Source organism: Thunnus maccoyii, chromosome 7, assembly GCF_910596095.1.
Source record: "Thunnus maccoyii chromosome 7, fThuMac1.1, whole genome shotgun sequence".
NCBI classification, from domain to species: domain Eukaryota; kingdom Metazoa; phylum Chordata; class Actinopteri; order Scombriformes; family Scombridae; genus Thunnus; species Thunnus maccoyii.
Window position 1 is genome coordinate 1,095,080 of NC_056539.1, and position 288,358 is coordinate 1,383,437.

Sequence of the window (288,358 nt, forward strand, 5' to 3'; positions counted from 1 at the left end):
TTTTATACCAAATAATATATTTAAAATATTAGGTGGCCTAAATTTTCTAATGGGGTGTAACTACACTGCCTCTAAATTTCCGACAGAACTCTCAAAGTTCTATCAGCAGACCTTATTGTCTTGGGAATCATATTATGTTCACAACTTTTCACCACATAAGGATATAATCTGGAACAACAGTAATATTACTGTTAACAATAAAAGTATATATAAAGAGAACTGGATAGAAAAAGGTAATAATCTTTGTGACAACTTTGTTTGATCTTTCTAGTTACAAAAAACTTTCTAAGAGACAAATCTTTTCCAGTTAGATACAAAGAATTTCTGTAATAAGGACTATATCTACAGGTATAATTGAGTTAATGAAATGTCACTTAGGTTATCAAAATGTTAATGTTCAAGTCCCTTGCTTAAATGTTGGTGGAACAAAATTAATAGACATGAAATGTACGAATAAAACACATGAGAAAAGACTTTCAAAACTATAAAAAGATTTCACCCAAAGGAAAAGCTTTTTGGAATTCACAATTAGATTACATTAACTGCTGCAAAGCATGGTTATGCCCCTTCCAATTTTGTTTGTCCAAGTTTGTTTATTATGTTTAGAATTTTATCCATTTTTTATAGTATGTTTTTTATTTATCACAATTTGTTACCTTCTCATATTTCATTTAATTGATATCAACCAGTTTTAAGCACTGTAATCTTGAACTATATAATATCCAAGCTGAATGTCTGTATATTCAGAATGTTCAATTAAGAATTTATTTAAAAAAAAACTATTTTGTTAGTTTGTGCAATAGTAACTAAATAGACAAGCTCAAATATAAAAATAGATAGAATAAATAAAAATAGAATAGAGAGATTAGAGATACAACCATAACTAGAATATTCTATTTGCTGAATATACACTGCTCAATGATAGTAATATGCTATAATACACTGTACATTAGTGCAAGTCATGTGGTCATATTGCTATTAGGTAGTGAGGTGCAGATTGTTAGAAACAGATGTTAGACAGAATTAAGTGTACATTGATACATGTATAATTTACACAATATATAGACTATACATATGTAACTGTATATATATGCTCAGTGGTGTCTGCCATACACAGAACTACTCTGACAGAACAGAGTTTAGACAGAAAACAGAGTATAGAGATGTTTCTAAACAAACTACCATAACTGCAGTCTTCAGGATGAAGGAATATGTCACCCACTGCAGCAGTGTGACTCACTGATATGTCTTAATAGTTTTTGACCAATAATGGAGGTCTATGGCACAGAGGAATACTATATATCAGACCTTGGACACACACACATTACTTGTAGTCTAACCAAGATAAGTTCATTGTTGGTTTGGCTCTGCACATGAGATTTGTTGACAGTAAGAAAAATATAGAAAATTGCCGGCCAAATCCTTCAAAAATCAAATCAAAACCAATTTTCTCAACATTGTATTTATTGTCTTGGGACACCAGCCTTGCGATGTACTGTGGCTTTCTTTTCCAACTTGTGTTGAATTTTGTATTAGTCTACTGTATAGCCTATATTAATATAATGCATGATTAATGCTATGCAGAATAGCCTATTTACAACTTGGATTCATCGTAAAACTGAGATGCTTTGTTTTAACTCAGTTGCTACCTGCTTGGTAGTGTACTGTCCCAGTGGATGGCACGCTGTGATTGTATAGTTGTTTATAGAGAGTTTTGTACAACATCGTAATCAATGAAATTCACATGATAATGTTGGAAGAAAAACTCTGTAGAAAAATGCTGTACCTGTACATAGCATACAACGCTGAATAAAGTGGCAACAAAAAGCTGTTATGTAGCTTACCATACATAGAATGAATGAAAATATGTTAGGACTGAGCTGTGAGCAAGGATAGGTCTACATGGGTGAGGAAATCAGTTATTGACATTACAGTAATATCAATTTCCCATAACACTTACAACTACATAAACATAAGTTTTGGAAAAACCATGAAAGACTTAAGTATTTTCTCCTGTGTTTTCAGTCCATAACAGCTTGTGTGCACGTGCAGAGTATCTGTACAGTATCGGCTATGTCAAATTTGTACATCTTGAGAAAACAGAAAATACCCTGTTAACATGTCCATCTGCTTTCCATATTTTACAGCAGTTACCATGTGGGTTATTATTGGGAGTCCCTAAAAACTTGGCATTTCATTCGAATGGGCATGGTTTTGCAGGACATAACAGTGCACTCTATGGTGGGGTCCATGACCATCTCAGCCTGTACTCTGAGTGCACGTTCATGAGTTTTCCATGATGGAGGGCGAGTTATTTTTGTTTTGTACAAATAATGTAGGCTACTACTTCTAATTTTCACTATCCAGTCAGCTGGATAGCGAAATAAATAAATGTGGGGGCAAGTCAAAGCCTCTGACTGGTGAATGAACAGTATTACAGACCCAGCACAATCTGGGTGCTGGGTCTTACTGGGATTGTGAGTACAGCTTCATTAAGTTTTGTGTCAGTCAGGGCCAATATCATTCCAATTCATTCAGCAAAGCCCTCAGTCTCATCTTAAAAAGCATAGGAGTTGGTATTTGCCTCCTTGAAATTGACACGTTTATTTATTTCACTGCAGCAAGTTACAAGTTACACTATGGATTAATAAAAGTATCGTAATAAACTTTAATTATTAAAGATTTTTAGATAGTGTAAAGCTGCCACCACCTTTGTTAACCTGGTCTGGTCTGCTGCTGAAGAATGAGAATATTTACCACGCAGACAGGTATCTGAATAATAGAAAAATAGCCTTTATTAAGAAATGTCTGATACACAGTCCTGGGTCAACAATGGTCCTGGACAGGGAGACAAAAAGGGTTTAAAGCAGTTGAAATGACCCTCTCTACTATCTTATAGGGGTCCTTAAGTCCTTAAGTGCCTCTGCAGCTTGGGACACAATCTCTCCTCCTAACCTTGCTTAAAAACGCCTTTTGTTGACTAGAAGCCTTAGCCTGATGCTTCTTTACTGCCTCCACTGCAGTGGACAGTGTCTCCACTAAATGACTGACATATGCACTAACTGAAGGAAATGCCTCTCAAGCCCTCCACATCCAGCATTATGTCCACTGGGAAAACCATCTCCTGTCCAAACAATATCTTATATGAGGTGAAATCTGTACTAGCATGTATGCTGCTGCAATATGCCATCATTACATACGGTGACAAGATGTCCCAGTTGGACACAAACAGTGACAGCATAGACAGCAATGTGCGATTAAATCGCTCAATGAGACCATCTGAATGGGAATGGTATGGGGAAATTCTTTTTTTTTGTGAATATTTAGAAGTTGACACAATTCTTTGAACAAAGTAGACTCAAAAGACCACCCCTGGTCAGAGTGAATGCTAGAGGGGGTCCCAAACCTACAAAACCACTCCTCCACTGGCACTTTAGCAATGGTGTAGGCCTCCTGGTTGGGCAGAGGGAATGTTTCTGTCCATTTTGAGAAACAGTCTCCTATAGCCACAATATATTTTTGTTTTTGTCAGCTGTCTCTGGCAAAGGGCCCAGAATGTCAAGTGCCACCCTTCCAAATGGCCTTGACACCATTGATGTTTGACGTGGAGGGCAAGGGAGGCACAATCCGTACATTGCCTATACAGCACTGTTTCACATCACCAAACCATCCCAGCCAGTAAAAGATCCTTAACCTCTCCCTGCAACTTCTGTACCCCTAAATGGCCACCTGTAGGAGCATCATGGAACTGAGCCAGAACTTTGGGAATCAGAGTCTGGGGAAGCCTGCACCTGAGATGCAGCATCTAAATTTGAGGTACCCTCACCAAACGTGTATCCCTCATCTGCAATTGTAACCACACTGAGGCATACTTTTAAAGGGCTGAATCTTCAGGGAGGTCCCACCCCCTGTTTTATGAGTATCAACTGCTGTAATTCCACATCCTCACTCTGGGCCTTTGCTACTTCATCATCCACCCCCTCCTGATCTGCCTGTATTCTTTACCTCCCCTCCTGCACAGCAAACACACTTGAACCTTGGAGGGACTGCCCCATAGTGGCAACCTCTGTCCAACTGGCCCCTGGGGCTTCACCAACAAAAGCAGGTAGCCTAGAAAGGGCATCTGCATTAGCATGTGTTTTCCCTGGCCTATGGACAATTTTATATTAGAAACTAGCCAACTGCTCTACCCACCTAGCCAGCTGTCCTTCCAAGCCCTGAAAGTAGTGTAACCACCTGAGAGAGTTATGGTCTGTGTGCAGTATAAACTCCTTCCCCGACTAGTAGTGCTTAAAGTACTTTGTAAATGTCACCATACTTAGCAGCTCCTTCTTAGTGGTGGTGTACTTTCTTTCCTGTTATGTGAGAGCTCTGCTTGTGTAACATATGCCTGTGCATGTTACATACATGCAAGAGGCATACATTAGTTGTTCTTTAAATGGTCACTATGTCTAATAGCAAACTCTTTTAATATAGAATATAATTTTGTCAGTAATTTTACCTTTATCTAATAGTTGTGAGGTGTACATATTTGTGTTATTTTCATTATTTTATGCTGTTATCTTATATTTAATATTTAATACTTGGCTACATAGTATCCAAGGTAATGATGCAGCTGTAAAGCCCATCACCGGGGGAACAAGTCAGACCGGGCTTGTATCCCCCAGGTGAGTGTGTGACTATTAAATGGAAACCTGTAAATAATAATGTATAGCTGACCTGAGAGAGACTTTATTACTAATTATAACTATATTGACATTCAGAGTGATTATCTATGTGAACTGATTCATCTGTATCAATAGTGTCTTTGTGTAATCTGTAATATAGTGAGTTTTTGATCCTGGTCAAGGTTAGACCATTGGACCTGTAATTTGTTATTTAACGGTTATTAAGCTTCGTCACAGAAATCATTTATTAGTATTGTAAGTTTCCTTTGATTATGATTTTATTTATATTAAATTGTTTTACTGAGACCAGGCTTGTATCCCCCAGATCCCGAAGTGCTTGTAAGCAATAAACAGACATCATTGAATCGACATCGGAGCTGTCTGGGTGTCTTCGTTGGAGTCAACTGATGTTACTAACTGTCAGCCGTTAGTCCACCATCATCATCACAACACAACACAGAGACTGTAGGCTGTCACTATTATCAGCAATATAAAAGAAGCTTAACGGGGGCATTATAAACTTTGAGGCTAATATAGTCCCCCGTTACACTTGCATATGCTACAACATTCTCAACACCATTGCTCTCCTGCAACAAGACTGCACCAATGCCTACATCGCTGGTGTCTGTATCCAAAATGAAAAGCCCTCATTTATTGAAATGAAACCATGTGAGAAGTTTGGTGCAGCTGTTAACAACTCATAGACATCTGAAATGTGACCCCGACTACACACTGCTTTTTGTGAGATGTCATAAGCCAAAAAGGTTGGAAACAACTGGTTTCATCTTTAACAATGTGTTGTATTTTAAAAGCTTGACATATTATCCATTGTGTCAAATCTTCATCTGAAAAGTAACTAAAGCTGTCAATTAAATGCAGTGGAGTAGAGAGTACAATATTTCCCTATGAAATGTAGTGGAGTGGAAGTATAATGTAGCAATTGTACATGAGTACAGTATTTGTGTAAATGTACTTGGTTGCTTTCCACCACTGCCTGTCTACCACACAAGGAACAACCAAAGTCAGAATTTTTACATGACATAAAGTCTTCAAAGTTATCATTTTCAAGTACCTTCCTTGTTCATAAACGGAAGATTTAACATGATATTTTTACTCCAGACTTCACTGATTTGGTTATGTTTCTTCAGCAGAGACCTAACAACAGCAGTTTTGAGTGAGTCAGATAAAATCTCAGCCACAGGGAATGTGTTATATGTAATAATTTACAGACTGCAGCGACCAGTTTGCCTCTGTCCTGTTAAATTTGAGTGAAAAATGAATTTTGGTTTGCGGTAAAATAATGAAACTCCAGAAGTTTGTTCTAGTAGTAGTACTAACAGCAGCCACAGGGAGGCAGCACAGTCTCTGTTAGAGGTCAGAGTGAGTTCATGCTAATGGAACGCCTTACTGATCCCTGCATGGACATTGAAACTCCCCATGGCTTTAGATGTAGTTTTGTTAAATGATAACTTTGAGGTTAGTTTAGTCTGGCTTTGTTCGATGAAAGAAATAATATTTAGACATTTTGTACGACTTGCCACTTGTCGCCGGTTCCTGGTCCCCTGTTCACTGTATCATTATCATACAATTACAGCACCATAGTAGTACACTGTACATTGGTACAAGTAGGTGATATTGTGTACTGTATAGGTTATACACAGTATCTGTTATATATCTATCCCTATCTACAATGGCATTTCCTGTATTATCACACAATGATACAGTGATAATACATTGTTAATAAAATTAATAAGCAAGAGCCATGAAAGGTGGAGGATTTGAAGGTTCTATAATTGCTTTACCTGATTTTTATTTTTACCTTTATTTAACCTTTATCTAAACACCTTTATTTAATCCTGATTGATCCTGTTGGTCCAGAGATCCAACCGGAAACCTTCAGCTACAAATTCAAATTAAGGACGTAGGTGTAGACAAGAGCAGACAGGTGCAAAGGTTTATGAAAGGGTTCAAGAAATCAAAAACACCAATCTAAAAAAAACAGCTGTGCCAACTGGACCCATACAAACTACCAGTTAAATAGGACAACTGTAACCCACAAGTGCTCCCCCTTCCCCCTGATCTTGACAAAGGTGCGTTCATCAATGATAATTGGTTGGTGCAAGACCAACTAATGCTTGTAACCAGTTTTAGCTTTTAAAAGCTACTGCTTGTTGTATTTCTGCTACTTGTGTTGTAACTTTTCTTAATCTGATTATACAAGCTGCAGATTTGCCAATTCTCACAAAGCAACAGCATTTGTGAATGATGTCTCGGGTCATGCGTTCCCTGTGCCTCAAAGAGGTCTCCTCTGAGGATTCAGGCCAAAATGTACAGGTATTTTTGTCAGGTAGGTGTAGTTGAGATCTATAAAGGACTCTGCTTGTTGTGAAAGTAGCATCCTGTTGTCCTTTACATGAGACAGGTTATACAGCTGTTGATCTCAGTGTGTTGCTGTGGTACTGAAAGCAGTTCAAAGACAGTAGATGTGCAGCCAGGTATGATGCTGGAGCCCCCATGTGTCTGTCACTGCCGTCATGACAAGAAGCTTGATGGCTAACTTACACTGTCATAAAGCAGTGAAACAAGGAAGCAGGCAGCAGCTGAGACTGAAATTGGCTGGATATCACCTCCAGCAGTATGAAGAACAAATAACACAATGTATGATTAACCCTGACTGGATGGCATATTGAGATCCTCCAGCCATGGCAGAGGTTGTGTAATATCAAACATCACCACCAACTCTGTACAGGAGGCACACAGAACAAGGAGTTATATCTGGAGCTTGTTGATGGCAAATACACCTAAAGGTCACAAATATTCCACAAAAACACATATGCAGGACGCCAAGAGACAATGTCACCCTGCAACACACAGGGTTCTGAGGGTCACACACTGACTTTACTGCTCTGGCACAGAGTTTAAAAAAAAAAAATCAGTTTCTACAGATGTCTCGTTTTTCACTCTGCATTGAGTCTTTTGTCAGAGTGATGGTTACTTGGGGTGCTTTAGCTGTGCACTCTCTCATCTATGTGCCTTTTTTCTGCCACTTTTCTGGTCGATGATCATGCAGGCTGCCATGGAAATTGTAAAAGAAAGTTTTGACAGTATTTTGGGTGCAAATTCAGGAGGCTTATCTCCACCCTGTTACCGCAGTTACATGCAAATCAAGCGCACATGCAGAGTAGCTGCCCCACACTAAACAGTCTACATGAGTCTCATGTTTTACCTGCAAGATTTATGTTTTAATGCTGCTGTTCATCGTTTGTGATGTGAAAACATCAAAGAAAAAAAAACGTTTGGGTCCTGGTATTAGTTCAGTTCCATGGAGCATCTCTCCTGCCAGCTGCTGACAGCGCTGTCAGCCTAAGAGTCGATTACACTGGATGATAGAGGAGGAGATGATAGAGACACTGGTACGCAACTGTTTAAACAGGAGTTCAGCCAACTTCACTGCATTTAACACCACAGCTGAGAGTGTCAGAGCTCAGAGCAGAAACACAGTCACTCTGTGTTGCACTGCTGTCCTCTGCTTCCATCATCTCACCCTAATTCATTTTGAAGGAGCAATGGCCAATAGGGAAACTCCAACACTCAGCTGGCCAACCAAATGGTGTAACTTCATCACTCACTCACTCACTCACTCACTCACTCACTCACTCACTTCATCACTCACTTCATCACTCATTCACTCACAGACAACTGCAGTTCTAAGGCTGGTTCATGGCCGGTCCAGCCAAAAAATGCACACAGTAAAACTCGCATATATGGTATTAACTGGAATAAATTAAATGGAGGAAAAGTTTTAAACAGCTATCTGTGTATTTCTTGTCCTTGGTTAGGGTTGCTTGCTTTGGGTTAAGAACAATTACTTTGTTAAGGTTAGAGAACTTTTGTTGTCACAGTTAAAGAAAACTTCATCTGCTCATCAAACTCTGCTGAAGAGGACCAGTTGAAAGCTCTTTAAATGATAATAAGTGAACCTTGAGTTAAATTTTTTTTGTCAGACCCATTTTGATCCTGATCTGCTATGTTTAAGTTTTGTTAAGGTTTCAATGAAAAAAACTTAGAATTTGTGTTAGAAAACAATGTGATGCGGTTGAAAGCTCTGAAAATGCAAGTACATACATACATTGACCATAAGTTAATTTTGTCACATATACTTGGTCAGGGTTACGTAAAGAATCTGGTTTGCATTGAACACAATTTCTACATCCATTCTATGTGTACAATTGAAAAGACTTTAGGGGATTCAGGGACCTTGTTCTGGACTACAACCTCCCCTGCTTACCTTCCATCTCTCTCGATTTGAACAGCTTTTCCCAGTGGGCAGCTCATATTTACTGTGAATGTGACATTACATGAACAAAGCCATAGAATGGGGGCTGTGGTTTCTGGTGTCAACACACAGGCAGTTCAAGTGGCCCAGTTATGCTCCCAGGAAGAAAGTTATATATCATGTGATCTACAGTCACACAACTAGAAGCTGCAGTATGGATCCTCCATCAAAATCGAACATGTCTGTCTGGGCTGTACTACCGTCTTTAACAGCAGAACAGACACAGGCAGTTGATTGGCTTTTCTCAAGAAGTCAACATCACATTTGAGGAGCAAAATAACTGTAGACAATAACAGTGTAAACATCTGTTTACAAAATGAGTGGGTATGGAATTGCAGATGGTTGGATCTTGGTAAGAACTGAGAATGGCAATGGCTTGTATAAAAGCTATCAGTCTCTTTTATGACTGATAAATCTTTTTATTATAAAGCTGCAATAAAGCCGGCATCTTATTTTGCCAATATCCTTATGTTTGGTGCTATTTTAGATGAAATCATATAAATAGGTTTACAGTTTAACTTATCTATTATTACTCCAAGAAGTCAAATACTATCAATGTTTTATAGAAACATAGCAATTCTAAGCACAAATAAAATGTAATGAGTTGTGTTAACACACACACACACACACACACACAGACACACACACACACACACACACACACACACACACACACACACTTGTCCTGGTGTTAAACCTGGGAAGATGTTTGCTATAGCCAGTATAATTTTTTTGTTTGTGTGTGTGTGTGATTTTTATGTTTTTGAAGTTTTATTTTGAACACATTCAAATATACAAACAGTACAGACATGTATAAAGAAACAAGAATGTGAAATAAATAAATAAATAAACAATAATAATAATTAAACAAAAACTGAGTTGAGATAAGTAAACTTCATTAATATAAAATTATGATGAAAAAATATTCTTCTTTAAAAGTTCACTGTACTTTTGAGAGTCTTAATATATTCTTTAAATTTTTTTTTTTAATTTGCACTTATGTATATGAAATTTACCACAAAGAATCAAGAAGTTTACTATGAATTCAATGTTATATTCATCACGTACAAAATATGTAATGACATTTTTACATTCAACTTTTTTCATAAAATGTATTACATATATGTTTATTGTTGCATTTAATATTCATAATGTCAGTACCCTTTATCATCAAAAGGGGTTCTATCCTCAATGCTTCTTGATAATGAAGATGCCGTTTCATCAGATGTGACAGACCATTAGGAATCACTTTCATTACATCATTAAATTCTCTGCCTGTTACAGGAAAGGATTTTACAAAAAGGAATCATTCATAATTAAACAATAAACCGTTGGCGTCAAAGAGATCACCTACATAAATAATATCTTTATCGACCCAATTTGCTTAAAGATAGATTTTTTTCCAACAGTAATGTCTCCATTAATCCATATGATGGTTTTGTGTGGGGAAAAGTTATATATGTAACATAATTCCCAAGCTAAGAGGGCCTGTTGATAACATTTTTGTAATTTTATAGGTAATTTGGTAATGTTAAATTACAAGTAAGTAGAAAATAAAGACCATCCAATTTTCTAAAGATATTGTTTGGAATAAAATACCAAATAGAATTTTGGGCTTAAAGACATTCCTTAATCCATTATACTTTAAATGTATTATTTAAATCAATAAAATTTAATCATTCAAAACTGCCTTCTTTTCTTGACCCTGAAAATATCCCTTTTTTAGGTGGTGGTGTCTATTTTTCCAAGCAAAATTCTAAGTATACTATTGATTTCTTTAGATGTTGATAGAGCAGAATAAACAAGTCTTAAAATACCTTCAGCCTTGGTTAAGAGAACTCTACCAAAAATAGATGGTCATGATGACGCCATATATTCATAACATTTTTTGTCTTTTTAAGTGTAGGAAGAAAGTTAAGTTGTTGTCTGGTTAATATATCTTTAGTTACATCAATACATAAATATCTCACCAGAATGTTGCATATGTTTTCCTCATCTGTATCAATAAGGCTTAAGAATGAACATTTTCCTATGTTCAGATGCAGCCCAGAAGCCCTCCAAAATTCACAAATCAGTTGTATAGGTGGTTCAGTTTCTTGTTTACAAAACTGTATCATCTGCTTGTTGTGCAATTTGAATTTCCATCTGAAATATGGATAGATCATTTATATTGGGACTGTTCAAAACCTTTAATGAAAGTAACTGCAACAAAAAAGGAGAAATTGGACAGCCTTGATGCACTAGAGGTATTGGGATAAATGGTTAAATTACTATTGATGTCCTTGTATAACATTTTCACTACTGAAATAAAGTTTCCTCCAAATCCTAATAAATCTAACACCTTTATGTGTAAAAAGGTGTTCCAATGTGTCAAATGCCTTATAAAAGTCAAGAATTACAATGACCCCTGTGACTCCATATATTCTGAATGGTCAAGTAAATCTAAAACCAATCTTATATTATTACTTATATGTCGTTTTGCCATGAAGCCTGTTGGGGTTTCAAGATTTCTTTTTAAACATCTAGCAAATACAAGTGCTAATAATTTATAATCCATTTCTACTCGTGTCTCCTTACAGGTGATGTTATAGTTCACATGAAATTCTTTGATTCCTGGTGCTTCTGTTGTGAGTTCACATGTTGTCCCTGTGTTCTCATGACTTCTATCCCACAGTCACATGGCTGGGTATCTCCAAAGAGTCCACAGGTAGTGTATGAATGGGAGTGTCTGTGTTTCTGTGGTTGCATTCTGATGCGTAGGAGACTTTTGCAGGGTGCCCCAGAGCATGCCGGGATTGGCTGCTATCCTCTACACCCTGACAAAGGAATGAAACTGTACCGATAGAAATCTCTGGTGAGCAGTACGTTACTAACAGGAGTCCCGTACATACATCATTTAACATGAACACATCAGTACTAAAAAAGCAATGCCCGCTCCCTTCTGCGCCAAGTTAGCTGAAGTCAGCAAGACGACTACTGAAAGTTATTCAATTTGAACTTCAGAATAAAATAGACGTGAACATTTCTAGTTTGGTTGTCATACTTTGGTCACTCTATGCAAACTATGTAGTAGTCAGGAGGCTATGTATATGTTTGTATTAGTTCATATTTTATTTATTTGTATTTATATCAACTTACATAGGAATACAGGTATGTTGCCTAGATTAATCCATACACTCAGTATGGCCACCTTGTTAGAGCCTTGTAGCTTTAGGACTGACACAAATTTGTTATTACTTTGTAGTAGTAAGTAGGCTAACATCAGGAAGTTATGTATTAGGTTTTGTAAAGAAACCTTATTTATGGGATAACATGCTTTCAATTAACCCTCCTGCTGTGTTCCTTTCATGCTAGCTGACTTTGTGTTCCCGCTCAAAATTGACCGACCTATTATAGCTGCTTATACATCTACCATCAGCCTTATACTGTAATCTATTACTGTCTACTGATCTTTTTATTAACTTAATTTCTATTGATTATCATAAGATTTGCATTTATATTTTGAACTTTATGTAGGCATCATTTACCAGAGTGAACACAACTCATTTTTAATTCAAATGAGTGTAATTTATGGAATATTTGAGCTAGAGTAATTGTCATCTGGGGTCTGGGGTCATCCTGATAATCTCTTCAGTCAACAGCTGACCTCTCATACAGTATATCATTTGGCCAAAATGAAATTTGAGAATGAGCTTTATATACCTGAACTCCATTTCATACACTACTTGTAGTCTCATCCATTATTTTCTAATGACCAGTCGTTTTTGACCAGAAACACCACAGGTGTACAAAAGTTAAATAAAACACCCAAAATGTAATGAAAATTATTCATATTTATTTTTTGTTTTCAGATGCCCTGTGTGGACAAACTCATGGAATTTTATGACAATTAGATTACATGAACTACATAAATGAACTTATTAATTGGCCCACTTGAACTGGAGCACAGCAGGAGACACTACTTTACACTTTACTATGAGTATGTGACATAAAACTGGTGATATTTTATGTGTAATGGATCTAACATATATTCTACGTGGTACTTTTATATTTCCAAATTAGGGACCACATTGACACGATTGAGGAAAAGCTTTTATTGTGAAGGTACCGATCGGATGTGCCATTCGTTATTGATGAGAACTTGGCGCTGGTCTGGAAGGAGGGACTCGTTGACTGCGGCGACCGCAATTTCGGCAACATGGGAGACGCTGTGGGATTTATTGTGCAGGGGTTTTAAGAAGCGTCGGGAACATGGCAGAGAGGTGAGTGTAATAACACACAGGCTGTATGTTCTCCTGCTGGCGGTTTTACTCAGAGCAGAGGGAGGCAGCCAGCGAGGCTAACTGCGCTCCGTCTGCTCGCTGTGCTGAAGCGGCTGTTAGCTAGCTCGCCACTTATTCGCTAACACGATTCAACAATTTTCATAATGAAAAACATATTTGTGAATTCAGGCTTGTTTTCTGTCTGCTCACTGGGTTGGTTGTTGGCTTTGGCATTTTTCTCTGGATATTTGTCATGGTGGAAAGAGTGGTATCCGGACGGCGGCTGTGTGCGGCTGGGTGATGATGCTGTTGCACCTGTCGGTCTAAATCGCCGTCTCTAACCTGCTCTTCTAGCTGGATGCTAGCAGCAAACCCATCAGTGGACCTACTATCAGTGTGGGCTGATGCCTGGCTAACCGGGTTATCCAAATTGTCCTTCGCAGCACCCCTCATCCTCATGACAGATGGAGGCGCCTCCCATGAGAGGAGGCTCTGGAAATGGAGAAGTGTGGCACCATCCTGTTACCTTCCTAACACCATCTTATGTCGCTCTGTAACGTTAGTTGTTCAAATGCAGAGATACCCCAGCTTCCTAGTGAAAAAAACACCATATTCCCTTACGGATCTGTCACTTTCATGTGAACTTGCGTACTGACAAATTCATGTATTTCATGACACGTAACTTAACACCCATTTTTTAATCAGTGGTTTCCTTGCGGGAAGTTCGGCACTCATATAATATATAAATGAAGGAAATAAGTGCAGTAAAATGTGAATATCCAGATGCGGTCCTCGCTGCTCGTCATAATCTCCCATTGGTAGAGAGAGGTGGCGAGCCAACCACAAAAGTCCCACTAATACTGAGCTGCTTGCTTTATTGGATGATCGTCGTATCAGAGAGCATATGTTAATGTGGTGTACCAGGCATGTACTCCAGTCATTGCTCATGGAAACAATTAAAACAGACAGAATTTGAATTGAGTTTGGTTACGGCAGGGAAACGTCACTCATGTCCTTCCCATCCTCGTGTTCTGTAGCTGCGCAAAGCATAAGATGGGACATGTTACATTTTTCATTAAGTTTATTGCCTTTTCAAGTGAGGGTGTGGGCTACATCTTGAATATAGACAACGTCAGTTCCTCCCTGGTGCAGGCATGCTCATTAGCCTGTGTTAATAATTGATGGCTGTTAAATTTGTGTTGCATGGGGTCATTCAGCCTCATGTAAATCACTACTGCTGGTCTGCCCTCTGGGCTCAGGAGCATTATACAAATCCAGGCTTCTTTGTCAGTCCCATCAAACAGATCTGAGGCTTAGTTCACTCAACCCATTGATTTGGTCAAAATGCATCATCATTCACAAGAGCAGTAATATTTGATGACTGATGATAGCGTGTGGTCATGTGGTCAGCTGTTGTAGACATGGGTGAAGATATATTATGGACTTGGAGAGCCCATTGTGGTGATAATGACTTCTGACTGTCACTTGACCTGGTGTGGGAGTCATACTTTTGATTTGTTTAATGCATGGAGGAAAGCATCACAGCAGAGCTTGTCCTGACCGCCTGCTTCTTGCTGCTCTCTACCTGTTCAATAAGTAACACACAACAGTCAGTCTAACCATGAGCATGCTGATGTCACGGTTGAGGCTTGGTGATGGTGTAGCTACATGTTTACATGGCAATGCTTAGGTCAAGGTTAGGGTTCAGAAAAAATGATCCTAATAGAAAGTTCTGAAATGATCATTTGATTAGTCAGTGATCAGAAAAGTAAACAACTTTGATAATAGATTATTGGTTGAAGTAATTTATCAATCAACCATGTCAGCCATTCTCTGGTTGCTTCTCTCTGTTTTATATGGTGGTAAGCTGCTGGGGGCTCCTGGCACCTGGGGCTCTTACAACCTGTGTCTGGCATTCTTCACATTTTTATGAGTTTTGATTTACAAAATGATTAGCGTTGAAAGTAAATTATTTTCATTGTCAATTAATCTGTTTATTATTTTCTCGATTAATCAATTAGTTGTTTTGTCCATAAAATGTCAGAAAATGGTGAATAATGTCAATAATTGTTCCCCAAAGTCCAAGATGCAACCTAACATGTCTTGTTTTGTCACGACCAACAGTCACAAACCAAAGATATTCACTTTAGTAAAGAAACCACCAAATATTCACCTTTTAAGATGCTGGAATCACAAGTATTTATTGAAAAAATGACTCAAAACAAAGAATTGACGATCAAAATATTTGGCGATTCATTTTGATTATTATTTACGTGATTAACTAATTGATTAATCGACTAATCGCTGGAGCTCAAAAAAATCATTAATAAATTGATTATGAAAATAATGAATGTATTCATCAATAATGAAAGTCATCATTAGTTACAGCCTTAAAATAAGAAAACACATGGAGCACTTGTGGGCTGAGTGTTGAACCTTGATACTGTATAACATGTATTTAGCTTTGAGTATGAAATCTGTCTGGTACTGAACACTGGCATTGAATGTCTGTCACATTCATAATTATACTCTTATGTTCAGATAGTTCCTGATTGCAAATACAATTTGGCAATTTTTTTGTGTTTAAACAGCAATTAACAGTGAAGAACTTTGGCTTCTTCTGTTAAATGGAAATGAAGGTTAACATGGTAACTGTATATCTCTCAGAGTACACTATCAAGACTCTAGTGTTGTATCTAGTGTTAGGATTAGTCAGAGGTATTTTTCACTACTTTTACTAAACGATTAACCAAAACAATAATCAGCAGATTAACTCATAATCAGAATAATCCTTAGTTACATTGTACTGTTTTCCAGTGCACTGATTTGCATTTTTGTTTTGCAAGAAGCAACAGAAACACAACAGGGTTGAACCACCTGCTTGGTTTTGTATGAACCTAAATTCAGCGTGGAAATACCTTGAAGTGTCAGAACTTGTTTTCAGTGAGCCCACTTTTACTCAGACTGTCATGTTTGTGTGATCTTTACATAGTTAAGTGCAGTGTAGAGCTGCTAGTTGATTAATCAATTAGTTGCAAACTATTAAATGAATCACCATCTATTTTGATAATCGATTCATCGTTTTGAGTCATTTTTTAAGGAAAAAAAGTCCAAATTTTCTGATTCCAGTCTCTTAAATGTGAAGATTTTCTGGTTTCTTTAGTCTCTGCGACAGTAAACTCAAGATCTTTGGGTTTTGAGGACGTCATCATGGGTGATAGACATGAGCTTTGCACCAAACAACTTACTGATTAATTGAGAAAATAATTAACATTAGTAAACATAATCATTAGTTTCAGCCTTAGTGCAGTGAAGTTTGCTCACAAGTTGGATTATCCATAGAAATAGATTGTGTAGGTTAATGTATGTGTGATTGCAGCTGCTGTCCACACTTCAATCTCAGCATGTGTTGTGGTTGCACTGCATTCCAGTCTGTTGAGCTACTATCAGTGGAAGAATTGTATGCATGTTTCCTCTCATTGTTGCTGTTAATGGGAACTCTCCTCAAACTCTTCAGTGCTTGCAGCAGAAATCATTTTGGCCATTTATTCATGAGAATAAAATAAAGAATGAAGTCAGAGAAGAACTAAAGAGCAAAGTGCAAGGTCAATCAGCAGCTGATTAACATACTTACTGCTCTTAATTCCTTCAATGGGTCAAAGCCAAACCTGAGACCATCTTGAAAAATGTTACTGACATACGACATCTGTCAACCCCCACATGACAGCTCCACAGCGCACACACGTCTACATGTCTGGCAGCCAGCTTGTCATTTGATCCCAGCAGTAGGGTGGGGCAGTGAGTTTATGTAGCAGCACGTGGTTGAAATATTCATATTGCCTGGCTTTAACCACTATGCTGCTGCCATATCTGTCACATATGCTGGTGTTGTCTCCAGCATTTCCTGCTGGGGGGACATAAAGAGTTCAGTTCAACATGTCAGAGCTATGTGCTGAATACAGATCTAGCCTCCATCAGTACTTTGGCCAAACTCTGCTGATCTTCCCTCAGCCCTGCAGTGTGTAACAAGGTGACCCACCTGATCTCACTGAATGACTCCACCTGCTGTGACTGAAGAGCCATTACTAACACCGGGCTATGCAGTAATGGGATGGGAAATGATGGTGATTGCAGCCTGCTGAAATATGGAAATACATGCATGTCTTGCTGAGATTATACATTATTATTATTCATTTAAAACCTGTTATGTTACAAAATCACCTGGATTTTTTTATGTTTAGCTGTTCACATTATTTTTTAAATGTGGCCAATATCAGATTCCAGTGTGAACTGGTCACAGTCCTGAACTGACCCGCATGCACAAAAGAAAAATAACAAAGAGGTCACCCGCAGCATGCTGTCATACAGAAGTAAACATGGAGGCCACTGAAGTCAGTGGTATGGTTTCATTTATAAGTTGATGTGCAGTGGAAGCCAGTGAATTCATGAGCAGATGATAATGAGGATGAGAAGAATGAGGAGAAAGTTTACTTAACCGAACATCCTGTACCGAATGATTCGGCATAAATACACAAACTGTTACACCCCTAATACCTGATCTACATGGAAGTGATGTGTGTTGTTCACTGTAGCTAACATTAGTCCAACTCAGCTGGAACAGACGCACAAATACTGTCACTCCAACTTTATCAGTCCAGTCCTCTTCTGTTCAAGATAGTTTAGCACTAGCATGAGCCTCAGATAGCTAGCTAAACGGGACAGCTGCCAGACAACAACTCCTTCCTGCTGCAGAGTTCATCAACACGACTGCCTCAGTGAGCAGAGCGAAGAACGCTGCCATTTTTTTATTCCTTGGATGGCAAAGCGGTGTGTTCGTTTTACAATCTGTGCAGCCCCTGTGGGTGGTTAGCAAACACACCTGTAACTCATCTCATTATACAGTAAGAAGGTCCACCTAGTGGCACAAGCAGCAGCGTTTCCCATACATAGGCCCTACATGGGTGGCCCGCCCTCTAAACATCTTATTCATTTATTCATTTTCTTATTCATTTATGCAACCCGCCCAACTGTATAACCGACCACTTAACCAACAACAGCCCTGCTGCTTCTCACATGCTTCGGTGTTGTGATTATCCTATCAGCATAGCTTTTCTTGCTACTGTCCTTCTCCAAAAGGTCGCTGCTAAAGGTCAAGCTGGTGAATTTTAAGAATGCCCTCTGCTGGATCACAAGACAAACTACTTCAAATAGTCTGTTGCGCTTAAAGACTTTGAATTTTGAATTTGAACAGGTCACTGCCATTGGAATATTTCATTTTTCCCCACATTCGAACAAAAGCTCAAATTTTGAATAAAAAATGATCGCCCTACCGGGTACCAGAACATTTACTGACAGTCACACTGCACATCCCTCGTCTTCTGCATTATCTTTTTATATATTTTTAATCAATGAAATGATTAATGGCAATTCATGGATAACTGATTAATCACTGACATCCCTAAGACAATTGAAATGATTAGAATCATTAAACATAACACACTGTATGATTGTATATATGGTATATATAATAGTAATATATAATAGTATCGCTAACTGACCCAGAGTGGAACAGACTTGGTCTCTTTAACCCTTTGTTTATCGCTTTAACAGCTGATTATCGACACTAACTGTTGTCTGTGTCACTACCAGACACACAGCAGTAGGCCAGTAGGTTAAGCTCAGGTGATTATAGTGTTTCATGAATACCATCCACATAGGTGGCATACAAACAAACACACACACACACACACACACATCCAAAGCACAGGTGTGACATACTGTGCACTGTGACTTGTTCCAAACAAGTGATTTCACATGTACACACTGACATGCACAGATGCTGAATAACTGTTGTGTTTGTGTACGGCTCAGTTATTCCTCTACAGTTTCTTTTCTGCACATCTGTTGTGAATGCGTTGTGTTTATAAAGGCAGTGAGCATCCATATGTGTGCGGTGTAGAGAAAGCATTTAGTTAGCAGTAGCATGCCAGGCTGTTGGCTTAATAACATGTTGATATGCACCTCAGGCTTGTTGTGTTTTGCTCTCCCGTGCTCCATCTCTGTCCCTCTCTCCCCTTATTATCCACATGAAAGACTCAACAAAATGTTTAGTTCTTATTGATGTTGTGACATAAAAGCACAGCACTTTGTAACAGGCTGCAGTCTGAGCTCATTTTTCAGCTATGTAATCAGTGAGCAGATTGGCAGGAATAAGAAGCTTCAGGCAGACACGTGTTACTGTATCCTGGATGTATGTCGGAGGTTTGACTTCAGAGAGTTGGCCGATGAAGGTCAACATGAGCCCTTTACTGTAGGGCAGCGAGGTGTCACTTTTTTCTGCTCTATCTGCCTACAAGCCCTTACGGAGGGCATACATTAACTGGCAACAACTCTCCCCTGTGTATGAGATGGCAGCTGTTGTTGAGAAGCACAGACAGCCGTTTAAATCACACTAATATCCTGCTGTATATGTGTTTTGAATGTATGAACGGTATCTACATTGATCAAGGCCCCCAGTCTTTCTGTGAGCTTGCCTCTTTCACTACAGGCAGATTCACTCGCTATGGTGGGCAGGGAAATAAAATCAATGAATCAATAAATACAAACACTGTTGATTTCTTCCCATGGAGCTGACATGAAAACTATTTTGGTTCAGTAAATTTCTGCTGTCAGTCAGCCTGGTGAAGGCTTCTGTGGACAGAGACTCTGAGTGCAGGTCGGAGTCTCGCTTCCTATGTGTATTCCCAGTTGTGTTGGCAAAGGCTGGCAGTATGGGGATAAAACTTGGTGGCCACAGGGGAACACCTACATGGAATATTTGGTGGCCAAAGAGTAACTTCTTGTGGCCATGGTTTATGTCGAACCCTGGGCTCTAGGTGAAATGACATACATCTCAAGTTATCAAAACTGTAGCACATTAACATTGATCTGATGAGTAACTTAATGAAGGAAGCCTGGTTGATATGTCCCTGTGAGTTCTCTGTGAGGGAAAAACTCTGAAGCAACACTCTATGACTGTGAGTGGACTGCATGGTTTTGTGTGGTGACTCTTCTCTAGAGAAATGACTGTATAGAGCTGATGGTGTACATCAGACTCAGCAAAATCTCCCCGAATCTTCCCACATGGTGAAAAGATTTCACGTTAAGTAAGTCAGAGATAAAAGAAATTCTGAGCTGGAAGAGTCAGGTGGGAGAAGAGCAGTGAGATGATCAAACAAGTTTATTAATGCATTTCAGCAGAGCCCAGCTTCTAAGACTTGAGCAGCCATGTGCAGGAAGTCTGTCGGTGTAAAGTGTAATCTGTGATGTTGCATCAGTCGGAGGCAATGCAGTGTTTCCCAGAGGTGTGAAGGGCATCTGTGGGGTGAGTTATTGACCCACTTTTATTGACCTTTCTGTACTCACATGGAGCATGTGGAACAGAATGATATGAATGAATGATGATGATAACATGATTTCTGTCGCCCACTCCAAAGCCACAAAGTCCTGCTGGATATCCAGTAAGTCCTGTTCAGAACCACAGCTTGTGTTTTGAGGTCGATCTCAGTATTTTCACACACATTTTTACCTGACCGATTCTGAAAATGATTTCAATGTAAGATGGTGGAAAAATTCCACAGTCCTCGTCCAGTCCTCCGCATAATGTTGACAGAATGATAAAGGCGGAACTCAGGTGCATTTTGAATTTAACAGGTGAAAAATTAGCTTTGCAAGACAAAGGTGAAATTTTTGTGAATACTTCATAACGTTGTCACACAGGTTAACGTTAGCAGGGTAGATTAGCAACAACGCGTTAGCTTAACTTGACCAGGCTTACTTAAGGTGGACTGACTTTTAAGGTGGACCAGCAATTCTCATTTAGTGTCAATCTCAGCTACTCTTTAACAGAGAACGGAGAAATGTCTGGCCGATGACTGTCTTGAGTTTTTCATATGCCGCTCAAACATGTATGGATGTATTTGAGAATTTGACAGTGAAATCCTACTACTAGAGTTTATTTGATGGTTTGTTTATGTTGGCTGTGAAAGCAGCTTCCAGAAGCTAACCAATCAGAACAGAGTGGGCTCATCGGGAGGGGGGCCTTTAAGAGACAGGAACTAAAACAGACTGTTTCAGATAGAGGCTGAACTGAGAGGCTGCATAAAGAGTCAGTATAAGATAAATAAGGATTTTCTTTGAGCTGTGAATCATGCAAAGCTTCTCTAGTTGAGTCCCAGAATAAAATATAGAGTTGGAAATGAGCATAACAGGTCCCCTTTAAAGACAGGATATCTTTTGAGCATTCTTTTTTTTTTTAAACAATCTGTCTCATCCAGGCCCTCCAGCATCATGGAAGTGTTATTCTAAATTGCTGGAGCATTCCTGTAAATAACATATATACTGACTGACATAACATTTGATTTTTTTCACTCTTAAGTGTCCATCTAGCCATCAGCCTGTCCTTGCTGGTGCTTAACCAGGTGTTCAGAGCAACGGGGCAGTCGTAACGTCACCCAAAAATGATGTCATTGAATTGCCTCATATCATCATATTGGAGATGGATGACCTTGACTTTCCAGCACCCTCTTTTCATAAAAAAGTCTATCTCTATAAATCTTGATTTTCACTGACAGTCCACCATTGCAGAGACCTCAAACATGTTGGTTGCATATGATCATGTGTAAAGTCATTTGTGGAAGCGACGCAGTCTAATCTGTCACTGTTAGCTGGTCTGTGGGCTGGCAGAGGGCTGAGTAGAGGGGGGCAGGGTGAACGGAGACAGGGATTGAGGGATGAAAAAAAAAAAAGAGAAAAAGCTATGAGGGAATATTGACAGGCTGTACCGTGGAGCGGTAGCAGCAGTGAGAACAGCATGTCGCCTCCATCACTTCGTGCTCCAAAATGAATCTGACACAATGTTGAGCTATCGAGCTCTCCGCTGCTATTGTTGGACACTGATTGCTCATGGCTGCAGCAAAGCCTGTTTGAATTAGAATATGAAAGTGAGCAGAGATAGCAGCGTATTGACTGGCATTGACAGTGGAGGGAGGGAGAGAGGGAGGGGCGGCCGAGATAGTTGGAGTATTGACAGATGAAGAGAGTGAGAGAGCGCGCACTTTCTCTCTCTAATAGGATTATAGTGTAAATGTGTTTGTCTGAAGGGCTGTCCCTAGAGGCTCCCAAATCTGTGTGTGTGTGTGTGTGTGTGTGTGTGTGTGTGTGTGTGTGTGTGTGTGTGTGTGCGTGTGTGTGTGCATGTGCGTTTTCTGTTACCTCATTGGGACCTTTTCTGGTATTAACACCGACCTTGTTGGGACCAGTAGTCCTAATGGGGACCAAAGCCCAGTCCTAATGAGGCAAAGCATCATTTCGGAGGGCCTGGTTAGGGTTAGACATGAATTGGTTCTGGTTCAGGTTAGGGTTTGGGTTTGGTTTAGGCTGTCCACAATGAATGGAAGTCAATGCAATGTCCCAACAAGGATAGCTGGGCAAACCTGTGTGTGTGTGTGTGTGTGTGTGTGTGTGTGTGTGTGTGTGTGTGTGTGTGTGTGTGTGTGTGTGTGTGTGGGCCCAGTGGTAGAGAAGGCTTTATAAAATGGAGAACAACATTGATGTATGACTGGGCACTTGTCAGTTTTAGCAGATGCTTCTGATTCAGATCTGCTGTAGTCTTCAGACACTCTCACACCACCAGATATTCTCAGTCTCAGCTCCTTCTAGATGGACTGACACAACATTTTGTACGCTCATGGTTGCCAGATGATGTATCTAAGGTCTTTGGTGATCATGTCTGGGGCGCCATCATCAGGTTGACATATTTGGTTCAGTCTAACAATTATTTTCACTATCGATTAATCTGCCAATCATTTTCTCAATCACTCATTTTGTTTATAAAATGTCAGGTGATAGTGAAAAATGTCCATTATAATTTCCCACAGCCCAAGGAGACAACTTCACATGTTTTTTTCTATCCAACCAGTTAAAACACCAAAGATATTCAGTGAACAATTACAAAAAAACAGAGAAAAGCTGCAAACTGGAAGTAGCAAATGTTTGAAAAATGACAAAAATGATTAATTGACTATCCAAATAACTGATTAATTTCCTTTTGATGGACTAATGGATTAATTGTCGCAGCTGTAGTTCAGTTGAAAATGATTTGACTGATGGATGGATTACCATGAAAGTTTGTACAGGTGCAGGACAAAAGCAGTAAACAGTACAGAAGAAAATGAGGAGTCTTTACATATTGTTCTTTTTTAAAAGGGTTTGATGTTGAATTCATCATTAAAACCATGAGGTGACATTATATTCACTGTATGTCTAAAGTCTGGTCCATCTATGCTGGAGAAGTTTTTTATCCAACTGTCTTATCCAGCTGATGGTGTGACCCACCTGTTGGAAACAAGCTGCAGCCACACATGTGTAGTCTCCTGCTAGCTTCTACCAGAGGATCATTGTCATGAACATACTGTATGTTTGTATGGACTACAGGCCTTTTTATAAGATATGATGTGTTGTCTCTGTGCATAGTAAATCATTTGTGGATAATGGTTGTTATTCTGTATCATGTGATCTTATTATACAGCCTACTTTCTCTTCAAATGGATGTTTGCCTTATGAAGACCTTGTCGGTAGGGGTGTGTGATATGATGATAAAACGTCTCCACGATCTGCCTTTACAGAGAGATCATTAGTATCATGCTGCAGTGCACATAGTGACGGAGTAGACATGTTTAATAGGTCCATGTTACAGTGGTGATGGCAGGGCATGAGGCGGCCTCCTGCTTTCATGCATTGTTTTTAATGTTGTGGGCATTTTTTTACATCTGTAAAATCAGCACTTTTGTTGATGTTGTGGTAAAGTGTTGTTCCAGCAGGATGTTTGTCCATATCCTAATGCTCTTTTATCAGCCCCAGCCTGCTGTCAGTGCTGCTGCTCACACTAAGCTCTGCCTGTCAGCCTGTCTGCTCCCATTTACTGCAATCCAGTCACACAGATGGAAAACAAAAGCACTGCAAATATGCCATTCCTCATATTCCAAATGGAATCACGGCATGTTTTAATGTACGCTGGACACTAGAGTTACCCTCAATCTGAGTGTGTGTGGAGTTTCACTACTGCTGGAGGATGTAATAGTCACGGTACACTTTAAAGTTTTTGGGGGGGTTTTTTGGTACTGAAAGTAGTTGTGAATCATCTAACTGCTGTTTGGACAATATATTTCAAGATCATTGTGTTTAATCATTGTGTTTAAAATTTGTTCCTGTTTTGGAAGTAACTCTTCCACAGCTGAGCTGTCAGCCATGTGTGTTACTGCTGTCACAATGCTTATCAACATTGTGATGGCAATGATGAATATATAATACACACATTTTAGGGATGTTAACAGTTAATGGGTTAACCGCTGAGAATATTTTTGACCAGTCATGCTTGTCTATTGCATACACACTCAGCAAATGGCTTGACAATTTTGTGTTCACAACATCAGATATTCTTTTTGAATGGATAAAGTTCTGGTGTAAAACTGACTCCTACATAGATTGTTGCATCATGGGATTTTTGTAGCATTACTGTTGCTAGGCTAGCGAGTGTCTTAAAGTCTGTTAGTGAGCGTATTAGAGTCAGTCAGCCCTAAAAATGTTTGGCTAGTCCAGTTTAACCTGCAGGAGTTTCTGAAGGTTCGTGTAACGTGTTTTTCTGCCACGGAGGAAATAAATTCATGATGAATGAAAAGGAGTCCAAAGCATCTTCTGACATCTCTACTGCAGAAATGGAATATGTCAAGCTGCCAAATACCACTGTGACAGATGATAAGGAGCTCAAAAAGACAAACAGGCAGTCTTATAAATACTAACTGCTAGAGAAAATAACTTTTGTTCAAAGTGGGTTGAAGCCCTGACTATTGTCATTTGAGTATGTAACTATACAAATATGTAAGTTCTATTCAAAAAATAACATAAACAGCTGTTAGAAAAGGGTTGGCTTATAATCAGCGTCACATTATATACATAATATCATTTATATTCATAATTCAAGCCCAAGTATGTTATGCCATGGAGAGCTACTGTGACTAAATACATTGAAAGACACTTGGAGGAGAAGAAGGATGAGCTAAAGTCAAGCTAGCTCTGACCTACTGCTGGACAGCTCTCACACACTAAACTAGATCACAACTTTTCTTCCAAATGAAGCGGTTAGTTACTGATTAATGGATGTCCGTCTGTTGAAAGCATCCCTAGTAAGCATGTTATATTAAATAATATAATAAATATATTATACAACATTTTATTTGATCTCATATAGGTCTGTTGCCTGTTTTTGTACATTATTGTGAAATGACTGCCTTTAATTAATTGAATGTAACTATGAATAACATGGAGAATATGATTACATATTTTATGTCAGTCATGAACAAATATAGGCATTTATGTACAGACAGAATGTTTTAGTGTGTGTGTGTTAAGCAGGAATGAATTAATGAATAAATCATGAATCACCAAAGCCTGCGGTCTGGCAGGAGTTTTGGTGAGCCTCGGAGCCGTACTGTGGAGTGGGTGGGTGGGTGGGTGGTGTTGTTAACAAGCAGGAGGCAATTTTAATTAGCTATGCTGCTGTTGAAGAACTAATCAGCCTTATGCGGGGATCACACACACATGCACACACTCGCACTTAGGATGCTGACAGCTTGTGGAAATGAAACATCCCCCGTCAGGCATTGTTGTTGTTGCCAGGGCTGGGGGAGGAGGGGTGGGACTGGGGTGGGGGGGGGGGGGGGGGTTTAAAGGCAGTGGAGCGAGACAGGAGGCTGGAGTGGGACACTTTGATTTGTACACAATTAACACACACCCTCAGTTTTTATTCAGCCCTCAACCTCTGTGCATCATATTGTTCTTTCATGTTGTGGGGGTTGGGGGCCTGAGGAACAAATGCACTACAAGGCTTGATGGCAGCCTACAAATAATGTCTTCCCCCTGAATCGCTAGCAATTATGTCACTTTGTTTGCATCTGTGGCTGGTGGGTCATATTGCAGCCAGTAGTTTTGAAAAGGCTCATGCATGATTCATGATCATTTGCAATGTTTCTAATGTTTTTAAAATGTGTTTTTAAGCCCCAATGTCACTCTCTTGCTGCAATGCTGCTTATTTAATGGAGCTTTAAGCGTCAGTTGTTTTAGTTTTCATTTAGTTAAGAGACCTGTCTCATCAATAGGGCTGCAACTAACAATTATGTCCACCATTAATTGATTAGTTGTTTGGTCCATAAAATATCAGAAAATAGTGAAAAATGTTGATCAGTGTTTCCCAAAGCCCAAGATGATGTCACACAACCCAAAGATATTCACTTTACTGTCATAGAAACCACAAAATACTCACATGTGAGAAGCTGCAACCAGAGAATTGCTACTTTTTTCTCACAAAATGACTCAAAGAGATTCATTTATAGATCATCAAAATGACTTTAATAGTTAGCAACTAATCAATGAATCGACTAATCGTTGCAGCTCTACTTATCACAATAAGAAGGTTGTGAGTTTGAATCCACTGACAGGTGGAAGGGATAGATGCTTTGTTGTTGTCAGACAATCAGTGAGAGTGAAAACAGGTTTACATCATCATGTCTCTCAGCAGTGAGAGACTGGACTCTGTTAAGGTGTGTGAGGAAAGGTAAAATAGCTCTGTAGTAATCTGTCATTAATCATCTGTCAATGTCAAAGAAATTGTGAATGTATTATTTAGCATCATTTGATGGCTTATACATCACCTGAGCAGGTGGTAGGTTCCAGTCAGGTGACAGCTTGTTGTGAGGCTGCAGATTTGATTTGTCTTTAGGTTAAAGTCCTCCTCCACTCCAAAATCTCTTTTTCTTCTTCTTCCTACAGTTGGATGTTTCTCCACTGTGCAGAACGATGTGTGTGTAGAGTTTGTTTTCACATTCATCTGCTGAAAGTGGAAAGTTTCTCTGTGCTCACTAAAAATCTGATATTATTATTTGTGACATCACAACTAGTTTGGAAGCTGATCCTAGTCCAGTATGCATCTAACACTAGTGTGATGTGGAAACTTGAAACCTCTGGTGCATGTAAACTGAGAATGGACTTTACAGTGAAGTAGGAGCCAACAGTTCAACTTCTAAAATGAAACATATTTACATATTCATTCTGGAATTGTTAATGAGGGAGGAGTAGATGCCATTTTAAGGATTTCAAGTTGGTAATTATACATTTTTTGTGGAAAAACCATATCAGACACAAATGACTGTTCCAAGAAGAATATTTTTATGTCTTCATGCATGTGTGGAGGGGATGTTTAAGTTAGTTTTGTATCATTCCCTGGGTGTATTTTTGTTTCTTCTTCATTAATATTTTTGTTAATAAATGCACCTTTCATACTCCTGCCTATACTGACCTACTGCTGCAACATCCCCTTTAAATGTTTCCAGCATCAGGCAACATATGCCCTTTACATGAGGCAGTGGCACCCCAGATATTGACTTTTTAATGAATTTAAAATTTTAAACATTTCTGAAACTTGGAGTAGAAACACCAAACCTTGTACTAATACTAAACCTCCCGTTTCTAAACATTTAGGTTGATAGGTTCCTGTAGCAGACCCACCCACAAGGGAAAGGTTCTTCTTTAAGGTTATGCTTAAATTAAATTTTAGGAGTGAATACTTTTTTTCAGAATATTGCATATTGTGACTTCCATATTCAGTATAAATTTTATTTTGAAATTCATATAGTGGCACAGTCAAAACCAGCTCACTCTGAACTCATCGTTGCAAAGATTGTGTCTTCATGAACCTCATAGTGAAAATGACCAGCATCTGAGGAATCTGATAGGACGGGCCAGCTGTCAGTCTGTCAGTCAGCAGATTGACAGCTTGCCCATCCTATCAGATTCATGAGAACTTCATCTCTCACTGTACGTGACTGAAGTTAGGCTACATCGTGCAAGTGCTGTCACAACATGGTTTTGTGTAGCTAGCAGCTAGATGAAAGTTGGAAACTATGACTAAGCAGTTATCTTTGAGTCCAGAGGATGAAGCATGTTCGGACCAGGCCATGCCTTATGAGATGTTTGTCAGATCATCCATGTTGTCTGGACACCTGAACAACTTGACGTTTTTGTTTTTTTGAAAGAGAACTAAGTGACACTTTGGATTACAATGACATAATCAACTTTTCCAACTCAAAGCCCAGAAGACTCCAGCTTGTGTAGGAATGGTAGCTGAAGCTGCTGTTATTCATTCTGGCCTGCCATGGCATGTTATGATTTCTGTGAGGAAGTTCTGAACTGTAACATTCATTATTCAATTTGTTTTTGTAGCTACTCTGGTAACAAGGTAAATGCAGTGTTGGATTTGTTATTACAGTGGAAACTGTCTATAGTGATCACAGTGACAGTGCTCAACTGCTTATACGGATCAAACAGCTCGGGACAGAATCATTCCTATACAGATGCTGTTTAAATCATTTGCTTATAGTGATCACTTCCGTCCAGGTCAAATTGATCACTATAAGCGGATGATTATTATAACTGATTATTTTCTTTTTCTCTATTTCTCATGCAGATTACCATCTAATTGACATTGATATATTTATTACATTCATATATAGTAATGAAAGGGGCAGCTTCTCTATTTACTGGATTTTATTGACTATTTGAAAAGATATTACAGCTGATTAAAAAGCTGGTTGTTATTTCACTGCCTCATGTCCTTGGTGATATGTTGCTTTTTCATTGCGGTAAGAAAAAATCCATACGGTCACAGCCCTACTCCTCCCTCTACCTTTTTACCTTTTTTTAATTTAACGATTTGCTGAACATGTCATTTTTTACAGTGTAGTGAGACAGAATTATGCCTATAAGAATCATGCCTATGTGCAAGTCTACAATGATAATGCAGCAATATAGTATAATAGAAACAATCAATAATGGATTGTAGGAATTGAAATGCTTCTAGGGCTCTGTCATCAGGAATGGTTAGAAACAATCCATCTGGAATACAATGAATGATAGCATGAATGTTGTATTATCAGAGGAAAGAAAGAATACTGTACATCTGAACATTCAACAGTTACAGTAGATTCTTTTTGACATGGGCTCTGCCATAGGAATGCCAGCAACTCATACTGTGGTAACACACTTGTTCATTAGCTTTTACTGCTGAAATGGTAGCTCCACTATCAAGCAAAGTATCAGCTGTAGTACCATTAACCTCACTGACACAGTTGGATCTTCTGCGGGACAATAATTTAGGTTGCGTCTCTGATCCCAGCTCTCCAGGGTCTCCCTAAACCTGATTGTGATTAGTTTTATGAATGTTTCTTGTTCTCAGATCTCTTCTTGGAAAAGAGATCTTCATGTCAGAATGCACAGTTAAATAAAGATAAAATAAAAGTAAAACAAATGTTTGGTGATTGTCTACTATTAAAATCATGATCAGTGATAATAGATCATAAACTCTGTTGGAAACCATACAGCAATCATGTTAAATAAAAAAAAAAGTCTTAATACATTGCATTATTTATGTAAAAGATAATAATAGAAGAAAAGATAATATTAATAGCATGTGCATATTTCCACATTATATTTCAATCCTGGAGCATTTGTTGCTTATTTTATATTCTATTCTCTTTAACTCTTCAGTAACTATTTTAATTGTTTACACCTCGTTTTAATGTTTTTAATGTTTTATGTGAAGCTTTTATTAAAAGCTGATCCAAGAATTTCCATTCTCTCACACACATACACCAACCCCACATACACTGTGCTTGTCCTGATGTATCTTCTGTATTCTACACTGGATGAGTCATAAGCTGTTGTTTTTTTCTTCACTACAATTTATCTTGTGGTCTCTGCCTAACAGCAAAAATGTAAACCAGGCAGTGTAAACCTCACAACAGTACCCAGCACTGATTACTGTCAGACTTCATTAAAAGTTCTGCAATACAGCTTGAATTAAGATTGGAATGTCTTGATTTTACATTTATAATTAGAATTACATTTATATTGTACTTGATTATGTAACACTGTTACATGTAACTAATTACTCCCCAACATTGCTAGTCATGATGTTGCTGCTTTCCTGAAACCAGCGTCCATTTTTTCCATTTTTCTTTTCATCCTCTGTGTCTTGCTGCTGTGCATGTGTGTCCTCTCATCCTTCCCACAGCTCCACCCTCCCAGACTGAGGTGTTTGATTTACTCCTACACCAGTTTTTCCAACTTCCAGTGTAGAGAGAGAAAGACACATCAACAAAGTCAACCCTCTGGTCTTAATATCATTCAACCTGGCTATGAATACTTTTCATCTTCACATTCACATTAGCAGTTTTTTCACACTTTTTCTTACCAAGTTTTACTCATCGATTCTGTCACATTTATATCATTTCACAGTTATATCAAAATTCTACAATGTATAATTCTTACATATATATATTTCATAATCATATGATTGAACTGTAACTCTGTGCTCTCTCTGTCTTCTTTTTTGCAGAAAACTTCTGCTGCATTCTCAGTTCCCTTTAAATGAAAGCTGAAAGACTTCTACTGCACTACATTTATTCTTTGGCTTATATTCTCTTTGGAGTTTTCAAGTCTTTTGGTGAATTTTTCACTGATTCAGGGTTAACCTCGGCTATGGACTGCAGTGTTTCCCCTATAATAGTACAAGGAGAACCCCCACCAGGCCAAAAATTATTTATATCCATTCATTCAGAAATCAATAACATTCGGGAGCCTCTGAGCAGCACTGTTTTCCAAACGTGAGTCAACGTCTGTGTCGTTGCCTGGGAAACTGCAGGTAGCATAACTCCTTTTAAGGAATAGGGCAGTGTGTAAGCGAGTGAGTGGTTAAGGGAGAGAGTGAACGTCAGAAGTGACCGTGGATGTGAGCGGAGCAGAGGAAAAGGTTGTCAGTAAATGTACAGTACAAACTACAACGTGTCAGTTAATAAATGCTGCAGCTTCTCACGACCAAGAAAAGTCACGTCTGTTGTTTCCCCATCTGCTGGAACAGTGAAGGGCTTAGCTCTGAAGTTAGCAACAGTAGGTGACACTAAACAGAGAAATAGAGAACAGAGAAACCACCCCCAGTCTCCATCTCCACCCCACACCCCCCCCCCCCCCCCCCCCCGTTAGGCCAAACCACTCAACCTAGTGGAAACACTAGACTGAATATTACCGGTAGTTAAATTCACAGTGAAGCATCAGACACAATGTGCAATGTGTTTTGGGGAATCTTGGTGCTGCTTCACTGTCTCAGCTGTCAATGAAGTGAAGTAAAGCAATGCTCTGCTCACTGCTGCTTTAGAATGCAGCTCAAGCTCACAGCCTGTATTTACACACTGACTCTAATGGTGCAGCTATTAGGCTAATTTCACATAACCATCCATGCATGACAAATGTGTGTTTGTGTGTGTGTGTGTGTGTGACGGAGTAATACTGTCTGTGGCAGGTATTCCATTTCTAGACTCACCACACATGTGCAGCACCCAAGGGTCATGGAATTGCGGAGGTCTCAGTTGCTAGGAGACCATCTACCCACGCTTTTGTGTTCAAGAGCCTCCAGGATAAACTACTGCATCACACCTACACACACGCACATGCACACACACACACACTGCACACAATATGTGTTTGATGAAAAAGACAAATGATCTTTAGGATGGATCAGGGTGATGGTTGGACCTTCTGTGCTGTAAAATGACTCTGTTCTATCTCTGCTGTCTTTTTAGGTTATTTGAAATTTTGAAATTAGTGAGCAGTGTCGAGGCTGAACCCATTGCTATGTCTCAACAGAAAGTTAAGAAAGAAAGTTCAATCAAATATGCAGGAAGCTTTAGCATGAGCCCATTTCAGCCTCCACACTGGAATTGTTGCTGGTTGTTCAGCAGCTAAAAAGTCTTTACAGCCCTCTGGATGGAAATGTACATCAGGAATGGCTGGATGGAGACAGTCTTCCCTCCGTTATCAGCCAGTGGTTGAGTATGTGTTCTGCACATTTTACAACCCACTTGTCTGCATAACAAGACTCATCTTCAATCTTTACATGAAGTACTAAAACATGGTTTCTTTCTGTTATTCAGCTAAAGGAATATAACATATCTGTGCTAAAGCTAAGCTAGCGGCCGCTGGCTACATTTGAAAAAATGACTTTTACTTTGTGAGGAAACTTACACACAATCTTACTATTCTGAAACATCCTGTTGAGTGTCAACTGTGCAACAGCAGGTTCTTCCCTCCATTCATAGACGGCAGTATACTGTCTTACATCTCCAGCTGCAGACATTACTCCAGGTAAAGATGCAGTGTATTCCACTTGGCTGGGGGTGAAGGTGGGGGCCACACCCCCAGCCAATTGGACTAGGTGGTCATTAATGAGGCAGATTTTGTGTTACTAACTTCAGAAGCAGCTTGCTGGAGGACAGAGGGTCTGTAAAGAAGGATTCATTTAGAGCAATCTACTATTGGTGAATAAAATGTATCAGACGTGTAAAATAGATTTAGTATTTATAAAAATGAGTCAAAAAAGGCCATAATACCAGATCTTTAAGTCATGCCTGTAGAAAATGTCCTTAAGAAATATGAAATACACTCTAAATGCATGTGCATTATGCATTAATCTACTGATTATTGTCTCGATCGATAAATGAATTGTTTGATTTTTAAAATGTAAAATAGTGAAAATGTCAAAGACATAAAAGAAGCTGGAACAGAAGAATTTTCTTGAAAAATGAAAAAGATGAATTGATCAATATCAAAATAATTGCTGATTTTCTGCCAACCGACTTATGGATGAATCAACTAATTGTTGAAGGTTTATATGGTATATGAAATTCGATATCACAATAGCAATCCATGTTGTGACACATTACATTTTACAACGGCAACCCAACCTTCATTGAAATACCAGTTCAGATGAGATCATTTACAGTATAGTTCTACTCCCATAATCTACATGCAGTCCTCACACACCAAACCTGAACGTAGAAGTGTGTAGGTGTTAAACATGCAATTTATACGGAACGTAAGGACATCAGTAATAGAAACATCTATCCATGTCTGTGTGTGGAGACGAGCTAATCTGATGTAAGGGTCAGTAGTTGTGAGGCTGGGTCAAGAGACAGTGGAATGTAAGCATCACACACACACACACACACACCTAATAATGCTACAGGGTAAAATCTGTTTCCCAAAGCTGCTGTTGGGAGGCTGTCTGTCTCCAATATATGAACACATTGCTGCTCCCGCTGCTGCTGCTTTTACTGCTATTTTTAGTGCGTGGGTGTTGAGAGGTCCAGATCAGCCTACCAGATCATGGAAGCTCTGCAGAGACTCCACCACCACCACTGGTGAAGGAACACACACACGCAGTACTACATAGCAGTATGAGTGGGGGTGGTGATGAAGAGGGAAATCTGATGAAATGGAACAAAACAGTGGCGCTGCAAGAGCTCAGCATACAGAAACCTATCTGATCCTTCATCAGCTGGAGCCTTGCAGTACAGATACTGTAACTTCAGACTGAACTACATGTACGCTATGAGCAACATGCTTCTTGGATCACTTTACTGAATAATGGTGGGACATGGCGTACTGCTGCATTCATGCACCTGATAGATAGTAATTCACTGTTTCCACAAGACGGTCCTCAGAAGATCGCCAGCATCAGTTGTTTGTTCAAATACCTACAACCAGGGATGCATGATATGTTACTGATGGCTGATATATGATCAACATATCAATAAGAAAATGAAATGATTGTTATTGTTCTGATAATGGACTTTGAGCAATGAGGTGACCTTGAGTGCCCCATAGAGTGTGTGTGTGAAAGAGTAATGGAACCAAAATGAACACAGCCTTGTGATTACAACCCAAATGATCTTTCCTCAAAGTTTGGAGGGATGGTAATAGTCTTTCCACTCATGTATTCATTCTCAGCTGAGAGGAGGAGATTGCGTCAGAAAGCAGAGGACATCATTCTGCAGCGAAATGTTTGTCAAGGAAGGGTGACAGCATTTATCGATCTGTTAATGAAGGAAGCTCAGACTGAGAGTGTTCTTGAGGCACTTACGCTGGATGACATGATATATAAAGATATTGCTGGCCAGCTCAGACTGTCTCTTAGTCAGAAAGACTCCCCTTATGTGTGTGTGTGTGTGTGTGTGTGTGTGTGTGTGTGTGTGTGTGTGTGTGTGTTTGTTTGACTCAAACATTTGTGTTCAAACTTTCCACCAATACTTTAATTAGACCAATTACAGGAAATGTGACAAATGAGCCAGTCACTACGGATTAAGTCGAATCAGTTGGAAGATCATAACCTCGGTGCTCTGCTTATCAAGTGGTGAAGGTCATTAGAGCACAGCTAACACAGGGCACCAACTCTAGCTATTAGAATGTATTTTATACTCAGTAAAAAGCTCATTTTTTGATCACTGTTGTGTTTTGTCTTGTAATAATAATTCATGTCATCCCTTTAGTGTTTCAGACTGTCCTCCAGACAACACATACTGAAAATATTCCCATCCAAGATCAACTTTACAGAGTGACTTCCTGTTTGTACCACAATAAAGGCCTACCACTTCCTTCACATTTAAAATGTCTGATATCGATGTTTGAGAGTTCAAAAAATCCAATAAACATATATCAGCTGATATTCATTTTCTTCACACAACCCATAAAATAAATCAACATTTTAATAAGTTTCCCTTAGATTAGTGTTGTTGTTTGGTTTTTGTTTTTTTTTTACAATTGTGTCAAGAATTTTATTACAGCTGAAAAACAAACTACTCTTTTGTTGGTAAACTACAGAATGATGATACAGTTGCAGAATTCATTTTTTGGCACTTCTGTTCTTCTTGTCATTTACCAGTTGACATACGGTGTGCCAATATTAATATGTGTGCAATAAGCACATCATTAATATTTTTTAAAAAAACAGTGGTGCTCTTGCTCTGACAATGCTCTGTACTGATGAGTATTTTATTTACAAATGATCAATAATACAAACATTGGTCTTATACAGTGTAACTACTGTAAATGTGGTGATGTTAAAATCATATTATCCATGAGTTGACATGAGTTATTGACTAGTGTTTTTTGTAGTGTACTAATGGAGTAGTGGTGTAGTGTAGTTGAGCACATCTGGTAGCACTGGAAGCAGCAGCACATGATGAAGGGTCATCTTTGTTGTGTAATGTGGAATCTTTGTATGTCATCTGGAAACTGAGGAACACCATGTTAGAATGTTCAACACAGATGCTTGTTGTAGAGCCTGTGTTGTTCCTGACTCAGCTGTGTTGAGTGTTTGGAGGTAATGTTTCACATCATCATTTACTATCTTCTGTGTGTCCTCTATGGAGGACGTTAGTGGAGGGCCACATAATTATGTTGTCATTTGTGACCTGAGGTAAGCCTCACAGTGACAGGAAACCCCAGAGACGTTCACAGTCCTCGCTGTGTCTGTCCCTCTGGGACTAAATCCACTGTGCGTGTTTGAATTCATTGGATTTTCACAGCTGGCAGCTACAGGGAATATTTAGCAGGATTATATGATGATGATGATGAAGCGAGGGAAGAGTTCAGCTGACTTTCTGAGCAGACAGACCGTCAAGCATGTGCTAGCATGCAACACATAGATGATTACAAGATGTCTCCAAGCTGCCAGTGTCAGCCTCCAGCCTGGCTGCATTTCAGAGGACAGCTGCTGGCCTCAGTGTCACATGTGTGCGGGATCTTCATATCATAACACTGTTCATAATGGTCTCAGTTGCTCATGATGATTTGTTTATTGACACTAAACTCCTGTATTGTTCCTAGTGAGAACAAGAGCTGACTCATTTAGTGTGAACACACAGGAATGTTGTTCCCAACTCCATCTCAGCAAAGGGAGATGAACACCATGTCTGTGCAGGAGCATAGTGTGTTGTAGCAGCATGTAGCAGAGTAGCAGCAGCTAGTGCTCTGTTGTGTCTACGCAGGAGGGATTCAGGTACAGTGATGAGTGTCATCTGTGTTGTGGAAGTGCTCAGAGCCCAGTATACACTGACTGTAGTTATACGCTAAAACAGAGGAAAACAGGATTAAAAATAGGCTTTGGGTTGTGTTTGTGTGTATATCAGGAGCCTGTGTAGATGGATTGATTAAAATAGAAGCATGAGATGGACACTGTTATAATCTTGAAATCATAACTGAAGTGCTGGATCAGAAGTGTGTAACAACCACCGTCTATAAGTACTCAATCAGTGCCTGTTCATTGCCTCATTTCTTTGACGAAAAATGTAAATATTCTTAAAGTATCCACTTTACCCCAACAAAAATGTCTTTTGTTTTTTTCTAATGGCAAAGAAAATATATTAAAACTCAGCTGTTGCAGTACTGATATGCAGGGATATCTAGACACCTGGCTGACAGCTGTTGCATTCTCTGATGCTAAATGAATAGTGTGCACAAAGCGTCCTGTTTGTGGACACCTTCACGTTGATTGTGACTGCATCACTTGTCCCTGGCCCCCTCTGCTTTCCACTCAATACTACCTCCTTTAGATTTTCTGCCAGATGTGAGTGTGTGTGCTCTAAGGATCATCTCATCTACTGATCTTTCTCCATTCTCTCTGTAACTTACTGTGAAACTATAATGCTCCTAAACAGTGGATCTAAATGTCATGGGAGGATCCTCCAGCTCTGGTTTCTCATTTGTGTTTGTCATTCCAACTGCAGTGACACTACATGAGCTTGGCTAACTGGACTTACCTGACTATAGCTGACAATTGGGGCACTGGGTGGAACTCTAGAATTTATTTTCTGCATGTGTGAAGACCAGTAACTAACCGGTCAATAAAGAAAAGTTGTGATGTAGCTTTCATTTGTGAGAGCTGTCCAGCAGTAGGTCAAAGCTAGCTTGATTTTAGCCCATCCTTCTTCTCCTCAAAGTGTTTTTCAGTGCGTTTAGTCACAGTAGCTCTCCATGGCATAATGTACTCGGGTTTGAGGAATGAATATAAATAATAATACGAATATAAGGTGACCCTGATTATAAGCTGACCCCCCCTTTTCCAACAGCAGCTGAGCAGCTAATTGGCTATATAGGTGCTGACATTAGGGGTGAGTTCCCCAGTGAATGTTTGTTTGTCGGCTCGTGCAGGACAAAACGTGTGTTCACATTTGTTTATCAAGTTTTGCTAATCTGAAAAATGATCCGATCTGTGACTCAAAACTGTGATACGATCTGAACCGTGAGTTTTGTGATCTGTTGCACCCCTACCTCTTCTACCCTCGTCATTAACACCGGAGCACCTCAGGGCTGTGTTTTGAGCCCCCTGCTGAACTCCCTGTACACACGCAACTGTGGAGCCACTTTCCAATCCAACACTATTAATTTTGCTGAGGACACAGCTGTGGTGGGCTGATCACAGATAAAAATAAAAAGGCCTAACTGAAGGAAGTACAGGACCTGATCCGCTGGTTTCAGGACAACAACCTACTCCTGAACGTCAGCAAGACTAAGGAGCTGATAGTGGACTTTGGGAAGAAGCAGGGAAGGAACTGCACCTCCCTTAATATCAACGGGTCCTCAGTGGAGAGGGTGGACAGCTTCAAGGACCTTGGTGTCCACATCACCACCGCTGCATACTGACTCAGTGGTTAGAAAGGCAAGGTAGAGACTGTTCCACCTCAGATGCTTGAGGAAATTCTGTGTATCCCCTCAAATACTAAGGAATTTCAAGAGTGTCCTGACGGGGAACATTACTTCCTGGTATGGAAACAGCACCAAACAGGACCTAAAGGCTCTACAAAGAGTGGTTCATTCAGCTGAACATACAATAGGCGGTGCTTTTACCATACCTAAAGTGTATGTAATCTAAAAAACAATGTTGCCAAAGCATCAAAGTACGATTTGTTCAAATATTTGGGAAGTACACAATACAGTCATTTGAACATTAACACAATATTAAGATTGATATATATGAATTATATACTGTATATATTTGGGCTGCTCCATTATGGCAAAAATCATAATCATGATTACTTTGGTCAATATTGAGATCATGATTATTTAACACAGTTACTCATTGACTCACAGAACAGATACGCTTCTGTTTTATTAAATGTATAATCCACACAGAGTCTGAGACATGCGCGAGTGATGCACACACAGAAACCCCCCCGCGTTTTTAAGCCCCGAGTCTGTTTCTGTGGTGTTTAATGAAGCTGTTCAAATTACACTTATATCCTGCTGTATATGTGTTTTGAACTTATTTATGGTATCTACATTGATCGATCAAGGCCCCCTGCCTGTCTGTGTGCTGCCTGTTTCACCACAGGCAGATTCCCCTCACTCACTACGGTGGGTGGGGAAATAACATCAATGAATCAATAAATACAAACACTGTTGATTTCTTCCCGCAGAGCTGACATGAAAACTATTTTGGTTCAGTAAATTTCTGCTGTCAGTCAGCCTGGTGTCCTCTCAGCTCCCCCAGGAGCTGCAGCTGACAGGCGGCTGCTTCTGTGGACAGAGACGCTGAACACAGGTCGGCGTCGGATGGATTTAACAGTTCAAATGCTCTTATATGTGGGTTCCCAGTGAGAGTTAGTTTGGACTTTTACAGAGGAGTGAAAGCGCACCACTGGAAAGGGGTGCGCTGGATTTATAAGACAAGACAAAAGAAGATCATCATTGCGAAACAGAATGCGGCACAATGATCGTTTTAACCTCGATTATCTTGTTTTCATAATCTTTGGAAGCCAAATTGAAGGAACTGGTGGTATTACATTTCACTGTGATTGTTATATGATGACATGTGACAAATCAGCTTGATCGATTGAAGTCACTCATCATTTGTAAAAGCTGGATTTACTGCTTGTTGTTGTCTGCGTGGAGCTGAGGTTAGATGACTGTGATAGGAGGACACACCTGTCAATCAAGCAAATATACCTCACTAGTATTTCTGTGGTATTATGTAACTGTACTTTCTTTTGGAGATCAGGTTGCCATGGTGATGAGTCAAGCTGGTGATTCTGCCCCCAACATCACTCAGGTCAATCTTAGGTCAGGGGTGGCTTACATAAGATTTGAACCATGATTGCTAATATTAAGATTAGTGACTGAGGGTGCGTGCGTGTGTGTGTGTGGAAAGTGAAAGATCAGGTCATGCATTTAACATGAGGCAGCTTGAAACTGGACAGAGCAACCATGAATGTTTTATTAGCTCCACACAGTTTATTAGCCAGTTTGTGTGTGTGTTTTTTAGTGCGTGTGTGGGAGCGAAGGAGCAGTGGGATGTGGCAGCAGCAGCAGTTTCACCAATATGATGATAAAGCACTGTGACATTACATCGCACTGTCTGATCATGTTTCACTTCCTAACATGTGCTGTCCAACACACTTTGGCGTTCTCTTGTGTCTCTGTAGTGGTGCAGTCCTCAGTCTAATAGCAGAATCATACTCTGGCCTCTCTCTCTCTGTGTGTGTGTGTGTGTGTGTGTGTGTGTGTGTGTGTGTGTGTGTCTTGCTGACTGTCACACTCCTCTGCAGAGACTCCAGTCTGCAGGGCTGCTTAAGAGAAGTCTTGACATTTTACAGCCTGTTACATTATCATACACAATGTTATTTTTGGAAAAATGGTCTTTTATGAACTCTTGAAGGATTACTGTAACATGCAGGACGAGTGTGATGTGACTGGTGGTAGTTTACCTTGTTACCAGGCGTTCAGACCAAAAACATTAAAGACTTGCATAAAAAATGGAAAGGAGCTGCATTGCTGGCGGCGGTACTGTTTTAAGGCTACCAAAAAGTAGCCTACGGATGCCTTTGACTGTCTCCATCAGTCATGTGACCGTCGCCCTGCAGAGCATCTCTCCAGAGTGTCCTGCATTACTTCCCCTGACCTGAGACGCACCATATGTGCACAATGTGAGCAGAATCAAGATAATGATAGTGTCTATTAATACTGGGTGTTCAGTATCTCATCACTGTCCAACAATGTCCACAGTAACTGTCATCCTAAAACCCCTTGAAGCGCTATATGGGAGTAGTATCACAGTACCTGCAGGGTTTTGTTATTTCTGTAGTTTGATTGAATCCCATTTAAATCTGCACTGTTTGCAATTATGAAATGAGAATTCAAATACTAAATTAAATATTCAGGTGAGGACAGGCATCCCTTTATAATACTAATCCCAGTAATCAGATTTCAGCTGTTCCTCCAGCTGCTGATGTTTTCCCTCCCACAGCCAGTAGCTTACATTTATCTGTTAGCAGGGAATCTGTCTGCAGCTCCTCATTAAGCAGTGATGCTCAAATTGAGGTCCAAGGTCCTTAATTGTTCCATTTCATTATATCTTAACTCACTTCAAATGACCCCAATTATAGATTTTATATGAATGTCTTCAGTTATCACAGGTCTCACTCTGTACACTGTAGACCCTCTAATCTACAGAAATGACAACCTGTCCATATGGGCCCTTGGGACAAAATATGAAGTTGAAATGGGACGGAGTGAGAGGCCTTGAATGTTTGCCAAGGATCAAAACACAGATATAACAGGAACTCTTAGAGGCTATTTTTCTAAGATAACGCAATAAGACAAATAAATTCCAATAGAATGATGAGGTTTCATTCACTGACAGTCTGTGCCTGCACAGTGTCCCACACAGCATAAACCAACTCCACTGCAGAGCTTCACTCTGGCTTTTGATGTCACATCACATATGTGCATTTTTAGAAGCTTTGTAATCCAGTGGTAAACCACAGTCTTGTAGATGTGAAACTTAGCAAGCATATGGTCTCAAATATAAGCCTCTTTTCAAATAATTTAGGATAATGTATATTTCCACTGCTCAAAGTCTGGTATAACAACAGAGACATGCCATATTCACCACCCTGCTGCTCTGAGGTTCTGGTTTTAACACAAATACTCTTTAAAGGCACTACTTGGATCACTGTTAAGCTGTCGTCAGTTAAACTCAACACTTCCTGTATATGTTTCAAATTAAAAGCCTGCCATGAAAAGGGATCATCATCATGCTCTTTGAGCCACTGGAAGAATTTGAATTTGCAACATCTAATAATAATAGTTAGGGGTTTAGTATGTACCTTGGTTTTGAGATCATGGTTTGGTTTACAGTTTACAGTTTAGTTGTGCTGAAGTGGAAAAGTACTGTCTCTTGCAATGAGTCAGGACATCTGCTGACAGCTGTTTTATGCTGATTTATGGTCTAACTGTATATAAAGTAGTTCAGACCAGCTCCACCTCCAGCAGCTACACCGAGACCGAAACTGCAACACCAACGTCCATGGTCTTGAGATGTGGTAGCGTCTTCTGTGTTAACTTAGTTAATTTCCTTTATAATTTATGTTTATAAAGTTAATCTACCTTCATAGTGTTCTTCAGTGTTTTTAAAATTTCAAAATTGTAGTTGATAAAAAATTTTATTAAGGGAAATTTTTTTCCCTGTCTTCTCTGCATTACCACGGTAACCGTGTGGACATGACGCAATTACGTTGCTGAGTGAGCGGCTCAAGTGATGGTCCATTAGTTATTCTCTCAGGCTTGGCATAAAGAATGACATGCCTGCTGAATGCTGACCTGAATGCATTATGGGTTGTTTATAGCCTTAATGTTGCTAGGCTAGCGAGTGTCTTACAGTCTGTTTATAGTGTCTTAAAGCCAGTCAGCACTAAGTGTTTGGCTAGTCCAGTTTAACCTGCAGGAGTTTCTGAAGGTTCGTGTAATGTTTTTCTGCCAGAGAGGAAATAAATTCATGATGAGTGAAAACGAGTCCAAAGCATCTTCTGACATCTCTACTGCAGAAATGGAATATGTCAAGCTGCCAAATACCACTGTAACAGATGATAAGGAGCTCAAAAAGACAAACAGGCAGTCTTATAAATGCTAACTGCTAGAGAAAATAACTTTTGACAGCTTCCAAGATCCTGGTAGGAGAGCATGTGAGTATGTAACTAAACTACGATGTAAGTTATATTCAGAAATTATTTTTCCAAAAACAGGTGTTGGAAAAAGGGGGATGGTCTTGTATGAAAACAGAATTCATACGAAAAAAAAGAAAGTGTTCTCAGCAGAGGAGTGAGTATGACATGACTGTTGTGCTGATGGAATTAAAACTGTGGAAATGCACATACTGAATTTATCAAGACAACAGAACAACATGGAGGAAGAGTTGAGTTTGTATCAACAGCAATTTAAAATAGCAGCAGATCAGATAACAGGGAGGCTTATCTATATACTGAAAGAAGGAATCTCTGTCTGTATGTCTGTGTGTATGTCCTTCACGCATCTCTTGAAATGTTCATTCGATCGACTCCACACTTGGAGGGTGTATGGCTGGGTAACAAAGGGAGTGCAGTGTCGAATTTGGTGCAATTTGGACACGTGATACGTTTAACGTTAATAAACTTTGAATAAACCAGCAATCAATGAGCCACTCCACTCTGTGCAGGGGCAGGGTGGAGCTTCAGGGCTCTGCTGACTGACTCCAGCAGGGAGAGACCAGAGATGAGGCGTGACGTGAGTCAGAGAAAAGTGCTCTAAAAAGAGAAAAGTAGACAGTAAAAACAGAGCTTTTAACCAAGAATGGACACTCTTATCCTGTGTCTAGACAGAAAGTATAGCGTTAGCAGCACGTTTAGCACAGCAAGTGACTACATAGGAGGCATTCAGGGTACATGGATGAATGAAGGACACCTGCATTTTGGAAGCACTCCGAGCCCGATACACAATAACCGTAGTTAAACAGAACAAATACTTCCATGGGCAGTTCAAGACCAGTTTGTCTCATGCTCCGAGACCATGGTGATTGTGAAGCACCACGAATCTTTGGAGCAAAAATACTCACTCAAATCTGAACTGAAGGCACAGAAAATAGTAACGATCTAAGAGCCCAATATGATCGATCCACTTAATTTTAGGCTGCACATTATTTTATTTTTAAATGCATCCCTTATTTTAGGCTACTTTAAATGAGAAAAGAACATTTATTTACTATTAGTACTTGTGAGTGAATACTAAGCCTATTATTTATAACATCTGGGTATAGAATGTTAGTTTATGTCGTGTTGTTGGTGTATATGTACACCTCACATCAACTGTATTACTTTTTCTATGCATTGAAGTAGCAGACAGAGACCAAGCAAGCGGCTCATTCCGAACAGGCATTTTTTGAGCGGGAACTGCACTAGTTGATAAAATATGAACAAATATAGTTATAAACCTGAAAGATTTGGCTTGTCTCTAATAGAAGTATGTTTCAAATAAAAACCTGGCTCTCTCTGCAGCTGAGGTAAATAAATGCTCAGGCCACTGTTGTAAGGTCAGGTTTGTTTATGGAATGACCAGTCATTGTTTTAGAAATCTGAAAAAGGAGAAATTCATTTTTACTAATTCAGTTTTTCATAATGCATATGCCGTACTTCCAACAACCCACAGGCTTTATTAGGACAGATCATAGAACATGTACTGTCTCTTTTCTTTGTTTGAAAAAGTATTGAATGTGTGCTGTGTATTTAGCTGAAACTAAGCTACTTCCTATAGCTGAGCAGCTGCTTGAGTGAAGGAGCAGGTGGTCTTAAAGGAAGGGAATAACACCTCCAGAGCCCTGGGGTGGTGTGGAGGGAATGCTGACAGGCTGTTGCACAAATGTGCGTTTGGTATGTGTACCCTCATGTGCCTGTATTCTTCTGACAGCCAGTTTCCCAGTGTGTGCTTTCATGTACATCTCAGCACTGTTTAAACTGAAGCAGCTAAGGAGGAAGACACTTTACAACAAAGCTAGAGAATAACAAAGAATTTGCTACCAAGGTCATGTGATATTAAAAACTCCTACCCACACTGTTAATCATGGCTATGTTAGCAGCATCGTCAGCAGTGTGCTAGATCTGCTGAGTTGCTCTTTTCTTACATTGCTTGGAGCAAATTACTCTTGTTGTTGAACAGTTGTTGAGTATCACATACACTCCCAACCATGTGTTGCTTCACTCCATAGATGAAAACTCCTCACCTTGAGGCGAAATTTGCTGTTTTGAGATCAAAATAGATCACTGATGAGATACGTGTAGATCTGAGGACAACTGGTTCATTTGAACTTCAGCAGTACAAATCCTTGGTTTGGAGAGCAGAATTCCAATGATATGGTTTGGAGCCTTCTAGTCATGTAAACTCCACTTCTAATGCGTGTCTTGAATGGTATCGTGTGTGTGACCATGTGGAGTTTCCCATACATTCATTTATTTGTGGCAGCCCACCACAATATCAACATTGCCCGCCACATATCCATTTTCTATTTTTGGAGGTGTGCGCCCCTCTCTCACACACAAACACATGACATCGGACCAGTCTGTCAATAGCATGATGTTACACACTCTGGTACAGTAGGTGACTGCATGCACCTTTAACATTGGTTCGTAGTCTGCCAGTAAAACCGAAGAAGAAGAAGAGGAGGGGTACATATGGTTGTTGGCTTTTCCCAGCTTTTCTGTGTAGCAAACATGGTTGGCCGAATCAATCCAGAGATCACTCATGGTTAATATTAGTGATACACGATATTCAAACCTCATTCAAGATAAGATGAAGTGTTACACAGAAACAATGGACACCTTAATTCATTTGATACATATTTTTATTGTAGTTTTATCATAGTAAACAGTGACAATTGTTTGAATTCACTTTTGCATTTATTGTCATATGCAATCATGCATATGACAATAAATGCATAGAATAGATGTAAGCTTTTTTTTTTAAATTTTAGCAATAACATGCCTGATAGTAGAGGAGGGTTGATATAGAAGCTACTATAAGAAGATTTCCGACATACTTTGTTGTTGTTGTCTTGTTTATGTATTCAGCTCCTACATGTTGTGTTTTATGTAGGGTTGTTTTACTCCATAATGGCTGTTAGAATTAGTTTAATACTTCAAAGTAACTAGCAATGAGCATGTAAAGTGAATATATTTCAGATGTTTGTTCTGGGGGAGCATGCCCCGTGACCCCCCCCTAGCTGTGGCAGGTTTTCTCTATCCGTGCAATGTTGTCACCTTTTTTACCTCTTACCTGTTTGCATCCCTGCACTCGCACAACTGACTCATCACCACAGCATTGTGTATATATACTGTAGATGGAAATACATCACGTATTTACACAAGGACTATGTGAAAATGCACAAATGAACACAAAAGTGAATGTAAAATGTAAGATATCAATTCAGTTGAAAATATATTGTTAACAAATCTCAAAAGCAACAATCTGACACACAGATCATCTCAAAAGTCCAAAATATCCTGTGATATTGTTGTAAAACCAATAATGAAGTGATCTACTAACAAGTATTGTGTATGTTTCCATATGATATATCTGATGTATCTTATTCCTCTGAGCCATAGAGCTCCATCGTTGTCCAAAATCTATTAAAAACACATCAGTGAGTGACACTGTTGCACTGGCTGACATGTTCCTTCATTACCATGAACACACACACTGTAGTTTATTTGGACTCAATCTCACATATACTGTCTCACTGCCGGAAACTCACTAGAGCACCAAATGTGGATTCATCCGCTGCTGAAAATAGTCCCCAACAAATGCACTATTTGCTCCTGTCTGAGTAACATTTGATAAAAACTGCAGTGACCAGCTGTTTTAGGATATTACTCAGCCTTTGTTTTCCTACTATATATTTGTATTTAGTATTCAGTAGGAACCCATGGACTTAGTGCTGACAGCCAAAGACAAGGTAGTCAAGTCTAAAAGTATTGAGAAACAAACACAACAAACACATTGAGGGATTTGGTCTTTTCATATGATGTGTTGACAATAAGAAAATGATAGATTAACACCAGACTCATCCTTTTCTTAAACATTATATAAATGAAAAATCCAATTTCCAGTCCGCTAACCATCTCACCCTGCAGATGGAAGCGTGCATTAATCATAGTTGGCAGGTGTAGTTTGGGAGAGAGAAAATAGTTCCTACATGAAACGTCTCACAACAAAGTCTGTGGATTATCTTGAGTAAGCGGGTAATGATTTCTGGAAAGAGAAAATGCTGTTGAGTTTTTCAAATGTGTTTTTTTGGTGCTTTAAGCACCAGGAGGTGAGTGCCATCCACTTCCATTGTATTCCAGATCAGTCAGTGTTAAAGCCATGTTTCACTTTAAAACAAATGTAATAGTGTAGCCTATGAATTATTGTATATATGTGAGTTAGACCTGCTATATTAATTATGTGTAACATTTAGAATATAATTAGATATAATTATCGTTGACTAGGTGACTGAATAGCAATCATAGACTCATCTAGTCATGGCTGCTGGGGAGTTGAGACTCTTTTGACTTGAATAAGAATTATGCACCTTTTTTAGTCTATGTTTGTAACCCCTTTTCGGTGCAATAAATAATTCAAAGTTTCAACAAGTTGTGCTTGGAGTGTGTCTTGAAAACACTGCAGACTCAGACTCATTCAAGGCATTGCTACTGTTGGATGTCAGGACAGACAAACATCTCCATGGCTGAATTCTCCAAAACTCAGCAACTCACATCAAAACAATCTAGATGGATAAATAGCACTACAGGTAAGAGGAAAAATATGTCTTTTTTATTTTGGGGTGTCCCCAAAGAGATCCAGAACTATTGTGAAAATGTAATTGTTTTTTCTTAAAAGATGTTTTTTTTCCTTGAGAGAGATGTAGTCAACACCTGGCTCAGGATCCCAGCTGAGACAGAAGAATCCTCAGTGAATTCCTCCTTGAATTCTGGTCTGTTTGTAGACTGGTGGCAACAATGTGACAGGAATTTTTGGTGGGTGTTGGTAGAAAGGAGCAGATGGAGGGGGAGGGGTGCCTGTTTTATCATTGAGACCTTGTAGAACTGAAAAGACAAGTTTGAAATCAATGAATGAAGTTGCTCTTCCAGATTGTGGACGTTTTTCTTTAAATTATGATGGATGGATTGGATGAGAGTCCTCTCCTCCTCTCCTCCTCTCCTCCTCTCCTCCTCTCTCCTCTCTCCTCTCTCCTCTCCTCTCCTCTCCTCTCCTCTCCTCTCCTCTCCTCTCCTCTCCTCCTCTCTCCTCTCCTCCTCTCTCCTCTCCTCTCCTCTCCTCTCCTCTCCTCTCCTCTCCTCTCCTCTCCTCTCCTCCTCTCTCCTCTCCTCTCCTCTCCTCTCCTCTCCTCTCCTCTCCTCTCCTCTCCTCTCTCCTCCTCTCTCCTCTCCTCTCTCCTCCTCTCTCCTCCTCTCTCCTCTCCTCTCCTCTCTCCTCTCTCCTCTCTCCTCTCCTCTCCTCTCCTCTCCTTCTGTGCTCCCGAGTCCCGACTGACAGAAAAAAAGCTGATGCAGGCAGTAAAGATACTTACAACTGAAACAGATTAGTTTGAAAGTCATGCTGAGTGTCATAAAAAAAATAGAAAATAAATTTCGTGACTATTTCACAAACTGCCGTGATACTAGGTTGAGCATCCATAGCAACCACCATAGCAACGATAGAAAGACCTGAAAGAATCTCTGTAATAACTAACAAATGAAACATAATCTACATTAACTGAACAAAGATTATGAAAATAAGATGCACATTTCTTGCTAGAAATGTTATCAAAACACATTTTAATGTCGAAACTATCTTCAAATATTGCATTTTCCACTGAGAATTAAATGAATGGCAGACATTTTTGTTTTGTTTACGCAGCAAGAAACAGCAGCACATGCCTGATAACACACCTTCGACACCTACTGCACTCCACCAACACTCACTGAAATAAATGGAAGCTACTAGTAGGTTAGTAGGCCCCTACTAGCCCAGATATGTGGGACTGATGTGTGATGATATTGATTATTCAATAAGCTGATAAAAGTTCAATTGGGTGCGCCTCCCCTCCCCTCCCCTCTCCTCTCCTCTTCTCCTTCTCTCTCATCTCCTCCTGTCCTCTCCTTTCCTCTCCTCTCCCCTCCCCTCTCCCTTCTCCTTTCCTCTCATCTCTTCCTCTCCTCTGCCCTCCCCTCTCTCCTGTCCTCTTCTCTCTTCTCCTCAGTTCCCACTGTGTTCTAACCCTCCAGCATCATGCCTGCTGGCCCTCACAGGGACACCGATTAAGCCAATTGAGGGCATATAAAGTGAAACAAAGGGCTGAGTGAAAGGGGAGGCCTGAGCCCTGCTGGTGCTCAGCCAAGAGGGAATAATAACACCAGTGGAGTCTGGATGAGGTCTGGACCCCGTACAGGACGCCCTCTCTTGTACTGTGTGGAGTAAAGCTCCATCTGCTGAATTCCATCAAAGAGGTTGTTCTTGTTAATGTGGCCTCTTTTGACATACAGTATGTACTGCACTGAATTGACATGGGGATGTATGCACACCTGTTACATCATTATGTTTTTTTTAGAAGAAGTATGATGTTTGTGCCAGTTTGCAAAGAGCTCCATGGTCAACAAACATTTTGGTATTACAGCCGTATTGCTATTATTGCCTACTGCCTAATTTCCTGTGCTAATTGTAAAACAGTGAGCTGTATTTCCCTCAGCTGCAGAGAGAAGCAGAGCTTTATTTGAGCCAGTTAGAGACAACGCTATATACATCTCACCACCACCACTTACATCAATACAACAGGAGGATCTTGCCATATTGTTAACATTTCCTGCATGGATATTTCACACTAAAAGTCTTCCAGTGGTTAATTGGGGAATAATCCCTCTGTTCTGTGATAGGCTTTTATTGTGAAGAAAATCTACAATAAGTATTGATAAGCTAAAATGAGTATACTTGAGTGACTTGAAAAAATAAAAACAATTGACAAAAAGAGAAGAAACTGGAAGCTTGTTAGCCTAGGCTGCTAACATTAGCACGGATTCCCACCACACATTACTTTTCATTCATGTTATATCAGCTGCTGAGTCATTCATTCAATTTAGCTTTAATTACATTGAACAATGGACTTTGGCTGATGTGAGGCGTCCATATTTGTTTGGTGCCAAATCGGCTATATTGGACTTTTCAGACTTTCCTGTTGTAATTACGACTTGGCGGTTGACGAGAACACTATTTACAAGTTGGAAACTCGTAATTACGGCAACTCCGATATGACATGAACGCGATGTAAACAGAATTTTAATTCCACTTTAACTGCATTTATTTTCCCATTGTTAACGTATTTGTGTCTGTTAACTGATTCACTTATTCCTGTCGGCAGCAGTCGCTGTTTCTAGCCAATCAGCACACTGGGAAGTCTGCCTGCTCATGTAAGGAGACATCAGCTGTTTGTCCTTTGTGAAAACTCTTTGTAGTCTTGATACCTGCTGCTGGTCAGAAGACCACTTTAGACCAGTGTTCAATTATTGAGGCCAATGTTTTTGCCCAGTTTGTCTTCAGTTGTTTAATGTTCAAGGGACAAGTTAGCTAGCTTCCAAAGATTCCTCAAGAACAGCTCTGACAGAAAGTAAATACACCCCCCCAACACACACACACACACACACACACACACACACACACACACACACACACACACACACAGTCTATCACCACAGAAAATGCAAATTGCACACATGGCTGCAGATGCCTGAGGCCAGTGAATGTCCTTCCTCGATTCCTCCATTGTCTTTTATTTCCCTCTTGCCTTTCTGTCCATTAATCCTGCTAGCTGCTTCATTCATCTGCAAACACCAGTTGCCTTCCACCCCCTCCTCTCCACTCTTATCCCCTCTCACCCTGTGTCTCCATCATCCTCCCTCTGCTCGACCGTCTAACCCTCTCCTCCTCTGTCTTTCTCTCCATCACTCTCATCCCTCCCTCCTCATCTCTGCTGCCTCCTGCCCCACCTGACTCACTGCAGGCCCATTAAGCATACTGATAGTGGATTTAAAGCCTCTCCGTGTGATATTATGTGTGTGTGTGTGTGTGCGTACACTGCAGCAGAATCTCATGTACTTCCTGTCTCTATATGCTGGTTGATGCCAGTAAGATGCTCTAACTGTCTGACTGAGCCCCCAGAGGACAGTTACCCATCTAGCCTTGATCACTGAGCAGCAGCTAACATCTGTGGTTATCTGTGCAGACCAGGGGCCACTGCACATGTTACATTTAGATGTAAAGTAGCCAGGAAAAGTCAGGGTGGCAGGATGAATGCATAGTGCTCATTTATAGCTATTTTTAGATGATTTAACATTTACTGCTTATATCAAAAGTCCATGAGTGTGACATGACATTTAGTCAACTAAATTAATATTAATATTACTGACACAGACTGTGTCAGTCTAGTTTTAGTCAGGGCAGAGTGTGAGCGTGTTAGTCCAACTGTTGCTGAACATTGGCTATAAAATGTTGTTTGACTGATAGTGCTGAGAGGATGTCTGGTCTGAAGAAGTGAAGTACTTTGTGCAGACATGAAGCATTAGCATATATATTTTGAGATAATACCAACATCAACAACAAGAAAAGAATTGTTTCTAATCAGAAAACTGGTCTCACACCAGAACCAACACTATTCACTAGGGGTGCAACGGATCACTAAACTCACGGTTCAGATTGTGTCATGGATTTGAGTCACGCATCGGATCATTTTTTGGACCAGCAAAAAAAAAAAAAAAAAAAAGAGGGGGGGGGGGGGGCAAATAAAACTTTGCCTTCCATATATTCTGTAAAACACTTACAGCAAGGAACTTTTGCCCGTGGTCTTAAATGAAAACAACATTCAAGATGTCCAATGTTTAAATAAAATATTAAAATATATAAAATATTCAGTACTCAATTGTTAAATTAAATTGCAATATGAGGCCTGATACCTTCCTCCTTTAAACATGGTAGTGAATGAAACAACAGCCTACGTCCACATCATCAAAACTTGATAACTTACAAACATGAATACACGTCTGGTCCTGCAGCTTAGTCTGTTGAACGAGCCACCAAACAAGCATTCACCGCTAACGTCAATTAGCAGCTAGATGCTAATTAGCTGCTCAGCTGCAGCACATTAAACAGCAGGTAAACACACCTGCAGATGTCACTACAGACCCGTTAGATGTTGGTTTGGTTGTCGTTCTTCAAAATCCCTGTTAGCAACACGCTGTCTGTCCATGACTTGTACTTACAGCAGTTTGTTTACGTTGTCATAAATGAGACATTCAATTTTGCAATGAATCCACGGTTCACATGTGTGCTGAACCGTGGGGGGCGATCTGTATGGATCACGGATCAACTACGATCTGTTGCACCACCTTCAGAATGGATCTAAAGATCTAAACACAATGAAAAACACACAGAATGTGATGTTTTTAAACCCTAACCATCAACTTTTTTTCCTCTCGCAAACTGGATTTTTGTTTTCAAAAAATTGTAATTAGCCCTTACCCAATGAAACTAAGCACAACAGTTTTGTTTCAGAGTTACAGACCCACTTAATGGCAAGATCCAAAATAATTCTGGTAAGATATTAGCTGTAAAAAATATTTTTAAATCAGCAGTGTCTCTTCTTAGGGCATTTTCAAATCTATAGTTTGTCTGCTCTTGTCTGAATCAGTGGAGGAGTTGTTGCACTTTCCCTTTGGCGTTTTTTTCCCCTCCACAGAAGAAAAAATTCAAGCAAACAATGCATCACTAAAAGCCAGGTGAGATCATTCTCTCCTCTCATTGATCACATGTGAGGGGTGGGAGTGACAATATAAACACAGGAAGAAGGTCCTGAAGAAGCTCCTATCTGCCCAAATAGCTAGAGAAGACTCTTCTCCTCTGTAGTTCCCTGGTGGTGGAACGAGTTACCAAACTCCATTCCATCTGCAGAGTCCCTCTCCATCTTTAAGAAAAGGCTAAAGACCCAGTTTTGCAAACACCTCTGCACCTGATGGACTAAATATTAGCATACTAATGAGTGGATAACCTCTCCCACTATCAGCTGGGAGATTGTGCTGTATCAGGGTGGCACTATGGCAGAAGCTAGTTGGATCTCACAATCAAAAAATGGTGTTGGACTGTAAGCAGGAAGAGTTTCTTGGCCATGACTCTCATAAAAACATGTTGCTCCTAGTCACCATAACATCTAGCAGCCCTATTTGTAATATTTCTCTCTCTGAAGCTGCACACAGTACAGGAGGTCATTCTGGAATCATCTCAGGTGACTGTACTGCTCAGCAGACAGTGGAGCTGATGTAGGTCAATAGTAATAGATGCTCCTGGCTGACATCTCTAGATAGCGGTTGCTGAGCTGGAGGTGTGTCATCCACACAGTCAGGGGATCTAATCTGACAACGTACCCCATTAGGCCTCTGCTGCCAACACTAAAATACCTTAAATCGGTCCACAGAGAGGCAGGATGGCACTGAAAGCTCTTGGCTGGTGATAAGCTGGAGTGTGGACAGACTGCTGGAGCAGGACAGTGCTGCTTCACGAGAGGAGAGGAGAGAGCAAACAGAGAGGCAGTTTGTTTTAGATTCATGGACAGCAACTGGCCACCGCTTCATAGAATAAACAGAGACAAAGTCATCGAGACTGTTTTTTTGCTTGTTAGTGGTTCATAGAGATGGTGGCCACCACCAGACATTGACTGGATTTCTCTACTTTATCAAATTGTGACCCAGATTGTCAAAGATTGTGTGCTTGGTGGTTTGATTCTGTCTCCTGTCCATTTGTCAGAATCTCCTTGAGTGAGTTAAATGTAAAGCAAATAACAGAAATGATCAAGTCAGAGCTGGCACTGAAATAATGATTGGATTGTCAGTGCAAACAGTCAGAGTGGATACCTCTAACTGACACTGATAGCTGCTTTGTGCTGCACCACAGTTTGCTCAATCCCAAGACTGCAATAGAACTCATTCCAATGAGAGTTTTTTGGAATACAGTACAGTTTAAAGGATTGTCTTTTTTAGCCTTACCAGAATCGAAAACATCAAAATCAAATAGTAAGGAATGGATTAAACAGTGTGTTTGTCTGCTGTTAGAATGGCTACTTTACCTAGTTTATCTACTGCTGTAACTAACCATTATTTTCATTATTGATTCATCTGTGGATTCTTTTCCCAAAGAGGGTCTATTATACTCATATTTAATTTTTTATTTTTGGACTCCACTAGAGTAGTTTTGCATGAGTAATAGTTCGTTTTAGTTTTGTAACTCTACTGCCAGTGCAACCCAAACACTTCCTGCTTTACTGCTTCAAATTTAAAGCTTTAAATGACTAAATAACAGGAGACTTTTATTGTGAAGAATTTACAGGAAATGAAACGTGTTCCTCACTAAAGTAGCAGAGCTTTGTTAGCGGTGCTAAAAACTAGTTGAAACCAGTTTGGAGATATTTGGAACTATTTGTTCAGCGGATCAGTTAGAAATAATGTAGGAAGGAATAGTACAACATAGTGGAGCATTTAGCAGCTAAAGAGCCAGATATTCCCTTCAGGAGTTGGTAGAGAACAAAAACAGAGTTAAAAGAGAGTGAATATTGGACTCACATTCACCAGGAGGACAGAAACATGACTCCAAATGAATGATAATGTTGCTCCGTAACTGCTGGATGTGGAAATAAGCAACTGTTTGCTAACGAGATCAACATGTCAACTAAGAAGCTAATGATATGTCAGTGTTGTGTTGGCTGCTTGTTTCTGCTTCCCTCAAGTGTTGAAGATGAGCAGTTAATGCAGGTCTAACACACAGACAAGAGATTGATATCCATCTTGTTATCTCACTTCCAGAAAGAAAGTGAATAAGTGTATTATTTCAAATGTGGAAGTATTCCTTTAAATTACTTGTATGTTTGGCACCAATCTTTTAAGCTGCATTATCATCCTCTTGACAGCTCAGACAGGGTTAATTGTATTTGCATCTACGCCTGCATGTAAAGGATCTATCTGTGCAAGTGCACTCTGATCTTACAGAGCTGTTTACATCTTAACCACCACAGAATACAACCTGCATGAAGTAGGAAGTGTTGTACTGAATGATTCTTTGTTTTTGTTATTCAGACCACTGTGAGAAGCTCTTTCTCTTCCAGCACATTAAAGTGTGACAGAGGAGGTGGTGAGGGGAGGAACCCCTCTGGGTCAGAGGACATGGAGGCCTCCCACTCACTCTCCACAGGATGAATGGGACTCCCTCCTGCACCCCCTCACCCTTGCTACCTCCCCTCCTCTGCCTCACAAGGCCACCAGGGTCAGAGGGAGATGAAGAGCTGTGTGTGTGTGTGTGTGTGTGTGTACGCACGCTGAATAGAGCAGATGATGAGAAGGGAGCAGAGAACAGCAAACTTTATGGAGAGCCTCCTGAATGGAGAGAAGGTGCGAGACGGAGAGAGGGACATCTGATAGGGCAGCAGATGCTCGGTCAGCCGTCTGCCTTGTAAAAGCATCGATTGTGGCTGGTCCTGTTGTAAAGGCCAGCAGTATGCCTGACAGTGGAGCGACATGTTACATCCACGCTGCTGTAGTTACATCACAGCCAGCACCTGTCCTGAAGGCCTGTCAGAGACTTTGCTGTACAGGATGTCAGCTCAGGACAGCTGCTGTCGTCTGCTTCACCTGTAGATACAGAACAAAACTTCTACTCTTGCAGGCTTCCTATTGGTTTGGAAATGTTTGGAAGATTATGGAACTTTGATATGTATTCAGAGTTGTGGACTGGGAGGAGCTGCTGATTCTTGAAGTGTTGAAGTGTGAGTTTCAAAGTTTTACTTTAATTTACATAGGTTCATGTACCTTTTTACTTTTTTACTTCTTTTTTTTTTATCAAAGAACCATTACAGATATATTTACAGATAAAGTTGTTTGTTTGTTTGTTTGTTTGTTTGTTTTTTTACCAATGATTCAACCAGGAGACTTTCAAGTCCATCCAAGCCTTAGAAGTGAAGTTTCACCATAAATATGTAACAACATTGTATTTATGAGGGATTTTTAAATGAAGGTATGATGATGTATTAAATATGAGATAGTTATTTATATTATTATCTTCTGATTTAAAATAATTTACAGCAGTTCTACACCAATGCTCTTTATTTCCACACGTCATGTGTTTTACTTGTCACTGCTTAAAGCTGTGGTAGGCATGAAGCTCTCCTCCTGCAGCTCTTAACCCCTCCCCTCTCTGTCCTAAGCCCCTCCCACCAGACTAGCATGGACACACGCTCAGTTTAACAGCTCACTACCGCACTCAGTCACACACACAGCTTCCTCTTGTTAGGACTGCTAGGAGGGCTTTTGGATATTAGCAATAATTCATAATTATCATAGATAATCATGAATTATGAAATAATTCAAGATATCAAGATATTGTTAATATTCATTAATAATTCAGGCAGCAACTGTTAAAGAACCTCACAGGGGGAACACAACTGTCTGATCTGTGAGGAGCATGGTTGGTTATTAGCAATAATTAATAGTTATCAGAGACAATTATTAATTATAAAAATTAATAGAATTATTAATATGAATTCAAATTTACAGGGCACCACCTGGAAACTGGGACCAATAACCAAAGGTAGTTTCATAAAAGAGTTCACCTAGAATGTTAATATATCAACATTCACAGGTGAACAAAGAAGGTATGGATTCCAGCTCTGACTCCTTCAATCAGCCACTTTTCACAATATATTAAAACACAATAATGACAAAAGACTTCTCTTTAAAGATATAACAGTGTTTATTAAACTTAGGGTTAGGGACGTTGAGGGTTTAGACGTGGACGTGACTATGGGAGGAAGTCACGTCACACGAGAACCAAATGGTGGAAGTGACGGCGGTGTCTTGGTTAGACAATAGCAAGATGGCGCCGCCTGTTGGTCAGCGTCTTGCACTAGACGCAGCAGTAGTCCTGAGCAGGACAAACACAAAAACAGTCTAGAGTGGTGAACACAACTAAACAAGCCACAAACTTCTAATAGTCCTCAGAGAAGAGCAGAACAAATGGACTCAGCGGTCCGTCAATTCAAACAACATAGAAAATGGCAGCAATAAAGCTTAAAAGCTAAAAGCTAACAACAGCACTGAAGCTGAGACTAACACACTATAAGACTGTCTCTGCCCAGACTTAAAGCTCTTACTTGGTCGCTTCAGAAAGTGAGCAGGAGGTGTGTTTGAGTCCGTCTTTCAGTTCGGTTCGGTTCCTCGGCTCGGATGCTGACGGGTCTGTCCTCGGAGTCTGAAATGGACTCTTATTGTCCTGGCGCTATCAGGCTTTGGAACTTGCATGCGGGCCTGCCTTCGCCTCATGTACATGGAGTATGAGGCCCAACACTCTCAAGGCACAACAACCTTTAGTAAACAGTAAACGGTAAACAGGAACAGGAATTCCAGTGATATAGTGTTTCACTTGTGGGAGCTGAGTTCACTTCCATTGAAAAACTCTCGCATTGTTGATAAGATTATGCACTGTTAAGTTTCCACCACACTACAGGCAATAGTCCCATGATGACACCTTGCTTTCATTCTGCTTTCTGTTGATATTCTCGTCTTTTTCTTCTCTTCTACTGTAATTCAAGCAGTCCTGTTACTTCCTATCCATCTGCATCTTCATCTGGCATCCAAAGTGTCACAAGTTACAGGAGCAGATGATGATGATGATGATGATGAGTATCAACTGTATAAACCCAATCTCATTAAAAAGAATCGTTGGTTAGCCTAGCTAAGACACTTCTAAAGCTCACTAATTCAAAAGTTGTATCTTGTTTGTTTAATAAGTGTACAGTTGTAGTTTTAGGGGGAGTTATGTACTGGAACTATTTCAGTACTCTTGAGAACATAAGAGCCTGTTTAGCTGTAAATGCAAATGTGGTTTGATTGGGAATCCAAGCAGAGGACAGGACTATCTTCCTGCACACATCTACTATGCAAGCCCCTTTTTCCTCTCTCCTCTTCACTGTCTGAACGTCCCACCTTTCAGAGGACACGCACATACTCCCACACAGATTACACTGTTTAATCTTGATTAGAATCATAGTCCCGCACTGCTGAATGCTGCCAAACAGAGCAGAAAAGAGAGATGAAGGGAAGGAGAGCAAGGGCAAAAGAGACAAACCACTGGGACTCCACAGCACAACAGAAAGACTGCAAAACAAAAGGAACATGTGAAGAATCAATACATCTAATACATGTGCAATGTAAAAAATAGGTCTTTAGATTTTTTTAGATGACATTTTCATGTCATGTTTTTTTTTTAGTCAAGTTAAAGTTTATTTATAGACTTTTGATGTCATTGTATGATCTGTGAAATTATTTTTGCATTTGCACACTGCATGCAATTATTATATGTAAAACCACCATTAATGTTTTTAAGAAATCTTTTGTATATATCTTTTCATGTAGGTACACAAAACTGGTCTGGTAGTAAAAAAAAAAAAAAGGTGGTGCTGCCACTGCCTGGGATGTTTAATCTGACAGACTCAGTGATCCTCCTTTACACTCTTACAGATAATATTCTCTCATGTAGAGGTGGAGGCGGCAATGTGAGGTTTTGTTGTCTAAGACACCTGATGTAGTCAGCCATACAGGGTACATTTTCTTTTTCATCCAGATTATTAGAGGCCCATCTTTTTGTCTTATCATCTCTCAAGGATGTATATAGGATGTAGCAGCTTCCATGGTCGAGAGGTGACGGTGTTTTAAAGTAGGTAAACATTGTTTACCTCCCTTTTTATACACCTACTTCCTCCAGGTCATGCACATCACATGATTCACCTGATGTATGCACCCACATATATATTATTAATATATTTTAATATATTTATATATGCTGCTAAGTGGAGTGGATTACTGCCAAACCAACATGCCGTGTTTAACATGCAATGACTATAAAATATTGTGATGTGTGTTTCTCATGCCCGTGCATGTGTTAAGGTGACTTACTGTCAGTTCTGAAGACATTCCAGCAGACTGTTTTCTGCTCATGGATGAGTCACGCTGGCTGCTGTCAGTGTGTTATAGACTGTCCTCAGCCATAATGAGCTGGGCTTGTGGCCAAGAGACTTAGAGGAGCCCATCCTGAACCCTGTAGAGTCCCAGGAGACACTTTCATACCGAGCGGCCGGACATGTTTGTGCAACTCATGCTGGTACAGATGAGACCATCAGTCACCACACCCTGACATACTGGGCTGTCTCTACATATGACTGGATCTGACTGGATTGCAGCTGACAGTCAAGTGTGCCTCTGGTATACACAAAGTCAGATCAGGATCACATTTCTCTCTGAAGACTGTCGTAGATGTCTCCTTCCGTTAGCACATACACACTCTGTAATATCCATGGGAAGAGAACGTGCTGTCTTCATTAATGTGCATGTGTTTTCTGTTTGGATTTATGTGATGATATTTAAGTGTTATAATTTTCCCTCCTGTCTGTCATCATGCATCTACAAAAACTTCAGAATGTATTTCCATGAAATCAGATGCTGTAAGCATCAGGCTGAGGAGCAGATGAGGGGATCTCAGTGGTGCTCTCAGTTTTCCACCATTTGACAGTTGTGTTTTGTGATGAAACTAATGAAATTAGATTGTAAAACATTAAATGGATTGAAACAGAAATGACAGTATGTTATTAGCAGCTGGAAAGGGTGTAACATTCTCACTGTCTTTATCAGCCTGATGTGTCAGTGTGTTAGTGTTATCTGTCCTGGCTGTAGATGAGATGAGGAGCTGGAGCCTCCAGCAGAGTCCACAGATAATCAGATAGAGTTAAGGATATCTTATCAGGGAACAGATTTACTGCAACATCCCACTGACACTGGAATAGAATATGATGTAGCTGAAGTGTTTGAGAATGCATTGATCAGTAACAGGTCTGTCTCAGTCTAAACTTCCTGTGAAATTTCTCCCAGGTAAGAGTAAAAAAAAGGTAAACATTAAAATAATGACCCAAACTGTCTGTTAAACCTTTTAACATCCACCGGGTCACCGACGACCCGCTTAAGCCAGTTGTAAGTGGTAGCATCACGCGGTAATGAGTAAAAGCAATTGGCACAGTTCAGCCAATTGGAGATGATTGGAGAGGTTCAGGGACACCAGTGACACCACAAACCAAAAACCTCCTAGCTCCCATAAGATTAGACCTAGAGGTCTGGAATATTATACAGGTTGACAAGATGTAGAGGGTATATGGTGTTCTGCATAGTTCTGGCATAAAGCATGTCTTAATTATTGTTATTCAAATATGACTCATGATAGACGAGGACCAAAAACAATGAGCCTTATTTGAACTGATGTAGTTTTGTTTGTGTTTTAGCCACATGCTAAATTTCCAGAAACTAGAAGATGTTAATGAAGCCTAATACATGCATCATGGCCTTACAGTTCTTCTGTTCTAAGCTTTTCCATTTGGGTGTGCCAAATAGGTGAAAATTCTATAAAAAGGGTGGATGTTAAGGGGTTAAACATCCATTCCATCACAGTTTACAGACCCACTTCCTGCTTCACCTTTAACCTGCTGTACTTACTGTAGAAGTGTGTACTATCTGTACCATGTGGATGTCCTCTCATCAATCACCTCAAACTAGGAGCTTCACAAATACTCATTTTAATTAGTTAGAAGGTTTTTTATATATTTATTTTTTAATTTGTTTGAGTGTGCAGTGCTGCCAATCATGTCTGACTTTTGTCACCACAGCTACAGCTTCTCATGAGGAATTACCAGTCTTATTAACAAATTCTTACAAACAGCACTGAGCTGCTGTGAACAGCACCTTGCTCCTCTTCATCACATGACAACGCTTAATTACAGATTATTTTGTGAAAAAACTATATCAGACACACATTATTGTTCCAAGCAGAGTTTTTTTTTATGTTTTAATACATGTCTGGAGGGGATCTTTAAGGTAAACCTTTAGTATTGACTAATCAAGTGTTGATTAGCTAACCTTGCTAGCCTTGTCAACATCTCCCATGGTTTTTTCACAATAAAGGCCAACCACTACTACACATCTATGTGGAACAAACACATTAAACAGTAGGGCTCCTGCTGTGACAATGTGCTGGTAAGCACATCGCCAAGAATGAATGGAACAGAGTAGGAGATATTTACTCAAATCATGAACTATGAGTAGTGGACTACTGCCCACAGCACTGACTAGTGGTTTGTGCAGTCAATTACACAACTTGTTAAGTACTTAGTCAAACCCCTCTCTAACCATGAAGTGCTTTAAGTAATTTGCCTAAACTGTTGATTTGTTCAAAACCTGTTTGATCGTCTGACTGATTACGTTGTTGTGATGTCACCATGTTCCCAGATTTCAGCACTTAATTTGGTAGGTACAGTCTTAATATCACTGATAAAAATAATCTACACAAGCATGACCCAAGTTGTAATGACTGAATGAAGCCTTTCTGTGTAGAGTTAGCATGTTCTCCCCATGTCTGCATGACTGTACACTTTGCTACTTCATGCATATTGGCTGAGTTGGATAGATAACCAGTATCAACAAGGAACGTGTGAATACAATCAAGAAACATTGGAGACAGCTTGAAATCCACCTCAGGAGCTTTCTCAAACTGTTCCTGGAGACATGACTGATATCTGATATTAGTGTGCCATGAGACAGATCCACTCTACAGGGTCATCACTAACATAATCAGGAGGAGGCAGACGCAGGAGAGTCTAATCTCTTAACTGGAAGGTTCCAGGTTCAAGCCTTGGAACAAGACACTGAACGTCTAAACCTTCTCACAGATGCTATGAGCTAAATGTTATACATTATAAATACACTCAGTGTCTCTATCTCTGAGTATATAGGATACATACACTCACCTCACCCATTCTATCCTTTGTTCCTTTCTCCTTTCCTCACATGATAGCCACAGGAAAGAATATTAATGCACTACACATGCATGTATAAACACACACACACACACACACATTGTAGGATAGGGCCTAGTGTTCCTTATCTTGTTCCCTGGCTGATTATTCCTTTTCATTTGCATAATAAACAGTTATTCTTTTGCAGCAGTGCTGTTGTTTATCTGGAATCTAAATGGGAGGTGAGGGGTGTCTTTATGAGTGTTGTCAGACAAGAGGTGCAGCAGACGGCACGCTGTTTAAAGAGACAGTGTTACGGAGTTGTGTTGTCTGATGTAGACTCATGTTTTAGAGTCATACTGACGTACAGGGCTGATAATAATGACATGCATTAAATACTGGATACTGACACATCACTGTGTTCCAACAATAGGATGCAATTATTTTTTATTCTTTGCGTATATCTATTTTTATATCCTGTACTGTACTGTACAGTACCAGTCAAAGGTTTTGAACACACCTTCCCATTCATTTGACAGTGACAGTGTGTCCAGTCGTAGGACTGGTACTGTATATATGGGCAGTGGTGGCCTGAAGGTTAGAGAAGCGAGCTTGTGACCAGAAGGTCGTCGGTTCAGTACTGACCAGTATTCAGTGGGTTCAGTTGGTCTGGGATAAATTAGTGTGGGGAAAGTGAAAGAGCAGTGCTACATCTCACAGACCCCATGTGGATGTATATGTATGGAAGCATAATTTGGGTTTAAGAAGGTGAATGCACGACATGCATTTATTAAAGATTTAATTACTATTGTCAGAAGAAAAAACTCTTTATAACTTTATGAAGACTGGGATGATGTCATATCCTGTTTGGCAGTGCTGCTGTCTAATTCTTAGATTTTTATATAAGTTGATTACATTTCCACTGTACCACCACTGCACCATCCTCACAGGACTGTATAGTCTGCTTCACCCACATCTCACAGAAGCCATGTCATCAGTATATTTCAAAAGACTGTATTGAAGATGAAGTGGATCCTAAGTTCATTAACATACAGGTAACATAAAGCCCTACCTTACACCCAGGCAGCCACTGATGACAGTTTATTAATATGTGAAAATCAAGTTGCAGACATTCTCTTAAGATAGTCTTAAAGAATCTTCAGTTTTGTCAGAGTTACTTATTGGTGTATTGATTTATCTGCAGTCTAAAGTCTTCATATGCTGGTGGGAAGCTCTGACATCTGGGACACTCAGGTCAGCTGTCAGTCAGCAGCCTGCGCTGATGTGTTGGAAAGAAAACACACAGAGACCGTTGAAAGTTGATTATTTCTTTTAGGTTAAATGACATCCTGGTTGCTCAGACGTTCATTCACTCTAACCAGTGAGTATTACCAAGCTGTCACAATTCACTATTCATTTGAGGTGGTACAGCAGCTGCTGCAACAAAGTGAGAAAGATATTTAACTTGGTGAGATGTATGTTTCTCACCTTCTTGCAGTGATTGTGTTTTGTGTTACAAGCTGTTAATTATTTCTTTGAAAATGACAAAAGCTATTAGTCACTACACATTGAATTAGACAGTAGCTCCAACAGTGTATTAGTGCACTTTCTCCCAGCTGGATGAATGACTCTTCCTAACACAGAGCCAGGGCCTGTCTCATAAAGTAATGAAGCAACCAACAGAGGCCATGTTTTATAAACAGTGGTGTAGCAGAGGACCAGGATGAAAGTATCATTTTTTTTGTATTTTCCTCTTTGCACAGATGCATTTATTTAGAGTAACCATATTTTATTGTTAGCAACATACACAGCTGATTTCTTCAGATGTCTGTCTTATCTGACCATCAGTCCAAAATCAAGTTTACTCTCACATAAGACAAAGAAAAACAGCAAATCCTTTGGAACTGGAACCAGTGAATTTTCCCTTTAAAAAAAAAAAAAAAAACTACAACGATTAATGGATAGTTTTTCAAAATAGTTTCCAATGAATTTTCTGTCTAATTGTTTCGGCTCTAACCTTGAATGGCCACTGCTCTGCTGTCAGTGATCTCTGCACATGCTCACATGGAAAACTCTGATTGGAAACACAGTTACACAAGTATGGATAAGACCTTTCTCCAGGAGAGATCTATCTTGGGAAATCAAGTTTCTCTGTTCCCATACCTGATGACAGAAAGAGTTATCTCTAGTGTACATGACGTTGAAGAAATGGGATTACATGCATGTTATTGTCAGTTTTCTGCAGTAAACACACTGAATGGTAGTTGAACATCACAGCATACCTACTACCTGTATTTCTTTGATATAAACAGCCTGCTGGCTAATTGAGAAGTTTCTAAAATTAGACAGAAAGTGCTTCTGCTATAATTAGATTTCAGTGGCCACATGCCAAAGACACATACAGAGAGAGCTGTTTGATCATGACAGTCAAAGCATGTAAATGCTCATGTTGGCATGTATATCTGCTGGATAACATGTGTGTGTGTGTGTGTGTGTGTGTGTGTGTCTGTGTTCATTGCAGATTTAATCATGGTAACAGCTGGTGTATCCTGCTAAACTAATTCATATGCTCACTTACCAAAGACTGCTTTGTGCAAAACCCTGCTGAGCTGCAGTGAGCAGGTGTGTGTGTGTGTGTGTGTGTTTGTGTGTGTGTGCCACTGGCTGTGACGATGGAGGCAGAGGATTTAAGAGTGAAGGAGCAGGAGAAGAGCAGGGGATAAAGCAGAGATGGAAGGAATGTGTGAAAGGACGAGTCTGTAGTTTTACTCCATCATTACTCCTGCGACCAAATCACACACCGCTGTCGTCAGGTGAACATTGAACATTGGATGTCAGAACTGTCCATTTCTCAGGTACCATAAAAATACTAATTAAAAAAAAAAAGCGAATCATTTTAGAATTTTGGGTACTACAAGTTCATCTCTGAGCCTTTTTATAAGGTTATGGATGAACAGTCTGATCATATGTTAGACGGGAGGTGGCCTCTCTGTCTACCTCTGCCTTTTTGTCCCCCCACCACCTCCACCCCTCATCTGTCCTTGTCCCCGTCCCTCATCCCATTCATACCTTATAAAAGTGTTGTCAAACTGCTTGGCTGTCTCCCAGCAACAGTGTCACAGTGATGTTACTGAGAGAAATGTTCTGGCAGACGGACTGCAAACTGACCTTTGTAAGAGGAGGGAAGAGGAGCAATCAGTGATGCCAGAGTCACACTCATGTTGCTTTATTACAACGTCACACAGTGGGGTGAAGCTCACTGCAGTCTCTGCCCAAAGTCTGCTTCTTGTCTTTATGTTTCAGTACATTTGAATTCAAGCTGAGTCGAATGAAATTGAATGGGAACGACCTGAATTGAATTCAGCTGATTGTTTCTACTTTTAGCACCCAGAGTTCTTAATTAATCCATAATTCACAGCGCAGCTTCCGTCAGTGGGGTTAGATGAAGCTCTCCGGAGTAAGTGTGGAGTTGTTCTCTGCAGTGGTATCTCTGGGAAAGCTTTCCAGGGATTGAACTGTCTACTCTGAGACAGCTAGGTGTGAAAACAGCCTCAGACTGTAGGAGGTTTGATTCCCACAGGGTTATCAAGGCTGAAGCTGTATGCACACATAACACTCCAAGGAGCTCTGAGTCAAAGCTTGAACCAAACAGCACATGTAAGCAGACCACCCATCAGCTGATACTCTACTGCTTCTGTTTGCAGAGGTGCTTTGCATGTTGTGGTGGTGTTGAACCTGCTAGGGCCTTGCAGACATGATGTTTGTGTTTTTGCATCATTTTGCTGGGTTTATTGTTGATTAGTCAGCAGAGGAGGCATGTGCTGTGTTAAATACTTTTTTTTTGATGAAAGGCTCTAGCAATGAACCTGACATTAGAGCTAGAATGTTGTTTGGATTCTTGGTTTGATTGTTGGCTGTTTTTTATGTTTCTCCATAGTGAATGACATGTGGGACACTCAAGAACAATACATGATGGAAACAGAGTCCATCATCTGTACTTGTGACCAGCGTACATGTCCTTTTTATCATCTGTTAAAATACAGATGGGTGACAAATGCAAGTAAAAAGGCAACATAATGGTCTCTGTGTTTGTGGAAGCACTGCCACTGACAATTTGGTATTCTCCTGACCTTGAAATGTGTCTTTTCAAATGAGGCAAAGAAAAAGCCAGTTGTTTTGGCAGACACAAGGTCATAGAAGCTGTGCTGAGAGTAGACGTCTCAGAACCAAGTCTGTTTCTGGAACTAAAATCACTACGCTGTGTGCAGCAAATAAAGAATGATGCTTAAAAAGTAAATAAGCTCTTTAAAAAATCTTAATATAACACTCTCCTACCAGCACATGGATTTAAATGGACTTAAAAAGTGAAAGTGTAATGTGGTTATAGTAGGAACATTGATAAAGCAGTCTGCACTGATTATAAATGGACAGTGTTTCACACAGGTTGAGAGTTTACCTGTAGTGGTGTGTGACGGTGCAGCGTGTGATGGGTGGGTTCAGTAACAAACTAGTCAAACAAAGGTTTATGAATAACAAAGTTATTCATATAAGTTATTCAGAATAGGAAATACAAAAAATGTAAAAACACTCAAGGTCCTCTTATTGGAAACATTTTTAGATCTTTCACCCACATCTTTTAGCCTTCATCAGTGGATGGAGTTTGTTCAGACAGCTGATGTCTGTTTCTAGTGGTCATTCAACCTCTTGTTCAGGGTCCTTGCTGTTTCACTGATGTTCCCCACAGCTGTCACATGTGATGTCATGATGATGTCATACACCACTGCAGTCTTCCTCTCACGTGGGTTCTGTCTTTATAGTCCTAGCAGAGATGTGAAGGTGTTGAATGGTTTGTGTTAAGTGCTGACTCTCTGGTTAGATGGTCAGACAGTTCAGTCCCTCTGTGGCCACGTTTCCTCTGCAGGAACTTTCTCCAAGGACAAAGAACCTTTTGAGGAACTCGCTTCCTGGACCTGTGTTTCCACTGGAGGAACCAGAGTCTAAATTAAGTTCCTGGGAGATTGTTTTACCCCTCAAAAAGTCCCTGCTGGGGGGGTAGTACTTTCCAAAAGTACAGGACCTTTGGGGGCGGGGTTTGCAGGGATGACTTTCACCGATCAGTCAAACACAAAGCGCAGCTGCTTCTAATTGTATCTTGCTTCATTCACTAAACAACAAAGTAATCTAGTATCAATATAGGACCAGTTTAGGACGAGGGGAGGACATTTCCCTCGTCCACTCGTTTAAAAAAGACGAGAGAGAGAGAGACAGTATGGTGGTGGTGGAGTGAGAAGAGCAAGTGGCGGTAGTGAGAACAAAGCAGTTAATGAGAGAAATAAAACATTATTTTCTGATTTTTTCATGGCAGTTACTTTCTAAAGTACAAATAAATAACCATCAAACACTCAACAGATGATCTACTGTGGAGACAGATGCTCTTTGTTTTTTATTTAATTTCCTCCTCTGCATTTCTCCTTCTCATTCATTCATTACATCCAACTCTTGCAGCAGTAAACACCAAGACAACAGGACAAATCTGTGTTGTTTTGAATTTGGATTCTATCTACCTGGGTGGGTCTTAATCTACCTGGGCCCAGTTAGAGCCTATGTATGCGAAACACTGAATTAATATGGGTGAGTCTTACAGCCAGGCACGTTAAATAACGTGTCTCCACTGGTTGCCTAGCAACTTCACGCTGACAAGACTCCAGGAAGACACTGCATCAGGCCAAAAAATAGTCCGGGATATAAATTGAGTTTAAGAGGTGCTGGTAGGTGGATTTTCTTACTTTCGTCAGAGACAGGCTAGACGTTTCCCCTCCTTTCCAAACTTTATGCTAAGCTAAGCTAAGCTAACCAGCTGCTGGCTGTAGCCTCATATTTACTGTACAGACATGACAATACTGTCAATCTTCTCAACTAACTCTCCCCCAAAAAAGACAATAAATGTAGTTTCCAAAATGTTGAACTGTTCCTTTAAACTTGTGTCTTATTCAACTGTGATTTTTTGTGGCTGTTTAAATTGCGCTAAAGATGATGAATTCAAATGAAGCATTTAGGTGTTTAGTTTACTAAGATTCCAGTTTTCTGATTGACAGCGTGGATTGTGGCAGCATATTTATTTAAACTAGCGGCTAACAACCAGCAGCTAACAATTAATTTTTTTGACTAAATATAGAAATCTGAATTTAAAAGCTCTGATTAAACATGACAGTGTTGCAAAGTGTTCAGTGCACATCAGTATCTTTCAGAGTGTGTGTTAACAGTGTCTCTCAGGGAGGACTGTCGCCAGCTAAACTGGGTCATTTGGAACACCAACACATCAACCAATTATGGCCAATTAATCCTACTATCTCCACTCTGGATCTCTCTATTTAACTGACTGGTTCTGCTCCATTTGACAAGCATTCACTCTGACAGCTGATGGACCATTTCTCCGTCTCTCTCTCCCTAAATTCAATTCAAATTGCTTTATTGGCATGAACAAAAATATGTTGTTGCCAAAGCAGTTTACAGAAAATTCACATATTATGTATTAAATACACAAGTGCCACATATGCAGGTTCTATATTATACTGATGTAGTCCATTCTTTGATTGCTACACAATACAATAGAGTATAATACAATTTAATACAATTACTTAATACCATAATGCTGTAGTCAGTATGTCCTGCAGGATGTGGCAGGCAGATACATATTTAGCTGCCAGAGGACCTGCTGTCCCTTCACCCAGGAGAACTGCCAGTTTCTCCTCTGGGGTTTGGAACATTTGGAAGTTTGGTATTTTTTTGGGTATTCCCCCCTAGTGGAAGTCTCTCATTGAAGAGAACTTGGGAGGAGGAAGTGCATCACTGTCTCTCACAAACACACTCGTCTATGCGCAGCCATGTCTGTCTGTATCTTCTTGTTTGTCCTGCCAGTCGTCTCTGCTTCATATCTCTGACAGAGTGGACATACTAAGCCTATTTATATTCTCTGTTTAGAGTCAAATTTCAATTTAGTTAACTTTGGGTTTTTGTTTCATTTCTGTTCTAAATGTGGATCTTTTGACTGATTCATAATTAGTTTTATTGTGTTGTATTGTTTTGAATCAGTGCTGATGGAGCCTGGTTGGTTAGCCTCATCTTCAGCTGACTGTGGGGCTTTTTTCAAGGTTTAGCTCTTGGGTTTTTAGTGTTTTGAAGGGAAGTGTGTCTTTTGGGCTTGAATCGGGCTTGTCCAAAATGTTATTGCCTGTTTTTGTATGTTAAACAGTAATGGGAAATGTCCCAGTTGTGCTCTGCAGGCATTATTTGGTGTTTTCCTTTGAATGTTTAGAGTTCTTTGACAGAATTCAGTATGGAAGACATCTACTGGGTGTTTGTCCCTTGAGCCATGTTCCAATCTACTGAGCAGCCCCAGACCTCACTTCCATATAAAGCTATCGGTAAAATTACATTATCAAATATTTTTGTCCAGATTCTAATTGGAATGATAATGTTGAATAACTTGGTTTTTAATGCATACATTGCCCTGCATGCTTTTTTTTGAGTGCATTTATTGCCATATCGAAATTTCCAGATGCAGATATGTTCAGACCAAGGTAAGTATAATTCTTTTTGTGTACAATTAGGGTGTTTTTCAAAGTAAAATGATATTTGTTTTCAAGACATACATCCTTTCTTTTTTGTTTGAAAGATCATGATTTGGGTTTTCTTAAAATTGACATCCAAGGCCCAGTTCTGGCAGTATTGTTCCAGGTCAGGTTATGTTGAAGACCATCACTGGTAGGGGACAACAGAATAAAGCAGGTATCTAATCTCTGTGTCAAAGAGTGAGAGGCCCGGAGCTGCTGAACGGTCCAACTGGTCTGCAAGTTCATTTATATACAGGTTGAATAATGTAGGACGTAAACAGCATCCTTGCTTCACACTACGTCCTTGAGTAAAATACACAATACTATAACACCTGTTCCACTTTGAAGGATTTTGAAGAAAAGTCCTTCATGCCAAACAAAGCCTTTTTTTAAAATTGATAAAACAAGCAAGCATTGTATGAATGTGTGTGAATGATTAGATTTCTTCTGATGGGCAGGTTGGGACCTTGCATGGTAGCCCCTGTACCCATTCAGTGTATGAATGTGTGTGAATGGGTGAATGTGATTTGTAGTGTAAAAGCGCTTTGAGTGGTCGGAAGACTAGAAAGGCGCTATAGAAGTACAGTCTATTCACCATTTACCATATGATCGGAGGTTTGGTAATTTGAAAGAAAGCCAATTTGACATTTACCAAGTATGCTTTTTTCTTGAATACAGGTTAGTATCCTGGAATTCAGGAAACTACATAATATTTTTCTAAGGTTGCTGCTGACACAGATCTCTCTGTAGTTACTGGGATCTAATTTATTTCCATTGTTATATATCGGGGTGATCAGAACCTGGTTCTAGACATCAGGAGAGCAGCCAGCAGCACCATGGTGAGCAGTTTAACAACTGCAGTTTGCAAGTCAGGGTTTGTTCTTCAGTGTTTCATTTTTGATGCAATCCGTACCACAAGCTTTTTTTGAATTAAGATGTTTACCTGTTGGTTTAGAAAGCTGAAAGCTGTTACCAGCTTGCAGATGCACTGTGAATACCTTTTTTCTGTAGCTTTGCTTTTTATAGTAAAGGCTGTCTCAATGTGTGCATGTATGCCAGTGCACCCCGACTGTGTGCATGTGGGCCATGTAATATTCCTAGCACTCTTTTACACATATCACCCCACAAAAAGAATAGCCTCTCTTCCTCCGTCTGCCTTTTTTCACAAAGTAGAATGATAGAAAGTTGGAAATGATGCAAAAACAAAAAAGAAGACCAGATGTTGTTGTCCATCCTCCTTCCTCCTTTCTCTTGCATCAAATTGATATCAACTGAAAAGACATTTCTCCACTCTATACGTGCCAATGATTGCAGCCCCCTATTAAACTCATTGAGTTTTAGACTGGATTGGTTTTATTAGTATTATAAGAAATAATTCCATTCCTTCTGGAGCCTCGCACTGTTATTGGATTGTTACTGTATACTTTGGTTAAATTAAAAGGGTCACAGTAATGTTGGATTGATAAGATGACACATTTGAGATGTTGTCAACTGTGAAGAAAATGAAAAAAAGATCTATTGTCTTATAGTGTTGTAGCAGGAGCACAGTGTGTAAGTGTCAGGGCCAAGTCACCACAGTAAAGCTTGTGAATATGTCTGTGTACATATTGCTTCTTCACACTCAGTCACTAGTACCTATATTATTATTACTGAGATCAGACATTTAACCTGCTCATCATTGCCTACAAGTCAACTGTATTGTACATCTGTGGTCGTGGAAACTGATCAATACAACCAAGTACAATAAACGTAAATCTTTTATTTTTTAATGTAATTGTATCTACCTGCCTGCTTTTTTCATGCCGGTATAATACTGCACAGTATTTACAGTATTGTTCTTAGAAAATGACTAAACATATTAGAACTTGTTAAGGTTCTCTTGCTCCTCGTCATCTGGACAGTATGAAAAACATACTAACATGAGGTAACAAAGTTGACCATGATACTTTATGTAAAACACCTTTTATAGAAACCTGCACATTTGAAAATCGATTTAATTAAAATTTCATCCTCCTGCTGCAAGGACTCCAAATCATTTTAAAAAATCCTCCTTTCTGTGTTTTTTGCAATATAATGTATTCTTATGCTCATTTATGAACACTAGATGGCAGCATAGCATTTGACTCACATTAAACAGTTATTCTGTTTTCATACAAGACACTACCAACTACACTACATAGGTGTGAATTATTCTGCCATAATGTTTATAGTAAAGGCTTGTAATGGGCCTTGTAATGTTCCTAGCCCGCTTTTAAACATGGCATTGAATTACTTTTTTGCTGGTAAAACAGGATGAGTAAGGGGGGGTGGGGGGGGGGGGCTAGGGTGTCATCATGACACACAGTTAAGCGGCCACCATGACAGTGCCTTCTTTGGCAATGTGTGTGTGGTTACCACAAATGACCTGTTTCCACATGCTGGTGTTGTCTGTATGAAAGAGGACGTTGTTTTTGATTTTTTTGCTGTTGCATATGATGTAGTGGTAAACAGTTGTTCTATATAGGACAAGAGTGTTACCTCCCTCTCCAGCGTTGCTACAGTTAGCAGGGTATTCTACCTCTCTGCAGTAGCTGTTGTTGCTTGGTTCTGTCTCCACCCTCTGCTCCAACTGTCACAATCACAAAGCTAGCTAATTTTCCGATGTTTTAGGCCAATATTTCTTTTAAAAAACAGATTTGTCACTTCTTTCAACATTGCAGATGAAGAGATGTCTTTGTCTTCTGTCTCTTATCTCACCTCCAGGTTTTGTGTCAGACTAGCAGAAGCAGTTGTTTTGCTCTTTGCTTGTCTTTCAGGTTTAGATGTGCTGGAGAACTTCTCTCTTTTTGGTGGTATAATAGATACTTTTGTTGCTATTTGTCCTCCTTTTCACTCTCTGTACCCTTGTGTTGCTATTCACAGGTTATCGCTTTCCTCTATTTTATTTTTTCATCTAAGAGTTGAGGGTATTTAAGGAGCTCATTTTGTGTGTGTGACCTTGCTGGTCGGCAGTTGGTTTCTCTCTCTCTCTCTCTCTCTCTCTCTTTCTCGCTCTCTCTCTCTCTCTCTCTGTTATACTGTAAATTCAGCCCTAAGCATTTAAAGGAGCTTTAATTTTTTACAGTGTGGGTCTTATTTTTGTATTTTTGGCCATAATTTCTATTAATAAGAATAACATAGCACTCACCAAGTTGATAGCTGAGTTCTGGGAACAGAGTGACATCACTGCTACAACAACCTCTGATAGGTCAAGAAACACAGACAGGTTGGAAACAAACCCTCAGATTAGACACATTTATCGGGAAGAGGAAGACAATGAGGGATTATTAGCAACATTTCCAGTTCACTTCATGTTTGACCTCCAAAAAGATGTTTAGATCAAGAGGTAAACCTCATTAAACTCAAACATATACTAATGTAATTCTTTCCCTTATTGAAATGATCATTATATAATGACTTGATGATGTTGCCGTCAATTCTTCACCACAGTTCCATTCTGCATTGGCAACGTTTCAGGTAGTCTTCCTCACAATCCATATTTTGATGTATTTTGACCATTTTTGTATAAACAATTATTTCCATCACTAAATTACGTCTCTCTTTTGCCTTCACGTTTATAATCAAGAACTCTGCTAAAACAAAGTTTGAACTCTTTCCTCTCTGAGCTCCTTCATCCTTTTACAGCAGAAGTGAAGAAGCACAGCTGGCTGTCTCTTTAGTTTATATTCCAGCTTTGTTTAACAGGCTCAATAACTTAAACATGTTGTTGTTCATGTATTTCTAAGCCATTAGTCATTCACTCCCTGATATTAGCGGATACAGACATCAGCAAGAATTTAACATCTGAAGTATTGACTGGCATGTGTAGCTGACTGATAGTTTTACAGAAGCAGGTGTATCATGGGTATTGGAAGGGACTGGCAGTGGTTGCACTTGAGGAAGAATACTCATTTGGACAGTGCAAACTTGTTCATGGAGTGATGTCAGGGAGCAGCTTCCAGCCCTGTACTGGCTTGGCCTCTTGATCTTGTGATGTGCCAACTGTGTGTCTTTCCTGCCTCCTGCCCCGCTGCTAATTTGAACCTTGATCTTGTCAACTGCAATCACACTGTAAGGTCTGAATGCAAATTCCTCTTCCTTCCTGGCCTTTTGTTCCCAGCTGTAATTGCATCCCATCTGATCACAATACAATATCTATCTCACAATACCTTCCCGAACCCTTTGATCAATACCTATTTACATAGTGTCTAATCACTGCTGTTGTTACCATAGAAAAGTGTTTCTCTCTCATTGCTCTGGCTCAGTTTACTGCCTCAGACACACTCTGTGTCGGTAAGCTCACCCTATCATGGAATACTAATAAATCACCTCCACTACAGCAAACTTTGAACAAGGACTTGAGTGGTTTTCTTCAACACACTTCAGTATCTTTTGCGATGCGTCAGCTGTCAGACTGTGGTCGATGCTGGGTCTTCCCCTCAGCCAGAGGAAGAGGATGTAGCTGTTAAGCTACGCTGTCAATACTGCTCAGGCCTGAGTGGATCATCAGATTCAGATTAATTAAATCTCACATCACAACTAGTTTGGAGCCAATCATGGTCCAGTATGCAGCTCACACAAGTGTGGTGTGGAAACTTGAAGCCTCCAGTGCACAAACAATGAGAAAGGACTTTGCAGTGAAGTGTCCAGCAGTTCTTCATCTCTAACTTCACTATCATTGTGCAGAATAAGACCTATTTTCCTAATAAGACCTATTGTGGCTGCAGACACAGCAGTGCACACTACCCTGATTTTCTGACCAGCTGAGGCCAAAGTTCACTTTAGTTGTAGCAAGTCAACAGGTGGAGAAGTTACTGTTGTGCTTCTCTGACTTCTCAGAGTGATGTAACTCTACTCACAGATCCTGCAGTGATGATCTGATGTAGTCCTCAGCATGCCTGTAGCTGCTTTATTATAGGACAAGAGGAGTGGTAGACAGGTGGCACTTTGTCATGCATGCTTATTTGCCGCTGCCACCTGAGATGATGATGGCTGAATAGTGATTTGACAGCTATCTGACTTCTCTGAATTCCTCATGTCTTCACCAGCAGAGAACAAACCAGTTCATGAGTAAAACAGTCTTGGTGTATTAATGGTCATGTTGCTAACTAGAGCTGAGCAATATGGACAAAATCAAATATCACAATATTTTTGACCAAATACCTCTATATGGAAATTGCAACAATATTGTAGGGATGACCATTGGTGCTTTCACATAATATTTAAATAATGAGATTTTTGACAAATAATCATCAGTAATATAGACGTAATGACTAAGTAGGTAAAGGCAAATAATAGAACAGCCAGAACATTAATCCTTCAATCATAGCATAACAGGGGATTAGGACAGCACACCTAGTCAACTGATTTTAATTTTGAATTGCCACACGGACGTTTCGGGCCAAGCGCCCTTCCTCAATCAACACGATCCACAACAGGTGGGCTTAATTATAGACATCCACAACTGACACAACAGGTTCATCCCAGCAGAGGAAGCCACACATATCAGTCATAACATCATAAACAAAATAAACAAAAAAGTAAAAATGACTTATGTCTGGTTCATAAGAAGACCAATAAAAATCAAATCTCATTCATGTGGCACATCATAGAGAATTATGTACAGATCATGAAGAAAATATCTTGAGTTCATAAAAGGAAAATGAAATCTCCTATTCAATCCATTGAGAGTGTGTCTGATATGTCCCCTCTCTGCCCCTGTAGCCTCCTCTCCTTATATTACATATTCACACTTTCTAAGAACATAGTTATGACATCTCATAGAAATCCAATAAACCCAAAACAAAACCAAATTCTGTTCAGTTCATGAGAAACAAATCAAAATACCACTACTATTACTATTACTACTACTACTACTACTAATAAGAAGAAGAAGAGGAAGGAAAATAATAATTTAAAAAATAATAATTAAATAGAATGAAATAAAATGAAATGCAAACACCTCAATCATGTAGCAGATTCTTCACATAAAACAAATGAAACAAGTGATGAAGCATTATCTTCAATTCATAGAAAACAAGAGAATGAAATCTCCTCATTCAACCCCTGGGGAATGAGGGTATCCAGTACGTCTCCCTCTGTAGAAGGATTCTGTCTCTGTGGCATATTCGGTTTCAATACCCATGTAATGTAAGTCTGACAGACTATGGTTATGGCTATTAAAATGCCCAGCCACTGATGATTTATCGTCATGACTGCAGATGGAACACTTATGCTCACAGATCCTCGTTTTAACTCTTATTTTGTTTTACCAACGTAATATAAATTGCATGGACATCTTAACGAATAAACAACATATTTGGTATTGCATGTAATCCTGCCTTTAACCTTAATCTCAACACCAGATTTCAGGTGGGTGAAATGATTACCCTTAATCAAAGTGTACACAATTATGACAAAGAAAGGTACTGCTGGAAATCTGAGAGAAAAAGTGCATGTGACTCTTAGGTAAATCAGACTTCACTAAGAGATCATGTAAATTGGAGGACCTCTTATAAAAATACGTGGGTGGAATTTGGAATGCACTTGCAATGTCCAAAATCCACCAGTGTTCACTCACTACTTTTTGGAGTGACTTGGAGATGGAACTGAATGTAGAAACTAGTGCCAAGCCCTGAGAAGAGATCCCTGGAGAGCTCGGTTTAAGTAACTCTGATCGCTGAACTAGGTGTACCCTCTTAAGATGCTCGTCCAATAATGTCTCTCCACAAGCCCTACACTTAAAATGATCACACAAGACTTTAGCATGTGACTAGAAAGATCCTCCAAATTACAGACTACAAGGTAAACCTCTTTTTAATGCTGGTGAGTGAAAACTCTTCAAATGTAAAAAAGTATTTCTATTGGTTTTCTTTTTATATACTTCCATGTGTATAGAGGTTCCCACTTCTTTCACCAAAACATCCAAAAAAGAGACACATCCAAGATCAAAAGACATTGTAAAGTTAATAGATTCCTTCCTTGAGTTCATGTATGCATTAATTAAGTCATTAGCACTACCACTCCAAATGAGAAATCAATCATCTATATATAATATTTAATGATCTTAGAATAGGGATTATGATGATAATTTTGATTGTGAGGTGAGCGCGTCACAATTGCTATTTTTCATGGATGTGTCTACTGTAGGTAGTTAACTAGCCATGTGAGATGATGATGATATCCCCATTTTAAATCCTGCCTACAAAGCTCTGATTGGTCGATTCTATCTCCAACCAGTGGAAACAGGTCTCAATGGGCTCAACACCAGACCTGTTGTCAGTGAACCAACGTAGGTGGTGATTCAAAGGTCTGGACCCAGGCAGCTTATCATCATTACATCATCTGTTGAAGAGTGGAACCTTGATCAAATGTGTACATAGAAGTTCTACTGACTGGAAACAGTGAGCGTTAATGAAATTTTACTGCAGGTAGTTCTCATAATAACAAACCCTGAAGCTGTCTTTATTGTCATGTATTCCGGCCACTTGAAGCACCATATTAACCTTGTGCAGTGTCTCTATCACAGAGGTCACTGTCCTTGATGCTCTTCATTCTCTCCTCACTCTCTATATTGCTGTGCATGCAGAATTCCCTCAGGGTTCATATTTTTTCTATTTTAATACGAGACACACGTCATAATTTACTATAATGATGAAGATAGCCACTTTGGATTGGTTTCCTCTGATTTCAGTCATCTATCACAGTCAACATCAAGCTGTGTTTTATTTGTGGTTAAAGTGACATTATCATTGCATGCTCAGAAGCACTCCTATCTTAATCTTGTAGATTCACCTCCAAAGAAGATCCTATGTCATTCATAGTTTCCTCTTCATGATGTCTGATAACATAAATGCACTACTAACAGCTTACAGTGCTCGAGTTTCCCACCAACATATAAAAACATGAAGTTAAATCATGAGTCTGCTGTTCTGTATTTTTCTTATTGTCAACAAATCCCACAAAAAACCATCAGTATGTTAGTCTGTCTCTCAACTCTGTCTGCCTACTGAAGATATCAATCAACACACAGATATGAAGCCTCAGTCATTTTAATTTTAAAACTGCTGATCTCTGTAGTTTTTATCAAATGTGACTCAAAAAGGAGGAAATAGTGCATTTTTCTGGACTGTTTTCAGCAGCGGATGAATCCACATTTGGTGGATCTAGTGAGTGTTTCTGGCAGCGGGGTGGTGTGTGTGTGTGGGATTGAATCAGAATAAACTACAGTGTGTATTCATGGTAATAAAGGAACATGTCAGCCAGTGCAACAGTGTGGCTCATTGATACATGTTTTTAGTTGTTTTTGGATAACAACAGAGCTCTACGGCACAGAGGAATAAGATGTATCAGACTTTGATACACACAATATTTGTTAGTTGATCAATTCAGAGAATTAAAACTGATTATCACCTGAGTTTGTGATGCTTCTGGGACATTTTCCAGAATCCTGCCAAATGATTGGTGCTGGAGTCAGTATCATCCTCCTCTGTTTAACTCATTCCCTGTGTGCTTGCTCAACAGTTATTGATTGACCTCTTATATTATCCATCAACAACTGGTCTGAAGGCTTTAAGTACACAGCAGCATGAAGCCAGCACACATGCACGCTGTGTGGTTCTTAAAATATATGTGTGTGTGTGTGTGTTGTTTTGCTGTGTAGGTGTGTATGAGTCATATTAAAGCCTCCCTTCCTCCTTCTGGGATACAAACAGCTGCGTTAGAGATAAAGAAAGAGGAGAATATGTGTGTGTGTGTGTGCAGGCATACGCTGGAGCAGACTGCTATGTGCAGAACTATGTGAGTGGGCTTCCATTTTATTATTCATAATATGTGGTCGCTGTGTGGCGGCTGTGGCTCAGGAGGTAGGGCGGGTTGTCCACTAATCAGAAAATCGGCAGTTCGATTCCCGCCTCCTCCAGTCCGCATGTCGATGTGTCCTCAGGCAAGAGACTGAACCCCTAATTGTTCCTGATGGCTGTGCTATCAGTGTGTGAGTGTGTGTGATGAGATTTCCTCTGATGGGCAGGTTGAGATCTTGCATGGTACCCCTGTACCCATTTAGCATATGAATGTGTGTGAATGGGAGAATGTGATTCATGGTGTAAAAGCTGTTTGAGTGGTCGGAAGACTAGAAAGGGTGCTATAAAAGTACAGTCCCTTTACCATCTGTGGAATCCCTTTGCAGTGTTGTTAATAACCTACTGTGCACTTTTATATGCGACTGCTTCTGTTACTGAACAAAACATGTTTGATTCAACATTGGTGTGTGATAGGTCTTTCCCAGAGAGAAACCTCTGCAGCACAGGAGAACAAGCCCAGTCACTGCTCTGAGTTTCTCTTTTTAACAGAAATATCACCTTCATTCACTTATTTCCAATTTCTTCTACAGTACTTTTGTGCAAAGAGGAATAATTAGTAAATGAAAATAGAATTTCTTTTAGAGAAGGGAAAGTGTTCTCCACTGAGTGGTGAGTATGACATATCTCTGTTGTACTGATGGAATTAGGCTAATGGTGTGTTCATTATACTGAATTTATCAAAACAACAGGTAAACATGGAGGGAGAGTTTTATGTGAAATGGTTGCAGATCAGAAAACAGAGAGGCTTCTCACTGAAATATGATCAAATGCTTCTAACACAGAGGAAATGAGAAACAAAGACCTGTCTCCTATCAAACCCTGGATCTCTCTGCACTTGAGGTTAACAGAGACCCGGCCATTTTTGAGAACTCAGGGTATGTGTAATGCTACTGGCATTAGAGTAGGTTGTCTGCAAATCCACAAAGAAAGCCCATCATGAAGCTAATTGAAATCATCAGAGTATGCCTCATACATCCACATAGTTGGATTAAAAGCATAATCACATTATGGTATTTACAGGGGCTCTGCCTTAATTTCATTGCTGCTTTAATCATATTATAGTTTTGATGAATGGACACATTTTAAAAGCCTGTTTGTTATCTTTCTTGTCTATCAGTAGGGGTGCTGTACACATACATTAGGAGTGTTACTTTGGAAGCAGTACGTGAGAGTTGAAATATATCCTATAATATGTTACATTAGATGATGGCTGTGGCTCAGGAGATAGAGTGTGTCATCCACTAATCAGAATCATTCTCTCTGCAGGTTGGAATGGGTGGAGATCATCGAGCCGCGCACAAGGGAGCGCATGTACGCCAACCTGCTAACAGGCGAGTGCGTGTGGGACCCTCCACAGGGCGTTCGTATCAAGCGGACCGGCGACAACCAGTGGTGGGAGCTGTTTGACCCCAACACCTCACGCTTCTACTACTACAACGCCTCCACCCAGCGCACTGTTTGGCACCGGCCCCAGGGCTGCGACATCATCCCCCTGGCCAAGCTGCAGACGCTGAAGCAGCACACTGATGGCACGAACCCCCGTCCTGCAGGAGGAGGAGGAGGAGGAGGAGGAGGAGGAGGTGGTGGGAGAACGTCAGCTGACAATAGCCCAGGACGGAACAGTGGGGTCAGCCGAGAAGGAAGCACCTCCTCCTCCCTCGACCAGGAGCTGTCTGAAAAACAGGGTAACAGAGAGGAAGCAGACAGGTAAGACTGTTGCTGGCAGGGCCTGGCAAACAAACCTGACCAGCAGATGATGTTGCCTGGCACTTCATCCCCCCCAAACACAACATATAAATACATAAATCAACTGTCAACTGAGAGCGCTACTACTGGAACAAATAATACCATGTGTATTAGTAGTAGTAGTGGGTGGATGTCTAAGTTTGAATTTGTTAAAGGGGGACATTCAAGCTGAAGCTAACAAATACATGAACACATTTAACAATCAAGTTACAATGTTTGAAAAATCAGTGTATCTTTGTGCTCTTCACACTAGAGCCACATCTGAAGCAGCATTCCTCCATCGTGCTGATAATTCACATGTGGCCATGTGTCCAGTTTATGAAACATATGAAAACCATGTATACATTATTACTAATGATAAGGATGTGAAGGTTAATGTTTTATCTTATTGCTTGCTCTGGGTCATCTTTTCTCTTGAGAGACCGTCCTCCCAAGACAAACAACACAACAGGTTGTAATGTCAGTCGCCCAAAAATAACATATAGTTACGTTTGAGTGACAGCTGCTATCTAGCGGCTGTAGTAATTGTGTACCGGAGCAGTAGTGCAGTTCAGATGACGTGTATATATATATATATATATATATATATGTATGTGTGTACAAATTTCCTCATTCAGAGGAGGAGGGGTGGATGGAGGCATTAACCCAACAATGGACATTGTAACAGGAGACTGCTCTTTGTTTCCTGTTTCCAACTATGATTGATTTCTAACTACGATCGTCCCCTAACCTCAACCCTGTTGTTATTGTAGCCATGACGACGAAGGTGGCCTAACTTTAAGGAAGTAGTAACTTCAACCCACACCGCATGTTTGTGTGGGAGTGGGGGCCCAGCCTATTTGACATTTTGTCACGTGACTCTGATGATGGATAGTATAACCCCACTTTATACGCCACCTTTACTTTTCACCCGTATTACCATACAATAAGCTCAGCATTACGTCTTGAGTCCACTTGACAGGTCTGCGTCGTGTTCCGGCTGCAACATGGCATCATTTCCCTCCTCTCTCACCTTCAGAGCGTATCACCTGTCTTTACGCTCAGTTTGATCTCTCTCTGTCTCACCCTCAGCATCCCATCATCCCGCCCCTCTCCCTCCATCTAACCAGGCTGGTTTGCTGTAATCTGCTGCAGTCTGCAGTGATTGGTGGATATGCCTGGCTGGGGTCACAGTGTCCTGTAAATGTGTCTCTGCCTCAGCAAGAGGATGCCACACACACACACACACACAGAGTACACAGTGTGTGAGTGCCCTAGCTGTTCTAACCAGTTATTCACATTGTGTCCACTCAGAGGAACAGCAAATCACTGCTTTTAGAGACAAAATTACAGACTCTGGCCGTATGTAGCTCAAGGAGAACATGTGTTGTGAAACAGACTTGCTGCCATTTTATTAACAAGCCTGACGGAGCCCAGATACTGCAGTGTTGGTAACACCTCAAAATGTGAGTGTTGCATGAATTAACATATCAATGATTTTGAAATTCATAGTTGTATGATTTATAGAGAGGGTTCTCTGGGGAGCATGAACGTGTTCAGTAAGTTTAATGGCAACCTGCCTATTAGATCTAGATATTTATCAAAACCTCTGGAGACCATGAATATCTTGATGACTAGCGAGCATGAAGCTTGTCACTCAGGACCAAAGTTAAAGATAAAAGTGTCACTGTAAATTGTTTTGATTGACAGCCCATTTACTGGGACAGAATATTATGCCTTTTTCCCAAGGCAAGATTTAGCTGCTTTAATTGTACCATGTCATGGCAAACCGTGAACACATCACCTCACAGCAGGAAGAGCCGTACTGCTGCGGTCTTTGCATCAAAGCCGACCACCACCAACCTGAGATGATCTCCTCCCTTAAACCAGCCGTGTCTTGCACTAAACTCGCACTCAAGTCATGTGTGTCTGTGCCGCTGACCAGAGATTAAAGTCTGTGTGGGGCTTCTCGATCACCTACTGGTTAAAATACATTCCACATAACCACAGCATCCACGGATCGCATCCCAATGCAGACCTTTGTTGCATCTCATACCCCTCTCTCTCTCTCTCACTCTCTTTACTGGTCACTTTAAACTGTATCAGGACTGTGTTAAGTCACCGCTGATGAAAACATTTCCAGCAGCTGCTCCGTTACAGTGAAGGAGACATTGGAGTTAACAGAGCTTTGTTAGCAGTGCTCTTCTTTAATAAAATTTGGTCTACACTACAAGATATGTAAGTTTAGACACTCTTTGGTCAGCTTTAAAGGACCAGTGTGTAGGATTTAGTGGCATCTAGTTGTGAGGTTGGAGATTGCAACCAAATAAATACCCCTCTCCTCTCCCTCCCCTTCTGCAAAACTTGTGAAAAATGTGAAAGGCCCTCTCTAGAGCCAGTGTTTGGTTTGTCCATTCTGGGCTACTGTAGAAACATGGCAGTGCAACATGGCGGGCTCCGTGGAAGAGGACCTGCATCCTATGTGGATATAAAGTGCTTATTCCAAGGTAACAAAAACATGACAATTCTTATTTTCACGTGATTATACACAAATTGAAACATACTTATGAATATTATATTCTATTTCTGCCAAGTCAGTTCTGCCAGATGCCACTTAATTCTACACACAAAGTCCCCCTACACTGAAAAATGGGTTTTGTTTCTGTGCACAGAAGTTTGTGTTTGCTTGCCACAAGTATCCCCACCCTGATAGAAACACTGCATCAGAAATACCTGCACACACTGCACAGTCGTTAAAGGCAGAACATGATGTACTTTATGGGATGGTGATGTCAGTTCGTTAATACGTCCATTCATCTGTCCAACATGATCCTCCAGAGCAACATATCTGAACCTGCACATGCTCTGCACACAGATATTATCTGTTCAGTACAAACACTGAAAGTAGAGTTAAAAGGCTTCATATTCTTTGTCTTATTGCTTATTGCTAGTTCTAGCAGTTAGAGGTCCAGCAGTGCATTTAATGTGGAGGCTGAGTGTCAGCATTCACTCTCTCCAGAGACTGTCCTCAGCCAGTGAAGGAGAGCAGGACAGGCAGTTTGTCATAGACCACACAGCTTCCTCTCTGACAGATGGCAGCTATTGACCTCTACATAGCTCTACCTCTCTGCACACACCAAGGAGGCTATTAAAGAGAGGGAGGGAGGGACAAATGGAGAGGCCAGACAGAGAGGGGGAGAAGATGGAGAGTTGAAAAAGACGAGATGAAGAAGAGAGAAGGTGAAAACAGAGATCATTTCACCCATCAATGTGTCCTCGCATTTGAAATAAGTCCATCTAAAGTTTGACTAAAACTGAAACTAACAAAGTAGCCTGTAATATCCTGTAATCTAAATAAGTTGGTTTCCACAGCTGAACATTTGATTATTTGTTAAATTCACACATTTTCACTGTGAGGAAAAGCTCTGCTAGGTCTGTCTGCCTTGTCCTCTCACTGCACTGTCAGCCTGCTCTGACAGACACACAGCCCAAAAAAGAAAGTCAGAAAGCAGCCTCTTCTATCACTAACACGGTTCCAATCTGTGAGCCACTCTTCTAAAAACAAGGTCTGGGCAGAGGAGAAAGCTGGCTACTGTTCAGTGATTGACTGTTGGGCTCTAAGCACTGGTAATATGCAGGTGAGCTGAAGGCATCTTGTGTAGATGCAGAGGGAGCACTAGCTGCTGCTGCTGCTGCTGCTGCTGCTGCTGCTGCTGCTGCTGCTGCTCTGCTAGCTAGCTGTTCACGCTCCCCCTCCTGTGTAGATCTTACACAAGTAGTCTGTCCAATATTTTTGCAGCTGTTTTTATTCAACCTGATTACATAACCCAATTTACACTGACTGTTGGAGTCTTGACTGGTCCTGAGAACCTGTTCTCCAACCATCTGTGACAGCCAAATATCCCAACCCCTGGTTAGTAGTTAATGTTTAGACAAAAAGGGACGCATGCAAAGACAAAATCTAGAGAAGGGACCTCATCCTCAGCAACAACACTTTTCTCCTTTGATTTCCTGGACATTGGTTCTCTGTCAGTCAGACTTTCCACCTAAAACAACAGCTGTAAAGCAAAGCTGAGTCAACCTCATCACACCAAGATCTCATCTGGTCCTTACTCTTCCACCTTTTTTAAAAAAAACTACATTTTCTCTGTATTATGTTGAAACTGACAGAAGTATATGGCATCCATCATTCTTTATTTCACTGAAACTTTGCTTTTGATTTACAACTTAACATATTATTTAATACAATAAAACAAATGAAAATGGCATGGCCAAAAATATTGGTACCCTTAGCTTAATATTTTGTAGCACAGCTTTTTGAGGCAACAACTGCAGTCAAGCCCTTTCTGTAACTCTGTAAGGTTTCTACACTTCTCCACTGGTAGTTCAGCCTACTCTTCTTGAGCGAACTGCTTCAGTTCTCTCAGGTTTGATGGGTGTCGTCTTCCAACTGCAAGTTTCAGCTCTTTCCACAGATGTTCAATGGGATTCAGATCAGGACTCATAGCAGGCCACTTCAGAACAGTCTAACATTTTCTTCTCATCCACTCTTGGGTGCGTTTTGATGTATTGTTTGGGGTCATTATCCTGCTGGAAGACCAATGACCTATGATGAAGACACAGCTTTCTGACACTGGGCTGCATGTTTCACTCCAAAATGCCTTGAAAATCTTCTGATTTAATTGTGCCCTGCACAGATTCAAGACACCCATGCATGTATTTGTGTGTGTGTGTGTGTGTGTGTGTGTGTGTGTGTGAGAGAGAGAGAGAGAGAGAGAGAGAGAGAAAATGAAATAAGGAACATTTACTTTAACAAGTTCAACTCTGTAATTTCTGATTTCAAAGAGCTTTAATGACCTCTCAAAATTAAAAATACTCCTAGGAGAAGGAGACAGGACATATCTTGCTGCCCAATATATATCAACATGCCACAACCACACACACACTCACACACATTGTAGGATAGGCCCATAGGCCCATGTTCAGTGTTAGTGGTTATTCTTTTGCAGCAGTGCTGTTGTTTAGTTTGTTGCTTTTAAGTTTGTGCAGTTACCCTTGTTAGGACATTGCACTGACTTCCATTAACTGTGGACAACCTAACCCAAACCCAAACCCTAACTTTAACCATAACCAATTCATGTCTAACCCTAACCTCAACCTAACCTCAACCTAACCTCAACCTAACCTCAACCTTAACCAGGACCTCAGAAATGATGTTTTGCCTCATTAGGACTGGGCTTTGGTCCCCATGAGGACTACTGGTCCCGACAAGGTCGGTGTTTATACCAGAAAAGGTCCCAATGAGGTAACAAAAACACACACGCACACACACACACACACACACACACAAACACACACACACACACATGCGCACACACACACACACACACACAGCAATGAAAACTAGCCAGTGGAGGGACAGTTACCATGTGGTCTGGAATACATGTAAACTGATGTACACGAAACCTTTTCATGTTTTGTGGCATGTTGCAGACCATGAAGTGCAAATGACATTCTGATAATATGAAATATGTCAATGCAGTTATTATTGGCCTATCTCAATAGAAACAATAAGCAGTAAGCAAGATGAATTCAGACCAGATCATTACTTTTACAAAGATGGCATATGTCATGATACAAGCAACCATTAAGTAAATCAGTGAGACCTGCTACAGCGTACCTGACCTTGAAGGCTGACTGTGTGGAGCTAGAGGGATGACTTACAGTGCTGGCAGCTCTCAGTCCAGTGGCAGACCCTTTATTCCAGCCTCCATGGCCTTCATACTGTGCCTGGCAGTGGTTTGAAGTTTGAAATAGAACCACCTCTTTGCTAGCTTTGACACATGCCGTTTGTAGCATTAATCCAAGCCATTACTCTTCTACTCACAATGTTGCAATCTACAGTACAAGCACTATGCTTTGTCTTGTAACTAACAGTGTGGTGCACACAGTGCTTAGAATTAAGCCTGCAATTATCGATAGTTTTCATTACTGATTAACGTATCAATTTTCAACATATATACAGTATATACAAATCGATCCACTCTATCAATTATGAAAAAATGTCCACCTCAAGTTGCCCACGGACCAAAGTGATGTTAACAAGCACAAATATATTCAGTTTGCAATGATATGGAACAGAAAAGCAGCAAAATCTCACATTTGAGAAGCTGGGACCAGAGAATGATCGACAAGTTTACTTCATAAATGATTAATGGATTATCAATTATCAAAATTGCCATCAGTTGACTTTCTGTTGATTACACAATTAATCAACTCATTATTTTAGCACTACTGAGGACTGCTACTCTTATTTAGGATTTTTTAAAGGGGATTTTGTTATTATGCTTTTCCTTATTTTCAGACATATACATAATATGTCGCAATGTCAGATATGTTAAAAGTGGCCGACGTGTCAAATAACGAGGTAAACGTATGTAGCAGTAATCCCTGTGAGCAAAGAGCAGCAGCTTCAGACTGCTCTGAACGCTCAGTTGCCAACGGTTTTTTCTACTTTCAGCCTGAGCTGACGTCAGTTCGTGACAGATTTCATTATATGGACATCTGCCACGTGCACAGCGCTCGTTGTGTTTGCGTTTGCTGCTCCGCTCCGGGAGTAGCCATGACGCCATTACACAGCACAGCAAAGTAAAATAAGTAGTTTACCTGTTGGAGGTGTGCTGGTTGTCTGTAGCTCTCCATAAAACATCTCACTGTGGCTGTTTCTGCTTGTACTATTCCTCCCTGCGTTATTTCTAACTGATCTGCTGAACAAATAGCTCCAAATAGCTCCATATGTTGTTATTTCGACCTGTATTTAGCGCCACTAATGAAGTTCCACTAATTCAGTGAGGAACACGTTTTTACTTCCTGTAAATTCTTCACAATAAAGGTCTCCCATTAGTCAGTCATTTAAAAGCTCTTTGAAGCAGTAAAGCAGGAAATGTTTGGTTTGCATTGACGTAAAGTTACACAACTCTGATACGTAAAGCTGGCCAATCAGAACAGAGTGGGCTCATCGGGAGGGGGGCCTTAAAGAGACAGGAGCTAAAACGGAGTGTAAGAGAAACTGTGTATATTGAGGGGCTGCATAAAGGGCCAGTATAGATAAATAGAGGAGTTTTTTTGAACTTTGAATCATGCAGAGTTACTCTAATGGAGTCCAAAAATAAAAATTTAGAGCTGAAATGAGCATAATAGGTCCTCTTTAAGGACTTCATATATACAGTATTAAAGGATAATTTAGTATGAAATTCCCCTTTTGTGTTTTCCCAGACACTCTGTCCTTACTGAGCTGCAGTGGAGGGATGGTAACACACAAAGGGAATTTAGTGCTAAGAAGACTTAAACTTTGGAAAGCACCCAGTGGATTTGTCAAACTCAGACTGCCGAAGCCTCATATTAGCTTCAGCTGAAGGTATTTTTGCACAGAATGAGGATTGTGGGTTTTGTCCCTATTTCTCACATTGATGTCAAACTAAAAGAGATGGCTTCATAGGCAGTGTTGAGAGGAGGAATCATTACACTGTACAATGACTCAATGTACATAAGGATGAGGATGTGTTACTATTTAATGGCAAATTGTGTGGAACACTCATGCAAGCTCAGTACCAACATTTTTACAGGGAGTATAAACAACTCAGTTTCAAGTCTTTTATTACATTAAAAAAAACATCAAGCAGAAAAAAATAGGAGCTATTTCTGAACTCTTAGACATCTTAAAAAAAAGCTCATGTGATCAGCCCACAGATTAATAAGGCTTAGTTGTAGTGCATTATGGCTGCACAACACAACAGCTGATAATGCAGCAACTGAAATCATTTAATTTCTGTGGAATTTCTGCTGTTAGTGGACTCACATGCCAAGATGAAGTAAAGCAACGTGGCACGCAGTTCAAATTTGTTTAATTTTAACATATGAATTTGTTGACATTTGAGTGAACAGAGAGAGCTGGAGAGACCAAAATAGATGAAGCTATAGTATTATATGTTGTACCCAGCAGTGGAAGAAGTATTTAGATCATTTACTTGATGTAGTGAAAGTATTGTATTAAAAGTAGTGGTTTGGTCCTTCTGACTGATATATTATTATATATGACATCATTAGATTATTAATAGTGAAGCATCAGTGTTAGAGCAGCATGTTACTGTTGTAGCTGCTGGAGGTGGAGCTAGTTTACACTACTTTATATACAGTTAGCTAGTTTAGTCCAGTGGTTCCCAACCTAGGGGTCGGGCCCCTCCAAAGGGTCAGCAGATAAATCTGAGGGGTGGTGAGATGATTAATGGGAGAGGAAAGAAGAAAAAACAAAGTTCTGATACACAAATCTGTTTTCAGTTTTTGGACTTTTTCTCTAATCTTTGATTTTTGCTGAAATATTGGATCATTTGAACATTTATTGAAATGAAAGCATGTGAGAAGTTTAGAGGGAAAAATCACTATTTGGTGGAGCTGTTAACAACTCATAGACATGTGAAATGTGACCCCGACTACACACTGCTTTTTGTAAGACGTCAAAAGCCAAAAAGGTTGGAAACCACTGGTTTCATCTTTAACAATGTGTTGTATTTTAAAAGCTTGTTATATTACCAATTGTGTCAAATCTTCATCTGAAAAGTAACTAAAGCTGTCAAATAAATGTAGTGGAGTAGAAAGTACAATATTTCTTAAATGTAGGGGAGTGGAAGTATAAAGTAGCATCACATGGAAATACTCAAGTATAGTACAAGTACCTAAAATTGTAAAGAAATGTACAATATTTAGTTACTTTACACTTAGTTACTGTCACACCATCCAGTTTGATGTCACCATGTTCTGCTGGAGTATAAACTGCTCCAAAAGATATGCAGTATAAGACAGGTGTCAGTGATACAAATACTGTCACTTACCTTGAACCAACTGTTTTATTGTCGTATTGTAAATGGCACATGAACATTAATATACACTACATCAAACCTCCGAATGAATTTTTGCTGTGCCGCTGTGTTATGTCTGGGCATTAAGATTTGGTTGTATGTCTACAGCAGGTGTGTGTCACTAACGGTGGAAACAGGCATTAGGCTTATGCATGTGAATAATTGCATACTCATTTAGATTTATATAATAAAACATATGAACACAGATGCATGTTTTTTGCAAATGTGAAGAAAAGACTATATGTGTCTTGTCACTTCTCTGCATATGTTTTGAATCATGAATGTAGTTTGATGTATTTGCTCATGATTCCATGACTCTCTTACTTTGACTCAAAGACACTCAGAGCATCCAAATCAGGACAACCACAAGTGACTTGTTGAGTATCAGATGGTATTATCTTGTCTTCCTTGGTGTTGTGGTTGCAGTGAGATGTGATGTGTTATGTAAGTCACAGCAAACAGCCACAGGGGGAAAGATATTGTTTAGCCCGAGCACCAAGTGGTGCAAAGACCCTATTGTATTTGAAGGAATTATTATTATGATTTTTATTTTCCGGATTCAAAGGCATTTTTGAGGTGCTAGGAGTGCTTGAAAACTCACAAAACTTTGCACATGCATCAGAAATAGCTGATATGGGTCTTGGCATTGGGTGTTGCAAGTTGGTTCAGTAGCGCCCACTAACAATTTTCAAAGTCAAAGCTCTCACTTTTAAATTTGACATAGATGAATGAAATTTATTAGTCAGATGTAAATCTCCAGATTTTTTACCTTTTGCAGGCGTTGTACTTTAAAAAATTCCTCTGAGCAACTTCAAATTTGGTCGGTGACATCTAAAGACCTTTGCAACGCTAAATTGTGAAGCGTTTTAGTTTTCATGGAATGTTGTTGCTGTGACGACATAGCGAATTTTGATGTTAAGCCATGAAAGAGGAAGTTGTCGTAACTCAAATGTACATTTTCCAATCTGCCCCAAATTTCTTATGCTTGATAAGAGTCTCAGCCTGAACTAATTTACATGTCAATATTGACTCATAGTCATAGCGCCACCTACTGGCAACAGGAAGTTACAGGTGCTATACTTTTATTACCTCTGCCTAGCAGGTTAACCAGGTCCACCTTAAATTTGGTCAGAAAAGCTTGATGTTTAGACATGAAAAAGAAACCGTTGTAACCCGACTCCACATTGTCAGATCTTTCCCAAATTTCACGTTTGATAAGAGTCCTGGTCCGAATACATGTACAGGCCAGTATAGCACCACCTACTGGCAACAGGAAGTTATAGGCCCCATACTTTTACAAACTACTCCTGGCAAGTTGACCAGATCCACCTAAAATTTGGTCAGCTAAGTTGTAATACCTTGATGATGCTAAATAGAGAAGCTTTTGAGTTTTCATCAAAATGCTGTTGCCATGGTGATACATTATTTAATATGAAACAGGAAGCTGTTTTTGAGGTGCTAGGGGTATTCGAAAACTCACAAAACTTGGCACACACATCAGAACCCGTGAACTTCCAAGAATATACAGTGATTGGGTTCATGCATCTTTGGTGGTCTCCACAGCACCCCCTAATGTGTTGCAGGCTGTAGTTGGGATAAAGTTGCTACGATATTCACAAAATTTGGTATGCACGTTGCTCTCATCATTTTGGACATATTTTCATCAGCTCCACCCAACTGGGACTCAGCCATGCTGAATTTTGTGTGTTTTTCCTGTATTTTATGCAAACATTTTCAAACTCCTTTAGAGGGTTTATTGGATTCATTTGAAATTTGGTTGATATAACCCATCAGACTAATGTGAAACTTAATTGCAAAGTAAAGTCAATACCTCGAGTGATGATGTCATACGTGATGTGACAACACGCCAATTTAGGCACTTTACATGTATGGAACTTTTCTAAACTTTTCTTAGAGGATTTAACAGGTCAACCTCAAATTTGGTCAGCAAAATCTCAAGACCTTCATAATGCCAAATTGCAAAGCTTTTGAGTTTTCGGGGAACGCTGTTGCCATGGCAATGCTGAAATTACCATGAAAGAGGAAGCTGTTGTAACTTGACCTTACATTACACTTGACCAAATTTCTCATGCTTGATAAGCGTTTAGCCCTGAAGACATCTGCATGCCCATACTGAGTCATGGTCATAGTTCCACCTGCTGACAACAAGAAGTCAGCCTTATGTGACAAACATTGTCCAATTTACATGAAATATACATGGTATGGTCTATGCATGATATACAGCAATATGACATATAATTAGTGGGTGTTCTCTAGCGCCACCTAGTGGACACAGGAAGTGAAATTTAAAGGGGACATATATGTTCATGTTAAAAGTGAAATTCGAAGTATGTGTTCATTGTACATTTGATATGCAGCAACATAATGTAAATTTAGTCTGTGTTTTCTAGCACCACATAGTGGACACAGGTAGTGATATTTATCTCCTACAAGCAATGTACAATATTCGTGAAAATGTATATCCATGTCAGTTTCCCTCATTTAAATGTATTGCTGCGTATCAACTGACTTCCAGCAGCGATACCCTGGCTGTTGCTCCCTCTGACGCCATGAAGAGCAAGGGCCTGTTCATCACTGCTTGCAGCTTTAATTGTATTTGTCTTTGATCTCCACAAACTGGCTGAAAAGCAGACTTGGTCAGAATCAGAGCTGCAGTCATTGAAGCACTGTGTGTTATTTGATAGCTCACTGTTTTGTTGACGTAGCCTGTACACAACATACAGGAACATTCTGTAGAATCACTTCAACGCAGTTTGAAACACTTGGATTGTCGTAATGTATGAATAAAAAAACATTTATTGAACAAACAGATATAGTTGACCCCAGTCCCACTCAATATTACTGTCTTATATGACTTATATAACAAAAATACAAGCTGAAGAAAGTACAGACAAAAGTGCTGTTTCTTCCATGGTGAGTCACCTGCCAGACTAAGGTCACCTGTAACAACAAAAGCCATCGGATAAAGGTGAATGACAGGAACAAGAATGAATAAAAACACCATGATCTGTCCTCATACATACTGTCAGTCCCCTGCCTCAGCAAGAGAGAGGCTCCACTGCTGGCCAGTGGTGCCAAAAGAAAATAAATAGAAGACATACTCACTCCAAAACTCTATGTCTATGTTTAAAAACTAACATGTATTCATGTTCAACAAAGATTTGCTTTTGTGTGTAAAATGAGCTGCTGTGTTCAGCAGTGTGTTGGTAAAGTTGACTGTGTGGACTCAGTATTGAACCATACATGGAACCAATTGTAAGAAAAAAACAAACTGTAATTTATTTATGGACACATTTTTTGTATCAGAATTTTGGTTTGAACACAACATATTATATCCACATTCTTTCTATCCAGACATATGATATAATTGAATTATAAAGTCACATTTGTTTTGCTAGATTACATTTTTACTTACAATCCTGACATTTAAAAATAAATCATTTGATAAATTTCATGTATTTACTTATTCATGACAAGCGTTTTAACAGTCATGGGATGTGGAAAGTAGGATTTTCATAGGAATGAAATTATTTCACCAACATTGAGAAAGTCTTCCCTTCTTTTCCATAAACTGAGTTGTACCAAAGTTTGATTTTGTGAATCATTCCACTCATGCTGTTTATGAAAGAATTCCCGCCTTTCCCATCTGTATCTCCTCTGTGCCCGTCAATGTGGGATTTGTTGTTGCCCTTGAGAAATCTCTCAGTCAGTGTAATCTATGTGAGCAGTGTTTTATTAGAGAAAAGGGAAATGAAGGAGAAGGATCTGCAGGCTGACTCTGCAGTGACAGAGACAGATGGAGACAGATTGGAAGAAGCACAGAATGTGTAAGTTGATTTGAAGGTCAAATGATTGTGAATAATTTAAGGATAAGGATGGTGAGAACAATGTTCCCTGTGTAGTTGGTTAGAAGACTAGCAGACAGAGAGAGAGAGAAGAGGTGGGTATATGAAAAAGTGGAATGATGGAGAAAGAGAAGCCTTCGACCACAGAGGTGGAAAGAAAGAAAATGAGTTAGAGCTCTGTGAGTCTGGAGCATGTTGTAATGCTTAATCCTGCCTTCTTTGTTTCTCTCTCTCACACACACACACACACACGCACAGACACACACATATGCATATTAACATCCACAAGTACACAAACACTCACATTCACGCTGCCACTATTCAGTGCTGGCCCCGGGGATCAGTGTGTGGAAGTATTTGGAGATGGAGGGTGGCCAACGCTGCAATTGATTTCACACCTCCCTCCCTTTCGCCTAATTCACCTCTTGTTCTTCATCTCACACCACTCTCTCTTCCTCCTGTTGTCTGACTAACAAGCAGAATGTGAGGGCCCACTCACTGAAAGGAGTGAATTAGTGGATGTGAGCTGATGAAGTAATGCTCTGTTGTTGCCAGAGGCTGCTGTTTAGAGGATGGTAGCTGTGTCCCTGCATCAAATATTACTGTCCCTAGAAAACCTTCAGCTCCACATACTTTTGCTTCAAGTGAGATGTGATGGATTGAAAACTGGTTATAATCCAGCATGATACATGAATACAGTTTCACTACAGAGTAATATTAAGGCAATTTTCTGAAATTTTTTGTCATGTCATCCATTGGAAGTCAAAAATACCCAGACCAAACTAACTTTTAATCACCATTAACAATCATAGGGAAAGTTGCTTTAAGGTATACTATGCAGGATTTTCTTAAAAAAACTCCTCCTGTCTCTCCTCTGCTCCACTCTGCTCTCTGTATCTGTGTCATGGATAGGGATGGGAATCGAAAACCGGTTCCAAATTATAATTTGGAATTATATACCTCAAAGCTAATCAGTTCCACTTATCAATGCCCGGGCATGTGATGTTGACAGAACACAAAAGGCGGAACTCAACTGGAGGGGAAGTGCAGCCTCTGGACTGCCTACACACTGCACACGCTAAAGTTATCTTCAGCTATCTTGTAATTCTTTTTCAAAAAGGCAGCGGCTATAAACATGTTTTGATTAACAATTACCTTTGCGAGACAAATGTGAAGTATGTCGTGAACTTTGTATGCCGTCACCCAGAGGCTAACGTTAGTGGAGTGGAGCAGAGCAGCGATCAGCAGTAACAAAGGAGACCAGCTGACCAACAAACATTGCAGCAGTAAACATCTTAAACCAACTCTGAGGTGAAGAAAATAACTCATTGTTCAGTCTGTTTCAACTCAGAAACACTGCACCCACTCACTATGTTGGACAGCAATGTCTTTCCCCGGAGCTAACGGTGCAGCAGAGGCTGCTCTTCACTGCTGGAGACATGACGTTCCAGTAGCCTCCCCCTCATTTTGTTATTCTCATACAGGCAGGAGACTGTAAGATGCTTTCAGATTAATTCATTCATTCATTAATGCAGCTAACTTTTGGCTTTGGGATATTTATCTTATCTTCCAGTTATGTTTCATATATTCAAACAGTAAAACAGTTGCGTTGACACTGCAAACCTGTGTAGGCCTACTTTTTTTCCACAAAAAAATTGATCAGGAATCAATAAGAGAACTAATAGAGAATTGGACCAATAAGCAGAATCAACAATGGCATTGGTATCAATAAAATCTTATCAATTCCCATCCCTAGTCATGGATGTATAAAGAGCTGCAGGTCTGTGTGTCTTGACTGAGGACGGGGCTGAGCTACACACAGCCGACAGGATGAAGCTCTGCATCTACACAAAGTCCAGCATCTTCCTGCAGGGTTGTGCAGAGGTGTGGCCGTGTTTATTCGTGCTTTAGAACATAACGGCCATGAAACAATCAGAAAATCACATTTTATTCAAGGCTTTGTTCTCACTATAGTCGCTCGCTTTCTTCATTCACTCTCTAGCTTGCTTGACCATTGCTTCTCTCTCTCTTTCTCAATTTAATTCAGTTCAATTCAATGAGGCTTTATTGGCATGACCATATTGAAGTACAGTATTGCCAAAGCACATTGTACAAAGTAGTACAAACAGGGAGAAGTACAGATTTTAACATACAAACAGTAAAACATTATGTTAACAACAACCATTTTAACATTATTTTGTAATGCAAATAACATTAATTGTTTATTAATTGTGTGCTTGAAGGAGGAAAAGAAAAAAAAGGAGTGAAAAGGTGGCAAAAACAGAAAGCTGAACTTAACTGATGGATATCAGCAATCATAATAATAATCATAATAATAATAATAATAATAGTTTTGATTTGGAAAATTAAAAGATATATACATACACATATAAATACATACATATATGCATATATACATATGTACATATATACATATATACCTGTATATACACATTTTGTTTATGTTTTCTTTTTTGTCTCTCTCTCTCACCTGGGGAGGAGGGGTCAACTTTGAATGCTTTGTTTTCAAACACCAACTGACAAATCCTGCATAGTATGCCTTTAAAATGATGCTGAATTTCATGAAAATAACATGATTTAAATATGAAATGTGAATTCCTTTTCTCTCATCATGAGTTACTGTCATGAAAATGAAATCTGCAACCTAAACTTTGCCCTAACTGCCATAGACAGTAAACCTGAGCGCATATTCATATTTGACATTTTTATATTATGGAAATCTACGGCTGCCTATATTAAGATGAAGTTCTTTAATCAATCCAATTTACAAGTTGCTTTCCATTTGTGTGTGCATAATGTATGACAAAAGTAAAATTAACATGCTAAAATTCAGTTTTCATTTTTAGGTTTTAAAATGCACAATTACCACCAAAGGGGAAATGAAAATGACTATACAAAGGGCCACTTCCATAATTCAGATCCAAAAGTAATTTATTTCAAGTTGAGATTGCATATTGTCTGCCAATTTGAAAATGACGAGTCACTTCACATTCAATGTCATCACCATTATGGCTGTGTTGTACTTTTAAGTACACTGACATGATTTGTCATTAGAGAAACTGGGTCTTTTGAGTGTCTTTGTAGTCTCAACGTGATAACCTGCATGGTTAATAGAGATAATGATGTACACTCTTAGTCTCTGCTTGAAGACATTCATGGTGTTGCACACCAAAAATGATGAAAGTATTTGTGTAAAGAATAAAAATGAGAGAAGTTCAAACCCTGCCTACCTGTCCAATCATTCACCATTCAGGCAACCGCTTCATTTAAAGTATACTAAGTCCTAATTCTACAACGGTGGAATATTATACAGTATTATAAAATGACTGTGTCCAGTGTCGTATATACCGTCTACTAAGACGGTATATACTAAAATACCGTAGTTGCACTGTATATAGAGTAGGGCTGTAGTCAACCGAAGAAAATCTTGGTCCACTGAAATTGTACGTAATCTCCAACTAATAGATTAGTCGCGGGGCGGGGGGGGGTTCCTAGGTGATGACGCAGAGGTTGACTCACATTTCAGAACAGCGCTGCACAGAGACTCCCAAACGCTATTGATTTTCGAATGAATCGATATTAGGCGTTATTTTTGGCATTAAAATATATATTTTTGGCCTGGCGAGGGTTCTCGTTGTTATAATTCTAGGTGAAACATTGATTCAGTAAACGTTCAGTACATTCAGTAAACGCTCAGTAATTAATTAATTACTAATTACGCTTAATTAATTAATAAGGTTTTATTGATCTGATTCACCGGCTTTCTCGCTACCAGGGCTCCTCCTCTTCATTCATTCCTCTCTGTAGCTCGCTCAACCACAGCTGTTCTCTCTCTCGCTGGTGCGCTCTCTCTCTTTTTCTCTGTCTTTTTTAAAGTGTCTAGAGTCTACTTTACTTTTAACATTATCAAACGAAGAGAAATGTCCTCCCCTCATGCTAGTAATGTCTTTGTCCTCCACCATGGCAGAGTTTACAACTCTGATCAGTCTGATCTCCAGCTGTGATTGGCCACCAAAGACGAGAGAAAAAGAGAAAGAGAGCTGAGAACACCAGTGAGAGAGAGAGAGTGCAGCTGTTGTCGAGCGAGCTAGAGAGTGAATGAAGAGAGGGAACGCTGGTAGCGAGAAAGCTGATGAATCAGATCAACAAATCGTTATTTTCCCGATTGTTTCACAGTGGTTACGTTCTAAAGCACAAATAAACACACCCACAGCCCCCCCACACCTCCTCTCAATCCTGCGGCTGTACGCTGCACTGCCTGATTTGGTCTGAATACGGTCTTAGGCCTAGCAGTCTCCATCAGGTTGGGCGAGTTCAAAGTTCCAAAACAATGGGGGTGTGTTGAATACACCCCTGTTGTTTTCACAGGTAATTTGTTAGTCTGTCCCTCCCATCGCAGGAAATAATTATATCCTGGATCCTAATTAATTCTGGAAAAAGCTATTGATGTAGCACTTCTCTCCTTATGAAAATAACACAGCGATTATTCGACCAATGAGAATTTAGTCGGATGAGAGCATATCGACTAACTAATCGACCTGTCGACCAGGAGACTACAGCCCTAATATAGAGAAGTATTGTTTTGGCATCTTATAAGCCTTCAAACTTAAACTGGAAAGAATACTTGGATCATATGCCATCCACACCCTTGCAGACCATCACATTTTTTATCATCAGGACTAAATCAGGAAAAAAATACATACAATTCTCTCCACACAAACAGGGCTGTGTGGCTTTCTTAGAAATAAAGAGAAAAAGAAAAAAACAATACAATTCTGAGAGAAAGAACAACAGCATGACTCCCACATGGAAATCAGTGTGATTCCACCTCATCTTTTAGCATATGCATGTAGAATAGAAACACTTCAGGAAATATTTATGTCTTGTAACACATCCCATATGATGTTCTTTCATATTCTGCTACTTTTCCTAACTCTGCCATCCAGTCTTGAAGAGAAAGCTCCAGGTGTCTTTCACTTCCTGAGAATAATTCATTGTTGCCAACTTGGTCCCGTTCTGTGATGATTGCAGGTCTCCTAAAATACAAAATCCTTGCATTTAAAAGACTTACTATTCATGGAACATAACCAGAATAGAACACAGCGTGGCATTCTGACAAAAAGTTGAGGCCATGTAGATGATTATTACAGTTGTCACCAAGGAAATTAAGTGGGAACTGCATCATGAAGGCAGTCCTGTATGGAGAACACACATGGCTTTAAAAAAATATTTTTTTCAAATATATATTAAAATATATAAATATATAATGTGATAGACAGCTCTTCATCACTCCGCCCCCGATCCTTAATTAAATCTCACCCTCTCGTCTCCCCTGTCCTCTCCTGCCCCCCTCCCCTCCCTCCTCTTCTCTTCTCTTTTCTCCTCTCCTCTCCTCTCCTCCCCTCTCCTTACCTCTCAGGACTTCTCCCTTCAGGTGGAACACTGGTACAAAAGAGAGAATGCTGATCAAAGTAACAGACAGAGAGCCCAGCTTCTTGGCCCACCAGGGAAATGGTTACTCCCCCTGTGACCCCCTTACTCCTGGAGCTCCCTCTGGAGGAGGCACCACCTCACGAACCCGCCGTTCCTCTGGAGGCAACCCACCCTCTGAACCTGATGGCTCCCCTGTTCTCTACACCGACCGCCGTCAGTCTCCCTTCCTGAAGCGGGCAGAGCTGGGCAGCACCGGCACCCAACGCCGCTCCTCAGCTGACTCCCAGCCTCCCTCGCCTCGCTATGCCTATGAGCCCCCACTATACGAGGAGCCGCCGTCGGAGTACCAGCCCCCACCCATCTATGAGGAGCCCCCCACTGACATGCACCTCACTGACTCCTCCTCCTTCTATGGAACTGGCAAGTCACCTGCTCGCAAGTCTTCAGCCCCCCTCTATCACTCCCCCAAGCAGGCCCAGTCCCCCTATGGCCAGCTGGTTCTGACCCGGCAGAAGTGTCCAGAAAAGACCCAGAGTCTGGAATACAGTCCTGTGGGAAAAGAGTATGTCAAGCAGCTGGTGTACGTGGAGCAGTCGTCTTCCAGCCCTCGCTTTAAGACAGCCGACCGTCTGCTGCGTTACGGCACTACAGGGGGCTACGGGGGCTCATATGGAGGCTCCTATACTCTGCAGCACAGCCAGTCCCTGATCAGGGACCCCCGCCTACTGCTGGACTACAGTGGAGAGGGTGGAGAGGGAGGTCAGAGGTTGCTTTATGAGGACTCCATATCCTGGACGTCCAGCCAAACCCACTCCCTCTCCTCCTCCTCCACTGGGGCTTTCTCTCCTGGCGGAAACCGCAAACGCAAGAGCCGCAAGCCGTCCCTCCCCCAGGAGCTGGCTCGCTGCGGGGGGCCAGAGGGGGAGCTGGCAGGTACAGCATCAGAGGCAATGCTGGCCCAGGCCAGGCTGGCATGGGAGGCCCAGCAGGTGATGAAACAGAGGAGCAGCTGGGACTCAGGGCAGGGAGGGGGGGTGGCGCAGGGCAGCGGCTCCAAGGATGGCTACGAGAGTGACGGGGCAGTGCCTCTGCCGTTACCGGGACCAGTGGTGAGGGCATTCAGTGAGGACGAGGCGCTGGCGCAGAGCGATGGGCACCACTGGAAACGCAGCACCTTCGATCGGCTGGGCTTCCCTCAGGCCCTGCTGGAGAAAAGCCTCTCAGTCCAGACCAACCTGGCCTCCCCAGAGCCTTACCTTCACCCCTCACAGGTACAGCTGCATCCACATAACACACTCTGAAAATGTTATTTTTGCTGACCTCAAGTTGTTTAACTTCTTACCTTGCTGCAGTGATGTACAAGGGTTCTCAACTATACGTTGGCTGTGGTTACAGGTGCAACAAAACACACACACACACCACACCCAACAGTGAACCTTTCAACCAGAGAGGGCAGTAAAACACTGTTTTCAGCCTGCTGTTAAGTTACTCTAAAACAATAATAACTACAACAGGGCAATAATTTTAAACACACATCAACATACTGTACCTATTAACAGCCATCAGTTGATTATGAAGTTGTCTCAGGTGTCTCTTTATTGAAAGTACGCTCTTCTTAGCAAACATGTGACATTACATAAAACTCATACATCACATTATACCATATTATGATGTATTAGCATTTACAAACTATTAAAGGGATTTTAGGGATATTAAACACTCATTTGCTGGTTTATGAGGTACACCCAGCTAAACGAATGCAGTCTAATAAAACAGCCCAGCAGTAACATCAAACCATTAGGGCAGGTATCATGATCAGCTTTTGTTTAACTTGTTATCTAAAGCTGTTCATTAAACTTCATGGTCAGTGGAGGGTGTAGTTTCTGCTGTTGTCAAATTGTATTCCTTTATAATTACAGATGTTTCTAATCTTATGTCCACCTCATTTACATCAATGAATGGAAAAACACCTCAGTGTATAACCAATGCAATAATATAATTTAACAGCACAGCAACTACAGTCTCAAAAACAACCGTTAAGATGATTCAACACTTCTATAAAACAGGTTCAAGATAAACTCAACATAAATCCCTTGATGAAGGTGGGATTTATTACAAGGCTGTTGTATTGGACTGCATCAGTTTTTCCTAAGTATACCTAATAAAATGACAACTGATTGTATGTTAAATATCATGGTATTAAGATTATTTGATTAAAATAGTTCAGAACAACTTTTACTCATTTCCCACCAAGAAACAGATGTGTCATTGCACAAGTTTGAGTGGTCAAATGTTTCTGTGGCTCCTTGGTTATTCTATCATAGGAGGCTGATCAACTAGGCAGTTACAGAGCTAAAGTCATACACACACACACACACACACACACACACACACACACACAATAAGAGTGAATGGCCCAGTCAGGCCTGATATCATCCTGTGTCACAGCCATGGATGTTTCATGTAACGCTGCCGTGCCTTAGATTGGCTTACGTAATGGTCACACTGCTGTCTGGTCCACCAAGAGACACTGTCACTGCACCTACAGTAGCACCAACCTCTGAAAATACACACACCTAGAATAGCAAAACAAAAGATGCCCTTGCATTAACTGTGTTATAATACATCATTATCCAGGTCACATCAGACATTTTTCTCTGGATAATGTAGTTCTGTGTGTGGGCAGTGTGAACACACCATGAGATAATACATCCATTACTGGTAATAACTTATTTTTGTGTAAAATGATCCTCATGCCAGAGAGAAGCAATTCACACTTTTTGTCCCATTTTCCTGAAAGTTCATTCTTGACTTTGGAAACAGGAGCTAACAAAACATCTCACCTCAATGTAATCTCATTTAGTAGCTTACATGATCTTCATCAGCAGATGGAGGTTGCTCAGTTACCACATGCAAGATGGTCAAACCTCCATTTCTTTCTTTATCCCACTAAAAATGGACACTGGAACATCTACATTCCCATAGCAAACCGAAAAGCTGAAAGCTGAACCGAAAGCCCCAGAATGGCTTCTCAATGGATGTTGAGGTCTGAAAGTTTTGTCAACTGCCCACATGTCGTTGTTTGTTGAAAAGTAGCATTGCTAACAAATCTGTGCTAATACTGTTGACATCTTGGTGCATTTCCTTTAAAAGTTTCATACTGAAAGCCTCCTGCTGGTTAGCTGGTGGAAAACCTTTAATGTGAAGCAGTGGGAAATGTTCAGTTTGCATCAGTTCACAGTAAAATTAGGCTGATATAGGTTGATATCTGAAAGTACGAACAGCAAAGTACTGAAACTAAATTCCAAACCAGATTTAGTTAGAAGCTACAAGTATTGAGAGCTGAACACAGGGTTCAGTGCAAGGCGCAGCTTGGAGGAGACCAGACTGCAGAACTCACTCAAAGAAGGTGTGCACATTCTAAAAACTAGTGAAAAGGTATTACACTCAAATTTAGGAACTAATAAATTGCATATTATTAATTAACAGTTAGTTTGTTCAGTTTAAGAAATGCCAAATACACAATTTGATGGATTCTATGAATTAATATCTATAAATAACTACCATCTGTAACTCTAAATAGCCATAAACAATAAGCAAATGTTTTTAAAAGGATCTTACTAAGATTTTGCTATCATTTTTTCTTTCATTTATAGTGGTGCAAAGGGAAACAGATAGATGTAGAAATGACAAACTAGTTGTCCTTAGCACATTCAGTGTATTCATTGAGTTCAAAAGTATACCTTGCTTGTTCTCCTGAAAGCTCTAATGGGCCATGGGATTCCTGAAGATGCTGTATTATTCCAAGAGAGAAGCTATAAACTCACAATCTGTGTGTAATATCTTAGCAGTCTGGCAGGTAAAGCAGCACTGGAGATAAAGGATCATTAGATCCTGGTACTTTGGAGGATTAAAATAATTAATGAGGTTATCGCGCTATTGCATTATGCACTGTCTGTACATAAATGCATGCTACACCTCTCTCAAACTGGAAACTGTAACACCCATTTATCATAGACTACATTAATCATATTCAATGTTGTATGGACATTTAAATCTATACATAAATAAACTAAAAAAATTAATTGTAAAGCCAAAGAGAAAAAAAGAAAAAGGTATAAAATATACACTAAAGGTCAAAGTTGCTGATCTGGGAAATGAGCATGACATGATGCTGGATAGGAGTACTGGCGTCTTTTTATTCCTGTTCAAGCTCTGTACATAGTAATAGCATAAGTCATAGTTCAGATAGTTCACCAAAGAAACACTTGAAATGTGTGATATGCTGCTCAGTCCTGGTCTGAGAGCACTGTGACTTAACCTAAAACAAAACAAACCTGTATTTATTCACAAACAGAGGAATGGTCAACTTGTTTAAGTGTCATATGCCAGATATGAAATGAACATAGAAGCGCTGGTTAGTGTGATGTGCCTTTATCTGAGCCCTCGGAGGCCCTGGGGGGATAAGAGGGCTGGGCAGCATTTAGCCAAGAGGAAAATAGGCTGTCTCCCTTGCTGTCTCTCTCTGCTTCCACTCCGTCTTTCTCTTTCTCTTAAAATTCAGCAACACTTCAGTTTGAAGCAGAGAGCTGCTAAGCAGAATGCACCTTTGGTAGAAAAGAAGAAAAGCAGTGGAGAGTGAGAACAGAGAATGAAATGAACAGGGACATAGAAGAGAATTTATTCAGCCACAGAGAAGGACTGAGGATAGCAAAATAGATACCTTGTAACATTACAGACAGCAGTATATCAGTTACATGTCATAAACCACAAGCAAGTCTTTATTCTAAAGAAATCTCAATGACAACAGACAGATGTGAGTGCAGCAGAAACATATCAAGAGAGCAACACTGTATTTGTTAAAGGAATAGTACAACATTTTGATTAATACAGGTTGACTCATTTGCTTTCTTGCCCAAAGTAAGATGAGATCAGTCTCATGTCTGTGTGTTAAACACAGAGCTGAAGTCAGGCCTTTGTTAGCATAACACAGGGCGAACAACTTGCCCCCCCCCCGCCCCCCCTCCAAGTTTGACAAGACTAAGAGTCTATAGCCATGCTCTGTGAGGCTGTACTTAAACACAGTGGTGCTTTGAACTGGCAGTATAACGTGGACATGAGAATGCTAACATGCAGATGCAAAGCAGGCCATTTTATTTTAACGTGTTAGCATGCTATCATTTGCTAAAAAAAAGCAAGGTACACAAAGTACAGCTGAAGCTGATGGGAATGTTATTAGTTTTGCAGGTAATTAGTCATAAACCAAAGTACTGGACACATTCAAACTTCCACCTGATGGTGCCGCTAGATGAAAAGTTTAGAGATCACTAAAATTCTTGAAGTCAGTCTGAGCAGGATATGAATGTCAGTGCCACATTTCTATCCAATAGTGTTTGAGACATTCACAAAAAACACTAATGTGATCATTATGGTGGCACTATAGAAGATCACCAAAGTCAGCAGGCTTCATCCTCCCGGGGACCATCAATGTCTGTACAAAATTCCATGGCAATCTGTGACATAGTTGTTGAGAGCCATGCTAACAGCATGAACATGAAAATTCCACAATACAAAAGTACTGCGCAGAATGAACAGCTTACTGTTCTGTCCATATTTCTAGTTTTGAAGCCTTGCCAGTAGTGGAGATAAAAGCAAACCTTGTTGTGTCTCCAAAAATGATCATTATTTATTATTTTTTGGGCTCTGTTGCTTTACTGAAGAGGGAGATTGGACGTAAGGTTCCACTATCTGCTGTTGTTTGTTCTGAAATCTGAAGCTCTCTGTCCTTTTACTGTTTGATACAGTAAAGCACAACCCTGGGTTAGAGTAAACCCTACACCCTGAGGCTGCTTACCTCCCAGTCACATGGCATCATGATAAGTGATGCACTCTCAATGTCTGGACTGTTTCTGGACCACAGGTGTCTTGCCTTCACTGTGGGGATGTCCTTCTCTGGCTATTGCTGCTATTTGTTATTGCTGGTCATATATCTATTATTATTATTGTTATTGTTATTGTTGTTGTTATTCTGCTTCTCTTTTTTGTGGATTTTCAGTCAGCATCATCAGACCTGTAAACACCATCACACTGAAAATGTTTGAAATGTTTAAATTCATCTTCAATTTGTTTATTACCTATCTTGCGGCAGGGAAGAAGTGACAGAAATGTGATATAAATGTCAATAAATGCATTCACTCAATAAATAACTGTACGCTTTATTGTCCCTACTGGTTTCTGTCCATCTTTGGCTGTTATTCCTGTGAGACAGGTATTAAATTGCATTCTATGTGGTATTAAAAAGTTGAACCATGCAGAAACCCTGTAAATAGTACCACTCACATGCCAAGTGATGGCAGCCTGACTGATCCTATTCTAAACCATAAAAGGTTCTCATAACCATGATGTTAATGTCTTGAATAACTTTCCCTGCATTGTGTTTTTGTTGATCCACAGCTGTTATTTCATAGATTGAGGAATAAATGGTCTCTTTGTTGCACTGAAATAACCTTGTGGATATTGACGTATTAACACGTCAGTATTAATCCCGGTCAGCTCCATCTGAGTAGCAGAGAAACTTTCAACTGTTGTGCAGCAGCAGAGATGAAAGAGAGATGAAAGACATTTTCTGTTTCCTCTCCTCATCATTGTCTGTCTTCCTCTGTCTGTCAGTCGGAGGACCTCGGAGCCTGCGCCCAGTTTGAGACCAGTCGAAATGCCAGGAATATGATGCCAAGCGCCAGCTGTGGCGTTTTCCCAGAATTCACCTTGAGAAAGCCCTCCTCAGAGACCGACATAGAGAACTGGGCGTCGAAGCACTTCAACAAACACACACAGGTACTGATTTCCATGACATCATGCACACCATGATATATCTGATAGCTTTTTCATTAGTGATCCCAGCTGTCTGTCTCTTATCTTAACTTTCATATATAATAATCTCTCTAAAATGTTCTTAAATACTAATGCATAACTGTAAAAGCCATGGTCATGTCATTTCAACTTTTTCTTTCTTTGTTGATATTGAACACTTCAGCTAACTGTATGTCACATGCTACGTCTTAATTAATTCCCACATAGTTCTGTCAGACATAAGAACAGTCAGTTAAACAGCGTTACTCTTAATGACTTGTCTTACATAGTGTTACACCGCTAGTGTGAAATATATTGTTTCAGTGATCAGCTGATCACTAATCAGGTTTAGATTCTCAAAAAAACAGGCATGACATAAGCTTGAAGGCTCATTCTCCATCTTGGAAACAGCAGCTTCACAAAATAGTTCTCAACACAAAGTCCTCAGTTGTCATAGAGATGGTACATATCATATACCATCATCACCATATATGAAATACCATCATCTCCATGACACTGAGGAAGGCCGAGACATGTTGTTGAAGGAAACAAAGTAAGTTAGACCTTGTGAGTTTGAATTTATCTGTAATTTTTAACTGTAACTTTAATTGTTGTTTTAACAACAGTTACACCCATCCGGCCAGAAATGCAGACACAACCACATTTTTCATCTTAACCGACTTAACAGAGCTCACACACACACACACACACACACACACACACACACACACATAAACCCTCTGACAGGACAAAAAAAAAACTACAGTCAGGTCAGTTTGTTTGGGGAATGTCAGAACAAAGCAGTCTAGATGGACAGTGTGTTCAGGGCTGCTATACCTTAATGAATCCCTTCATATTGTCATGGTAAGTGCCGGCTTATTTCTCCAAAGGTTAGTCTTTCTTGCTTCTGTTCAGCTTTGCTTTCTACATCTACTGCTAAAACATTTTGAGAGGTGATGAATTCTAAATAATCTAAATAATTCTAAATAATAAGTGAACTCTTCATCTTTCACTACTCTCAAACATTTCTATACCTTTAGCCACTTCCAGAACATGCATAAATGCATACCCGTTTCTGTAATACATTTAATATTAGTATAACTATAGAAGAATTATAAATTGAATCTCCTTATTAGTATTACAGCTCTGAATGGTGATTTTGCTGTTTCATTGTTTGGTGTGTTTGAAATTAGGGATGTGCAGAGAGCCCAGTATTTGTATTTGTGTCTGTATTTGTTGAGGCAGCAAAATTATTTGTATTTGTATTCGAATAAAAGTGGAAAGAGTCTTAAAAATCCTGTTTTTGTTTTCATGACACTTTTAATTTTAGAAAATTAAAGTGTTACAATAAGTGTTCATGAATAAACTACCTTACAAAGGAGGTCCCCACATCAGGTTCTTGAACTGGAGTTTCCCAGATCATAGACAACTGTGCTGACTACTGAGCTAAAACGTTACTCATCACTTCATTGCAGACAGACCTCTACCTATTTATACACCCATAACACAGCAGACTGTGTAATGTGTAGGGAGGAACTTCAAAGGCAATTATTGCTTTGCACTTTTCATCTATTGCCTATTTTTTATACCCTAATTTTGTGGAAAGGAGAAGGGGAACAACAGGTTTGGAGAGTCCCTTGGGAGCACTTTGTGTGTGTCAGTAGCTCAGCTTTATCTCTGGGGAACACCTCTAACAAATCATTTTTTAAATATTTGTATGAAACAAATATTCGTATAAAATCCACTATTTGTGCTTTGCCGAATAATGTATTTGTATTTGGGCACACCTCTATTTGAAATATTTGAAAGCTTGAAAATAAAATATTCCCCCCCAAATGTTTTTCCCACTGTGGATCTGTCTTCTTCTGTATAAAGTCCTATACTGATCTGCCATTGTCGTCTATGATCTGTGATTTTAATCTTCATCAGGGCAAAGTTTTTGCTTTCCTTTGTTTCTTTCAGCAGTGTCTTGTCACACTTACAAAGCAAATTTTCACGTACAACAACATTTGGGGTTAAAACATTAGTTGAAGGGTGCAGTATAGTTGGTGAGGAGTGCTCTCTGTAGTTCTGTTAGTCTTTGACAGAATATGGATTTGAATTGCTGTAATACATCTTTTCAGCCTCCTGTACAGTAGAATTGATCTCTCCATCTCTTCTTTTTGTGTTGTCTCAGGGTCTGTTTAGAAGAAAGGTCTCCATTGCCAACATGCTGGCGTGGAGCAGTGAGCCCATCAAGAAGCCTATGATCGTGACCTCAGATCGCTCTGTAAAGAAGGAGGCAGTTGACATCTTTAAGCTCATCCAGACCTACATGGGAGACCGTCGCTCCAAGGTCGACCCCCTCTGTGTGGCTCTGGAGGTCTGTAAATAACCACCGCTGTTTCCCCAGCTTAAACTCATTCACCCATGCACACAAGGCTGTACTCTCACTATCTAACGTATGCCTCCATAGTGATTTCTTTGCCTTCATGTCCTTGCTGTGAACCTGGGACATCATTTTCAGGCATAGTTACAGTAGGACTCCAAGCCGAGATGAATCCTGATATGGAATGTGTATAGAAGTTTGTAGCAGTACTGCAGATGACTCTCCTCTCTGCAGTACTGCTGCTGTGTGCACGGGACTTCATGCTGTGAGCTGTGTGTCCTTGCTCACAGTGTGACTGCAGGAGTACGGACTTTTAAAACACCTGGGCATTTTCAGGCTTCCAAAAAAATCCTTTTCTAGGGGCAGCTGCTTGAATATAAGACAAAGTGGAAAAAATATTAAACTCATTTTTGATGAAAGATTTTGATGGAACATCAGTATGTGACAGCAGACAGACAAAGTTGGTGCCTGGCTGCTGATCATCTAACAAGATAAAGATGCAGATATTTTATAAATATGCAGATATTTTATAAAGATGCAGCCTTTGTTCTGTAAAAGGAGGATGAATGACAGAATCATGGATCCAAATGAATGCTAATGCTGCCCTGTTTCTGCTGAATATTGAAGTAAGCAAATGTTTGCCAACATGACAAATTTAAACCTGCATTAATAGATTTTCGACTTCGGGGTAGCGCCATTGTTCGAATTATGGGGGATCTGGGATGGGTGAAGGGAATCTTGTGGTGACGCAATGAATGATACAAAAAATACATCAAATATATTTAAAATATAGATTGTCATGTATTTGGTGTCAGGTCAACAATTCTCAGTATCCGGTCCATGCAGTGTTGCTACTGGAGCACACCTGACCGTGCATTCAGCATTCATTCAGCTGTAGTCCTCAGTTGAGCTGGCTCTCTGTCTCTCTGTCAGGTGGTGGTGCGTGGTTGGAGCAACCAGGGTTTGCGTGATGAGCTCTACATCCAGCTATGTCGTCAAACCACCGAGAACTTCCGCTACGACAGCCTGGAGCGAGGCTGGGAGCTCATGGCTATCTGCCTGGCCTTCTTCCCCCCGACACCCCGCTTCCACACCTACCTGGAGGGCTACATCTACCGACACATGGACCCCCTCAACGACACCAAGGGTGAGGGGGCAACACACCCACTCCACAATCACTGCCAGTTATACAGCACTGTTTTCATCATGTATTACAGGAATTACATATACATACACACCTGTGGTTCCTTGCTCCAAGCTCTTCCTGAAGCCTCCTCTGTCCTTGTCTCCTCTGAGATGCATTTAAGGCATTAGAACATCGGTTTCTGCATCAGAGCTGGAGGACAGAGAAGCAAGGACGGGAGGAAGCATGACATTATTCTCATGGTCACACGATCTCAATGCAGATCTAGTAACTTTTCCTGTTAAAGGACAGGTTCACAGTTTTTCAAGTGTATCTTAAAACAACAGTCAGGTGTCCATATGAACAGTGAAAGAGGTTTTCCTCACTCTAATCATTCCTCCTGTTCATACTGGATATTAAAAGATCCCCTTCAAAGTGATGGGGCACAAAATCCACAGTGTGTCCACACAGTACTTTTGTGCAAAAATATATTTCAAAGTTGATGTGAAGCTTATATGAGTCTTCATCAGTCTGAGTTAGTCATATCAAGTGGATATCTGACACATTTACAGTCTTTTTAGCATCAAATTCCCTCTTTGTGTTTCCTCAGATCATCAATACGATCACACAGATGTAGCATTTTGAAGATATTAATAAGGGAAAAGATGGTTGAGGTTTTTTATAATGGGCATATTGATCTAAAGCACAGTGAGGATCAATACCCCCCAACTGCAGGATGAAATGTCAGACAAGAGGGAAACTGTTACAGATCAAAAATCCAGCAAATATCTTCAGACCAGTTACTGCTCTTCTTCTAAGCAGAAAATCAATAAACTGCATTAAACCCAAACCCCATGTAGAATATCAGGTGTTGTAGAAAGCTCTGTAATGACAAACATGGAGGCCAACATGTTGGCTATAACTACAACTTCCCACAACCATTATCCATAAGCAGGAGATACAGTGAGAGACATTCCCATAAAGATGCATTTTAAAGGTGTTCCTGCTCTGTGCCAGACAGAATAGAGCTGTGCTGGTGCTCTGCTTCCCCCTGCAGGTAAACAGGATCAACACATTACTCTGGTCATCTCCCACAGGTGGCTCAGTGCTGATGAAGGACAAATGTTTATAGTCTGTCCTTGATGAATATTAAAAATATTAAACTGCTATTTTTTTCTGAAATCTTAACTCAAAGTCCACTCACTGTAGTAGCAGATTCTAAAAGGTTGACACTTGAGCCACTTCTGTTTGCTCATGCAGACTGTGAGATGTGGTTGAAAGCTCTGGAAAAAGCTAGTAAGTTGGCCTTGAGCTAGGATTATTTTATCAGTACTGTTCCCCTGTTCCCCTAGTACTGTTATTTTCATGATGAGGATAAAGCAGAAGCTTGCAGAGGATGTTAGAGGTGATTTTTGCAAATAATTGAATAAATATATGCCTGGAATGACTACTTTTGTGACACTTTTAAAGGGATATTACAATGTATTTATTTAACACAAACCCATGACTGAGGCTGGTTTAAACACTGCTACAATTTACATATCATATCATAATACTGAGACGTGGAAGACATGCATTTAAGCCACAATTCTAAAAAGCGACACACAAGCTTTACCTGTTGAGCAAACATAACACATAGAATAGGAAGAAAGGAGATATGTATATTATGTACATTAGGCATTACTTGAAAGTCTGACATTAATAACACAAACACAATGACAACATCATTGCTGACTGTAGTTAATGCAGATCAATGTGACACTAAAGCACTTGAAGCTCTATGTTGTACATATGTAGTAATTACCATCTAATGTCAAACTCTGATAAAGTAAGTCAGAAGTGTTTGCATGTTACCATGACTTCAAACCAGAGTGGTGTAACCTGAAGGGGAAGCCAAGCATAGAAAAATAAACTGCTGCTGGTCTGGCTACTTTACTCAGACTTCACTCTCAGGTTTAGTCACAAGAGATATGTTTCCATGGTAACAGTCTAAACGTGTAAAGCTATTCATATTGTCCAGAAAATCAGGCTGATTTCAGTCTGTATCATCAGGTAATCTGGTTTTATGGATTAAAAGCCCTGTGAGTCCTCCTCTCTGTAACACTGCAGGCTGCTTCACCTCTGTCTGCTCTTTTTAACTCATTCTAATTTCCTGAGCTAAATGTGCATGCTGTATATGTCTTCTTTTCTGTCTCATTCTAGGAGTGGCCATCAGCAGCTATGCCAAATACTGCTACAGGAAACTGACTAAAGCTGCTCTGACTGGAGCCAAGAAGGTAAGAAGCTCTGTCTCTGTCTGTCTTCATGTTGTCAGTTCTGCTAAGATCAAACATTCAAACAATTGTTTTATTTTAAAGAAGATATGTGGGGCGCAATGTCCACAGACCTTTGTTGTTGCATGTTATAGCCCTGTCTCTCCCCTGTGTCCTGTCTCTCTACACATTTACTGATTAAATAAAGGCAACAAATGCCACAGTAAAATCTACCAAAAAAAAAAGATGTGCTCATGTGTCCAGACATATGTCTTTAGTTGTTGGGGATATGATATTGTATCCAAGAAGACACTACAAACACGGCTGCAAATGAATGAGTGAGTCAGAGCTCAGGCAGGTCTGTGCTGTGTCTGTTCCTCTGATAGAGATACTCAGTGACACCTTGCATTCAGTTTCTATGAGGAGCAGTAAATCTTTTGTACTAAGTGTGATGAAAGAACATGACAGGGAGTCACATTCAAGTGAAGTCTAGAAAATAGGTTGCTAAATTGGATTGGTGAAATTCAGAGAATAAACAATCAGACCTCTGTGTTCTCAGGTCATGTCCTGTTAGTCACATGAGCCAATTTGCCTAAAATACAGCATACAGTATCCTTGGTAGGCCAGATGTTCCAAGTCTGAGTATTTCATCTTGAGTTTGCCTCAATTTCAGATTTTTTTTATCCGAATTTGAACTGATTTCCTGTCTGAATTTATGAACCCTAAAAAATACTTGACAGCAAGTATTTTGAAATGATACCATTTGAACTGACCAACTGGAATTTTTACAGAGGGGAATTCAAACTGTAAAATGCAGATAGTCTGTTTCCAATTATATTTCATTGCTATATATACAGTTCTATTTCAAATGTAATAAACTGTTGTTCATATACTCTGTAGTGTCTGTGTGTGTGTGTGTGATGCTGTATGTTGACTACATGTGTGTTTTTGGTGTGTGAGTGTGTTGGCAGGCAGGCAGCAGCTTGGCTCGGAGCCTGTGAAGCATGTAGTGCCAGACTCTCAGCAGGCCACTAACACAGATCATTTGTCACTTTTCGGACTCCACAGCACGGCCCGGTGTTTGACCGCTGTTAACCTGCTAATCTCTGACAGCTCTTTAATGAGCTGTGTGTCTGTGGATGCAGGAATGTTTGTCTCAGTGACATCTGAATACTACTTCTTACTGCTTTCTCAACCACATCCTTCAAGTATTCAAGCTGCCCCTCATCTGCACTGCTGCACTAAACATGACATGTGTCTCCAGGGTCTGCAGAAGCCCTGTCTGGAGGAGATCAACCATGCCAGGAACGCCATCTTCAGTCCCTCCATGTTCGGCTCGTCCCTGGAGGAGGTGATGGCGCTCCAGAAGGAGCGATATCCAGACCACCAGCTGCCCTGGGTGCAGACTCGCCTCTCTGAAGAGGTTCTGGGTCTCAATGGAGACCAGACAGAGGGCATCTTCAGGTGAGAGAGGAGGGAGCAGAGGGGCTTGTGACAGTGTGTTGTTTTTAGCCACACCAGCAGGCTTTAGCAGTGGCCATGTTGCTGAAGAGTGAAATGTATTTTCAAAAATTTATAATTTTACACTTAATTTACAACATTTAACAACATTACTAAGGGACGCAAAATGTGCAGTTACATGAACAATACCACACACACAATAAAGTCTCTGGTGGCTGGTCAGTGTTGTGTTACCTGGAATCCCACAATGAAAAAAAAATCTGCATCACAAAAGCAGAAAACTGAAGTTTCAAGTTATAATCCATAAGATTTTTATTCTATCAAATCTTTTTGATACTACTGTATATAAGTTCAGCATTTTTTAGCCATTTAATGTATTTGCATTTTGTAATTATGTCTCTATAGTATATAGTAGTCTACATTGTAACTGGCAGGGCTGGAGTGGGAATAACATTTGACTAGGACTGGAGACACACCAGCACACACAGCCCACACCACAGTACACAGAGATTAACTATGAAACTCTAGAAACACCATTACAATGTTCTATCATTATATTTATATAATTTTGTAATGTTATAATTATTATTAACAGTTAGTCAGATCAGATTCTGTGGTGATTTCATAACTGTTTGTGAAGAAAAACTGTATCAGAAACACTTTTTATATTAAAGTGAACAACTATGACAGCTACTGTCTTAAAAATGACTTTATAACTGAGTCAACACACTAAAAACTCAACTAATTAGTAAGATAGCTGGTATTTACTGCTGTTCAGTTTACATTGTATCCACTCGCTACAAGTTAGTGTGGCAGAGTGTGAGATTAGAATTCAAAGTGGACAGTGCAGCTGTAAATACACCAGCACACTGAAGATGCTTCCACAGAAATGGTGAGTGGCCCAGTCTGCTCAGCTGAGCCAGTCACCTGAGCACACTGGCCCTCTTGCTTTCTCTCTTCCTCCTTTCAAAGGTCTCTCTCTCTCTTTATTGTTGTCTTTTTTTTACCCATTGTGCCATCAGCACAATCTGTATAGTGGCCCACTGGGAAATGTCCCGGTTGTCCTGACGGCCAGTCAGTCATCAGTAACTGGCATTGTCTACCCACAGACAAGGGATTCACAGCAAACAATGTATGTGCATGCTGACATGATGAGAGAGGAAGTGAACTTATTGTTGAAATGATTTGATTGTCTTCTTTATTAAAGCAATGTGACACAATGAATCGTCAGCCCTCAGTTTGTTTGGGTGTACTTTAAACCAACCAAAACTCTAATCAGCCACTTTAGGAACATTTGTTCTAGCTTAGCAAATAATCAGTTGAGCAGGTTACATGTTTTCCTGTTAGACTCAAACCCCCTCCAAGTAGACAGTGGTCCAGCTGATTGTATACAGTTAAAGATCAACCATGCAGAAATCAGGTGATGAAAAGATGCAAAGACAGAAGAGGAGAATGAGACCAGAGTGTAACCAGCCTGTGACCTTTGACCTCCAGGGTACCGGGGGACATAGATGAAGTCAATGCCCTCAAGCTGCAAGTGGATCAATGGAAAATCCCCACAGGGCTGGAAGACCCACACATCCCAGGTAAACACACACATACATACACACACACACACTGTTGCAGAGTGCTGCTGCTGAGATCACTGCTGGTCTCCTGTGGACCTGGTTCTGCTTCCTCACTGCTGTCACCAGGAGGAGGTTGGTGTCATGGGAATATCAGGAATTTTCACAAAAACAGTACAGTATAAAGTTGCCTCACTTAGGTCTCTATGACAGCCAGATGACACTCCATGTGGAGGTCTGACATGTTATAGATGCAGAGTCTTAAAAGAGTTCTTGAAGAAATTTTCCAGGATGCAAAGTATGATTGAAAAAGGCCAAAAAATGAGACTGAAAATTCTTGACCTTGGAAACAGCAGTTGACAAATCTTTATGATTTAAGATCTTAAGTTCCTCAAAGTGTTGAAAAATTGATGCAAAAACATCTGCTCCATCCGCTCCATCTGCTGAAGATCGTGTGATTCAACCCAAAACTCCACAACAGCCACTAAAAGATTCTTGTCAAGCGTGTTGTGGTTAGACTGTTCATCAAGGCCAAACCTTTCTGTCACTGCTGGCTTTGAAGAGTATTTCTTTGCAAAGAACTGATTAAAAAACAAATCAGTCAGAGTTTCTTAGATTAATTACATACATGCATTTGATGGAGCAACATAAGGCACAACAACATGGATGTATCAGCCTGAATGATAACAGCCCGTGCAGAATTATCTCTATCATCTGATTATGAAATGTTTTATTTCAAACTCTGAAGCTAGTCTTTCTCTGTGTGTCCCCAGCGTCTCTGCTGAAGTTCTGGTACAGGGAGCTGGAGGAGCCACTCATCCCTCATGAGTTTTATGAGGAGTGTATCAATCACTATGACAACCCAGAGGCAGCTGTCAACGTGGTGCTGGGCCTGCCGCACATCAACAAACTGGTGCTCTGCTACCTCATCCGCTTCCTACAGGTAACACACACACACACACACACGTCTTACCAGGGCCTATACTAAAGCAAATTGAACTGTGAAGCCAGGTCATACCCCTATACTGACATAGTTATTAGCATCATACTGGCTGACTATGACCACTGTTAGTGACACTGTAACAAGGCTCTGGTTGCAATAGCAACATGTGACACTTGATACTTTTCCCAATGAAAAAGGGCTGATACTGGAGCTGACAGGCAAGCAACAGTGACCAAGGTGGACTGTAATAGGCTAAGACTCCTGTCTGTAAAACAAACATGGTCACAAACATAATTCTGTTAAATTTTTTTGTTTTTTTTTAAATGAAATGCCACTGAGACACACAGTAGCAGAAGTGTATGTAATGTGTATGTATGGCCATTAGAGGAATTACAGTTTAAGGCATTTAAAGGGTGGCTTCACCAAATTACAAAACAAAACAAAAATACTTCTCTCACCTGCAGCAGGAGTGATAAAAAAAAATCTAAACTGATATGGACTTTGTCACTTCTCATCTGAGTATGAGTTAGTGAGCATATTTCCTTTAAGTGTCGGTTCGGCCAAACTCTGAAAAATATTTTTCTCACTTCTTCTAGTAGTATCTGTCTAGCCAGAGAGTTTTGGTTTTGTTTGTGCAGGTTTCGAGATATCTGTCTCTGAGTTCTCTGCATCCACACAAATACAAGCTGAATGTAATTTAGTTTGTGCTGCTCTGAAAGACTAAAAGTAGACAGTCTGTGGATTATCCAGAGAAACGTGCTGCGTCTGTACACACTATATATATTCCATACACACTATATACTATATTCAATACACACTATATACTATATTCTATACACACTATATATATATATATTCTATACACACTATATACTATATTCTATACACACTATATACTATATTCTATACACACTATATGTATATTCTATACACACTATATACTATATTCTATACACACTATATACTATATTCTATACACACTATATGTATATTCTATACACACTATATACTATATTCTAAACACACTATATACTATATTCTATACACACTATATATATTCTATACACACTATATACTATATTCTTTACACACTATATATATTCTATACACACTATATACTATATTCTTTACACACTATATATATTCTATACACACTATATACTATATTCTATACACACTATATATATTCTATACACACTATATACTATATTCTATACACACTATATATATTCTATACACACTATATACTGTATTCTATAACACTATATATACACTATTTTCTAAATGCATATTTTCAATGCTGTGAGTGGTACAAACAGAATTCCATTCATCTCTATTATATTGGAGTGAATGTATAAATCTCAGCATTTACATGCACTGTAGTAAGCTGGTTATTGGTTATGGTATCTGTGTATACATGCAGCAGATCAGTGATGACATTTCTCCTCTATTCCAGTAAGGGTCCATTACATGATGATATTTCAGTACAGAACCTCCAGAACTCTGTACATGAACAGCATTTCTGTATTAACAGGAGTAGAATTACTTTATCAAGCTGAGCTCCAATATCCCACAACAACCTTGCTACAAGCTCACAACTAGTGGGTGGCTGAAAGATGACAGGTGACAGGTGAGATGATGTGACAGTGATGTGTCACTGGGTCAGGTTGTTTCCAGTCCAGATTCAATAGTTATTTGGTCTGGATAAAAGTAGCCCTAGCCCAACAGTAATCAGGTTTCTTGTTTACATGACAGTTAAGAAATCAGCTCATACAGAAAGCTGGTTATGGCTGGCTATAACCTGGTTATGGTGCATGTAAACATACTGAGAGACAGATATCTCACAGCCTGGACATACAGAACCCAAACTGTCTACATGGATAGTATCTATAGTATCTGTCTATGCATACAGGAGGAAGTGATTTGGGTGAAACAAGCCTTTAAGCACTGGCTTTAGCATTCAGCTCTGGTTGCCAGCATCTCACAGCTGCAAGTGTTCCTAAAGAGACAAATGCTTTTAGCCACAGATCAAATTAGTATTGTATGCAAAACTATGTTTTAAAAAATGTTGATATATTGCTATTTAATACTCTTTCCAAAACTGTGCCAAACAAATCCTGACCAAATATCTAAGGTCCAGATCCAAGTGACTGTGCTAGCTTGAACATTAGTCCAGAGAGCATTAAACGGGCTATAAATATCTGAAATCTGACTTGAGGCAACCTGTAGAACACTTTGCTGTATAATGTGTGTGCAGGTATTTGCCCAGCCTGCCAACGTGACCATCACCAAGATGGATGTGAACAACCTAGCCATGGTCATGGCTCCCAACTGTCTGCGCTGCCAGTCTGACGACCCTAGAGTGATCTTTGAAAACACCCGCAAGGAAATGTCCTTCATCCGGGTGCTCATCCAGCGGCTGGACACCAGCTTCATGGATGGAATCCTATAGCCCCACCCCCCCCCCACCACACACACACACACACACACACACACACACACACACACACACACACCATCCATACTTTACCCCAAGCCTCCCCTACGCTCCCTTTAACCCCCTCCAGTTAAGCCCTGACACACCCCCCAGCACAGGAGCATCATCAGTTCACAGCGCTGCTGCTGGGTGAATACTTTGCATCTCCAACATGTTTACTTTTCTGGAACTAACAGTAACTGCCTTGATTTGAGTTTGTCCACTGTACACTTTGAGTTAAACCAGCTGTTTTTCTGTAGATGTAGTCCTTTAACATTTACATAAGAAAAACACCAATATTTGAGTTTCAATGTTTTCAACAATACTGTGTGTGCCTTCACATGCATTAATACAATATACACATACAGTCTGAAAGAATTAGCAGGGATCTCATCATTTCATGTTAGTTGCACTGGCACACTCACTCTAAGGTTGATTTTAAATCCAGCTTATTTGTTTTATATGAACTAATTTTCATTATAGTTTTCCCCTGCTTAAACACACTTAAACAAGTTGACACACACACACACACACGCGCATGCGCGCAGCAGTACATGCACACACTGACATATTAAGTCTAGCTCCAGATTTCTACCTTCTACAGTGTACATTACCATCAACACAAAGCAAGAATGAACACTGAGATACATTCATTCAAACATACATTACACACAGAGTCACACACTGGCTCACCATAGGTTTCACCTGCACCAGATAGAGAGACTAGCTGCACTGTTCCATCAGTACTTCTATCAGTGTCATGTCAGATTTCTGCCTCAGACAACCAGATTGAAAGATGAAACTGTGTCCAACATTTTGTATCACTGGCAGCAAACTGCATCAACAGCACTCAGAATGTTTTACACTGCCACAACCTGGTGGGTACAGAGGATTTCAACACAGAGGCTTGTTAGTCCTCCTGTGATTCTGTCCCTCTGGCATTGCTAAATTATGTAGTGTCAACATGTTGTCTGGGTCAGCCTCAAGATGGGAAAAGTGTGCCATCTTAACTTCTTCCTGTTAGTCAGATGTTGTCTGCCAGCAACCTGACTTCACTAAAGTGTAGCTGTAAAGGAAGACAGTGATGAGGTGATATCTCTGTCGGTCACTTAGCCATCAGGTGAGAAGAACATGGACACCATGTCATCCATAGCTGTGTTGTGACTTGAAGTCTCCAACACTATGTTGAGTAAGCAGACACATAACTGTGTTGGAATCTTTCTCTCTATATTGTTGCTTTTCTCCTAACAACACATTTTATCAAGTGTGAAATATAATGTTAATGCTAATTTGTCAACATGAGCTGCCACTCATCTAACTGTAAAAGTTATTTTTCTGACACAGCTATATACTACACTGTAGGCTCTCTGCTAATAGCTTAGCATTAGTGTTAGCAGGCTCAGTGCTTAGGCTTTATTATACACTATGTGAAGTGTTATCAGGTGCAGTACAAACTATTTTAAACTAAAATTTTATTTTATCACTACAGTATATCAAGTAATAATGATCAGCTGAGTGGAGAAAAACTCTTCTCGTTAGTTAACTGATACAGTTATGAGCTAGCTACAGACTGTCTTTTGTTTCACCTGTTAGCAAACAGTTAGAAATTAGATTTAATCTGTCTGGTGTGACTACAAGGCTAACGTGGGGGTAACCATCAGAGAATAATGAACACTCCCAGTTCAGTATAACAAGAGGTTTTCTTGTGTGTCCCATTGGGCCAACATTAAATGAATGTAGCATTACACTATGTTGACTGATAGTGAGCTAACACTTGTGAGCCAATGTAACTTTTGATTGACAGCAGCCACAGTGGCCACAAGTGATGAAGGTAAATGCTAAAACATAGTATAATAGTAGCACAAGTAGAGAAGAGTCATTAAGTCAGTAAATTGATTACAGAGAAATATCTATCTAAAATTTGCTTACATTAGGCACCACAAGCTACTGGTCATATCAGACCAAGTAAGACTGTAGCAGCCAAACATTTGAGTGTACTGAACTGAGCAACAGTAGCAGTATTCATTATGAATTCAACATACTGTTTATGGGAGGATGGTTGTGTTACTTATTTCAAATGTTACATAGTCTCACATTAAGCGTACACTATGGTTAGTGGTAGTGCTATTATGTTGACTGTACAGTATAGTAATTGCTACACTTACTTAGCATGCAGCACTGGAGTCAGTAACCTATGGTTCAGGTGGATTCTGGTGTCCATGTTCTAATCACTTAACACAGGGATGGGCAGTCACATTACATGGAAGTCCAACCAAAATACTACACTATCGTCTTCAGTATTTAGTTCCTCCTTACTGGTTGAAACTGAACCAAAAAAAGGAAATCAATCAGCAACTCTTGCCTTGGCTCCATGACAGATGATCGTCTATCCTTGGTTGTAATATGTAAACTGACCAACAGATCTCATAACTATCTTGTACCCTTTAGCATTAAGTCATCTTGAAGATATCTGGTCATGTCTGTCCATTCTGCCACAATATTTGGTGCTGTCCAGTCACTACTGTTGACCACAGCCCCTCTGAAGCTCACGAGCAATAGATAAGAGTAGGAGGGATGCAGCGGCACTGCCAAACACACCACAACATGCTCGTACTTCAGAAGTTCCAGCTCACTCACGAAACCCCCCCAGCCCCATCCTCCCACCCCACCTGACCCCACAGAAACTTTAACTGACTCATCCACCCTCACCACCACCACTGAGCCCCAACAGGCCTTTCTGCTCACTAATGATTTGTGAATGTGTCTACCTGTCTGCGTGCTTGTCTGTCCTCCTGTCATTGTTTACAAAATGTACCCGTCTCTTGCATCCATACGGTCTTTGTCTATGAGCAAGTACTGTTGTTTATTGTATTAATTTGAGATTTTTTGCTGTATTTAACAGAATATGTTTTTTAACCCATTCTTTTTATATGATTTAATTTATTTATATTTATTTGAGGAGATTTCCTTAATGCCTTCTTGAGATATTGTATTGTAGGCTCCAGCGTGTGTGTTTTTGTTAAGGCACATGTATGTATGTGTGTGTGTGTAAAATGGCATGAATGTGTGACTGAGTGTGTGGTTTTCAATATGATAGGGCACATACATGTTGATGTATGAATGTGTGAGTCTTGCTGTACCAGTTTGATTCATTTGAGTTTTTGGTGACACATTGAAAGGATGATTGTGATTGCTCCATGGAGACACATACACACACACACACACACACACACACACACACACGGACCATCCTGGCAGATGACACTGACTTCCATCTTCAAGGTCCAAATGACACTCAGTCTCACTCACAGTTAATGTTTGACTAAATGAACCCTTTTCTTGTGAAGAGACTGTGATGAGTGTCACTGTGTATGTGATGTGCAGCTCACTCACTCTGACATACACATACCACATAGATTACATGTACATTGACACTGTACAGACTATGTAAAAATAAGTATATACAGAAACAAGAGAGGAAAAGCACCATATGTAACAGTGGAAACTGCTGTGGAAGTTAATGTAACAGGGTGGGGGTTTCCTTCATTTTTCTTAGAGTTTTTTTTTTAAGTCTTGAAGTGATAGTTTCCTCACATTGAAAGAGGTTTACAAGTGACGATTTAAACCCTTTTCTGAACAGTCTGGACTACGCAGGTTCCCACCCATCAAATCAAGTACCAGAAAGTATTTTCAAGCCCCAGTATCTGTAACTGTAGGTCTAATTCATACTCCACAAAGACGTGACTTATCTGGAGGAAAAGTTTTTTTTTGAGTTCTGGGTAAACCAGAAATTTGAGTAGCAGAAGCGACCACCAGCCACCACCCCAGGTTACATCATCAAACTACTGCTGAATGCAAGAAAAGCATTATGTTAACCTCCTGTGACCCAGTAATATCTCCAAACATTCTGTGAAGCACATCAACTAGACAAATGCACATTCAGTGCACTAACATATGTGTTGTTAGACAGCTAACAGCTGCAGTACTACTGTAAAGATGGGAAATGATTCGTCTTCATCTTACTGATGTTACATTTATATAACATGCTACCTGAGATGATGAACAACAACTTTGTTCTACCTTCACATGAATATGTTGGCCAACAGGTTTAGGCAGTTAGTTGTGTTTAGGAACTCTTGTTTGCTGCAGTAAGGCAGGGGGATGCTTGAAACAACCGTGCTAGGTCACTGCTGCAGCTTTAAATCTTCAAATGTTTTCATTTTAAGAAGATCAGAGAATCATATTTTTTGTTTTTGGAATGAAGGTGAGCTTCAGCTAAAAGGACACACTCAAATTTCACACAGAAAACTTTTCTCTCATTTGAAAACTGACTTCTTTATGAGGTATGAATATAGCCAAAAGTTTTTATTTGATTTAGTGTAAAACCACTTAGTAATTGAGCAGCCTTGGAGATAGCCAGGCCAGGCTGAAGCGTTGCGGCAGTGTGTGAGTGTGTATGTGGTGTGCGTTTGTGTCTTTGTTTTATGTAAGAGATGGTTGTAGATAGACTAGACTGCAGTGCTGTCCTGTATTGACCCACCAAATCAACCAATTAGCATGCAGAAATAGGGTCTTCACTCTCTTCAACTTGAATTTACTAAAACATGAGAATATACAAGGAAAACAAACTGAATTTACAGAAAAGAAGTGTTACGATATTTAGCTTTAAAAAATCCACTAAGATAAAGATAAAGCTCTTTTTAATCCGTTTTTTTTTTCTACTTGGTTCCTACTAATGATGAATTGGTAGTTGGTGTCTATGCTGTTCTTCTGATATAAAGAAAATGACAATGAAGAGGTGTGAGACAGCTGCTGTTCCAGTGCTCCTCACCTCAACATCAATCCTCCAGGTTTTTCAGTTGTATCTTAAAGTCCACTGTCACTCACACTCTGTCCGAGAGAAGACTCTGGAAGTGTAATGGACGTTGGTTTAATAAATGATTCAAATGTCAAACTAACAAAGGATTTTCCTTTATTTTTCAACTGCACCATTGTGCCTTAATACAGCAGAACAATTCAATGTCTTACATTTAAGTCATGTAACATTCATGAAACTAACTGAATGTGTGACACAACTAATGACATAGTTAAACAGCCCACCTGCTCATTAGCTTTGCATAAAAAAAGATTTTAAATTGTGAAATTCCAGATAGTTTTTCTCTCATGAACAGCTCATGCAGCTTAATCCTCTTCTCTGCTATTGATCCATACTCAGTGTAATCTGAACACTTTCACACTGCTTCCATGTTGCTTTCAACTGATAATACAGACAAAAGGGAAGTTATTTGGTGTATTTAGCCATATTCTGCTGAAAATATGACTGTTTAGAACAATACCACATCAGATGGACAGTGGAGACCAGCTCATGCTGCAGGTGTGGTTTGCACTGAATCTATTGTAACGGTCTGAACTGAACTCAAACTGACCACTATCACTCCACGCTGGAGAAGAGAAAATTACAAACGTTCTAACTTTTACTCCTACAGGCAGTGTCTGATGCTCAGAGCAGACTTTGTTCACATGTTGCTGATGTGGTCTGCCATTGTGTCTGTTGACTTCCAGCCTTCAACCAGGAGAACACAGAGGGGCCAGAGCCCCCTCAGTGCACTGCTCCATGTGTCAGGGTCTCGATCTCCTGGGTTCTTCCTGAGATCAAGGGTCAGTCGGTGCGGTGGACAATGTGTCCTCAATGCCTTGGAGAACTCCAGCAGCTCAGCTGCCTGGATGAAGTTGGAGCTGTTCAGGACATGGAAATGATATATTATTATAATATTTCATTATAGGTTATTATGATGGGTTTACACCACAGACCTTCAGTACAAAGGGAATAATGTTTAAGTTAAGTTTCAATGTAATTTGGTATTTAATTGAAAGCACTTATTACTAACAATAAAGGAAATACTCTTACACATAGTGAGTGACAGTATTGCTGCACATGAAATCATAGTGAGGATAAAGTACAAGTCAGGAGAACTGACATGACTTGTGCATTAACAAGTAAAATGAATGAAAATGTTACCACTGTCATCTACAACATGACTGATTTTGACAGCTTTCAGATTTTTCTTACACATACACACATATGAAGCTTCAGTAGATATCTTTCAACGTTAGTCTTTTTAGAGCCAAAGTCCCTCTTTTTGTTACTATACTTCCTATGCTGCTCAACACGGAAACACAAAGAGGGAATTTGATGCTAAAAAGACTGTAAATGTGTCAGATATCCACTTGATATGATTAACTCAGACTGATGAAGACTCATATAAGCTTCACATCAACTTTTAAATGGATTTTTGCATGAAGTGACTGTGTGGACACACTGTGGATTTTGGCTCCATCACTTCCATTGAAAACACATTCAAAGGATCTTTTAATATCCAGTATGAACAGGAGGAATGATTACAGCGAGGAAAACCTCTTTCACTGTTCATATGGACACCTGACTGTTGTTTTAAGACACTGATTTTGAACGTATCCTTTAATCTTGAGGTCAAGACCACATGTGCAGGTTTTAATTAATCACGGCTGACTTGAAAACGACAATGTTGAAAACTGAAAGCCTGTACAGTATGTGCTGTGGTATTTTAATTGACCAAGTGGTACATCAGCTAGTAAGTGAGCCTTATGATCCAGACAGCATCCTGTTGCTGTTAGCGTCTCTTACCTGATGTCTAGCCGTTTCACTGAGCTTGGTGAGGGTCCTGAGAACAGCTCTGCCAGCACACACACATTCTTGGCTGTCGAAACACGGAGTGAATTTGGTTTACAGAGTTCAGAGTTAGAGTTAGATCTACACCATTACCACAGATACAAGTCACCTTCCTCTTGAGAGAGACTGAAATTCACACTGTAATAAACAACAAGACCACTTGGGGACAGCTAAAACAAACTGTATACACAAAACTGTGGAAATAGACAACTGGTTGATAACATGTTTGCCATACTAACTGTAAATATGATAATATATCATCCAACAGACACAGAGCAACACTGGCATCTGTTTGTTTCCACCTGATGAATTTAAGTCCGACATTCTCTCCTTTTAGCTCTTGTTTGGTCTCCACCAAGTCCTGAGAAAATCTGTCTCTTTAGCTGTTAAATGCTCCACTATGTTCACCAGCTAGTCTCTAACTGTGTCTGCCCCCAGGAACAGCGCCGGGCTGTGAAGCCAATTTGAAATAGCGGCCAAACCGTGTAATTACAACATCATGTGAGGTTATTAGGCCCAAAAAGACTTTTTCCCCCCAAGACTTACATTGTGAAAGAGACGTCTGTAAATCAGTGGATAATTTTTTGGAGCATCACAACCCCTGCGAAATGACTCGTCTCACTATCAGAATTTGATCTGTTCGGTCTGATCACATTTGGAAAGTCTAGAAGAGCTGCACGATTCAATTGTTTTATCCTCATTCAAGTTAGCCGGAGGGTTAAACAAGAAGCAGCCGACTCGGCCTCTGAAAGTCACTAGTGCGCCTGCTCTATGGGCCCAATGATCCTGGAAGATTCAGGTAATTTTATACCCAAAGTCAAAAATTTTTGGCTTCATGCGCCAGTGAGCAACTTTCATAGGAATGAACAGGGCCCCGTCTCCAACGCTGTATCAAGTTCTCTTTATACATCCATGAGCTGAGCAGGTAGTGTGCAGTGGGCTTATCAGAGCTTCTTCACTGAAATCAGCTGCCTGCTGCTGCTGCTGGGAACCAGACTGATGAGAGCACTGAGACTCAACCAAAACAATACAGTTGCTGTAAAACTAAAACAATGAAAGACATTAAAAAGCTCAGTGGAGCTGAGGAGAACTGCAGAGTGGCTGAGAATGTGATTCATTGTCAATATAAAAGTGTTGTTTATAGCCACTTTAACATCCACTAAACCAAGTTGAAATTGGCATGAGTGGGGACTGGAGAACACTTTAGTGTGTTAGATCAGTGGGTCCAGTCTGTCAGCCTGCTGTGGTGTGAAGACAACCATGACGTGAAATGTCATGCTGGGTTGACTGTGGGAACAGCCAATAGGAGTTTAGATTAAGGGCAAAGACCAAGAAAATGACCAGGAGGAAACAACACCTGCTAGAAATAGCCAGGAAGTCATACATTTATCTGCTGCAGTTTCTACCAGTGTCATTCTTCATTCAACCATCAAATGACACCAAAGTGAGCATTTTTAAATCCTACATAAAGTGGATTTCACTTCTATACATCATTTTATGAAATTAATAGAAAAAATGTTACATACTCAGAGAGGAATTCTCTTTATTCCACTAATGACTAACATCATAATGTATTTTATAGAAATAAGAATGGACCAAAGAACTTAAAGGGGACATATCATGCTTTTTGTGATTTTCTGTTCTTTATATACTCTTAACTGTATCAGCTGTTTATCTTGATGAACTAACTCCTACTTTTCACATGAAAGCAGTGGAAGCAAGCAGGCGTGAATGTGCATTTTCTTTTTCTGATTTTATGGAAATTTGGTCAAAATGTCTGCTATATTTGGATGGAAACTTGACTATTGTTGCTCTTAAAGACCTACTTTACCACTGGAGCAATCCTTTGATACCAACAGAAGCTAAACGTAGCAAATACTTTTGTTTAGCATTGGTACTGATATATCTCTGAACTGAATCCAGTTAGTGGAGAGATGTGGAGGTCCTTACCCAGCCGATTCTGAGCCATGCTGAGTGTGTGGAGAGAGGACACTGTCTTCAGAGCAGCCACCAGCTGCTGCAAACCCTCCTGCTTGTCACTCCACTTCTCAAGAAGGCGGCAGTCATTTAACTGCAGCTCTGAGAGGAGAGACAGACAGAGAAAGAGCTCAAACCAACTCCACACAACACACATTTTCACCAGTATTCTTTCAGTTGTTTTTTTTTACAAACAAATATTCATAACTTAATAGATGCTATTATCTCATCTAGACATTCCACACATAGAGGCTTTAAATTGAACTAATGAATGAAATGGAAAGGAAGAAAATCTATCTTCTTTGCTTTTATGTTCCATGCAGCTGTTATCTAATGGAGATTCTCAGCATGTGTTAGTATGATTTTTATCTGACCCTATATACTTTACTGATTTTGGGTGTTGGACATGTGACATAAACATTCCAGAGTCTGCATGTCACCTTAGGTAATATGGTATGGCCCTTCGGGGGGACCTTAGAGATACAAACAATGGATCCATGGTCAAGTTTGGAACTGTTCCAGATGTGGTATGTTGTGACACATAATATGTTGTGAGGCAGCTGTCAATTACTTGATGGATGGCTGCAACTGACCTAGTGCCCATGGAAAACCTATGTTATTCATGTGATAAGATACAGATGTGTAACCCCATATAAGCTATGCGCCGACAGTGGTACGTTGCCCAGACCATCTTTATACATGGAATGGACCCGATGGCCATCGTCTAATAAACGTCTACAAAATAAGAACTTCACCAGCTCTTCCTTTGAACGATATCATCACACATCCTTCCTTTCAGCATGTCTACACAGACAGCAGATCAGCAGCGTCTTTCACTTGTTCCATTTTAATCCATAAGAGCTCACTTTCCACTCCTACACTATATCAGAAATGTGAGCCAAAACATATGTTTATGCTTCAAGTCTATTTTCTTGTTTTCCTCGGTTAAAACAGAGATAGAGAGACTGGGTGCTGGCCTCTGAGCACTGCTCATGATATGCTTCCTGTGTAGACACAGTGCAAGGTAAAGACTGATTAACAAGTGTCTATACTGATGATCTACTGCTGTCATCACTCTCTCTCCTTTCCTTACCTTCCAACTTGCAGTCTCTCACTAGGTTTAGGATCTCCGGGAGACAATCAGACAGGTTCAGGTCCTCCAAGGTGAGTCTCGTCAAGCGATGGTTTGACTCTAAAAAAGGTGACCACATGTTGATATTCATATTGACAGACAGATCAACAGGACTTGACTGGTGAGTTATCCTTTTGGCGTTATTTGAGATTTTTGTTTGTGTGAACAAATCCCATGAAAGGACCAAAAGCAATAAGAAGTCAGCTTGTCTCTCAATTCTTTCTGACTTCCCTACCCTGTGTAGCTCTCAGCCACTGAGGCCTACAAAAAATGGATCACAAATATTCAAATTTTTTTTATTTCCCATTTTATTTAACATTAAAGGATAAGGCTGGCAATTTTCTATATTTTTTTCTCATTGTCTACAATGATATGTAACACAACAAGCTAGCAAAGCTCTGTAAATGTGCAGTGGTGTCTGCTTTACAAGGAACCTCACAGCTGAGGGTTACTATCTTATCACTGCTTTTACTCTTTTCTAAACAACCTACAGTAATCACTGTCTTAAAGGACCAAGGAACATGTCACTCAGTGCAGCTGTGTGGCTCATTGATGTGTTTTTAATAGTTTTTGAACAACAACTGAGGTCTACGGCACAGAAGAATACAATATACCAAGCTTTGGATACACACACACACACACACAATACCTGTTAGTAGATAAGTTCATTGATGGTTTGGCTCTGCACATGAGATTTGTTGAAATTAAGAAAAATATAGAAAATCACCATCCAAATCCTTTAACTATCATTAATTTCTAATCATTCTGTTACTGTGATCTGCTAGAACTCCTTTTCCACACATGGAGAAGGCCTGAACATTCACTACGTGGGAGCACTGTGCACTGACATGACACATTACCTGAGAGAGTGGTGAGGAGCTGGCTTTGGGAGGAACCAGTTGGTAGTCTCATCCCAGCTACGTGAAGTGAGGTGAGATGTGGACAGCGTCTCAGCACAGATGTGACAAAGTTCACATCTGTTTGGACCTGAGCTACTTTGACTGTCAGCTTCTCCAGGAGCAGCTCTGCTGTGGGAAGGTTAGGAAACTATCAGTTGATTTTTAATGAACTGCACTGCCTCAGTATCATTCATGCAGAATAGTTATGGAGAAATCAACTACTTCTACCATATTGGTCCATTGTGAACAAACAAGTTCAAAGATAGTATTACAACTTGAGTCTTATTTTTTGTAGTTTTGTTCAGCATTTCTGTCAAGTTATAATAAGATTGTTGTCAATTAAGTTGCAAAGATCTAAGCAATGACCTCACTACAACTAAATCTGACAGGTGGAGACACAATGGCAGGTTGGAAACTAGCAGTTCATCCATATTACTGTATTTACAGAACTTTATTTGGAGGTCAAACTGAAAGTGAGCACCTGAAATGTCTCTAAATACTCTTATTGTACAGAAAACCTGAGCACACAACTACAGTAGGTACAGCAGGTGAAAGTGAGTCTGTAAATTGTGATGGATGTGTACAACTGTTCACCACTGTTGTCTTTTCCAAATAAGTTTTTAAGCTGTCTGATCATCTGACTGCTCCAGTTTCTTGACTCATCCGTCAACCTCAACAATCAACTTGGTAAGTATGTCGGTTTAAGTCACCGATCAAACAAAAATGTCAATCATTCTCTGGTTCCAGCTTATTATTGCTTTTCTCTGTTTTCAAATCATTGTAAACTGAATATCTTTGTGTGCGGCTGCTGATCAGACAAAACAAGACATTTAAACAAGTGTTCCTAATTTCCTGACTCTTATGGGTGAAATTATAAACTGAAAAAGTAGTCGATAGAGTAATTGATAATAAACATAATCATTAGCTCCGGTCCTAAAGTTATAATTACCAATAGAAATGATGGACAAAACTACAAAAATTAGACCAAAGTTGTAACAAACCAGAATTATCATTCAACATCAAAGAAATGGAGAATATCCAATCCTTTAATGCTTAAACAATGTTCCCAGAGTTTGATGTATGCAGTGGTTTAATCACTACTTCAAGCAGAACAATAGTAGTAATTGCAATGTGGCTATCTTCAGACTGCCTTTGAATTAAATCTGCAAAGTCAGTCTGGTTTAAACCATTCCACAGCACCAAGAAAAACCGTGTGTATAATACACTTTTAATCCTGCTCACTGCGTGTTACTTCACTCTGGTGAAATCTAAACAGCACCTGACATCTCTGACAGGGGCTGATGTGGAATAAGACGCGGTTCCCACAAACTGGTCTGGAACTCCACACACAGGGACGTCAAGTTGCGGCTTGTGTCCAGCAGGATGTCCATGAGTTCAGTGTTTGGCAGGACGCTGATGCTCAGATCAGTGAGGGAGCTGCGAGAGCTTCCAGACAGCTGCTTCAGGGCTCTGGCCAGGCCCAACACATCCGATACACTGAAGATCGCTGCACACACAAACATGACAACCTTTCAAACAAGGAATGAAAACAAATCATCCCTGCACAACAGAACAAATATGTTGTAACTATTTCAGATCAGTTCAATTCTCTGACAGTGAAATATTTCATTTTTGTCAACAAGGTTAATGGATTCCATACAAGTATGCTGTTTACAGATGTAACCATGTGTAAACATGTGTAAACATGAACACTGAATCCCTTTGAATTTTGACACAGTTTAATGTTAAAAGTCAGACTGCATCACTGCCTGCTCCAGTCCCTTTACTCCTCTTCTGACTGTTCCAATCTGGAATTCATGCTTTGCAGAAAATACTTCATCCAAGTATTATACATGTAGTAACTTCTACTATAATCCAGGATTTAGCTCTGTCTCCTGCAGAGTTTTTGAATTAGAGCTTTAAGTATTTATGTGTTGGAGTTGTTCACCATCATGTACCTGTGATTTGCATTTGCTAGACAGAACCAGTGTTGGTGTCGAACTTCAATAATTTTTAGGTAGCGAATGTCTATAGCACAGATTATTGAAACTGTTATGTATCTAAAGCATCACCAGAATGTCTGGTTAGTTTGCCGTCCCGCCCCTCCCCCACCCCAACACACACATACACACACATACAAGTACGCTGTAATAAGCAAACTTACATGAGCTGTGAAGAGTTAGAGAGCGAAGGCAGTAAAATGTGAGCAGGGCAGAGTTCAGCACTGTGAGGGAGTCAGACCCACACTGCCTGATCTCCAGACGTTCAATCTTCCCCCATGGACAGGCTTCTGCTGGACTACCACCACAGGGAGTGAGGGTTCGACAGAGAACCTGCGGGTCCACAGTTAAGTTTGTTTTTCCAGATTCCTCCCCCTCCACAGACACGGGATCTAGCTTTGAGCGTTTGCATGGTGTGACTTGATCATCCTGATCATCCAAAGTGCTGGTCTCAAGACCTGGACTGCAGCTGGCCCCGTCTGCAGTGGTTAAAGGAGCTTGTGAAACGCAGCTGGTGGTTTTGCTGTGCATTAGTTTCTTCAGCTTGCCGTTTACATACTGAGATCCCCTTCCATGTAGGAGCCAGGCCAGCATGATGGGACACTGTACATGTACAACAAGTTCTTTAGCCACCCCATGATCAAGCAGGCGATGGAGGACGTACAGCGCAGTTTGTGTCTTCTTCTTTGATAGATCTGCAGACTGCGATACACCAACACTCCTGATACACTTCTCTAAGAGGTTCAGAAGAGGCCGCTGCTCAGCAGTTAAACTTTGAAGGGGCTTATGCAAGCTAGTAAAGAGTAAAAAATGTTTGATACATTTAGCTGCAGCCAACAGGAAGGATGGGGTGTTTAAATTTGTGATGTTTCTGCTCACGAAGGGGTTTGTGAAGCCATTGAATACGACCGTAAAAAGCATTCTCATAACTTCATGTTTGGCTTCTTCTTCTGTGAGCAAGTCTATTATCTGAAAGGTAACACAGGAGACAGATCACATCTGTGTTCTGCATGATACTACACATGAGATTTTCATTGTTAAAGAAGACATGACACGTACATGGTCCACACATCCACACATATCTTCTAGGATCCCAATCCATCCGGCGTGAGTTGATATTCCTACGGGACAGCAAACAAAAAGTAGCAGTAAATGTAAATATGAATTCCTGTGATCCAAAGACAGACAAAGAAAAAATACTAAGAACCATTGTTCATACCTTTGAGATTTAGGGCAGGCTGGAGCTCATCTAGTTGGCATACAGTCAGATGAGGAAGAAGATCCTCTATGAGAGGCGTTGGAAGATCTAAGTTATGACAGATAAGTTAGGACACTGGACACCAACGAGCAGCAGAGAACAACTCACTATAGCTACTATGAATGGATGGCTGTGATACGGGTTAAAGTCAAATACATTTGAAATGACATGAATCAAACCATATATATCAGTTTCCATTTTTATGGACCAGTTGAACTGGTCAGTCCTGCCTCCCAGATGTTAAAAACAGCCTCTCTCAAAACGTTCTTCAGTTAGACTCAGATCAATCAGAAGCACTTCTCCTCTCACTTCAGTTCTCTATCCTGTTGCATCAAAACCTGGTGCAGACATCTGTTATCTTTAATAACAAACTTATCTTTGACCAGCAGGTGAGTCAGTCACTCAATCGTGCTTTCTGCAACTTCTCAATATCTCGAAAATTAGATCTTTTTTATCCGCTAAGAATCTGGAAACCCACTTAGACTACTGTAACTCACTGTATTCCTGTCACACTCAATACAACCTCTCAAACCAAACAAACTTCAACTAGTTCAACATGCTGGAGCAAGACTACTCACAAAATCCAATAGAGCATCTCTATACTGGTTACCTAGAGATTTTAGAATTGATTTTACAATTTTAATGATCACTTTTAAAGCAGGTTTGGGGTGTGTCCCTGATTATATCACTGACTTACTAAACCCTTACGAGCCTGAATGCAGCCTGAGATCCTCCGACACAGATCTATTAGTAATTCCTTGGTCAAGGCTAAAAACCAGATGAGACCAAGGCTTTGGAGTCTCACAAATAAAACTCACAATTTTGATGTGCAATTTTCAAATCTGAAGAACCACAATTTAAATCCCAACTTAATATTTAACATTATAACAAGTAGTGGAGGTCTCTGGTTTCAGATTCTCAAATATGAGGATTTACTGCTTTTCTTTGTCTTATATGATAGTAAATTAAAAATCTTCAGATTTTGGACTGTTGGTCAGACAAAACAAGCAAATTGAAGAAATCACTGTGAAATCTCAGACACAGGAACTGCAATCAAATGTAAAGGCTGCATTAAGTTTAATACAGAGCCAAACATTAAATGTTGTCCTGCCTTCTTCAGTTCACTGCAACACATTTCTACATTATTATCTGCTATGCCTAAACACAAAAGCCTGAGGAAAGCCATAGCAGAATACTTACAGAAAGCAAATCTATATCTGAATGACTAAAAGCCATTATGTTATTACAGATAAGTGAACACAGCAGTGTTCCGTATTTCATGTCTGAAGAGAGCTTTTGATCAGAACTCTGCTCAGGCTGAAGCTGTGAGGAGTTGTGCAGGGAGTCATGAGGTTGTTTTGTCTTTGGTGAACACAGTGTGATTCCGTATACCTGTGTACCTACTGTGACAAGTCAACATATCTGCTGGGAAAAAAAGCTTATGAGATCTGTGAGAAACAGTATCACCATTAAAAAGTTACATAGTTTGTCCACCAGAGACGACTGACAAGTTGCTTTCCTCTGTAAAATGTCCTGCTCAGTGTTTGCGCTATATATACGCTAACTGAAGAAAGAAAGGATCCGTGTTGAGAATGTTTGTGTGGGATATGGCACCTTTTCTACAAGTTGAGACTTTAGGGAAATCTCTTGAACGGTACTTTTAATTGACGTTTTAGGATAGTTGCCTTAAAAATGTGTCCATAACTGGCTAAAATATTGAACTGAGCTCAACGTAGCTAGCAAGCGTCTCTACTAATCGGAAATATAAGGTTAATGCTAGTTAGCGTTTAACAGCTAGCAGTTAGCTGTCGTAAGTCCCTGTTCTGAGTGTCGGCTAACCTATTCGTGTTCTCCAAGAAGTATGAGTACATGAGCGTAAATATTTCCTTCTTACCAAGAACAGCCTCAGTGCCCACAGCAGCAAAATTGTTCCTGACAGCCTGGAGACATATCTTCTTCAGACATATCTCCTTCGGGGTTCTATTGTCTGCTTGCATAGTTAAGCGTCTATGTTTGTATCCTTTAAATAAGAGGTGACATCGTTACTGATGCTACAGACACAGCACTGCTCTGCACATTGGCTTCAATCATCAGTGTCAATCATATACAGCGGCTGCTCAACTGTTTCTTTGTTTTATGGCGGTTAGTAAAAACCTAAATGGTGCACTAACGCCACCAACTGGTATGGAGTGTGGCTGGCATTAATACTTATAATAATATTGCTAATATTTATGATAGTACTAAAAATAAATAAATATAAAATAATAAATAACAATAAGATTCCAGAAAGAGAACAAACAAGGTACACATTCTATGAATCAAATTAGTTCTACTAAAACAGAAACAGAACACTTAAATCTCTTAAATCATAGTTTCAGTTGATTGTTCCAAAGCTCACAATCAAGTCTCTTTTCAGTGTCTGATCTCAGACAGTTAATAATTACAGGATCTACAGTATCTTCTCGATCACTCCAGTGTCTCCTAGAAAACCATCATCCTGGTCTGTCTTGCTCCCATCTTTCCATTCAGTAATACTTTACTACAGCAGATTTCTGTCTTGCTGAAATGTATGATCATGTCAAGTTAACACAATTCTTTATTTGTGGTTTCTTTTGTAAATGTATTTGCTAAAAAGATCACACTCAGCCCCATCATTGGAATTCTATATATTTTTAGTTGTATTTACATAGTTACTATTACTTAGTTAAAATTGGTCTGCTATCTGAATGAATGCATTTCAAACTTGACAATGATGAACTTGAATCTGAGCAGACAGCTTCTCTCTAAGGTCTCATCTAATCATTACACTGCGAGGCTAACATGGTTGCCACCATTTCTTCTGTATAAACAGCTAAACCATCACTGTTCTGAATCTGAACTATGGCATAGGTTAATATTTATTGTGTTCTTTTAAACTTCTGTCTCATACTGATTTTCTATGTTTCTATTGTTTGTGCGATCAAAATGAACTCTTTCAAGAACATTTTCAAGAAACGGACTCTCAAAGATGTATTACTGAAACTGGACTGTGTAAGTCACTCTTAGTTAAGTTGCTCCTTTTCTTTTCTGAACATATCTTTACAGTTTACAGCCTTTAGTGTGTTCTTGTAAATTACTCAATAACTCAACTCTTTCTCCCTTTTTGATCCACTAAGACAAAGTTGGAGCTCCTCTAATGACACCTCAACATACTCTGCTAACAGATACTGTGGACTGTATGCTGATATATATTACAAAAGTTATTGGATGGGATTTAACCAAAAATCGACCCAGTTTAAATATTGGTACCTCTTTTTAATGTTATAGTAGAGTAGGCATCTATCCAGCATCATCTTTGCAGCTGCTGTCAGATGTCTGTATGGATTTAATAAAGTAAACCCTCAAACATCCAACTATCAGCTGAGTCACAGACAGGTGACATCATGAGTATCATGAGTATCCAACACAGGTAAGAGTATCCGTCTACCTGCACACATCTCAGTAAACTGGGCACAAGTACAACTGCACCATAGTTCAAGAAATGCATTAAGATCTCAACTTGAAAATTGAACTGAACCTCACAACTGGCAAATCTATTACCAGTGTTTAAAAATGTTATAAACACAGTTATTAATATGAAGAAGTTACAGCATTCTTGATGGACGGATAACCAGTCAGTCATTTATTTTCTTTTTCTTTAAAGTTTTCATTAAAAAACAAAATCAACAGAAAAAACTCAACAACAAATAAATATCAATATATACATGTAGCAGTGTGACAGTCTGATGTGTTCCTCTTGCTATACAACACCCTTCTGGTCCTCGTGAGAGCGCTGGTGGAAGACGAAGGAGACGGCAGCGTCCCAGGAGGCTTTCAACACTTGGTCCCTCAGGCCCTTCTTGTCGAAGCAGTGGTTCCACTGGGAAAGGTCACTGGTACAGTCAGCGTCATCTGCAGGAGGCCGAACCTCTCTGCCGTTCACACAGCGCCGACAGCGAAACCTGACACCACCGCAAGAGCCAGAATGAAAACAGGTTATTACGCTATATTATTATTATTAATATGTATGATCAAATGAAAACACCTGGTGTATCAGTGGTAATTTGATTTTTTTTGTGTCTCATGAAGTTTGTTGTCTGAATGACAAAAGTCTATTTTGGGGTTTTGAAAATCATCATTTTTAAAGAGATACGGCAACCAGAAACAGAGTCTGTGCTGTATCAGACATACTTAAAGCCTGGACATTAGGGTTGAATGTCTAAGATGATTACTTCAATGGAGTGTTATCACATCTCTCACCATAAATTAAGTTTTGGTTTTAAACACAGAACAGTGTATAATTACTGATGAAATAGTTTGTTCCCATTTTTTGATGTGATTTTTCATATTTGATAGATTATGAGGTACTATTTTTAGTAGAACAGCTCTTCCTCTTATTTTTGACAGCCATGGCGTTTGTGTGCACAAGTTTTCTGTGTGCTCACAATATTAAAAAAAAAAAAATCATCTTTGAGGACTTTGGGGCTCTGGATCAATTTTGTGGGCCAGACTGCTAAAAGTCAATTTAACTCTCAGCAGAATCAGCAGAGTGAACAGCTTAACAACTTTTACTAGTGATTTGTTTTTTACCTGTCATGTGTGTCGCTGGTGGTCTCCTCGTTAAGAGTGAAGAGTTCTCGGAGTTCACCCAGAGAGAAGTGACGCTCCACGTCCTGCTCTTCATCCACCACACAGCTGCTCAGGGCTTTCTTATGAGCCTGTCTCTGCAGGATCTTCTCCTCGATCGTCCCTGTCTGCACAAACACACACACACACACACACACACACACACACAACTTAAAGATGGAAACTCTTTCAACAGCACCCCACTGTTCTGTCACAATTATATCATTATTATTTTACTTCAAGCATAAAAACAGACAGGCAGTGGTGATAATCTGTTAATGTTTGTGTCTTGTTAGCTGTGTTGAACTGACAGAGAGCAGTCTGTAGATGTAGCAGGTCTTCTTCTGGCCATCTCTCCACACCCGTGCCATGGCCTGCTCGTCATTGGCTGGGTTCCAGTCAGGATCAAACATCACCAAGCGATTAGCACCTATCAGATTGAGGCCACATCCACCAGCCTTGCTGCTCAGCATGAAGATGAACTCTGGATTCTAACAAAAAACAACAAAAAAACAGATGCTACCAAACTGTTTTTCAAAGCTCACAGTGTCATTTCTAAGAGTTTTCTACTCACAGATGGACTGTTGAATCTTTCCACAATCTTGGCCCTTTTCTTGATGGACATTGTGCCGTCCAGTCGAACATACAGGTATCTGTAAAAGAACAGGAGGAGGGCTGTTGCTCACTTTAACTGACAAACATAGAAAACAAACACAATTAAATGGTGGTTTCCCCGAAAAGCACCTTCTAGATCTGCACAGCTTCTCAAAAAGGTCCAGTGTTTGAGTGTAGTTGGAGACAAGTACCACCTTGTCACTGGTTGTGGTCCTTGTCATGGCCAGAATGTAGTCAAGAACCAGCATCTTCCCTGGAACAAAGGGAACAATTTCTTACCCATTTATTGAGAGATGAAAAACCTCATTCAGTTCATGTTAGAAGATGTTAAAACATTAACAACATAGCTTTAGATGGCATATTTATACATTTAAAACATTATCAAGATTGATATCCATCTTGCGTCTGTGTGATAAAGTCCTACTGAAATCACATGTAGTCATTCCTTTTTGCAGTCAAAAATAATGTTATTTCTAATTTAATTTCAATAGATTTTTATCATTACAAAAGGAAGAAATAAGGTCTCTAAATTATTTTATCTCAGTAGCTGGAGGGGCTGGGCGTGTCTTGTTTGATTGACAGTAGCTGGCAGGCAAGGTGTCCATGTATGTAATGCTAGACAGAGAACTTTCAAACTTTGTTGTTTTAGAAAGTGAGTCCACAGGGGCCATCATGCTATATGTGTGGATTACTATTTAACACCATCAGAGATGTACTGAGCTGTAGTGTACATGTTCTTACCAGAGAGCTGAGGCTCTACAGCTTTGGTGGAGTAGCCAGGTGGAAACAGATCCAGCGCCCCCTCAAAGCCTTCTTCACCCTCCACACACTTCTCATATATGAGAGCTGGGTCTGACACACACACAACAACAATATTTGGTTTTTGCATGCATCAGTTGATTCATAACAAACATGGAATCAACATAGCTATATGGCTTATGTCATGAAAGACAATGAATAAGCATTGGTTTGGTTTCTCCTCTCCTTTACTCTACATTTGAACCTGTATTTGAATAACTGCTTCAAAAAAAGGGAGAGGACAGTCTTTTTGTTGATCATTATAATGCAACATTTTACAGAGTGTGTTGTATTCAGTTTAAGCACTTACGATTGCACAGTTTCTTGAGTGATGTGATGGAAGACAGGGAGGATACACTGATTTTGCCCTGTTGTAACGTCTCAATGGGCTTGGCCTGCTTCAGGAAGCGCTTATAGAGCTCTGTCTGCAGAGGTGTCAGCCTACATGGAAACAGTCATACCTTCAATAGGAATCTACATATTAAAATGAAATATCTTTTTACAGATATTATCCTATTATCTGTAGGAATACTTCCTGAATGAATATATGAATTAAATCATGCTAAAATATGCTATCTCTGCTTCAGTATCAAACCTACCTGCAACAGACAACCTGCTCAATTTTCACAGGGAGATACTTAGACAGGATATCAGACGTCCTCCTTATCAAGCACCTGTTGAGACACAGCATGCAACCATTATTCACTATAACATATAGTTACATATCGGGTTACCTAAATCAAAACACACCCAATGTTCTCTGGAGACAACAACAAGTACATTATATCAAGCAATAGATGAAGCAAAGCATAACATATGTAACGTGTTTAACTGCAGTGTTGCAAATGCTTTCTGTACAAAGTGTGTTATATTTAACTGAGACAGACTGTGTGCAGTATTTGGTGTTTTGCTGGCTGGTAATTTAAAAACTACTGATCAACAGTCAGGATTATATCATGTTAAGAGGAAAAAGAATGATGTAAGTGGTAAGGAGTATGACAGCCCATCTCCACCTGCTACCAACGTGATCTGATCACAGCGTCTGGTCACAGGCTTTTGCAACTGGTATTAATAACAATTACCATGATTTTGCCGTCACTGTGATCAAATTTTAATTCAGAAATGACATATTGGACTTGAACAAACATAAAGTGCCTGAGGTCGAGTAGCTCTACCATTTGCAGAGGAAGGGTTCATCTGTAGCTTTTTGACAGGCAGTGACAATACTAGATCACAAGTAGGTGAACATAAAATAGAAGACAGAAACTGGTATCAGTCACAAATTTAACATTGTACATCTGAGGTTTCAAAAAACATTATGTGATATTGAAACAACACAAACAGAATGGCACTGTGGAATCCTTTTGAATGTGTTAAGTGATGATTACTTGCTTGATAAATCTTGCATGTTGGACTACAGGTGGACTCGTTTCAAGCACATGTTTGCTGTATATGTATTCATTTGTAACGCAGCAGAGCAGGTGCACAGCACCAACGCTTGGGCTAATGCCTTCCTCAGTGTACAGGCTCAGTGACTGTCACAGTCCAACATCTTCTACACAGACAAGTAGTGTCAGGTGTACATAATTAGAAACAAACCAAACACTGTCACGAAAATAGAGCAGATAGAATGCATCTCAAGGAAAATGTGTGTGCCTTGATCTCACCTGTTGACAATACTGATCAGCTCCTTGAGTTTCTCCTCTCCAGTCTGCCTATCTTTATCACTGGCATCTGCATCTCGACCCTTCAGGATGGGAAGCTCAAATCGTTTTTTAAACTCCTGGGCTGTACCTGCCATCGAAGGGAAAAACTAAATGATCAGGATCAGTGCAAACAACAGAAATAACTCAAATGTGTTTTAGTTCTTTTGTGTGTGTGTGTGTGTGTGTGTGTGTGTGTGTGTGTGTGTGTGTGTGTGTGTGTGTGTGTGTGGCTGCATACCGAGGATCCCAGCATTAACAAAGTGGACCAGGCTGAAGTACTCCAGCAGGTCATTCTGGATAGGAGTTCCTGATATCAGCACTCTCCTCTGGGCACTCATGGCATTTAGGGCCTGGTATGTCTGGTTGTCAGAGTTTTTCAACCGATGGCCCTACAGCATGCACATGTTACATCATCTCATCAACAGTCCTTGACAAATCTGTGCTGTAATGCATGAGTGGGAGAGTTTAATGATGTTGCTGAAATACCTCATCACAGATGACAAGTCCAACTTTGCCTTTGTGCAGAACCTCAGCATGCAGTCGAAATGTCTCATATGAGATGATAAGGATCGGAGTCGGTGCTCTCAAACCACGCTGAGAGATGAAGTTCACTTGAAATCAAGTAAAACAAAAGAATGATGAACAAGCAGACAAATATGCTGTAATATTTTCAAACAGATACATTATTAGCTTGAGAGAAAGTTCATTTGAAATCAACCAGATATTGTCAGATATAAGTACCCTGCATTACTAGACACCATTCAAGGTTTGGTGGTATATTTTTCTAATTCTAGTGGATGAGGGAATTCTATAGGAAGTTACCTAGTTTTCTGTCTATCTCCTCCTTTGACCCTCCATCGATGGCCACTGGTGTGACGCGTCCTCCCAGCCACTTTCCTACTTCGTTGTACCAGTTGCGAACCAGACTGGAGGGTGAAACTACAATGGCCTTGTCTATCTCTGGCTTAGCGTCAGGGCTTTGGCGTAGCAGCGTCCACATGAGGGTGATACACTGCAACGTCTTCCCCAGGCCCATCTCATCAGCCATGATGCAGCCATACGATTCTGGGATGCGTCTGCCCGTCACACACTCCCACAAGAACTTCACCCCCTTGATACAATAAAAGACATCTGTTTTTAAAGCTGGAGTGCGGGACTTTTGTCGCCCCTTCTGGCAGTGAGAGTAATTACAAAAACACTGTGGATAAATTGTTTTGAGCATCACACAACCCCCACAAAATGATTTGTTTCACTATCAGAATTTGATCCATTCAGTCTGATAACATTTAGAATGTCTAGAAGAGCCCGATGATTTAATTATTTTATTCCCATTCAAATTAGCAGAGAGCTAACGGAAGTTCACTGCTCGGCCGGCAGAAGTCTCTAATGTGCATGCTCTGCCCATAGAGCATGTGAAGCATGCATTCATCCAGCCAGCACGGGAATATGATAGGCTTAATCAGCATCGTGTGAACTCGTTTGGTAAGGGCTTGAATGTAACAGACATTCATTTATGTGTAAAAGTTCCACACTGCAGGTTTAAGTTTAAGAAACTAACCAATACAAGCTTCATTAATGTGAGACATTCTCAGGTTTACCTCTCTCTGATGGGGTCTGAGGACTTTTCCTAGGACTGGATCCACAACGACATGGACTGGTAGTTTGTCTCTGAACAGGACAAAGAGAAGTAATGCATTATAAAAACACACCGTGTGGGTACGCACATTTGAATCCCACATGGGAAAGGTAGACTTAACAATGTAAATTCTTACATATTGAGAGAATTACCAAACGCAGAAACATTGAAATGTTTTTCTGATTATCACTGCTGCTGATGTTTTAAAGCTACATGTGATGATCCGTTCGCTGTGAGTAGGGACAGCTGAAATTGTGCTAATTCTTTTGACAAGTGCAGCGTCCGTTAAAAACGTGAAAACAGACCGATTGCTTATTATTTCTCAAGAACCACATATGTATGTATCAACTAACAAACATATCAGTTAAAACAATAAGGATTTAATAAATTAAATGGTTTAAATCCAGATAGAAACTTCACCAGTGAGACTAAACTGAGGTTGAACAGTAGAAGCAGTTTACGGCCAGATATGAAGCAGATCAGATGAACGGTTTTCGAGAGCAAACAACAAACATACATACATACAGACAGAGATTCCTTGCTTTAAATAGAGAGACAGAGATATGTTCTTTTCACTGGAAGACAGTGGAGCAGGCCAAAGTGTTGATATGCAAGCAGGTGATTAATGGCATATCTACACCCATTTATGTCTAATTGTGGAAGTGGACATGAAGCTTATGCACGAGTGCCCACTACCACAATGATTGAGATTCATAAAACATAACCATGCATAAAACATAACCATGCATACACAAGGCTTTAGAAATCTAATGAAGAGTGCATATTTCTGTTTTTGTATGTGAGCAATTTTAGTCATGAACCTATACAGAGTCTGGTGCATGTGGCCTCTGGACTTTCCACTAAAATACAAACACTTTTCTGTCACTTCCTTGCTTCTACATGCTGTAACCAACCTACAAAGTGTGCTTATGCAGCTTAAACGATTAGTCGATTTTCACTACATCTCACAGAAAAACAGATTAAATGGAAGACAAGTTCCAATCAACACATGAACATTCAGTTAAATATAATATTTTTAACCTACTTGTCTGCTTTGATCAGGTCATGAGCACTCAGAGATAACGGCTCATAAAGAACCAGTGCATCTTCTGCAAACGGATCATGAAGTGCTCGCCTCACTCCTGCACGCTTTAGACCAAGTGCCCTGATTCCCATAGAGCCTGCGGGGATATCATGAAGGAAGCAGTTGAAGTACCTTTTTACCTATTGAACTAGACATAAAAGAAAAGCCACAGTAACAAGAGAAGTGCTACCTGTGTAATTTGGAATGGGAATTTTAAATGGCTTGGAGAGTATACTTCGAATAAATTCCTCCTGTAAAAAAACAAGAAACAGACACTGATTTTAAACAAGTGAGCCAAGTCATTGCATGAAAGTGGAACCAGTGATTCCAGCATTCACATACAAACCTTAGATTCATTTCAAAATGACTCAACAGTACTTACATGCTTGTCACCATCCATACATGCAGGTCGGTTGTTCAGCTGTGTCAGAGGCTTTCTGAAAGGAGAAATATGGCTTTCTCTCTTCTCTTTATCACTCTTCTTTCTTTTCTCCTGTGAAAAGGCATTACACACTTTTCAATACTAACCACACCAATGTTCACCAACACTGACATTACACCATTCCCTTTTACCTATTTTCCAAAAAAAGGTGACAAAAATAGCTCTACATTATGAAGAAAACATGAAATACCATTTTCCACCGCTTTGAATGTACCAGTCAGGCACAATACAACTACAGGAAACAACAACACTTCATCATTTACTTACAGTTCTAAGCGTCCACTCATCCTCCTCACAGGAATCTGCCCCCTGCTTTCGTTTAGCAACCTGACTGGGAGCCAGACTCCTTCTCTGGGATTAAGATGTTATAGGAAGAAGGTTAGCAGTAGATAGTTAAAGCTGGTAGTCAACACCCGAACGCACTTTATAGCCTCATGGGAATAGATAGTTATAATTTAGCATGCTTACCATTTTGCTTATTTCCCCGGTGAGACTGGTAACAACTATTAACTCCTCACCTCCTTGTGTTGATAAATTAGAGTTCTGCCCCTAGTTACCCCGCTAACGTCATTCCCACAGCAAAGGAGCTAATGTACGTACGTTTTTTCTGAGTTCCTAAATAGATAATTACTGGCAGAAAGATTTAGCAAATTCATTTAATATTACGTTAGTCCCATGGAAAAGTTATTGTAGCATTAGGTTAATCTGCAACTGCAGTTTCCCGTCAGTACCATGGACGTATTATGGTTAGTACAGTGTTGAAGAGCGCGCTAAATGTTGCACAACACTACGGCAAGCGAGAAAGGTAAAAAATATTAAAAAAAAAAAAAAAAAAAAAAAAAAAAGAGAAGAAAATTTTCGCTTCTTCTTCTTCGCCTTCATTGGCGGATTGCAATACTAATACTAACATATAGGTGCATACCGCCACCTACTGTTCCGGAGTATATAGAACGGGATACAGTTTACAATAGCCTACTCAAAAACAAAACAAACAAAAAACATCCTATATTTTATCAAACAATCCGGTGTTTACTAAGAATTATATTAGCCCTCTCACTTTACTTTTATGAGAACATAGTGTGATGTGAATTAAGAGGCATAGTATATTGTTTGTAGTCTATAAAAGCTAACATGCTGGTGATGCTGACAATTAATGGTGACTGTGGGCTGCATATGATGAGGTTGAGATGATGTTGATCCATACACCCTGCATGATAGAATTCTATTATCCTTCAAGAAATAACAGAAATATAGATATAGTATAGACAGACTTGGCCAATAGAAATAGTTATTTTTTTTCTTATTAAATCCACCCCATTAAATATTATCCACTTAATGGCAAATAATATGGTTTACATTAAGATTTGTATTAAATGCATTAAACCAGACTATATAATTTAATCAATAAACGATTGTGAAAGGTACTCTTCAAAATGTAAAACAATATGCAAATGTCCAATGCATGATATAGAATATAGAATATACAATATAGAATCAGAAATTTGAAGTTTTAGGCAGGCACGAATAGGTAACCAGTAGGCCGAGGATCAGTGCTTTGATCCAGCCACCAGTGGATTCTAATGGAGAAGCTTGCATCATTCTTAAATGGTAAAGTTGATAACTTAATCATGTTTTAATCATGTTTTTAGCAGATTATGTTGTGTTGACCCCTTAATTCTGCAATTGCATGACATTAACTTGACTGACAATTATAATATCAACATTAACGTTAGACTTTGTAGCTGTGAAAACTGACATTTTATCACTTAATCTGCTTATATTATTAAGAGCAAGGAAATGGCGTTAGCTTAGCTGTTTAGTTTTTTTACAGTGTAATGTTACCACGGTGTACCCTAATTTCTATGGTAACATTAAGGCAGTGGCGTAAGCAGAAATTGTATTTTGGGTGGGCCAATACTAAAAGTGGGTGGGCCATCATTTCCCAGAAAAACTGACTCATGAAAAGATAGAAGAAGAAAAAAGAACAAATATAAACAACTGAAAAATGAGCAACCAGTTTACTTTGCAATGTTCTGAATCACAAAGGCAATAACACTGCCGATCCAACATGCTCAACCAACAGAGCATTAGTCTGTAAAGGCTGTACATAACAGTACAGACAAAAGGCAGTCTTTTATAGCCCGTCCAGTCTAAAATACAGTATATTTGCATTGGCAAGATCGGCTGCTCATCAGCTATAAAGTGCACGGTACTGTTTATTAACTATTGTATTGCAAAAAGTGTCAACAGAGAGCAGCAGTGTTAACTTTGACAGAAATCGCACATCGTAACATATCCATGGTGCATTTATTATAGCCTACAGCCACTGGTGCTTCAGTACTGGTCAGCTCACGAAAAACCAAATCTGCACATTTTACAGAAAACTGCATTCTTATACTCTATTCTATCACGTAAACGATCCATACCACTGGGATGATTGATTTTCCATTCTTGACTGTGCAGGGAAATACATACAAATTTGGCTGTGAATGTGGTACATAAATGGTACATAAATTGGCAGGTGAACTCATAGCCATGAGAACATGATTTCATGTGGGTGTGCTGACTATTAAACACTCCCTCCCCAAAAAATGTTTGAGTTTATTAAATACTTGCAGCGATCCTACAGCTGCAGAAACAATAAGTGCATCTCCCCATTGAGAGAGACACTGTGTGCATTTACGCAGGAGACACAGCAGCCACTTCATCGATTATTTAAATCTCCTGACACGCCGACATGATCAGTCAGGTTCTAATTAATTTAATTGATGGTAATTAATGTTATGTTCTGTCTTCTTCTACACATCCGAATGGTCACACACGCAGTCCAGGTTCATAAAGTGAAATTGTTTGCAGTAAAGCAGCCGTCCTCCTGATAAATCCTGGGCTGAGCCATCAGAGCTGTCTAAAAATATTTCAGAAGCTCAAAGTTTAATTCTGTTTCCTCTAGAGAGTTTCCTCTGTCCTGTCAAGTTGATAACTACAGTTTTTAGTTGTCAGGCTGCCGGAGACATTTCTAACAGCATGTATCAACTGGGTCCGTGAGTCACGCGTCTCATGCTTCTTTTCCCCACTCCACTATCTTTACACAAAGGGTCTATTTTTGCTGGACCAGCTCACACACAACAGAAAAAAATAGTAATTGCAACAACACAAATGGGCCTATAGGCTGCCAGCCACCTGGAGGCTGCAGTACCCCCAACACGCCTACTTCCCACAGCTATGGGTGAACCCGCATCAGCCTGACCTGGCACAGCAGCCACATAAACCCCACACACACACACACACACACACAAACACAAACACACACACACACACACACACACACACAGATAGCAGATGTAGCAACATCAGCATAAAATTCAATTGTACACCCAAAAAAAATTATACCCAGTAAACAATAATAGTGAAACAGGCAATCAACTACTACAGTCCAAAATTGTAAATTAGCTTACTTTTGATGATTACAGCAGGAGACAACATGGCTTGGTGTTGAACACTGAAATTATTTCATTACAGTAAAGGATTCAGTCAGTTCTTTTTCAAAGGAGAGCAGGGACAAAGAGTTGAGTCTGTATGTATCACTGGTGCCCTCATGTCACTTGTTGCTGCTGCCACGTAGGTGTTGTTACTGCCTGGCACTTGAGGAGAAATTGGAACAGGAGTAGGTGTCTGGGTTGAGAATGATGGCTGAACTTGAGCTGAATTCTCTTCCTCCTGCTCCTCATGACATCTTTTTTGTGACTGCTTTGTTTCACCATGGTTTTTATCTTAACCTTCACTAAAAGCAGCTAGCTAGTGGACAGTAGGCTTCTGTTCCTCTGTGCAATGCACAGGCTGTACGCTGAGGGAAAGAGGAGCTCACAATCTGGTATTTGCAAAATGCACTGCCACTCAAAAATTCTGACCTATCAACATCATCATATGGTAAACAAGAGGCAAGAAACAAGAACTGTTTTATTTTTATTGGTCGTGTAGTCATATTTGAAACGGTAATCATTGACTGCTATTCTTTGGATGATCCATTAAAAAAAGGAAGCCTTCTGACTGGGTGAGCCTGAGTGCCAGGTGGATAGGCCCAGGCACACCCAGAACTAAGTATCAGCATTCAGGGTGGATTTATCATCTCTCAGAGCTGGTTCTTACAACGTACTGTCTGACTACGTCGGATATCAAATGTGTTTATAGTCATTCCAAATGGCTTCACTCAAGGCAAGCCTCTGTTACAGAGAGAGGAAGGAGATAGTCATATTGTTTAAATATGGGGATAATGGTGCATATTTTCAGACAGTCTCCCCTAGAAGGCAGTCATTGTGTTGCACTCAGCTATTTACATGAAAAGTCACAGAAATAGTTGTGTCATGAATGGCTCTTTGTCACCTCCACACAGCTGGCCTATCACTGCGTGAAGTGGGTGTCTGTGAATGTTGGTTTAGGTCTGGTTTGTTTTGCACAGCTAACCCCTGTGAATAAATGTGTTGCACTAGTTTGGACCCAGAGCTTCATTCTGAACTTGTAACATATAACATATTTACTCCACTGCAGGGAAATGGCTCTTAGAAAATGTGTAGCCTATCCTGAACAGAAAATAGACATATTTCAATAACCACTGCTTCCCAGAGACTGTGATAGGTGGAAATGTAAAATGTGATGGACATGGAATAGAAAACTGAATAGAATGGCATGTTGCATGTGCTGTTTTAGGTTGTAATATCAACTTTAGTTGTTGTGGGTGGTCAGCATGGCACCTTTAGTTTAATGCTGTATGATAAAATGTAAAACATCAACCTGGACTTGAGGACAAACATTAAATTGGATGCTAACATCAGTTTTGGAATTCAATTACGATTTATCTGCGCATAGGTTGAAGTAATGTGATGCATTGAACATCCATGTTTACACATTTTGATCACCTGCCATTCATTAAAGTTTGATATGCTATAGCCACCCCACACTAGCTCTGTGTCCCATCTTGGCCACCCCTGTCAAAATGTTCTGGATACGCCACTGACCCCCAGCACTTAAATAGCATATGCACATTTCCAAATTATATTTCAGTCCTGTAGAATGTGTTGTTTATTATTCTCTTTAACTCTTCAATAACTGTTTTTAATTGTTTACACCTCGTTTTAATGCTTTTAATGTTTTATGTGAAGCTTTTATTAAAAGCTGATCCAAGAATTTCTTTTCTCTCACACACATACACCAACCCAATATACAACTGTGCTTGTCCTGATTTATCTTCCATAGGCTGCAATGGATGAGTCATAAGCTTTTGTTTTTTTCTTCACTACAATTTATCTTGTGGTCTCTGCCTAACAGCAAAAATGTAAACCAGGCAGTGTAAACCTCACAACAGTACCCAGCACTGATTACTGTCAGACTTCATTAAAAGTTCTGCAATACAGCTTGAATTAAGATTGGAATGTCTTGATTTTACATTTATAATTAGAATTACATTTATATTGTACTTGATTATGTAACACTGTTACATGTAACTAATTAGTGCCCAACATTGCCAGTCATGATGTTGCTGTTTTCCCGAAACCGGCCTGAAACAAATTTTTCCTTTTTTCTTTTCATCCTGTGTCTTGGTGCTGTGCATGTGTGTCCTCTCATCCTTCCCACAGCTCCACCCTCCCAGAATGGGGGGATGGAGCTTATGATTTACACCTGCACCAGTCATTCCAACTTCTGGTGTAGAGGGAAAAAGACACATCAACAAAATCAACCCTATGGTGTTAATATAATTGAACCTGGTTATGAACTAACAAAAAAAGACAAAGAAACCCTCTCTGTGCTCTATCTCTGTTTTTCCCAGATTACTGCTGCACTCTCATATGGTATGTTTAAGCTTATTATGATGAAGCTTACTATAGCTATACCTCAGTGACATAAGAGCCTATTCTCACCTAGTCCAGTGAAGTTAACTTTGGGGGATGATGAAGCTGAAAGCTCATTGAGATCCCAATCTAATCGACCCCCTTTCATCCCTCCCCTTGTCCCCTATCATCCCACCGTACACAACTTCGACCAACCTATGACTCCTGTTCTTCCCCTCCCGGCGATTGACCCTCTTCATCACTCTCTTCTACCCCAATCATCCCACCGCAATTGACCCTCATCCAATTCTTCCCGAATCTTCTTGCCAATCCCAATAAACTATTCTTTTAAATACCACACAAATGGTGTGGTCTTTGTTAGTGAATTAACAGCTAATCGATTAAGGAGACACTTGGGGTACAATCTAAGTGCACAGTCCTGACACCATGAATGCTACCCAAAAGTCTGAAGGAGAGTTGTGAGCAACGTCTAGTTAAACGTCAGATAGGGATCTGTTTACCAGACAGACTTGGCCCGAGTCATAACATAATTGACTTAAGCACAGGTTCCAAAGAGAGTGACCAAATAGAGAAGTTGGCCTGACCCGAAGAAGGACAGAGAGCTGACTATATGAAAATTCCTTCACAGTTCCAAACCTAGGGCTCAGGCCTCTCGAAAGGGTCACCAGTTAAATCTGAGGGGTCGTGAGATGATTAAAGGGAAAGTCGAAGGTGTAGAAAGTACAATATTTCCCTCCCTGAAATATGGTGGAGTAGAAGTATAAAGTAGCATCAAATGGAAATACTCAAGCAAAGTACAAGTACCTCAAAATTTAGTACAGTAATTACGTAAATGTACTAGTTATATCCACCACTGGAAACTTCAACTATGCCTGCAGCTGTGGTGGTGTTAACCATTCTAGATGATAGATTGGTCATTGTCTGCACACTAATTTGCTTCAAAACAGCAGGGGACTAAAGTATAACTTTTTTGTATTTTCCTCTTTGCACAGAGATGCATTTATTTAGAGTAACCATATTTTATTGTGAACAACATACACATGTCCTCTACCAATACCAACCATTTTTTAAAATTTTGGATAAATGAGACGGCCGCAATCAGGCTGGAAATTGACGTTGCACATTGTTACTTTCGCACCTCTCTGTCGGGACAAAAGAAACAGTACTTAATATTCCTGGCATATAATGCTAATTACTGCTTCAGTTAGTCATCCAAGCAAATGACCATGTTTCTCTCATATCAATTTATCATGTTAAATGTCGAAACTGTATGAAATTGGTCCAATGCGTCAAACTCACCTTAGAGCATAATCACTATTTTCTCTTATGAATAACATTGGGTTAGAATTTAAGATGTTTAAAATGTCACAAATCCTTACCTATCACATGCACTCCATCTCCAAATCATGCATGTTCCTCTCTTTTTCATTAACAGCAAGGACAGTCAAAGCAAAGATAATCAATTAAATAAATGGACAAGTAAGGCTTCACTCAAGGCAAGTTATTCCAGAGAACTTTTTTCCCATTAACCTAATGTCAATTGTATGGACATAAAGGTAGGCTAATCAATTAATTAAAACTGATCAAGGGCATGCTCATTCAGTCCCTTGTTTAGAGCATCAGCCTACATTAAAAATAAGACAAAGTAGCCTTGAACAATGGATGGTGCACAAATATTTATTCATTGTTTTTTGTGTTGTTTTCAAATCACATCTGGACTGGTGAGACCTCTGTTGGTCTTCCTTACCCTAACCCTGGGCATTTCCTGCAAACATAAAGAGCAAAAAAATACATCTTTAATAATAGTGGGACAAAAGTAATACTATGTTACTTTCGTCCCCCTCCTGTCTCTTGTCAACTTTCCCTGGCTAACACCAAAGATAGGCTTTCATGATAAATTAAACCTTCACTGATACTTAGCCTACGGATAGGTCTAACAGATGATATACATTTACAGTCTTTAACAAATAAACATCACCTTAAAGACAGAAAACTCTTTAGTTTTGCACTTTTTACTCACCAAGTGAAAAATCTGTTTCGGATCAGGCAGGTTTTCATCTGTAGACTCAGTGGTGGGGTGTACCTTGTGGACTTCATAGCCAAGGTCCGTGTTGCAAATCTACATAAAGTGATCTCTCAGTTCAGATGAAAATGAATCATTTCCATTGCATTCAGCGTCGGAAATTAATGGAGGGCAAGGGCAAAAATGCCCGAGGAAATCTCAGAATGCCCCTAAAAACTGTGATCGAGGGGCAAAAATTGCCCCTAAGATTTCGAAAAAATTTTTTTTATATTTACCAGTTTAGGCCAATATTCTAATAGCACATTAGGCCATCATTTTATCTTCATTCAATTAATTTCATTTCTGCTTTCGTCTCTAACACAAACTCACACAAACAGCGCTGTTCTTCACACTACACTGCTGTAATGATACCTGGCAGAGGCCAGGCAATCCTGCACCTGCAGTGAAGTTGGCTGCTGCAATGGACCAGTACCTCATTAAAAAAGCTCCAACTGTTACTGAGGAAAGCAACCTAAATCCTGGACCATCACCAACACCACCCCCGGCAAATAAGATGGCAAAGAAAGTTGCTGCTTCTACAATAGAAAAATTGAAAATATACTGGCTTGGTGTTGAAGAGGTGAATAAGACAACTCTCCTCTACTGTAAAGCCTGCAGGGCCGCACGTCTCACGCACAACTGATGTGGTGCCTCATCTATAGATTCGGGGTCTCGCCTATTTTTTCCATGTGACGCACGGTTCTCAGCAAAAATAGACAGGGAAATGATCTGTTGACAGTTATAGTGACATCATACCAGCAACAATACACTTTCCACTATAGTTTCAAAGTCTATATCTGTAGAATTTGTCACAGACATGAAGTGTCACCACTGTGGGTCAGCCTGATGCTTTCTGTGATATTAGTTCAAACCGAGGATTTGGTGTTGTTACTTTCCTTATTTGTTGTCAGTTTCCCTCCTGACTGTTGGTTTGTTTGTCAGAGTGTGTTTGCTTCGTTTGGGGAAGTTGGTGTCGTCTGGAGGGATTTTCCTCACTTGCAGCGGTGACAGCAGGGGTTTAACTGGCGGAATAATAAATATAAAAAACAACCCGTCCTGTGTGAGGAGTGTATGTGTCTGACACAGAAGTAGCCCCAACCAGACCCCAGGCCCATCAGAAAGATGACATATTATCTATTTATTTTTCACAATTGAGCACATGCTTCTTAACCTTTTATTGTCTAAACTAAATATAAATGACATTTATAATGAAATGATATGAAACATGCTATTATTGATGGCCATTATCAAAGCCAAGCTCTTTGTAGAAAGATAGAGCTGGCAGTAGCAGCACCACAGCAGCAACACCGTCTGTGTGGACACCATAGGCCTGCGAGATGCAGCAGTTCAGCGAAGCACATGCCCTGTTCAGGTAAAGGAAGGCTGTGTGGCCCAGGTGTAACTCCATAGCTGGCTTATTGGCAAAGCTTTTTAAAAAGTGTGAAAAAAAATGAAGGGCACCCAGCAATAAGGCTGGGGAAGGAGCACAGCCTCTAAATCCGCTGCACCAACAGCAGCAGCAATGGAAATGGATGACAGAATATAGGCCCTATTTTAATGATGTAAAGCACATGGTCTGAGGCATATGGTGCAAGTGCATTTAGGATGTGTCCAAATCCACTTTTGCTAGTTTAACGGCGGAAAAAAATGGTAGGAGCACCAGACGCATGGTTCAAAGGGGTTGTCCATAGTCTCCTAATTAATCATAGGTGTATTTGGGGCGTAACATGCAATAAACCAATCAGAGTGTCATCTCCCATCCCCTTTAAAAGCCAGGTGCGCTTGCACTTTGGCGGATTGCTATGATTATGGCGCATTTGCCAAGTAGTAAAGCTGAAATTATAGTTTCCGCATCCGCGAGGGTCCGCTTGACGTAACTTTTGTCATCAGAGGGTGTGCGTGTAGGCTCTGTGCGGACATCTGCATACCTGCAATATGTTGTGTCCGCGCCAGTCCACGCAGTCACACTATGTTCCTGTAGACGGCGATCTACTGCGCATGTGTGGAATGCGTCCTCCAAGCGGACCCCAGAAGGTAGTATAAACACATCAACTACCCGTCCATGATGTCCGCAGCTGTCTGTGTGCGCGTCTGCTCAGGAGTAAAAATGAAGCCTACGACGGAGCGTTTCACTGCAGAGGAAACGGATCTGCTTGTGCGCAAAGTGAAAGCGCACGATCCATAACGAGCACACTGGTCCCTGCTGCTCCTGGACCCTCCCGTGGCCAGTCTCAGACTACCAGTTAAAGGTCCTGTTTATTAATTTGTTGCAAATTTATGTTCATTTGTTTTTTGAAAAGGTCATTTTTTTAATGACAGCTTTGGTTTCTTTAAAATCGTTTCGTTCAGTAATAGAGTAACATGTCAAATCAGCAGGGTTTTAATTGCTGAAAATATGGAAACTTGATCACTGTACTCTCAAAAATGTTAAAGAATATTTGTTAAATGTTGTTCATAAATTAAATCATTAATTTTAATCATGTAAAGAATCATCAACACAGTTATCAGGACTTGATCAGTTCTCCAAGGTTCTGATCCTGCTGCTGGCGGCAGCTAGAAGCTGTCCAGACTTATTTCCTTCTTTAGTTTAATCATTGTTTTCACCTCATTTATTTCCTCATGTGTTCCTCATGTCATCATGTATTAATGCAGCAGGAAAGTCGATCTGTGTCTGATCCGTCTGTTTAAATACCTACCTGTATTACCACGATTTGGTCAAATAATTAAACAATTACATCCCTCATTACTGTGATTAGCTAATTCTGATAAATATTATAACTAAGCATTATGACATGTATTTTTAAAAATATGTTAATGTACACAACAATAATCTTTCACATCGTAATCATTTTATTTGTAATCTTTTGAATGTCTGTGCACTGCTGTGCATACGTGTGTGTATGTATGTTGTGCACCTTCCTATGTAGGTGTATATTACTGTCTTGATAATGTGACCTTTAAAATAACAGTGAAACACTGCACCATTGACTTCACACCGGGTTTTTGTTGGTCAATCGCACAGTCGCTTTCCACTGCCCAACACGCCCATGGGCGCTCTGACGGGCGCAAGTGCATTTGCTATTTGAACAACGTGGGCACTGGACAGGAAAATGACAACTGTATGGCTGCTTTGCGCCGGGCGTAAGATAGGACCCTCTGAATCTGACAGTGAAACCCTTGTTTAATATGAATTCTACTCAAGGAGCCCATGAAGTCTGGCTATTATTTTAGCAATTTGCAGTGTTGATATAACATTAACAGAATCCCGTTAATATTGTCATTTGTAAGGTCACTGGCTTGCATTTACAGTTGTGAAACACTGCCTTTTATTTCCTCAAATATTTTTAATAGACCTTCTAAAGTTTTTAAAAAGGATGTTTCAAAAAGAGCATAAACTAGAAAGTAGAAAACTAGAAAGGCTATTAGGAGATAATATTTAAAGATAAATATTAGAACTGTCTCCTGCTTTCTCTCACAAATACAGATGGTATTCTATACACATACACACACTTGTCTTTGGAACAGCAATAGTATGCTTTTTATTTACTCACGTTGACACAAGGTGATGATTACTGTATACATTTTAATCTGGGCTCATTTCACATTAAATATGGCAACTTAATGCACTCATTACAATTTTTTAAAAGTACCCCCAAAATGCCCAAATTTTTTAGACAGTGAGGGCAAAAAAATTGCAATACAGAAGGCATAATCTTTTGACTTTTTGTTTTTGGCTAATGGTTTATTGTATAAGAGTCTTCACAATATTGCACCACAACCTGTAGTGCTGGCCCAAGGTTAATGGAGCCTCCACTAGAGGGGAGCATTGCCCTAAATTTTGGTCAACAAAGTTTGGTCAAAACTCTTACTAGTTACCACAGCCGGGATGTTGAATTCTTTATGACTAAGAAGAGTTTAGTGCTTTTTAACATTAATACTACATGTCTGGTTGGAAAAATATCATATAAATAAATTAATATCTTGTTTTTAATGATACTTACAGTTGAGAACTGTCCTTTGTTCAGAACTAGTGTGTTGGTTTTAATCTGATTGTAATATTGATGTTTTCCTGTGTTTTTTTTAAAATTCATGTCAACTGACTTATCTTTTACGAAGTCAGCCTATGTATCGCTGATGGCCTCTGCTCAGAGACTACAGATGAATTTTACCTATAATGCCCCTGTTAAATGAACAATAATAAAAATAAAAAATGCAAACGTCCTAAAATGAAATTGAAAATCTTTTAGAGAGGGAAGGATTGTGGATGATATAATATTGAGGAGTTTCCAAGATTTGAAAACAATACAACATACAATATTGCAGCTCCAGTCCTCTGTGTTAACTGCTGGAATCCCCCAACACTCAACCAATTATGCCTCCTTTAACATATTTATAAAATAAATAAACTAAAAGTTCACAAACATCTTTGGTTATTGTACAGACTGCCTTCAATTATATAACTTCACAATTATATTGCAATTCTACAATATATAATTCTTACATTATATTTCATAATCATATGATTTCAACTAATTTAACTGTTCTTACAGCTTTATTTTGAAAGGATAAAGAAACCCCCTCTGCACTCTCAGTCTCCTTTTTCCCAGATTACTGCTGCACTCAGCCTGATGTACACTCCCAGGACTAATGGCCTGGTTTGCTGCACCTGTGACAATTGCCTCTTCTATGTAATGTCATTACTTTATTTATTGTGGCTTTCCAACCCTCAAGGTCTTTGCACATCAAGTCTGTTTTTTCGTCCAAAATTGTTGCACGTTAAAAAATAAATATGACGTGGTTCTTTCTTTTTCTTTCAAGAATATAGAGGACCACAAAATCATCCTCACTGCTTGACGACTCCATTTTGCCTCCTATTGCAAACTTTTGCAATGAATATAGTAATAAAACGCATTGGACTCAGTGTCCAAGGTTTCTGTGCGTAACGATTTTTGTCGGATGACGGATTAAAAAAACGCATACAAAAAAAACGGACTTGGTGTGCAAAGACCTTTAGTCTGCCAATCCACCATTGATTGTTTGTATTGCTTGACCTTCCCAGAATTTGATACGCAACACATTTTCAAGATGTCAAACATTCAGCAAGTTGCTAAAACATTGCCAGTTTGTGCATTATTGATGTCTGCTATGAGGCCTATCTTACATGATTATTGTACAGCAGCATCTAAACCTTCAGATGAGTACAAGCAAGTGGACGTTTCATTTGTAAATACACAAGAGTGGCTGAGGAGTGAGCAAATTTTGTTTGTGAGTTCCCAGGGGTGTGCTTTACCAGTCCAATTACCTGACACACACAGGACATTGTTTGAGACCAATGAGTCATGTGCACATGTTACTGTATGACACCAGGATACAAATCAAAACATATTGGAGAAATGATGGCCTGATGCCAATCGGGAAAATCCATAACAGCTTCTCAAATCTGTGTCTGCTGACCCTGGGATCCAACTAACACTGAAAACATAAGAGTTGATGGGGTCCACTGACTCTCCAAAGAACTGTTTCAATTCCTCACAGAACTTGTGACTGAATAATTCTTGTGTAGATGTACAGAGGAGTTTCAGATCTGTAGTACTGGTTGAGAATTGAAAGGACTGTACATACTACTGACCCTTACCTGTCACATATGTCTCAACAAGATAGGACTGGAGTCACAGTAATAAGACACATATTTGAATATACAGGCTGGATATCTATAAACCTGGTCTTCTATAGATGTGAACAATTAGGGTTACATGTAACTTACAACCCTGAACAGACTTTTCAAAAGAGAAGGTGGGAAATAATGAAGTTAGAGTAGTACACATCACTGTTTGGACAAATCACATGTGGTTATTGCTTATAGAATGATCCAATTGGGCAAGAGAACAGAGAAATCACCCTCAAGTGGTGGCCACACATTTTAAATTTACAAAGACCGAGCTAAGACTCAATTGAAAATGGAAAGACTAGGTAGAACTGCATTAAGATGTAGCCCCAGAACTACACTGTGTATTCTTCTTAATTACCATATTAACTGTGCCACCACTACTGTGGTTCTTAGACAAACCCCAGAAGCCAGAAATATTGTACACACCTGAAGAGAATCACTACTGCTATTCAAGCCACTCAGAAAATGGTAGGCAATGGTGATAACTGGTTTGGAAAAATTTATATGATATATTTGATTTATGTGAATTATTTTAGTTTAAATTGGCTATTATCAGAGTCAGTTAAAAAGGGTGAACTGAGATGTTAAGCTTTATTTCTATGGTGTTTTATTAAGACTTGTTTTCCTCTGTTTTTGATTTGGTGAATTAGGAAGATATCTTCATGTCTCTAATTAGTTGTGTTTGAATTGATGTTAACACCATGGTTCTACAGGGCACAGCTGCGTCACATTCCAGCTGCAACACAATTTTATTCCGTCCTCTGCACGGTTTCATACCCCACTGGAAGCATTTCAGAAGCGGAGTGACTGTGGTCAAGCCAGCCGCCTTTTAAATTCAGTAGCGCTGCTACTACAGTAAGTAGCCTAAACTGAACCAGCACCTTTGGGCTACAGTAATTACTGGAGTAGCAGCACAACTGAACTGCCCGATTTTGTTCACTTGCTCAGATTTTGTTGATTTGGTCATTTTTACTAGATTTTTGTGCTTCTACTATGGGTAAGTAGGCTATGTAATTAAATGGTTTCTTTATCTGTCTCTTTTAATTGTGTTTATTGTTGATATGTGATCGGGGGCCTGCACAGGGTGTTTTATTTTGAAAATTGGACTGGATGCTCTATGCTGTTTCTGTGTCTGACTTCCTGCCCAGCTCGGTCTGCTCTTTGCAGCTTGTCCATGGATGTATTATAAGAGCTGGATACTGGACTAAAAATGGTGCAGCATTGGTTTGCTTCCATATTGTATGGCCCACTGAGTATGTGCAGTAGTGTTTCCTCCGCTAGCCCCACCCACGAGTTCCTGCTCGGCCCATAGACTTATATTGTGGTGACGTCATGGATTTTTAAATTGGATTTTTAAACTTTCCTCACTTGGCTCACTCGGCTCCATGGATCAAAAGCTCATCATAGAAAGAGTCATAATTGACATTGTTTGCAGTTTGAGGTCTCCCGTTAACAGTTTTACAGACATCTCTTTTACAATGGTGGTCTATGGTGAAAATGCTTTTTGGGCTGCAAGGATTTTTCACTGCAATACCATGAATGACCGCTGGGAAAAATTGGCTGCAAGGCTGAGTGGTGGCACCCTATCTATGGAGCTCTTATTATACGTACATGAGCTTGATGCGGCTTCCATCAAAACTAGACTGGGTGCGTATGTTTAGTGGAGTGGAGGGACGAATCTGAAATGCACTGCGACGTGTCTGCTGGGATCAAAGCATTGACTAGAGTAGCCGCGATCAGCCCTGGTGGCTGTGTTGGACGCAGATGGCCCAGTGGGATCAAGCCCTGAGGATTTAATATTTGAGATTCTATATTGTGTAATATAGAATCGTGTAATATATAATACTACACAACATTATATTAATCACATTACTACACTACATTCATCACAGTATTACATTACATTATTCATTTTACATTACATTATTAATTCTTAATTGTTATATAATCTATTCATATTAATCTTTTATACTTTGATTCACATAATGTTTGATTAAGGCAGGTGTATGTTACTCCAACTCTGAAGAATATTATGATAATTATTGTTGATCTTATGATCTACAAGGAGGGAGTTGTGAAGGAATTTTCCATATATCAGTATGTCAGCCAGCTGTCCCCTCTTGGGTCAAGCTGTACCTCTCTTCAGGGTGTTATGTTGTGTCTCGAGCCAAGGCTAATCCTTATCTGAAAGTTTAACTAGGCATGCAGAGTGTTTACAGGCAGACTTTTAGAGTAGCATTCATTGTGTCAGGACTGCACTTTGACTGTACCCAGATGTCTCCTTACTCGATTAAGTATCAAATAAATCTTCTGGCATAAGATATTCAAGGCTCCTGATATTTCTGAATTGACGAGCTCAAGATTTCCATGATAGGAATCATCAACTTGACATGGTAAGTATTGAATTTACATTAAGAACCCCTAAGGAAAAGGTTCTGTAATTCAGATGGGGAAGTGGAGGGGACAATGGGTGGATGATTTGGCGTATGGAGGAGGTGTTTGTTGTGAAACCAAGCTGGACTAACTTTAATATTGATGTGTTCTTCTTATTTGTTATATATCCTTTTTATGTTGTATGCTTCTATTTATTATATTATGATCTGTTGTATTATTAATTATATAACCACAAAGATGATGTACCTGGAAGATTGTGCAACTTACAGAAAAAAGAAAGAGTCACTGCATATTTCTGTTTACAAATCATTCAAAGAAACTGGGCAAGTGAGCAGGGCTTTTGGATTGGCAGGATTTGTCATAATAGTAATAGATAGTGGTTAGATGGTTGCTTATGATATCCCAGGGCAATAATAACTGCCAGTTAAGAAATTCAGTGTTATAATTGAGTTGAACTGAATAAAGTTGAGTGAACTTTGCCAGTACAACAAAAGGTAGGAACAACTACCATAAAGAAATGCAGAGAAGACAGTAAGCTAAAAAAAAAGAAAGAAAAGTAAATGTATCTGAAGGTGCCAAAGGTACTAATTAGAGGGTGATTACTTCTAACAATGCTCAGAGCTTTTTAGTGGAGCTGAACTTTAGCTGTGGTCTTGACTATTTTCTTGAATGCTTTCTTTTCAGCAGTATTCAGGCCATCAAACCAAACCATGAAGGAGAAAGTTAGCACGCTGGACCATATTCAAATTTCAGATTTTTTGGTCATGCAATTTTAATAGATAGTTTCCCTCCATTCACTCTTCCTAAGTCTATGATCATCATTTTAGTTTTCCCAATGTTAACCTGCAAGTTATTTTCTCTGCACCAGCTGACAAGTTTGGATAACTTCCCTCCTATACGCCTCTTTCTTGGTTACTGCTACCAACCCAACCACTGTAGTGCTTTAGCAAATTATACTGTATACTGTATTAACAGAGTCATTGTATACTTTGTATACAAGAAATAAAGCAGTGGAGAAAGGCCACAACCATACATACACATACTGATGTTAGTTGTAAAGGGTTTAGTGAGGTGAAGAGTAGTTATAGACTCTATGAACATAGAATAAACCAAAGACAAGGACCAAAACTATAACACTTTTTAGATTATTTTATTATTTATAATTTACAAAAATACGGGTCAGAAGGCATTTTTGAATACACTGTCAAAAATTCTGAATATATTCAAGATAATACAGTATCACAACATATATGAAGACTATGAACATTTTTATTCGAGGTTGTTTTTTTTTTCAAGTCTTCAACTGCAAGCTGCCGGGTGATGACCTGACAGGCTCACAGAAGAATACATTAGGTTGTGTTATACAATACAGGTGAAGGTAAGATTAGAGTCCCTGTGTAAGAGCAGAAGAGTGGCCCTGGTTTAGGGGTGCACTGCACACTGAGTGAATCAGAAAGGAGTCCGTCTCTGTGGCTGCAGAGCGTTGGCTCTCTGATAGCAGGGGCGCCAGGTACAGGCACTCATCACATGGCAGTGTTTTGTGGCAGTACATGGAGCAACACAGGCCAGGTCACAGTTTAATCTACTCTCACACTCATCCAGACCCAGCTGTAGTAATGCCATGGAGGTGAATCCCTTAATTTGAAGCCAGCTGCTCATTATCATCATCATGAGGCATCATAAGCACACTGATGTAGTGGTAAATCAAATCATGGGCCAACACTGACCTTTAGAGTATAAACTGTTATGTTTTACTCAAGCATGGAAGTAATCTGCTATGTTTCTCCTTTTTGCTATTACTGAAAAGTGTTCTGTGTACTTGTAGCTTGTTGAATATTTTTGAAAATCAATAATTCAGCTTTACTCGACATAAAGTTCAACATGGTAATGATACTATTCTATCTTTTTGAGTAGGATATTACTCTTTTCAGAGTGGGATACTACAACTAGGGAGTCTGGAATATGCCCCGGGGATAATTATAGACTTTCACAGACTTAAAATTATGATCAATTAATATATTGATACATTTAAATATTTTAATAAATTCATACAGTTCATACAATACATTTCATTTATTATTAATTGATAAACTAAAGTTGTATTTAAATTATGCATTAATAGATTAATAGCATTAAATAAAAAATAAACAAATAAATAAAAAGATCAATACATTTTCCAATTAATAATTCTTGTTCCTTATTCTGTCTGTTAATGATGAATTAACAACTGTAAAAGTCTCAATATTATTCTGATGGCACCATGCAGACTCCGTACACTTCAATGCTTTGGGAATTCCTATCACTATACATATAGTACCAGTCAAAACTTTGGACACACTTTCTCATTCAAGTGAATGGTGAGAAAGTTATATACTGTAGATATAATCAGCTTCATGATGCCTCAAAATGTGCTCCAGGTGAATGTTACTCTCTTCCTGACTGATTGTTCAGTATAAAAAATGAAAATAAGATAAATGGAAACACAAATATACAGGGCTACTTCATTCATAACAAACATCCTCAGCATAGGTTTAATGCAAATGAAGAATAAATAAAATAATTTAAACAATAAATACTCTTATGTACAGTAAGGTTACATGATGCATAGCATCTAACAAAGAAGATAAGTTTTGACTTCAACAGTGACAGAAGGCCTCAGAAATCATGTTGCTGGTGATACAGCATTGTACCACATTCAGCAGCCCGAGTTTACTTCCTCAGCACAGTATGTCTATAAAGAAAGAATATATTTTACACATCACCTTTCTGTTCAGGTTAGATGCACTGCACATTTACCTATCTGAGAGATATGCTTGTGCATTTCCTTTTCCACGGTCAGATGAGGAGATTGATAGCAATGCCATCTTAAAAAGTACTAGCTTAGCACAAAACAGAGAAACAGTTAGCCTAGCTCTGTTTAAGGTGAAAATATACACCTTCCAGAGGTGTCTTATTTTTATGTTGGAATTTCCTAGCGAGCAGTTACCAATACATCTGGGGGTCACCTAGGTTTTGTTCAGAGCTATAACAGTGTGCAAACCTGGCAACCCATAAAACCTTCTTGATGGCCCATGTAGCCATCCTCGTATTGTTGGTCAAGAAATAGCTTCATCTCTATACCTATGTGTATTAAAAAAGATAGAACATGCTGGTGAAGAACAAAGGATGAGGCTTTTGACAGAGCTAACCTAACTTTACATGCTTCAGTCTTTGTGCCCAGAGATGAATTACAATATCGATCTTCTCACTTGACATGGTAACACAGAAAAACAAGTGAGTTTCCTAAAATACCATATTTTTCAAGTTTCTTTAAATTGATATTGTGACATTCTGATATTTTTCATCATTGTTTCATCATTAGGTTTTCACTTTACAAATACTTTCTTAAAGGATGATTTCAGTTTATTATAACTTGGGTCATATTTTCATAGTTTTGACCATAATTCTAATAAGACAAATTAATAACAAAGTTAAGAATCACAAACAGTCAGATGATCACACGATGGAAAAAAGCAAAATAAAACAAAAAAGCATATTGGGATATACGTATGCCTATTCACTGTATGGAGGGGAGTTAGTGAGAGGATCAATACCACTGCCATGTTTGTCCGTTAAATATGAGGCTAGACTTAGTAGCTGGTTAGCTGTGTTACTGTATTCACAGATCTTAGCGATTACTTTTGTGAGTACAATGTTATCATGACTGATAACATTATGAAAACTATGAAAATAAGACTCAAGTTGTAATAAACCACAACTATGCTTTCAGATCATTTTAGAAAAATGCTGTTAGTTGTTGGTCAACCAACAGGCAGGGTTTGAAATCTTTTAACATTATGAAAGTGAGAAATTCAACAACAACTATATACTGTACTCTTGGCTGTGAAGCCAAAGGGAAGTTTTTTCTTTCATTTGAGAGACTGACCACAGTCCAGGCTTGTCCAAGAAATTTGTGATATTTTTTTCTCCTGAGGGTTTCTGTTTTGGTTCGGAACTGTAAAACCTCAATTTGCTGTTATAATAACCTTGAGTTGGTGTAATGGAAAGCAAATGTGAGATTCTGTGTGAGCTTGACTGTATGCATTCTTCAGATGATCTTAAATAACAAAAAACAAAACAAAAAATGTTGGAAATCTTTCAGTGAGCCAGATAGTGTGAGGCAGAACCAATTTTAGTAATACAATTGTGTGGAGGTGCTGCACATCCTAGAGTCATGTGTGGAAACACAAACTTCAGAGATACACAGTACACTGCCAAGACACAAAATACAAAACAGGCTAATGCTTCACTCGGATATTTTTGGACTAGTTGTCAATGCTGCTGAACACAAAAGCTTGAATCAATACTGTCTTAGAACGCCTGTATACATACAAAATAAATATTCCTGCACATACTGAAATATGTGATACTTCGTATCGTAAACTTTTCAAATGTCCAAGTCATTTTTATTGGTCAGATGTGGAAGGGGTGGCAACTGAAAAGGTCTTTTGTGTTGTGCTATATGTGGTCCACTCAGGTTTCTCATAAACATGTGCAGTACAGAAGAGCAGCGAGGTTAAACAAAGCTTGGAACAAATCTACTGATACATAATGTTGCAAAGATCACTTTCAAAAAACCCGCCAAGTATCCCTGTAAAATACCTGCAGTGTACTATTTATGACCAGAGCCAAAAGAAAGGAAGTAGTGTGCCATAAAACTAATAATGTACTAACTGCACACAATGTAATAACTGTGGATACTAACTGATAACAGTCTACCTACTACTTTTGCATATAATGTAATAAGTCCATACATTTTGTGGTTACATTATGATTTCAGGGGCAGTTTCTTAAAATGTATAATGTAATAACATAAACTGTAATAATAAGCACAAAAAATAAATAAGTGCATTTCAAGTGTTTCATGGATACATTTTTGATAAATATTTAAACTATTGAAAAATAACAAAAACAGTCATAAACATAGGTTTATACCTAAAACCATGGTAATATTCACAGGCACACTCCTGCACAGACCTGGCAAGCAGCACAATGGACACTGCTGCTGAGTGGGAAGCCAGTGAGGGATGATGACTGTTGCGTTTGAAATACACTTAATCCTTTCACTGTGGTTATTTCCATAACCACAGTCTTTCCCTAACTATTACCATATTGTAGCTGCCATGCACAGATTTAGTTTTTCTTATATTGGCTTTGGATGTTAAAAAACTTTGCCACCGAATGTAACCCAGGGTTTGGCTGAATTGTCCATAATCAACATTCTTTCTGGCAAGCATAATAGTCAGTTTTTCCAATTTAAAACAGCACTGAATTGATCTCATATTACCTTATTTACAGCCATTATCCATTTATGCCGCATTTCACATTGTGTTAAGTCGTTCTTGCTAATAAATGTCACTGTTTCTACAAATCTGTAGTAAGTGGATTACATGTGATCATATTACATGTCGTCCGCTCTACAGCAGTGACACACAAGCACTACAAATGACATTCAAACTGCATTCCCACACTTGCTTTGTTTGAACTACAGACCAGGTGGTTGTAAATGGTATCATGTCACACCTGATCTGAAAATAAACCATGTGTTGAAAAGCTGTCACTCTGAGTGATGGTTGGCTCATGACCATATTTGTGATGGCATCCTACAATAGACTGTTGACAGAGATGTAAACAAGCTGTGCTGAAACAAGTATGCTTAAGCTACTGTGGCATTTACAATGTGCCTACTGTCTGATCTGCTTTGCTGCATTTAGAAAGCCACTGGGGTCATCTAGAGCATTATACGTGCCATCCACTAAATTAAACAAGCAAAGCAAAATATTTCTGTATTTCTACAAATTCCTGTGTGTGTGTGTTACTATTGGAAGACAGACTACATTTGCTTTCATAATGAGTTTTCCTTGGCCAGATGGTATTTTAATGAGCTTCCCTGGAAGGAAAGGTAGAGTTGTATCACATGGTGAAAGCAAAATTTGGTCTTATGAAGACCATTGTATTTACAAAACAAAACAAACAAACTAAAAAACTATAGCATGCCTTCACGTCATAGTATTTGGTCTTGAGACTGGTTAAACTTCCCTGAACACCACAGAATAGGGTTTTTGGTTGATTTGAGGCTGTTAATGTTATACTATTTTGACTTCATTTTAGTTTAGGCTTTGCAGTTAATTAAGAAATGTCCAGAGATCACATTTGGCTCCATCGGCTGGAGGAGTGGAGTTACACTGTATAACTGGCTTTTGGAAAATAATGATAGATATTGTAGGGTATAAAACAGCCAATCAAGAAAAGGAGAAATATTTAAACAATGCTGTGGTGTGGATGTAAGTCAGTAATGTCCAAACGAAAAGTGAACAGTCTAATAAGGAGTTTTTAGCTTTGTTAGCGAGCTAAGTAGCCAGCAGGCTAACAGCACAAAATGTCAGTGTTAAAAGGTCTTATCATGTTTCCATGCAGACTTTTGAGGCTGAATCACATTTCATTCCATAACTAAAAGCATCAACAGTTGTTAACTGTGAATATATTGTAATATAGATTTAATTTAACTTAAACCTGCAGTGCAGAAGTTTTACATATGAATGAATGTTCGTTACATTCAAGCCCTTACCAAATGAGTTCACACAATGCTGATTAAGCCTATCACTGCCAGGTAAATCTTTCTGTATGTCACAAAATACTGGAGTTTTTAATCTGGTGTCGGGTTTGACATTCCTGCGCTGGCTGGATGAATGCATACTATGCATGCTCTATGGGCAGAGCATGTGCACTACAGACTTCCAGTTAGCTCTCCATTAACTTGAATGGAGATAAAATAATTTAATCATGCGGCTCTTCTAGACTTTCCAAATGTTATTGGACTGAATGGATCAAATTCTGATATTGACACGTGTCATTTCACAAGGGTTGTTTGACACTCAAAAACAATTAATCCACTGTTTTACAGCCGCAACAGTAGCAACAGAGTAGGCTACTGCAGAGCCTATGATGTAAGCATGTGTCAGTAGTGTTGTTATTAGTCTTTTATTATTAGTGTGAGTATTTTGCCAGAAACGGGAGACAAAAGTCCTGCACTCCAGCTTTGAAAGACAGGTTTAGTTTTTTCAGGTCTGTCTCAATACATTACTGATGTGTCAATATGTATGTGGAAATGGATCTTGGTCGCTGGAACAATTCCTACTTTCCATACTGGCCTTGAGGGTATTCTCTCAGAACGTGACTAACCTTAAATGGGGGACAAAATCCACAGCCCTCATTTTGTGCAAAAATACATTCCAAAGTTCGACTGAAGCTAAATTAAGGCTTCAGAGATCCAACATGGCTACACGCACTGCCCTGGAGCTCATTTCCGTGGAATTAAATTCTTTGCTGTGACGGAGGAATTCATTCTGGTAGTGGCGTGTAAGTCTGTTGACGTTATCTGGCTTTTACTACTCAAGACATGCTCTTGAGTAGTAGAAGCTTACTGTAAGTTTAAAAAGTTTCGCAGTTTTGATAGCTAGGATTTGATAGGAGTATTTTTGCAGTCTATGTTTTTGGACACTGATATTTTGGTAACAACCCACTCCAACTTTTTGTTTTGGTGCATGTTATGATATCTCAGAGCTGATCTCCAGCTCTTCTTGTTGTCCTCCAGACCTCAACTTGCTCCTGCTGCCGTGTCAGTCTGTGTTTATTTGGTGTGTTCTGAAAGAAACAAGTGACAAGCAAATGCGTATCCTTTGAGATCCTGAAAGGACAGAGTTGTGGCTAATAGCTGTCAAAATGGACATAAATACAGTTTGCAAGGCTCAGTAGAAGAGGAGCTGTGAGAAAATGTCTGAACAACACGGCCGCATCATCACCAGTTAGGCAGACAATAGCTGATGATGGGGTAAGTGCAAAAAACCCCACAGTATGTGATTCACTCTGATTGTAACGTTAGTAAAAAGACAGTTCTGGCAACAAATCTACTCCTCACTACTGAAAGGTATCCCTCTGCTGCAGCTTGGCAAGGAATGTTACAGAGAAACAAAAAAGAGTGTATTTTGTACTAAACAGGCTGCTAACTTTGGAAGATATCAACTCAGTTTAGAAAACTCAGACTGCTAAAGCATCATACTAGTTGAAGCTGAACTTTGGAATACATATTTGTGCAGAACGAGGGCTAGCACAGTGGATTTTGTCCTCCATTTCTTACAGTATAGTCACATTCTGAGAGAACATGTCAGTATGTAGAATAGGGATGGTTAAAGCAACCAAGGCCCATTTCCACGTACATACTGGAACACCAGTATTGTATGAAAACAGACTTGAAAAAACCAAAACCTATACTTTAATATGATGGCAAAGTTTTTTTTTTACAGTTTTTTATGGTTTTTTATCAGTATCCAAATAAAAATGAGTTAGCTTTGCTAAAATATGGTGTGCGCTGTCCATGTATTAATTTAAATGAAAATCAATATTGTTAATACTTTGCCTTTTAGTTTTTTTCCACAGTGTTTGGCATATACTATAAAATGGGAAAAAGTTTTGAAATTAGTGAGCACAAAATAATTAATATCCTTGCCTTGAATTGTGTGTACAATTTAGTCATTTCTACCTTCAAATTAAATTTTTACAAACAGAAATTTGTTTCGAGTTAATATGCTACAATTGCGGAACTGATTCTAGTGCACAGTGTTTCTGCAGTCCATGTTCACTCTAATAATCAGTAAAAGTTGTTAGATCATAAACAATCTTGGGTTACCTGGGTTTAATACAGTGTTACAGTGTACTGTGCTTTTGGCAATTTGGCTGTTAGACTGAGGGTTGTGTTATCTTTGACGTCCCTTAAAGATAATGTTTACATTCTGTTTATTAATTGGCACAAACTAATAATTTGTGAACACAAATTAAAACGTAACCCTTCATAACAGCTGGAGTCTGTATGTTTCAGCAACAAATGTCTGCATGCAGTTAGCCTCTTCTAATGCTAGCTTGAGCACCAGCTAACATATTTGCCAGTTAGTTGAAAAGGTTCAATGCTTACTGTTGAAATCAACACCTCCCAGTCAGAACATACACAGATGTTATCAATTACTGAATTCTGGTGAGTTAACCAAGCTGCACGCTTAGAAATGTAATCAGCTACCTGTACTCAGAGCTACTTTTGCCAAAAAGATGAAGACCTGGATACCTCCAAAGGGTGTGTTTCATCACCCAAAAGCCTTCAAAAGGCTGAATGAAAGACAGGATTAACAAATATAATCCACTATGCACTGATACCAGTAGTTTACTCCTCTGTGCTTATTGCTGGTGGCATTTAAACAAACCTCCCCCTGCTTCAGGCTGGTGGCAGACATCCAGATAGCCTGCTGGTGCCATCAGGCCCTATCTGAGCATTTTCACCCTCCATTAACAACAACCAAGCTATTAGCAGAGGGAAAGCCCTGGCCACTGCACTGTGGATCCCATCCCAGGCGCAGGCCTCAGACTACATGAACCAAGGTTAAGTTGCCCACTATACAGACCAGGCCTCACAGCATACTGCTCTTTCACACAAGAGCGTCTCTGTGTTTGTGTATTGTAGATATACACTTTTCTCTGCAATCAGCCCACACAGCTGCAGTTGGCCGCCGATAGCCACTTAATAGTCTGCCAGATAGTCTGGGAATCCATGAAGGACACAGTCTCATAGCGGGTGGGCCGACAGCAGGGGTGACTGCTGACCTTTTTGCCAGAGATACTCCCGTTGTCCATCAGAGCCTTGAGGGCCAGGTCGTAATTCTTGCGGGAGCTGTGGCACGTGCCAACACAGTACTTAAAGAGGATTATCTCATCCGAGTCGTAGCCGAGACCCAGATCACGCACCCGCATTTCCTTCTTCTCCACATGGCAGTCGCGGCTGCTCTTGGACTTCTTGCGGTTCCTCCGTGACGTTCTGGGTGAGTTTGGATCACGAGGGGAGCGCGGCCATCTTCCCTGATGGACTTCCTCATCCTGCATCAGTGACCACTCTTCTGCAAAAAAAGAAAGAAAGAAAGAAAGAAAGAAAGAAACATCAATTATTTGATTCCCGACAAGCAAATATTAAGGGCAGCAACTAACGATTATTTTCATTATCAGTTAATCTGATGATTATTTTCTTGACTGATAGATTAATCGATTAGTTGTTGTGGTCCATAAAATGTAAGAAAATGGTGAAAAATGACGATCACCATTTCCCAAAGCCCAAGATGATATCCTCAAATATCTTTTTTTATCCCGATGGGGTGGGCAGGAAGGCCACATTTGTAATAAACTTTATTGGTTAGACTTTTTCGACTACACCTACTAGTGCAGAATAATACCATGCTCACATCATATTGTAATTAGCATTCACGTAAATCTATAAGTTGTAATTAAAATTGATTTTTGTGAAAGCTATGATATATACGACTTGGCACTTCATAATATGGAAGTGCCTGAAAATCAAACAAAAAGGGATGTTTCACCTCACCTCAATTGTCATTGCACTTTAACCTTCCCTTGACTAAATCTGTAATCATACAACCATCTTGAGTTGTCCTGTGACGTGAACACTTGTAAGTTGTAAACATGGGAATTTTTCCCATCCATCCCATGTGACGTGAGAATGGACACAGACTGAGGCTGTTGGAATCAATGACTGTGTTAATAAAGCAAACATAATAGAAAAATCATATTCGGACTCCAGATATATCCCAGATGTCTGGCCTTTAGAGACTTAAAAGTAAGAAAATTCTCACATTTAGTTTATACACTGAATTAGAGCAGAGTTTTATAAGCTAGCAGGGGAGAGCATGTGTGATTAAATTGAAAGCAGACATGGCTGTTGAGTGAAATTCGGCTGGTTATCAGCTGAGCCGTGCAAAGTGTACTGTCACTATGCAGGGTCATTACCGCTAGAGGAGCGGAGCTGCTGGCTGAACTCCAACAGGAGCTGAAGTTGCTTTCTCAGTTGCCAAGAACATTTCAAACAAGATTTAGCCACTATGCTGTGCAGACCTTGCCCAGGTGTTTGACTGATTTCAACTTCCTGACCTGTGAATGGCTTTTCCCTGCACTTTCTCTAAATGATTCCACCCTGTATTTTTCTCAGGGAATGATTATTACCATTGTAGAATGCTCATCTACAGCAGCATAGGTGCTTGTCAGTTCATGTCTTCATGTTTACGAAAAGAAAACTTGCAATCATGAGGAAAAAAAGAACATAAAAATGCATAGAATTACTCCCCAGGCGAAGAGCACAGGGCCTCCTGAGTCAAACCCGCCCAGGTATATATTCAGCCATGTTAAAACATGCCACAAAGGTTTGCATTATTTCATGTAATTATACAACTATTCCATGTTAAAATTCAATTGGGCAATGACGTTGAATGATATGTGAGAACGCGAGAATCCATCTTGTCAGGCTTCAAGTTATGCGCTTGTGTCCGAACCAATCAGCATTGTGAATCCAACTGCCTCGCAAGATAAGACGGTGATGGAAAGATGGTTCATCCAATCACCTGCCAAGATGTTTTTTTTTTTTTTACAAGTGCCTACCCTTTTCCAAACAATTTCCATGGACGATATCTCAGATGGTTCTGTGTAACAATCCGTCTGGCATGTCAGGTCACACAATTGCAAGACTCTCTGTACTTCCAGACAATATAAAACTGCTTAAAAACTTTTTTAAAATATAACTAACCAATCTGACTCTTCTCCTACAGAAAACAAGTGTAGTGAACATCTATTGATGTACCCCTTTTTATTGTTGTAAACATTATTATTCATTCTGGCCCAATTCTAGTTTGAACTTCTAGTTTGAACATCTTGCTATTGAAACCTTGTTCTTAGTTGGATAATATTGTATTTTTTTCTATTTACTATGTTTTATTTTGTAGTTTCTACAATGATGCATCCCTCTTGGGTAATTTATGCGATTCATGTATTGCATTGTAGTAGATGTTCTTCTACAATATTTTTTCTATATATTCTCTAATTTTCTTGTAAGTATATCTGCTTTAATTGGTCCAGTGTGGGAGGTGAATGATTTTTCATTGCATAGTTCATAACCACCTGTGATGTGTGTATATATTACTGCGTTATTACTTGATAATGCCTAATGAAGTGCTAAGTTGCAGATGTTTATTGGCATTAAAGTAGATCCTGTATGAGAATCAGAGAGAAAAGTAAGCCAGCAGGATTTGCTGCCAGATAGTTTGCATATATGTTTCACCATCAGCCAGTTTCCACTACATTGCCCATTTGATCTGGGCCTTAGGATCCTGCCAGACACCGTAGAGAAATTCATTTCATAAGTGATCTTAAAATAAATCCTGCTAATGGTTCAAAAATACATGAACAACTGTTTTATACTGACACTGATCTCTGTATATACTGAGTCTGCAGTGGTATGACTGCTTCCAGTAAGTAGAGCTTCCCAAATCTGGAAAAACTCTGTCAACTCTTTTCTAATTACACAAGTGATTAGCCCCAGAGGGACTCTAGATGGTGATGTATAGGACTGGTGACTGTAGAGTCCCAATGCTGATGATACTAGAATGATCCCATCAACTGTAGGCAGTGTCCAGTGGTGGCCCAAACATTTACACTTCCTCAAATGCAATATGCAAGTGTCACTATTAAGGTGACATACTCAGGTGTACCCTGCTGTGACTGAAGTCCACTGAACTTGCAATGGTGATACAGCAGATAAAGCTCATTTGCTTGGATTTATTTCCAGTTGTCTAACATAATAAGGGAAATATAATATAATATAATATAATGAGTAAAGCTGAAAGATCAGGCTGATGCTTGTAAGGGTGGCTTTCTTAAAATCTCTTTTATTTCAGTTTAATAACAGAAAAAAGTATTACTTATCATAAAAGAGACTTAAGTCTGGCTTGGCTGCATACCAAACTGGCTGGTAGAATAAACAGACATTCAATCCACAACCATTCATCTTATTACTCTCCTGGCTGTGATGAACAGGACTATGATGCATGACAGAAACCTGCTGTCATGTTGAATTGATTATTTTTACCATGTTGTATACAGAGGCCCCTTTCTCAATTGACCAAGGTCATACCCAGTGTTGAAAACTACCAGGCAAATTTCCAGAGGCTATATTAGTCATTCAGGAGTGACATGCTACTATTTTATGGCCTCCACCACAGATTTACAAAGCTTTGTTTTCCCAGATGTCTTAGCCGCACAAAAACTGTTTTACATTACAATGAAGGATAAAGATGAAGAATTTGCTTCCCAAACTAATAAAAGCCCAGCAGTGTATGCAAGCAGGCAGCCAATGTAACATGGCCCCTACACAGAAGTGGAAGAAAATATTTTGTGTTCCCATTGTGCACATGTTACAGAGTTTCCAAATCTATTAAATAATGCAAACTTACTACTATTCTTCTACTTCCTGCTATATTGTATTCTATTTTTTTAACATTTATACATAGATATAGTAAATTATTATATTGTAAATACATACTGAATAATCACATTCAAACTCAGTGATAGACAAGGTTTCCATGCTCTCTGTCAATGAACATCACATCTCAGCGATTGTGATTTATTTCCAATAGGCACCTAAAGGGACAGTTGCATATTTATTGTTTGTTAGGTCAGCTATGTCACAAATAAGGGGCATCCTGGTGTCCGCATACCATTTAACGGCAAAGTCCTTGTTTTGATTCCAGCAGGGAACCTTTGTTGCATGTCAACCCACTCCTTCTCTGCTAGTTTCTAGTCTGTCTCTATACTATCAGCAGTCCGATTAAGGCAAATCTAAAGGCAGATCTATTACTCCAGCTGGACTTCCTGGATTGTATTTCATGTCACGTCAGTACCTGAAGTAACACCAACGCAGTCTCTTGCATTGTTCTAACGCAGTCTGAATGCCCACTATCTCTAACCCTACTGACCTGCATTTGTTGTCTGGAGACTTACCCTAACCTTGACCATAGCCATGGTACCACTAAACCTAACACTAACTTTTTACCTTGTAGGGACCAATATTAGAGATGAGTCCCCATTTTGGATTCTTATGCTGATATTTTAATACAGTAGTTTACATTATTGGGAAAAAAATGACAGCCTGTTTTTGTGGCCACTTTAAAGAATGAGCAAGTGAGGAGACAGAAAAGCAGCTGTCACATTAAAAGTCCTGCCAGTGTTTTGTGTTTTCTGTGTCACATAAATGAGATTGTGGCAATGCTAATGAAATGAGAAAGTTAAGTACCTACCAAGGGCTTGAGGCCAGGGTGTGTCGATGCTGCTGTCCCATTCCAGATCATTTGCAGGAGGCCAGGAGGGTTGCCTGAGGAAGCGCTGGAGTTCTGACTGAGCCTCTTTATTGTCCTCCTCAGAAAACACATCCTCCACCAGTGTGAGCAATGATGCCACCACCCACAGCATCACCTGATGATAGCAACACCCAGACAGCTACTTCAGTAGTCAGCTTGGTTGTAAGGGTACTGAACTTATTCACTTGCACTTCAAAGGAAAAACAATCAGAGAGTTTGAAATCACAGAGTTTGGATTCGCAGAGACAACTGGTATGTTTTATAGGTTTTTCATTGCGGCTTCCAAGTGTCTTCATCAGAAACTCTGAATACATGCTTTATGTTGAAATCTTTCTTGCTGCACCTTATTCAAAGCTCTTACTATTACTGTGTACTCCAGATCTCATCTTTCCAGATCCTGCCTCAGTTGTCCTGTAATGCTTTTTCAAAAGGGCTATTCTTGGGTGCATGAGTGCCTTAGGTTTCCTCTGTGAAATTAAGATCAGATTAGAAAAAAGGACTGTTTTTAGACTTGCTAGCAGCATGGCTGTAAGGATGGCAGTGTTGGTTGGTCCACTACTTTAGTCCAGATTAAAGTATCTCATGAACTATTGGACAAATTTCATGGTCTCAAGAGGATGAAGCCCAGTGACTTTGGTGACCCCCTGACATTTCATCTATATTGTCACCATGAGTTTGAAAATTTTGGTTTTGAGTGAAATGGATTGCTGTAAAATCTGGTGAAGACATTCATTATTCCTGCTGGTCCCAACAGAATAAATTGTAATGATGTGGTGATCACTTGACTTTCTCTAGCACAACCATCTGGGCAAAATTTCATTTTGTCTAATAGTCAATAACTAAATACCTATAGAACTAATGACATTCTCAGCTGCACTTTATGTTTAGTGCTAATTAGCACCAAATTAGCATAGCACCACTGAGCCTGACTACAGTCTCACAGAGCTGCCTGTCATTGCGGTAGACTCTCAGTCGTCTTGTAGTATTTGGTGATGTACAGTATGATGTACATTGTGGAAACTGAAAGCTGCACTGGGTAAGCTGATCCATCCTGTTCCATCTGCTCTTTGACATGGAAATTGTGTCTGGGTTCCCTATGTCTGTCTCCATGGCCTTGTGGGATACCTACAGCCAACACCTGCACCTCTTTAATTACTTAATTGACACATGACACCTTCCCGCCGTGCAGGGAAGATAAATATTTTAAGATCACTTATGAAATGAGTTTCTCTACAGTGTCTGGCAGGATCCTAAGGCCCAGATCAAATGGGCAATGTAGTGGAAATTGGCTGATGGTGAAACATATATGCAAACTGTCTGGCAGCAAATCCTGCTGGCTTACTTTTCTCTCTGATTCTCATACATTTATTCTTCCATGGTCACAAGTGTAAAAGCCAGAGATCATCAGGCAGTGTCTGAAACAATCTCTCAGATGGTAGAATCTGACATTTTTTGTAACTTTCCGCAAAAAAAACAATTGAACAATCATGCTGACTATACGCAGTAATTGGCTGGGTGTCTGGAGGTGTGAGGGCAGGAAGGATTTGAACATCTCTCTCAAGCTGTCTTTTTTCATCCTTCACACAACTACCTCCATCACTTTTCATGTGTATTATTACCCTTTGAGGAGAGAGTGATCAGAGGCAGTGGGATGCGGTCAGGATGAGGTTATGCTGTCAGGATTTTCACACTGCCTTTGAGCGTGGCCATTAAGAACATATGGTGCTGCAGCAGCATCAGCGCCATCATTCTGAGGACTCTGTGGTCAAAGCTCTGTTCTGTCAGGACAGCAGAGTTGCTGTCTATCTTCCACCACAGGCAATCCAATGCACCTCTAATTTTGATGACATCTAGCTCTTGTTCCTATTGGTTTTGAGTATGCTTATTTTAAGGCATTGAGGCATAAGGCATTTTGGGCAAATATGTCTGCCAAATGAATGTAATGTAAAGGAATGTAAATGGATGAATGATAACTTTTAATTCAGGAGTTTAAACATTTGTGTTTACTGATTCACATCTTAATGATGCGGTATTATATTCATACTGTATGTTGTAGAGAGAACTAATTATCCCTTAATGTTTATTGGTGGTGGTTGGCCTTCAGTGACAATGAAACAGACTGCTGAAGACCTTATGACTGAACTTATGTCAAGATGCTCACCTTCCAGTTCATCAAGTGATGCTGGGTAGTCGACGCCTCCTGCCTCCACCAGGTTTTTCCATCTGAAAAAAATGGAAATAATAATAACAACAATGAAGAAAAGTACTCTTCAATCACCAGTAGTCTTTTTAAATGCCGTGTGGAATGTTTCCATGAGATGGGAGGAATCCCAGTGCTCATTCACTTTAATAATAAGGTACATTTGCTTTTGTTAAATCCTTATTGATCAAAAGAGTTTCACTGATGAGGCATGCTCTGTTTACCACAGTGCCATGGGCATTGAAAGCAAATTTTGTTTACTCAGACAGAATGACACGCTTCACTTCGTTTTAGAGAATCATTTTGTATCAATGCTGTCTGGTGTTTATACATACGTTTATAAGTTTAGAGGGAATGTCTCATTATGACCCATCTGATTAATAAAGGGAAATAAAGGCTTATGAAAACTAAACTTTCTCTTCACACCTTAGCTGTGGAAATTCACTCCCACAATCCTTTTCTAAAATTCAGATACACCAAAAATCCATCCTGTTCATTCAGATCAGTAAACTCACAGTTGGAGCCACAGCTGTAATACTCTAGTTTGGTTTTGGTCTGGGCTCAATAATTTTTCTCTACTTTCCCAAACTTGTCCAGGTCTAGTGGGTGTTTTAACTCTGACTTGTCTTGGTTTCAGCCAACTGTCTCTCCTGTTACAGTCTTTGGTCTTGATAAAGTCCAGTTTTTTTTCCCTTCCTGTCCTGCATCACCGGCTGCTCTTGTAGCAGACTGGAGAATCTATTATGCTGCCTGTCAGATGTCTGCACTGTTAAGGTAATATGTATGTGTATGTGTAATACTGCATGAATATTTTGTTTCTGATTGAGTGGGTGTAGTTTCTTTCTTTGATCACCATCTTGAATTGGTCTCAAGCCAGTTTGGACCAGGTCTTGAATCAATCTCAAAACTGTTCAGACTTGAACTTGTTTTGGACTCAACTTAAGTGGTCATGTCAAGCTGCCCGATATTACCAGTCTTCTACCATTGACCACTTAGTAGCTCCACCAGGAAAGCTACCTGAACCCTTTGTGTGTTCATTAATTCCCCCCCCCCCCCCCAAAAAAAAAGAAATTCAGAAGTGACCTGAGGATATTCAGTCTGATGTGAATAGACCAGAGGATAGGCAGACCCCATCCAAATAGTGGAGGAGCTGTACAGGCCGCCTGCCTCCCTCCTTCTTATGAAGGATATAATCAGAGCTGATAGTAAGTCCACTCTCAGCTCAGTCAGGTCTTGGATACTAAGATGAGTGGCCCTATGAAGACCACTAGTGTGAACCTCACACACACCAGATCACTTAACACCCCATCTATAATCTTTAAAAATGTTTGTCATTCCTCCTTTTTTAATAAACGAAAACACTGAGCAAAGAGGAAGAGAAACTGAACATGTGACACAATATTCTTTACACATATTTTTTGCGGGATGAATGTATTCAGATCCATGTCTAAATCTCAGAATAATGTGGACTAGGGTCCACAGAGGATTGTTATTCCATTAAACAATCATAGACTATTATACTGTGAGGAACACTACATTTTAAAGTAATAATCTGAAAAAAAGTAATAATCAGTAAAAATAAATGTTTGTTTTTCTAACTCGTAACACTAACTGACATGACCAAATATTTACATCATTATTACATTATAAGGCTTGTCCAAATGCAGCCTTCGTGTGATCCTCAATCCAGCTACTTGTTAAATGTGTTTAGTCTTGTCATTTTGAAAAGTTGGGAAACAGAATGCAACCAGGTGGCCATTGATCATAATAAAAATAGAAGTTACTGTACATGGATATACAGTTTATATGCACTGTTTGTCAATTGTGCATCATGTGTTAAAGTGACACATCACAACTTACACTGTTTATTGTTAGGCAAGAAATTCCTGGTTGTTAATTTGGAAATTGTGTGTGGTCCTCTGTGGACTTTCATTATGGGGAAGGTGGAAGTTCAGCCTACTAACCTTCAGTGACCCATGTTTGGGACCATAATGAAAATAAGTTTTCTCATTTTAACATGTTATCTCCCCCCAGTCATGTTTGTTTGCTATTTTTAGTAAACACTCAATTGGTCTTTCCTGCAAGAAGTTTGTTTTGTACAAACAGCAATATAAAAGATTTTACATATACAGACAGGTAACAAAGTAAAGGTAAAACCAACATAAAGTGGTAAGGTGTTGGGCCACCATTTGCCATTAGAACAGCTTCAATGCACCTTTGCATTGATTCTACAAGTCTCTGGAACTGTTCTGGAGGGAGGAACACTATTCTTCCAAAAGATATTCACCCATTTGGTGTTTTGATGATGGTGGTGGAGAGCGCTGTCTAACACGTCGGTCCAAAGTCTCCAATAGGTATTTAATTGGGTTTAGATCTGGTGACTGTGAAGACCATAGCATATGATTCACATCATTTTCATACTCATAAAACCATTTAGTGACCCCTCATGTCCTGTGAATTGGGGCATTGTCATCCTGGAAGAGATCACTCCCATCAGGATAGATGGGATGTTTCATCATCCTGTGATGTTTCATCACAGGATAAAGGTGATGACTCAGAACAACTTTGTATTGATTTGCAGTGATTTTTCCCTGTAGTTGTCAGCTGTGAGAGTGACCCTTAAAAAGGGGCCAGTAGTGGACAGACAGGAGGAAGAAAAGGCTGGGACAGTGTGTTCTGAGTCAGTTTTGAGGGCATTGTGGTGCTGAGAAAATTGTCAAAAGTGTCCAAATTTTTGACTGGTATATACACAATAACAGCAACTCAACTCATTCAAAATCCACAGGAGAGTTGGTGACACACAGATAATACCAGAAAATAAAACAGAGACTTTGCTCACTGCATGTGATACAGGACCACAAAATCCATTTGTAGTCAACAGTCTCTAGACCAGTTCAAGGAATGAATGCTGAAGGCAGCACACCAGGCAGATTGCTGTGATGACCCAGCTGGATGCAGCTGTTGTATTAGAGAAAGATCAGACTGGAAAACTACTCAAACGTTGACAGGGCTCATAAAGATGAGCAAAGCATGCAACGTCCTTGAAAGGATCTTGCATCTAATCTAATATGTTTAATACAGTGTATAGTACATTTTATAGCCTAATAAAATAACAGAGGTTTTCAAGTTCACTCAGTACCTTATTAATAAAATGAATTACAATCGCAAGATCTTAAGAGTCAAGAAAGAAATGCTAAGTTTCCTTACTGTGAGTGGAACCTTCTATGGTGACAGACACAAAGATTATGTCCATAAATCATTTAAAAGACCACCAGGATGTAAAAACAGCAGAACAAGTACAATTGTTATGTCTTCCTTTTCATGTTCTTTTTCTGTTTGTTTTTTTCCCCTACAACTTCATGTTTCTAAAAATAGCTCAGGCTGACTGTTTCCTATAGTGAGGCAGACAAGGATGGAAAGTAGGGTACAGGAGAAGATCAGGGTCAGATTACACAACACTGACCATGTGTGTAAACAATAGCCTGCAATGACACTAATGTCAAACCTGCATGCTGTTACTACAGTTTAGAATGGAATAAACATGGATATGCATGAGAGGGGTGAAATGTAGCTTAAACTGACCGCAATTTGCCTGTATTACAGTTCACATGCCTATTATGCAATAATGTCATGTATTAACAACAAACACTACTACATGCAGCCTCTTGAGACTAATGACTAATACTCATTACATCCGACAGTATTCATGTGTTGTAGTAAAGCAAAGTGAAGTTTATTTATATAGCACCTTTCACAAACACCAGTTACAAAGTTCTTCATAGTCAAAGATGCCTGTCTGAACAAATGGGTTTTTAGCTACTTTTAAAAAGAGTCTACATTAGGGACCTTAAGCTTGTTGGAGGACTATTCCAAAGCTTAGGGGCTGCTGACTGGAAAGCAAGATTCCCTCGAGTCTTAAAATGTGTACGAGGTACATTTAGAAAGCCCTGGGTGGAGGATCTAAGAGCTCGACTAGTGGTGTAGGAGTGCAGAAGGTCCGTAATGTACTGTGGAGCCTGGCCATGTAGGGCTCTATAAGTGAGCACCAAAATGTTAAAATGAATTCTAAAATTTACTGGAAGCCAGTCCAGTGAGATTTAAATAGGAGTTAGATGTTACCATCTGTTGGATTTTGTTAAAAGCCTAGCAGCAGTGTTTTGGACAGTTTGTAAGCGGTGTATGGAAGATTTATTAAGACAGGTAAAAAGAGAGTTAAAGTAGTCCAAGCGTGATGAGACAAAAGCATGTATTAACATCTCCATTTCATTTATTGATACCACAGACCGGAGTTTGGCTATATTTCTCAGGTTAAAGAAACATGATCGAGTTGCGTCTTAACATGCACTTCAAAACTCATTGATTGGTCAAAAATTACACCAAGATTGCGCAGGCAAGACCGGGAAGATGAAGATAAGGCACCAAGGTTCTGCCTGATTGATGACTGAAGATTATCAGGGCCAAAGATCAGGACTTCAGTTTTGTCTGCATTTAACTGCAGAAAATTGTTTGCCATCCAATTCCTAATTGCATTTAAACAGTTGTTAAGTACAGAGAGTTTGTGAGGCTCATTAGGTTTCAATGAAAAGTACAACTGGATGTCATCAGCATACATATGGTAGGAGATGTTCTTGAAACTGATGATGACCTGTCCCAGTGGCAGCATGTATATGGAGAATAGAATGGGTCCCAAGACCGATCCTTGGGGGACACCACATGACAGAGCTGCAGTGTCCGACACAAATTCACCTACAGAGACTGACAAAGATCTATCTGTGAGATATGAGGAGAACCACTCCAATGCAGTCCCAGAAATGCTCACCAGGTGATTTAGCCTGTGGATTAGAATGTGATGGTCCAGAGTATCGAATGCTGCGCTAAGGTCCAATAGCTCTAGAACAGAACAGTCTCCGGCATCTGCAGCCATTAAAATGTCATTTGAGACTTACAGTTAAAACCCTTTAAAAACATAGTGGTTGGTAGGACATCTACTGGGCACGAGGAGGGTTTCATTTGTCGTAACAGGGCTGCTATATCCTCCATGGACACTGGACAAAAGGAGTCTAAGATGGCTGGATTTGAGGAGCCATTAGTAAGCGGACTGGGCATGAGTGAGATGTTTGCCCTAATATTGGTAACTTGTCTATAAAATATTTGAGAAAGTTATTGCAGTCACTGTTTGATAAGATTGGAAGCTTAGGGATGTTGGGAGAGACAGAGATTTACAGTATCTAACAGGACTTTAGGGTTCCTCTTGTTGACAGAGATGAGATTAGCAAAATAAGAGGATCTCTCAGCCTTCACCATGTTGTTGAGGGTACCCATGAGATCTTTGAGATACATTCTGTGTACTTCCAGCTTCGTGGCTTCTGTAAGGCGCTTAGTCTTTCGGCATTTGCACCTGAATGTCCGGATGGTTTCGTTTATGCATGGGGATGGGTTTTTGGAGATGAAATGAAATGAACTGTTCTTAAAGCCTTACCAGTACTGGCACAAGGGTGGCATTAAAGGTCCTAAGGGTCATTCAGACCTAACAGGTTAGTCCCATGAATGCATTAAGGTTCATTCCCCTGAGAAGGTGTCACTAGAGAAAAGGGTAATGGGGAATTCAAAATGAAAATGGTTTCATCATGTGGGACCCCCTTCTTTTCAACCTTTACATGATTTTTCTTGGTTACATTTTTAACAAATATATAACACAAGTTACCATAGCCATGTTGATAACACAAAACGTCTTATTTCACTGTCCTCTGATGACAGTAGTCTCATAAAGTCCCTAATCAGTTACCTGGATGACATTAACCACTGGATGGCTCACAAATTCTTACAGCTAAACAGGGAAACAACAAAAAGTTTGTTGTGGGTCCTAAAGCTCAAAGACAACAGTTTGATGCATAATTGGAATCACAGTTAAAACACAAATTAAACACAAATTAAAAACCTAAGAGTTATTATGGATGGCAATCTTAAGAGGAGGACCATTGGCAAAGAAGTAGTTCATACCACTTAGTCTATCAGAACAACAAGCACTATGTCTGCTCTTGACCAAATCTGCCTTTTGAGTTGAGAGGACTACAGTTGATAGCATGAGGATTTTTTTAGCCATGAGCTCATCACAAAACAGTACAAATGCTGCCTCATTTGAAAGGATTGGCAGAATCTCCCTTGGAGAAAGAACTGCCTCAGAGACTGATAGATCAGAGCAAAAAAAATATATAAATAACTTTAAAAAAAAGAAAAAGAAAAAATAATTGCACACAATTACACTATAACTTAAAACATATTTCTGTAAGATGTAAATAATTACAGTGGCTACTGACGTCCACGCACACACACACACACCATCAACAGTGTGGAACCGCTCAAGTGTCTAAATTAGTGTGAGTAAAAACAAATGAATGACTCAGGAAAAGAAGTCAAGCCAGACCTCATCCGTTACACACGCTTTGTAAGTCAGTGTTAATTTTGCCTTGTATACATCTCAGTGAGAGAGACAACGAGAAGTATTCACACAAAAATGCTGGAATGTGATGCCACGTCACCAGAGTTAGGCCATGTGAGTCACTGTCCAGCAATGTGATGAATAAACATGAATCAAACCACACAACCATCTGCTAGAACTTTAGGACATATCTGTTATTGAGTTAAAGTCCATCCAAATCATGTTACATGTTCATTAAATACACATTAATGTTCTCTTAAGACTTCTGTACACATCTAATGAAAAGTTAAATGATATTACATTGCAACAAGCTGAGTCACTGCCAAAATGCAACATTATTAAAAGTCAGAAAAACTGTCAGAAATGCCTTTGATATTAGACTTTTAACAAGAGGTATAATGTCCTGAATAAATAGTTGCTTTGGCAATGTATATAACCCCCCAAAATACTGAGTACTGAGCACTAGTCAAGTCAAGTCAATTTTATTTGTGTAGCCCAATATCACAAATTTACCTCAGGGGGCTTTACAGTATGTACAGCAATACAACATCCTCTGTCTTAGACCCTTGATTCAAATAGGGAAATGGAATGGAAATAGAAGAAACCTCATGAAGAGCAACAGAGGAGGGATCCCTCTCACAGGAAGGACAGACTTGCAATATATACAGCATTGAACAGGATAACAAAATTATAAAGTGTTGAATAGAACAAACATTGTAAAGACAATGTGACAATTTGTTATTGTTACAGTGTACAAGTGGGGCTAATAATGTTAAATTTCTTCATTGACCCCACTTTTTTAAAAATGCTGGGAAGGAGGGAGCTGGCTGAATTTGAGTATGTAATTACCATTTCACAATCCTCAGTATACACTGTAAAATAAATACACATAGCATCAAGAATGAAATTTGTAATTTAAATAAGACAGATTGACATAAGAGCTGTAGCCCATTTGCATTGTGGCACAAATGGGCGTGTGCACCAAATAACTGGAAGCTCAGATTCAAATGGTAAATGGTAAATGGACTGTACTTGTATAGCGCCTTTCTAGTCTCCCGACCACTCAAAGTGCTTTTACACTTCGAGTCACATTCACCCATTCAACAGTATTAAAATTGATCTTTCACACAGCTGACATTTGAGTTGAATATTTGTGTATTTATTTTGGATTGATTCTGCATGTATTTTGAGTTTTCTTTTGTTTATGTTGTTTTGATTTGCTTTGCATGTATTTTATGTTAACCTGCCTGTACTCTCAAATGGACAGCTCACTCACACCTGTGAACCTGTGATTTAAATTGAAAGAAACCAATCCCTGCAGAGCCGGCAAGCAGTGGGCCAATGAAGTTCCTCTGACCACTATTGTCCCCCCAGGAGCAGGACTGCAGGGAGCAGCAGGAGCATCTGAGGGAGCAGAGGGAGAGAGGGGACTAACGGAAGTACAGAACGACACAACACGAATGACTCAGAGGGATGACAACCGCATGTGGAAGCCACCCCCTGAACGGAAAAGTACACAGAGTACTTTGACGTGACACAGACGACAGGCAGAGTTCAGAGCTCTGCCCAATTGCGTGAGTCGCTCTGGCAACAACAATACTCTGTGGTGCAAATGGGCGTGTGAGCTACAGATTGTGGAATGGGTTACTGGCATTATATTCTCATCTTTAGGGTACCTGCTGAGGCCGGGTAGACTTGCTACCAGAGAGGACAGCGACACTGGGGACGACGAGCCCAGCAGGAAATCTTGCTGTTGTACAGAGATGGCCAGTTGCAGACACATGCATACCTGAGTGTAGTTAGCCCTCTCCTCTTTTAGGGCATATTTTAAAGAGACTCTGCCCCTTATTGGCTAGATCATTGCACTAGATAAGGCTACTCACTCTGCTGGAGTTGTTGGAACTATGCAATAAAACAGTAGTGTTACAGAAGGAAAGGTGGTGTTGCGGAAAGATCTGTCCTCATAAATGATCTTTGGCTGAGTACAGACAGAGGCTTGCAGAGCGCACGTTAATCATACAGCACACTAGTTTCACTTGGCATTTTGTGAAGTATCTTACTTAGGGAATTAATATTAATTAGCGACAGCTAATATAATCTGCCACCGGCGACTTTTGTCACAGTTTCCCTGCAAAAGTATGTTCAGCGCCGGCTAAAAGAAGAAGCATTGCTGCTAGACTGTTTGACATTGACTTTGGATCAAAGAGGGAGGCAGCCTACCAAATCCAGGTATTAAATCCTAGTATCAGAACAGAATCACCTGCACCACAGATACTTGATATTTACACAGTTAAGTATTCCCGCCCACTGAGAGTGAAACGCACAGCAGGAGCACTGGCTGAACATCCAGGCTACTTTTGGACATACATGCATGTAAGCACAGTACAAGCTGCAAAAACTGAAGCTGTGATCTGTGATCCCTGGAATCTCAGCGAGGAGCAAACTTTAAAGCTTATCCTGAACCACTGCAACAAAGACACTTTGGCCTCAGCCCCCTAAAGTACAGTACGTATTGTTTCCTGCAGCTGAAATGAGGAACAACCCCCGATCAGAGTCTTGGAGCCCCGGAGCACCAGAGGCAGCAGCAGCGGAGGGGAATGCGTGGGGGTGCCAATATAGCGGGCTCCAGCAATACAACACAGTGTCATTCAGCAAAAAATCTGAACCAGGCTCAACTTTTGCTGCTACGAAATGCAACATCATCTGACAAGGCACTGTGTTGGCCAATCACATACATGCAAACATACATTCCTGGTGGATTATTTTGTAATGTGAACACCGTGTTTCTGCTGTTTACTGTGTGATTGTTGCGATAAAAGATAAAACAGTTGCCACCATGATAACAGAGTTGTAAAACATCTGTGCTGTGTTTTGATGTCTGATAGACCTTTTAAATGCATTGGTACCTTAAACAACATGTCCCCACCAATGCGGCCCCTTGCGTTGTTTTAACACAGGGCTGTTTTCAGTCTGAATGCACTGAATGCATGTGACAGTAGGCAACTTCATTTTCGAGTGCAACATTATTAATGTCTTCAAGGTGAGACTGTCCCAAAGAGTGTGCCATTATTACCATTTGTATGATTTATCATGTTGAAACAATAAAGACACAGAGTTGTTGGACAGAGATTAGGCAAGCAGTGGGATGCAGTCAGGAGAAGGCTGGCCATTCAGAACAGGTATAAACACTTGGGCATAATTTGTTTGAAGTGTACGGAGGCCTTTAGCTAAGATTTGTCACTCATGGATGAACAGCAGAGAAACTGATTATGGGGTGATTTGTTTCTATGGAAATTTTGTCACCACTGTAAAAACTTGTCACTTTTGGAATACATTGTAACTGAAATGATGACACCTGCTGTTGTCAGGTAAGGATAAACCAACCACCTCTTAACAGCCACCTTTCTGGCCCACAAAAAAGATGAATTGGTGGAGTATCACAGTATTTCTTTTTAGAAAGATACAGCATTGAGTCCAAGTGTAATTGCAAGCCAACCAAATCAGCTTCATTTCCATAACATTATGCATGACCACTGATCACACACATGCTTTCAAACAAACTGCATTCAAAGTATCCATGTTTATGTGTCTATGGAGCAGCACATAGAGCCAGCTGAGCCAGTGTACCCTGTCTGAACCTCTTGACAGATGTCCAGAAGACATTTTTATATAAATTAAGATTTTATAAATGAAGTGGGGGCTGTTTGGATTCCCAGCGTGTGAGTGTGACTGGTGTGGAGCAGATGTTGATGTGAGCTCAGCACCAAGCAGACGGCTTCCATCACCAGGCATGTGGCAGGACCTACTTCTTTTGTTATTGTCATTTAAACGTTGAACAATTTTTAAAATAAAAAGATTTATTTAAGACAGGTTGGATAATTGTGAGTGTGAACAGCAAAATAAATCGACCAGTGTTTGGCAGACAGACACTGCTTGTCAGATGAGGACGTCAGTGTCTCAGGCGGTCTGGGAGAGGTTAGCTCTGTTTACTGAAATGCCTTTAGCCATCACTCCCACAATTTTGTGTTTGGAGAACTGAACTAAGTCCATATTTCCAAGAACATCCTCTGTTTCCATAAGCTGCAGAAGCAGATGCATCTCTACCTGCTTTCAGATTCTACCAAAGCTGAAATAGCACACATAATAAAGAGCAGCTACCACAGACCAATACAGAATGTTAGCATGCTGACAAATAACAGCACCTAATCTGGTTAAAGGCTTACTGTACTAAGGGTAAGCTGTTTATAGACATCTACATATCTAACTTAGAAGTCTCATGCTTTTCAATTCAATTTGATTCAATTCAGTTTTATTCATATTGCATCAAATCACAACAAAAGTCATCTCAGGGCACTTTTCACATGGAGAAGGTCTAGACTGTACTCTTTAATTTACAGAGACCCAACAATTCCCCCATGAGCAAGCACTTGGCGACAGTGGTAAGGAAAAACTCCCCTTTAACGGGAAGAAACCTCAAGCAGAACCCGGCTCTTGGTGGGTGGCCATCTGCTTTGACTGGTTGTTTATATAATCTTTACAAGTTTGAGTTATACAAATATCAAACCATCATGGTTTAAAGATTTGTAATACAAAGAGCAGTCATTGGAATTTTAAAATGTTATTGCAGAAAAGTCACAGGTGTAATCAGTAATATTAATAACAACTGCATTCCATTTAGGTAAGCTAGTTCCAGGGTACTGGTATTGGTGCATGCTTACTCACTGTCATGGCTTTCTGGAACACTTCAATGGAACTGATCCATCATTATTGTCATTAGTTCCACCTGTGCATCTATGACAAATCAAAATGTGTGCTGTGGAAAAGGCCTTTTTTTCTTTTTACCTTGTTTGCTGTTCGAGGTGTTCTGTCAATTTTACAGAAGTCAAGCCATAATCAGCTTTTTTTCATACATCCATGGGTTGGCTAGGTGGTGTGTAACAGCCATATAGGAGATCCACTTTCATGCAAGAGACTCTCAACAAACCTCACTAGAAACTTTGAATTTCTTTGCTGTGTTTGGTAAAAGGGTCGCTCACATGTCAAAATCATTGAATGTTAATAGCCTGTTCTGCTGCTGTAATTAGCTCTTAGGTTCCTTTAGCACATTATTTTTATTTTACCAGCCGCATAACAGCTGCATTTGTGTCATGTTGGCAGAGTGTAAAGAGCGAGAAAACCTCCCATTATTCTGACTTTTTCCATGATGGTTACCCCTAATGCTAGCCTTGCAATTACAATAGATGGATGGAAACTAAGCCTAAATTAGCTATTCCTCGTGAAGTAAATAATACGTATGTGACATGTGAAACCAGATAGAAATAAACAATGTATATAGCTTCTTAATTACCTGAATCAATTGTTTTAGTTTAGTTTAATTTAGTATTATTTGTATTGTAATTTATTATATAGTAGCTGTTTTGCTACAGGGCTGTTGGTGCTGTACTTCCTTTCATGAAGTGGGAGATATTGTACCTGTCAGAAATTCCTGTGACTCAGAGTTGCAACACTGCATAGGCATCCATTTCCAGCAAACAAGCTCTGATAAACCTTTTGTATCCTGCAGTTCAGCACCAAACAATATACACAGAAAGGTTCCATGCACCAGCTGTGCTAACTGCACGTACTTATTTTTCTATGTTCGCCTATTTTTGTTTGGCATCATGTTCTGTTTCACAGAGCTATATGACTATATGGAATAGCCAGCCTTCATTCAGAAGTGGTTTCTCATTCAAGTAGGTTATACATTTTTGTATTTACCTATGATTTGCCTAATGACTTTTGAATTTTTATTACTTCTCAAATTATTTGAAATTAAAGCCTTGGCTCATTAAAGGGGACCAAAGTAGCTTTGCATGATTCACAGTTCAAAAACTAATTTATCCTATACTGGCCTTTTATGCAGCCCCTCAGTTCAGCCTCTGTCTCTAACAGGCAGTTTTAGTTCCTGTTTCTTTAAGCCCCCTTCGTTCTGATTGGCCAGCTTCAGGAAGCCTGCCGAGGGGCAGCCGTATCAGAGTGTTAAGTTACTGACGATGAAAACCAAACATTTTCTGCTTTTCTACTTTATATTAAAAGCTTTTAAATGACTAAATAATGGGAGACTTTTATCGTGAAGAATTTACAGGAAATTAAACGTGTTCCTCTCAGAATTAGCAGAGCTTCATTAGCTGCAGTAAAAACCAGTCGACACAATATCTGGAGATATTTGGAGCTCTAGAAATAATTCAGGGAGGAATAGTACAAGCAGAAACAGCCACAGTGATGATGATGTTTGATGAAGAGCTGTAGACGACCAGCACACCACCAACAGGTAAACTACTTATTTTACTTTGCAGTGCTGTCTAATGGAAAAACACTCACAGCGTGCCAGCCCGACTTGAGTAATGGCTCGGCGTAATACCCCCAAAACAAAGGAAAAATACCATAATGTTAGCGGAGTGGAGCAGATGACCATATAAAGAAATCCGTCTGGAACCAATGTCGGCTCGGCCTGAAAGCAGAAAAAAACGTTGGAAACCGAACATTCAGAGCAGTCTGAAGCTGGTGCTTTTTGCTCACAGGGATTACTGCTACATACATTTACCTCATTATTTGACACTTTGGCCACGTTTAATATGAACATCTGACATTAATAATTAATAAGACAATGTATTGTATATGACTGAAAATAAGGAAAAGTATAATAGGTCCCCTATTAATTCAATCTAATCAGCACACAGCACATCGTTTTAGCTGTTTGTGCTTGGGAGTGGGTGACTTGTCATTGCAGGGGTGTTTTGTTGTGAAATGTGAAGTGGTTGACGGAGGCAGCTAGCTGTCTCACTAGCTGGAGTATTAATATCTGCAGGGTGTTTCTAGCCAGATAGCACAGTTTTTGTTGTGTTGTTGTGTAGTTATGCTGGTCATTTGTTGATGTTAGCGGGAGAGAGGCAAGGCACTCAGGAGAGCACAAAAACGTCACTTTGTTGGATTTCCTTCACATAGAATTCAGTCCACAAGCTGGTACTTACTGACAACCGAGAATGTCAGAGAAGGTCTCATTTTTTACGTTACATTACTACCCGTTCACTCATTGGCAATAAAAAACCATTAATATTAAATGTAAATTACTTCACAATTCTACATATACAACCTTTAAATCCATTTTACAGACATTACAGATACCTCCATCTATAGACCTGATGGACAGAACTGAAGTAGCCAAGTTGACAAACACTAAATTGCTGTTTTAGAGTAAATAGATCTTCACACAAATTGGGCTTGTATTGAGCCCCAGACTGCAGATAGTAGGACTGAGTGTATACAATGAGTGGACAGGCGGATGTGTTGACTAGTAGCCTACCAGACAAAACTGGCTGAGTGAGACAGTTGGATTCTGCTGGCAGATCATCAGACGAATTAAACTCTTTTTTGCTGAAGGGGTGTTTTCTCATCCCAAACTGATATTTTATTTCTTCATTCTTTGCTAGATTTATTGACAATAAAGATAATCAAATTGTTATATTGAAAAGACGACTTTTGTTTAGCCATGACATGGTTCATAAAAGTACACTTTGCCATATGACAAAAACAAAACTTTATTTTTTCCATCATAATCAACTAGTAGCTAATACAAACCAATATATCAGTTTGTAAAAAAAACAGAACACACATGGGTCTTTACATTTATTACAACATTGAACATTATTTCTCCAGTCTAGCTCCAGTCGCTTACGGTATCATAACAGAGAGCAGAATCTTCAACACTTTAAAATATCAATTTAAAGTTAGCCTATCCTGTAATCCAAGTTCAACATAACTTGTTTGACTTATGAGTTTAGTTTGGAAATTACAGTACAATATATTAGTGCACACACTTTATTGTAGGTTCTTCCTGAGTTATTCAGAACTGTATCCAAGACACTTAATTACTGCACACACCTCACACAAAACAATTGTGATTGCATATTGTACATATCAGGTATAACATCATCTGATCGATTTCATATTTTTTATTATTTGGAATTTGAGGGTGGAGTGAAAACATTATTACAGACTTCCATTTAGTAGTTCTTGATTTAAAAATTGAAGTGGTGGGATGGGATACACATTTATGTTTGCCATAAATTTGGCAATTGCTAATTTAATGTGTGTATTGTGTGTATTACTGTAATGTTTAAATAGGGGTACACCATTTTAATTTCCTTATGTTATGATTTTAGTTATTAACGTGAAACAAATACCATCCTATTATTTTGAGATATTGGCGGGATGATTTTACAGTTTTTTTCTAAGTCAAGGGGACGGTCCAAGGAAAATATTAGTAATGCTGAGGAGGGTCTTGCTATTTTAAAAGGAGAAACATGGGGTTCCTCCCCCTCCCCACTCCAATCATTTTAATACCCTAATCAGAAGTTAGAACTTTGTGGTTTCATATTTCTTTGATGATGTAAAAACATACAAATTTATAATGTTGTTCTTACCATGTTGTCAACATGTTTCCAAGTTTCTGGGAACTGACTTCATTAACAGCCATTTTTCAAAACAAACTCCAATAAAGACCAAGCAAAACAGAGCACAGGTTCAAATGATATCAGAGAGCAGGAATCGCTCACTTGGAATATTGAAGTTCGACATATAAGAAAATAGTGTAGGCAGCAAACAACCAACCTTGTTAAAAGATGTTTTCTGTCAAAGGGAGCACATAGCAAACACATATGCACACATTGTTCTTATAGGCACCTAGTGGTATGTTAATTGACCTGCCTATTACTCCTGTTGTTGAATTTTGCAAAATCGTCCTGTGGGGCTGCAGAGTCAAATCTGTTAAACAGACCTTCAGGGTGAAAACTTACTACCAGTAAATCATAAAACAAATGTTGATTATTGGTTATCTCCCAATTGTCTGGTTAAGTACATAAAACCAGCCACAACCAAAAGCAGAAAATATTGAACTAACTTTGTAAATCCATGTGCTACTGAGACCGGACAAAAAAGTATGTTCCCTTTTCAGAAAGAAACGCTTCCTTCAGGCTCCTAGTATTGTACTATCATGCCCCCACCATGTTTTAGTAACCTGATTTGATTAAAAGGAGAACAGATTCACAAACTCTCACCTTTGCTACTACTGACTCCTCTGACTGTTCTGGGTCTTACTCAATAAACAGCCAAATGTATAAATGATCACTGTCTGATAGATGTAAGCTGCTATATTAATGGGGCTTTTATGTGTACCACAGCAGCTCTGACCCAGACACAAGGGTGGAAGTGTTTCTCTGCCTGCCAAATTTTGCTGATCATTAGCACAGGTTGCAATAAAGCAGACCACTGTTATTCTGCCAGTAGCTACTCACGGCCCATAACTCTTCCTAATGCCACCTTGCAATTACTGCCCTGTTGCTTTTTTGCAGTTGAAGAAACAAAGGGGTAAGAACTTGTATTACAATTGTGTTATTCCTACAGCTATATTAAAACACACACTTGAAAGACTTCCTCTTTCTGTATCAGTGTAAAGGCCAAAAGACACACAACACTTCATAATCCTGAGATGCTGCTCTGGATAACTTCACCAGGAGACACTAAACATTGTGACTTCACTGTTACAAGATAGTGTCTCTACACAAAAACACCCAATGACAGGCTGTAGTTTCTATACAGTATGGGTTCATGTTGTCATTTTACCTTAATAACCAAAAAGCAATATCTTGGCTCAAAGTGTATGTTATATTAAATGCATGTAGGGTTTTCAAACACTAATATAGATTAATTAGAAAACAGTCGAGATGCTCAGCCTCTGTCTCACAGCAGACACAGGGGATTGTTATTTCTGGTGTGTGTCCAAATCAAGACCACATTTCCCATAAACCCTGTTTATTTGACTCCCACCTCTACCCCACATCTTGAAAGTGATTTTCACATCTGCCACATTCTGGACATTTAGCTTTGTACAGGCTGGGTATTGTCTAGGTAGGTGTGCACATATGTGTATTTCTTGTTTTTAATTGCACATGTATTGTGAATTGTAGCTTCTAATACATATGACAATGACAATAAACTTGAACTTGGCTTACCATCCAACATCAATCTGAGCGGACGCTTGACAAGTTAGTTCAGTAAACATGACTGTTGCTCAATTTGCAGAGCAAACCAAGGGCTCCATCTTCATGGCAGTGCAACAACCATTGAAGCAGCACTCTGACAGCTTAGTATTTTCCTGACCTTGAAATTTGCTTTGCCTGTCTGTGTGGTATATTGGTGGCCAACGTAGCATGCATGGTGCACAGTGGGGAGTAGAGGACCAGAGAGATGGAGGGTTCATTCAGATGAGGCAGCTCAAAGCCAGATGTTGGTAGTTTGATTTGGTCTTTTGGTCTGATCATTATGTCAATAAGGGCACAATATTTGGAGGTCATGCACAGAAATTAGAGTGATGCTTAAAATATAAATTTTAAAATTTGAATTAAAGTTACATAATTAAACACATAGTGCCACCATCTGCCCCTGGCAGCAGATTTGTGGTTCACATTGAACTCCACCCAGAAAACAATATGATTTCCTAAAGACGCTTTCTCTATTTGTTGATTTATTGTTGTCACTCAGCTGTTTTAGAATCATAAGAGCAGTGATGTGACTGGATGACATACTAAAATAATAAATAATAAAAACACCCTCTGATCTATATTTCTCTTCTTTCAGCCATTTTGCACTTTGCGCCACTGCACCTATGCAAGCTAAAGTAACATGTGATTGGAAATGCCCACACAGACCTACCCCTTTACACTTGTCATTGCTCTTGCACAATTAAAATATGTTATGTTGGAACTGCATTAAAAACATCAAAACCTGATGTGTTGATATGACAGTAAAATATACTGTGATATGCACTTGTAATGGTCACTTGTCCTGCATGTGATCCTATCCGATTAAAAGCTTATCAAGTTAAAACATCTGAAGTCAAATTCCTCTCATGTAATATTCTTGGCAGAAACACACAAGTCTGTTAAATACTGCCTTAACACTGATGTCCTCAAATTACACACTTGAACAGGGAAGCAAGTCACTGCTGAGATGGATCTCAATCCAACTAATCATACTCTGTAATGATGCCCCAAACTGATTCTCAACTTCCACTTCATGAGAATCTCTCAACACCATACAGAGTTGTAGAGCAGAATGTAACTAATGAGAAACAGACAGAGCTGCCAATATAGACACTAAGGGGAAAATTAGCACATTTTTCCTTACATGTGTGGTATAAATATGCAGGAGGATGCGGAGGTTAGGTTAGTAGAAAGAAATAAAGTAATACCAGCATGATAGAGATGTGAGTAAGAAACTTAATTTCTACAAAAATCTATAGCAATCACTGATGAGGCGACGTAGATAAGGAATCCAAGGGCTGGAGACGTTTGAGTTATGGATTGTCAAACTACCAACCAGTGTATATATTGATTTTATTCTAGCATATCCAATAAAAAAGAAAAAAGTACTTTTTGGTTATAGGCTGTCTTACAAATCAATGAATTGAAATATTCTCCTATCAAATGTATTTGTGTATCTTAATGTAAATGTGTGTATCTATTTGTGTATCTTGTGTAAATAAACCATGTGGAAAGTATGTTTTACAATTTCCTCCCTATTTATTAAAATGATTAAAATGTATCATCCATTATGTCAATACATTGCATATATAGACATGTACATTTTGGTATATCTATTATGAAAGAACAGAAGCTGTTAATACCTTTCAGTGGGTTTTATTTTATTTCTTAGCTTCAGAAACTTTGAGACTGACCTCAGATCAGTTCTCTGACATTGTTATAATACGGAACATTTCTATAATGTCATTAGCAGTCTTACCTTTGCCGAGTTTTTTCGCCCTGCCGATCATGGACGTGAGTGTAAAAAGCAAAGTGCTGGCGTGCTTTTGCTGTAATAATCCACACACACTTCTCGGATATTCTCTGCGGGGCTCTGCGTTGGTTCCTCGGTTATATCCTGTGGCATAGTGGCGCAGTCCCGGTGTCGGTGCTCCTCATGGCTGGAGACACTGTCAGAGTGACAGCACTGACCGCAGAGCTGATCCTGCGGGACTGAGCTGACTGCTGTCAGAGAGCTGCTGATGAGCCTAGAGAGCAGCCGTGCCGCGCCGTGCCGTGCCGTGCCGTGCGTCCTGCTGCAGCACAGGTGTGAGTCGACTCAAGCTTTACGTCCAGATGTGTATGTGCGCGTGTGTGTGTGTGTGTGCGTGTGTGTGTGTATGTGTGTGTGTGTGTGTCTGTCTGTCTGTATGTGTGCGTGCGTGTGTGCGTGCGTGCGTGTGTGCGTGTGTGTGTGAGTGTGTGTGTGTGTTTAAAGCCTGAGGTGTCATATTCCATCCTCCATCACATGATCGCTTACCGTGCCATTAAAATCACCACAACACCGGGCAGCCTACACATAACTTCAAAATGTAGGAATACTCCACACAGAGCGCTGGTTTCCAGTGCACGTGATAATGCACACGAAAAATGAACTTATTAGACACTCCCATTTCTTTTTAGACGTCAAGAAGACTCATCCAAGATTCTCCAGTAGAAACATCAAGTCAATAACTAATGTACATAAATGCTTGCATAAACAAACACTTCTTATAATCTTAAGGGTCTCAGGGTCAATTTGCTGTAGGGCCTCTGTAGACCCTCTGCCACCTCTCTGCAATGTGTATGTGCCCTGTCACAAGTTTCCCTCAAGCCCAGTCCAACCAGTACTCCTATGCTGGAATAACTCTCAGTGTGTGGTCATTTTTCTTAACACAATATTATTTAGGCATATTCACCATGTGAGCACATTATAAACAAAAATAATGAAGCTCCTAAAACAATTATTTGTCAATTGTGCGTTTATTGGATGGACTGAAAGATATTGACAGGAAACATGGGGGGAGGTGTATGACATGCAACAAAGTTCCTTGACCAGAATCAAACCCAAAGAAGCTGTGGTTATATGGAGTATCCTAATGGGGAACTCCACAGATTTTACACATTAAAGTGTGTTTACAGGTGTTGGGGAATACTACTGCATATATGACAAAAATTATATAAAGTCTTTGTGGCAGAGGCAGTGTCATTCTGGAGTGCATGGACGAACCACACATTTTGCCATTTACCATGGACGACTTGTTGCACTTGAGTCAGCGTCAGTTGGGGCTGAAGCCTACAAGTTTGAAAATGTAAAAAATCTGGCATTGTTAAGTTAGAAAGAAATGAGGTTACCATACCTCTGTAGCTCTATTAGCATGACACACCCAAATCTCCGACTGAACTGTTGGTGGTCTAGTTGCATTGTGGGTAATGTAGGTGCCAGGTTTTGACAAGAAAGAAGAATGTGTGGAATAAAAAATGTGGTGTCTCTGGTTGTGCTGCATCTTTTCCTTTTTTTTCATTGTGACTCTGACAATGTTAAAGGAGTGCAATGCTAAATCAGTGAAGTATTCTAGATCATTCCTAAAGACTGAGTCGTGACCAACAGGTGGGTTGCAGGAGATTTTATTTGGATCGCTAAATAAATTTGCAGAATTTCTTCCATAGTCTTCTATTTAAGATTTATATCTGCAGTACACCGTTGAACCACATGAGGGAGTTTGTTGGTATTTCTACTACACTCCCGGTTTCTGCCATAATAATTAAAAGATCCTGCAGCCAACCACAAGAATGATGCTTGGCTGCTTTGAATTAGAAAGCCAGAGTCATTGCTGGAGCTGGGACTAACTCCTGCTGAAGAAACAGAGCTGTTACAGCTGAGCAGCGATCGCATGCTGAAAAGACATGAATGCATGGCTTTATCTTCATTCTGGATGAGCATCTCATCTGAATATCCTGTCCTAAGTAAGACAAGCATTTTGCTACTCACAACCACATACAAGTGCAATTTGGGATTTTCTGTCTTCACAAAAATAAAGACAAGACAGAAACAGATTGACTGCGGCACCCGATGTGCGTGTTGCACTCACCTTTTGTACACTGGATTGGAATGCAGTACTAAGCAGGCCCACTTATCACATTAGCAAGGTGTAAATACAATTAACATGCACAATTAGATATTTGGAGTAGGCCTAAAAAGATAATTTTCAGAATAATGAGATTTGATGTGGAATAGACCAGCTGATGTGGTTAACAAATTGATTGACAATTCGAATCGATTAATTGACTGTTTGATAATCAAAGCTGCACTTGGACACTTGTTCTGATAATAGGCATGAGCATTTAAAAAACTTTCAACAAGAAGCATGTTTTTGATGGTACTGAATATTCATATTGTTCTGATAATTGTACTTATAACATTGAATGTAATATGAAAGGATAGCGCACATTCTGTTTGTTTTACTGATGAGTGGAAAAAAATGAGAGCCTGTTAGATTGAAAGTATTTAACATGTGTATATGTTTTCAATAACACATGCATAAAATGAAGTTGTGATTTATCAAATGTATATCTCTTCAAAATGGCTGGTTTACCTATTCAAGATAACATAATATGATGTAGAAATAGCAGAAAAATGGAATGTTCATTTATACACACAGTATTCTTGCATGTACCAGTGTATGCATGTTTAATGTGTGTTGGTTAGATGATGTGCATACATGTATACATGTGTGCATACATGTATACATGTGCTTTTTCTGTCTCTTTCTTATATATGCCCTGTAGTTTTTCTTTGTCCTTCTGCTATGCAAAAAACTTTAATTGAATAAAAAGACAAAAGAAAAAGTAGCACCCAGGACCTGTTCTTCCTCTCGGTAAAGTGTGTGGTGATCTACAGACCTAGGTCTACAAAAAATCAATTCATTGTCCTGCACAAAACCTGCATAATTCCTACAGAACTCCTTCACAAGTAAAATATACTGTATTCCTGAGGGACTTTATTGTAACCATACTGATCAGTCAGTGCTCCACCTTGTGGGACAAATTCAAGAGAGTTGAAGTGGAAAATAGTAGGCTGTGGGAACATAATGAAATTATCAGAGCTAATTAAATTTGGTGTAAAATTAGCACTGGGCCACTGTTTGTCAGTCCATAGTATTCATTAATTTAACAGTGTTGCACCCTGAAGTCAAGTCAGTGCTTGTGAACTTGGAATGTATCAAAATTGTCACTGATGGATCACCAAAACCCACACTGTCTTACTGTCATAGCTTAACGGATGGCTCTGTGGATGTACCTGTAGAAAAGTGAGTTTTCTTTCAGCCACAAAAATAGACTTTCACAATTTTGCATTACCAGTGAAATAAGTCAAGAAAAAAACAGCAGTGAGGTAATATCTGACTTCAGTACCTTTACTCTAAAGTCGCTCATAACACTGCAATGTTCTTTTAAATGATAAACTTTCTCACACAGCAAACTGCCCACAGTCAAAGAGCATACAGGTTTCAGGAACACATTTCCCGCAAGCAAGAGCTGGTGTGCAACCCTCAATCCTGTGTGACTTATCAAGATTGGCTGGGACTCAAGTAAAACTCCACTGCAGCCTTTTAAACCCCTCTCCTGATTGTGGCTCTCCACAATCCGAACCCCCCACCCTCCACCCCTCCTCCCTCTCCTCCAAACAGCATCTCCAGCAGCCTCTGAGCCAAAAACACAAGATTAAAACCCTCTGAAGGCCACAGCTCCTTCTATGGGCAGCGACGGCTGGCTGATCGCTGCTGGAGCCTGACCCCGCCACCCTCCACCGACCAGGGTCCCCTCTCAGCTTGAAAGGAAGGCTGTCTCATGAGAGGCTGGGTGGGGGTAGTGGTAGTTGAGGCCTGGCAGGGGCAGCAGGGCAGGAGACAGCGGCTCAGAGGGGCATTGAGGAGTGACCCTGGACACACCTCTCCAGCCACACATTTATTCATGACTAACCTGCTCAGTGAGCTGTGTCTGCTCCACAGGGACAACCCTCTGCCACTGCTAAGTATGCCAAAGATACTTGTAAAAAGTTGTGAACAAAGGAATAAAAACATACTAGAGACCTCTTAACTTTTCAACTTCCCCTGTGGTGCAATTACCCTCACATCCCACTCAGAGCAGCAGGGTCACTTCCATCCTCTGTCAACAAGTAGCTGTCATCTTCTCTCCACTCCTTCCTCTCTGTTCACTTGAATTCATCTAAAACATTATATTATTTATCCAAGTACTTTAGTTTTATGTGATCTGTTTGTATATGTAATGTTGGTGATGTGGAGGAGGACATAACAGAACTGAAGCCTTACATGTAAAATAGAAAGAGTAAAACTGAGTTTATTTTGTGTTTACTGTAAAATCAAAAATAAGGTAAGAGTTGAATTCAGAAAGAGAATGAGAAAAATCATATTATCCTGTTTTTTATCAAATTATCAAATTAGTTTAAGTAGGACAGCAATCATCATGCTCTACATGTGTTCATTTGAATGGATTTGTAACTGGATGTTACTACAGTATTTTTTTAATACAAGACTCACTGATCTAGAATCTCTCTCTTTTGTTTATTTTTTTCTTTCAGTGGGTTTGGTCAAGTCTGTGACTTGAAGCTATCCGTTTAGGAATCACTGGACTACGTTATCTCAGCAGGTGAGGATAAAACTAATTAGCTTTTCTAGCTGGACTTTCTGCTGGATTTGATTTGGCTACTCTACCCGATCATCAGTAATGACAACAGTGACAATATAGTTTATCCTGCAGCTCAACTAACTGATTGACAAACTGCCATGCAACTCAAACTCTCACACACTCTAAATACAAGGCTGGAGGCTCTGCTCAACCTGCTTTCGAAGAAACCATTCCTGAGATGCTCCAGCAGTAGTACCTCAGTCCTCCACGAGTCCAGGCTACGACCCCCCAGCAGGGAGCCTCATTCTCAGCCTGCCTGGCCCACACAGAGCCCACGCTACCCGGCCACTGACAAAACACTGGCCACCTGCTCACCAATCAACACTCTGCACCCTAGACGTTTACGGCCTTCCAAAATACTGTAGTGAGGAAAAAGTAATGTTGCATCACTTCAAATGCTGATGACTTTTTGATCAGCAACTAACTTCTGTCCCATCTTCCTCGCCTTACAAACAATCCTGTCACTAAATTACACAGGGCCCTCTTCTAAATAGTGTCACGTTATGGAGAAATTTTTATGAAGGACAAAATATGACACAACTCAGCCAACTGATTTGTTCATGTTCATGCGTTCTATGATTGAAACTTTTGGCAAGAAAAACATAATTGCTATAGCCCAGCTCTGGCATTTCAAGGGTTATAAATTACAAATACTATAATATCAAGCTCATAGTTTTCATTGGATTTTCACTGAAAAAATAACTTTTTATAAAGAGAGCATTGGCTTGACTTGATTTTCACACTGATTTAATGTCTCCACACATACAAAAAGGTGTTGTGTTTCCTGCTGGCAGAATGTACTTATCCTTACTTATTACTTACTTAATGGTACATGACATCAACTTGCAATGAGGACAGCTTAGAAAATGTTTCTGGAAAGGGAAATTGGAGTAAATTATGTTTCAGAAAATAATTTTTTTAGTCTCTAAAATAAATATCTTACTGATTTACTGATACTGTTTTGATACATGTTTTCAGATTGTTGGAATTTCCAGCCATGGTTCGTTAATGCATTTTTTCTATGTATTATATGTCAAGAGCATTCATGTTACATTTTTTCCCAGTTTATATATACAGTTCAAGTTTCTAGTATTTGGTCATTTGACATGCTAATGTAAAAATGTGCCATTTTGTGATGGAAGGCTCATGTTGACTGTAAATTTAACACCACTTGAACACAACAACGCACATTCATGTTGACCTGCTGGACTCTCCTGCTTCATACTGAATGATGAGAATGTCTTTGAAGAGAGACTCTCTGAAAGTCCCGCCTTCCAGTGTGTACATTCGGATCACTTTTTCCTTTAGATGTGTGTGGATGACACATTGTACAAACTAGTTTGTTTGACTCTACCAAACCCTTCCTTTATATTGCATCAGCTGGCCAGAAACTCCAACAGGGTGATAATGTTGCTAGCCGTGTCTGTTGGGTGTGAAAATAAGCAGCTGCTTGCTAACATGTTTGCCATAACCACTTCAGGTGTTAATATGTCAGCATTGTGTGTCGGTGAAGACTTTCTGAGCTATCACTTTCTTGATAGCTTGATAGCGATGGGCTGCATTTCATGATTCATGCTGACATGATGAGCGAATAATTACATTAAAATCTTGCTGCAGGCAGGTTTAAATTCTTCAGAATAAAGTTACTTTCATGGAACAGATTTTTTTCTGTGCGTTCCCACATCCACTTTTGATGAGTTATACCTTCTATCTCTGGTGCTTCCATAAGTCAACTCAGCTCTGCTTCCTTTCTAGGCCTCACTTCTCATCCAACAAGTCTGACCGGCTGCACCTGATTATTTTCCCATAAATCTCTACCTAACACACAACACTACATCATCAGTCCTCTCCTCCACACTTCCCAAAGGATATAATTAACTTTTCCTTGCCAACAGAATGATGGCTTTTCCCTTCAGAAAGGAATTGATGGCTGTAATAATTTTATTTCAATACTCATTTAAACTCAATTTAGCTCCTGCCAGTATGATGTATTTTCAGGTGTATGGATATCAGCTGCGCAAACAGTGTGTTAGTGCAGGATGAAAAATGTGGAGGAAATGGGATCTCAGGAGGGGTTGCACAAACCGTGACCTGACCTCCTATCAAAATGCTACGAGTTATTTGATGTAGTTTTGCTTGTAAGCTACTACTTACATGTGACTTCAGAGCCAAAAGCAACACATATGCCTGTGTTTTATAGAGTAAACTGGATGAGTGACGGAGCAGTGCGGGCTGAAGCTCACATGCGTCTTCAGTCATGGCCAATTACAACTGGCAGCTGATGTTAGAGGGCAGGCCGGCACAGACAGAAGCATCCTGACAAAATAAGCCTGATTATCAGTGTGTGCACTGAACACTGAGCATTACCCTGCAATCAGTGTATGCCCCGAGGTCAGAGCCTTCCACTGCTCATGCCGTACCTCCCAGCATCTCAATGACTCTCTCTGCTGCTCCTATCAAGGAGGAGCACAATAGATGTGAAGGACTTGATACCTTAATGTCACATTGTTCAAGCCAACCTTGTGTCCCTGACTCCATTGGCCACCTGGGGTCCAGCCAGAGTGTAGGGGTGACATGGGGTCACTGATATCCTGGGTGGTCACGTATGGTCCCACAGTGTCCTGCTGGTGGCAGCATGCAGGCTTATGTCTGCCCAGGTTCACATTCCTGTGAACACTCATCTCCAGGACTCTGTATGCTTAAAAGACAGGACTGCAGTTTAGTCCAGTCTTCACACAACTTTCATGACGTGTTTTTTCCCTTTTTCACTGCAGGAACTCAGCAAGATGTAATATAATGTGTATCCATTGTCTCTGGTTCTGCTTTTGTCTCCACTGTTCTCTGCCTGCTTTGGGGGCAAGTTCCTCAAACTAAATTTGGGCTCTGCTCAGGAGGTGATACTAAATACAAGATCCAGGTGCTTTCAAGGGTTTCCAACAGTGCTGATGCTCGTGATTGGCCAGGCTGATGTGATGTAACATCACAACAGGGACAATTAAAACAACAATCTTCTGGACCAAAAGATTTCTCAGTGTCAGGCCCAACAAATTTACAAAAGTCCATGCACTCCAGAAAAACAATCACTGAATCACGGTAGGAAACAGTAAACAAACAGCAGTCTCTCTTGTTTAAGTCTCATGTTTTGTTGAACCATCCATCTACCCTGACCTCCTCCCTCCATGTACTTTGTTGCTTTATGATGACGTCACCTGAATTACTAGGTCCACTAAATACCTGTATAAACATGTCATTTTGGGGCACTTGCTTAAATGACTGATCCTGTCATTTTTCTTGGGAGGACAGAATTCAGCGTATCAGCACCAGTTCTCCTATTTCATGTCATACTCACAACCTGCAGTCATAAAAGGATATTAAACTGGTCTTGAGGACTTCTGTTCTTCAGCACATCTGCAGAGGAAATTAAAGAATCCACACAACTGGAAAGAAAGTGAAGAGAAAAAAAGTGAATGGTGTTGTGATGGCTCCGGCAACAGCTCTGAAAAGAAGTTTTAAAATTTGTACTTTTTGGCTTTCTGCCAAATTTTCTAATTTGAAACTGGCAATAATTGAACTTGCACTTTGACTGATGTGACCAACAGTACTAGTTTTATTACAAGATGGAAAATTATCATAGTTTCTCATACTGTATATTAAATGCTTACATAGGCTACAGAACTATCAAGTTAGCCAAAGGGCCTGAATCAGCATACAGCCTTTGCACGGATCACTTACTGGATCCAGTGCCAGTTTTCTTAGTGTTATGAAATAAAATGCAGGCAATAGCCCAACTGTGGGTGCTGACATTGGCCAAAGTGCTGCTACCTGGAGCTGATGCTCAGGCAAAATCACACCAAATCTGCAACCTCCTTTTCACTGTGTCTTTGAAATGACTTAGTATTCTTAATGGCCATACAGCACTGTTGCATCCATCACAATGGAAACACATTCAAGTCATATCCACTGATGTGCTACATGTTCCAGTGTCAGTTATATTATGAGGAATCGGTGAGGCTGGGATGTTTCATAGATACAGAGAGTCATTTATACAAGCACTGGGAGTATGGACATATAGAAAACACCTGCCTTCACATCTGCAAGCTGTCCCCTCTCTACTGTGTGTGTGTGTGTGTGTGTGTGTGTGTGTGTGTGTGTGTGTGTGGGAGAGAGAGAGAGAGAGAGAGAGAGAGAGAGAGCAAGAGAGAGGGTCACTTATCAGTAAATCTCCTTTGGTGTGTCTCTTGTCAATCAAAGTTATAGAAATGTAGAAGAGCAATACAGTATTGGTTATTTCTAAAACTTCAGAACCAGGAACAGACAAAAAGTCATGAACCTGTGGATGCGAGAGGGGTGGGGTTGAGTGGATGCCAAGACTGTAGAGACGTTGAATATTTTGAAAGAACGGACCAGAACATAAGACAGTTCATCTGACTGATTGCTACGTGGATGGATGCTCGATGCTTTTAATGATGAAAAAAACCAACAACAACAAAAGTGGTTAGCAGGCGTCCCTCTCAGATCATTTTTATGACAGGAAAAGATAGATGCATGGATTCCATCTGCAGAAGCCCCCACATTGTGGAGTGCAGGTTTTCACAGGGGAGTGTGTTGTAGTCTTACCCAGTGCAGATGCACTGTCACTGGGAATAAAGGAGAATGCAACCTGAGCCTGTACAGCCACACTCTGCTGCAGAACAGAGTTCAGCCTGCCTCCAGCTCCAGGATTAATTAAAACAAAATGATGGTCTGGGACGATTGGCCGGGTTCAGGTTCCACAGATGAAAAGGGAGTGAGTGAGATGAAAACCCTGTCTGCAACCGGAGCCGGGCTGGCCATTGTAGCTGTATGTGGACGCTGTCCCTCAGTGTCCTCACCATTCCCATGTTGTCATTCCGAGGCCACCTACATAGTAGTGAGGAGCTTCTGTTTGTGTGCACTCACCCAGTGACCCCCTGCACACAGTCTGAGAACATGTCCAGGTCAAGGATCCTCTTTTAATAGTGGCCACCTGCTCCTTCTGTCCATAGCAAAGCTGTTTGTGATGTCACACTTTCTAAATGTGTTTGCTCTTCACTGCAGGCAGGGCTACAGTACAGTACAGGATGAAGGCTGCTGCCAGCACTGCTGCACACTTTTACTGGGATGTCATATTCTCAACATGTTTCAACTCTGAGGGTATGTTTGTTGGTTGGCAGTTGTCTGATGTATAAGATAAAATGTTTTACTACTCACACTTCAATAAATATGATGTTCATATTACATTACATACATACATACAGCACCAGTCAAAAGTTTGGACAAATTTTCCCAGTCACGTGAATGAGACAGTGTGTCCAAACTTTTGACTGGTGATGTACATGTTACAAAGCAAACACAAAGACCCGCAAAACCCCTTTAACACCCACCCTATGGAGACACCATATCTTTTATATACATTTTCATATACTTAGGTTGCTTAATGAATACTCCGTCCACTGATGAAGACCGTGGAATGTGTGTTAAAGCTCTGCAAAAGGATAGTAAGTCAACCTTGAAGTGAGACTTTTTTGTCACATATTTTTACAGTAAACTTCCAGCCATGCACTCTGCCATGCGTTACACCTGAATCATTTATTTATGACTCAAGGTTCTTTTTAAAAATCACCAGAATGACCAAAATACAAATTGAATCCATTTATACATATATTACTTGTTCATAGTCATGTATGTAAAAGTTCTATATAGTGCTTATGCCCCACAGGTGCAAGAATACATGTATGTGGTAATCTACCCAAAAAACCCAAACAAAGAACACACACAAAAAAACCCAAATAATGAGTGAACACAAAACTCAAACAGGAATGGGAGGTTCTACATATGGCATAAAAAAGGTCACTTATCGTGTGAATTAGGCTTCTGCTACCCAACCTGAACCCAGTGGGTCCCAACAAAGCTTCTGGGTCTGGTTGGTTGGATTGGTTTCATTATTTCATATGTGTAATTTGTTAAGAAAATCTTTTTTTTTTTTCTCTGACTGTGCTTATCAATGTGTGTAGCTAGTGGGTTTCTATATCACTGACGGAACTAACAGTCAGTAATGAATGAAATAAAACATAAATATAGTGTAGTGCTGCTACCACATTTCAAGGGCAGAGGATGCTAGGCAGTGGAAAACTTTAAAGGGACAGTTGAACCCAACCGGTCAAGGCAGATGGCCGCCCACCTAGAGCCAGGTTCTGCTTGAGGTTTCTTCCCGTTAAAGGGGAGTTTTTCCTTTCCGCTGTCGCCAAGTGCTGCTCATGGGGGAATTGTTGGATCTCTCTCTCTGTAAATTAAAGAGTACGGTCTAGACCTCCTCTATGTGAAAAGTGCCCTGAGATGACTTTTGTTGTGATTTGGCGCTATATAAATAAAATTGAATTGAATTGAATTGAATTGAAGAAGCAGTTATTTCACCTGTGATTTTGTAATGAATCCTGTTGCACTAGGTATTAGGATAGTGACTGTGATAGTGCTTCTGTACTCAGGAACATTGGATCTGAAATGAAATGACTATGAGGTTAAAGTGCTGACTCTCAGCTTTAATTTGAGGGTGTTTATATCCACACCAGATGAACAGTGTAGAAATAGTAACTCTTTTTTTACATAATCCCCCAACTTTATGGGACAGAAAGTAGCTGGACAAATCAATTCATCCTATATGTAATTTGTCCTTGTCCAGTCAAGAACAATCCACTGTTTCATTGCCTTGACTTTGTGTTTACCATCACTGTCCGTCTGCTTTGTCCCAAAATCAGATGTCTATGAGTTGTTAACAGCTCCACTAAATAGTGATTTTTCCCTCTAAACTTCTCACATGCTTTCATTTCAATAAATGTTCAAATGATCCAATATTTCAGCAAAAATCAAAGATTAGAGAAAAAGTCCAAAAACTGAAAACAGATTTGTGTATCAGAACTTTGTTTTTTCTTCTTTCCTCTCCCATTAATCATCTCACCACCCCTCAGATTTATCTGCTGACCCTTTGGAGGGGCCCGACCCCTAGGTTGGGAACCACTGGACTAAACTAGCTAACTGTATATAAAGTAGTGTAAACTACCTCCACCTCTAGCAGCTACAACAGTAACATGCTGCTCTAACACTGATGCTTCACTATTAATAATCTAATGATGTCATATATAATAATATATCAGTCAGAGGGACCAAACCACTACTTTTACTACAATACTTTAACTACATCAAGCTCATAATACTTATGTACTTTTACTGAGGTAGGATTTTTCATGCAGGACTTTTATTTGTAATGGAGTATTTTTACACTGCTGTATTGGTACTTTTACTGAAGTAAAGGATCTGAATACTTCTTCCACCACTGAGTCACTTCATTTCATATCCATGAATGTGCTGCAGTATAATAATAATAATTTTATTGTCAACAAAAAAATTTCAGACAAAGGAGTTTTTGCATATGTTTTAGTCCTGTGGTGGTTAATCTTGTTTTAGAGATAAATTTGTGACAGTTTATCCATACGCATGCATCATCATATATATTTAAATCCTCTACTTTGTTTAGAAGTTACTACTTGACAGGTCAGGGAATGAATTATCATTGACTGGAAATCTGTTACTTTACCAACTCTCTTATAATAGTGGATTGAATTCTCAAACTATTTGTGGCTTGTCGATCCTTATCATCATGTCATAATGTTGTTTTGGGTGTTTGAATGTGTGTATATGTTGTCTTTGTCTGTACTTGTCTATGAGTTCCCTTTGTCAGACCCAGTACATCACAGTTCGTGTTATGTGTTCTTTTTTTAATTGTAGATGTGGATCCCTTGCAAGTTTGTATCATGTGTTCTGATTGTAATCTCAAAAATTTAAGTGTTTTTTTTTCTCAGAATATTAAAATGAATCTCAGAGCTCTTTTTTTCATAATCAGGTTTAATGAAAATATTACCTGGGTTATAAACTTTATGTGAAACACAGAAGGTATTAATATTATTCTGAGCCATGTGTAGCCAGCTCTGTCTGCTGGGAGGTGGCTGATATTAAAATAATCTTCAAAACACACTGCGGTGATTTCCAGCTTTTAAGGTAATAGTAACATCAGTGAGTTATGGCACATGATTGAAGTGATAATTGGTGATGAAAAACCACATATCTGCAATTTTCCACAACACTGTATTCACCTTCTTCATTATCCATGTGTTTTGCATGACTGCTAGGTACTTCAGGACAACTCTGTCACAGCCGGCATATGAACCTGTTCCAACATGCAGGTTAAATGATTGAGCTTCTCTTGCCTTCATACAGCAGCTCTGCTGTTTCTGTCTGGCTGCACTGCAAAAGTGTCAGGACCAGATTTCTGACTTTTTTTATTGATCCTAGTGAATGTACTGTGGCAAGGAGGAAACTCTTACAGTAGGCCTGTGTCATTCTGTGGTGGTGCTGTGTAAAGACTGTGTGTGTAAATGGGTCAGGGTTCATTCTTGCCCCAGGCCTGGGTCACACCTGACCGGGACTTGTGCTTACCAGAGAGACTCATGGTCCTCTCAGGTTTCCCTCTGACATGACACAGAGACAATAATGAAACGTGTCTAGTTAGGACACAGACATATCTTGTTTTAATAAAGGATTTTAAAAATGTTTTGTTGTGTTGAGAGAGGTTGTAGCACTGGCATCTTAGTGGAACAACAAATCAGTAAATGTCTTGTTAGCATTGTTTCAAACTGATTTAAACTGTCCTGGCAAAGCAAAGAGAACTTAGAAGTTACAAAATATATTACTTCTAGCGAATTAGACAAAACGTGAAGAGAATAGATAACAAAACAGATATGATCAGATGTATGATGTAAAACTGATAAAATAACAGCAATACTGTTGATATACCATCACAAGAAATACTGAGTAAAAATAGATACACAGTATTAAAAATAAATATGTAAAATGGATAATGAAAATTAAAAAACAGATAAGACTCATAATAACCACATATCCAGTCAGAGAGAGCAGCAAACATGAAGCAGTTCTAGGAATGGAATGCAAACAGAGGGAGGATGTGATTAATAGCTGTACAGATGTGTGGATGCATGTAGTCAGTAAGGGCCAAAAAACACTTCTATAAAATCAGCCCTGTATCCTCAGAATTATATCTAGACTGGACTCAGTGATTCAGCACCTCACGATTTACGTCTAATGCTATGTGTTTAGGACAGTCCTGTGTGAAGATATTACAGAAAGTGAGAATTTTAAAAACGTTGGCAATAAATGTAACCTGAGGCTTTGCAGAACATCAACATTCTTGTCTTGTAGGAGGGCTGTATAAAAGACAATGATGGGTAGTGGAGTTTGTAATAAACCCAGAGCACCATGGGAAACAGAGTTGAAAGTGTGAGGGATTTAAAGAGGCATGTTTGTATGTACAGAAAGTAATATAGCAGAAATGAGTTGTTCCTCTGCCTCGGAAGACAAAGTACAAGCAAAGTCTTCACTTTCAGGACATGAAATGAAGGCAGATTATAAATCCAAGATATTTCTACACAGAGTCAATCACAGCATACTGGAAGTTGGTGAAAGAGAGACCAAAACTGAAGCATGATCAGCAGAATCTAGAGCTGCACAGTACACAGCTTCATATAATAATAATAATAATAATAATAATAATAATAATAATAATAATAATAATAATAATAATAATAATAATACATTTAATTTGTGCCACAGCATCAAAAACATACAGCACACAACATAAAGAAAATGCCTCCCTGAATAAAAAGGTTTTTAGGACTTTTTAAAAAAAAAAAAGACACCAGGGTCTGTGTTGCCCTCAGATGGTTAGGAAGGCTGTTCCACAAGTGTGGTGCAGCAGAGCAGAAGGCTCAACCCTCCATGGTGCAGAGCATTGTACTGGGGGCCCAAAGGAGCAATCTGCTGGCAGATCTGAGGTTGTGGTTGGAGGTTTGTGGTGTGATCTGTTCCTGTAGGTAGGGAGGTGCATGTCTGTCAATGGATTTGTATGTGAGTAGCAGGACTTTGTAGTCAACCCTGAAGGAGAGCCAGAGCAATGAAAATAGAGTTGGTGTTATATGTTAGTGTTTTTGCACTCTCATCAGGATCCTGGCAGCTCTGTTCTGAATGTTCTGGAGTTTCTGGATGCTCCTGCCATGGATCCCTGTGAAGAGCACATTACAGTAGTCCAGTCTTGAGGAGATAAAGGCATGGACAAGTTTCTCCTCATCTGACGGGGTTAGAGAAGGGTGCAGTTTAGAGATGTTTTTGAGATGGTAGAAAGAGGTTGTGCATTGATGTCTTATATGGTCATCAAAAGTCAGCTGAGGTTCAAACATAACACCCTGATTAGTGACTGAGGAGGAAAGGGGGAGGTCCTGGCCATCAAAGGTGAGATGAAGTATGGGGGGATGACTGAATCTGATGTGGAGTGCCAACAAGGAGAGCTTCAGTTTGCTGCTGTTTAACTGGAGGAAATTTGTGCTCATCCAGGCATTTATCTCCTTAAGACAGGTGCTGAGGTGTGACATGGCTGCAGAGGGGCTTGGCGCAACTGCACAGTGACATCCTTTATACTTCCTTTAAAAAAATAAATAAAAAATTCCTTTCACAATTTTTCAAGTGTGTCTTAAAACAACAGTCAGGTGTCCATATGGTCAGTGAAAGAGGTTCCTCGCTGTAATCATTCCTCCTGTTCATACTGGATATTAAAAGATCCTTCGAATGTGCTTTCAATGTAAGTGATGGAGGCCAAAATCCACAGTGTGTCCACACAGTTATTTAATGCAAAAATGCATTTAAAAGTTGATGTGAAGCTTATATGAGTCTTCAGCAGTCTGAGTTAGTCATATCAAGTGGATATCTGCCACATTTACAGTCTTTTTAGCATCAAATTCCCTCTTTGTGTTTCCTCAGACAGTGTTTCTCTGTTGAGCTGCGGTGGAAGTAAAGTAACAAAAAGAGGGACTTTGGCTCTAAAAAGACTGTAACGTTGAAAGATATCTACTTGATTTGACTCGTTTGGACGCTGAAGCTTCATATTAGCTTCAGATAAACTTTTAAATTCATTTTTACACACAGGGAGGACTGTGGATTTTGTCCTCCATCACTTACATTGTAAGTGTGTTATGAAGGGATCTTCTAATGGTCAGTATGAACAGGAGGGATGATTACAGCAAGAAAAACAAGAAACAACAGCAAGAAAAGGAAGTCAGCTGCCCAAATGAACACTGAAACATGTTTCAATGTTCACCTGACTGTTGTTTGAAGACAGACTTGAAAAATTGTGAACCTGTCCTTCAACAGTGGAAGAACAAAGGCTGATTTACATGTTACAGTTTTACATTTTACAGTTATCGCAATCTTTTTAAACTAAGGAGAAACTCTAATTTAAAGCAGTTGCAGTGTTGTCAGCAGCTATCCATGTAATCAGGATCAGATGATTTATTTGTACTCAGAAGCTTTAAAGCACTTTGAACCTCTAAGACAGAAATAATTAAGTTAAATATCTGATTACAGACTTTTAGGATTTTGAACAGATTGTGGGAGGGCAGGGTTAAGAGGCACAGATAATAAATAACAAAAATAAACTTTATTTATATAGCACAATTTATGCATGCAATGCAGCACAAAGTGCTTAACATAAAAGCAGATAGCAACAATTAAAACAAAAACAAAAACAAAAAAACCCCATCAGATTAACTCTTAAAGCTTCAGGATAAAGCAATGCTGAACAGATGTGTCTTAAGATTTTCATTTGAAAGTACCAACAGATTTAGAGTCCCTCAGATCCTCAGACAGACTGTTCCAGAGTTATGGAGCATGATTAACAAAGGCTGCCTCTCTGTGCCTTTTGCTTCTGACTTCAGGAACAGTCAAGAGGTTAGAGCCAGAGGATCTAAGGGACCTAGCAGGCACATAAGTCTAGTCAGTCATGTCAGAGAGATAAGACAGGGCAAAGCCATTCAGTGATTTAAAAACCAATGAAAGAATTTTAAAATTAATTCTGTAACTGACAGGTAACCAATGTAAGGATTTTAAAATTGAAGTGATGTGGGCTCTCTGTCTGTTTTGTGTCACATGTGCTGCTGCGTTCTGTATGAGCTGTAACTGACCAAACAGAAGAGTGTTACAATAGTCCAACCTGGAGATAAATGCACGTATTAACTTTTCTCTGTCCTCCTGGGAGAGGAGCGGTCTGACAAAATTCCTCAAATGATAGAAAGACACTTCAATCATGTTTCTAATGTGGCATTCAAAATTTAGATCAGAGTCGCTGATAACACTAAGGTTTTTGACATGTTCCTTGGTGTATAGTGTGCATAATTTTAGGTGGTCAGACAGTCTTTCTCTCTCAGCTTTTGCTCCAATAACTAGGATCTCAGTTTTGTCTTGATTCAGCTGTAAGAGGATGTGAGTCATCCACTGACTTATGTCAGTGATGCATGCAATGAAGTTGTTAATAGAACTGTAGTCACTTGAACTCACAGAGATGTATAGCTGGGTAACGTCTGCATTATGAAAACTGATGTTGTGATTTCTAATAATATTGCAGAGTGGCAACATACATAGGCTAAAAAGAACTGGGCCTAAGATAGAGCCCTGTGGGACACCACATGTTTATTGGAGGAGTGGTTGTCCATGGCTACAAAGAATTGTCGACCGGTTATGTAAGACCTGAACCATTTAAGAACTGTGCCAGAGACAGACTCAGTGCTCAAGTCTGTCCAGCAGAAAATTGTGATCTACAGTATCAAATACAGCACTGAGGTCTAACAGGACAAGCATAGAGAGCTTTTTCTCAGCAGTGTTCATTCTGAGGTCATTTACAAATTTGACTAGAGCTGTTTCCATACTGTGCTGGGACCTGAAACCAGACTGCAATTTTTCCAAGCACAGTGTTGTCACAGAGGAAATCATTCAGCTGTTTGGAAACATTTCTTTCTAAAATCTTACTCCAAAAAGGCAGGTGGAGATAGGTCTGTAATTAGAGATGAAAGAACAATCTGTGCTGATGTAAAAAAGTACATGATGCATTTGAATTTTGGTAATGCTTTGTGGTACACTCTCCAGCCTTTTCTGAATAATATTCATTGTGATGGCTGCAATCTCATCTCCAAAATAGGCAGAAAATTCATTGTATTTCGTAGGAATCAGGGTAATAGGGGCAGGGTTTATGAGCCTGTCAACAATTGAAAAAAGAACCCTTAGATTATTAGAGTTTTTATTTATAAGTTCAGAGAAATACTATCACCTGGTGTTTCTGATGGCTGTATTGTATTCTGCTAGAAGTTCTTTTAGGATATCGTGGTGGACTTGAAGTTTTGTCTTTCTCCATCTCTGTTCAGCTTTGCGTCAGTTTCTTTTGAGTTGGTTGACGTTTTGTTTTCTCCATGGTGGTTTTTGTTTTTGAGGAATTTTTTTGTACTTGACTGCAGCAATATGGTCAATAGCTGATTGTAGTTTGTAATGACGTTGTGTACTAGATCATCGACTGATGAAGGGAGGGTTGATGAAGGGAGGGTTGGCAAAGACATGTTATTTATATGCAAAATAAAAGTGAGTTGGTTCATTAACATGTTGTATGAAGCTCACATCAAATGAGGAGCTTAAAGAAACAAAGAGCTCATTGAAACAGTAAGGGATTCTTACTTTATCAAAGATTATGTCAAGACTCCTCTAACAATTGTTTCACTAACAATTGGAGAGTTACAGTAATAGTTTACGGGATTTTTGAGACAACTGAATGTTTCTTTAAAAAATATGTAGCTTTGCAGTTCTTCGATCACATAGTCATCACTTAACAGAGGCTTCTGCAGTGAGACATACTGATATAATGGCAAGTGGTTTCACTTGGTGTGTTTGTTCTCACCAAGTGGTAATTAGACTGAGTGTAATACAGATGACTTGTAAACAGCCCTGCCCTCACTTGACTCAGCACACAATGAGTCACTGCAGCCTTAATGTTTACCTCCACTCACTCATAAACATCTGAATACTGCAACCCTTCTTCTAAAACAGTGGCTGAACACTGGACATGTAGCTGCAGCTAACAACAGAGGTAGTCCAGCTGTAGATGTCAACGCTGCACAAACATCAACATCTAAACAAGTCTTTTGGTCTATTGTTGAGTTCTGGAACCTTATTCCTTTTAAACAAGTGAAAAAAATCTGTTTCACCTGTTGTTTCCAATCCAAAGCAAATTTTCAAGGATTTCCTAGAATCAAATGTAATGCTCTTGACTTTTCTTGCAGGGTCTCTGTCAGGCTTCTATGTTCATGTGCATTTTGGATATGCAACAAATAAAGTAACAATATATGAAAGGGTTAATGCATGTGTTCATTAAACTTGATAACATTATGCATGCCTACTCTGAGCCCGTTATCATTCTGAAATTATGTTTACATAATTATATGTACTGTACATATAGTAGATATATATTGTGGTTGAACTTTGACTCTCTGTACTTACTGTAGTTTTCTTGTACAATTGGGGATTATTGCAGCATTTCAGGTTTGACCTCCAGATAAAGTAGTTTAGATCATCTGAATAAACTGTTTGCTTCCAACACTGCTTGACTTGACTTCTTTAATGTTACCACGTTCCCAGATCTCAGCTATTAACGCTGTAAGTGCAATGTTCTTATTGCTGATAGAAATGATAAAGCAAAAATAAGTTTCAAATTATTTTTTAAAGATGGGAAACAAAAACCCATATTTGCTACATCAATTCTGTGTCATGAAGCACATCAAGTTGCATGGTGTATGTTATCTTAGCACACATTTCTATTTGAATTGTCATTAACATTAAGTACATTTACTATGAAAAAGCTCTCTTGCATGTAAAAGGGATGATTTTTCAGTCTACATCAAACAGTTCTCATGTCGCAGGTAACTTATTAAATAACACAACATACATGTTAAAATTACAGCATTCTTATTAACTTTATTTTTCAATGTGTTCTAGTGCACTGTCTAAATAAATATATGAATACTTTGGCTTGAGCATCTGACCAGCATGAAGTCCACCAACACAGACAGTGAGGTGAGTACAAACTATGCAGGCCAGTGTGTATAAAGCAACACAAACACACATACACACTTCACAATGCAGCTTATCTTGGGAAATAATATGTGATAGATTCATAAAGCAGTTAACTGATAGTAACACTCATCATGACTGTGCAAGGGCCTGAGTTAGCAGCCTTTGTTCAGGCTGAGTGAAATGAATGGAAAGGAATGTTTTGGTGTTCTGCTGTCATTCATGACGAGAAAAGAGGAAGGAAATCAGAAGGAGTTTGTAAAAACATCTTTGGAGAGGGAGGAGGGGTCTTAAGAGTCAGCATCAGCAAAACCCTGACTGACATTATCCATTCACATCAATACATAATCAATGATTCAATGCACCTAAAACAGATTTCAAGCAGCCAATGATTCAGCATGATTCAACTCACACCAGGAGCCTGCTCTTCAAATGTGGCTGAACTAATCCAGGCTAAAATGTTAGCCAGCTGAAATGATTCTGTTAATTCTAACAGGATTCTTTGAAGACAGTCAGGATACATTTTTTGTTTTTTGAGATGGTCACCATGTCATGTGCATAGAAGTTATCAAATTGGGACACACTGGTCTATTAGTTGAGATGTTGTGAGGCGTACCAGATGCCTGTGGCATACTGTGTGGCATGCCTAGCGCTCATTTTTGTTCTTGATGTCCTCTGTGGGGCTGGGACATAATCAGGCTGATATTGTGTAATCTGATCCCTGCTTTAGGGCTTTAATTTGTTCATCTTGGATGAAGTTACCTTGAGAAACAGTGCACTTTTATTTTGAAAACAAAGAGAGTTGCAACCATGGTCAGCTCTTATGTGATTGGCTAAGTGAGGGTCACATGGTTGGCTGACATGGCCCTATAGAGAGGACAGTAGCTGCACAGGAAACACCTGAAACATATTCTAACTCTGCAATGAAACCTGACAAATCTCTCATAAAGCAACTTAAAGTACATTTTCTTCAAAGTTAGTTCAGTAATAAGTCTTACTTTGATCCAGATGAAACTGATCGATTCAATTCAACTGTTTAAAGTTTTAACTTTTTCATTTCTTACACTATAGTGTTTAAGTAACACTGACACTGGGGTGGTTGTGGCTCAGGAGGTAGAGCAGGTTGTCCACCAATCAGAAGGTTGGTGTTTCATTCCCTGGCTCATCCTCCGCATGTTAAAGTGTCCTTGGGTTAGACTCTGAGCCCCAAATTGTGAGTGTGTGTATGAATGGGTGAGCATAGAAACACTGTGGTGCACTTTGGATAGGAAGTGCTGTATCGCTCCTGATGAGCAGGTTGGCACCTTGCATGGCAGCCTCTGCCATCAGTGTATGAATGTGTGTGTTAATGGGTGAATGTTGGCATGCTGTGTAAAGCGCTTTGAGTGGTCGATAAGACTAGAAGGGTGCTATATAAATGCAGTCCATTTATTATGACAGTATGATGTAAATCCCCATCATAATGTCCCAATTAATGACCATGTTTTTCTTGTTCCATTGGTCTAAAAATTATGAATCCATTTATCTTGTTTGCTCATAGTATCTCAAACTAAGTTTGGATTGGCTCATCATGTGAAGATTTCATTTCATTTTATAACCTTTTTTTTCATGTATAGATATTTTATGTTGGAAATTCTCTATTGTGAAAACTGAGTTGCCATCGCAACTTGATGATTTCTAATAATCTACATTTTCTCATCTGAAGTTATTGGTCTCCATAATAAAAATAGTCATTTTATATGTTTGGGGTTCACCTAGAAGGTCTTGGTCATGATCCAGCTATCCCTGAATAAGCTGTACTTTTGCAGGCCTTGGCTCAAGGACTTGTTATGACAACAGCTCCAGATAAATTTTAAACCAGTTTTGAAGAATGGACAAATCCAGACTTGTGTCAAATCATCAACAATCAAATCAAGCTATCTTATCCAGGTATGAAGAACAGGAGCCAGCTGTGATTTAATACAAGGCAGTATGATATGATTCTAATCAGTCATGCAAGCAATTCATTTCATATGTAAGACAGAAAGATAGAAGGATGTTCAGAGTGTTGTATATATGCTCTCTATTACTCAACATACTTAACAAAATAACTGAAACATCTTTGAGTGACATGAGCAAATGGACAGACAACACTTTAAGGTGAGGGAGGGAGAGAGACAGATGATTTAATGCTAAAATAAAATCAAGATATTCCTGTCACACTGCGCTGAGATGTTCGGGCTGAGTTTAGTGTGTCAGTAGCAGTTAGTGCAGTGTTTTATTGCTGCCTGGATGTTTGGCCCTAGCAGAGAAATGTCAGCCATTAATGTCAAGTTCTATTGTGGAAAAACCTGTTCTGCTTCATTGAAACATGTGTCTTTTCTGTAATTCCTTGTCTGGCTGACAACACTGACACCTGACTGTTTGACACAACACATGGGTCACACGTTAAAAAATGCCCCCCTCATGTTCACAGCATGTGGCTTGTCTCATTCTGGTTGTGTCACGGCATCATGTCTCTGTCACAGTTCCAATATCCACTGGAAGGAACTTCATGCAGTTTGTTCTTCAGCAGACACATGTCAATACTTTTTAGTTGTTTTTTGATGTTTCATTTTGTTTTTAAAGCATTTTAAATACACGTATGCAGCTCATCTATGATCGATGTGATAACATACTTTGTTTCCCTACTTGTTTTAATGACTGTACTTAGCACGCTGTCAGATCTTTATTTTGGATATGTATTTCCAGAACAGTGCAGATTAGCAGAAGGAAAATCTAAATACTTTAAATTTTAAATTCATTCCCCCCAAAACTTTAGGCTTCAAAGATGCAAGTTGCTCAGGCAAAAAACAGACCGGGGGCAATAAGACAGCAGAGAGGAGGAAAAAAGCCTCAAGAGAAACAGCGTGTTCATGCATCTGGTGGACACTGGCGCACAGGCTAGATAGGCAGCAGATTGTCTCCAGCATCCACAACGCTGTGACATGACACAGCTGCATACAGTGGATATTGAGGGTAAATCTAAAGTCCATTTTTTATAGAGCACATCATGAATATATAGCACGAAAATTCTGCCATTGGAATTGTTGCATTTCAAGTATTTAAATCTACTGTGACACAAACTTAAGACAGTTCCACCCTGTTATTTCAATAATGTTGGAGATGTGAGCTCCACATTTGAGAAATCTATTTAGTCTTGACCTCCTGAGATGAATCTAGTCTGAGGTCATAAATTCCACACACACAGACTACGGCTGTGGCAAACCAACAGCTGCTCCAGTTTTTAATCCTGTAAATAGTTAAACTTGCTGCCACTGCCTGTAGACTAGGTGTCAACCAGTGTAGCACCTGAGCACCTTCATGATTGTAAGCATCCATTTATAACAAAATGTGCTCTCATTTGACTATTTACTGGCTGTGGAATTCAGATATCTGACTGTACTTTTGATGGACTTTATTAAAGAGGACTGACTGTGGTGAAATGTAATCAATAAAGTGATCCATCACCACATTGCCATATAGTTGATACCATGTGTGATGTGCCTTATTGTGATTGGCTAAGACAACTGAACTTGGAGCAAAAGGAATCAATGCAGCATTTCAGCAGAGCAAAAATTCACCTTGTATGTGTATTGTGATATATTCAGTGATCTGTTTTTAAATAACATGCAAATTAATCCTTAAGCCCTAAAAATTACGCTTTACATGAAAAGGCCTTTGAGTGATCAGAATATCTTGCTGCCTCACAAAAACAAACCAGATGTGGCTATTTAACATCTGTGTAATCAGTGTAGCAAGCTTGACTGTGTGTTTGATGTTCATGCTGCTGGTAAACAAGCTCTTTTTTAGCTTTTGTATGGACGCGGACCTACTCAACAAAACATGTTCTGGTGATCACTGTGTTACTCTGACAGAAAGTTTTTACCTCAGATTTCAGATTCTGATCCAGGACGGCTGAGTCAGGTGTCATGTAGTGTGCACCCTGTTTAACACAGAAACTGGAAGATATAACAAGAGACTTTGATGCAGATTACATTCAGATGTGTGAGCAGAAGGACACTTGTAGAGGTATTCTTGGCACAGGCTCAATGTTGAAAGCCAGTATCTTCATCTTCTCCTCAGTCAGCCTGCAGCAGTTCTGAGTAGGTGGCCAGTCTGGTCCAGGTGCTGGTTTGATCCCCAACAGGGCAGTTGTACCCCTGAGCCAGGGCACCAAATCCCCATGTGAATATGCACTAACCTGCGACTAGAAAGAGCTAAATACTGCCATACAATGCAGAGGCCAATTGCTTGCAATATGTCAATATGCAACAGTGGGGCAGTGTGTGTCCTGGTCAGACAGTGTCTCTGCACTGACCACCATGTGTAACAGCTGCTGCTCTCTGCTGGGGAGCCGGCCCGCAGAGCCTTGGTTTTCCCTCTTCACTTCGGTCGGGTTCTGGAGCAGGTGGAGATGAGCGTAGTGCTGCAGGCAGGAGCCATGAAGCTTTGTGAAGACCATCAGCATTCTGCACCACAGATCCCATTGGTCCAGTCCTGGATAACACCCGCCTTCACCAGCTTTAACAGGAACTCCTTCTCTTTAGAGATGTTGTGAGTCCACGACTGCAGGGGACAGATACACAGAGAGAAGGTGTATAGACAGCAGATGGAAGACTCCACTGATTTTACACATGAAGGTCAGTTTCCTTGAAATGGAAAGTACTACTCAGCCAGAAGGAGCTGTCAGAAGTCTGAGACCATAACCCTGATGATGTTACTGTGAGCTTTCGCTTAAGACTTCAGTTTTATGACACAAAGGCTGCATTTCAAACTGGGTGTAACTCTTTTCTGTTTTGTTTTGTTTGGTTTTTTTTTAACCAAATGACCACTACTGAGTTAAAGTCCATGTAAAAACATTCACTCTGCAAAATAAGTATTTAGAATTTCAAATGCTTACTATAAAAATGGAAAAGTTACAGGTTAACAAGATCCAGTGTCTCATTTCAAAAAACAAAAAACTGTCTTGCTCCCCAGACTCATTAACTCCAACTAAGAGCTGTGGGCCATGATGTCATTGACAGACATAAAGGAGCATCTCAGAAACAAAATCATTATAAACACTAAGCTGGAATCAGAGAATTTGGATTTTTTTTCCTGACTTAAAACGATTAATTGATTATAAAAATAATTTAAATTAATTGTTGACAACTAATCGATTAATCAACTAATCGCTGCAGCTCTAAATAAAAGCATATCTGTTCTATAAGATGCACGTTAGATGAACAAGTCTGAAAAACGCATCTGAAATGCCTTCTGTGTAGACTTTACAAGTCTTTACACTGGGAGTGTGGCGTTAGATGTTAGTGTTTCTCATAATCATATGAGTCAGTTAAGGTTTACGTGGACTGTCATCCATCTGAGACTGAATTCACTGTTGTCCTGACAATTAGGATCAGGCCATTTTCTTGGACAGTCAGCATGGCTACACTCACTGTGAACACAATGAGCCCATTTCCACTTGCTACTACAGTCTTTTACAATTGGGTGTACAACAATAACACAACATGATTGTAAATTATCAAGATAACAGTGATTTGCTACAGTCTGCTACATCTACATCTAAATAATTCTAACCCCATAAAGGAATCCTTTTCCTTGTGGAGGTGGAAAGTTTATGACCACCATCCAATATGATGAGATAATTCTCCTGGATGTAATGAATGCTGGATGCCTGCACATATCCACAGTGGATTACCAGGGACAATCAGACATGCAAAAAGATTCTTTCTATGCTATGTTGCAAGAGAAGACATGAGGTGTGATGTGGATGAAAACTTGTGGCCTTGTTTTTTGTTGCACTACTGGAATTACTTTAGTTTGGGAAAATAAAGCCTACTGAGGCATATTGCAGAATTCATCATTTATTTCTGTGACAAGTACTGTAAGGTAGCTAGAGCCCGACTGATATATTGGTCGGCTGATACTGGTCTATCCCAGTTCTATCGGTATGGGCATGATATGTGCCAATATTATTATTATTATTTTCAATATAGGCAGCATTTTATGTATATTTGATCTTTTTTCTTATTTCAATTTTAATTACATAAGTGATTTTTTTCTTGTTCTTAATTTTTCATGCAGATACCATCTAATTGTGTAACTGTGATCATGAAGTGGTTTCCACTGTATCGGTATCTGCCCCAAAAATCCAGTATTGGTCAGTAGCACACAAGCTGTAGTAAAGAAGTGTCACTGTTTTTGTTGAAATGGATAGTGATACATATTGAAATGCTACTGGTTGTTAGGTCAGTGTGTTTTATTGTTGGGAGACAAATGTAGTACATTTTGGATATGAGAGTAACTGTTGTGCTGAGCTGCATATTGGTAAAGAGAACTGTGTGAAGAGTTCTGAGTGAACCGAGTGTAAAGAACGGTGTGTAACCAATCCTAAAACATTGTAACATGTGATGTGTATGTGGATACATTATCTGGATAGGAATATGTCATCACTGGCTGTTGCATTCACTCCTGCTATTGATAAGCACTAGTGCAGTGCCAATTCAAAACGTGCCTATTCAGAATGGGCCGATTTCTCAATACCCAGAGAGAGTTGTGCCCCTCCCCTAAACACCTCTCATGCAGACTATTGGTAGACGCTGCAATTTTCTGATGTTCCCTAAACGCCTGAGATGCAGGCTATTGATAGACACTACAACTTACCGATGTTCCCTAAACGCCTGAGATACAGGCTATTGGTAGACACTACAACTTACCGATGTTCCCTAAACGCCTGAGATACAGGCTATTGGTAGACACTACAACTTACCGATGTTCCCTAAACGCCTGAGATACAGGCTATTGGTAGACACTACAACTTACCGATGTTCCCTAAATGCCTGAGATACAGGCTATTGGTAGACACTACAACTTACCGATGTTCCCTAAATGCCTGAGATACAGGCTATTGGTAGACACTACAACTTACCGATGTTCCCTAAACGCCTGAGATACAGGCTATTGGTAGACACTACAATTTACCGATGTTCCCTAAACGCCTAACATGCAGGCTATCAGTAGACGCTATAATTTACCCATGTTCCTTAAACGCCTCACATGCAGGCTATCAGTAGACAATATAATTCAACCATGCTCCCTCAATGGCTCACATGCAGGCTATCAGTGGATGCTATAATTTACCCATGTTCCCAAAACGCCTCATATGCAGGCTATCAGTAGATGTTACCAATGCTCTGTAAACACCTCTCATGCAGAATATCTGGAGACTACAATTTTGAGTTGAGCTGAAGTTGATCAGATGAATTGTAATGTCTGTATGTTTAAAATGTGCCTGAGACATCCTACACTATGTCTTGAACACATATACAAAGTTCCCGTGTGTGAGGCACGGGAATAGAGCTTAACTCTCTAAACTTTTTCAGTTCATTCTCTATAGTAGTTCTTCTCACTTCGGATGTAATCCCACCTTCCCTTAAATACCCCCCTATTTAACTGACACAAACGTTGATTCTTCAAGAGGATGATTATCTTGTGTATTCTGAAAGCAGTTGCAATATCAGAGACACAGTTGGTTCTTGTTTGAAGCCTGCAGGGACAGAAAAAAAACTAACTGGGGAAGAAGGAAGGAGAGAGAAAAACAGAAAGAGATTAAAAACTGAAAGAAGAGGAAGAATGACAGCGAAAGAGAAATAAAGACAGAAGTAGTGAAAGAGACTGCAGAGATGTGGCCGACACACACCTGCACGTAGAAATCATGTTATTTCTTCTTTGTTATTTGGCCAACTTACAGATTTAATGATAATTACTTTTGCTGGTGACAACTGTTATTACAACTGGGAAAATCAATAACTACTGATCAACATTTTCACCTCTTTAAACTAATTAAGTGTTGATAATGTAAGTTATAATTTAAATTGTAGCTCTTTCATATTTTGATTTTGACATAAAAACTATTAATCGATCACTCAGCTAATTCAGACTGCAATTTACAAAGACTGAATAAAAAAGCTCATATAAGTTAAGTTGTTGCTCTCTGTTGAACAATGTCACCTATTGCCAAGATCAGTCCATGCGGGCTAATGAAGAAATGCAGAACTGAGCAAGTTTCTTGTCCTGTCTCTATTATACATGGCAGGGGGCGGGGCCAGACTCTTTGAGCCTCTTTGAACTGAAACACAAGATGAAGGGGATTGCATGTCTGTCTCAATAACCTGAGCTAAGAGTGATTTATGAGCAGGCTGAACTGTGTACTGGAGAAGTGGAGTGAATGGCAACTTAGACACTGGCTTAGACTGAGACTGTGCTGCTCTCAAAAACCAGTACCGAGCAACGTCCCTACACTTGAGATTTCATACACAGTCCACAGTACACACTCGGCATGCTGGCTAAATTCCTCCTGTATTTCTGAGAGGCATTTCAAATGAGAGAAAGGTCACAGTAAACTGTTCCAGTGCAGCGTAAACCTGGAAAACTAACAAAAAGATGGGGCTGTGAATATTGTGTGGGCGTTTCATCCATTAAGGGGTAAATTGTGCAGGAAATAGTGGGTCACAAACCTGTGGATGGAGTGGATGAATCATCACCTAAATATAAATTAACAGCTCAGAGTTAGTAAGGTCAGAATGAGCCTTTCTCAAATTCAGTCTACTAACCACTCATAAATAAAGTGATAAAAGCCCAACAGAGGTTTTGTCACATGGCCCTAGTGGCCAAAAGGCTTACCATTTTAGCAGCCACACTATTCATAAGTACAACATACAGCGACTGTGTCTCATGATTTTGATGCCTGTTAACACACCAGGCGAGCTACATAGACATATATACTATATATATAGTAGGCAGGGTACAGCAGCTGGTATGTGCTGCCCTGAGGAGTGAGAGTGATAAAATGTCTGCTTTTCTAAAGGACAATGACATATCCCGACAACTTGAAGCATGTTGTTTACAGTTGCACCTCCATCAGTCCCTAAGGTGGGGTACATGTCAAAGTGGCTTACATAACTATAAGGTGTTAAGTCTTACACCATGCCTACACAGGAGGTATAGAACAAGCAGCATGTTTTAGCAGAGCATCAGCAGCAGCAGGCAGCGAGTGCTCCGTTTGTGTGTCAACCAGGAGGCCTTAAGGCACAATGCTGAGTGTAGGTCACCTGTGTTTTGGAAGCCAATCACTGTTTTTACATGCATAAAACAGAGGAAAATAGATCTGAAGTGTAAACATACGCTTTGAGTCCTGTTTATGTGTGTACAGTGTGAAAGAAATGTAAGCTGTTAAGTGGCCTGCGTAGACAGCTGGACTGATTAAAAAGTGTATTTGTTCCTTCAGATATGTGTGAGAAAGACAGCTTAAAAAACGCTGTTGAAATGCTTTCTGTGTAGACAGTGTGTTACTGAGGCACAGAAAGTCACAAAGAGTCCTGCAATCAGTTTTACCACCTTCTGTGGTTCCTTATAAAATCAAGTCTTTAGTTACCTCTCTGATGGCTGACATCCTGATCTTCTCATAGTAGTGCAGAGGGGCATGGGGGGTGCTCATGTTGTAGCCAAATCCAGCCACAGCTACTTCATCACAGTTATGAAGGGCCATAGTTATGGCAACTGCCCCCAATGTTGGGATATTCTGAAAAACAGACATAAATAAAAAGTTTCTATGAAATAGGTAACCGAGCCATGACCTGCACATGTACAGTATATAGTGTGCATGTACTCACAGAGGAGCATTATTTACACTGTATGGTTACTGTGTGGATATCTTACAGATGTAAAATCTGAAACATGGTACTATTTATAAGCCTAATGGTAACACTGTTTGTCTTCAGACTGTTTTCAGGGTCTGTGTATGTGCTCGGCTCTCTGCAGCATCTGCTGTGTGTTCACAGAGGCCGTCATAATGCAAACAGACAGACAAGGAGTCCAGCTACCAGAGCTACAGTCCTGATCATTAACTCACTGCTGTGTGTGAAACAGCCCACTGTTCCTGCTACTTCTCTTCCCACAAACTGACTGCTGAGAAAAACAACAGGTCTCTCACCCCTCTGCCCATCTGTCCATTGTTGTGAGGTAAGCCAATCAGCTTGAAGGAGGCCTCCTGGATGAAATAGGGGTTAAGGATGCGCATGTCCTTGGGCTCCCGTGGAACGTACCTGGCCACCGACTTCCAGAAGCCATCAGTGCTGTGCTGAGAGATTAAGAGTGAGAAAATGACGCAGTGTGGTTAGTGTGACCTTCACACAGAAGGGAAAACAAGGCTTCTTAAAGCCAGCCACAAAAAACAGACTGGTGATATATATCATTAACACTGCTGAAAACCTGTGCCAACAACGACAGGAAATACAACAAACTCAGTTGTGACACATCAGCATCCAATAAAGCGTGCAGGGTGAAAAAGCCCACAGTGTCAAACAGCAGTGAGAGCTATCTTCTGAAACAAGCAGTTAAGCTCTCTCAGAAGCTCCCCTGCACCAAATCTTAGCCTTACTATTTGCTTTTTCTGTCATTAACAGACAACACATGGAGCTGATCTGAGGGATTCAGACTGAGAATTTGAATGTTTGTACAATGTATTTATTTGGACATATATTCTTTTTACAGCTCAGAAAATTCTCTGTTATTGTTCATGTTCTGAATCTACCACTAGGGTTTCTAAATCACCTCAAACTTATCTTTGGCATTTCTTGTTACTTATTGGTCGATACAAATGTATCAGTTGTGATATTCTAATATCAGGTGATATACCAACTCTGCCATTTTATCAGATGGGCACCTATTTTGATAGAATACTGAATTCTTCCAGTAGTTAACAGTAATTTATTGCAGGAGTACAAGTTTTACAAGTCTTCAAACACAAATTACTTTGACTCTCTATTCTAATTTTCTTTACTGTTGGTCATATACAGTAAAGAATGACAATATATAAACTTTGAAATGCGGAGTAATCAGTTTGAAAATATTGATGAATTCTTACTATTATCACATGTGGAAGGGGATACAAAGTGGTAGGGAGTGGAAAATATGATGGCGCTAAAGCAGTCCAGTGAAAGCAATACCCTGACCTGAGGCCTGGGGGGGGGAGGTCAACACCATTAAAACACTGATGAAAAACAAGAGGAGCAAACAAAGCCAGCCAGAGAAGGAAGCCCCTGTATCAGTATACCTGGAGCCATTATACTAATTACCAGCAGTCCTGATGGCTCTTTATGAACAGTTACTGGGATACCTGCCTCAGGTATGTTGGAGTGACGGGCAGAGAGAAACCACACAGCAATGGTATGAGCCATTAGCTCACTAGCATAGCACTGTTACCCTGCTCTACTTTGGACTGTTAGCTCCTCACTGACAGATCAGTTGGTAATCCTGTCTGACTAAGACCATTTTGCTCCTGTATCTGTGCTGGGAACCCAACACCTCTGCTCTGCTGGCAACATGGGAGGACACAACAGTCTGTGGAAAACCCATCTGTACACGGCAGACAGAATCAAATCACAAGCAATTCTTACATCCCATCCCTTTACTGACTGTATCAGTGAACATATTAACAAATGTTTACTCCTTTGTGTTAAGTGCTAATAAGCAAAAACATGCTAACCTGAGATGGTGGACATGGTTAATATAAACTGCTAAACATCAGCATGTTATAGTTGTCATTGTGAGCATGTTAGCATTAAAATGCTAACAGAACTAAGATGTGTATTGTCTCATTGAAAAGTAAATATATTCTGTATAAAAAAAAAAACAAACACAAAAAACAAACCAAACAAAACTGAAAGTTTCTGAGTGACTTTGTTTGCATGTTTCTAGAATCACATCCATGTGTTGATGGTTCCTGTGGAAAACCCCCTGTCCACAGAAACCCAGTCAGACATGATGGATGTCATTTGTGTTCTTACAGCACAATGCCAGCTCTCAGTGTCTGCTTTGCCACTTGCCTTATCTTAGTGCCATCAGTCTTTATCAGCCAACACTTGCCCATTCATCACTAGTGAGTGAATGTGTGTGGTGTGTTGTCTGCACTCCTCTGCACTAGGGGAAGGAACCTGATCTCCTGTCCTGAGGAGTTTTTGTAATTGAGGCTGGACTCATAAGCTTCAAAGTCCTTTAACACCATTACTGTTAATTCAACCTAACTGTGTGGCAGTGTCATATGTTGCACCTGTACTGCCTTTAAAAATTGCTAACAAAACACCAATATACCAATACTACTTTTCACAGGTAAGACTCAGGGGATGATTACAGAGGAGAAGTGTAACTATTTTGTTGATGATGTCTGATGATGTCTAAAGGGTTTCCATCTGTTCTGAATGCCCTCACTGGAAAACCCGCTCTCATAGCTTCCTCCTGGCTGAATCCCATTGTCTCCCCAATTCATTTTCAAAAACTCTTTGTCATGACTTTGTAGTCTCGACGCAATTAATCAAACAAGGGGATAACGGTGCACATTTTTGGACTAGGGATGTCAATGGTCAGTGGTCACTGACAATATTTTTGACTGGTTACGCATGTCAGTGTATTTGTTAATTTGCATACACGATGTGCCAACTGCTTTGCTGATAGCTAGCAGTCTGAGGTAAAAAATGAAACGCGCTAAATGAAGCTCAGTGTGGGACCATTTCTTCAAGAAAAGAATGAAAGTCAAATGTAAGTTGTGTGATGCCACTCTTCAGTTTACTAGTAGTACTAGCACTGTGCTGTGTCACATTAAGAACGAGTACCTAGCTGCCATGTCCGAGGATGGCTTGCAGTCGTAGCCAAAGATCACATTGCTGCTAGCTGGGGGGAGTAAGTGTGATGCGCACCAGTCCGAGGCAATCACCCAGTTTTTGTGCGAAATGATTGAGATCGATATGCTGCCAATCAGTGTGGTAGTGGATGAGGGATTGAAAGAGCTAGTTCTGTACCTCAAGCCCGAGAACGTTATGCCATCAAGAGCTACTGTGATCAAACACACTGAAAAACCCTTTGAGGAGGAGAAGGATGAGTTAAAAGTCAAGCTAGCCAGGGCAGACAAGCTGACTCTGACTACCTTCTGCTGGACAGCTCTCACAAACAAAATCTACATCACAACTTTTCTTAAAAATTAACTGGTTAGTTACTGGTTAATGGATGTCAGTCCATCGAAAGCAAAATTAACCAAAACTGACATCCCTATTTTGGACAGTCTCTCCTTGAAAACATCCACTGCTCTGCGCTTGTTGTTCATGCACAAAATGATGAGAGTGGCTGTGCGAAGAATAAAAAAGAAAGCTTGAGGGAGAAATTCAAATATTTCACACCTCTGGACACCCGGCCAATCACTGTGTAAGTGGCTGTGATTGTTGGATTGCCTTTCAAGAAATTTGCCTTTTCAGGGAATGTATAAAATTGTGGACGCAGCCCCCCAAATTCTGAAGTGGGATAAGTGTGGGGGGAGGAGGTTTCAGACAGTGTGCTTAAGTAACCAGGTTACAGTCAGCTTTCCCCTTTAAGCTGATTTAGAAGTGTCATGAGAACGAGAAATGGGTGTACAATAATCAGGGTAGGTGACTAGAGAAATCGCCAGCTAGATTTCTCCTAAAAAAATGATTTATTGGCCATGTATACAGTTAGCCAGGTTTCCAATTGGCTTTTTACATGTGAGGATGTGCATTAGACATTAGACAGGGAAATTAGCAGACTGGCTGGATGAAAGGAAATTTCATTGTAAGTCAAACTAAAACTGGAACTAACACAAATATGCTGAACATTTGAATTTTTGTAAGTTAGGAAGCATCATCTTCTATCATTAATACAGTTAAAATACATAATCCATGCTTCTGAAATAAAGTTGGGGTCAGGGAGAAGTCTGTTAACAGATGTGCTGCATGTATATGCAGATTTATAGTAACCTGGTCAGTACATGCAAACATGTTCCTTGATTACCTGCATAATGTGTCTTCTCTGAGTTACCTGGTATGTAAAGGCATTGACTGTTTGACAATTCAACAAGCACTTCATTTGAAGCAGACAGAGGCCCTTATGGCTACACTCACACCTTGTCCGCTGTACAAATACACAATAAAAAACAGGAAAAAGATCACTAGTGATTCTAAATGCATGGTTCTTGACATCATCCTCAGTGTTGAAACATTGCAGAAGTTACAACAAATAGCTCATTGTAAAATTTGTTGTCTAGTTGAAGCAGGTCAATGAAAATGGTTACAGTTTGTGGGTTTTACAATCATGTTTACTTGCATGAGTAAAACAAAAAATAGACTTAAAATGTAAAAATATGCGTCAGGTTACAACAATTACAATGTGCTGCAGCAGTAGTTCAACTGAAAGCGTTTGTGTTATGACAGACAGATGTCAAAAAAAGTAATTTGTGTTGCTTCCACTTCAGACAAGACATGAGCCTGTAGTCTTTCTCTTGACAACAAAGGGCAGGGATGTAGCAAACAGACTGTCTGTGCTTCCAGCTGTCAATGGAGGTGAAATGTGATCCAGGACTGGGACCACCTCAGTGAAATCCACCTCCTCCTGACAGGCCAAATGAAGCCCTAGCTTCCTGCTCTGCCTTCAGTGCTGAAGTTGAATGACGGCTGCTTTCTGATGTGCATCAGAGCTGAAGTTTCATACTGCCCCCTCTGCCCCCTTTGATTTGGAGTTAGATGGGCATGCATACAGACGTCAGGGGATTTGGTGATTGTCAGTATTAAAAGTCTAATACTGCTGAAGGGCACAAAGGACAAAGAACTACCATCACCACTGCTCCAAAGGTGCAACAATCAAAGTTAAAATGGAGTAAGTTTAAAAAAATGATTTTTGACTGGTAAACTCAAGGAAAAAAAGTACTTATCTACTCTCCTATCCCTCCAGGTTCAATGCGTGTTCTGCTAACTGATAAAAAAACAACTGATCTTGCTGTTCAGTGGACTACAAGTGGTCAGACAGACACCACAGTGACAATGTAATTTGAAACTTCACAGCAGTGGAAATGTGTTATAAAGAGTGCCTTCATTGACATCATCTTAAACAGGGTTTGAATTACAGTGGAGATAAGGGGAACTCGGCTACCTTGAAAAGGACATGAGCTCCCATGACAGCGTAGTTTGAGAAATTTAGGGGTAGCTCTAAAACATTGTTCATTTTTGTGTCACAAGTCATAGATTTTGATTTTCTGTACAGTAAGGTTCCTGAAATAAAATATGTCAATGTTGTATTTATTACATTCCAATTTCTGAACATTTGTCTCCCTATAATAAACACAATGTGCTCAAATCACTATGTCTACGTCACCATGTTCAGGTAGTGAATAGTCACGTTACCTCCAGGATGTTTTACTATTCAATAGGCATTTGCGTGTGGCTGTTGTCTTGCTGGCTAATATTTTGTGTAAGTCCAACAGTTGAAGCTGTCGGCATGTTCTGATGGTGTCATGTGATGTATCCTAGGTCTAGTCTGAAGAAGCGAAGTGCAAACCATTGGCCATTTGCTGTATGGAGTTTTTTTGTTGTTGTTGCAAAGAATGCTAAATCAAAAGGATTTAGATTTGATAAGTGCATCTCATGCTGGATTTGGACCAGTGTGAATGCTGCTAACTAAAAAAGGGACATCTGTCATTATCTGACAGTGAACTGTGGACTCTTATCATTCAATATAGCTCAACAGTGGACCTCTGTAATGTGCACGAACCTTCATTTCATCATTACACACAACATTTCACAATTTATTTTCATGTTATTTAAATGCGTACAGTATAAAGTAAAACAAGTACCTTAATGTCAATATCCCAAGTAGGTCTTAACGTATTTTGTTGCTTTACTAAAAATATAGAAACACTACAGCAGTGTTTCTGTACTGAGTGATGCTAAATTAAAGTTTTGCACGTTCACAACAAATCAGGTAACACATCAGCAGAACGTTAGGTTCAAGCTTTGTGTTCAGTCATGGTTAAACTTTTTTGTGTTCTTTAAATATATATATTTTTTAAATACAATTGTAATGATAACAATAATATATTATTGGATTACATTAACAATTTTAAAAGTTTAGTAAAAGTCTGTTATCTGTATTTTAATTGGTTCATTAAAAATGAAAAGAAATTATGTTACTGCAGACCATCTATTAGGGTTTAACCCCCCCCCCCCCCCCCCAAAAAAAAATTGACAAGCCAGGACACCCACATAGTGAGTCCAGTTTACTTGAAATTTGACACACATATCTAGCTAAATGTGCTCTACAAAAAAGCCAATTGGAACATAAAAGTCATTCAGTTAAAAAGAGTAATATGACATCTACCTTTTGGATTTTGACTATCAACACCAAATTTGGTATACAGCCTTGGCAAGCAACTTAGCAAGTTGGCTTAAAACAATCCCGATTAAACTCATTGGAGACATCCTGCACTATGTCTTGAACATGCATGCCAAGTTTCATTCACATCCAGCGTGAGGAGCCGGAATATTAGAGCTTAACTCCCTTGACTTTTCAATTCATTCTCTATGGTAGTTCTTATCACTGCTGATGTAATCCCCCCTCCAACCACAGTTCCAATGGCAGAGTGGCGTTGTTCGTGTTTCCGCTTGTCGACTCCATAGGAAGAGAAGAAGCAGAAATAACCAACATACGAGATATTCGTCTTTTTATGTTTGTGGTGAATGAAACTTGCAAGACTTTTCTTTCAAGCTAATATTCATCTGCTGGCCTTCAGTAAGTTTGTTCCTGACATTTATTCAGCTGTTTCTCCGCTGTGGGACTGGATGAATGGTAAGAGACAATGTTGTTTCATGTTGTTTTATCTCTGAATTTTTGCTGTGTACCTCAATCTAAGTGGTCATATTCATAACGTAACATTATTGATAATCTCTCCACACAATAACATTGGTAATATTAATTAGCAATAATTACAACGAACAACAGCAAATGACCGTACTGCTCTGTCTCCTGTATTTGTGACTGACAGTAAACCACTGTAGCGTTATTGTCTCTGATGTAGTCAGACAGATCAACTGATTCACGCCAGACTTTGTCAGATAAACAGTAGACACAGGTGTGCATGATGTAACTCAGTAAGTAAATGATAATGATAACTCAGTAATATTTGAAGTATGATGTGAGGTATATAAATGACTTGTGTGGGAAATCTGCAGCTTGTTGTCTGAGCTGTCAGAAACTGATCTGGAATCTTTCCAGACTGATACTGACACAAGTCAGAAGAGTTTGTTTCTTTCCTTTTTTGGAATACACATGCACACAGAGATTTAATGAAGTTATTGACCTTTTACACTGACGTGTTATTTTCATTGCATTTCTCACATGCTTACAGCCTGCCTCTAATCTTGTCTGTCTCCTGTGTTGTGATAACAGGCTGTAGGTTCAGTAAATCTGCCTTTCTCTGTTTCAGTCAGTGCAGTTCAGGTCCATTCAGCTGCTGAAGAACAATGAGGCAGCATGTGGAGCAGCAGAACTGATTGAATGTTTGTGAATGCATTCATTTATTTTATATCTGTGCTTATATGTTTTTCTTGGTAAAAGCAGAGTCACAGACAGCAGGATGATGTAGCTGCAGCTGGAGCTATAGAAACAGTAGATAAGGTACCTACTCAGCCTTCTCATCATCACCTCTGACCCTCAGCAGTGGTCCTCATTTGGGCCTCTAATCCTCCAGGTCTGAGGATAACACACTGGGTCAGTACATAGTTTCAGTTCAACATCATGCTTTTTCCACAGCTGATCTGTACTGATGAGTGCCAGTAATCTCACTGGGTTGTGCTATTTTCTTTACAGTCACCAGAGATGCAGCCTGATCTGAACTGAAAGGTTCTCTGTGCTCACAGCGAATGGATACGTCTATAACTCTGTGACATCATCAGGAGATCTGGATCAATAGACCTGATGCTGCTTGTCAAGTAAATATGCACTTGTGTTTATTTCATAGTGCAATGTTATTTTGTGTGAGTGTGTTTTTAGTTAAGCAATGTTTATTTTGCTTGTCTGTTTTTTGTGCATCAGTGCAACATGTTGAATTTAACTTTTACTGCTGTTGGTTCATAAAAAGACAGTTTATGTTCATTATATCACTTTCATACTTCATACTGACTTCTGTCCCTCCAGTGTCTGTCCAGACTCTTCTGGTCATCCTCCCTCATCTCAGACCTCCATACACCCAGCTCTGACAGGACTACAACCAGACAGACTTTTTGTTTGCCATGTCTGTATTTATTTTATGTTTTCATCAACATCATCAACATGTGCATAAGCTAATCATATTGGCTGTGTTATGTAAGATTTGATTAAATGTACTGAATTATAAGCCCCAAAAATGTCTTCAATCTATCTATTGTCTGCCTTGATTAGTTGGGTGAATATAATACTATATAATTTTTATCAAAAATGACAGTTAAGAAAATATATGTATGAAAAGAAGAGAACCTGATAATAGTTAATAATGATCATTAGTTAATAGTAATAATCATCATCACTCTGACGACTCAGCATTAATTTAATTGTTAATGTTGTTAATATTAATTTGTTTAATTTAGTTTATTATCAAGGTCATATATACTCACTGAAAGGTTATCATAAATTTTATTCCTTTCTGTCTATGTATTCCATAGTATCTGATTTAACACAACATATGTGTGTCTACATTTATAGACCATTCATTTACTGATCCAATATGTGCCTAATTTTAAATTTTGCATATTTGTGTAATATATCTACATTACACATCAATAATTAAAGGTAAACAACCAAATCTAAAGGGAACTTCACTGTTGTACATATTGTGTATAATAAAACAGCAAAATTATGGAAAAAAGTTATTTTCATTTTTTGGCTGCTGGACCAGTGAAAATATACAAGGGGCCAGTAAAACTCTGATCTACTGGCCAAGTGGGCCAGCGGGGAAAAAATGTTATGTTGAACCCTGAGTGGTCTACAGTACTGGATTGTACTAGCTTCCTTTCATCTGTGCATTCAAGTCAATAAATGACCACATACACATGCATAAAATTTAGAGGCAGAATGTATATAATATAACGTAATGTTTCCAGCTGCCTTACCAGCCTCTGGTTGAAGACCATGTGTCGCAGCCACCGGAAGTCCAGAGCTTTGAAGGCTGAGAGGACGAACAGCGACTGAGTCTCATAATGCTCTGTCTTCTGGATGGCTCCCTCTGGATAAGTGATCCTCATAGTGGTTTTGGAGCCAACGTCTTTCTCAAAGCCTTTCACTGGGGCCTCATTTAACCTGCAATACACAGTGGCACAATCAATTAATCACAAAACACACTGTCCAAAACCAATCAGGAGAAGTTAGTGTGTTGTAGGACACCATGCTGTTTTATTTCATGGGATAAAACAACCCTTCTTGAATTTCAAACTGAGGAGGTGAGGAGTGAATTCTACAGAGACATGGCTGAATGCCTCACCCCTGGACCCCCAAACTGACCTTTTAGCCAAGTGGGGGTCTCAGAGCATGACAATGACAAAAGTAAAAAACTATGACAAAATGGATATTGAACAGACCTCCTGAGAGGCCATTTCTGACCAATAACTAAATTATGGCCTGAACTAAAAGCATAAATGACCTTTGGGGTCATTTATACCAGGAGAAAAGACCTACAACTCAACACACATGGACAGAAAACCCCTCATGATATTCATTGAGTCTCTGCAAATCTGCATGTTTATGTGTTGTTTGTCATAGATATACATAAAGAATGGCATAACTTTAATAGCTGTGTGGTAATCTATTGAGGAGAATACTGCCCTCTATTGATAAAGTTAGAACTTCATGTTGAATTTTTAAATGTCATAAGAGTTAATGAATATTTCTATGGTAACTATGCAATGGTATTTCAAAATCACCTGTTTAACTTTTGCTCTAATAACCTAATCATATTTTAGTAGTTAAATTAAATGAGTAGTCATATTGAATGAATGAAGTTTCTGAAGTAATAGGAATGTAAAGTTAATGTTTTAAGAATTTCAAGTGGAGCATTTTCTTTTATTAAGAAATGATCATCATATTGAATGTTTTTATATTATGAAGTAAAAGTTATGTTGAATTTATATTTGAAATTATGTTTCTGGAAGTTTAATCTAGTCACATAATTATTGCTTTAAACTTTTATTTCACCACTAGGCATGTAGATGGTTTGAGAAGGTTGAATCAATGAAGACTGAATGTCTAAACATCAGGAGAATATGAATGTTAATGTTTGGTATGTTGATAGGAAGGATTGACTTATGAAATTAATGTATAATGCTGAACTGTTTTTTCTGAATGGTTTTACAATATACGGTACAATGTGACATGAAGTATTCATAGACATAGTGAATTGTGAATTTTGCGTTTAAAACTCAAAACTTAGTTCCCCAGTGTAGAAAATTTACCATCTCAAGTCAAAGTCAGGCACACCTTAAAGTCCCCAAACAAAGGAAATGTATATTCATCAGAAATTCAGTGCGAAAATGTTTAAAACACAACCAAAGCTCCACCTGTCCTGTCCAAACCTATGAAACAAACTCAGTCATTTCTCTTTGAGGTGGTCTGCAGAAACTCAAGAGCTCAGACACAATTCTCCTAAGACATCTGTTTTCTTTTTTTTCGCCCAAGTATGCGTGTATTTATTTGATTTATTGAAACAAGTTCAGTTTGTTTTTGTTTATTTGTAATATTAAGTCTCATGTTTTCAATAGTATTTGCTTTTAAAGTTACGCCAACTCACATGGAGCTATTGATTAAAGATTTGACTATAGTCAGATTAAACTTTATTCGGCATTAAACTAGATTAATAGAAGCCAGCGAATGCCTGAATCCTCAACTCAAACTGGCACATCGCTCTGAAGAAGACAGCAACGCTTGAAACTGGATCTCGGCCTGCTTGCTGTACGGCCAAACTGGGAGTTAAACCGACAGAGACAATTTCATGGCAGCCTGAAACAAGGCTTAACCCCTCTTCACTGGTGGTTCAACACCACTGCACCTGCAAAGACTTATCTACAACCCATAGCCTGCTCTGGGCTATGCAACCACCTGAACCTCGCTGGTGACTCAACACAGCAGCTAACTCCAAGTCAACTCAAAACAAACCTGGACCTGCTGAGATGACACTAATGACAACGAAACTTGTCAACAGTAAGGCATAACATGGCTTTGTGATCAAGGTTGATGTTGAGTAACTTTAAAACTAATAGATAATGTCTTCAGAGAAGATTAGTTTTTTTCCCCTTTATGGTGGCTCTGCTTTGCTTGCGACCCTGGCTTGCGGTCTCTGTGCTTGATTGATTTGTTTGGTTTGATTTGATTTGTGTTACTTAATATTAATTTGGAAAAAACATGTTAAGTTCACATAATGTTCACTCTATATGTCTGCCTGAAGATGAGTTTATGGGGACAACATGTTCTGCTGTTGGACCATATCTAATGGACCTGCCTGAATGTGTGAGGTTGTGACCTGAATGCAACAGGTGGTTGCAAAAAAGAGGCAGGCAAAGTGGAGTACGGCAGCATCTATGACGACGGGGAAACCGACCTCTGCTGCCCTCCATGATATTGAGCAATGCAAGGTCACTGCAAGGCAAAATGGAAGAACTCCATGTCAACACAAAGGGATGTTTTGAGTACCGCATCTCAAGTACAAGATGGGGGAATGGTTGGGTCTCTGTAAATTAAAGAGTACGGTCTTGACCTGCTCTATGTGAAAAGTGCCTTGAGATGACTTTTGTTGTGATATGGCGCTATATAAATAAAAATTGATTGATTGATTGATTGATACGATGGTTACAGAAACATGGCTACACCAGGACATCCCCAACTCCATGGTTGAAATTGAGGGGTTCTCTCTTGTCAGAGCAGACAGGAACGAAATATCGGGAAAGAACAGAGGACATAGATATGTATGTGAGCAATGACTGGTGCAAACAGTACACAGTAAGAGAAACAATCTGCTGTCCTGATGTTGAGGTATTATATATGAGCTTAAGACTGTTTTACCTCCCGAGAGAGTTTGGCAGTGTAGTTACCTGTACTGTGTACGTTCCCCCCAGCAGGAACACAGCAAGAGCAGCAGCTTTCATTGCAGACTGTGTTCACCAGCAACTACAGCATACACCAGGAGCCCCTGTTTTTATTCTAGGAGATTTTAACCAGTGAAAACTTGAACTATCACTGCCTGGGTTTGAACAATATGTCCAGTGAGAATCACAAGATAATAGAACTCTAGATAAGTACTACGAAAACATCAAAAATGCATATGTTGCCAGATCTAAATCCCCCTAGCTAACACAGCACCATCCACTTAATTCCCACATATAAAACCATGCTCAAACACAGCAAGCCACAGATCAAAACTGTGACAGTGTGGTCAGAGGATGACATAGAAAAACTGAAAGGGTTTTTTCTGTGCACAGATTGGAAAATTTTCAGTGATACTGATATCAACGTGGCTACAGAGACAACAATGCACTATATTAACTTTTGTGTGGACAATGTACTCACCAAGAAAGACATAATTGTTTACCCACACAATAAACCATACATAACTAAAGAACTAAAGACTGCATTAATAGGAAAAAGGCAGCATTTAAAAATAAAGCCATGAGACAACAGAAGGACATTATTGAACAGCATTTTACAACTATGAACAAGACTCTCTCATGGACGATGCAAGCATAAAGCCTGAGGTGAACAGCTATAAGGTGCAGTCACTGTTTTGTACTTAGTACAAAATGCAGCTGCTCATCTTCTAACTGCTAAAAGAAAACGTGATCGCATAACACCAGTATTGTCCACTGGCTTCTTGTCCATTTTAGGATTGATTCTAAGATTTTATTGCTGGCTTTTAAGGTTTTAAATGGGCTGGTGCCACCTCGTCTAGCAGAACTCTTGCATCTTCATACTCCAGTTAGAGTACTGAGGTCAACCAACCAGATGCTCTTGGATGTTCTGAGATCCAGGCACAAAAATAGAGGCAACTGAGCCTTTGCAGTGGCTGCCCCAAATCTGTGGAACAGCTTACCTATTCATATAAGAACTGCTCAGACACTAGAAAATTTCAAGTCACTGCTGATGACCCACCTCTTCTCGTTGGCATTCAATTCGAGTTGAGCTTGACACCTTCACTTCATCTTCTATTGTGCTGCAATTCTTTTCTTATTATTATTGTGCTTATGTTTTCTTTTATTCCTATTTGTTATTTACTTTTATATTTATTTATTTTCGTATTTTAAGCCTGTTCAGCACTTTAGTCAACTGAGGTTGTTTTAAATGTGACATACAAATACATTTTGACTTGACTGTTTTGCATACATGTTAGAGTCGCTCTAATTAAAAGGCCTACTGGCAAACCCAGTCACTGCACAGTGCCAGGACTGTAAGTTTAGCCACTGTAACAGTGCAACTCTGCTGCAAGTTTCCAGGGAGATTGTGGCTGATCAGACCCCTGACGTCTCCTTGTTATCTTAGCTAAATAACTTGGATGCAAACTGCTTGTGTAGTGCTGAAGGGTTTAGCATCTCTGTTGAATGGGAAGCCGATTGCTAAGCAACGGTCTGAAATCAAAACACAAGGTAAATTTGTTGTGAAAGGAGGGTAAAAGACCCTGAAATAGCTGAAGTTGAGAGTAAGCTAAATTGTGAAGAAATAAAGATGCTTGTTTCTTGTGAAGAGGTTATATATTCCTTAAAAGTAGTAATATTCCAACAATGTTTTACATTTGCAACTGTACATTTCTCAAATTGTCAAACTAAAAATACAGATGTCTTATAGGAGCATCACTTGATAAACCAAAGAACATTAAGACTAATTGTCTACTGTGGGAGTATCACATGGTGTGAGCCGGATTGTGGCTTTCAAGGTGATTATTTATTTATTTATTTATATAGCACAAAATCACAAATCCTCTGAAGAGGTCTTTACAATCTGTGTAACATACAACAACCTCTGGCCTTTGACTCGATTCAGATGAGGACAAACTTGCAGTAAAAAGTGTGTACAGTCTGTATAGTGTCATAACATACCTGACCACCACATCAAACTCATCAATCCTCTGGCCCAGAGATCGGTTGGCAAGGATTCCTCCATTCCCCACAATGATGCATGTCTTACAGCTCATACTGTAACACAGAGGGTAGGCACCTGAGATATGATATCATACGATCTGAAGTTATAAGCATCTTTTATGGTAAATGGACTGTATTTATATAGCACCTTTCTAGTCTTATCTACCACTCAAAGCACTTTACAATACATGCCAACATTCACCCATTCACACACATTCATACACTGATGGCAGAGGCTGCCATGCAAGGTGCCAACCTGCTCATCAGGAGCGATACAGTGCTTCCTATCCAAAGCGCCCCACTATGTTTCTATGCTCACCCATACACACACACACTCACACACTGATGGTGCAGCCATCTGGAGCAATTTGGGGTTCAGTATCTTGCCCAAAAACACTTTGACATGTGGACTGGAGGAGCTGGGAATCAAACCACCGACCTTCTGATTAGTGGACGACCTACTCTACCTCCTGAGCCACAGCTGCCCTAATTAAATCTGATGTCTAAACAGATTTATGGATTTAACTCCAAAAGGGCAACTGCTTTCTTATATATTTATTGTTTATATTCATTTTCCATTCCAGTCTTTGACAGTCTAATGTACAGTAGAAAGCTGTGAGTTATGAGAACGATTAATGCCACAGTTATTCATTATCACCTTATTTATTCAGTGTTTATACTTATATAAAGAACTCTCTGAGGCACTAACAGCAGAAGTGGGACAGTTAACACCAGTAAATGTATCACACTTTGGTTGACTGTACTGTTATTTTGTAGACTTAATACAACATGTGTCCTGTGTTTAGTCTGCTCTGCTTAATTCTGGTTGGAAAAATAAACACATTCCTAATTGTCTTAGCTGTCTGATGAAACAAGGTCAGAACACGTCTGTAGAACTGATGAGGCCCATATAAAGACAAAAACTTCATCACAAAGTAGATTCAAACAACACAGTTACTTCAGTCCATCACATTCAACGTTATCAGATCAAGAGTATTATATATGACATAGGTGATTAGGGGCAATTAATATAGAACTAATTCATTACTACAATAGTATGCTCAACTATTGTTCTGTTCACCTTGTTTTAAAGCGAGCAGAGAGGACACATGGCTGTGCAACACCATGGAAAGCAAAGTGATTCTACTGATCTACAGTATCATTCACTTGAATGAGAAACTCAAACTTTTGACTGGTACTGTATACAAATGTCTTGATTGTTCTTTATTATTTGTCACTGTATTGCAAACTCACACTTGCTTTGTGATGCCGGAAAATCGGAGTAAAACCCAAACATAGCTGGCTAATCCACAGTCATTTCATGATACTAGCCACATGGGTCACCGAATCCAACAGGTTAATAATTCTACTGACTTATGTGAGAACACATAAAAGAAGGAGATATTGTGATGACTGCACTGTATGGATCAGAGCTTTCCTAGGCAAGTACCACCAACTTACCTGTCGAGTTCTTCCCCCAGGCCATAGCTCTTTGTAGCTGACAGAAGGATATCTATGATCTTCTCTGCAGATATGAGATAGAGAAAGAGAGAGAGAGAGAGAGAGAGAGAGGGGGGGGGGGGGGGGGGGGGGGGAGAAGTGGAAGAATAAAAAAAGAGATGAAGATGAAAATGAAAGAGTTCTTCCCTCCACATTTCATCCATGATGCTATGTTGCCTTCATGTCCAGCACTGCGCTAGCTGTGATAGGCAGGGCATTGGGTGAACGTCCAGGTAGGCTGTCACTTCTATATATTACAGTCAAGCAAGCAAAGTAGGACCCTCCACTAGCTCTTTGGAGAGAGAGATGTGTACAGTGTGAGACACTGGCAGAGGGGGAGGGTGTGAACAAAAATCTGAGAGATAAGCATTTTTAAACAACACATTCTCTGACGGATGAGAGCCAACAGAGAGGTAGCTTCCTGAATGGATGGTCGAATAGCTTCAGAACCCCCACTCCCTATTTTGGCCTCACGTATTTTGTGAGAACTTCGCTGTGCTACTTCTGTTAATTAATACGTTGTGTCTCAGTTGTTTAATCTGCAGATGAAACAGAAATGTCAAAAATGACAAACTGTGGTTTCACGGGGAGTTACATGCAGGAACTACTTCTTGGTAAACTACAGCCTGGTGCAGTGACTGTCAGCTGCTTATTGGTCGTCACTGTGAGGTTGTCAGGTCTTCCTCTAGCCACAGTGTGATTTATGCAAACTACGTGGGCTATCTCTTCAGATCTAGTCTTAACTTGGAATAAATGCACATCCACCTACAGTAGAGTGGATCTATAGTACCTCTACCTGAAATGACAAGAAAATGTTTCCATACCTTGTGACTTTATTCCAAACGGAGGTGAATAATCACCAATCTTGAGGAATCGTTTGTAATTTGGATCAAGGAACATAGGCGCCAGTTTGGTGAACCTGTTGATATAAAAGAACACGTTACAACAAGTAAGAATGAATAAGTGGTATTCATCAATGCAATATCTGTCCAAAGCCCGTACGGCCCTGATGTGAACACTGTAGATGCACTGATTAATGGCAGAATACTTAAGAGGATTAAGAGCATCGTGTTTCTAGCTAATCCACACGAGTTTATGTTCACCAAAACAAGCTCAGAGACACGTATGAGGGGGAGGACAGAGTCAGAGATTTCATACACTGAGACTGGGAGCAGATATCCAGTCTGATCTGTTGGAGCACTATGTGAGATGCCTTGCTTAAAGGCACCTCAAAAGGTGGCAACACGGAAGGCAACCAAGCGTGACCAGGTCCCTTGTTAACCACCCTGATGTGGCCGCAAACCACTGCTGCATGAAACAGCGAAGGGGGTGAACATGTTGAACATCAAAATCAAAGGCCAATCATAGATTCCTTTGCCTGCTGAATGGGAATAAATGACAGGATTGTCTTCAACCTTCCCATTCATCTGAATGAGAAAACTTTTGTCTTGTACTGTAGTTTAGAGAAGATGTGTGCCTGTTGTGGTCAAACCATTGAAAAATAAAATGAAAAAGAAAAAGCCTTTCAGTTTCAACTAAAGGAATGCCAGTTGTCCCAGTGTGACATGCCACTACGCTTTAAAACCACCTTTATTTTATAAGTGCAATCCCAATTTACCACCATATGTTTGAACATTGTTAACCAGCACTAGTAGTAAAGGCAAGTTCTTTTTGTGGGTGTTCACTGCAAAGCCTTTGAAAAGAATTCAGTATTTATGTTGGATATAGCAATATAATATACAACGGGCTACTTAGGGCATGGATAACCTTTAAACCATTATCCTTTATACTGATGTATAAACTATCAGAAATGGATATGTAAACAATGGGTATGTTTACATGCATACCAATATTCCACTATTATTCCGAATATGACAATATTCTGAATTTAATACGGGTCATGTAAACAACATATTCGAAATTAGGCCTTATTCCGAATGTAGCACTTTCCAATTAAGACATGTGGGATATGCCGGTATTCTGCTTTTAGGAGCATTCTTTGGACATGTATACAGTGCATTCAGAATGTGTGTCTCAATTGGGGTTTTTACCGCAGTTTGCGACACACGGGCCACTCGCCTGTTTATCCCCGTGCAGGCAAAATTACATATAGTGGAGCAGGAAGGCAGACAGAGGAGAGGAATGAGAGGAGAGTGGAAAGCTGTTCAAGACAGGCTGGAAAAATAAAGTGTGCCTTCTCCACGACAGGGACGAAGGGGATTGGTTATTATCCTGACCGAAGGTGACGACTCAGTGAGATGCACCAAAAACACTCAGCAGTGCAGTAAACATCATGTGACAACCTAGCTACTGGATGTGCCTGTAACTATACATTTATAATATCAGTCATATCAGTATTGCATACAAATATCAGGCAGCAGCTCACTGATGTTTTTCAACTCGCTGGTTTAAGTCACTGCCTGCAGAGATCTTGTGATTCCCATTCCCACTGGAGCAGAGGGAAACCCTGAAAACCCTCTGCATGTAAACAGGAATATTAGTGGAATGCTCATTTTCATTAGCCATGTAAACAGCTTAGTAGGAATATTGCCTTTTTTGGAATAAGGGCAAAAACCAGAATATTTTGTGCTTGTAAACGTGGGTCCATCTGGCTACCAGCAACACTGTGTTTATGATGAAGGTGTGCTCAACATTGCATGTAAAACAGATTAAAGAATTAAATGTATTCAGTTAGTTTGCTGCCTCAGATTAATTTGAACATGTTATGCTCCATTTCATCCTCACATCTGTCTCCACTTTGGGGTATTAGGCCTTAATGAACGCTGACAAAGTCGAGCTTTTTGTTTAAGTATAATAGGACATGTGAATATATTTTTTTGTATGTGTGTGTGTGTGTATATATATATATACACACAACTCGATGCCATTGAGTGTCCTCAGATTTCCACTCACCACCCTGTCATGTCATCCCTTGTGTCAAAGAGATACATTAACTTTCTAATTAAAAATACTGAAGTAAAAATCTGAGAATGGAAAGTTACTAAAAAGAGGAAATAAATAAGTACTTGAGAAGAAAAGGATAATGTATCAAAGGATTAGTTCAGCCAAACTGACTTTCCTGGAATACTGGAGGGCAGCAGAGAACATGCTATGTCAGGACAGCGATAGTAAAAGTAAACTGCTGACAGGCCCCAGCATATTCACAATATTTCAAAACACTCTGGAAAAAAAAATAAAAGAAAAAAATATTTTAAAATTACTATGGAAATACATCAACTCCACGTTAAAACCATTTAATAGTTTCTACTTTGAAAGATGTACAAATAAAAAAACTTACAAATATAATTTGTCAAATTCTGAAAAAATGAAACATGCAAAAGGTGACATGTACATAAACCCAAACAGGTGCTGTGGAGGTACCATAACAGTCTAAAGGAAAACTGTTGCTTTAACCGAGTCAAACCCTGCAGCTTTGGCAGCTTGTTTCTTTTCATGTGTAATATCACATAATGAACAACAAATGAGCTCTGATTTGGCAAAACAAAAGCTGCTAATCAGTGAATGTTTAAAAGGTCTACAGAATAATTGAAAGAAAGGTTTGCCTGAAAACACTTAAACACAGTTAAGTAATCAGCTAATAATGATGTATCTTGCCTTTCTGTTTCCATTCAGTTCTTCTGTTTGATGGTGTGTTTTGATGGATTTATGCTGCTTGAATGTGCTGCTATGAGGGCAGTTGGTTCAATACCCATTAATGAGGAAGGAAGGAATTTATTTCCCAAATTCACAAATGAAATAAAAGAAGTACATATACACCCCATGATTTGCACTTGATCTGCAGAGGAAAAGCATTTTCCCACCAAAACAGCCATTAAAGGCTGCTGCACCTGTTTGATAAATGACACACACAACACCAGATGTAGAATGCTTCAGAAACAAGGTGCAAAAGGCTGAGTGAATCTGGTCCTTAAAGATTAAAAAGTTAAAGGTTGTATATGTAGAATTATGAATCAATTTACATGTATTAATGCTTTTTTATTGCCAATGAGTGAACGTGTAGTAATGTAACAAAAAATGAGACCTTCCCCGACTTTCTCGGTTGTCTGTAACAGCCTGTGGACTGATTTCTATGTGAAGGACCCGGGCCGGATTTTCCGTGAAAATCCAATGGAAACGACATTTTTGTGCGGACAGTTAATGAGGACAGAACACAGTGGAGCATCTAGGATATGGATATTCTTTTCAAGCAGCAGGAGTTTATGAATGAGTCAACCTCTGAGAGCTACTGGGCACCTCTCTCACCTGCATCACCTGCTGTCAGCAGCAGCAGGACAACTAGCTGAGCAAAGACAGCAGAATAAATGGGTCAAGGATGCCCTGGGCATTTTACCATTCCCTTCTTCTGAAGAGAAATCCCGTGTTATTTTAACAGGTTACAGTCTGGACTGTGAGCACACTTCATTAATGAAGTCGTCTGAAGGCCCTGGTGGGTAGGAGGGTTGCGTGTCTCCAGTGCTCAGAGAGATTGGGTATGTGAACTGGCCTGAGGTTTTCTCACGCACTGGGAGAAGAGCAGAGCAGAAGAGGACAAAAATAGCACAACACACAGGCCCATTTAGACCGCTGCATCCTCTGACTCATTTTATACATAGTGCTAAAAACATAAGGAAGTGAAGGGCTTTCACGGTGTGGGGACTTTGTTGGTGTTTAATAATGCAGAAGCAGAACTGGGATCTTCCCTTTCTCATACCACTCTGAACTCAGAGAGCTTTCCATAAAACAGGACTGTTTTACTGAGAAATACTTGACTTTTTAGGCATGCAGTAGGTGAACTAGGTGGTTGTCCAGAGCACCACAAGCACAAGGGTGCACTTCACCATTAGGCAAGTTAGGCAACTGCCTGGGGCCCCAACAAAATAAATGTATGATGTTTCGATTTAAAACATAGAAAATGAAATATAGCCTGCAATAACCTACAAAATGCCCTCCATGTGCCTCTTTTTTGTCATTTTGAAAATATTTTGTCCACCTCATTAACATACATGAGGGGGGAAATACACTTTTCAATATAATGCAGGCCAGTACAGCACCACCACCCACTATGACCTCAATAATAAACATTAAGTAGAATTATCACCTTTCTGACAATGTCGACAAAAACTGAAAATCTATAAGCTTCGTAAAAGTAGAATTTATGGCAGATGTGTTGTATCGGTTGCATTAGATTGCACAGGTGTTCCAAATAAAGTGCTTGGTGAGTATATTTTGTATCTTAATCTTCATATGTGGTGGAGTAGAAATACAAAGAAGCACGAAAAAAATATTCCAGTGAAGAACATGTACCTCATTTGAGTAAATGAATTCAGTTACTTTTCAGTGGCGGGTTCACTGAGCAGGTTATGTTAGGGAAGCAGAGAAAAAAACAGGTAAATGATTGAATCCATGGCAACCCAAAACCTTCTTAATACCAGTGGTAGAAAGAAATAAAGTACATTTACTCAAATAATAAGCTTGGTTACAGTTATGAGGTATGTGGTACTTATACTGCAACTGGAGGAATTCAGTTGCTCCTATGTCAGAGGGAAACATTGTACTTCTTATTTTACATTTAGCCTGTCTGACAGCTTATTACTGGTTAATTTACAGATTCGGATTTTATACACAAAATGGAGGTAGTGACCTGACCTGTACTGTGATGGAGATGGCTAATGTAGCATTTCCCACAGGAAAACTAGCATGCTAGCCACAGCTGACTGTTGAGACAGCTTGTGTCTGCCCTGAGGATGGCAACATACATGCATACTACACTAACATTGTGAAGAATGTAGAGAAAACATGTTAACTCCACACACCACATTAGGGACTGGTGATCACGTACAGTCCAGACAGGTCAGGGAGTGGTATGCCCATTTAGCAATCAAACTAGCTGGACGTGAGTCACTCTAACATCCTTTTGACCAATTGTCTGGTATCATCTCTGCCAGTCACAGTGGATATTCAACACACAAGGAGACTACTTTGTACAGGGGTTTTCCTCCACTGACTCACAAGGGTCAGGGTACTGTGTGGGACTCTAGATGGACTGATAATCTGTGGGTTCACTGTGTTAATGGGTAGACACTACAAAGGCATGTACAGAGTGACTCTGGATTAGACATCACAGCTGAATGCAGGAATGTAATGGAGAACTGTGGTCACACAAGGGATCGAGTACCATAGCGAGTCCGTAGTAAAAGTAAAATACAACTGTGTACAAAGTACATAGGAACTTGTAAGTGTTAACTTGTAAGTTAACTAGTAAGTAAAACACAATGAAGACTTATTAAAATTTATTATTATTACTTTTAATAAAAAATCAGGAGTATTTTTCTCAGCAAGTCCTCCAAATGAAATGACAAACTACATTGTTGGCCCATGCACCCCAAAACGACACATAGAAGCCATTTCTAATCTGGCTCCTCCTATCGGCAGTAACCAGCAAGACAACATCATTAGTCTGTGCTTTCCAAAACCATTACAAATCACTGTTAAAAAATATTTATGTTTTATGATGTGACAACTCTGTGGTTAAGGTCTGGTTAGATTTTAGGGACAAAAACCACTTGGTTAGGTTTAGGGAAAGATCATGGTTTGGATTAAAATTATCACTTTGTTAAGGTTAGAGAAACATGTGGTGTGGTATAAAATGACTACTTCCTTAAGGTAAGGCGACTTTCATTGTCATGGTTACAATAGTAATCACATGGTTCAGGTTAAGGAGGCATTCATGGTTTTTAAAAAAACAGTGTTGTTGACCTATCCATCCACCCTGACCTATTCTCCATGTTGCCTTTGGGGAACTTGCAATACTGGCTGATCCTCCCGATTTTCTTGGGAGGACAGTCTAGTTTTTCTAGTCTACATCAAACACACAGACAGTACAGACATTAGCTGTGTCCAGGTAACACCATAAACCAACTGTCATGTTCCTGCAGGGTTTCTGCCTAACACCTCCACTAACGTCAAAAGGAATTATGACATTTTTATGAAATTTAATATCAGGCTTATTAAGAAGCAGGGTAACGAGCAGTAGGATTACATCACACAGAAAAGGCCACATACTGAAGGAGAGAGGTGACTGTTTAAAACAGTTATCTGTAACAACACTGACGACGAGATGAGACATGTCAAGATCTGTCTGATTCAACTCAGGTACAACTAGGTGAATGATAGATGGATCACATCATATATTCATGTTGCAGTAATCAGTGTCTTACCACCTCCACTAACCAATTTCCAACTAGCTTGTGTATGTTAGTGTGACAGGTCAGACTATGTTCTTAAAACTTACCAGGAAATCTGGTTCTTTCTATCATTTCCCTCCACACTCTCCTTTTCTTCTTGTTTCTATATGTTCATGCATCTTTTTGCATCAATTTGTGTGGCTTAGAGCAAAACTTGTGTCCACTTTATATGAAATCACACTGTCTCTAAAATTAGCTTTGTGTCAAGTCTAAACTCATCTTGTGCTTGTACTCTTCCCATGTTGGTGTGTTGGCCAGATTGAAGTGAGTCCAGAATCACTTACAGAAGAAATACAGTAATTGGTACTACAGCCTTTGCCACAAACTTTCAGTTGTAAAAAATAAAATAAATAAAGCAATGTTTTGTATAATTATTTTACTTTCATTTGTTTTAATGTAAAAATTGTATAAAGTTCTTTTTTGTATTTCCTTGTATGTTTAGTGCTTTCACATTCTAAATGTGAATGCATTTTATACATAAAAAATTCCTGTGTTTAAAGCTATAGTGCGGGTCTTTTACACAAAAATGAGCATCTGTTACATTTAAGCCCTTGCCAAATGACTTCACGTAATGCTTATTAAGCCTATCACCACCAGATCAATCTCTCTGTATTTCACAATACACAGTGTTTTTAAAACTGGTGTTGGTGGCGACATTCCCGCACTGGCAAAATGAATGCATACTGAGCATACTCTATAGGCAGAGCATAGCTCTCTGTTACCTTGAATGGGGATAAAATAATATTATTGTGCAGCTCTTCTAGACTTTCTACATGTTATTGGTCCTAATGGATCAAATTCTGATAGTGAAATGAGTCATTTCGCAGGGATTGTATGACACTTAAAACAATTTATCCACAGTTTTACAGCCTCAACAGTAGCAACGCAGTAGGCTACGGCAGAGCTGCTGACGTAAGCACGTGTCAACAGTGTTTTTGTAATTACTCTCACTGCCAGAAGGGGGAGACAAAAGTTCCACACTGCAGGTTTAACCCACCGTTTCATTCTTAACCCTGTCTTTTACTGTTGATATCATGCATTTGCAGGGACATTTGTAGTAAGTTAAAAAATGGAAATGTGATTACGATTTAAAACAACACAAGCACCAACAATACTACAGGTGTTGGATAGAACAATCATCAATCAATCATCTCATGAACGATTGCATGAGTTTACAAGATGTACATCAGGGTCACACTGATCACAACTTTATTTGGCATAAACGTTTGATGTCTAAAATGCTACTAGCTCCTTTACTTATTCTTACTTTGGATAAATGGCAGTCATCTTGGCAGCTGCATATCCAGGTTTACAAGCCCCTTCGCTGAGATTGCCGTACTTGTACACCAGCTCCAAAGGCCTGCAGTGCAAGAAGGACTGGAGTCAAGCAATGATTAAATATTCACACACACATATACATATTACACAAAAATAACTGTAGAGACAATTCTAGAGTGTAGGCCCTTATGCCTTATGCCATCACTGACACCTGCCATCAAACAAAGCCCCCAAAGCACCCAACAGTTTAGTTCCAAGACTCCGAGTGGGAAGTGTATATTTGGATAAATAGTCAAACATATATAATATATACTCACAGACTAGCATCTAGCTTCAGAAGGAATCCTTGCTTGTCATACACTAGAAAAAAGAGAGAGCAGGTAAATATGACAATAAATAATATACCTTAACATTTAGAATTTATGTTGGTTATTTTTTATTAACACTGAAGGCTTGTCATTACAAAGAAGGTAAAAAGTTTCTGTTCTGGCACATCTGTTCACTCCGTTCAGGCTCTAGAGGTAATTCTGTTCAGTATTGGAAGATTCAGCCTATGTTCAGTGCCATTTATGTAATGTGGTGTAATCTAAGAGTGTGGGGATCAATATGGATTCTAACCCTACCATGTCTTAAGCATGCTGTGGTTGCCATACATAAATATAGGAATAATTCATCAAAACCATTTAAAATTCAGGTACAATGCCATGAACATAATCCAGAGCTGAACTTGAAAGCCTGTTAGTAAGTTATCATCTAAGGGTGGGAGGAAAAGCAATGCTAGGAGGATGAGCATTTTAATCCACAGTCTCACTCTCAACAGTTTTCTCAACTTTCTACTTTCAATACTTGATTGTAAAGATTTCTCATTGAAAACAACCACATTCATTATACTGATTTTATTTCAATGCTTTGCACGACAACCAATTTCAATTCACCTTCACTGTAATAAGGTGGCTTCAGAAGTCTCAGTAAGGGAAACTGCAAAACATCAGAAAATAAAGCCTTCAGTATGTGCATGGGTAGCTACCACCTAGCGGTGAGTGGAAAATTTGAGTAAACTGACCCTTTAAAATCAATCGTTACAGTCCTACAACAAATTTTACAGAACAAAAGATTATCAAAGCTAAAATGCTGTTCTTGGGCATTTGAAGGCCAAATACACAAAATTCAACAGGAAAAAAAAGACTAAGGAACCATGTAACAATGTTGGTACAGAATAAATCATCTGAATGGGACCATGCTCATCTTCCCATGGTTTCTAATGCCAGCCAATGGATCACCCAAGGGCCAGAGGAATAGATCTGTTGATCTAGCTCTATATGGAACAAAAACCATCATGCAAATCATGCACAAAAAGTTGCTGAAATTAATGTGCAATGGCTTAATACTCTGAATTGTAGAATTCTCCAAAGGGAGGTGATGTTTGATACCAGTGTGGGTCATTATTAGGGTAGGACATTGATACCACAGTGTGCAGTCTGCATGCTTAGGACTTACAGTGAATGTCATGGAAGTTGTTCATTTCTATTTCTCCTCTGAACTGTCTTCTAACATCTTGTTACAGTGAGCAATTCAAAGTCAAATAATGTGATATCTGTTAGATACTGACAGCAAAAATGGAAACCATTTAACTCACCACCTGAGTCAAAAATAAGTGACCACCTTCTTGCTTTGTTTGAGGGCAATTGCAACCAATTTTATGAAGCATTATCGCCCTCTGCTGTTCTGTCTTTTTCTTAAGATAATTGAGAAGTGTTCTGGGTAGCCATTGATGCCAGGTGTGATGGCAGACAAGCTGACCCTTTCCCAAACCAACCCCTACCCACATAGCCAGCATGGATACTGATAGATACCTTACTCCGTCAGCTGTTGAGTTATACCTGATATCTAATGCTGTTAAGCTTTTACCACTCGACCTCCTGGAGACACCATACCATTAGGGTTGCAACTGTATACACTGCCATGCATTGTGCCTTGATTTTTTTTAACCACAGGATGTTCCTTTTGAAAATGATCACAATGACCAAAAAGTCCATTGATACATATATTACATGTTCATATTTGTGCAACTTTTCATTCATTCATTCATTCATTCACTCATTCATTCATTCGTTTTTAATTCCACATTTTCTGATTTGAAACTCACTGGCATGAACCTGGTTGTGTGGTCATTAAAGTAAAGTGAAGTGATCTTCACTTGCACTATCGAATGAAATGCAAACTGCCAAGGGAAAAAAAACATTCTCCTGCATTGACCAGAAAATGAATTCAGTGAAAAATGGTGCTTTTTCTTTGCTATATGTAATAATACATGCAATACACATAAAAGCCTGTGTTAGGCTTTTAGAAAGAGGTACCAATGGCAGACATCTCTGATATGTTCAATATGTTGAGTGATACTTCTAAATACTTCTGGTGTTGTGCTCATTGACGGCCATTTCCCTGGTTAGAGAAGCAACTCCTAGCTATATCCATGAAACATAGAACAGAAGAATGATCACATAAACTGTGACAAGTGTGGATGAGATCAATGTACCTGTACAGGACATATTAAATTGACTTACAGGAATTACAATTTATAATCTACATATTTCTTTAGTTGTAAATAAAAACTGCCCATAACAACTGCAATAACAAAACAACAAAATGACTGGAAGGATGAAAAAATAATCCGTTATTTATTTGTAAGGGGGAAAAAATTAAATAAAAATTAAATAAATGCTACCCCTGCTCCCAACAACAACTTGGCTAACAGGAACATGATGTCAAGCTGAATGAAGTGAAATAAAATGGTAATTCAGTCTGATTATCAGGAGACTGCAAATCCAAATGGTGCCATGTCAATCATCAGCAGAGCAGAACATTATAATATGTGATCATCCTGTTAAAAAAGGGTGGAAAAGCAGAATACCCAGATATGTTAGGGTTGGGTCATATGCTCACCAATAATTGGATGGGATTGTTTTATTAACTCTAGAACACCTACTGAGTTCTCACAGGATCACACTCCTTTATAATCTGCTTTAAAAAGAAGCCATTTTAACTATGATTTTTTTTTTTAATTCACTTTCATTCAAAACCCTATTCATATTAGTAATGTATATACTGTAAAATTCTTTGACAATGCAATTTTTATAATTTATTTTGCAACTCAAATTGGAAATATTTGTCCAGTGAAAAGTAATAAAATACATTTAATGACAGAGCTGTAAGAGAGTGCGTCCCTCTATAATGAATCCATACAGGTATACCTTCAAATAAAGTATACCATACTGCTCTGCTGTGATTGATTTCACTTTCCAATCCACTACCAATGGAGGTGGAATCTCCTTTATGTAAAATATATTCATAAATATTTTAACAATTCATCTTTCCTCCTTTGGGAAGTGCTTTCATGCCAGGAAGTAACAGATGAATTTGCTTAAGTTAAAAAGGTACAGGAAACTCAAAATCCTGAATTTGTGACTTAAAAGGTGATAAATGTGCTTCCTTTTTCTCTGCCTCAAATGCACTCAGAGTGAAATACAGAGACTGATTTGTTATTCATGGGGTTGTTGAAGTTTTAAGTGTACGTGATCCACAAGCTGGTCTCAGTGCAAAGGACTGTCTGTCACACAAACTTTTCATTTGGTTTCTTGCTGGGTTGAATTGGGTGAAACTGCTCTGTAGTTTCACTCATCTGGCTCAAACAGTTTACTGCTGCGTGATTCCTCTGTTGCCTTTACATTGTTTGTGTATTGCCATAGCAACCTAAGCCACATGGATTTGTAGTTGTCTGTAGTATTTCTCCAGTCGTCTTGATTTAATTGCATCTAATAGAAATATTCATATCAGCCTGACGTCTGGATTTCTGACGGAAATCAGAATAATCGAAGTTTAAAGGCTTTGCATCGTACAACTATGTATACTATACTGATATGTGATTCCATGATTCCAAATGAAGTTTCCTGTACCTTTAATGTTTTAATGTACTAAAAAAGCAGTGACAATCCATTAAAAATCAATAGAGAAGACCCGACCAGCATAGCTTTCTGATTTGAATGCGGAGAAACTGGGAGATTCTGTCTATACCTGATTTTACTATTCGTCCCACGGAGAATATGCTATCCACATCTGTGTCTGCAACATAGAATTGTATGTTAGTGGCCCTTCGCCATTCAATATAATGTACTCCAATACAATAATAACACAACCTAAGCACTCTAACGTGACCAAAGAGTTGAAAAAAGGCCCATTATAAGGATCACAAAGGTAGGATGTTTTATAGGGCTGTTGCACATCATCAACAGCCCAACATCACAGAGAGACTTCTTCTCTGTGATATGTTCTGTAATCTGTGACTTTCACTGATTTTACAGTGTGTGTATGATGTCTGTATGTTCTGGTTTGACAGAGTTATGATCTTGAGAATAAGGGGTAGAGATTGTGACGCAGATTGCATTCCACAGGCGCAAAGTGTTAATACAAATGTTTTTTAGATATATACCGTACCAGTCAAAAGTTTGGACACACTTTCTCATTCAAGTGTAGTTTACTATAGCAAATGTTTTAGGCACTTTAGATGTTCAGATTCTTATCCAATATGCAATACTATCAGGGAGTTGTCTGATCAGTCCCAAATTTATTCTGCCTCATGACAACCCCAAACATGCAGCCAGAGTCATAAAGAACTATCTTCAGCAACAAGAAGAACAAGGAGTCCTGCAACAGATGGTTTGGCCTCCAGAGAGCCCTGATCTCAACATCATGGAGTCAGTCTGTGATTATATGAAGAGACAGAAGCAGCTGAGACGCCTAAATCCGCAGAAGAACTCTGGTTAATTGATAAGTAAAAAATATTCATGGAATTATTTCTCACAACATCTTCACATTACTTTCAGTGCCTAAAACTTTTTGCACAGTGTGTATAGTAATATATATATATATATATATATATATATATACACACACACACACACACAGTGCTGCTTGAAAGATTGAGAACCCTTTAGAATTTGCTCTATTTCTGCATAAATATGACCTAAAACATGATCAGATTTCCATTCAAATCCTAAAACTAGATAAACAAATGAGACAAAAACTTTACACTTGTTCATTTATTTATTGAGGAAAATGATTCAATGTTACATATTTGTGCATGGCAAAAGTATGTGAACCCCTAAGATTATCAATTCATTTGAAGGGGAAATTAGAGTTGGGTGTTTCAATCAATGGGATGACAATCAAATGTGAGTCTGGAAGGCTCTGCCTATTTAAAGAAGAGAAATCTGGGTCTTCACTGTCAAACTCTGAGCATCACAACACAGGTTTTGTGGAAGTGTGTCATGGCTCAAACAAAGGTGATTTCTGGAGGACCTTAGAAGAAGAGTTGTTGATGCTCACTAAGCTGGAAAGGGTTACAAGACCATTTCTGAAGAATTTGGACTCCGCCAGTCCGCTGTCAGGCAGATCATATACAAATTGAAGACATCCAACACCATTGTTGCCCTTCCCAGGAGTGGTCGAACAACAAAGAGCAGGCTTGTAATAGTCCAGGAGGCCACAACGGACCCCAGGGTAACGTCTAGAAAACTAAAGGTCTCTCTTGCAGTGGCTACAGTCGATGTTAATGAGTCCATCATCAGGAGAACATTGAACATCAATGGTGTTCATGGCAGAGTTGCAAGGAAAAAAGCCACTTCTCTACAAACAGAACATTGCTGCCATCTACGCTTCGCTCAAGACCACATGGATAAGCCAGAAGGTGATTGAAACAATGTTCTGTGGATGGATGAGACCAAAACCAAACTTTTTGGCTTGAGTGAGAAGCATTCTGTTGGGCGATGAGCAAACACTGCATTCCAGCATAAGAACCTTAACCCATCTGTGAAACAAGGTGGTGGTAGTATCATGGTTTGGGCTGCTTTGCTGCCTCTGAACCAGGACAGCTTGCAATCATTGATGGAGCTATGAGTTCTGAGTTGTACCAGCAAATTCTACAGGAAAATGTCAAGATATCTGTCTGTGAACTGAAGCTCAACAGAAAGTGGGTCATGCAGTAAGACAACGACACTAAACGACAAGTCGTTCTACCAAAGAATGGTTAAAGCAGAAGAAAGTTAATGTTTTGGAATGGCCGAGTCAAAGTCCTGACCTTAATCCTAAAGAAATGCTGTGGAAGGACCTGAAGCAGGCAGTTCATGCAAAGAAGCCCACATCATCCCTGAGTTGAGACTGTTCTGTAAGGACGAATGGGCTAAAATTCCTCCAAGCTGATGTGCAGGGCTGATAAACAGTTACCAGAAACGTTTGGTTGAAGTTATTGCTGCAAAATGAGGTCACACCAGTTACTGAAAGCAAGGGTTCACATACTTTTGCCTCCCACAAATGTGTAAGATGGGATAATAATTTTCCTCAATAAATAAATGAAAAAGATGAAAAAAAAGATTTTTTTGTTTAATTGAGTTCACTTTGTCTAGTTTTAGGACTTATATCTGATCACGTTTTAGGTCATATTTATGCAGAAATACAGAAAATTCTAAAGAGTTCACAAACTTTCAAGCAGCACTGTATATAAATATGTATGTACACAGATGTGTGACAAATTAAAGGAAAAACTGTTACAGGTTTGAATGCTTGACCCCTACAGTGAGGGAACCTGGTGACTCTGTTATGCTCTGGGGAGCATTTTGCTGGCATTGTTTGGGTCCACTTGTCCCATTAGAGGGAAGGGTCGCTGCAAATCAATACAAAGTTGTTCTGAGTGATCACCTTTATCCTATGATGGAACATTTCTATCCTGATGGGAGTTCCTCCGGTCCGCATATCGAAGTGTCCTTGGGCAAGATACTGAACCCCCAATTGCTCCTGATGCCTGTGCCATCAGTGTGTGAATGTGTGTGAATGGTTAGCTCCCTCTGATGGCCAGGTTGGGACCTTGTATGGTAGCCCCTGTACCCATTCAGCGTATGAATGTGTGTGACTTGTAGTGTAAAAAGCTCTTTGAGTGGTCAGAAGACTAGAAAGACGCTATACAAGTACAGTCCATTTACCATATGTGTATGTATATACATATATGTATGTATGTATTCTTATTTTTCATGGGATTATACAGTAATTAATTTAATTTAATTACATTAAATTTTAATTTTTGGCTCCAGTGTGACCATAGCTCATTCTTTGAGCTGTGGTCATACTCACTTCCGGTTGCACATTGACCCTGCCTCTTTCGCTACATGCAGAGTTCAATCGGATAGAACTTTGATGTCCAGCCAGTTCAAGAGAGGCGAGGGATTGACCATTCATTCAGGAAATGTTGATAGTTTATATCTTTGTTTATAGAACTGCAGGATATAGGCTGTAATACAAGCAGCAGAGAAGAGGATATTGCTTGGCTGCAGACAATAAAGTGTTTGATTAAAAAAAAAAAAGTATAGAGAGTCAAAGTGAAACTGGAACTTCCAGGTTCTGTTTCTAAATGACTAAAAATCTAGCCTTGCAACATAAAAAAACCCCCACAATCTCATATTGTTTATTCAATTTTTCCAACTGCCTGTAACAAACATAACTTCTCATCAGATTTGGACCATTGTGGGTTAAATGTCACCTCAAGCCTGTTGACTTCTGTTTTTTATCCCTTACAGTATTACTTTTTGGTTCCTTGGTTTTACTGACCCTGAACTTTCAGTCTTATTTTACTGTTCCCACTCATAAATGAGTATGTTAATAAATGTTTGGTAATATCATCTTAAATTTGCTCATTTGCTTTAATTCCTGTTAGTTTTTACACTGTATTTTTTAAGTAATTTAAATATTTGAATTTATCATAATGCCCATGTCGGCATAGAATGAAGAAATTTCTAATTGCTCAAAAATTCATGAGACTCAGATCGATGACTAATTACAATATTTAAGATCCGGTTTTCCCTCTTGGTAAAATAGTTTTTATATCATCTTTCAAAGTGGATTACTGAACAGCCATAAGCACCACGGCATCATCACAAGCCATACAATCTACACAGACAGTACAAGCTGTTACAAGGTTGATTTAGAAAGATTAATCTACAGCTGAATTGTCTGGCAGTTCAGACTCAGGACTAAAGTGCACTGAATAACAGTATAGCCAGCAACAACAGTTGCTTGGCTATACTGAGCACATCATTTTCTAATCAAGCCTACACATAGGTTAGCAGAGGCTCAGCTATTCTCCCGCCTCAACTCCACCAACCCTTTTATGAACTTTGAGTAAAGCTTTCATCACTAGCAAGCAGTGCACAAACATCCAATCCCACCATCTCCCAAATTGCTAGCAAATGCTGATTTGCCCGAGGTAAAAAAGTAATTTTCTCCTCTTAAATGTGTGTTTTTACAGAGAAATTTATTTGCAGCTAACAATCTCGGAAGAAGAAAAGGACAAAATGAAAATGCATTTTTCATACAAAAGATGTTCACTAACAAGGTATAAAAAATGAAGCCCAAACAAGTTGTCTCAATTGATTCTTGATGGACTTTAGACTCTCCAAATCTATAATATATGAGCACAGTGTGGAATGTGAGCCCAACTTGGATGGCTTTAAGATGAACATGACATCTGAGCAGCCTATAATATGAAATTATGATAAAATATTTGCCAGACAAAAGGTATACTTTGCTTTACTTTGGCTGATGGGTTTGGAAATGAGCACCTTACTTATTGATCTGTTATTTCTGAACTCAACGCCCACTCTGGCCTGATTATATGTTTCTTTGTTTAAATTTCCTAAATAGGATCACACATCCCGTCATATTCTAAACATGTTAAATAATCAGTATGTCAACAGCATATTGAATACATTATTGCCATAAAGTAATTATGATAATTATTACACTTGCAACTATGAAAGATGGACCAGTATGGTTTATAAGAAAGCTCTAGGACCGACTGCCGTTGACCTGGGTTACAGTATACTGTGATGTTGCATCAGTTCAACAGAATCAAACCTTATCTTTCTTTTTGTCACAATTTTTCAAGTCTGTCTTAAAACCACAATCAGGTGTCCATGTGAATATTGAAATAGGTTCTGTGCAAAAATGTATTTAAAAGTTTATCTGAAGCTGATATGAAGCTTCAGCTGTGAGTCAAATCAAGTAGATATCTTTCAACGTTACAGTCTTTTTAGAGCCAAAGTCCCTCTTTTTGTTACTATACTTCCACCGCAGCTCAACAGGGAAACACTGTCTGAGGAAACACAAAGAGGGAATTTGATGCTAAAAAGACTGTAAATGTGTCAGATATCCACTTGATATGACTAACTCAGACAGCTGAAGCCTCATATAAGCTTCACATCAACTTTAAATACATTTTTGCACAACTGTGGATTTAGGCTCCATCACTTACATTGAAAGCACATTTGAAGGGGACCTTTTAATAGCCAGTATGAACAGGAGGAATGATTACAGTGAGGAAAACCTCTTTCACTGTTCATGGGCAGTTGACAGTTGAGACAGTTGAAAGATGGTCAACTATCCTTTAAGTGTTCAATATGAACCGTTTCGCCTGACTGGGTCTGCCCTGATTGATACACAAAGACTTGAAAGTGACAATATAAAATAAATTTGGGAGTCATTGGGGAAAAACAAACTTTGGAAAAAAGACATTTTGAAATAACAGCTGGAATTCAATTAAGATGACCTGCAATAAGTGAAACTGTTAATAAAGAGAATTAACATTTCATAATGACGATTTTTAAAAACTTATACGATTATTTTAAAATGTCATGGTTAGATTATAGATATTGTCTACATTTATTTACATGATAATTTATTTCAAATTTCTGATTTATTTATGTAATTTTGAATACATTTTCTCCATATATTCAACGCTGCCATGGTAAGAAACAGTGGCTTTATTTTCAGCCCTGGGAATATATATTTATGTGGCAGAATGCAAAACTAAACCTTCACAACAAACAGTACCAACCAATCTAAAATGAGGCCTAAAAATGTAAGTCGGCACTGATATGAAACTTGAATTGGTTTCAGTGGATGTAGAAAAATATTTAGAGCTTAAACCCAGCCAGGTTTCCATTATCAGTATCAGCACCTCAAGCTGTCTTTGGTTTTATTTGGACATTTTATGAAACATGACTTAATTAAGAACTCAAGCAAATCCTTAAGTGAGCAATGAGCCCAGATGATGAATCTGTTAGACTTTTTCTACTTTAAAGCAGTGAGGAGACTTTACGAATCCTCTGGACAAACTAAAACTACTACTGAAACAACCGGTAAATGGACTGGCTCCCTCATCGAGTAAGAAGATTAATTGGATCATGTTTGCAGATAGAAAGTCCATTATAAATATATCAACATCTCTAATCCATAACACAAAAAACAAGGATGCATCTCCAAATGTTTGATAAGGTTCTTAATAAATCCCAGTGTTGCAGCATATAGCACAACATTGGAAATGCAGAGGATGTAACGCTTTAGTATATAAAAGGACACTGCATTCGCATTACTGTGGTATTTCGTATTGTTCTATACTACCTTTTTCACTAGATGTTTCTGTGGGATCTAAATAGCTAGTGTACCCCTCTCTATTGTTGCCATGTGAACTATAATGTTTGAATCCGTTATTGACCACGGTCAGAGTGGCTGTATCAGTTTTTATGTAGAGCAGATAAATATCCCTGTTGATGCAGTTGCCACTGGTCAATGAAATAAGTTAATAAAAAGGTCAATACTGTACATCAAGTCATTAATCTGAAAAAGCCTCACATGATTTGTGGCCCCAGCCTCGTAAGCTGATCCTCCCTGAAGAGTAGTAAAGGAAGCCGAGGGCCAGCATGGAGCACAGGCCCACGAAGAAGTTGCGACTTGGTTTCATTCTCATCTCCAGCTACTGTACATGGCACATCCCACACTGGAGCCTGTTTGAACAGGGAATAAACTGGTTAGCCCCGTACTCATACACAGCATGTTATCACTTAATACAATCACTCTCAGAGGCTGAATGCCTGGGATTCAGCTTCAGTCTGCACACGTGGAAAAATTCATCAGCTGTGTTTTCCTGAAAAGACTTTATTTGTAGCGATCCACCCTGGGAGTATCTCCCAGTGTCACTCCTATATGAGAGGCTCCAACTGTAGGCCTTTTCCATACACATGTGCTGGCTTGGCTTGACTCAGTTTGACTTGATGCGCCAGCCCAGCACGGCAGGGATTTGCATCTCCATTAAACAGGACTACCCGCTTGAAGGTGTGTCTTTAACTGATGAAGTGCTTGTCTTGAGTCGAAAAGCAGCCGCCTGTATACATCATGGCTGTGACTAGAACTGTGAGGACAACCGCATTACTGCAGTACCACAGTCATGTGATGCCTACCACAGGGCTGAGCTTATTACTGTCATCACCACAGTTTTTAAAAAAATGTCGACCACAATGTCATATATGGTAGTCTAATGTGCTTGTGCATATAATGTGTGATATACAGTAATACATTGGCGATGTAGGAGGCTACATGAGATCAGCGTTGCCTCAGCTTGCTCCAGGCACCAGGCCTCAAGACCTTGGCATTGCCCCATGAGAACGACTGCCCAGGGGGATGCCAAAAGTGGTGCATGAGGAAGCAGAAGCAAGCGAGCTGGCATCCAAACTGGACTGAAGGCTAAAAGGTGGTTGGTAAGCCGCCAGACCACAGGGATACATTGCTTTTACACCACGGTAAGAAAAAATCCATGACAACTTTGTCAAATTCTATGGATTTGACAAAGTCACGGCTGTAAAACAATGGATAAACACATTTAATTTCCTATAAATTCTTCACAATAAAAGTTCCCAGTTATTTTGTTATTTAAAAGCTTTTAATATGAAGCAGCTGCAGCAGGAAATGTTTTCATCTGCAGTCACTAAACCCAGCTCCAATACGGCTGAAATCAATCAGGAAACGGTAAAATAAAGCGGACATCTGAAAGTACGAAGAGGGACATGAGAGAGAAACTACAGACAGTCAGTTTCTACATAGAGTACTGAGAGCTGAACACACAGAGACTTTTAAAAACAGCTTTCTCACTGGTTTCCAGCACAGACATAGTTGAGTTTCCCAACACAACTTGTTTGAGGGAAGAGAGAAGCGGGGAGAAGGGGGGTCATCATGGGTTGGCTGTGGTTGGCGAGACATCACCGCAACCCACTGGGAGGCGGTTTAGGTGTGCTTTGGCCAAACTCCAGACATGGTCTATCTCGGGTGCAACTCAGCACGATAAAACTAGTAATGGAAACACAAATTAAGGTGGCACGGTTTGACTCGGCGCGGCCAAAAGTAAAAACCTATTAGAGGTCTGGGTCCACTCAGTTCCTTGTAACCACAGCCTGAGATGGATGAGTGTAACCATGTTCAAATCATAATCAATTGGGTTAATGGCTGGATCACCAACCTGCGACCAAACCACCAAACTGCCCCGTGGCCTCAGACCCTCAGGGGGCCCCAAGGCCCAATTGGTTTGTGGTTATTTAATCAATTGCAAATTTGGAAATACTGTATGCACCACTACAGCACGTTATAAACTAAAATTAAAGGGCTGCTTGTTAATTGGTGGGGTTTCACTGGTGTGGTTCACCTCTGCTACACAACACTGCAGGAAACCCTGATCATACTGCTGCCAGCATTGGCATTCTCTCTCTATAACACCTTTCAGACATGCACTGCAACCCATAAATTTTCTGGACGTTACCCGGAGGAGCTGTAAATGTGAACACAAATGTCCGAATCAGTTGGACCGGACATTAAATGGACTTTACCCTGCCAACTCCCTGGTACAAAGTCCATGTAATGTCCGATTGAGCCCATGTAAGAATACAGCAGTGAATTCTCCAGAGAATTCACAGCGAGCAAGTGGGCTACAACTGCTTGCTAATCTAAGTGCAACAAACTGCTGCAGCAGTGCAATGACGTCTTTGACTTTCAGCGGTGAACTCCCCTCTCATCCCCAGCCACTATTTTACACATGCGGCTGGCACTGGTTAAACACAGCAGGTCAGCTAAGCTGCACTGTTGTGACTGGGCCTGAACACTCCACTGCAAAGCTAGCACTAATGGGAGAGAGAACTTGCTGCGAATTCTCATTAAATAAAAGTTGTTTTATTTCTGATGAAAAGCATAAAAACACAAACGACAACGACAGTGTACTTTTTGAATCATGTCCTTCCTCCTGCACCCCTCACCTAAACCAAACAGAGTATTTCCAGCAGGTGAGAACACGTCTGACATGGACAATCTCCTGCTGTGTGCTACATGTGTGAAAGGGAAACTCCAGAAAATGTCTGGAGTTTATATGTGAAAATGGCTTATTTTATTGTATTTATTTATCAGGACAGTGTTCAGTTTTTAACATAAATGATGCACTGTACCAGATTGAGCTTCAAACTAATTTTCATCTGCAGTCCCTTACAGTTAAAACATATAACAGCACAATAACAAACAGTACAAAACAAAAAACACACAGAACACATTATACAAAATACAAAGCTACACACAATAGCACATCACATACACTCATGTCAACTAGCATGGGTCGGCCAAAACAGGTTTTCCAAAACTGTGTCCAAAATCCTGGCCCATGGAAGACATCCGTTTCAACATCAGACACCTGAGAGTCAGCCATAAAGGTGCACTGCACTGACAAGCTACAGTAACATCTGATTAGGGAAGTGGTTTTTCCAATCAGAATGATTTCACATAACTGTTTTTTCACACTTCACGTACTCCACAAATTTGAACTTTGAACTGCCTATTAAAACTAGTTTTGGGAGAGAAGAAAAAAATCTTTCCATTTACTCACAAAAAATGCCAAAAATGACTGGCTATTAGATTTTTGATTTTTCTATTTTTTTTTTTGACATGTGAGATTAATGATCAATGTGACAGTGTACTGTGATATGACTATGTTCCAGGACTTTACTTACAGAAAGGAACAGTGCTGCTGCACATCATTCTGCTACCAAAATGGAAAGGAAAATAAACAAAAATGAGAATAATAATTCTAGCCCCCATATTATTGGCCGATATTGGCCAATCCCAGATATATCAGATATACAGTATATATATATATATATATATATATATATATATATATATATGCACTGATTTATTTTTTTTTTTTTAAATAAACAAATAAACAAGCCCACAACCCCACACACCTCCACTCGACCCTGCAGCTGAACGCTGCACCACCTGATTTGGTCTGAATACGGTCTTACTGTTAAACTTTTCCTCTGCTCTGCTCACATTCACCGTCACTTTTCTGATGCTCGCTCTCTCGCTTAACCACTCACTCGCTTACATACTGCCCTATTCCTTAAAAGGAGTTACGCTACCTGCAGTTTCCCAGGCAATGACACAGACGTTGACTCATGTTTGGAAACAGCGCTGCTCAGAGGCTCCCGAATGCTATTGATTTCTGAATGAATGGATATTTGGTGTTATTTTTGGCATTTAAAAAAATATTTCTCTTGGCCTGGCGGAGGTACTCGTTGGCCTGGCGGCCCGCCAGACTTGTAATATTATAGGGGAAACACTGTGTGTGTGTGTGTGTGTATATATATATATATATACACACACATACACACATACATATATATCTTGAATAGTTCTAATAATAATAGTTCTATTTATGTTTTTTTATTTAATAAAGGTTATTGTTAAACTGTGAAATATCCTGCCTCCATTACATATCTTTGGCACAAGTGTTTGATATTTGAGGGCTCATCATCAAAACATGCGTTATGTGTATATATATATATATATATATATATATATATATACACACACACACACACATATATATATATATATATATATATATATATATATACATACACACACACACACACACACACAAAATATCAATATCAGATTTTTCCCTAATATTGGTATCAATCCCAAAAATCCAATATCCATCAGGCTCTAATTATCATACATGTTTAGCATTGATTGTACAAAATGTGTTGGTAATACACTGACTTGTTATTTTTCTTTGTTGTATATGATAATAAACTGAATATGTTTGGGTTTCAGATTGATGGTCAATTAAAACAATTAATTTAAAAATGACACTTTCTGCTCTGGGATATTATAATGAGCAATTCTCACTATTTTCTAATATTTATAGGCAAAGCGATAAACAACTAATCAAGAAAATAATCAGCAGAGTCAAATTTGTCATTTCTAAAACACAGCAGCATTTGCATAATGATCAGTTGTGATAGTAAGTACAGGTAAAGTGTAGTAAATGTGAGAAAACTAGTGGTTTGGTCCTGTAACCCTGGAGCTCTTCTACTTTGTGGCAGCGCTGTTTTGTATTATAATCCTATTGTTCACCACTTCCCTGACTGACTTTCCTGTTTCTAACTATTCATTCACAGTCACTCTGAACTAACAATGGTAGGGAGCACAGACGAAGACAGTGTGGTCATGAATCATCACAACCAAAGGCAGAACAGTCTCTCAACAATGTTTGCGGAAAATACAAGAAGGTAATTTCAAGTTGTTGGGCCACCCAACTTTGACAATATTTGTCTGAACATGTAGAAGCAAGAGCTTACAAGAGTTACCTTCTTGTATTGTGGGGCCAGTCCAGAATTTTTTTGATTCCCAAGTTGCAGTGATTTACATGCCATCTACTGAGAATATTGTTTTTTACTATTACACTGCACTCTCATCTTTAGGCCTACATGTTAAGAGTCTATGTACAGTTTCACAGTTTGTTTCCCACTGACAGTGACTTAAACCAACTCCATCTTATCATTTTTGTTTCAAAACACAATACAGAACGTGAAAGATTTTTGGAGAATTCTGCTTGTTTTAATTGATTTATTTAAGACAAGAGACCTATAAGCCAAACTAAGAGAAATGTGTCACAGTATGATTATATGGAGAGTCTTTAAACAATGATACTGAATATTAGACTAAGCCAAGTAATCTTGTTCACTAAGTATTTGCAGCCCAAATGCATTGAAACTGTAATTTGACAAAAAATTCTATAAGTCCATTTCCTAGCTTACACTTTCTACTGCATCTCACAGTCTGATGATGACACTTTAGCTATCTCCATGACAACTCAGCAAACTCCACTCACAGACAAAGATGGTTCAGTTTGGTTGTAAGCTGCAGAAAAAGCTAGTTGATGGACCATGAACCTTGGAACTCAAACTATACTGCCATGCAGAGGCCCTAACTCAAAAATATCAATGTAATCATATTAAGCAACTCTTCCATTTGGAATAAGTCAATCAATGTTAAGAAAAGTTCAATTTAACTGGTTCATATGTTATTTCCCCTACTGTAATCCACCAAAATGTATGTTGGGAATAAAAAAAACTGGGGGAGCAAAATGTATCATCAGAAAAACAAACAATAATATATCTCACTGCATTTGCCAGTAAGCAAGACAACACTGCATTTAAACTTACAAATAGATACAAAACTCCTACAGAACTCCTTCACAACTGAAACATTCATTCACAACTGAACCTTTCTGTAAGAAATCCCCTCCATACCCTCAAAGTGATACCGATATCAATAGAGGACTTCATCCAATACCTTTTTTTTTCTACTTCATTCAATACTCATCATGTGACTGGAAGCATTCAGCTGCGTAAAATGCCAACTCTCCTCCTCATCCAAATGATTTTTACACAAATAAATTTTGAAAGCGGTCAAATTTTTGAAATATTTATTAAATAATTGTACAAAACTGCACAATGAGGTATATCACCACAGACTGTACAGGTTGTGGTTGTTGTCTGTGGTAGTGGGCCAATCACACGTCGCATTGAATCGACAAACGCTTGCTGTGATTGGCTGCGAGCAAAACCATACAAATAGTCATTTTTTTCTAGATCTGGGTACAAAAAGGATCAAATGCAGTCTATCGTTTGACTGGAGAAATTTTGATACTACTTGGTAGGAGTGAAATGGCACACAAAATCCACACTTCTGTATGTACCTTAGTTTTGGGGTCACGGTTCGGTCCGATTTCAGTATGGCAGGAAAAAAAAGGAAGGGTAGAAAATGACATTTTGGTCTTTTATTTTGCAAAAAAGTAAACATCCAACAATGGCTCGTTAGCCATAACTATTACTGACACAGTTTGGTTGACGGTTTGGGACGAATACATGTACCATTAGACCCCTACTACTGGGTACAGGGTTATTTCGGTCAATACCTTAAAGATTGCATCCACACCACCACAACACCACTGACTGCTAGCCTCACGCACACACCAATACCCAGCCCTGCTCACTATGCAAAACAGCTGTCATCGTGTAGTGGAAAAGGGTTTATGATTTTGTTTATCAAATAACAGACACTTTATGTTGTCATGGCCATATCGTTCCTGTTCATCATAGCTTGAGTCAAACTATAACAGACCTCTAGGTTGTAACTGCTGATAAGGCAGCCAGTGTGTGTGGTCAAACACGATAGGGCACCCTTACAGAAGGAAAACAACCAAGATTTGTAAAGTGATTTACAGTTATTTGATTAAAAAATTGTTCAATATCAAACAGTCAGATTAGGACACTGGCATTTCACTGTCAAATTGTAAATTAAGGAAACTGTGAATGAAGTGTGAAGCCAGTTATACTCTGGCCTCACAACAAACAGTAGAAAATTAACCACATTATTGAAATGAAAGAACCAGGAGAGCTAGCTTGTTCAGTGTTTAAATGATATCAGCTCTGGTGTTTTAGTAACACTGGTTACTAGTCATCTTGTTTGTTTGTCAACAAATAAACAAGATGACCATCACAGCGACACATTCAGTGGGACATTAAATATGACATGGATACTTCATTTCCATGAAAAACAGGAGAATGGACATGTACACCTTCTCTGTGTCTCTCTGCTTGCCAGTGTCCTTCCTGATGCTGTATGTTTCTCTGCTGCTGTCTGTCTTAACAAGAACACAGCAAGGACATTATATTATTTACTCTAGGTTGTTTGCCTGGACACTGAAGTTGTTGTGTTTTAGTGCGCTGCCTACAGACGCCTATGTTTCTTATTATGCTAAGAAGAGCTGTCTGCAGCTGATGTGTGTGAATTGTTTATTTTTAGTGTGAACATCTATCTGTTGTCTAAATGTTTACCGATTGATGTGGTTTGTTTACACCACGACAGAAAGGTGTTAGAAATGTGAAGTTAACTTTGTTGGTAAAATGAAACGCTGTCCGACTGTACATTCTGTATTCCTTTAGATGAACTGTGAAGAAGTGATTCCTGTGTCACCTAAAATTAGCACTTGTTTCAGAGTTCAATTACATGGCCCCTCTAAAAGAAGAGCTAGCCCCTGTGAGCAGAGCATAATGTGGTGGGGACGCCTGACCTCAGATGACTTGAGAGAGGTCAGGTCAAGTTAATGTATGCCGGTTTTTCAAACTAAACCCAGGAATAACACTGGACCTGTCCATATAGCTGCCCTGAATACTTTTATGGTGGCCAGTTTGCCTCCACATGAGGTGGTGTTTCTGCAACCAGTTTTCATGCTAGTTCAGCATGTATCTGTACTGTTCTCGGGACTTTTGATATTATACAGACATGGTGAAATAAAGTTAGAGCGAGGACTGAAACGGTGAGTACGTCCACAATTTGGTTTTAGGAGCGAATAGGGTTCACCATTAGGCTTAATTTTATTTAAACTGAACTTATTGGGTGAGGAGATTTCTGCACTAAAAACGTTTAAGAGTGAATGTAGCTTTAGAGAAACAGTGAAAATGAGGACGGCAACGCCAAAATAAAGCACAGTGATTACTGAAGGTCGCAGCTAGCTCACAACTATGTTTTTATTGGTGGTGGCCACAGTAATGATAGCACATTAGCTAACGTTACACTAGCTACCTTAATAACCACCGCTGCTCCTCGGGCTGGAGGTAGCAGATGGAAAGCTGTCCCTCTAACTTACAGATGACAGAAACGTGACAACGGGAATATCAACAAAAGTGGCTAAATTTAATATAACAAGGAGCCATAGAGCACGATTAGCTGGCTATGTTAGCAAGCAAGCAAGCCAGACTCTTACCGGACGGATACCGTTAATTTTCAAGTTGACCTCAATTCTGTCGTCGGTACTTCCTTCCTGCGCGTTGGCCAGCAAGCTTCTGATATGCATTGGTCAACAATAGCGTTACGTGAAAACACACCAACAGTCATACTTAGCTCTGTATTTTATGTGTATATTTGGAGGGGCAGAGTCGGTGTCCCCCTCCCCTCCGTACAGGCTCCAGGCAGCCTGCTCAGTGGGGGTACCCGATACGTCTGCCTCTCTACGGAGAGAGCGTCACGCCAAACTCCCATTTAAAAGTCCCATATTTGTCGCTTATCTCATCCGGAATTGTACACAGTTGGTTGAGTGTTCTATGGTAACGTTATTTTAAGAATTTGTTGAAGAAGAGTAATTATACGCACATCACGTAAGTGCAAGGCTAACAGAAAACAGCATCAATGAAAAAAGGTAAGTTAACGCCTGCACACACTGGAAGCCACAAAAGTTTCATGATAACGTTTCGACCAGGGGCGTTTCTAGGGGTTGACAAGGTCTGAGGCTGAGCCCAGACCATCTAGGGCTGCAGTCAGAGTGTGTGCTGAATTTTTTTTGGGTGGTCCCTGCTGTTCTCCCTTGAACACTACTGCCTAAATTTCAGTTAATTTTACTACACTGTATGACTACTGCAAACATTACATTTCAATTGAGATTTAATTTTTAATAGTAATGTTAAGACAATTGCTGTGGACAAAATGGACATCTCCAGGGTGGGTGAGAATTCTCAAACCCATGGCACCAGTGTTTAATTGCTACTTTACTTTTTTATTTGCCTGTACATTTTTATTTGATTGCTTTAATGTTTAGCACTTTGTGATGTACAAATGAAATAAACCAGCAGCCTGATGACAGTAGATTGACTTGAAACACTTGTTTATTTGTACAACCATTTAGGGAATATCAGGTGTTTTGACCATCTCACTTTTCTCCAAATTGTGTTACCATTTCATCTATGCCTACACGACAAAATGATGTTAATCTATGCTAATTAGCTTGTTTATATGTACTAGTAACGTTAGCTTAGACACATTGTCCAGTAAAAATGAATGCACCAGTAGCAGATAGCAAAGATATGAAGGACCTTCTTCCTTTTAAACCGGGCTACCCTCAGGGAAATAATGCAGCCAGTTTCTCTGTCCTGTGTCCGGTCACTACCGTGGGCCCCTACGTGGTCGCCCTCGCTCTCTGGTCTCGTCCCTGACTTGAGACAGCTTAAGAGCACTGAGGTCATGCAAATGCAGGAAGGGGAGAGGGGCGAAGGAGGGCCCTCTTATATGATTCTAGCCACTTGGCCTAACGGGGGTTCCTGGTGAGCCCACAAACCTGCCCCGGTCGCTCCGTCTCAGGAACTCCGAAGGGATTTTGTTCCCCTAAACCTACTTGAATCCTAACAGCTATAAGGATTCACCAGACGTGACCACCTGGGTCGGCCCGGGGAGGGGTCCTTTTACACAAACTCCCTATCCTATAGTGTGAGGTGTGTGCATGAGGCTAGCAGTCAGTGGTGTTGCCGTGGTGTTGATGCGCTGGAGCTTACCTCTCGGGGCCAAGGGGTGTCCTTCTAGGAGAGTCTCCGGCCTTGGTTGCTTTGTGTTCTCTCAGAAAAAAAAAAAGTATCACATTGGAGCTTTTAAGATTTTATGTAGTTTTTATTCAATCAGTTCAAATATTATAAAAAAGTCAATATATAATTTTTTTTTTTTTAAAAAAGGAAAACAGAAGAAAAAGAAACTGGTTTGGTTTTCACATGCCTTTCTTTTCCAGGCCTATTTAGCCAGAATGCGTTTTTAATCTCTCAGAATCTATCTGTCTATCTATTGTTAAATTCTAAATTTGGTAACTGGCTGACATTGACCATTTACAAACTCGCGATCTTTGGTGTTCTAAAGTTACCACCAGGCACCGATTTTCTGCTCAGCCAACTTTCACCAGTTTTACAAAAAATTGCAAAAATGCATAAAAAATTGAAGTCTATCACTATCTCTGCTCTGAAGCTTTTTAGTAACAGAAAACTCCTCTGTGGTGTGTGGCTTCAAAAAGAGAGCCCACAGACAACAGGAAGCGCTGTTTATATATTGCAAAACTACGACATGCTGCATGTGGCGCGGCACACGTCTAACCTAGCCAGACAAAACTAGTTTCATAGTTCCTCAAGAGGTCATGTCACCTAACATGAGCTCGCACACAGCTGCACCTGCAGGTGCAAAGAGTTTACCTAAGTTCAAGTCACCCGGCACGAACCTACAGAGTTCACCAAAGTTCAAGTGACCCGAAATGAACTCACAGACAGCTGAACTCACAGGTGCAAAAGGAAAAAAACAAAAAAACTGTAACAAAGATGGTGGATACATTGACTTCAAAACCAACACAACCCATGTCTGATATGCAACGTGGTAATAACACCTAGTTACACAACTCCTGATTGTAACGATGAGTATTTTCCAAGAATTACAATCTCAACAAAAAATAAAAATCAAGAGTAAATGATTACATGTCAACTGATATAGATATTACATAATTCAATACAAAAATTAAAGAAAAAACAAAGATCACACTGTCAATGTGATAACTAATATAAGTAGGATAATAAAAAAAATGATTATTATTATAAGTAGAATAATAAAAGATTCAACATATTGTCACGTCCTGCCTGGACTTTATCTGTTGTTTTTGGACTCTGTGTATTTTGTTCTCTTGAGTTTTCAGTGTTGCATTTATGTTACCTGGTTTTGGTATTTTCTGTGTTTCTCTTGTGTATTCCTTTATTCCTCCTGTGTTTATGTGCTCCCTGGTTAGCCCAGACCTGCTCCTGGTGTCTTCCCCAGTTTATCTGCTCCCAGTCTGCCCGTGTGTTGTGTCACCTGTTGTCTGCTTACTTTAGTTCCTGTTTTATTTTGAAATATTTTCTCCTTGTGTCTTTTCACCTTTACTTCCTGTGTTTGATTCCCTCATGTGTTTCACCTGTGTCTTGTTTCCCTCACTGGTGTTTAGTTTGTAATCACACCCTTTGTATTTATAGTCCAGTTTTCAGTTTGGTCTTTGTCGAGTCGTCTGCGTTTATACCGTGTTTGTTCTGCGTTATGTGTCCTGAGTTTGTTCCTGTAGATATGGTCAGTGTTCCCATGTTCCTGTGTCTCAGTGTCTCCTGTGGCTTTTGAATCTATTCATTAAATATTCTGCATCGTATCCTGCCTGCCTGCTGTCTCTTGCGTTTGGGTCCACCTACTCCACTTCACCTACCTGACACATATTTGTAAATGTGTATTCATTTGTGTTGTGATTTTGTGTATGTTTGTGTTTGTATGTTTATGACCCAAACACCGATGACCCATCCTTTTTTCATAATTTTTTCCCTCCATCTCAAACATTTCCAATTGCCCATTCATAACAGGAGGCGACTTCAACACAGTTACTGACCCATCACTTGACGGAACTAATATTTCAAGCAATAAACATAACTAGTAATCCACAGAAACAATAAAACAATTCATGAGTGATTTTTGTCTTGGCGATAGTTTGCGATTACAACATCCAGCTGCTAGAGAATACATATTTCTCTCACTGGTTCACCATTCATATTCACGCATTGACTTTGTGATCAGGGCAGTATGAGGCAGGAGGGCATGAGTTGCTCAGCAACATATACATAAATAATAATAAGAGGAAGACAAACAGTGCAACAGCAATATAAACAAGCCAGAAGTCATTTTGCATTTCGTCCTGTGGCTCTTTAACTCTCGGGCTGTTGGTTCCTGCAGTTATCAGCTGGTAAAATCTTGTTTTAAAATATTAAATCGCAGTGTACTTGGAGCCGTTACTGAACCTGTCCAATCGCAGCTCTGATCCACTGCAGGCAGAATTGCTCCAGCAGTGGACCTGTCAGCTGAACCTGTTCACTGCCTAAACGCCAGATTCAGCGAAGCAGGAGGTGGGCGTTATCATACCATTTATATAAATTTAATGTCGTAGAGAGCTTCAAAACGGTTGACTCTACGTCAGCATTGGCCCAGCCTTTTCAGGGCTGATTTTTAACAGCAGATGACAGGTTGAGCCATTTTCAACCTTTTTCATAAATTTGGTGTCAATGTCAATATTAACACCAGTGTGAAGTACCTCTTTAAGGACTCAGCGGAGAAGCCCACAAACTCACCCGAAGAGACAAATAACATTTTCAGAAGTTTTTACACCAGTCTCTATTCATTAGAAAAAGACTGAAGTCAAGAGGACATCAACTAATTTCTCTACAGCATTGACTTACCATAGCTTAATAAAGAAAAAACCAACATACTTAATTAACCAATAACACAGGATGAACTTCTCACTGCCCTCAATCTTATGCCAAATAACAAAGCACCAGGACCCAATGGCTTCCCTGCTGAGTTCTATTAACACTTCTAGTTCATTCTAGCTCCGCTCTTCAACAAATTGATAACTGAAATAAAACAAAATTCAAGATTTCCAACAAGCATGAACACAGCCACAATTTCACTCCTCCTAACTGTTTAACTTAATGCACTATACATCATGACAACAAGCAGGAACCATCATAGCCACCTTAGACACAGAAAAAGCTTTTGACAGAGTGAACTGGAAATTTCTTTTCACTATATTAGAAAGATTTAGCTTTTGTGGAATCATGTATTAACTGGGTCAAGATTTTGTACACCACTCCTTCAGCCACTGCCATCACCAATGGACAAACCTCACCGCAAGGATGCCCACTCTCTCCCTCTCTATTCACCATTTTCACCATATTGAACCTTTAGCGGCAGCCGTTCATCAGAACATCTACATAAAAGGAATCCAAAGACCCAAAACACAGCATAAGATCAGTTTATATGAGGATGATATATTGCTGTTCATACAAAACCCTCATTCATCACTACAAGAAACAATTAAGCTTATTGAATCACACTCCAATATCTCTGACTACTCCATTAACTGGAACAAATCTTCTATCCTTCCATTACATAGTAACAGCTAAGATGTGGCAGATCATACACCACCTATCCCCTTATACATGGGTTTCATTACGTATGTAGGTTTAATGTTTCACCCAGGCTGTCAGAGTTGTTCAGACTCAACCTCACTCCATTACTCAAAACAATAGATGATCCTCTACTGCTGGATGAACTACCACTCCCTTTTTTGGGCAGAATAGCCACTGTGAAAATGACAATACTTCCTAAAATAAATGATCTATTTTCAATGATTCCAACCCAACTCACCCTCACCCGGTTCAAATCTCTTGACTCAATCATCTCCAAATTCTACTGGAATAACAAGACACCAAGAATTAAACTGACCACTCTGCAAAAACCAAAAACAAGATTTGTATCATTATTCTCTGGAAAATCAATATATAATACAATATATACACAAATGGATCCACCCCAATCAATCAGATAACACATGGTTAGATATAGAATAAACAGTTTGTTAAGACATTCAGATTTCAGATATATCATTTCTCAGCCAGACTATCAAAAGACATCCATGATTTAAAACAGTAACAATAGCTGCAGCTCTGACAGCCTGGTGGAAATTCCACAAAATCACAAATACCAGCTTCTTTCAAACCTGAATCCATCCAACGTGTTTTTCTTGCCTGTCTACCAATCATAATTTGAACACATTCACATCAGTATCAGTATCTGCACCAACATGTTCATCGAAGTCTGCATACATACAAACATGTGGGATCTGACTAGATCCCTGCTTGTGTTGTATCAGTCTCATATGTACGTTGCTTTGGATAAAAGCGTCTGCTAAATGAAAAATGTAAATTTTGGTTGATTAATCACTATTTAATCCTGTTTTACTTTATTTTTGCATCGCATCCTCTGGTCCAAAACATCAATCAGTAACTCGTAATTATAATGAATTTTGACAACAACAACAAAGATGTTTATTTTGATGATCATTTTAATATTGATGACTGTTATTGTTACTATTATAATATTACATATGTTACATACTATTATATGAGAATAAGAATGAGGAAGATGTTGATGCTGATACATTATTAGGGACCGAGCCCAAAAGGCAGAGGACTACTGTAAAACAGTAGGGTGAGGGCGCCTAAGGGTGAGGACCCTATTGTTTTTTGTGTGTTTGTTTGTTTGTTTGTTACTTTCTTTCTTTCTTTATTATCTATCTTCACACCTAAATTTGACCCCCTAAACATGCTCAAAAACTCACCAAATTTGGCACGTACATCAGATGTGGTGAAAAATTTGATAAAATGTAAAAATTAACCCCCAAAGTGCCAAAATGTGCTCTCTAGTGCCACCTATGTAACTATAATGGCCACCACAGCTCCTGGGGATGTCGTAGAGAGATCAAACCAAAACTGTATTATTCGTCTCATCAAGACCTACAAATCATACACTGACACCCCTGACCTAAATCCAAAAGGAAGTCTGCAATCAGCCTTTCAAAATAAGACTGCTCCAATTTTGGCCACCGAACAAACGCTATGTCCTCCGAGGGGGTATCGGCTTCAAACTTTAATACATGACTTATGACACTATGCTGAAAAAAAGGTGTCAAAAACTTTGTAATAACTTGAACGGTTTGGATTTAAGAAGCCCTCAAAGTTGCAGTGCCACATCATCCTTACAATGTAAATCAATGGGGAGGCAATCTATGGGCATGAACTTTGTGTCAAACAGAGGCTTCTGATGTCTAAACTATAAGTCTGACCACTTTCAAACCTGTATCAATGGATTCGCCACAAAATTTCCTACTAACATATGATTTTTAATGTAAGATTTGGCCAAAATAATGGGATTTATGAGATTTCACAAGAGGCGTACCCTAAAAATCCTCCTCTCCAACTGCTCCTGGTGATGTCACTCCCTCAGTGCTGTGAAACATTCCGTAATACACACTCATTATAAAATCAAAGGAGGAGCAAGAAAAGACTTTAAAACTCACACTCTAATATCTCAAAAACAGTAAAAGATAGAAAAAGCATGTAAAATCAAGATTTGTAGGTCAAAGTCTCATGACTCATTTAAAGTTCAAATGAAGTCTGTATCTAAAACTATGTGGAAGCAGTAAATGTTAAGAAAGGTGTGGGTTCACTCACATTCTCCATTCAAGTGTATGAGTATTTTTCTGTGTCCAGCTGCAGTTACTTATTGTCTCTACACACCTGACAGTACACATTTCAATCAAACTTTGACCGGGTCATGTAGGTTAAAAGTCTTTACTTTTCTAAATATAGGGTCTGAAGACCCATGACAGAAGCCCTTCGATTGCACCACAGCCCGAAATGCGCGGAGGTGTGATTAATTAACCACAGAAACCTCTGTGGTTTCTGCAACAGTCTGCTGCTGGTTGCACAAAATTGAACCAGTAGATCTGGCTTGTGTAATTGTAACATAACTGAGGGGAAAATGGAAACTCAGGACAGTATACTTAATTACCATATCTAACTGCAGAATGTATGTTTATTACTGTTTATTAATGACTTATTATCGTTTATAACTGCAGACATAATGGTTTATTTAAAAGTAGGAAACGTGAGATTTTACTTCACTATTAATGATACAACTGGCAAGAGAGATTTTTCATAACCTGGTTTAGTGGCTGGTTATGGTTTAGTAGTTCACTTTGTAATTTATTTATGACTTCTGAACTATTTATTAGATACTTTATTAATCCCAAAGGGAAATTAAAAGGCTGCTTTATTAGAAAGTGGTACCAATTAATATAAGTAAGAAGTGAGTACATGTGGAATGAAGACAGACAAATAAAGCTGAAGCAAATTTCTTTACTGAAACAAACAAATGAATTTTACAAAATGCTTGAATGATAATCTGGAAGTTGAGTTATTTCTCTTCAGGAGGAGACAACAAGAACGGACAGCTCATCTCCTGTGTCAACAGGTAACATCTTAAAATAGACTACATGACATTTACACTTCACAGGTTTCTGTGAAAATACACATAGAACATGTTTTACAAAACAATGCAATAAAATAGAATAGAAAATCCCCCCTCCCCATGTACAACTCTTGATACTTTCTGAATGATAGAAATCCATTCTCCACTGGACTGATGAAAGCATGGTCTCAGAACTGGTAACAACTAACTATAGAACTAGCGTTCCTCTGTCTGCAGTCTCACACTACAACAAGAACAAGTTCACAGGCAAATGATGGACATTGAAGGCCACCTTGTCCTAGTAACAAGTGCAATGTGATCAATGAGCTTGGCCAAGAGGGAGGGGCGCACAATCCATAAGACATCTTAGAAATGTACATTTAACATTCTAAAACAGATTTTTAACAAATTAGCAATGGCAGCACCCAACTATTCAAATGTCCTTGCAAACTGGACTTAAATAAAAGTGCAATGCACAACTTTCAGTAGAAGAGTGAGGAAACAACTGAGTAGACAAAGGGCATTAAAAATCTGAATGGATTCTTTAAAATTCATCTCTATACTGTAGAAAAAATAGAACATACATCATCCACCTCAACCTCTGCAGCATTACTGCAGACTGTAGAGGTGACTTTCTCAAAGCATCTTAATAAATAGGCTGGTAAAAACAAGTCAACATGTAAAAGCTATATTCACTTCTACTAAATTAAATGGAAAGGAATGCAGTTCATGTTATTGTTAAACAGGAAGCATATTCAGTGGATTAAATGGTATTACTCCCACTTAAAGACATACTTCATCCATATATGGTCATCTTTGTAAAGTTTGTAATATCCATGTAGCGTGGAATACTGGGTGAAAAAGTTTATATTCGCATTCCTTCTCAGAAAACGGACAATCTAATGTAACTGTTGACACAAAGAAGTTGTAAGGAGATTCTTTCAAACAACAGCGGGACAATAAAAGAATCAAAACATATTATGTAAAAACTTTGAAATGACTCATGGCAAGCTGCTGTATTCCACTGTGTCCCCCAAACACTAGACTAGAATATCAGTGGATGCAGATACACTGCATATTATCAGATGGATATCTGTGATGTATATAGCATAACACTGATATACTGGTATTAGTGTACATGCCAGCCAATAAGAAATATCAAAGATATGTTTGAGGTCATTTAGAACATTACAGTCTGTCCAGCAAAGAGCTCTGACAAGAAGATGTTACACTGTAAAACGTCAGGGTCGGCTCAATACATATCTTGGTCAAACTTTTGAAATAACAGATTTATGCATTATAGAATAATCTCAACTCAAAGGCCACTTGCTAGATTCCACAGAGCTTCAAACTGTGGTTGAAAGCCCAGAAAAAGTCATTTTTTTCTGACACCACTGATCCTAAGGTCAAGAATGAATTTCCAAGCTCAACCAATTCTTATCAAGTACAAAAAAGCTGTCAGTGAATATCTGGTCAGATTTGTAATCTTGTTTACTTATTGTGTGTTTTATGTTATTAATACTGTAGCACTTTGAGTTTCACTATGAATGAAAAGCAACCAAAAAGCAAACTTTAGACTGAAATTGAAGCAAAGAGCTTGGAACCCCTGCTTGAGTTTAACATTGGAGGACTTTTGCTTCTTTTGATAAATGAAAAAATGGTTTTATAGGAAACAAACAAAAAGAAAAGATAAATTCATATCATCTTTCAAGGCTTGGGGTGGTCTGTTTCAGTATTGGTAACAAAACTCAGGTATTGTACCTGCGCTAGTATTGAAGAATGCCAAACAATACCCAACTCTACTCAAACATGTATTTTCATGTATTTCTGCCACCTGGGCCAGAACACTTAACACTTGTGTTGCTGCTTTTTTTTCCTGTTGTTAAAAAAGAACCTACTGTCAAGAAAAGGCTGTCATTTCCGTTTTTGTGAAGGATTGCCAGTACAAACATTCTGTGTGTCATTCCAGGCTATCAGAGTCAAGTAGCTGACCAACACAAACATTCTGGGTGAAGTATTCCTTTAATTAAAGGATAATACCAGTGCAATTTAGTTTTCTGATTTATGCCTATTAAAGAAGAATCTAAAGATTGTAGCAGAACGTGTGCTAAGAAAAATATGTGTGTCATTTAGTTTTGTGAGGACAATGGGAGTTTTAAGCATGTAAATAAAGCTGCTGAGTGGAAATGTCAGTGGTGAGGTTATCCAAGAGTTCTGCTACCTGAACCTTTCAGGCCCTTTTGGTTCCAGCTGTTGTTGATGTGTAAAGCTTCAGGCTCGGGTCAGGTTTGGTAATTTTCAAATGTGATTTATGATGAAATTTCTCTCTTACTTTTCCAATTGCATGCATCCATGTGTTGCAAATAGATAGATGGGAAGAGGGAGCGAGACAGCGTGTAGCTAATTTAGTCAGACGAGCTAACAGTCAGTAATTTAGGACAAAAAAGTGAAATATAGTTTCAGGTTTTGGATCAGGTTTGGGTCTCACATTTGGCAGTACCAGTCAGCAATGCTGGATCACCAACTGGGCAAAGCTGTCAATGGCTCTGGGGCCCCAGTGACCCCCAAAACCCCAGGCTCACTGTTATCACTATGTTCATTTGATTACTCGCAAATTTGTCAGGGAATTTGCACCACTCAGTTACATCACAGGGTTGAGGTATATTCTTCTTATTCTTCTTCTATGTGCCAAGAGTGTTTCCCCCTAACTGGTTAATCTGACTGTTGTGGCAAGTTGGATTCAGTCGGGTCTTAAAGATGCAAGTACAGACCAGGATTGGCTTCAGTTTTCATCTAGTGCAGAACTCTAGTTTAGCCTCTTCAGAGTAGCCTGGCTGGTATACGGGGTAACAGTTTTGGTAAATATAGAACTTTATATTGTTAAATTAATAATTTGGGCAAAAACTTTGGGGTTGGAGATAAAAGGGACAAATGGAATGAAGACAATAAGATTAATTTAAGGAAATTAATTCAGTTATTTGAAGGCTCAATTTGAATTCACAAATCACCTCAAATATAAGAATACATATTAATCAAAAGGTTTCTCTTTGATAGCTGCGGGCTTTGTATTATAGGCACTAACGGCAACATGAAAATTAATAAAATGATGCTGATATTATCCTTTAAATCGAGGTAAACACTAGAGTGGCAGAGTTCATTGAAATGTTTAGTAAAGAGCTGTTCATTTAACATTACTGTAGATAATAGTTTTACACCTGCTTTCTTTCATTGGTGCCCTACAGTCAAAACGTGACTTTATTGTACAAATGCCATTTTTATATTGCTTCCTACTGTTATGTACTGCCAGGGCTGCACGTCAGCCTACTGCACTATGGTGTGGAATCCTATGCAAAACTAAAATGAAAATACTGCTGTTTCCTTGATCGCAGTCAAACTAAGCAAACAGAATTCTATTTGACTTATCAAAGATGGATGAATGAGACATAAAAAATGAAAAACAGTCCAAAGCAGGTCCTGAAGGAAGTCATCTGGAGCTACACTCTCTCAGTGGCTAGCTGCTAAGTTAAGGTACAGTGAGCACAGTTCCAGTCTGTCAGTGCTGGTGGTGTGTGGGTGAGCAGACAGGGAGTGAGGGCTACTCCATGATGGCTCTGTAAATCACAGGCTCTATGTAGTCCCCCCTGTAACGCGAGTTGATCACTCTCTGTCTCTTTGACTCCTGGATGATCTCCTTCTCTTCAAAGATCCCATCAAATCTCATGTCTGACGCTTTAGACTGCAGAGACAAGCACAAGACTTCATGACAACATTGTCTTTTCAAAAGTCTCTCATGGCTTTCACACATTTAAGTTTCAACTGAACACATGGCTTAAGAAATGAGAGGGATAAAGAATCCATGCAGCTGTTGGTTGCACTCACCAGTCTGGATTTGACTCTCTTTGGGAGTTCCTCATCCAGAGTGTAGACATCATCTCTCTTGGCTGTTAGCTGCGAACCATCCTCAAATTCCACCTGCAGTCACAGAAGGATTAAGAGTGAGCAGCTGTATTACTCTTTAAAAGATTCTGCAGGAGAGCACATTCCAAAGACTGCAGGTTGGAATGTCTGGAGCCACATTCTCAAAACATTGTAAAGCTGAAAGTAGCTCCTAACTAGCTGAGTCAGGAGTCCTGTAGTCCTGTAGGACTCCTGCGTTTTTGGTCTAAGACTAATTCACTAAACATTTTATGGGACATGTGGTTTCAAACCCTTTTAGCCACAGCACCTCTTGAAATGAAATGTTTTATCATGGCACCCCAAGCCACCCAACCCCCAATATCACTGAAGTTATAATAGGGGTTAGGTTATAAGCTTATTGGTTCTAACAATTTCATAATATAATATAATATAATATAATATAATATATTTAAGCTATATTTTATCAATATGAAGTGAAATAATATGGACTCATTCTCAATCACTCAGAATAAGAACCAACAGGTGCTGTTACACATTTACAGATAACTTTGCTAAAAACAAACAATGAATACAATTAAAAATGTTTATATGTTAAATGTATTTCTTTCATTTTCTTCAATTAAAATAAGCTTATATTTAAAATGTACGTGGGAAAAAATTTTTTAAAAATTGTTGCCGGCATTTTAATGGGACATGTGAGCTGTTGTTGACTGACAGATGTCTCTTGTCTTGTTTTCATGTTTACCAGCGATCAGAGAGCCACATAATACAAATATGAATTTCTGAACATGTGACACCACAGTGAATGTGCACGGACAATGATACATATCCGTCTTCCACAAGCAGCCAAAACCTGTTGGTTAAGCCGTTAGCAGAGTAGCTTTGTCGGTCGTCTTTGTGTTGAGATCTGAGATGTTTTTTGTCTTGAATCACTGCTCTGACACTCACTTTGTTTCTGACTGCTGACCGCTTACAAAACCACTGAGCCAGAAAGCGTTTTTCCCATAAGAAAATGGATCTGTACAATATTTTTTCATTGTTGCCATCTTAAAGGTTCAGTTTTAGTGTAGTTCAAAAAACAAAAGCAATTCTTTTGGGAATGGACAAATGCAAAACAAAATATTCCCAGACAGATGGATAATTAATAAATGAAAGCTACTGACTGAGTGAAGTCAGCTTTCCCAATATAAATTAGTCTACTGTTCTATTAATCCTTAAATCAAAGCTGGCACGATACAAACACAAGTCTTACCAGGTACATTTGGATGACATGAGCTGCCACAAACTTGGCCCCATACACCAGGCCATCTGTCCATCGCACCTGAACCACTTCACCCTGAGGTGGAGGTCCGAGCTGGGCGCAGTCCCGATTCTAACAGAGAACACACAGATTGTACATTTCTGAGCAAACTGACTGAAGGCATTCATTTATACATCCTGGCATGTGTAGAACTTCTACATATTATGGATTAAAACATTTTGAAGGGCACATTGAAAACCTTTTCTCCTCTCATGCCAAGTCAAATATGAATATATATGATAACACTTCTTGTTATCGTTATGTTTGAAACACCCAACTTAATTTTTAACATATAACTTAATAATATCCTCAGTGGTGATTATCTGTACATGTCAAATTAAAGACAACAAAGTGGATGATTTAATAAAATATGAACTGTTTAGTTTATGGTTCATGGGTGGAATAAACGGTCAAATCAAATATACAGCATCCAGAAATGGCTGATATTATCTGTCTGTCGCCACAAAATCAGCCAGTACTGTACAGTTCAACAAATTGGAGAAGAAACAGCAATGTGAATATAAATGAACAATTTCTGTCATAATAAATTAAAAGGACATGATAAGAGGGTTAATGTACTTAAAAGGAAAATTTCAGATTTTTTTTTACTTGTTTTCATTTTTTTTTTTTAAATGACAAGTTTGTGATAAATTTGTGAAACCTACCACAATGTCTTCGGGGAAAAGATTGTCGCTGAAAGAGCCATCATCAAAGTTGACTTCATAGAAGGTCTCTTTGGACAGTTGCACCACGTCACACTGGTAGTAGCGGCCGTTCTTGTGCTTGCAGATCACCTTCTGTCCCACAGTCAGCTCATGCATGGCTGCTTTATTACGCTGTCGGAGGAGATATAGGTGACATCGTGTCTATGACTTCAAGATGTTGACTGGAAACTGACTTTTGAGAACTTTTAATATATAACAGTACTGGACAATGCTTTTACTGTGCAGTGCATCTCTAGTTCACATGAAGTCCTTAAAGAAAAGCCTTACCTCAATCTGAGTGGGGCCTTTGTGTCGACAGCAGGTGACATGCACCACAAAGGGCCATTCGTCTGGCTGCATGAGGACTCCAGCAGCCTGGGCACAGGTGGGGTGGTAGGCAGTGGGACAGCGGCCGTGAGAGCATTGAACGCAGCAGCCCGACGCCTTCTTCATCCTCTTCTTACAGTAGTAACATTTCTGTTGGGGTTCAAAACAGCAGCCAGGGTGAAGCAAAGCTCACAAGGTACAGATGGAGCCTTTACATGTCAATGAAAACATCCTATTAGACAACTGGCCCATCACCATCACTATGCAGAGGGCTTTCATGCAGGCTGCAGCACTATTATACTACTATCTGACTGTAAACATTGATATGTTAAGTTAATACAAATGGACTGACCAAGAGTCCAAAATCCTAAACCCTATTTACTATCAAAGAAGACAAGGAAAACCAGAAAATATTCACATCTGAGCTGCTGGAACCAGTGTGTTTTGCGTTTTTGCTTTAATGATTGATTGATTATTAAAATTGTTGCAGATCAGTTTTCTGTTGGGTCAACACACTGGCAGAAACCCTGGGATGATATTGAGCATTTTGCTCAATGACAAGTCTGTTGGATGACTGAGTGCTTTTAGAAGCAGATTTTAGGTTTCAAACTGGCTGCTGTGCCAACTTGTTAGAGCTCATTTCCAAGCTGGACAACCCTGCTGACTGTATAGCCTGACTCTGAGAACAGTATACAGTACAATGTGTGCTTTGTCTGATGCCAACAGTATTTCATATCCCGACAGTAGTTTATCCTAAAATGTGGCTCTTTGCTGCAGTGTGTGTGTGAGTGCCTCAAGGTTAGATGTGATGCAATCATAACTAGCAGCCACCACATGTGCTCATTAGCTAATTCATAAAAGTGTGAACTCACCAGTTTAAATCTCTGCAAAGGGATTCCACTTAAATCCACAGGACTTCTTTCAGTGATGCTGACAAAGCGAGCCTCTAGCACAGCCACCGCACACAGCACATGTACCCACCTGCAACACACAAATAACACTGCATTGATTCTGAAAAACACAACTTTAAGGCCTCTTGATTTTAAAAACTAAATGTTATCAAGTTCAAGGATGACGTATCATTATCAAAGGGCACATGTTCTAAACTAGTTAAATGTTCTTTTCAGAGGACTCAGGAAAAAAAAACCTACTTGTTGTTGTTGGCTTTCTGCAAGGCTCCACCCCTCAGCGAACACAAACAGCAGTTCTGCAAGAGAACATGTCATCAATTAACTGTCCAGACAAACATCCTTCAGAACTGAGGAGAAGAGATGAGGTTATCCAGGTTTCTGTCATGTCCAACACATAACCAGGACACGTGTAAATGCACACGTTGTAGCTTGTTAACTTCATCTGCATCAATGTTCAAAGCAGTGGCTACAACCACAGTATCTGAAACCTGTAAAGAGGCAGTGTTTGATTTAAAAATACTAACAATTATTAATAATGTAACTTTGGTTTATAAGCTCTTGAATGATTACTGAGCTATGCCCGTCTCCTGGATCAAACAGTTGTATATGTGATCTATGGCTGTTGTGCAACACAATATAACAGTACAGGAACAGTAGCATCTGTAATGTTTAACTCCAGCGGTTCATAAATCTGCAGTTGAGATGTCAATATGCCTCTATAATCCAATTTCATTCCTTATTATTTTTCATATTCAAATTCTATTTGAATTTTTAACCCTCAGATGTAGGCTATTATTGATATGTACACTGTGTACACAGGCTTATTCATTACCAATGCCACTATCAGCATGTGGTTGTTATATGTTCTGTCCATTAGAGGGCATTCCAACATTACCAATAAACAGCTGATAGCTTTCTTGCTAAGTCATAATTAAGCTTAGGCACAAAATGAATAACGTTAACTAAAATATAAATATTAAATAAGCTTTCATTGCACTGGATCATAGTAATTAAACTACACACTTAACTGAAATGTAAATAAATCCCTGTCAGTATGAGCTTATTTACATGAACATGTGACATGATATTTGGGTCAGGATGCACTGCAGCCAGAATGATCACATGACTAGGAGCTCTGTGTCCAAACTGCATCACTCATCACTCATCACTCAGGCTCAAGTCTGCTACTGTGGGCCTGCTTTTTCAAAACTTTTCCCTTTGTTGACCAAAATCCAACTTTCCACCCATCACTTCTTAAATAGTGAGTAGTGGTGATGTCCATGGGTGCATCGCTTTCTGCCATTTCTGATATTGTAACATTAGAGGTTAATGTTAGCACATTGAATGTGAGATTGTGATTCAGACTTGGAAAACTTTATACATATTCAAATAGTCATTGCAGGATTTGATTGGTGTTGATTTTTTTTTACTATTCCATTTATATTCCATTCTCAAAATGTGTTCCAACAGCCCTAAACTGCAGTAACAGCAGACTACCAGATGCAGAGTTAACACTGGATGTCTGTTACCAGCAGCATCATGAGCAGCAGTAGCTGTTTCATTAACTTGTTGAGGATGTTGGTAATTCAGTCAACAACCCTGTTACAAAGCCAGCCTCTGTCATGGATGTGAGTCTGAGAAGAGGTTGAGTCCAGGTCGAACTGAAATGATCTCTCTTAAACTACTGAGCTTAGTTTTTACTCAGAATGGTGCAGTTAAATGAAGCACTTCAGTCACTGTATGGTCATCTGACTCCATACTGGCAAATTGTACATGGAAGCCTCAGCATTCAAGCAGGGATATCTCAATGCCAAAGTGCTCACTGGAGCATCTCTCTGCACTGATTATCTGACTCATCATTCAAGACAAACCTTCAATGTAAAGAGGCACCACTACATCACGAGCACAAGCACAAAATGTGAGCTGTAGTGTTGAAAGGGGCAGAAAAACAATGACTAACCTGTTATTAGTTAGTAGTTGTTCATGTAATTGATTTCATATATTATGGGATATTTGATTTGTAAAGGAGAGATGTAGATCAGTAACTGTATAAATACACATTAGAGTTGACAACCATGAATGATTTTTGCTACTTAACTGCCAAGAAGGCTCAAATTAAACATCAACACGCCATGCTGGGGAAATCAACCGTGGTGTGTTCACTGACCTCCGTCATGGCGTTGGCCTTGCAGCGTGCACATTTCCACTCCTTGCTCACACTGGCTGGATCTACACCATAACAGCCTGGAACATACAAACAAAAACACAGTCTGTGTCTCACATGCACACTACACACTCATTCTAAGCAGCTGTTCACAGTGGAAAGGTGACGAAACGTATGCAGACTACAATGCCCTTGATTTTTAAGTGTGCTGTTGATAGGCACTATTCTCCCTTAATGTTTAGTAATAGTGATGAAAGTAACAGTGGTTAATGGTGAAACAGCTCTAGAACATAAAAATAATGATTGAATTTCATGTGGTTGTATGCCAAACCTCTGTCATCAAATATTACTGTCTAATTCTAAAGAACAGTTCTGTGCTAATGACATGAGAAAATGAAAGGATTGAAAATAGAGACAATTAGAGCAGTATGAGGCTGGCTGGAGACTACACACATACAGGCTGTGTTACATACTGGATTTTCAACCAGTATTCTCAGTTCAAGCTAACACTGCTTGGTAAGAGGAAGCAGTGGTGGAAAGTAACTAAGTGCATTTATTCAAGTACTGTACTTCAGTACAATTTTGAGGTATTTGTACTTTACTTGATGTGATGCTACTTTATGCTTCCACTCCACTACATTTCAGAGGGAAATATTGTACTTTCTACTCCACTACATTTATTTGACAGCTTTAGTTACTTTTCAGATGAAGATTTGACACAATGGATAATATAACAAGCTTTTAAAATACAACACATTGTTAAAGATGAAACCAGTGGTTTCCAACCTTTTTGGCTTTTGACGTCTTACAAAAAGCAGTGTGTAGTCGGGGTCACATTTCACATGTCTATGAGTTGTTAACAGCTCCACCAAATAGTGATTTTTCCCTCTAAACTTCTCACATGCTTTCATTTCAATAAATGTTCAAATGATCCAATATTTCAGCAAAAATCAAAGATTAGAGAAAAAGTCCAAAAACTGAAAACAGATTTGTGTATCAGATTTATCTGCTGACCCTTTGGAGGGGCCCGACCCCTAGGTTGGGAACCACTGGACTAAACTAGCTAAGTGTATATAAAGTAGTGTAAACTAGCTCCACCTCCAGCAGCTACAACAGTAACATGCTGCTCTAACACTGATGCTTCACTATTAATAATCTAATGATGTCATATATAATAATATATCAGTCAGAGGGACCAAACCACTACTTTTACTACAATACTTTAACTACATCAAGCTCATAATACTTATGTACTTTTACTGAAGTAGGATTTTTCATGCAGGACTTTTACTTGTAATGTAGTATTTTTATACTGCTGTATTGGTACTGTTGTAAAGGATCTGAGTACTTCTTCCACCATGGAGGACCAAACACATTGTGTGTTGTGTGAGCAAGATGTGTGTGTGTGTGTGTGCGTGTGTGTGTGTGTACTGACTGGTGTGGACCCGGACGCTGCACTGAGAGCAGGTGATGAGGAGGCTGGTTCCGTCTTCCTCCAGGTGAGGTGTGATAGGCTGCTCCTCACACTCTGAGTCCTCCTCTGTGGTGGTGGTGAAGCACATCTCTGGGATCAGAGGCTTGGTCCGCATCCGCCCGCCGGCTGCCATGACAGGACTGACTGCACTGTTTGCACATTCAGTCTGAGAACACACATATGAGGCTTACAACACTCTCTAGAGATGATCCATCAGAGACACAAACAAATGATATTCATTTAGGTTTAGGTTCACAATGTGATCATGCTCAAAGAATACTCACTGCTGGAAATACAAGTCTATGGCACATGTGTCTAGATATCCTATTCTGAACCAGTTTACAAGACAGTTATGTCTATGAGACAGTTTGCTGCTCTCCAAGTTTTGAATTATAAGTATTAATTGCTTGCACTCCACTCATCCAGGGAATATTCCTCCACAATCTCAGTTGCTACCTCTGGACATAGTGTCTGAGATACATAGATACAGATGCACTTAAATCCTTATTAGCCTGCTAGAAACATGATAATACAACTCTGTAATCATCATGCTGGATAAGATCCTAGATCTGAAGCACTGTAATTTAATCAGCCACTGTGGCAGTTACTGGAGGTGCACTTGATATACAAAAGTAACACAAGTGTGGGTATTGAGACAGATCCAATCACAGCTCAAGGTCCACTTGCTTGCCCCGGAGCTTTTAATTGTATCACACAGTCCTGATCAGTAGATTGAGTTTTATGTTCACATTTAAGATATGTCACAGATGACAGGAAACAAGGAGGGAAGAATATCCTCATATTTCTGTTCATGTTAAATCCAAGCGGCTCATTCAGATCAGCCAAAGCTGCTCAGTAATGCTGAAACAACATCCAATGTAGCATCACAACTGTATAAAAGACTGTTCAGGGGACCAGGACAGATGGGATGAATATGATAAGCTATATTATGAATATGAAAGACACTTCAGTGTCTAAATACAGTAACTTGACATTGACAGTTAGCAGTAGATTGATCTGATTGTCAGGCCATGGACAATCTAAATGAGCTGTGCTGATGAACTCTTATTTTTGACATCCCTTAAACATATATTTAAATGTCCATTATATGTTTAACTTTACATTCTGTAATTCATAAATATATGAGTAGGAGTATGTGTCTGTAGTACTGGGAGAATGACTGGTGGGTGGAGTGTGCTGTGGTGCTGTGTACCTGCTGGTATGTGTGGAACAGCATGCAGATGGAGCAGTATGGAGGTTTGGAGCCCATGCGCTGGTTGTACTCTCTCTCTTTCTTCATGTTTGGAGGTCTGCTCTGCCACAGGTGAGCCAGAGGTTTGGCCCAGCCCTCCCCTTCCAGACCGCCCTCCTCTACTGGGGGGGCCTCCTCTGGGGCCTCTGAGACACAAAAAAAACACAAACGTTAACACACAACTACAGATTAAATAAACACATAAATAGACCTTATTGTAAGCATTTTCAACACATTGTCAGCATATATATTTTTATATCTTTTTAGTGATCCACTTCCTTCACTGATTTAATTAACATATGTTACTCTTTGCCCTGGTTTCACTGATGGAAAACATTTTGCAGTCTGCTCCTGGAAATACAGCACTGAAAGACAAATGTTGATGTGGCAGACCTTCATCACTCATGCCGTCCTTTATGAGCGGGTGGTGGCCCGGCAGCTGTCCCAGATCACTCTCTAGCTCTCCATCTCCAGTCAGCTCTTCTGCCCCCTGCTGGACAGAAACACCTCCTGTCAGGCTGGACACCAGCTTATCAACAGACCATACTGGTGGTTCTGCATGTTTTAGCCCATTAATGACAAGTATTCTTCACATTACTGCCAACCATTATTAAGAGTAAACTTCCTTCCAGGCAGCAGTTCTGTTCAGTATTCTGTAAGTGAACTTGCAGCTGGTAGCTAATTCATTACAGTGTTTCTGCTGTGTCTCCAGGCATCCAGAACTCTTCCTGTTGTTGTGTTTAAGGATGTTTGAGTCATTTGAGTTGAGAGCTGCCAGTTGAGAGACACCAAACAAAAAATCTTTTACTTACTTTTATCTTTTTCACTGCAAGTGGTTGCTTATTTTTTGTGTCATGCATTTAACAGCTTATCAATGTAATGCTTCCAACTTATGACTGTTAGTTCTTGGACATCAAGGCCTGTTTTTGTCTTAGAATCTCTCCTAGGAGTCCTAGAAGTTCATCTAGGACTAAAATCAGTCCTATCTCACAGAGATATTGATGAAGCTTCCTACACTGAACTTCAAGGAGGAAGCATTACTCCTGGGAGAGAGTTGCTATTTATAACATCCTCAGCCACAAAGTAGAAATTATGATGTCATGTCTCTAAATACAGAAAAGAGCACTACTTCACTACTTTCATGTGTAGGCTTCATTGTACAGCTAAATATCAGACTATATGTGATTAATCTATCTAGATGATCAATTCCAAAATAATAAATACCTTAAATCTCATAATGACATTTACCAGTACGCCATTTGCATAGTAGGCTTAAGTAAACATTGCCAAGAACCTGCATCTCATACAATATATGTATATGAATTAAAATACTTAAAGTAGATTTTTTTTTCCTTGATGCATTTGTGTGAGACACTTGATAAATCCTTGAATGCACCACCAAGCCAAAAACTACATACAGGCAGTGAATTGCTCACTGTGATGGATTCAAGTCTGTGCAGGTTGGTACTAGACCAACCACTGGACAGAAGGAATCAATCTAACAACATACATTTTAGAATAGAACAGAGTAGGGCAAAGTTTAGAAAATGTATAGTTGAGTTAGTTATTGTGCAAACGAGCGTGTGTAACATCTGTAACCACTTACTGCTTTGCTGACATGTCTGATGACTTTCTCTATCTCGTTGTCACTGCCATCAGTCTTCTTCTCTTCTTTGGGTGGGGCTTCTCCCTCTCCGTAGTCTCCTTTGGCGTAGCTGTGGACATGCAGGACATCAGCAGGGCTCAGCGTCCTGTGAAACAGTTTGTGTGCTGGGCTGCAGCTGCTGCCCAGCTCGGGCTCCTCACTGCCGCCCACCTCCTCAGAGCACGGAGCTACCACCTGACTTTCAGCAGGCTCAGGAGGGCCTGCTGCTGACACGCCATTCTTCTCTTTTTTTGACGGGCTTCGTCTGTTTGATGTTTTCTTAGTGTTGGCTTTGGACTGAGATTTAGACTGCGGCTTGGCGTCCTTCTCCTTCTTAGGCTCTGGTTTGACTTTCACTGTGTCTGAAATAATAAGGCAGTAGTAAATGATTGTTTCAGCTACTCATACTTCACATCATTCAGAAATATTACTGTGATTGAAAGACATTTTCAGCTAAAAGGAAATAATGGTACGCAGTAATGATCCAAAGCAAAACATTTTTTCAATGGCGTTGTGGCAGTGCAACAACCAGCATAAGAAGCTCTCTGACAGTTTGATATTTTCCTGACCCCAAAATTCTCTTTCCTCATTTAGTGTTGAGCCCAGAGCCCAGAGCCCAGGTGGCAGGAGAGGCACAAACAGGTGGGAAGTTCATTCAAATAAGGCAGCACAGTGTGACATTCATTGCAGTGCAAATGCTGCTGTCACATCAGTTACAATGTGATCATTTATGACATGAGATACAGTAGAACCGATGACTGAAATAGTTCCTGTTATAGTTCTTCTTTCTTTCATTTATTGATATCATGCTTCATGGTGATTGGCTCAGCTATGACATCAGTAATGTGACTGGCTGAGAGTGTACAGACACATCACTGGTTCTTGCATCCAAGACCTACCACCTTGTGCTTCTCATTGCACTTGCATGATTAAAATAAGGCACACGTGTTAATTTTCAGAGTAAATTACTCAGAAATGCCATGAATTGGTCTACATGTGAGTGGTACTATACATGTTTTAGGACAGCTTTAATAAAAGAAACATCTGAAACAATTTGATGGTGTTCCAGGTATGTTAGAACCATGTTGATGGGACATTCTGGGCCTTAGTTAATATGGTATATATTCAGACAAGATGGCATCACAGATGGTAGCCATGATATTTTGCTCCTGTGTTTTTGTTTATTTTTATTGTATATAGTGTTTTTAATAAGATCACCTTTATAAGAGACAAACTCATAAACATTGGTCTTTGTATTCCTCACATCAAACTGGATTTTTCTTTTTCCCCAGGCTGTTTGAACATTCTTGTCACAGGCGGAGCCGCAGTCCTGGCCATGAGATGCACGAGGACCCAGGGAAAGTGCTCCGGAGCACTTGTGCGACTTCGCCAATATGGATCACACACACACACCTCTCCTGAGCATATTCCTCACAAATTTGCATTCCCTTTACAACAAAGTTGACGAACTGGAACTGCTCTGCGAATCTGGGAAGGCTGCTTTCTGTTTCACTGAGACCTGGTTGTGTGAGTCTGCCCCTGACAGCGCGCTGCAGCTGGATGGATTACAACTCCACAGAGCAGACCGCCACTCAGAGGCAACCAGGAAAACCAACAGAGGGGGAATATGTTTTTATCCACCATGGATGGGCCAACAATGTCATGATACTGTTAAAATACTGCTCTCCTGAATTAGAATCATCTTTCAAAAACTATAAAAATTTCACTCACCAAACAAATGAATGCAATGGAAAAAACTTTCCAGACTCCATGGTTATTGTTATAAGAGACTTTGACTACGCCAAATTCAACTGTGAGCCCCCTAAATGTGCTTAGGGAATGTGCTGACGAGCTAGCAGATGTTCTAACAGACATCTTT

At 39.5% G+C, this 288,358-nt stretch overlaps 6 protein-coding genes and 1 long non-coding RNA gene across 14 annotated transcripts in view; 1 reads left to right on the top strand and 6 right to left on the bottom strand.

The window, feature by feature from the left end:
* Positions 1 to 13,065: 13,065 nt before the first annotated feature.
* Positions 13,066 to 121,393, top strand: arhgap39 (Rho GTPase activating protein 39). Of its 3 annotated transcripts, XM_042417322.1 has the most exons (11): positions 13,066 to 13,265; positions 78,701 to 79,141; positions 97,381 to 98,665; positions 104,064 to 104,228; positions 106,420 to 106,605; positions 107,545 to 107,758; positions 109,937 to 110,010; positions 111,251 to 111,450; positions 112,942 to 113,033; positions 113,786 to 113,955; positions 116,213 to 121,393. In XM_042417322.1, exons 1-11 carry the CDS (start codon positions 13,255 to 13,257, stop codon positions 116,405 to 116,407), a joined length of 3,033 nt encoding a protein of 1,010 aa, XP_042273256.1. In that variant the 5' UTR covers positions 13,066 to 13,254; the 3' UTR covers positions 116,408 to 121,393. The 3 variants fall into 3 exon arrangements, with proteins under 3 accessions (XP_042273256.1, XP_042273258.1, XP_042273257.1); XM_042417324.1 differs by lacking the exons at positions 13,066 to 13,265; positions 78,701 to 79,141 and adding an exon at positions 82,375 to 82,399; XM_042417323.1 differs by lacking the exons at positions 13,066 to 13,265; positions 78,701 to 79,141 and adding an exon at positions 87,852 to 91,922.
* Positions 121,381 to 132,533, bottom strand: lrrc41 (leucine rich repeat containing 41). 2 transcript variants are annotated; one of them, XM_042417325.1, is made up of 10 exons: positions 132,301 to 132,533; positions 130,368 to 130,454; positions 130,208 to 130,269; positions 129,313 to 130,117; positions 128,428 to 128,655; positions 127,110 to 127,277; positions 126,211 to 126,309; positions 125,091 to 125,219; positions 123,096 to 123,168; positions 121,381 to 122,167 (listed from the first exon to the last, which is right to left on the bottom strand). In XM_042417325.1, exons 1-10 carry the CDS (start codon positions 132,401 to 132,403, stop codon positions 121,948 to 121,950), a joined length of 1,974 nt encoding a protein of 657 aa, XP_042273259.1. In that variant the 5' UTR covers positions 132,404 to 132,533; the 3' UTR covers positions 121,381 to 121,947. The 2 variants fall into 2 exon arrangements, with proteins under 2 accessions (XP_042273259.1, XP_042273260.1); XM_042417326.1 differs by having other exon boundaries at positions 127,110 to 127,274; positions 132,301 to 132,532.
* Positions 132,534 to 133,685: 1,152 nt separating this feature from the next.
* rad54l (RAD54 like) lies at positions 133,686 to 142,130 on the bottom strand. Its single transcript, XM_042417824.1, has 18 exons — positions 141,800 to 142,130; positions 141,599 to 141,682; positions 141,272 to 141,382; positions 141,080 to 141,140; positions 140,851 to 140,986; positions 139,768 to 139,837; positions 138,992 to 139,280; positions 138,656 to 138,780; positions 138,408 to 138,558; positions 138,131 to 138,257; positions 137,063 to 137,137; positions 136,774 to 136,904; positions 136,407 to 136,517; positions 135,795 to 135,918; positions 135,625 to 135,703; positions 135,362 to 135,541; positions 135,015 to 135,178; positions 133,686 to 134,386 (listed from the first exon to the last, which is right to left on the bottom strand). Exons 1-18 carry the CDS (start codon positions 141,800 to 141,802, stop codon positions 134,185 to 134,187), a joined length of 2,223 nt encoding a protein of 740 aa, XP_042273758.1. The 5' UTR covers positions 141,803 to 142,130; the 3' UTR covers positions 133,686 to 134,184.
* Positions 142,131 to 148,837: 6,707 nt separating this feature from the next.
* Positions 148,838 to 151,214, bottom strand: LOC121900915. 2 transcript variants are annotated; one of them, XR_006097137.1, is made up of 3 exons: positions 151,165 to 151,214; positions 149,195 to 149,293; positions 148,838 to 148,939 (listed from the first exon to the last, which is right to left on the bottom strand). It is a non-coding gene; the product is annotated as an uncharacterized LOC121900915 (long non-coding RNA). The 2 variants fall into 2 exon arrangements; XR_006097136.1 differs by lacking the exon at positions 151,165 to 151,214 and having other exon boundaries at positions 149,195 to 150,879.
* A 15,549-nt stretch (positions 151,215 to 166,763) lies between these two features.
* On the bottom strand, positions 166,764 to 172,005 carry LOC121900864 (artemin). Its single transcript, XM_042417438.1, has 3 exons — positions 171,933 to 172,005; positions 171,512 to 171,686; positions 166,764 to 167,275 (listed from the first exon to the last, which is right to left on the bottom strand). Exons 2-3 carry the CDS (start codon positions 171,681 to 171,683, stop codon positions 166,866 to 166,868), a joined length of 582 nt encoding a protein of 193 aa, XP_042273372.1. The 5' UTR covers positions 171,684 to 171,686; positions 171,933 to 172,005; the 3' UTR covers positions 166,764 to 166,865.
* Positions 172,006 to 213,718: 41,713 nt separating this feature from the next.
* Positions 213,719 to 266,578, bottom strand: st3gal3a (ST3 beta-galactoside alpha-2,3-sialyltransferase 3a). 4 transcript variants are annotated; one of them, XM_042416006.1, is made up of 12 exons: positions 266,430 to 266,578; positions 256,576 to 256,727; positions 249,913 to 249,960; positions 246,159 to 246,201; positions 245,831 to 245,923; positions 238,144 to 238,238; positions 237,281 to 237,344; positions 235,778 to 235,873; positions 230,816 to 231,002; positions 221,830 to 221,976; positions 221,272 to 221,418; positions 213,719 to 216,404 (listed from the first exon to the last, which is right to left on the bottom strand). In XM_042416006.1, exons 2-12 carry the CDS (start codon positions 256,688 to 256,690, stop codon positions 216,300 to 216,302), a joined length of 1,140 nt encoding a protein of 379 aa, XP_042271940.1. In that variant the 5' UTR covers positions 256,691 to 256,727; positions 266,430 to 266,578; the 3' UTR covers positions 213,719 to 216,299. The 4 variants fall into 4 exon arrangements, with proteins under 4 accessions (XP_042271940.1, XP_042271941.1, XP_042271939.1 ...); XM_042416007.1 differs by lacking the exon at positions 266,430 to 266,578 and adding an exon at positions 265,258 to 265,347; XM_042416005.1 differs by lacking the exon at positions 266,430 to 266,578 and adding an exon at positions 264,872 to 265,251.
* A 6,074-nt stretch (positions 266,579 to 272,652) lies between these two features.
* The window catches only part of kdm4aa (lysine (K)-specific demethylase 4A, genome duplicate a), a 24,635-nt gene continuing 8,929 nt past the window's right edge, over positions 272,653 to 288,358 (bottom strand). Inside the window, exons 11-22 of the mRNA XM_042416666.1 lie at positions 286,441 to 286,841; positions 285,228 to 285,327; positions 284,796 to 284,980; positions 283,544 to 283,748; positions 282,112 to 282,188; positions 280,185 to 280,240; positions 279,906 to 280,014; positions 278,995 to 279,183; positions 278,668 to 278,838; positions 277,955 to 278,074; positions 276,664 to 276,756; positions 272,653 to 276,520 (exon numbers count right to left, since the gene is read on the bottom strand). Coding sequence (XP_042272600.1) covers positions 276,380 to 276,520; positions 276,664 to 276,756; positions 277,955 to 278,074; positions 278,668 to 278,838; positions 278,995 to 279,183; positions 279,906 to 280,014; positions 280,185 to 280,240; positions 282,112 to 282,188; positions 283,544 to 283,748; positions 284,796 to 284,980; positions 285,228 to 285,327; positions 286,441 to 286,841 — 1,847 coding nt within the window. The 3' untranslated portion in view covers positions 272,653 to 276,379. The remainder of the gene's footprint in view (positions 276,521 to 276,663; positions 276,757 to 277,954; positions 278,075 to 278,667; positions 278,839 to 278,994; positions 279,184 to 279,905; positions 280,015 to 280,184; positions 280,241 to 282,111; positions 282,189 to 283,543; positions 283,749 to 284,795; positions 284,981 to 285,227; positions 285,328 to 286,440; positions 286,842 to 288,358) is intronic.

What these genes read in the sequence shown, in the direction of transcription:
- lrrc41 (XM_042417325.1), bottom strand. Translation starts at nt 132,403, where the DNA reads ATGCAAGCAGACAATAGAACCCCGAAGGAGATATGTCTGAAGAAGATA. An exon ending in GCCTGCCCTAAATCTCAAAG is followed by an intron (nt 130,270 to 130,367) that starts GTATGAACAATG and finishes GCTGTCCCGTAG; the next exon opens with GAATATCAACTCACGCCGGA. An exon ending in GAGAGACTGCAAGTTGGAAG is followed by an intron (nt 125,220 to 126,210) that starts GTAAGGAAAGGA and finishes CTCTCCTCTCAG; the next exon opens with AGCTGCAGTTAAATGACTGC.
- rad54l (XM_042417824.1), bottom strand. An exon ending in TCCCATTCCAAATTACACAG is followed by an intron (nt 140,987 to 141,079) that starts GTAGCACTTCTC and finishes ATATCCCCGCAG; the next exon opens with GCTCTATGGGAATCAGGGCA. An exon ending in ACATCTACAGACTGCTCTCT is followed by an intron (nt 135,179 to 135,361) that starts GTCAGTTCAACA and finishes GTGTTTGTGCAG; the next exon opens with ACAGGGACGATCGAGGAGAA.
- arhgap39 (XM_042417322.1), top strand. An exon ending in AACAGAGAGGAAGCAGACAG is followed by an intron (nt 79,142 to 97,380) that starts GTAAGACTGTTG and finishes CTTACCTCTCAG; the next exon opens with GACTTCTCCCTTCAGGTGGA. An exon ending in CCCCCTCAACGACACCAAGG is followed by an intron (nt 107,759 to 109,936) that starts GTGAGGGGGCAA and finishes GTCTCATTCTAG; the next exon opens with GAGTGGCCATCAGCAGCTAT.
- LOC121900864 (XM_042417438.1), bottom strand. Translation starts at nt 171,683, where the DNA reads ATGCTGTGGGTGGTGGCATCATTGCTCACACTGGTGGAGGATGTGTTT. An exon ending in ACCCTGGCCTCAAGCCCTTG is followed by an intron (nt 167,276 to 171,511) that starts GTAGGTACTTAA and finishes CTTTTTTTGCAG; the next exon opens with AAGAGTGGTCACTGATGCAG.
- st3gal3a (XM_042416006.1), bottom strand. Translation starts at nt 256,690, where the DNA reads ATGAGAATGAAACCAAGTCGCAACTTCTTCGTGGGCCTGTGCTCCATG. An exon ending in CTGAAGCTAGATGCTAGTCT is followed by an intron (nt 245,924 to 246,158) that starts GTGAGTATATAT and finishes CTTGCACTGCAG; the next exon opens with GCCTTTGGAGCTGGTGTACA. An exon ending in GAGTTTGATGTGGTGGTCAG is followed by an intron (nt 231,003 to 235,777) that starts GTATGTTATGAC and finishes TGTGTATTGCAG; the next exon opens with GTTAAATGAGGCCCCAGTGA.